The sequence below is a fragment of the Phyllobates terribilis genome, unplaced genomic scaffold (genome assembly GCF_046119375.1).
Source record: "Phyllobates terribilis strain yellow unplaced genomic scaffold, ASM4611937v1 Scaffold_8__6_contigs__length_399053987, whole genome shotgun sequence".
Lineage (NCBI taxonomy): Eukaryota > Metazoa > Chordata > Amphibia > Anura > Dendrobatidae > Phyllobates > Phyllobates terribilis.
Window position 1 is genome coordinate 95,114,099 of NW_027362768.1, and position 288,358 is coordinate 95,402,456.

Here is a 288,358-nt window from a genome sequence, read left to right on the forward strand (position 1 = left end):
GTGCAATCCAATTTTTTACCAGATGGCACTCATCCATTTTTCTCACAAATTAATTTGAGCCCTTAGCCTGAAAATATAAGACCCAGTTGAAAATGAAATTCCACTACCTTTAAACTGTATAAAAAAATAAATAAACAGCTACAACAAAATTCCGACATATGGTAAGTAAAAGAGACTATATAAAATAGTGTGCAATGAATTTCCCTGGCTATGTTTAAGCAGAGCTCAGTCCCTACAATTGATTGCAACCACTAGTAGTAACTGCAGTATACAATGTATAAGGTGTGAGGTATCGCCTCTGTAGTAGACACTGGTTCACACACAAGATTCAGTTTGTTGGTTCAAAGTTCATCTACCGTCAGGGTTAAGAAAGTCAAATAGCCTCATCCAGGTGTAAAAAGGTATAATAGAGCAAAATGGAAAAATATAGCTCCTCAATATAACACACGTGCTCAGCCGTTTAAAGGTCAATTCTTTTCTCTCAGAATCCGGCAGGTCTGAGCAGCACACGCAAGGCCTCCTCACCTTGAAAAGACACAGACACAACCATACAGCCGCAGCTGCCTTAAATCTGACATTCCAAGACCTGGACTGGAGGTAAGTGAGCAGCCGATCCCACCCAGCTCTTTCAGCTGCTCGTAAAACCCGGACCCATAATCCGGGCCCATTAAACACCTTTCAGCACTATGTGTGCTGGAGCCTGCTTCTCCAGTTCCTACATCACCGCTTGGTACCATAGGAACACATACCTCTCATCCACAACGTGTCCAGCTACCACCTTACAAAGAATACATTAAAATTTTCCAGCCATCTGATAGATTAACCTTTAGTAAGTCCACAACGCTAGTGTGGACTATGCTCCTATCTATACAAAGGGAAACATGTTTGAGCCTTTTCACTTCTGAAAGTCTTCTAGGCTGAGCTGACACAAAACATGAACACAGATTTCAGTCTTGTTCATATGTTTGAGTGATGTGTTATGTTATTGTCTCGCTCAGCCTTGCAAGACGATCAAAACAAATGATCAGAGGAGTCATTAGTAGTAAGATTGAATCTTTTAAAATTCGAATTTGCCAGTTTTAGCTAATTTTTCCTGGAATCTCAAATACTGCTAAGCCTATTATTGCCCAGAAAAGATGTGTAACTCTTTGAGGTCTAATAAGACTGTGCTGAACACTTTTTGAGCTCTTTAAGGCTGTGTGCACATGTTGCGTATTTGCTGCATTTTTGCTGCATTTATTTTGTGCAGATTTGTCACAAAACCTGAAGAGTTTCCTGATGTCAGCAAAGTGAATGAGAATCCTGAAGTCTCATGAACACATTGCTTATTTGTGACTTGCAGATTTGGTGCAGATTTAAATCTGCAGAATGTCAATTCTTTCAGTGTTTTTGCTGTAGATTTCATACTAATGAATGAGGAAAAATTTGCACCAAAAAATGAAAGTAAAAATGCAACAAAAATGTGTGTTTTTGCTGCTGCCCTTTTCTGCCAAGAGATGCAGAAGTGGTGCAGAAAATTCTGCACCAGAGAATTAACGTGTGCACATACGCTAATGCAAACACAGCCTTAGAAATGTCAAAGTAACCTCAGCCTATCTGGCTGTTCCGCTCACGCCCGAACTGTTAGGCGTGAGCGTGGTTAGTGGTCCCACTGGACCATGAACTGAGGAGTGCCTGGGGGGCGTGACTAGGGACCTCACCAGATCCGACCACGACACACCGCGGCTTAATTGACTCCATGGTCCATGGAGGGATGTGGGAGGTGGCCCAGGTAAAACTCCAGGTCAGACCCCGGTCACACAGCTGTTGACCCACACCGGGGAATGCAGGAAAGGGTAGATTTGGCTGGTATGCAGACAGGCGGGTACTGGCAGGCAGGAAAACAGGTTGGATAGGGACCAGTACAGTACTGGGATACAGGAACAGAGTCGCAAATGCAGAGAAGAAGCGGAGCAGGACAGAGCAAAGCAGAGCCGCAGGTGCGGAGGGGAAGCGGAGCAGAGCAGGAAACAGCAGAGCTGCAGGTGCGGACGGGAAGCGGAGCAGAGCAGTGCCGCAGGAGCAGACAGACAGGACAGGGCTGTGTTCACATGGAACAGACAGGGACAGGGAAACACAGGAAGATAGCTAGAGCACAGGAGGTAGATATGGAGGCAGGGAAACGGAACAAGCAGAACCAGATACACACAAGGTACTTGCTATGAAGTTGCGAGTGGACACAAAACTCACAAACAGAAGTACAGAGACAACGAGTAAGAGTTAGGTACTGGTTCAGACACTGCAGGAAAAGGGAAGGATCGGACATAGAGACAAACAAGTAACAGGCTAGGACACAGTTCAGACAGGAACTGACACAGGAATGAGATACAAGAACGAGCCTGGACATTCAGCCCCCAGGGTGGCGGAAATAGACTAGAAGTCACAGATACAGGTAACGGGCCTGGGTACTCAGCCCCCAGGGTGGCAGAAGCAGACTAGAAGTCACAGATACAGATAATGGGCCTGGGTACTCAGCCCCTAGGGTGGCTAAAACAGGCAAGATTCAGGACAGGACCTGGCAACTCACAGTTGCACAGAACACACTGTAAGAAAGTTTTGCTCAGGCACCCCCCATTGGGTGGAGGAGGTTTAAGTATCCAGTGACTCACAGCAATAGGCTGGGGATGCATTAGGACTGCGTACACTGTAACTTTAAGAATCAGGAAGTTCCAGTGCCGCCACCCTAAGCCAGCAGACAAGAGACATGCACACAGCAAGTAGAGGAGCATAGTTCACAGCCTGGACTGGTAGGTAAGTTGGCGGTCTTCCATGGTGGGAGATGGTAAGCCATGCCAGCACGCCGCCAGGGATGTTACACTGGCTAGGGGAAAATGGATAGTAATCAGTGGTACCCACCAGCCGATTTAACAACACACTGCGCTAACAGACTTTTTAGACTACCTAATTTGTGGATATGGTGCAAAAATTAACCCTTTTTGGGTGCAAATGACTGCCTTGCTGATGTCTATACACAGGTGGTGCAAACAAAAGAAACCAAGGCTTTTTCAGAAGCAGTGGTGTAAAAATTGTCTCTGCAAAAGCCTTGTTCTTTACGTAAAAAAAGAAGTATTGCCAATTCCCTTTCCTCTGTTTTATATTCGAGACATATCCCTTCCTCATGGTCTGACCATGATTCAGTTCTCACAGTTTTGCATTTTAACATTGCAACTTCTAGATTATTTAAATGGAGACTCAATGAATCCCTCCTTTCTGACCCCTCTATCAATAATCAAATCAAGTAAGACCTTAACAATTATTTTCTCATTAACGATACTACTGAAGTATCACCTGGCTTTGTCTGGATGGCCCACGAAAAATATATAACAGGCACACTTATTAAACTTGCCTCACAGAGAAAAAAAGAGATCAGAACTTCAGGCTAAGCTAGAAACTAAGCTATGTAAATTAGAAATAGCTAATCAACAATCTCCCTCGGTACACTTCTATAAATGCACCCAGGAGACAAAATTACAACTAAACGTTATTCTAACAGACCAAACTGAAAAGGCGATGAAATGGACACTGGCTAAATTTTACCACCAAGCCAATAAACCCAACAAGATGTTAGCTAGAAAACTCAAAAAACAAGAATCCCTCAATACAGTGTTTTCAGTGAAATATTCAAATAATAATACTACCTCCCATCCAGATAAGATATATAATACCTTCCACTCTTACTATCAAAAATTATATTTCCAATCACAAACTCCTCCACATAATTTAATTAATTCTTTTTTTCAAAATTTATATTTGGGAAAAATATCTGAATCAACTTCCCAGCATCTTCATTCCACTATAACCGGAGAAGAAATAACCACAGTAGTGAAATAGTTGAAAAAAGGGAAAGCTCCAGGACCTGATGGCCTATCTGCAGAATGCTATAAAAATATATTGAAATTCTCCTCCCATACATTATTAAATTCTGTAACTCAATGCTATTGGGAAAGCAGATGCCCCCTGAATTCTATGTTGCTCATGTTAGCGTTATTCCCAAACCTAAACGAGATCCATTATTAATTAAGAACTATAGGCCCATATCACTCTTAAATAGTGATGAGCGAGCACTAAAATGCTTGGGTACTCGTTGCTCGGGTCGCGCACATTGGAATATTCGGGTGCTCGACTCGAGCAATGAGCCCAATGTAAGTCTTTGGGAAACTCGAGCATTTTTCAGGCGGCTCCCCCTGGCGGTCTGCAGAGGGCCTAAAAATTGCCCAAATCAATGGGAACAGTGCTTAAATGACATGGGAACAGCATGGGGAAGACCCCTGGAAGTATCTCTGACTCCCAGATCACTGCTGTCAACAACGTTGTCAGAGTATTACGCCACTTTTACGGACTCACAATAAAACATACAAAAAGGAACCCAAAATGGATTTTCCTGGGAAATATGTTAAGGAACATCCTTTCCAGGGTAATGACTTGTATATAAGGCAAAATAAATAACCAAAAACAAAAATACTCCTCCACACCTTGGACTATGTTCACACGTAGCGTTTTTGATGCGTTTTTGCACTTTTGCATTGCTTTCAACCAAGACAAATTCATTCACCAGGAAATGTCGTTTTAACATTTTACAACCTTATCTGGCCATGTGGTGTGTGACACATCATCAGACACATGCATACAGTGCTGAAAAGACATGGGAACAGCATGGGGAAGACCTCTGGAAGCATCTCTGACTCCCAGGTCACTGCCTAAAAGTGTGCCCATCATAAGTGATCCTTGGCGCATGCGAAGATGCCTCCCGCCATGCACCTGTAGTTGCAGACTTGCAACAATCACCGTCCCGTTTGACAGCTGCTTGCCTTTTAGGCTCATGGAGGCAGAAGCTGTTCACAATCTTAGGGCGGCGGCGACCGGGTATCCATACTCGGTCCCCAGCCGCCACTATTTATCCCGGTGTCGTCTCCGCCTTCCACAAGCACAGGTCCCACAACATTACCCATGCCCTCCCCAGTATACTTACTGGGAAGCACCGCCTAACCACAAACACGTGGACAGGTGAATGTGGCCAGGGACGGTATGGAGCCATTCCACAGCTTTTTTTGCTGAGTTGTATTTCACCACAGCCATATTCTTTAGCTTGGTGAAAGGACTTGCGAAGCCATATCTACCCAGCTGTCATTTCTCCCAGGAAGTCCTCTAAAGCTGCTTTCACTTTCACTTGAAATGTGGCCTTTTAGGCTCATGGAGCCAGAAGCTTTTCATAACCTCATGCCGGCGGCGGCCGGGTGTCCATACTCGGTCCCCAGCTGCCACTGTTTCTCCTGGTGTCATCTTCCACAAGCATGGGTCTCACAACATTACCCGTGCCCTCCCCAGTGAACTTACTGGGAAGGACCGCCTGCCCACAAACACGTGGTCAAGTGAATGTGGCCAGGGATGGTACGGAGCCAGTCCACAGATTTTTTTGCTGAGTTGTATTTCACCACAGCCATATTCTTTAGCTTGGTGAAAGGACTTGGGAAACCATATCTACTCCAGCTATGATTTCTCCCAGGAAGACCTCTAAAGCTGCTTTCACTTGAAATGTTGCCTTTTAGGCTCGTGGAGGCGGTAGCTTTTCACAACCTCATGCCTCGTGTCCCCAGCTGCCACTATTTCTCCCGGTGTTGTCTCCGTCTTCTACAAGCGCGGGTCCCTGAACATTACTGCTGGTACTTTTCTGTGGGAATTTGCTTGCCTCCTACCAGCCTGGAATATTTCCAGTAAACTATGGTACGACACCATGGTATTAGCACAGCTCCAAGTACCAGTAGTGAAGCCTTCCCCAATTTCCTTCTCAGGAATTTTATTTAGTAGACTGAGTGGCTGCCCAAATACATTAATTTCTCACAAAGGAGCTGAAGCTAGAGTGGCAGTAGATGCAAGTTTCTCCAGCCTATTAGATATCAGAGGGTGAACAGCAGCACATTGGATCAGTGGTTAGCACTGAAGCCTTGCAGCGCTGGGATCCTGGGTTCAAATCCCAGCGAGGACAACATTTGCACGGATTTTGTATGTTCTCCCCGTGTTTGCGTGGGTTTCCACCTCAGTAAAAAAGCAGCCATAGAGTGTCCAGGAACCTTCCCACACACTTTTGTTAGCCAGGACTGCTTCTCGGCAGAATTGGACGGTCCCACCAGAGAATCCTCTGGTGTGCCCTGGCTTCTACATCAGGAGAGTTCATGATAGCACTAACTTTGCAGCTGCTATGGGGCTCTTGAGCGGGGGAGAAAAGTGAGCCCTCAAAATCAAATTCTCTGGTGGGCCCAATGTGTTTCAATCTGAAACAACTTCTCAGTGGGAGTTGTATTTCACCACAGCCATATCCTTTAGCTCGGTGAAAGGAATGGCATAGAGGGAAACCATATCTACTCTGGCAGTCATTTCTCTGTCAACAGGTTACGCCCATTGTCACACACAACCATGCCTGGCTGTATGTTCAGTGGTGAAAGCCACAGATCAAGCTGCTGTGTTACAGCTTTCATCAACTCTGCAGCACTAGGCGGTTTGTCACCTAAGCATTAAGCATGTTATCTTCAGCACAGCCTGTTGCCGCTTGGCCAAGGCAGTGCTGCAGTGCTTTCAGCTTGTAACTGATGTGGTAGATGGAGAAGGAGGTGCAGGAGCTGAACAATGTGATTACATTGAGGTTACATTGGCGACTCTGTTTTTATGCTAAAGAAATATCCTAATGTTTTGTTTTTTTCACGTTATTTTTTAAGGCAAATGCATTCACCGGTAAATGTCATTTTAAAATTTTACAACCTTATCTGGCAATGTGGTGTGTGACACATCATCAGACACATCCTGTTTCATTGATGATGGATGGACTCTGAAAGACACATAGAGTAGGGACACAGTAACGAGTACGACATATTCCCATTAGAAAGGAGAGAATCTGCTATACAGTTATGGGGTATGCAGTGAGTCCAACGGCTGACCAAATTTAGGAAAAACCCCACTAAGAAATTAAAGACACACGGAGCAGGGCCACAGTACCAAGGTATGACATGTTCCCATTAGAAAGGAGAGGGTCTGCTATACAGTTATAGGGTATGCAGTGAGTCCAATGGCTGACCAATTTTAGGAAAAACCCCAATAAGAATTTAAAGACACACAGAACAGGGCCACAGTAACAACAAATTCCCATTAGAAAGGAGAGAGTCTCCCATAGTGTTGGCCTATGCAGTGAATGCAAGGGCTGCCAAAAATTTGGAGGCACTTCAATGCCCCTTGGAAGAGACGTGGAGGAGGGCCTCATAAAAAAATGTTCCCATTAGAAAGGAGCGGGCCTCCTATACTTGTAATGCCCATGCACTAAGTGTATGGGCTGACAAACATTTACCCATGAAGGGTATACATGAACATACTGTATAAAAAAAATTTTTACGGGCATCATAAACACCCTTTAAATAAATTATGTGGGTGTTGCATAACGGACCACGGTCACCCTGGCGATATGGTGGTGGAGGATGAGGAGAAGAAGGAGGACAAGAGCAAATAGCCAAAATCAGGAAGCACATACCCATGTGTGGGAGTGAAAAGGTGCATGGGAATACACCTCCCAAGAAAAGACACTGGATTTGAGTTTATGTTACGCTGCTATCATTCGGTGGTGTTGAGAAGTCTGGCCCAATCCAGCCCTTGTTCATTTTTATAAGAGTCAGCCGGTCAGCATTTTCAGTTGACAGGCGGATGCGCTTATCAGTTATAATTCCACAAGCGGCACTAAAAACCCACTCTGATAAAACGCTGGCGGCAAGGCATAGAGAGCCAGTTCATTTCACGTATCCAGCTTGGATACCCAATAATTATAAGGCACAGAGGAATCAGGGAGGACATTGGTACGGTCGGCAAGGTGCTCCCTCTGCATCTTCCCAAACTTTGCACTCCTTTTGAGAGTACCCCGCGCCTCAGGGCCTGTGCGATGGGACGGTCTGGGAAAACTCTCCCAGAGCTTTGACAGCTTTCCCCTGCCTCTGCTGGATTGAAGTTGTGTCTCTCTCACCTGAACTCCTTGGTTGTCCAACGAAGTGTGCCCTCTGCCGCCAGCGTTTCAGATGGGAATTTTTTTAATAGTTCCGCAACAAGAGCCTTCTGGTACAGCCCCATTTTTGTAGACCTGTCCACATCAGGAATAAGAGATATAAAGTTCTCCTTGTAGAGTGGGTCTAGAAGTGTCACCAACCAGTAATGACTGTCACCCAAAATTTTGAGAACGCGAGGGTCATGGGAAAGGCAGCGTAACATAAACTCAGTCATGCGTGCCAGACTACTAACAGGAAAGACTTCTGTGTCCTCACCAAGAGGATGACTGACCATGTTCTCCTCCTCCTCCTCCTCTCTGTCCTCTGGCCATCCACGCTGAACAGACGGTATGACAGCTGTGCAGGTAGTACCATCTATAGTGCATGAAACTAGCTCCTGTCCTTCCTCCTCCTCCTCCTCTTCCTCATTGTCACCCAATCCACGTTGGAATGAGATGAGGCTTGGCTGTGTGTAATCACCCTGTATGGTTCCTTGCTCCATCTCATCGTGCACCGCCTGCAATGCATCCTCTTTGATTGTGAGCAGAGAGCGTTTCAGAAGAGAGAAAAGCGGGATGGTGACGCTAATTACGTATGGCGTCATCACCACTCACCATTTTGGTGAAGTCCTCAAAGTTTTGGAGGATGGTACATATGTCTGACATCCATGTCCACTCCTGAGGTCTTATGTGTGGAGTCTGAACTGAATACCGACGGCCTTTTTGATGCTGGTACTCAACAACTGCCCTCTTCTGCTCACAAATCCTTCCCAACATCTGCAGTGTAGAGTTCCAATGCATGGGGACATCATGCACCAGACTGCGAGCCAGAAGCTGCAAACGCTGCTGAAACACGGCAAGGGCGGTGGAAGCTGTAGCTGACCTTCTAAAATGGGCACACAGGCGAAGTACTTTAACAAGCAGTTCCAGCAGCTCTGGGTAGGATTTGAGAAACCACTGAACCATGAGATTAAGCACCTGGGCCAGGAATGGTACGTCTGTGAGCTCGCCTCGCCTCAGAGCCGCCACCAGGTTCCGGCCATTGTCACACACGACCATGCCTGACTGTAGGTTCAGCGGTGTGAGCCGCAGATCTGCCTGCTCTTCAGAGCTGTCCACAACTCTTCAGCATTCTGCAGTTTGTCACCTAAGCATATTAGCTTCAGCACAGCCTGTTGCCGCTTGGCCGAAGCAGTGCTGCAGTGCTCCCAGCTTGTGACTGATGTGGTCATTTCGGAGATGGAGACTAAGGAGGAGGAGGAGTCTGAGGAGGATGAGGTGCAGGAGCTGTACACCGTGGGGGAAACCCTGATTGACCTAGGGCCCGCAATTTTTGGCTTCGGGAGGAAGGGTTCCGTCCCAACGTCCAACTGGGTCCTGGCTTCCACTATGTTAATCCAGTGTGCCGTCAGTGAGATGTACCGTCCCTGCCCACAAGCACTTGTCCAAGTGTCCATGGTTAGGTGGACTTTCCGTGTAACTGCGTTGTTGAGGGCACGGCTAATGTTTTGGGACACGTGCTTGTGAAATGCGGGGACGGCACACTGGGAGAAATAGTGGTGGCTGGGGACCGAGTACCCATGGACGGCCGCCACCATCAGCTTGCAGAATGCTTCCATCTCCACGAGCCTAAAAGGCAACATTTCGAGCGCAAGCAGTCGTGAAATGTGAGAATTTAGTAGTGTGGTCTGTGGGGCACTGGCTGCATATTTGCGCTAGCGTTCCAAGGACTGGGGTATGGACAACTGAATGCTGCGCTGGGACAAGGACATGGACATGCTTCCTAATACTGCTACTTGAGAGTGCGCAACGACAGGTGCAGGGCAGGAGGCATCTTTGCATGCACCATGGACAGGGGATTGGCTTGCATGCACAACAGCAGAAGAAGCAATGGTGCCACCTGCAGACACTGTTCCTGGACCCTGGGGTTCGGCCCACAATGTCACCCGACTTGCTGCCATGGCTTTGCTGCCATGTGCCTGATCATGCTGGTGGTGGTCAGGCTGGTCGTTTTGCCACCCCTGCTGATGCTGGCCTGGCAGGTGGTGCAAATGGCCTTTTTGGGGTTATCGGCAAAGTCTTTAAAAAACAACCAGACTCGGGAAGACCTAACAGTTGTACTGGCAACTTCTTTCGTGTTAGTGTTACGGGGAACAGTTGCCTGGCTTCTGTCTGTGGCCACCACACTGCTTATTCCTGCCTGTTGGGGTGCTCTGCCTCCCTCCCCCTGTGTGCTGCTGTCCTCGCTCTGCATTTCCTCCTGCCAGGTTGGGTCAGTTACTATATCATCCACCACCTCGTCTTCCACTTCAGCACCCTGGTCCTCCTCCTGACTTTCTGGCAATTGTGTCTCATCATCGTCCACCTCTTGTGACACTTTCCCACCGTTGCCTTCGTGTGACTGTGGCTGCTCAAATATTTAGGCATCGCTACACGCGATCTCCTCTTGCCCTGCTTCAAGTGGGCTGGGCGAGAGGCCCGAAACTATAAAGAGAAAAGTGAACAGCTCTTCAGAGTGGCCAAGTGTGGGATCAGTTGTCTCCGGGCACTCGGCTTGGTTGGAGGAAGAAGGATCAGGGTGAGGAATATGCGGTCCAGACTCACGGCTACTGAGACTTGACCGTGTGGAAGACAGGGTGGTGGTGGTGGCTAAAAGACTGGAAGCATTATCATTTATCCAACCAACAACCTTTTGACACTGCTCTGGGGTCAATAGTGGTGCGCTGCGGTCCCCTAGGAATTGGGACAGGAAGGTCAGGCGAGAAGAAGTGGGTGTTTGTTGTGGCACAAATTCAGCTTGGTCACGGCCTTGTCCTCAGCCTCTGCATGCACCATCACCATCACGTCCAGTTCCCCGCCTCTTGCCACGTGCCTTGCCCATTTTAAATGGAGGACAGTATCTCCCACGCTCACTACAAATGACTGAGTTTGGAGCAAACTTATATGTGATCCGTGTGACGGAGAAAACAGAGTTTTAAATACCTGGCCTGTAGGTAAGTAGTTTGAACAGCAAACTGGTGGGAATTGCTTTATTGACTGTAACATACCTGGTGGCGGGCTTGCATGGTGCACCATCTCTCACTATGCTAGATCGCAAACTTGATCTTCAGTCTAGTCTGCTAGCCTGGCTTCTATTCATGCTGTCTGTTTGTCTCTGTTCTGACTGCTTAGGGTGGCGGCCCGGTTACTTCCTGTTTCTTGTAGCTGCTGTTGGCACACCCCTAATGCATCCCCAGCCTATTGCTGTCTGTCACTGGATATTTAAACCAGCTCCACCAGGAAGCTGGTGCCTGAGCAACTCTAACATTCAGTGTGCTCCTTTACCCTGAATGTGCCAGGTCCTGTTCTGTTCTTGCCTGTCCGCCAACCTGGGGGCTGTATTTCCAGGCCTGTCTGAACTATCTCCTAGCCTGTTGTCTGTCCGCCTTCTTGGAGGCTGTATTTCCAGGCCTGTCTGAACACGCTCCAAGCCTGTTCGTCCCGCCTTCTGGGGGACGCATACCCAGACTCGCTCCTGTATCTCTCTGCAGTGTCAGTTCCTGTCTGAACACTCTGTTCCTGTCTGAACTCTCTCCTAGTCTGTTACTTGTTTTTCTCTATGTCCGTACCTTCCCTTTTTCTGCAGAGTCTGAACCTGCACCTAACTCTTACTCGTTGTCGCTGTACTTCCGTTGTGAGTTTAGAGTCCACTCGCTACTTCATTGCAAGTATCTTGTGTGTATCTGGTTCTGCCTTTCCCTTCCAGTCTGTTCCATGTGAACAGAGCCCTGTCCCCTCTGCTCTGCCTTGCTCACCGCTCCGGCGGTTCCTGCCCGCTCTGCCTTGCTCACCGCTCCGGTGGTTTCTGTCCACTCTGCCTTGCTCACCGCTCCGGCGGTTTATCTCTGCTCTGCCTTGCTCACCGCTCCGGTGGTTCTTGCCTGCTCAGCCTTGCTCACCGCTCCGGCGGTTCATGCCTGCTCTGCCTTGCTCACTGCTCTAGCGGTTCTTGCCTGCTCTGCCTTGCTCACCGCTCCGGTGGTTCTTGTCTGCTCTGCCTTGCTCACCGCTCCGGCGGTTCCTGCCTGCTCTACCTTGCTCACCACTCCGGCGGTTCCTGCCTGCTCTGCCTTGCTCACTGCTCCGGCGGTTCCTGCCTGCTCTGTCTTGCTCACCGCTCCGGCGGTTCCTCTGTGCTCCACCTTGCCCACCGCTCTGGAGGTTCCTCTCTGCTCTGCTTGTCTACCGCATCTGCGGTTCTGTTCCTGAATCCCAGTCTGTACTGGACCCTATCCAGCCTGTGCTCCAACCTGCTAGTACCTCTCCGTCTGCACGCTAGCCGTACTTGTCAGTACCCTCCTGTCTGCATACCAGCTGTGCCTGCCAGTATCCTCCAGTCTGCACTACAACCGTGCCTGCCAGTGCCCACCTGTCTGCATGCCAGCCATGCCTGCCAATACCCAACTGTCTGTGTGCCAGCCTAACCTGCCTGTTCCTGTATACCCCGGTGTGGGTCAACAGCCGTGTCCGGGGTCTGGCCTGGAGTAGCACCTGGTCCCTCTGCTCGGTACCTCCCTGGTGCACAGTGTCGTTAGCCATCGTGCGACCTTGGTCGGATCGGGTTGATACTTAGTTGCGCCTCTCCAGGCACTCTCCAGTTCATGGCACAGTGGAATCACTAAATCACGCACACGCCAGTCAGCCCGGGCGTGTGCACAACACTGACACGTTGAAAGAAATTTTTAATGGAGGCCAGAAATGGCAGTATTTTCTGACAACGTATATGTGATCCGTGTGACGGAGAAAACAGAGTTTTCAATACCTGGCCTGTAGGTATCTAGTTTGAACAGCAAACTGGTGTGAATTGCTTCACTGACACACTAAAGGAAATTTTTAATGGAGGCCAGAAATGGCAGTATTTTCTGACAATGTATATGTGATCCGTGTGACGGAGAAAACAGAGTTTTAAATACCCGGCCTGTATGTAACTGGTTTCAACAGCGTCAAACTACTTTTGAACGGTGTCAAAAATGTCGCTGACATAGTGAAAAAAAATTGGAATGGGGGCCAAAAATGGCAGTATTTTCAGAAAATGTATATGTGATCCGTGTGACGGAGAAAACACAGTTTTAAATAGCTGGATTTCTAGGCTTTAATATGGAAAGGACCTGGCTGTATTCTGCAGTGCCAACAAGCAAATGGCACAGAAAAATGGTGTTCTCTGGATTGCTTTTTAAGCAAATAATGAGGATTAAGATCCAAAAAAGTATTCCTGTCCCCTGAGACCTGGGCCTTTGTATAGAAATATCTAACAGCAGCAGAAGGCAGAATTGGAATTGCGCCTCTTGTGCTATATGCACTGCAGTGTGCTATATACACTGCCTGCCTGCCTATATACACTGCCTGCCTCATATCTCTGCAGATGGATTAGTTAGTCCTCAAAAGGACTGTTTGTTAAGATGGATATGTGTAATGTACTTGTTTTCTCCCTACACTACCTAATACACAAGCAAATCTCTCCCTGACGCAGCAGCACCTCTCCCTACTCTGCCTGATTCCTGAGTGACTTTGATGAGCACAGCGGGGCCAGGTCTGATATAGACCTGATGACGCTGTGTGGCCATCCAATCACTGTAATGCCACAACCACCATGGCTGCGGCATTACAATGAGTGGCAGGCAATCCCTGCATGTTGATTGGCGCTCTAAAGAGTGCCAAACATGCAGGGAGGGGACCCGAGCTCCTGCCGAGCAACCCCGGAAATACTCAGCGAGCGCCGAGCATCTCGAACAGTGAGATGCTCGGGAGAGCACCGAGCAGTAGGGAGCATGCTCACTCATCACTACTCTTAAATCTAGACATGAAAATTTTTACATCCATATTAGCTCAGAGAATTAATGTTAGAACCTTGCTGTTAGGTTTTTTTTCCTTTGCTGGTCACATGACCTTGTTGGCCTATTTAATCCTGCTCCGCCCTTCTGGCTTTGCTGGACTTCATTGTATATCTACTTTCTAGCTAGCCTGTGCTCTGTATCTAACTCTGTTAGTTTGCTTGGTCTACGGACCTCTATGTTCTATCTATTTTGTTTGTTCATCTGTCTGCTACTATTTCTGTTAGGAGGTGTCCCATATTCCTCCCAGTCCTTAGTACTTGTAGGGATTCCCTCCTCACATCTATAGGTCTCCGTACAGACTAGATTAGGACTTTAGCAGGTCTGATCGCAGGATCAGGTTCCCTGTTACATCGTAGGGATTCAGCTGAGTCTTATAGTAGGGACAGATCTCCTCTCTTTCCTTAGCTTTGGTAGCAGAACATAACAGTAAGTCCAGCCTGCAAATTCTCTAAGGAAAGATTTTTTTTTTTTTTTTTTTTTGTTTTGTTTTGTTCCATCATGGTGTCGGTTCAGGATTTGGCTAAACACCTGCAGGGACTCTCTCTGGAAGTGGCCGAGCTCCGTCAGCACGTGAGTAACTGTCCTGGAGCATATTTCTTGGAGCCTAAGGTATGTTTGCCGGATTTATTTTTTGGTGAACATCGAGAATTTTTTTCATTTAAAAATGCTTGCTTATTGTATTTTCGTTTGAGACCCAAGTCCTCTGGGGATGAATCCCAGCGCGTAGGGTTCATAATGTCACTTTTGCGCAAAGAGCCTCAGGAGTGGGCCTTTTCTTTGCAACCTAGTGATACATGCTTCAGATCAGTGGATAGTTTTTTTTCTGCTTTAGGACTATTATATGATGATCCTGACCGTGTGGCATCAGCTGAGACTGAGTTGAGACGTTTAAAACAAGGATCAGGTAATGTCGAAAAATATTGTACTCATTTTCGTCGTTGGTCCACTCAAACAGGGTGGAACGATTCTGCTCTGAAAAGTCTATTTCTTGCTGGGCTCAGTGAAAGGGTTAAAGACCTGCTAATTGCTTATCCTACACCTGAGGATTTGCAACAGCCTATGCAATTAGCTATACGGGTGGATAGAAGACTGCGTGCTAGGGTTAATGAGAGCAAATCCTCTGCTATGTGAGTTTCTGGTTATGATAATGTGTGTACTAACAGTGGTGAACCGATGGAGATTGGATCGGTGGCACCTCGCTCTCAAGAAAAAGACCGTCGTTTTTCAGAAGGCTTGTGTTTCTGTTGCGGAAAATCTGGTCATTTGATTAAAGGCTGTGAGCTTCGTATGAAGAAAGAAAAAAAAATGGTCAGTCACGCCCGTATTGCCTGTTTAAATTCCAAGGGTATATTTTTAGCTGCTTCCACGATTGCTCAGGAAAAATTAATGGAATTTCGGGTGTTTGTTGATTGCGGGTCTACACTGAATGTAATTGATGGGGGATTCGTGGAAAAACTCAATTTAAAACCTGAACCTTTATCATCCCCCATTGCTGTGGTTTCTGTGGATGGCTCCCCTTTGAAGAATATTACTCTCAAGGTCAGTGAATTTCCTCTCACTATTAATGGTGTTCACCATGAGAAATTGGATTTGGTAGTGTTGAATAACTTGCCTTCTCCAGTAATATTGGGTTTGCCCTGGTTAAAATTTCACAATCCTGTACTGGATTGGTCTACCAGTGAAATTAAATCCTGGAGCCATAAATGTTATGACAAGTGTTGTAACGGGCGTATTGCAGCTTTGGATAGGGGAGAATTGCCTGTTCCTATTCAGGATTTTTGGAGAGTTTTTTCTGAGAAGGAATCGCAGGTTTTGCCTCCCCATAGAGACTATGATTGTTCTATTGAATTTGTCCCTGGAGCGACTCTTCCTAAAAGTCGTTTATTTAACCTTACCATTCCTGAGAGGAAGGCTTTGGAGGAATACATACAGACAAGTTTGGCCGCCGGTCACATTAGGCCCTCTAAGTCTCCTGTGGCGGTTGGATTTTTTTTTGTAAAAAAAAAGGACGGCGGTTTACGTCCTTGTCTGGATTTTCGTGAGATTAACAAAATTACGGTACGCAATCCTTACCCACTGCCATTGATTCCTGATCTGTTTAACCAGTTATTGGGGGCCAAGTGGTTCTCTAAAATTGACCTTAAGGGGGCATACAATCTGTTGCGCATGAAGGAGGGTGATGAATGGAAGACTGCTTTTAACACTCCTGTGGGTCATTTTGAGAATCTGGTTATGCCTTTTGGTCTTACTAATGCTTCTGCATTTTTTCAGAATCTGATTAATGACATCCTTAGACCTTTGATCGGTAAAAATGTGGTTGTGTATTTGGATGACATTTTGATTTATTCGCCAGATCTGGAGTCTCATTGGCGGAGCGTGCGTGAGGTATTACAGTTATTAATGGACAATTCGCTTTTTGCTAAGCTGGAGAAATGTGAGTTCGCTGTACAGAGAATTAGTTTTTTGGGCTACATTATCTCCAGCAAAGGTTTTGAGATGGATCCGGTTAAGGTTCAGGCTGTGCAGGAATGGCCTAGGCCTATTGGTTTGAAATCGATACAGAGGTTTTTGGGTTTCGCCAATTACTACAGAAAATTCATAAAAAAATTTTCTAGTATTGTCAAACCTCTGACTGATCTCACCAGGAAAGGTGCTGATGCGGTTCAGTGGTCTTCTGAGGCCATTGAAGCTTTTGTGTATCTCAAGGAGAGGTTCACCTCTGCTCCCATCCTTATGCAGCCTGATGTTACTAGGCCGTTTTTGGTTGAGGTTGATGCTTCCTCTGTGGGGGTTGGCGCAGTATTGTCTCAGGATAACGGGGATGGATTACATCCCTGTGCCTTTTTTTCAAAAAAATTTTCGGAGACTGAACTGAATTACGATATTGGTAATCGGGAATTATTGGCTATTAAACTCGCATTTGAACACTGGCGCCACTTCTTGGAAGGTGCGGAATTTCCCGTTCAGGTTCTTACGGATCATAAAAATCTGATATATCTTGATGCTGCCAAGCGCCTGAATGCCCGTCAGGCTAGGTGGGCACTGTTTTTCTCGCGGTTTAATTTCTCCGTTACTTACATCCCTGGTACTAAGAATGTTAAGGCGGATGCCTTGTCTCGCAGTTTTTCTCCCATAGTCGGTGCTGAGAAAGAGGAAAACATTTTACAAGAAGGTGTTGTGATAGCTGCTTTAGACTCCGTTTTGGAAGATGAGATTCTTAAAGCTCAGGAGAATGCCCCATCTAACACTCCTCATGGGAGGTTGTTTGTGCCTGGGACCTTTAGGAGAGATTTGTTTGTTGAGTGTCACGAATCTCGGTTGGCAGGTCATCCCGGAATCTCTGAGACCAAGAGACTGGTGGGTCGCAGTTTTTGGTGGCCTGGATGGCAGAAGGAAGTCATTAAGTGGGTGCGCCAATGTACTATATGTGCTAGATCTAAGTCCTCACATACTCCTGCTGCGGGGTTGCTTTGTCCTTTGGAGGTCCCCAGTGCTCCTTGGACACATTTGGCTATGGACTTTATAACTGACCTTCCCTCCTCTGAGGATTTTACTGTCATCTGGGTGGTCGTGGACCGTTTTAGCAAGATGTGTCACTTGGTTCCCTTCGTCAAACTGCCCTGCGCTAAAACTCTCGCTAAGGCCTTTGTCAAGGAAATTGTCAGACTTCATGGCGTTCCTACTGACATTGTTTCTGATAGGGGTCCTCAGTTCGTGGCTCGTTTTTGGCGTGCCTTTTGTGACAGGTTGGGAATTCATTTGTCGTTTTCGTCCGGATATCATCCTGAATCTAATGGCCAGACAGAAAGGAAAAACCAGGATGTTGAGCAGTTCTTGCGTTGTTTTGTGGCAGACAATCAAGAGGGGTGGTCTGAGTTTCTGCCACTTGCCGAATTTGCTCTGAACAATCATACATCTTCTTCTGCTGGTTGTTCGCCTTTTTTTTGTTGTTCTGGGAGACATCCGTCGTTTGGGTCGTTCTCCAAGTTGGGATCTGCCGTGCCTGAGGAGGAGAATTTTTCCGGTGATTTGGAAAGAGTTTGGATGGATGTGCGTGGTAATCTTCAGGAGGCCAACAGAAAATCTAAAGACTACTTTGATAGGAAACGACAGGAGGTTTTGTTCGCTGTTGGTGACATGGTTTGGTTGTCCTCTAGGAATCTGCGGTTGAGGATTCCTTCTAAGAAATTGGGTCCCAAGTTTGTAGGGCCCTTTAAGGTGCTTTAAGTTGTCAACCAATCTGCTGTTAGGTTGGAGGTTCCTACCTCCTGGAGAATTAATCCGGTCTTTCATGTCTCTCTGTTAAAAAAAGCTGTTGTGTCGGATGATGACGCCTCTGCCTCTGTTCCTCCGGTGGTGGAGGACGGGGAATATGAAATTTCTCGCATCCTTGACTCTAGACGGTATAGAGGTAGTTTGCAGTATCTTGTGGCCTGGAAAGGTTTCGGACCCGAGGATAACTCTTGGGTGAGGTCAGATGATGTTTCCGCGTCCAGACTTATCAGAGCGTTTCACAGGAGATTTCCTGATAAGCCTGGTCCTAGGGGATCCGGAGGATCCTCTTAGAAGGGGGGGTACTGTTAGAACCTTGCTGTTAGGTTTTTTTTCCTTTGCTGGTCACATGACCTTGTTGGCCTATTTAATCCTGCTCCGCCCTTCTGGCTTTGCTGGACTTCATTGTATATCTACTTTCTAGCTAGCCTGTGCTCTGTATCTAACTCTGTTAGTTTGCTTGGTCTACGGACCTCTATGTTCTATCTATTTTGTTTGTTCGTCTGTCTGCTACTATTTCTGTTAGGAGGTGTCCCATATTCCTCCCAGTCCTTAGTACTTGTAGGGATTCCCTCCTCACATCTATAGGTCTCCGTACAGACTAGATTAGGACTTTAGCAGGTCTGATCGCAGGATCAGGTTCCCTGTTACATCGTAGGGATTCAGCTGAGTCTTATAGTAGGGACAGATCTCCTCTCTTTCCTTAGCTTTGGTAGCAGAACATAACAATTAACATAATACTCCCATCCCTAATCCATCCCGACAAGTCGGTTTTATCCCTAATAGACAAGCCCCTGTTAATAATATTCGGCATAATCTAAATATTATTCATTTAGCAAATCATAGTAAAACCCCTTTGATGTTACTTGCCCTTGATATAGAGAAAGCATTTGACTCGATTTCTTGGCCTTTTTTCATTTAAAACACTCTGTTCTTGGCTTCTCCCCTAATTTAACCCCTTAAGGACCGAGCCACTTTGTAGGTTAATGACCGGGCCAATTTTTTTTTAACTCTGACCAGTGTCACTTTACGAGGTAATACCTCTGGAATACTTCAACAGATCCCCCTGTTTCTGAGACTGTTTTTTCGTGACATATTGTACTTCATGATTGTGGCAAAATTTATTTGATATGACTTGCGTTTATTTGTAAAATAAACAGAAATTTGGCGAAAATTTTTAAAATTTTGCAATCTTCAAACTTTGAATTGTTATGCCCTTAAATCAGAGATATGTAACACAAAATAGTTAATAAATAACATTTCCCACAGGTCTACTTTACATCAGCCCAAGTTTAGAACCAATTTTTTTTTTGTTAGGAAGTTATAATGGTTAAAAGTGTTAGAATCTATGTTGTTTTACTATCGGCCATCTTGTTGTGGTTTGCTGGCTTCTAGTCTTTTCCTCTGGTGCTGGGTGTCTTGGTCACGTGATCACTTCACTTTTTATTACTCAGCACCTGTCTCCCATTCCCCGCTGGACATCAGTGTTGTTACGCTTGTGCTCTGGCTAAGTAGCCTTGTTTAGTTCTTTGTGCTTTGGTCAATTGTTAACCTGGGACTTCTTGTTCCACCAGTTTTGTTTCCTTTAATCTTCGTTTCTGCAACTAACTTTTCTGTTAGGAGGTCTCCTGCTTTTTCACCAGTCCTTAGATCTTTTAGGGTCCCCTTTACCTTTCCTATAGGTCTTTGTTTGAGTTCACTGTAGGAGTATCGGTGGGGCTATTCATAAGGCATAGGGAACCCACCCCAGCATAGGGTTAAGCTGAGTCTCAGTGCAGGGACAGCTTGTCTCTCCTATTCCCTAGTTCTAAGTTGCAGAACATAACAGAATGTCCAGCCACGTTTGAAAAAAAAAAAAAAAAAGGTTTTTTTTATATTTCTTCTCTTCTCCTCTTTCTGGATTTTCTTCAGTATGAGTACCATCCAGCAGCTTGCTCAACGCTTGCAAAGGTTGACTCAGGAGGTTGCCAGTCTTCACCAGTAAGTGAGTAAATACCCTGCAGAACGCTATGAAGAACCTAAGGTAGGATTACCTGAGTGTTTCTCGGGGAAACGACAGGATTTTTTTTTCATTTTAAAATGCTTGTTTGTTGTATTTTCGGCTCAGACCTAGATCTTCTGGGAGTGAACTACAGCTTGTAGGGATTATTATGTCTCTATTTCGTAAGGAACCTCAAATCTGGGCGTTTTCCTTGTCTCCTGATGATCATTGTTTGAGGTCTGTGGAGGCATTTTTTGATGCCATGGGTTTGCTATATGATGATCCTGATTGGGTTACATCAGCTGAGGCAGAGCTCAGACATCTCAAACAGGGTTCTCTTGATGCTGAGAGTTATTGCACCCTGTTCAGACGATGGTCTGCAGAGGTCAGGTGGAATGACCCTGCACTGAAGTGTCAGTTTCTGGCAGGCTTGAGTGAAAGGGTTAAAGATTTGCTCATTGCATTCCCTGCACCTGATACTCTTCAAGTTGCCATGCAAATAGCTATCCGTGTGGATAGAAGGTTGAGAGCTAGATAGAATGAGGAGAAGTTTCCTGTATTGCTGGATTCTGTTTCTCACGATATTCCAGCCGACACTGGGGAACCTATGCAGGTTGGGGCAATGTCATTCCGTTCCAAGGAGAGGGACAGGAGGTTCTCTGAGGGACTTTGCTTGTATTGCGGTAAGGCTGATCATTTTTTAAAGTAATGTTAGGTTCCATATGGAAAGAAAAAATAATGGTCAGTAGAAATAACACTCCCGTTCGCATTGCGTTTTTATGTTCTGCTAGGGTGTTTTTTCCTGGTAATACCACCTGTCAGGGTCGTTTGATTGAGTTTCAGGTTATGGTAGATTGTGGTTCTGCACTTAATTTGATTCATCAACAATTTCTTGAAAAGTATAAGTTTGATTCTGAACCTTTGTCGTCTCCTTTTCCTGTGGTGGCGATTGATAATACTCTCCTGGAGCATGGGAGCATTCTTCGAAAGGTCACTGAGTTTCCGCTTACTATGAATATGGAACATCAGGAGCAGATTGACTTGCTAAATTGCCTTCTCCGGCCGTCCAGGGATTGCCCTGGTTAAAAGTGCATAATCCTTTGCTGGACTGGTCGTCTGGTTCCATAAGATCCTGGGGTCAGGGGTGTTTTGGTAAGTGTTGTAATGTTCACATTGCTGCTGTTGTGAAGGGGGAGTTACCTGAACCCATTCAGGATTTTTGGAGGGTTTTTTCGGAGGTGGAGTCGAAATCTTTACCACCTCATAGAGATTATGATTGCGCTATTGACTTCGTCCCTGATGCTAAGCTCCCTAAGAGTCGGTTGTTTAATCTGACAATTCCCGAGAGGGAGGGAGTACCTTCAGACTAGTTTAGCTGCAGGTCACATAAGACCCTCTAAGTCTCCGGTGGCGGTTGGGTTCTTTTTTGTCAAAAAGAAGGATGGAGGTCTTAGGCCATGTCTGGATTTTCGGGAGATTAATAAGATCACTGTGCGCAATCCTTACCCGTTACCACTTATTCCGGATTTGTTTAACCAATTGACCAGAGCTAAATGGTTTTCTAAGATTGACCTTCGTGGGGCATATAATTTGCTGTTGGTGAAGGACAGAGATGAATGGAAGACAGCTTTTAACACCCCAGAAGGTCATTTTGAGTGTTTGGTGATGCCTTTTGAGCTTACAAACGCTGCTGCATTTTTTCAAAATTTCTTCCGTGACATTCTGAGACCCTTGATCGGTAGGAGTGTTATTGTTTATCTGGATGACATTTTGATTTATTCATCGGATCTTGAGTCTCATTGGCAGAGAGTCTGCGAAGTTCTTCAGATACTGAGAGATAATACACTCTTTGCTAAATTAGAGAATTGTCAGTTTGCTGTCCAGAAATTTAGTTTTTTGGGTTACTTTGTCTCTTGTGATGGTTTTTTAGATGGACCCAGTAAAAGTTCAGGCTGTGCTGGAGTGGCCGATGCCTGAGGGTTTGAAGTCTGTACAGAGGTTTTTGGGGTTTGCCAATTATTACAGGAAATTCATAAAGAATTTCTCTGTCATCGCTAAACCCATTACTGATCTCACCAAGAAGGGTGCTAATATAGTCCAATGGTCCACTGAGGCTATTGAAGCTTTTGAGTATCTCAAGGAAAGGTTCAGCTCTGCTCCTGTTCTTATCCAGATGGATGAGACCAAGCCAATTTTGCTTGAGGTGGATTCCTCATCTATAGGCGTAGGCGCAGTTCTGTCCCAGGAGGGTGAGGATGGGGTGCATCCCTGTGCTTTCTTTTCAAAAAAATTTTCTGAGACAGAGCTCAACTATGATGTTGGGAATCATGAGTTGTTGGCTATTAAAGTTGCGTTCGAGCATTGGCGACATTTTTTGGACATCCTATACAGGTTTTCACTGATCATAAGAATTTGATCTATCTGGACGCAGCTAAACGTTTGAATGCCCGTCAGGTTAGGTGGGCACTGTTTTTGCCCGGTTCAATTTTTCCGTATCCTTTGTCCCAGGGACAAAGAATGTTAAGGCTGACGCTCTGTCTCGTAGTTTCTCTCCAGCGGTGAATGCTGAGTGGGAGGAGTGTATTTTGCAGAGAGGGGTGGTGGTGGCTGCATTGGATTTTGAGTTGGAGAATAGCATCCTAGGAGCTCAGATTGCCGCACAAACTAACACTCTGTGTGGTAAATTGTTTGTGCCTAGAGCCTTGAGGAGAGCGTTGTTTGTTGAATGTCATGAGTCTCAGTTGGTGGGTCACACAGGGATTTCGGAAACTAAGAAGTCTATGGGTCGGAGTTTCTGGTGGCCAGGGTGGCAAAGGGAAGTCATCAAGTGGGTGCGTCAGTGTTCTGTATGCGCTAGGTCGAAAACCTCTCAAGCTCCGGCTGCGGGGTTGCTATGCCCCTTGGAAATTCCTAGTACGCCATGGACACACCTTCCCAAGGATTTTATCACTGATCTGCCTTTATCGGAGGGTTTATCTGCCATCTGGGTTGTTGTGGACCGGTTTAATAAAATGTGTCATCTGGTTCCGTTCAACAAGTTACCTTGCACCAAGACTCTTGCTGAGGCTTTTGTGAAGGAGATTGTCAGGCTCCATGGTGTTCTCACAGACATTGTGTCTGATAGAGGACCACAGTTTGTGGCTCGCTTTTGGCGTGTTTTTTGTGACAGATTGAAAATTCATTTGTCATTCTCGTCGGGGTATCATCCAGAGTCCAATGGACAGACTAAAAGGAAAATCCAGGATGTCGAGCAGTTTTTGAGATGTTTTGTGGCAGACAATTAGGAAATTTCTACCACTTTCAGAGTTTGCCCTTAATAATCATATTTCTTCCTTGGCTGGTTGATCTCCTTTTTTTTGTTGTACTGGAAGGTATCCATATTTTGGTCCATTTTCCAAAGTTTGGGCTGCTGTACGGGAGGAGGACAATTTTTCTGGTGATTTGGAGAGGGTTTGAACCTTAAAGAGGCTAACAGGAGATCAAAAAGGTATTTTGACAAAAATAGAAAGGAGTCCTTGTTTGCTGTTGGGGATATGGTTTGGTTGTCCTCTAGGAATCTTCATTTGAAAGTTCCTTCTAAAAAACTGGGGCCTAAATTTGTGGGTTCTTTCAAAGTGGTTCAGATTGTCAACTCGGCAGCGGGCATTCCCTCGTCCTGGAGGATTAATTCTGGAGGATTAATCCTGGAGGATAGAGGCCTATCCGGAAATCTCTTGTGAAAATCTCTAACAAGCCTAGGATCAGAGACATCATCCGCCCTTACCCAGGAGTTATCTTCGGTACCGAAACCCTTCCAGGAGACGAGATACTGTAATCTCCCTCTATGCCATCTAGAACTCAAGATACGAGAAATTTCATATTCGCCGTCTTCCACCACAGGAGGAACTGTGACTGTGGCATCCCTATCTGATACATCAGCCTTTTTCAACAAGGAAACAAGAAACACAGGATTAATCTTCCAGGAAGTAGGGACATCCAACGTAACCGCAGACGGGCTAACAACCTGAAGCACTTTAAATGGACTCACAAACTTAGGACCCAGTTTTTTAGAGAGAATCCTCAACCGCAAGTTCCTTGAGGAAAACCAAACCATGTCACCCGCAGTAAACAAAAGCTCCTTACGTTTCCTGGCAAAATACTTCTTGGACTTCTTGTTAGCCTCTTGAAGGTTGCAACGTACATTAGTCCAAACTCTCCGAATCACCGGAAAAATTCTCCACCTCCGGCACCGCCGACCCAAATTTGGAGAACAAACCAAAAGACAGATGTCTCCCAGTACAACAAAAAAAAAAGGAGAACACCCAGCTGAGGAGGATGTATGATTGTCAAGAGCAAATTCTGAGAGAGGCAGAAACTCAGACCACACCTCTTGATTGTCGGCCACAAAACAACGCAAAAATTGTTCTACATCCTGATTCTTTCTTTCAGTCTGTCCATTAGACTCAGGATGATACCCAGACGAAAATGACAAATGAACTCCTAACCTGTCACAAAAAGCATGCCAAAAGTGAGCTACAAACTGAGGTCCTTTATCAGAAACAATATCCGTCATGAAGCCTGACAATCTCCTAAACAAACACCTCAGCGAGTGTCTTGGCGCAGGGCAACTTAATGAATGGAACCAAATGACACATCTTACTAAAACGGTCCACGACCACCCAGATGACAGCAAAACCATCGGACACAGGCAGATTAGTAATAAAATCCATTGTGAGATGCGTCCAAGGCGCACTAGGAACCTCCAGAGGACAAAGCAACCCCGCAGCAGGAGTATGTGAAGCCTTTGACCTAGCACACACAGTACATTGACGCACCCACTTGATGAGTTCTTTCTGCCATCCAGGACACCAAAAACTGCGACTGATAAGTCTCTTAGTCTCAGAAATTCCTGGATGACCTGCCAACCGAGACTCATGACCCTACACAAACAAATCTCTGCTGAAGGTTCTAGGCACGAACAACCTCCCATGGGGAGTGTTAGATGGAGCATCATCTTGAGCTTTCAGAATCCCATTCTCCAAAATGGAGTCCAATGCCGCCACCTCACTCCGCCACCACAACTCCTTTCTGTAAAATGCTCTCCTCCTCCTCGGCACCGACCATAGGAGAGAAGCTGCGAGATAAAGCATCGGCTTTAACATTCTTAGTACCAGGGATATAGGCAAAAGAAAAATGAAACCGAGAAAAAAAAGTGCCCACCTAGCTTGACGGGCATTCAAGCGCTTGGCAGCATCCAAATAGATCAAATTCTTATGATCTGTGAAAACCTGAATAGGAAATCTAGCTCCTTCCAAAAAATGATGCCAATGTTCAAACGCGAGTTTAATGGTCAGCAACTCCCGATTTCCAACATCATAATTCAGTTCGGTTTCCGAAATTTTTTTAGAAAAGAAGACACAAGGATGTACTCCATCCCTGTTCTCCTGAGACAAAACTGCTCCGACCCCCACCGATGAAGCATCAACCTCGACCAAAAAAGGCTTGGTCTCATCAGGCTGCATAAGGATAGGGGCAGAACTGAACCTCTCTTTGAGACACTTAAATGCTTCAATGGCCTCAGTAGTACACTGGACCGTATTCGCAACTTTCCTGGTGAGATCGGTTAGAGGCTTAACAATTACCGAAAAATTCTTAATGAATTTCCTGTAATAATTGGCAAAACCCAAAAATCTCTGTATAGATTTCAAACCAATAGGCCTAGGCCATTGCTGCACAGCCTGAACCTTCATCGGGTCCATCTCAAAGCCCTCGTTGGAGACAATGTGGCCCAAAAAACTAATTTTCTGCACAGCAAACTCACATTTCTCCAGCTTAGCAAAGAGTGAATTATCACTCAATAACTGCAAAACTTAACGTACACTCTGCCAATGGAACTCCAGATCTGGCGAATAAATCAAAATGTCAACTAAATACACAAGCACATTCTTACCAATCAAATGATCTCAGGATGTCATTAATAAGGTTCTTAAAAAATGCAAGTGTATTGGTAAGACCAAAAGGCATCACCAGATTCTCAAAATAACCTACCGGAGTGTTAAAAGCAGTTTTCCATTTATCACTCTTCTTCACTCGTAACAAATTGTATGCCCCCCGGAGATCAATTTTAGAGAACCACTTGGCCCCCACTAACTGGTTAAACAAGTCAGGAATTAACGGCAATGGGTAAGAATTGTGTACGGTAATCTTATTAATTTCACGAAAATCCAGACATGGACGTAAACCCCCGTTCTTTTTTGTAACAAAAAAAATCCAACTGCCACAGGTGACTTATAAGGTCTAATGTGACCAGCAGCCAGGCTAGTCTGTATGTACTCCTCCAAGGCCTTTCTTTCAGGGATAGTCAGATTAAACAAGCGACTCTTGGGAAGAGTAGCTCCCGGAACAAACTCAACGGTGCAGTCATAATCCCTATGAGGAGGTGAAGCTTGCGACTCCTCCTCTGAAAAAACCCTCCAAAAATCTTGAATAGGTACAGGTAATTCCCCTTTTTCCACAGCTGCAATGTGACCATTACAACATTTATCATAGCACTACGGACTCCAAGACTTTATCATATTAGTAGACCAGTCCAGCAAAGGATTGTGCAGTTTTAACCAAGGCAATCCTAGAATGACCGGAGAGGGTAAATTATTTAATACAAGCAAGTCCAAAATTTCTTGGTGAAGTCCATTGATAGTGAGGGGAAATGCAGCAACCTTGTGAATAATACATTTGAAGGGAGAGTTATCAATTGCAATCACAGAAATAGGTGATGACAAAGGTTTGGATTTCAATTTAAGGTTTTCCAAAAACCCTTTATCAATCACATTAAGTGTTGAACCACAATCCACAAATACCTGAAATTCAATCAAATTTTCCTGCAAAGTAGTACTCCCTGAAAGAAATACTCCTGCAAAGCGTAAACAAGCTATAGGGGGCGTACCTGACCTTTTTTTTTCTTTACTTAAACGAAGCTCACAATACTTAATCAAATGGTCAACTTTACCACAATAAAGACACAATCCCTCGGCGAACCTCCGGTCTCTTTCCTGAGAGCGGAGCGACATCGCCCCAACCTCCATCGGTTCTCCACCGTCTGAGCAGTTTTTCTGGGGACTAGGACCTGGCATTACAGGAGTCTTTACCTCATTCTGCCTAGATCTCAGCCTCCTATCCACACGAACAGCTAATTGCATGGCATCCTGCAGAGTCTCAGTTGCGGGGAATGCAATTAGCAAATCCTTAACCCTTTCACTCAGACCAGCAAGAAATAGACATTTCAGAGCAGGGTCATTCCATTTAACTTCTGAAGCTCATCATCTAAAGTGTGTGCAATAATTTTCAACATCACCTGACCCCTGATTCAAACGCCTGAGTTCTGCCTCAGCAGATGAGATTCGATCAGGATCGTCATATAATAGACCCATAGCAGAAAAAAATTATTCTACCGACCTTAAGCATGGATCATTAGGTTGGAGAGAAAATGCCCACCCTTGTGGTTCATTGCGCAAAAGTGACATAATAAAACCAATGCGCTTTTATTCATTCCCAGAGGACCTTGGTCTCAGATGAACATATAACAAGCATTTTTAAAGGAAAAAAAATCTTGCTGTTTACCATAAAAAATATCAGGCAGTCCTACTTTGGGTTCCACAAAATGCGCTCCAGAACAGCTACTCATGTCTTGCTGCAAGCGTTGAGCCAAATCTTGGATGGAAGCCATGTTGATCCCGAATTTCTTTCCTTTTAGTTTTTTTTTTGGGCTGGACTTACTGTTATGATCTGCAACAAGTACTAAGGAAAGAAAGGGGAAAACTATCCCTACAGTAAGACTAAGCTGAATCCCTACAATGTAGCGGGCTGCCTGTTCCTTGCGAGCAGACCTGCCTTAGTCCTTGACTAGTCTGAACGAAGACCTATAGCATAAAGGAAGGGGTCCCCAAAAGAACTAAGGACTGGAACAAAAATGGGACACCTCCTGAACAGAGAAGGTTGTTGCAGAACACCAAAAGATAAACTGACAAAAAGGTACTAGAGGTCCGAGAAACACCAAGCAAACTGACAGAGACACAGAAGCACCTGGCTAGCAAAACAGTCAAACAACACTGAAGTCCAGTACAGCCAAAAAGGCGGAGCTGAAATATATAGTCAGATGGTCACGTGACCGCAAAACACAAGATAGAAAAAACAAACAGGAGGGTTCTAACAGCGGACACGCCTGATAAGCAGGCAAAGCCTATTGTTCCTCCTGTTTATGAGGATGGTGAATTTGAGATTTCTCTCATTTTGGATTCCAGGTGGCATAGAGGAAGATTACAGTATCTTGTGTCCTGGTGAGGTTTCGGCCCCAAGGATAATTCCTGGGTGAAGGCTGAGGACGTCTCGGCCTCAAGGCTAATTAAGACTTTTCACAGGAGATTTCCTGGTAAGGCTTGGCCTAGAAGATCCGTAGGATCCTCGTAAAAGGGAAGTTACTGTTAGAATATATGCTGTTTTACTATCAGCCATCTTGTTGTGGGTAGCTGCCTTTTAGTCTTTTCCTCTGGTGCTGGGTGTCTTGGTCACGTGATCACTTCACTCTTTATTACTCAGCACCTGTCTCCCATTCCCCACTGGACATCAGTGTTTTTACGGTTGTGCTCTGGCTAAGTAGCCTTGTTTAGTTCTTTGTGCTTTGGTCAATTGTTATCCTGGGACTTCTTGTTCCACCAGTTTTGTTTCCTTTAATCTTCGTTTCTGCAACTAACTTTTCTGTTAGGAGGTCTCCTGCTTTTGCTCCCAGTCCTTAGATCTTTTAGGGTCCCCTTACCCCTTCCTACAGGTCTTCGCTTGAGTTCAATGCAGGAGTTTCGATGGGGCTATTCATAAGAAATAGGGCACCCACCCCAGCGTAGGGTTAAGCTGAGTCTCAGTGCAGGAACAGCTTTTCCCTCCTATTCCTTAGTTCTAAGTTGCAGAACATAACAAAAAGTTGACCAGTGATTTCTCATTTTTCCAACAAATTTTCCAAACCATTTTTTAAGGGACCACATCACATTTGAAGTGACTTTGAGGTGTCTATATGACAGAAAATGCCCAAAAGTGACACCATTCTAAAAACTGCACCCCTCAAGGTGCTCAAAACCACATTCAAGAACTTTATTATCCCTTCAGGTGCTTCACAGGAACTGAAGCAATGAGGAAGAAAATAATTAACATTTAACTTTTTTTCACAAAAAATGAAATTTAGACCATTTTTTTTTTATTTTCACAAGGGTAACAGATAAAAAATGGACCCCAAAATGTATTTTGCAATTTCTCCTGAGCATGCTGATACCAAATATGTTTGGAAAACTACTGTTTGGTTGCATGGCAGGGTTCGGAAGGGAAGGAGCGCCAATTGACTTTTTCAATTCAAAATTTGCTGGAATAATCAGCGAACGCTGGCGTTTGGGTAGACTCTGATGTGCCTAAACAGTGGAAACCCCGCACAAGTGACACCATTTTGGAAACTAGACCCCTCAATGAACTTATCTAGATGTGTGATGAGTAGTGGTGCTGAGCGAGCACTAAAATGCTCGGGTGCTCGAAGCTCGGGCCAAGCTCGCCGTGATACTCGGGTGCTCGACCCGAGCAACGAGTCCAATGTTAGTCTATGGGAGACCCGAGCATTTTTGCAGCGGCACCCCCGGCAGTCTGTAGAAAGCCTAAAAAGTGCCCAAAACGATAGTGACAGTGATCAAAAGACATGGGGACAGCATGGGCATCGCCCCAGGAAGCATTTCTGATCCCCAGGTCACTGCTGTCAACAACATGGTCAGAGGTATTAAGCCACTTTTACGGGCTCACAATAAAACGTTCAAAAACGAAACTGAAACGGTTTTCCTGTGAAATATGTTACGGAACATCCTTTCCAGGGTAAAGACTTGTGTATAAGGTAAAATAAATAACCAAAAACAAAAATACTCCTCCACACCTTGGGCTATGTTCACAAGTAGCATTTTTTATGCGTTTTTGCACTTTTGTATTGCTTTCAACCGTGACAAATGCATTCACCGGGAAATGTCATTTTAACATTTTACAATCTTATCTGGCCATGTGCTGTGTGACACATGCATACAGTGCTGAAAAGACATGGGAACAGCATGGGGAAGACCCCTGGAAGCATCTCTGATACCCAGGTCACTGCCTAAAAGTATGCCCATCAGAAGTGATCCTTTCCGCATCAGAAGATGCAGACTTGCAACTATCCCCGTGCAAGTCCTTGTCCCAGGGCAGTGTTCAATTGTACCTCCCCATTCCTAGCAATGCAAGCGCAAGCATGCAGCCTGACGCCCACCCTCCCCCAGGTTGCAATACCATACTACTAGCTTGCTTGCACTTGAAATGGGGCCCTTTAGTTTGGAGGAGGCCAAAGCTGGCCACTACCTCATGGCTGCTTCGGCAGCGAGGTATCCATACTCAGTCCCCAGCCGCCCGGCGGCCAGGTGTCCACGCTCGGTCCCCAGCCACCAGGGGGCGGCCAGGTGTCAATAAACGGTCCCCAGCCGCCCCCATTTCTCCTTGGAACATCCCCCCACACACTTTTCTTAGCCTGGCCTGATTTAGGGTAGCATTGGACGAGCCCACCAGAGAACCAGACTCCTCCGGTGGGCCCTGGCTTCTCCATCAGGGGAGTTGAGAGTGCCAAGGTGAGGAGCATGATGATGATGATAGAAGTTAGCGTCTGCTTTGTTTTCTTGGAATGCAAGCGCATGTATGTAGTAGCGGCTAGGCCTGAGGTGGTCAGCGTTTTGTCTTATATCCTACCTCCTCCGAGGATTGCTTGATGTTTTCCTGCTACTATCCCAGTTCTATGACTCCCGTTAAAGCAAAGCTTCAGGTGATGAATGATGGATGAGGTGGTGGCAAAGGAGAAAGAGCAGGAGGAACAGGGACCATTCACATCAATATCAGGCCAGTCAACCACACATGTCTTGTAGGATATGTTTCTGTACCAAAAGGAGTGGTTTGGCTACACAGATGAAGGGCATGCAGTGACTGCAATGCCTACCAAAAATTTCAAGGCACTCCAATGCCCCTTGGAAGTGACATGGCGGTCAGAGAGCCTTAACTAAACCGTTTTTTCCATTTATAGCAACTGGGTCTCCTGTGCACTGTTGGCCTAAACAGTGAATGGAAGAATTTCCAAAAATTATGAGGAACTGCAATGCCCCTTGAAACAGACGTGGATTACAGCATACTAAAAACCTTCCACCCATTATTGGGGAGTGGGTCTCCCTTAGTGTTCGCCTATGCATTGAAAAGCAAAAGCTGACTAAAATTGGGAGGAAATGCAATGCCCGTTGGAAGAATGGTGGAGGTCGCAGTGGAATAAAAAGACAATATCAATGCCACTTGGAAAAGTGGTGGAGGTTGCAGTACATTAACAAGACGGTTTAAATGCACCTTGGAAGAATGGTGGAGGTCGCAGAAGCTTAGCAAGATGGTTTTAATCCCCCTTGGAAGAGCGGTGGAGGTTGCAGTAGCTTAACAAGATGGTTTTAATGCCCCTTGGAAGGGTGGTGGAGGTCACAGTAGCTTAAAAAGACGGCATAAAAGCCCCTTGGAAGAGACGTGGAGGTCGCAGTGGAATAAAAAGACAATATCAATGCCCCTTGAAAATGTGGTGAAGGTCGCAGTAGCTTAACAAGACAGTTTTAATGCCCCTTGGAAGAGTGGTGGAGGTCAAAGTAGCTTAAAAAGACGGTTTAAATGTCCCTTGGAAGAGACGTGGAGGTCACAGTGGAATAAAAAGACAATATCAATACCCCTTGGAAGAGTGGTGGAGGTCGCAGTAGCTTAACAAGACGGTTTAAATGCCCCTTGGAAGAGAGATGGAGGTCACAGTGGAATAAAAAGACAATATAAATCCCCCGTGGAAGAGTGGTGGAGGCAGCAGTAGCTTAACAAGATGGGTTTAATGCCCCTTGGAAAATTGGTGGAGGTCGCAGTAGCTTAACAAGATGGTTTTAATGCCCCTTGGAGAAGTGGTGGAGGTCGCAGTAGCTTAACAAAATGGTTTTAATGCCCCTTGGTAGAGACGTGGAGGTCGCAGTGGAATAAAAAGACAATATCAATGCACCTTGAAAATGTGGTGAAGGTCGCAGTAGCTTAACAAGACAGTTTTAATGCCCCTTGGAAGAGTGGTGGAGGTCACAGTAGCTTAAAAAGACGGTTTAAATGTCCCTTGGAAGAGACGTGGAGGTCACAGTGGAATAAAAAGACAATATCAATGCTCCTTGGAAGAATGGTGGAGGTCGCAGTAGCTTATCAAGACTGTTTTAATGCCCCTTGGAAGAGATGTGGAGGTCGCAGTGGAATAAACAGACAATATCAATGCCCCTTGAAAATGTGGTGAAGGTCGCAGTAGCTTAACAAGACAGTTTTAATGCCCCTTGGAAAATTGGTGGAGGTCACAGTAGCTTAACAAGATGGTTTTAATGCCCCTTGGAGAAGTGGTGGAGGTCACAGTAGCTTAACAAAATGGTTTTAATGCCCCTTGGTAGAGACGTGGAGGTCGCAGTGGAATAAAAAGACAATATCAATGCGCCTTGAAAATGTGGTGGAGGTCGAAGTAGCTTAAAAAGAAAGTTTTAACGCCCCTTGGAAGAGTCGTGGAGGTCACAGTAGCTTAAAAATATGGTTTGAATGCCCCTTTGAAGAGACGTGGAAGTCACAGTGGAATAAAAAGACAATATCAATGCCCCTTGGAAGAGACGTGGATGTCACAGTGTAATAAAAAGAGAATATCAATGCCCCTTGGAAGAGACGTGTAGGTCACAGTGGAATAAAAAGACAATATCAATGCCCCTTGGAAGAGTGGTGGAGGTTGCAGTAGCTTAACAAGACAGTTTTAATGCCTCTTGGAAAAGTGGTGGAGGTCGCAGTAGCTTAACAAGACAGTTTCAATGCCCCTTGGAGAAGTGGTGGAGGTCGCAGTAGCTTAACAAGACAGTTTTAATGCCCCTTGGAAGAGACATGGAGGTCGCAGTTGAATAAAAAAACAATATCAATGTCCCTTGAAAATATGGTGAAGGTCGCAGTAGCTTAACAAGACAGTTTTAATGCCCCTTGGAAGAGTGGTGGAGGTCACAGTAGCTTAAAAAGACGGTTTAAATGTCCCTTGGAAGAGACGTGGAGGTTACAGTGGAATAAAAAGACAATATCAATGCCCCTTGGAAGAGTGGTGGAGGTCGCAGTAGATTAACAAGACGGTTTAAATGCCCCTTGGAAGAGAGGTGGAGGTCACAGTGGAATGAAAAGACAATATAAATCCCCCGTGGAAGAGTGGTGGAGGTCGCAGTAGCTTAACAAGATGGGTTTAATGCCCCTTGGAAAATTGGTGGAGGTCGCAGTAGCTTAACAAGATGGTTTTAATGCCCCTTGGAGAAGTGGTGGAGGTCGCAGTAGCTTAACAAAATGGTTTTAATGCCCCTTGGTAGAGACGTGGAGGTCGCAGTGGAATAAAAAGACAATATCAATGCGCCTTAAAAATGTGGTGGAGGTCGCAGTAGCTTAAAAAGAAGGTTTTAACGCCCCTTGGAAGAGTCGTGGAGGTCACAGTAACTTAAAAATACTGTTTGAATGCCCCTTGGAAGAGACGTGGAAGTCACAGTGGAATAAAAAGACAATATCAATGCCCCTTGGAAGAGACGTGGATGTCACAGTGTAATAAAAAGACAATATCAATGCCCCTTGGAAGAGACGTGGAGGTCACAGTGGAATAAAAAGACAATATGAATGCCCCTTGGAAGAGTGGTGGAGGTTGCAGTAGCTTAACAAGACAGTTTTAATGCCCCTTGGAAAAGTGGTGGAGGTCGCAGTAGCTTAACAAGACAGTTTCAATGCCCCTTGGAGAAGTGGTGGAGGTCGCAGTAGCTTTACCAAGACAGTTTTAATGCCCCTTGGAAGAGACATGGAGGTCGCAGTTGAATAAAAAAACAATATCAATGCCCCTTGAAAATATGGTGAAGGTGGCAGTAGATTAACAAGACGGTTTTAATGCCCCTTGGAAAAGACATGGAGGTCACATTGGAATAAAAAGACAAAATCAATGCCCCTTGAAAATGTAGTGGAGGTCGCAGTAGCTTAAAAAGATGTTTTAAAATCTCCTTGGAAGAGACATGGAGGTCACATCGGAATAAAAAGACAAAATCAATGCCCCTTGAAAATGTAGTGGAGGTCGCAGTACCTTAACATGACAGTTTTAATGCCCCTTGGAAGAGACATGGAGGTCACAGTGGAATAAAAAGACAATATCAATGCCCCTTGAAAATGTGGTGGAGGTCACAGTAGCTTAAAAAGATGTTTTAAAATCTCCTTGGAAGAAACGTGGAAGTCACAGTGGAATTAAAAGACAATATCAATGCCCCTTGGAAGAGTGGTGGAGGTCGCAGTAGCTTAACAAGATGGTTTTAATACCCCTTGGAGAAGTGGTGGAGGTCGCTGTAGCTTAACAAGACGGTTTTAATGCCCCTTGGAAGAATGGTGGAGGTCACAGTAGCTTAAAAAGACGGTTTAAATGCCCCTTGAAATTGACGTGTAGATCACAGTGGAATAAAAAGACAATATCAATGCCCCTTGGAAGAGTGGTGGATGTCGCAGTAGCTTAACAAGACGGTTTTAATGCCCCTTGAAAGAGTGGTGGAGGTTGCAGTAGCTTAAAAAATGGTTTTAATGCCCCTTGGAGAAGTGGTGGAGGTCACAGTAGCTTCTTAATAAGACAGTTTTAATGCCCCTTGGAAGGGTGGTGGAGGTCACAGTAGCTTAAAAAGATGGCTTAAAAGCCCCTTGGAAGAGACGTGGAGGTCGCAGTGGAATAAAAAGACAATATCAATGCCCCTTGAAAATGTGGTGAAGGTCGCAGTAGCTTAACAAGACAGTTTTAATGCCCCTTGGAAGAGTGGTGGAGGTCACAGTAGCTTAAAAAGACGGGTTAAATGTCCCTTGGAAGAGACGTGGAGGTCACAGTGGAATAAAAAGACAATATCAATGCCCCTTGGAAGAGTGGTGGAGGTCGCAGTAGCTTAACAAGACTGTTTTAATGCCCCTTGGAAGAGATGTGGAGATCGCAGTGGAATAAACAGACAATATCAATGCCCCTTGAAAATGTGGTGAAGGTCGCAGTAGCTTAACAAGACAGTTTTAATGCCCCTTGGAAGAGTGGTGGAGGTCACAGTAGCTTAAAAAGACGGTTTAAATGTCCCTTGGAAGAGACGTGGAGGTCACAGTGGAATAAAAAGACAATATCAATGCCCCTTGGTAAAGTGATGGAGGTCGCAGTAGCTTAACAAGACGGTTTAAATGCCCATTGGAAGAGAGGTGGAGGTCACAGTGGAATAAAAAGACAATATAAATCACCCGTGGAAGAGTGGTGGAGGTCGCAGTAGCTTAACAAGATGGGTTTAATGCCCCTTGGAAAATTGGTGGAGGTCGCAGTAGCTTAACAAGACGGTTTTAATGCCCCTTGGAAGAGCGGTGGAGGTTGCAGTAGCTTAACAAGATGGTTTTAATGCCCCTTGGAGAAGTTTTGGAGGTCGCAGTAGCTTAACAAAATGGTTTTAATGCCCCTTGGTAGAGACGTGGAGGTCGCAGTGGAATAAAAAGACAATATCAATGCCCCTTGAAAATGTGGTGAAGGTCGCAGTAGCTTAACAAGACAGTTTTAATGCCCCTTGGAAGAGTGGTGGAGGTCACAGTAGCTTAAAAAGACGGTTTAAATGTCCCTTGGAAGAGATGTGGAGGTCACAGTTGAATAAAAAGACAATATCAATGCCCCTTGGAAGAGTGGTGGAGGTCGCAGTAGCTTAACAAGACTGTTTTAATGCCCCTTGGAAGAGATGTGGAGGTCGCAGTGGAATAAACAGACAATATCAATACCCCTTGAAAATGTGGTGAAGGTCGCAGTAGCTTAACAAGACAGTTTTAATGCCCCTTGGAAGAGTGGTGGAGGTCACAGTAGCTTAAAAAGACGGTTTAAATGTCCCTTGGAAGAGACGTGGAGGTCACAGTGGAAGAAAAAGACAATATCAATGCCCCTTGGAAGAGTGATGGAGGTCGCAGTTGCTTAACAAGACGGTTTAAATGCCCCTTGGAAGAGAGGTGGAGGTCACAGTGGAATAAAAAGACAATATAAATCCCCCGTGGAAGGGTGGTTGAGGTCGCAGTAGCTTAACAAGATGGGTTTAATGCCCCTTGGAAAATTGGTGGAGGTCGCAGTAGCTTAACAAAATGGTTTTAATGCCCCTTGGAGAAGTTTTGGAGGTCGCAGTAGCTTAACAAAATGGTCTTAATGCCCCTTGGTAGAGACGTGGAGGTCGCAGTGGAATAAAAAGACAATATCAATGCCCCTTGAAAATGTGGTGAAGGTCGCAGTAGCTTAACAAGACAGTTTTAATGCCCCTTGGAAGAGTGGTGGAGGTCACAGTAGCTTAAAAAGACGGTTTAAATGTCCCTTGGAAGAGACGTGGAGGTCACAGTGGAATAAAAAGACAATATCAATGCTCCTTGGAAGAATGGTGGAGGTCGCAGTAGCTTATCAAGACTGTTTTAATGCCCCTTGGAAGAGATGTGGAAGTCGCAGTGGAATAAACAGACAATATCAATGCCCCTTGAAAATGTGGTGAAGGTCGCAGTAGCTTAACAAGACAGTTTTAATGCCCCTTGGAAAATTGGTGGAGGTCACAGTAGCTTAACAAGATGGTTTTAATGCCCCTTGGAGAAGTGGTGGAGGTCACAGTAGCTTAACAAAATGGTTTTAATGCCCCTTGGTAGAGACGTGGAGGTCGCAGTGGAATAAAAAGACAATATCAATGCGCCTTGAAAATGTGGTGGAGGTCGAAGTAGCTTAAAAAGAAAGTTTTAACGCCCCTTGGAAGAGTCGTGGAGGTCACAGTAGCTTAAAAATATGGTTTGAATGCCCCTTTGAAGAGACGTGGAAGTCACAGTGGAATAAAAAGACAATATCAATGCCCCTTGGAAGAGACGTGGATGTCACAGTGTAATAAAAAGAGAATATCAATGCCCCTTGGAAGAGACGTGGAGGTCACAGTGGAATAAAAAGACAATATCAATGCCCCTTGGAAGAGTGGTGGAGGTTGCAGTAGCTTAACAAGACAGTTTTAATGCCTCTTGGAAAAGTGGTGGAGGTCGCAGTAGCTTAACAAGACAGTTTCAATGCCCCTTGGAGAAGTGGTGGAGGTCGCAGTAGCTTAACAAGACAGTTTTAATGCCCCTTGGAAGAGATGTGGAGGTCGCAGTGGAATAAACAGACAATATCAATACCCCTTGAAAATGTGGTGAAGGTCGCAGTAGCTTAACAAGACAGTTTTAATGCCCCTTGGAAGAGTGGTGGAGGTCACAGTAGCTTAAAAAGACGGTTTAAATGTCCCTTGGAAGAGACGTGGAGGTCACAGTGGAAGAAAAAGACAATATCAATGCCCCTTGGAAGAGTGATGGAGGTCGCAGTTGCTTAACAAGACGGTTTAAATGCCCCTTGGAAGAGAGGTGGAGGTCACAGTGGAATAAAAAGACAATATAAATCCCCCGTGGAAGGGTGGTTGAGGTCGCAGTAGCTTAACAAGATGGGTTTAATGCCCCTTGGAAAATTGGTGGAGGTCGCAGTAGCTTAACAAGATGGTTTTAATGCCCCTTGGAGAAGTTTTGGAGGTCGCAGTAGCTTAACAAAATGGTCTTAATGCCCCTTGGTAGAGACGTGGAGGTCGCAGTGGAATAAAAAGACAATATCAATGCCCCTTGAAAATGTGGTGAAGGTCGCAGTAGCTTAACAAGACAGTTTTAATGCCCCTTGGAAGAGTGGTGGAGGTCACAGTAGCTTAAAAAGACGGTTTAAATGTCCCTTGGAAGAGACGTGGAGGTCACAGTGGAATAAAAAGACAATATCAATGCTCCTTGGAAGAATGGTGGAGGTCGCAGTAGCTTATCAAGACTGTTTTAATGCCCCTTGGAAGAGATGTGGAAGTCGCAGTGGAATAAACAGACAATATCAATGCCCCTTGAAAATGTGGTGAAGGTCGCAGTAGCTTAACAAGACAGTTTTAATGCCCCTTGGAAAATTGGTGGAGGTCACAGTAGCTTAACAAGATGGTTTTAATGCCCCTTGGAGAAGTGGTGGAGGTCACAGTAGCTTAACAAAATGGTTTTAATGCCCCTTGGTAGAGACGTGGAGGTCGCAGTGGAATAAAAAGACAATATCAATGCGCCTTGAAAATGTGGTGGAGGTCGAAGTAGCTTAAAAAGAAAGTTTTAACGCCCCTTGGAAGAGTCGTGGAGGTCACAGTAGCTTAAAAATATGGTTTGAATGCCCCTTTGAAGAGACGTGGAAGTCACAGTGGAATAAAAAGACAATATCAATGCCCCTTGGAAGAGACGTGGATGTCACAGTGTAATAAAAAGAGAATATCAATGCCCCTTGGAAGAGACGTGGAGGTCACAGTGGAATAAAAAGACAATATCAATGCCCCTTGGAAGAGTGGTGGAGGTTGCAGTAGCTTAACAAGACAGTTTTAATGCCTCTTGGAAAAGTGGTGGAGGTCGCAGTAGCTTAACAAGACAGTTTCAATGCCCCTTGGAGAAGTGGTGGAGGTCGCAGTAGCTTAACAAGACAGTTTTAATGCCCCTTGGAAGAGACATGGAGGTCGCAGTTGAATAAAAAAACAATATCAATGTCCCTTGAAAATATGGTGAAGGTCGCAGTAGCTTAACAAGACAGTTTTAATGCCCCTTGGAAGAGTGGTGGAGGTCACAGTAGCTTAAAAAGACGGTTTAAATGTCCCTTGGAAGAGACGTGGAGGTTACAGTGGAATAAAAAGACAATATCAATGCCCCTTGGAAGAGTGGTGGAGGTCGCAGTAGATTAACAAGACGGTGTAAATGCCCCTTGGAAGAGAGGTGGAGGTCACAGTGGAATGAAAAGACAATATAAATCCCCCGTGGAAGAGTGGTGGAGGTCGCAGTAGCTTAACAAGATGGGTTTAATGCCCCTTGGAAAATTGGTGGAGGTCGCAGTAGCTTAACAAGATGGTTTTAATGCCCCTTGGAGAAGTGGTGGAGGTCGCAGTAGCTTAACAAAATGGTTTTAATTCCCCTTGGTAGAGACGTGGAGGTCGCAGTGGAATAAAAAGACAATATCAATGCGCCTTGAAAATGTGGTGGAGGTCGCAGTAGCTTAAAAAGAAGGTTTTAACGCCCCTTGGAAGAGTCGTGGAGGTCACAGTAACTTAAAAATACTGTTTGAATGCCCCTTGGAAGAGACGTGGAAGTCACATTGGAATAAAAAGACAATATCAATGCCCCTTGGAAGAGACGTGGATGTCACAGTGTAATAAAAAGACAATATCAATGCCCCTTGGAAGAGACGTGGAGGTCACAGTGGAATAAAAAGACAATATGAATGCCCCTTGGAAGAGTGGTGGAGGTTGCAGTAGCTTAACAAGACAGTTTTAATGCCCCTTGGAAAAGTGGTGGAGGTCGCAGTAGCTTAACAAGACAGTTTCAATGCCCCTTGGAGAAGTGGTGGAGGTCGCAGTAGCTTTACCAAGACAGTTTTAATGCCCCTTGGAAGAGACATGGAGGTCGCAGTTGAATAAAAAAACAATATCAATGCCCCTTGAAAATATGGTGAAGGTGGCAGTAGATTAACAAGACGGTTTTAATGCCCCTTGGAAAAGACATGGAGGTCACATTGGAATAAAAAGACAATATCAATGCCCCTTGAAAATGTAGTGGAGGTCGCAGTAGCTTAAAAAGATGTTTTAAAATCTCCTTGGAAGAGACATGGAGGTCACATTGGAAAAAAAAGACAAAATCAATGCCCCTTGAAAATGTAGTGGAGGTCGCAGTACCTTAACATGACGGTTTTAATGCCCCTTGGAAGAGACATGGAGGTCACAGTGGAATAAAAAGACAATATCAATGCCCCTTGAAAATGTGGTGGAGGTCACAGTAGCTTAAAAAGATGTTTTAAAATCTCCTTGGAAGAGACGTGGAAGTCACAGTGGAATTAAAAGACAATATCAATGCCCCTTGGAAGAGTGGTGGAGGTCGCAGTAGCTTAACAAGATGGTTTTAATACCCCTTGGAGAAGTGGTGGCGGTCGCTGTAGCTTAACAAGACGGTTTTAATGCCCCTTGGAAGAATGGTGGAGGTCACAGTAGCTTAAAAAGACGGTTTAAATGCCCCTTGAAATTGACGTGTAGATCACAGTGGAATAAAAAGACAATATCAATGCCCCTTGGAAGAGTGGTGGATGTCGCAGTAGCTTAACAAGACGGTTTTAATGCCCCTTGAAAGAGTGGTGGAGGTTGCAGTAGCTTAAAAAATGGTTTTAATGCCCCTTGGAGAAGTGGTGGAGGTCACAGTAGCTTCTTAATAAGACAGTTTTAATGCCCCTTGGAAGGGTGGTGGAGGTCACAGTAGCTTAAAAAGACGGCTTAAAAGCCCCTTGGAAGAGACGTGGAGGTCGCAGTGGAATAAAAAGACAATATCAATGCCCCTTGAAAATGTGGTGAAGGTCGCAGTAGCTTAACAAGACAGTTTTAATGCCCCTTGGAAGAGTGGTGGAGGTCACAGTAGCTTAAAAAGACGGTTTAAATGTCCCTTGGAAGAGATGTGGAGGTCACAGTTGATTAAAAAGACAATATCAATGCCCCTTGGAAGAGTGGTGGAGGTCGCAGTAGCTTAACAAGACTGTTTTAATGCCCCTTGGAAGAGATGTGGAGGTCGCAGTGGAATAAACAGACAATATCAATACCCCTTGAAAATGTGGTGAAGGTCGCAGTAGCTTAACAAGACAGTTTTAATGCCCCTTGGAAGAGTGGTGGAGGTCACAGTAGCTTAAAAAGACGGTTTAAATGTCCCTTGGAAGAGACGTGGAGGTCACAGTGGAAGAAAAAGACAATATCAATGCCCCTTGGAAGAGTGATGGAGGTCGCAGTAGCTTAGCAAGACGGTTTAAATGCCCCTTGGAAGAGAGGTGGAGGTCACAGTGGAATAAAAAGACAATATAAATCCCCCGTGGAAGGGTGGTGGAGGTCGCAGTAGCTTAACAAGATGGGTTTAATGCCCCTTGGAAAATTGGTGGAGGTCGCAGTAGCTTAACAAGATGGTTTTAATGCCCCTTGGAGAAGTTTTGGAGGTCGCAGTAGCTTAACAAAATGGTCTTAATGCCCCTTGGTAGAGACGTGGAGGTCGCAGTGGAATAAAAAGACAATATCAATGCCCCTTGAAAATGTGGTGAAGGTCGCAGTAGCTTAACAAGACAGTTTTAATGCCCCTTGGAAGAGTGGTGGAGGTCACAGTAGCTTAAAAAGACAGTTTAAATGTCCCTTGGAAGAGATGTGGAGGTCACAGTTGAATAAAAAGACAATATCAATGCCCCTTGGAAGAGTGGTGGAGGTCGCAGTAGCTTAACAAGACTGTTTTAATGCCCCTTGGAAGAGATGTGGAGGTCGCAGTGGAATAAAAAGACAATATCAATGCCCCTTGAAAATGTGGTGAAGGTCGCAGTAGCTTAACAAGACTGTTTTAATGCCCCTTGGAAGAGTGGTGGAGGTTGCAGTAGCTTAAAAAATGGTTGTAATGCCCCTTGGAGAAGTGGTGAAGGTCACAGTAGCTTCTTAATAAGACAGTTTTAATGCCCCTTAGAAGAGTGGTGGAGGTCACAGTAGCTTAAAAAGACGGTTTAAATGTCCCTTGGAAGCGACGTGGAGGTCACAGTGGAATAAAAAGACAATATCAATGCCCCTTGGAAGAGTGGTGAAGGTCGCAGTAGCTTAACAAGACTGTTTTAATGCCCCCTTGGAAGAGATGTGGAGATCGCAGTGGAATAAACAGACAATATCAATGCCCCTTGAAAATGTGGTGAAGGTCGCAGTAGCTTAACAAGACAGTTTTAATGCCCCTTGGAAGAGTGGTGGAGGTCACAGTAGCTTAAAAAGACGGTTTAAATGTCCCTTGGAAGAGACGTGGAGGTCACAGTGGAATAAAAAGACAATATAAATCCCCCGTGGAAGAGCGGTGGAGGTCGCAGTAGCTTAACAAGATGGGTTTAATGCCCCTTGGAAAATTGGTGGAGGTCGCAGTAGCTTAACAAGACGGTTTTAATGCCCCTTGGAGAAGTGGTGGAGGTCGCAGTAGCTTAAAAATACGGTTTAAATGTCCCTTGGAGGAGACGTGGAGGTCATAGTGGAATAAAAAGACAATATCAATGCCCCTTGAAAGAGTGGTGGAGGTCGCAGTAGCTTAACAAGATGGTTTAAATGCCCCTTGGAAGAGAGGTGGAGGTAACAGTGGAATAAAAAGACAATATAAATCCCCCGTGGAAGAGTGGTGGAGGTCGCAGTAGCTTAACAAGATGGGTTTAATGCCCCTTGGAAAATTGGTGGAGGTCGCAGTAGCTTAACAAGATGGTTTTAGTGCCCCTTGGAGAAGTGGTGGAGGTCGCAGTAGCTTAACAAAATGGTTTTAATGCCCCTTGATAGAGACGTGGAGGTCGCAGTGGAATAAAAAGACAATATCAATGCCCCTTGAAAATGTGGTGAAGGTCGCAGTAGCTTAACAAGACAGTTTTAATGCCCCTTGGAAGAGTGGTGGAGGTCATAGTAGCTTAAAAAGACGGTTTAAATGTCCCTTGGAAGAGACGTGGAGGTCACAGTGGAATAAAAAGACAATATCAATGCTCCTTGGAAGAATGGTGGAGGTCGCAGTAGCTTATCAAGACTGTTTTAATGCCCCTTGGAAGAGATGTGGAGGTCGCAGTGGAATAAACAGACAATATCAATGCCCCTTGAAAATGTGGTGAAGGTCGCAGTAGCTTAACAAGACAGTTTTAATGCCCCTTGGAAAATTGGTGGAGGTCACAGTAGCTTAACAAGATGGTTTTAATGCCCCTTGGAGAAGTGGTGGAGGTCACAGTAGCTTAACAAAATGGTTTTAATGCCCCTTGGTAGAGACGTGGAGGTCGCAGTGGAATAAAAAGACAATATCAATGCGCCTTGAAAATGTGGTGGAGGTCGAAGTAGCTTAAAAAGAAAGTTTTAACGCCCCTTGGAAGAGTCGTGGAGGTCACAGTAGCTTAAAAATATGGTTTGAATGCCCCTTTGAAGAGACGTGGAAGTCACAGTGGAATAAAAAGACAATATCAATGCCCCTTGGAAGAGACGTGGATGTCACAGTGTAATAAAAAGAGAATATCAATGCCCCTTGGAAGAGACGTGGAGGTCACAGTGGAATAAAAAGACAATATCAATGCCCCTTGGAAGAGTGGTGGAGGTTGCAGTAGCTTAACAAGACACTTTTAATGCCTCTTGGAAAAGTGGTGGAGGTCGCAGTAGCTTAAAAAGACAGTTTCAATGCCCCTTGGAGAAGTGGTGGAGGTCGCAGTAGCTTAACAAGACAGTTTTAATGCCCCTTGGAAGAGTGGTGGAGGTCACAGTAGCTTAAAAAGACGGTTTAAATGTCCCTTGGAAGAGACGTGGAGGTTACAGTGGAATAAAAAGACAATATCAATGCCCCTTGGAAGAGTGGTGGAGGTCGCAGTAGATTAACAAGACGGTTTAAATGCCCCTTGGAAGAGAGGTGGAGGTCACAGTGGAATGAAAAGACAATATAAATCCCCCGTGGAAGAGTGGTGGAGGTCGCAGTAGGTTAACAAGATGGGTTTAATGCCCCTTGGAAAATTGGTGGAGGTCGCAGTAGCTTAACAAGATGGTTTTAATGCCCCTTGGAGAAGTGGTGGAGGTCGCAGTAGCTTAACAAAATGGTTTTAATGCCCCTTGGTAGAGACGTGGAGGTCGCAGTGGAATAAAAAGACAATATCAATGCGCCTTGAAAATGTGGTGGAGGTCGCAGTAGCTTATAAAGAAGGTTTTAACGCCCCTTGGAAGAGTCGTGGAGGTCACAGTAACTTAAAAATACTGTTTGAATGCCCCTTGGAAGAGACGTGGAAGTCACAGTGGAATAAAAAGACAATATCAATGCCCCTTGGAAGAGACGTGGATGTCACAGTGTAATAAAAAGACAATATCAATGCCCCTTGGAAGAGACGTGGAGGTCACAGTGGAATAAAAAGACAATATGAATGCCCCTTGGAAAAGTGGTGGAGGTCGCAGTAGCTTAACAAGACAGTTTCAATGCCCCTTGGAGAAGTGGTGGAGGTCGCAGTAGCTTAACAAGACAGTTTCAATGCCCCTTGGAGAAGTGGTGGAGGTCGCAGTAGCTTTACCAAGACAGTTTTAATGCCCCTTGGAAGAGACATGGAGGTCGCAGTTGAATAAAAAAACAATATCAATGCCCCTTGAAAATATGGTGAAGGTGGCAGTAGATTAACAAGACGGTTTTAATGCCCCTTGGAAAAGACTTGGAGGTCACATTGGAATAAAAAGACAAAATCAATGCCCCTTGAAAATGTAGTGGAGGTCGCAGTACCTTAACATGACGGTTTTAATGCCCCTTGGAAGAGACATGGAGGTCACAGTGGAATAAAAAGACAATATCAATGCCCCTTGAAAATGTGGTGGAGGTCACAGTAGCTTAAAAAGATGTTTTAAAATCTCCTTGGAAGAGACGTGGAAGTCACAGTGGAATTAAAAGACAATATCAATGCCCCTTGGAAGAGTGGTGGAGGTCGCAGTAGCTTAACAAGATGGTTTTAATACCCCTTGGAGAAGTGGTGGAGCCGCTGTAGCTTAACAAGACGGTTTTAATGCCCCTTGGAAGAATGGTGGAGGTCACAGTAGCTTAAAAAGACGATTTAAATGCCCCTTGAAATTGACGTGTAGATCACAGTGGAATAAAAAGACAATATCAATGCCCCTTGGAAGAGTGGTGGATGTCGCAGTAGCTTAACAAGACGGTTTTAATGCCCCTTGAAAGAGTGGTGGAGGTTGCAGTAGCTTAAAAAATGGTTTTAATGCCCCTTGGAGAAGTGGTGGAGGTCACAGTAGCTTCTTAATAAGACAGTTTTAATGCCCCTTGGAAGGGTGGTGGAGGTCACAGTAGCTTAAAAAGACGGCTTAAAAGCCCCTTGGAAGAGACGTGGAGGTCGCAGTGGAATAAAAAGACAATATCAATGCCCCTTGAAAATGTGGTGAAGGTCGCAGTAGCTTAACAAGACAGTTTTAATGCCCCTTGGAAGAGTGGTGGAGGTCACAGTAGCTTAAAAAGACGGTTTAAATGTCCCTTGGAAGAGACGTGGAGGTCACAGTGGAATAAAAAGACAATATCAATGCCCCTTGGAAGAGTGGTGGAGGTCGCAGTAGCTTAACAAGACTGTTTTAATGCCCCTTGGAAGAGATGTGGAGATCGCAGTGGAATAAACAGAAAATATCAATGCCCCTTGAAAATGTGGTGAAGGTCGCAGTAGCTTAACAAGACAGTTTTAATGCCCCTTGGAAGAGTGGTGGAGGTCACAGTAGCTTAAAAAGACGGTTTAAATGTCCCTTGGAAGAGACGTGGAGGTCACAGTGGAATAAAAAGACAATATCAATGCCCCTTGGTAAAGTGATGGAGGTCGCAGTAGCTTAACAAGATGGTTTAAATGCCCATTGGAAGAGAGGTGGAGGTCACAGTGGAATAAAAAGACAATATAAATCACCCGTGGAAGAGTGGTGGAGGTCGCAGTAGCTTAACAAGATGGGTTTAATGCCCCTTGGAAAATTGGTGGAGGTCGCAGCAGCTTAACAACACGGTTTTAATGCCCCTTGGAAGAGCGGTGGAGGTTGCAGTAGCTTAACAAGATGGTTTTAATGCCCCTTGGAAGGGTGGTGGAGGTCAGAGTAGCTTAAAAATACGGCTTAAAAGCCCCTTGGAAGAGACGTGGAGGTCGCAGTGGAATAAAAAGACAATATCAATGCCCCTTGAAAATGTGGTGAAGGTCGCAGTAGCTTAACAAGACAGTTTTAATGCCCCTTGGAAGAGTGGTGGAGGTCACAGTAGCTTAAAAAGATGGTTTAAATGTCCCTTGGAAGAGACGTGGAGGTCACAGTGGAATAAAAAGACAATATCAATGCCCCTTGGAAGAGTGGTGGAGGTCGCAGTAGCTTAACAAGACTGTTTTAATGCCCCTTGGAAGAGATGTGGAGATCGCAGTGGAATAAACAGACAATATCAATGCCCCTTGAAAATGTGGTGAAGGTCGCAGTAGCTTAACAAGACAGTTTTAATGCCCCTTGGAAGAGTGGTGGAGGTCACAGTAGCTTAAAAAGACGGTTTAAATGTCCCTTGGAAGAGACGTGGAGGTCACTGTGGAAGAAAAAGACAATATCAATGCCCCTTGGAAGAGTGATGGAGGTCGCAGTAGCTTAACAAGACGGTTTAAATGCCCCTTGGAAGAGAGGTGGAGGTCACAGTGGAATAAAAAGACAATATAAATCCCCCGTGGAAGAGTGGTGGAGGTCGCAGTAGCTTAACAAGATGGGTTTAATGCCCCTTGGAAAATTGGTGGAGGTCGCAGTAGCTTAACAAGATGGTTTTAATGCCCCTTGGAGAAGTTTTGGAGGTCACAGTAGCTTAACAAAATGGTTTTAACGCCCCTTGGTAGAGACGTGGAGGTCGCAGTGGAATAAAAAGACAATATCAATGCCCCTTGAAAATGTGGTGAAGGTCGCAGTAGCTTAACAAGACAGTTTTAATGCCCCTTGGAAGAGTGGTGGAGGTCACAGTAGCTTAAAAAGACGGTTTAAATGTCCCTTGGAAGAGATGTGGAGGTCACAGTTGAATAAAAAGACAATATCAATGCCCCTTGGAAGAGTGGTGGAGGTCGCAGTAGCTTAACAAGACTGTTTTAATGCCCCTTGGAAGAGATGTGGAGGTCGCAGTGGAATAAACAGACAATATCAATACCCCTTGAAAATGTGGTGAAGGTCGCAGTAGCTTAACAAGACAGTTTTAATGCCCCTTGGAAGAGTGGTGGAGGTCACAGTAGCTTAAAAAGACGGTTTAAATGTCCCTTGGAAGAGACGTGGAGGTCACAGTGGAAGAAAAAGACAATATCAATGCCCCTTGGAATAGTGATGGAGGTCGCAGTAGCTTAACAAGACGGTTTAAATGCCCCTTGGAAGAGAGGTGGAGGTCACAGTGGAATAAAAAGACAATAAATATCCCCCGTGGAAGGGTGGTGGAGGTCGCAGTAGCTTAACAAGATGGGTTTAATGCCCCTTGGAAAATTGGTGGAGGTCGCAGTAGCTTAACAAGATGGTTTTAATGCCCCTTGGAGAAGTTTTGGAGGTCGCAGTAGCTTAACAAAATGGTCTTAATGCCCCTTGGTAGAGACGTGGAGGTCGCAGTGTAATAAAAAGACAATATCAATGCCCCTTGAAAATGTGGTGAAGGTCGCAGTAGCTTAACAAGACAGTTTTAATGCCCCTTGGAAGAGTGGTGGAGGTCACAGTAGCTTAAAAAGACGGTTTAAATGTCCCTTGGAAGAGATGTGGAGGTCACAGTTGAATAAAAAGACAATATCAATGCCCCTTGGAAGAGTGGTGGAGGTCGCAGTAGCTTAACAAGACTGTTTTAATGCCACTTGGAAGAGATGTGGAGGTCGCAGTGGAATAAACAGACAATATCAATACCCCTTGAAAATGTGGTGAAGGTCGCAGTAGCTTAACAAGACAGTTTTAATGCCCCTTGGAAGAGTGGTGGAGGTCACAGTAGCTTAAAAAGACGGTTTAAATGTCCCTTGGAAGAGACGTGGAGGTCACAGTGGAATAAAAAGACAATATCAATGCCCCTTGGAAGAGTGGTGGAGGTCGCAGTAGCTTAACAAGACGGTTTAAATGCCCCTTGGAAGAGAGGTGGAGGTCACAGTGGAATAAAAAGACAATATAAATCCCCCGTGGAAGAGTGGTGGAGGTCGCAGTAGCTTAACAAGATGGGTTTAATGCCCCTTGGAAAATTGGTGGAGGTCGCAGTAGCTTAACAAGATGGTTTTAATGCCCCTTGGAGAAGTGGTGGAGGTCACAGTAGCTTAACAAAATGGTTTTAATGCCCCTTGGTAGAGACGTGGAGGTCGCAGTGGAATAAAAAGACAATATCAATGCGCCTTGAAAATGTGGTGGAGGTCGAAGTAGCTTAAAAAGAAAGTTTTAACGCCCCTTAGAAGAGTCGTGGAGGTCACAGTAGCTTAAAAATATGGTTTGAATGCCCCTTGGAAGAGACGTGGTAGTCACAGTGGAATAAAAAGAAAATATCAATGCCCCTTGGAAGAGACGTGGATGTCCCAGTGTAATAAAAAGACAATATCAATGCCCCTTGGAAGAGACGTGGAGGTCACAGTGGAATAAAAAGACAATATCAATGCCCCTTGGAAGAGTGGTGGAGGTTGCAGTAGCTTAACAAGACAGTTTTAATGCCCCTTGGAAAAGTGGTGGAGGTCGCAGTAGCTTAACAAGACAGTTTCAATGCCCCTTGGAGAAGTGGTGGAGGTCGCAGTAGCTTAACAAGACAGTTTTAATGCCCCTTGGAAGAGACATGGAGGTCGCAGTTGAATAAAAAAACAATATCAATGCCCCTTGAAAATATGGTGAAGGTCGCAGTAGCTTAACAAGACAGTTTTAATGCCCCTTGGAAGAGTGGTGGAGGTCACAGTAGCTTAAAAAGACGGTTCAAATGTCCCTTGGAAGAGACGTGGAGGTTACAGTGGAATAAAAAGACAATATTAATGCCCCTTGGAAGAGTGGTGGAGGTCGCAGTAGCTTAACAAGACGGTTTAAATGCCCCTTGGAAGAGAGGTGGAGGTCACAGTGGAATGAAAAGACAATATAAATCCCCCGTGGAAGAGTGGTGGAGGTCGCAGTAGCTTAACAAGATGGGTTTAATGCCCCTTGGAAAATTGGTGGAGGTCGCAGTAGCTTAACAAGATGGTTTTAATGCCCCTTGGAGAAGTGGTGGAGGTCGCAGTAGCTTAACAAAATGGTTTTAATGCCCCTTGGTAGAGACGTGGAGGTCGCAGTGGAATAAAAAGACAATATCAATGCGCCTTGAAAATGTGGTGGAGGTCGCAGTAGCTTAAAAAGAAGGTTTTAACGCCCCTTGGAAGAGTCGTGGAGGTCACAGTAACTTAAAAATACAGTTTGAATGCCCCTTGGAAGAGACGTGGAAGTCACAGTGGAATAAAAAGACAATATCAATGCCCCTTGGAAGAGTGGTGGATGTCACAGTGTAATAAAAAGACAATATCAATGCCCCTTGGAAGAGACGTGGAAGTCACAGTGGAATAAAAAGATAATATCAATGCCCCTTGGAAGAGACGTGGATGTCACAGTGTAATAAAAAGACAATATCAATGCCCCTTGGAAGAGACGTGGAGGTCACAGTGGAATAAAAAGACAATATCAATGCCCCTTGGAAGAGTGGTGGAGGTTGCAGTAGCTTAACAAGACAGTTTTAATGCCCCTTGGAAAAGTGGTGGAGGTCGCAGTAGCTTAACAAGACAGTTTCAATGCCCCTTGGAGAAGTGGTGGAGGTCGCAGTAGCTTAACAAGACAGTTTTAATTCCCCTTGGAAGAGACATGGAGGTCGCAGTTGAATAAAAAAACAATATCAATGCCCCTTGAAAATATGGTGAAGGTCGCAGTAGCTTAACAAGACAGTTTTAATGCCCCTTGGAAGAGTGGTGGGGGTCACAGTAGCTTAAAAAGACGGTTTAAATGTCCCTTGGAAGAGACGTGGAGGTTACAGTGAAATAAAAAGACAATATCAATGCCCCTTGGAAGAGTGGTGGAGGTCGCAGTAGCTTAACAAGACGGTTTAAATGCCCCTTGGAAGAGAGGTGGAGGTCACAGTGGAATGAAAAGACAATATAAATCCCCCGTGGAAGAGTGGTGGAGGTCGCAGTAGCTTAACAAGATGGGTTTAATGCCCCTTGGAAAATTGGTGGAGGTCGCAGTAGCTTAACAAGATGGTTTTAATGCCCCTTGGAGAAGTGGTGGAGGTCGCAGTAGCTTAACAAAATGGTTTTAATGCCCCTTGGTAGAGACGTGGAGGTCACAGTGGAATAAAAAGACAATATCAATACGCCTTGAAAATGTGGTGGAGGTCGCAGTAGCTTAAAAAGAAGGTTTTAACGCCCCTTGGAAGAGTCGTGGAGGTCACAGTAACTTAAAAATACAGTTTGAATGCCCCTTGGAAGAGACGTGGAAGTCACAGTGGAATAAAAAGACAATATAAATGCCCCTTGGAAGAGTGGTGGATGTCACAGTGTAATAAAAAGACAATATCAATGCCCCTTGGAAGAGACGTGGAGGTCACAGTGGAATAAAAAGACAATATCAATGCCCCTTGGAAGAGTGGTGGAGGTTGCAGTAGCTTAACAAGACAGTTTTAATGCCCGTTGGAAAAGTGGTGGAGGTCGCAGTAGCTTAACAAGACAGTTTCAATGCCCCTTGGAGAAGTGGTGGAGGTCGCAGTAGCTTAACAAGACAGTTTTAATGCCCCTTGGAAGAGATATGGAGGTCGCAGTTGAATAAAAAAACAATATCAATGCCCCTTGAAAATATGGTGAAGGTGGCAGTAGATTAACAAGACGGTTTTAATGCCCCTTGGAAAAGACATGGAGGTCACATTGGAATAAAAAGACAAAATCAATGCCCCTTGAAAATGTGGTGGAGGTCGCAGTACCTTAACATGACGGTTTTAATGCCCCTTGGAAGAGACATGGAGGTCACAGTGGAATAAAAAGACAATATCAATGCCCCTTGAAAATGTCGTGGAGGTCACAGTAGCTTAAAAAGATGTTTTAACATCTCCTTGGAAGAGACGTGGAAGTCACAGTGGAATTAAAAGACAATATCAATGCCCCTTGGAAGAGTGGTGGAGGTCGCAGTAGCTTAACAAGATGGTTTTAATACCCCTTGGAGAAGTGGTGGAGGTCGCTGTAGCTTAACAAGATGGTTTTAATGCCCCTTGGAAGAATGGTGGAGGTCACAGTTGCCTAAAAAGACAGTTTAAATGCCCCTTGAAATTGACGTGTAGATCACAGTGGAATAAAAAGACAATATCAATGCCCCTTGGAAGAGTGGTGGACGTCGCAGTAGCTTAACAAGACGGTTTTAATGCCCCTTGGAATAGTGGTGGAGGTTGCAGTAGCTTAAAAAATGGTTGTAATGCCCCTTGGAGAAGTGGTGGAGGTCACAGTAGCTTCTTATTAAGACAGTTTTAATGCCCCTTGGAAGGGTGGTGGAGGTCACAGTAGCTTAAAAAGACGGCTTAAAATCCCCTTGGAAGAGACGTGGAGGTCGCAGTGGAATAAAAAGACAATATCAATGCCCCTTGAAAATGTGGTGAAGGTCGCAGTAGCTTAACAAGACAGTTTTAATGCCCCTTAGAAGAGTGGTGGAGGTCACAGTAGCTTAAAAAGACGGTTTAAATGTCCCTTGGAAGCGACGTGGAGGTCACAGTGGAATAAAAAGACAATATCAATGCCCCTTGGAAGAGTGGTGGAGGTCGCAGTAGCTTAACAAGACTGTTTTAATGCCCCTTGGAAGAGATGTGGAGATCGCAGTGGAATAAACAGACAATATCAATGCCCCTTGAAAATGTGGTGAAGGTCGCAGTAGCTTAACAAGACAGTTTTAATGCCCCTTGGAAGAGTGGTGGAGGTCACAGTAGCTTAAAAAGACGGTTTAAATGTCCCTTGGAAGAGACGTGGAGGTCACAGTGGAATAAAAAGACAATATAAATCCCCCGTGGAAGAGCGGTGGAGGTCGCAGTAGCTTAACAAGATGGGTTTAATGCCCCTTGGAAAATTGGTGGAGGTCGCAGTAGCTTAACAAGACGGTTTTAATGCCCCTTGGAGAAGTGGTGGAGGTCGCAGTAGCTTAACAAAATGGTTTTAATGCCCATTGGTAGAGACGTGGAGGTCGCAGTGGAATAAAAAGACAATATCAATGCCCCTTGAAAATGTGGTGAAGGTCGCAGTAGCTTAACAAGACAGTTTTAATGCCCCTTGGAAGAGTGGTGGAGGTCACAGTAGCTTAAAAAGACGGTTTAAATGTCCCTTGGAAGAGACGTGGAGGTCACAGTGGAATAAAAAGACAATATAAATCCCCCGTGGAAGAGTGGTGGAGGTCGCAGTAGCTTAACAAGATGGGTTTAATGCCCCTTGGAAAATTGGTGGAGGTCGCAGTAGCTTAACAAGACGGTTTTAATGCCCCTTGGAGAAGTGGTGGAGGTCGCAGTAGCTTAACAAAATGGTTTTAATGCCCATTGGTAGAGACGTGGAGGTCGCAGTGGAATAAAAAGACAATATCAATGCCCCTTGAAAATGTGGTGAAGGTCGCAGTAGCTTAACAAGACAGTTTTAATGCCCCTTGGAAGAGTGGTGGAGTTCACAGTAGCTTAAAAATACGGTTTAAATGTCCCTTGGAGGAGACGTGGAGGTCACAGTGGAATAAAAAGACAATATCAATGCCCCTTGGAAGAGTGGTGGAGGTCGCAGTAGCTTAACAAGATGGTTTAAATGCCCCTTGGAAGAGAGGTGGAGGTAACAGTGGAATAAAAAGACAATATAAATCCCCCGTGGAAGAGTGGTGGAGGTCGCAGTAGCTTAACAAGATGGGTTTAATGCCCCTTGGAAAATTGGTGGAGGTCGCAGTAGCTTAACAAGATGGTTTTAGTGCCCCTTGGAGAAGTGGTGGAGGTCGCAGTAGCTTAACAAAATGGTTTTAATGCCCCTTGGTAGAGACGTGGAGGTCGCAGTGGAATAAAAAGACAATATCAATGTGCCTTGAAAATGTGGTGGAGGTCGCAGTAGCTTAAAAAGAAGGCTTTAACGCCCCTTGGAAGAGTCGTGGAGGTCACAGTAGCTTAAAAATACGGTTTGAATGCCCCTTGGAAGAGACGTGGAAGTCACAGTGGAATAAAAAGACAATATCAATGCCCCTTGGAAGAGACGTGGATGTCACAGTGTAATAAAAAGACAATATCAATGCCCCTTTGAAGAGACGTGGAGGTCACAGTGGAATAAAAAGACAATATCAATGCCCCTTGGAAGAGTGGTGGAGGTTGCAGTAGCTTAACAAGACAGTTTCAATACCCCTTGGAGAAGTGGTGGAGGTCGCAGTAGCTTAACAAGACAGTTTTAATGCCCCCTGGAAGAGACATGGAGGTCGCAGTTGAATAAAAAAACAATATAAATGCCCCTTGAAAATATGGTGAAGGTGGCAGTAGATTAACAAGACGGTTTTAATGCCCCTTGGAAAAGACGTGGAGGTCACATTGGAATAAAAAGACAAAATCAATGCCCCTTGAAAATGTGGTGGAGGTCGCAGTACCTTAACATGACGGTTTTAATGCCCCTTGGAAGAGACATGGAGGTCACAGTGGAATAAAAAGACAATATCAATGCCCCTTGAAAATGTGGTGGAGGTCACAGTAGCTTAAAAAGATGTTTTAAAATCTCCTTGTAAGAGACGTGGAAGTCACAGTGGAATAAAAAGACAATATCAATGCCCCTTGGAAGAGTTGTGGAGGTCGCAGTAGCTTAACAAGATGGTTTTAATACCCCTTGGAGAAGTGGTGGAGGTCGCTGTAGCTTAACAAGATGGTTTTAATGCCCCTTAGAAGAATGGTGGAGGTCACAGTAGCTTAAAAAGACGGTTTAAATGCCCCTTGAAATTGACGTATAGATCACAGTGGAATAAAAAGACAATATCAATGCCCCTTGGAAGAGTGGTGGACGTCGCAGTAGTTTAACAAGACGGTTTTAATGCCCCTTGGAAGAGTGGTGGAGGTTGCAGTAGCTTAACAAAATGGTTTTAATGCCCCTTGGAGAAGTGGTGGAGGTCACAGTAGCTTCTTAACAAGACAGTTTTAATGTCCCTTGGAAGAGACGTGGAGGTCGCAGTGTAATACAAAGATAATATCAATGCCCCTTGAAAATGTGGTGGAGGTCGCAGTAGCTTAACAAGACGGTTTTAATGCCCCTTGGAAGAGTGGTGGAGGTCACAGTAGCTTAAAAATACGGTTTAAATGCCCCTTGGAAGAGACGTGGAGGTCACAGTGGAATAAAAAGACAATATCAATGCCGCTTGGAAAAGTGTTGGAGGTCGCAGTAGCTTAACAAGACGGTTTTAATGCCCCTTGGAAGAGATGTGGAGGTCGCAGTGAAAAAAAAGACAATATCAATGCCCCTTGAAAATGTGGTAGAAGTCGCAGTAGCTTAACAAGATGGTTTCAATGCCCCTTGGAAGAGCGGTGGAGGCCTCAGTAGCTTAACAAGACGGTTTTAATGCCCCTTGGAAGAGACGTGGAGGTCGCATTGGAATAAAAAGACAATATCAATGCCCCTTGAAAATGTGGTGGAGCTCGCAATAGCTTAACAAGATGGTTTCAATGCCCCTTGGAAAAGTAGTGGAGGTCGCAGTAGCTCAACAGGACGGTTTTAATGCCCCTTGGAAGAGATGTGGAGGTCGCAGTGAAAAAAAAGACAATATCAATGCCCCTTGGAAAATTGGTGGAGGTCGCAGTAGCTTAACAAGATGGTTTTAGTGCCCCTTGGAGAAGTGGTGGAGGTCGCAGTAGCTTAACAAAATGGTTTTAATGCCCCTTGGTAGAGACGTGGAGGTCGCAGTGGAATAAAAAGACAATATCAATGTGCCTTGAAAATGTGGTGGAGGTCGCAGTAGCTTAAAAAGAAGGCTTTAACGCCCCTTGGAAGAGTCGTGGAGGTCACAGTAGCTTAAAAATACGGTTTGAATGCCCCTTGGAAGAGACGTGGAAGTCACAGTGGAATAAAAAGACAATATCAATGCCCCTTGGAAGAGACGTGGATGTCACAGTGTAATAAAAAGACAATATCAATGCCCCTTTGAAGTGACGTGGAGGTCACAGTGGAATAAAAAGACAATATCAATGCCCCTTGGAAGAGTGGTGGAGGTTGCAGTAGCTTAACAAGACAGTTTCAATACCCCTTGGAGAAGTGGTGGAGGTCGCAGTAGCTTAACAAGACAGTTTTAATGCCCCCTGGAAGAGACATGGAGGTCGCAGTTGAATAAAAAAACAATATAAATGCCCCTTGAAAATATGGTGAAGGTGGCAGTAGATTAACAAGACGGTTTTAATGCCCCTTGGAAAAGACGTGGAGGTCACATTGGAATAAAAAGACAAAATCAATGCCCCTTGAAAATGTGGTGGAGGTCGCAGTACCTTAACATGACGGTTTTAATGCCCCTTGGAAGAGACATGGAGGTCACAGTGGAATAAAAAGACAATATCAATGCCCCTTGAAAATGTGGTGGAGGTCACAGTAGCTTAAAAAGATGTTTTAAAATCTCCTTGTAAGAGACGTGGAAGTCACAGTGGAATAAAAAGACAATATCAATGCCCCTTGGAAGAGTTGTGGAGGTCGCAGTAGCTTAACAAGATGGTTTTAATACCCCTTGGAGAAGTGGTGGAGGTCGCTGTAGCTTAACAAGATGGTTTTAATGCCCCTTAGAAGAATGGTGGAGGTCACAGTAGCTTAAAAAGACGGTTTAAATGCCCCTTGAAATTGACGTATAGATCACAGTGGAATAAAAAGACAATATCAATGCCCCTTGGAAGAGTGGTGGACGTCGCAGTAGTTTAACAAGACGGTTTTAATGCCCCTTGGAAGAGTGGTGGAGGTTGCAGTAGCTTAACAAAATGGTTTTAATGCCCCTTGGAGAAGTGGTGGAGGTCACAGTAGCTTCTTAACAAGACAGTTTTAATGTCCCTTGGAAGAGACGTGGAGGTCGCAGTGTAATACAAAGATAATATCAATGCCCCTTGAAAATGTGGTGGAGGTCGCAGTAGCTTAACAAGACGGTTTTAATGCCCCTTGGAAGAGTGGTGGAGGTCACAGTAGCTTAAAAATACGGTTTAAATGCCCCTTGGAAGAGACGTGGAGGTCACAGTGGAATAAAAAGACAATATCAATGCCGCTTGGAAAAGTGTTGGAGGTCGCAGTAGCTTAACAAGACGGTTTTAATGCCCCTTGGAAGAGATGTGGAGGTCGCAGTGAAAAAAAAGACAATATCAATGCCCCTTGAAAATGTGGTAGAAGTCGCAGTAGCTTAACAAGATGGTTTCAATGCCCCTTGGAAGAGCGGTGGAGGCCTCAGTAGCTTAACAAGACGGTTTTAATGCCCCTTGGAAGAGACGTGGAGGTCGCATTGGAATAAAAAGACAATATCAATGCCCCTTGAAAATGTGGTGGAGCTCGCAATAGCTTAACAAGATGGTTTCAATGCCCCTTGGAAAAGTAGTGGAGGTCGCAGTAGCTCAACAGGACGGTTTTAATGCCCCTTGGAAGAGATGTGGAGGTCGCAGTGAAAAAAAAGACAATATCAATGCCCCTTGAAAATGTGGTAGAAGTCGCAGTAGCTTAACAAGATGGTTTCAATGCCCCTTGGAAGAGCAGTGGAGGCCGCAGTAGCTTAACAAGACGGTTTTAATGCCCCTTGGAAGAGACGTGGAGGTCGCTTTGGAATAAAAAGACAATATCAATGCCCCTTGAAAATGTGATGGAGCTCGCAAAAGCTTAACAAGATGGTTTCAATGCCCCTTGGAAAAGTAGTGGAGGTCGCAGTAGCTCAACAAGACGGTTTTAATGCCCCCTGGAAGAGACGTGGAGGTTGTAGTAGCTTAACAAGACGATTTTAATGCCCCTTGGAAAAGTGGTGGAGGTCGCAGTAGCTTAACAAGACGGTTTTAATGCCCATGGGAAAAGTGGTGGAGGTTGCAGTAGCTTAACAAGATGGTTTAAATGCCCCTTGGAAGAGCCATGCAGTACAGAATCTTAAAAACATTATTCCCATTATTGGGTAGTGGGTCTTCCATAGTCTTTGCCTATGCCTTCCAAGCAAAAGCTGCCAAAAATTAGGACGGAGGAACTTGCAATGCTGGCAACACGGACCAAGGTCACCCTGGAGGTATAGTGGTGGTGGAGGCTGAGGATAAGGAGAAGAGCAAAACACAGCCAAAATGAGGAAGCGTATACCCATGTCTCGGTGTGAAGCGGTGCATCGGAATACACCTCCCGAAATAACACAGTGGATTTGACTTTGTCATTCTGCTGTCATTTGGTGGTGATGAGAAGTCTGGCCCAATCCAGCACTCGTTCATTTTGATAAGGGTGAGCTTGTCAGCATTGTCAGTTGACAGGTGAGTGCGCTTATCTGTTATAATTCCCCCAGCGGCACTAAAAACACGCTCCGATAACACGCTAGCGGCAGGGCAGGCCAGGACCTCCAAGGCGTACAGAGCGAGTTCATTTCAAGTGTCTAGCTTGGATATCCAATAATTAAAAGGTGCAGAGGAATCAAGGAGGACGCTGGTACGGTCGGCAAGGTACTCCCTCACCATCTTTTGAAACTTTCCACTCCTTGTGAGAGCACCCCGTGCCTCAGGGCCTGTAAGCTGGGCGAGTCTCAGAAAACTGTCCCAGAACATTGACAGTGTTCCCCTGCCTCTGCTGGATTGGAGTTGCATCTCTCTCGCCTGTACGCCTTGGTTGGGCAACGAACTGTGACCTCTGACGCTAGCGTGTTCAGATGGGAATTTTTTTAACAGTTCTGCAGGAAGGGCCTTCTGGTACTACCCCATTTTTGTAGACCTCTCCACCTCAGGAATAAGAGAGTGAAAGTTCTCCTTGTAGCGGAGGTGTTAAAGTGTCACCAACCAGTAATGACTGTCACCCAACATTTTTACAACGCGAGGGTCAAGGTTAAGGCAACGTAACATAAAGTCAGCCATGCGTGCCAGACTGGTAACGGACAAGACTTCCGTGTCCTCACCAAGATGACGACTGACCATGCTCTCCTCCTCCTCCCCCCTGTCCTCAGGTCACCCACGCTGAACCAACGGTATGACAGTTGTACAGGTACTACCGTCCACAGCGCATGATACCAGCTCCTGTTATTCCTCCTCCTCCTCCTCCTCTCCCTCATTGTCCCCCAATGCACGTTGGGATGAGATGAGGCTGGGCTGCGTGTAATCGCCCGCTACGGCTTCTTGATCCATCTCATCATACTCTGGCTGCAATGCCTCCTCTTTAATTCTCTGCAGAGAACGTTGCAAAAGACAGACAAGTGGGATGCTGACTCTAATGATGGCGTCATCGCCACTCACCATCTTGGTGGACTCCTCAAAGTTTGTCAGAATGGTACATATGTCAGACATCCAGGTCCACTCCTGAGGTCTTATGTGTAGAGTCTGACTAGTGTTGAGCATTCCGATACTGAAATATCGGGTATCGGCCGATATTCGCGGTATCGGAATTCCGATACTTAATTCCGATACTATTGCAATATCGTATACCGGAATCGGAAGTTCCCATAATGCAATGAGACATTTTCATTTTATTCAGCCAATGAGGATCCTAAGAAGTGTGGGCACATCCTGTTAGGCATGTAGGCATCTTAACTAATGGCATGGCTGTGATTGGCTGCTGAAATGATGTCATGATGCACTATAAAAGCCACCGCCGCCATTTTGAGCTCACTCTGCTGTGAATTCAGTTAGGGATAGGACGCTGTTGTTCTGAGGGACAGTTTTAGCTACCTATTTGCTCTATACTGCTTTACCCAAGCTACTTTCTAAATCACTGTGCCTTGCAGTGCTAGTGCACAGTTCCCTGTGCTGTTCACCGCTATCTGCAAGGTCTGTGTGTGTGAGTGCAGCTCACCCTGTAGTGTGTGCTTCAGCCAAGTCTGGTTGTAGTGCACTCAGTGTGTGTCACTGCCTCATACATTGTCCTTTTTTGCCAATTCATAATTTTTCCTGATATCTCCTATTAGTGTGGTGGTTCCATCTGTATTCAGCTAAATTGGTTCCAAACACACTATATAGGAGTAGATAGAGAAATTTTTTTCCGTCTTGCAGCACTAGTGCACAGTGCTCTGCATCTGTACTGTTCACCGCTGTCTGCAAGGTCTGGTGTGTGAGTGCAGCTCACCCTGTAGTGTGTGCTTCAACCCCGTCTGGTTGTAGTGCACTCAGTGTGTGTCACTGCCTCATACATTGTCCTTTATTGCCAATTCATAATTTTTCCTGATATCTCCTATTAGTGTGGTGGTTCCATCTGTATTCAGCTAAATTGGTTCCAAACACACTATATAGGAGTAGATAGAGAATTTTTTTCCGTCTTGCAGCACTAGTGCACAGTGCTCTGCATCTGTACTGTTCACCGCTGTCTGCAAGGTCTGGTGTGTGAGTGCAGCTCACCCTGTAGTGTGTGCTTCAACCCCGTCTGGTTGTAGTGCACTCAGTGTGTGTCACTGCCTCATACATTGTCCTTTATTGCCAATTCATAATTTTTCCTGATATCTCCTATAAGTGTGGTGGTTCCATCTGTATTCAGCTAAATTGGTTCCAAACACACTATATAGGAGTAGATAGAGAAATTTTTTTCCGTCTTGCAGCACTAGTGCACAGTGCTCTGCATCTGTACTGTTCACCGCTGTCTGCAAGGTCTGGTGTGTGAGTGCAGCTCACCCTGTAGTGTGTGCTTCAACCCCGTCTGGTTGTAGTGCACTCAGTGTGTGTCACTGCCTCATACATTGTCCTTTATTGCCAATTCATAATTTTTCCTGATATCTCCTATTAGTGTGGTGGTTCCATCCATATTCAGCTAAATTGATTCCAAACACACTATATAGGAGTAGATAGAGGAGCCTTTCTGCAGCATTGGGCCCTGCAGCCCCAGCCAGATTAGTATTAGCCTATTTTTTGCAGCCTCATCTATTGCATTGTAGGTTACCTTCCTACATTGTAATAGCTACAAAAAGTTTGTGATACTATCGTTATTACATCTTTAGGCACATCCAGTGTCTTTTTGTGACAAAAAAAACCTAAATAAAGTTCACCAAACACTCCACTTTACAGTTGTGTAGGCCACATTAGCTCATATTAAAGTCTAGTCCACACTTTATAAAATTAGTGTTTCTTATACCTGTTAGCAGCTGTTCAGGAATAAGCACACTAAGCCCTTAGTACTTTTCTGCCTATCTTTATCAGTCTACCAAGATGAAGAAGGCAGGGAGTAAGGCATGTGGTCGTGGTCGTGGGCGTGGGCGTGGAGTTTCTGCAGGGAGAGGACGTGAGGATTCTGTGCCTGCAGGGAGAGGACGTGGGGATTCTGTGCCTGCTGCGGGCACCAGTGACTCAGCATCCCCCAGTTTTACCAGGGAACAGTCCTTTATGCGCAGCTTTGTAGGAGCTAGCCGTACCCCACTGCTGCGCGAGGACCAAATTGAAGCCGTTGTCGGATGGATGGCAGCTAACGCATCGACTTCAATTAGTTCCAGATCCTCTCAGGTCCTGAGCACTGAAGAGCACCCATCTGTCTCTTCACCACCTGCCAAATTGCCCAGGCAGTCAGAGAGCCCTGGACAGGAGCCATCTCTACTTCTGTTCTCTGAATCTCTTGGCTTGGAAAGAGGGGGCCAGCCAAGCAGAATTCGAGAATTTGAAGAAGAGGTAGTATGCAGTGATGCGCAACCGTTTTGTCTCTCTGAATCTGAAGAGGCGGGTGGGCCAGTGCCTATGGTCAGCAGCACACCTCAGTACGCATCTGATGATGAGACTCAGGTGCCACTTTCTGGTGCGTACTGTGCTGTCGAGACTACCCAGGAGAAGCAGTTGTTTGAAGAGGGTGGTGTAGATGATGAGGTCCTTGACCCATCATGGCGTGAGGGACAGGAAGGTGGTGGGAGCAGCTCTGAGGAAGAGATTCCCCGAACGGCCCAAAAAGGAGGGAGAGGGAGGGGGCAGACTTGGTTGCCTGTAGCCTCCACTTCGGCACCCATTAGGAGCATGGCTCTTCCAAAATCCAAAGCGGGCGCTCCCAAGACTTGCAGTGCCTGGTCCTTTTTTGACACAGTTGCAGATGACATTTGCTTTGTCAAATGCAAGCTGTGTAATCAGAAGGTGAAAAGAGGGAAAAGTGTCAGCAACCTCAATACCACAAATATGTGGAAACATGTGCGGACCAAGCACGTGGTGGAGTTACACAAACACACTGAAGACCTAGGCCAACCTACAGCGCCACCTACCACCTCTTCAGCTCGTGTTGTAGCCTCTTCCTCCAGCTCACACACAGCTGGTTCGGCTTCCTCACAGGATCGCCATGGAAGAATCTCTGGCACTGTTGTACAGAGACACAGTGTAATTCCACCCACAGCACCACTTTCCCAGTCATCCTCACACTCCCAGGCCAGTCTACAGCCATCGTTAGCACAGGCATGGGAGAAAAGGCGCCCATACTCGGCAAACCACCCCCGAGCACAGGCTCTGAATGCTGGCATTGCTAAACTACTGGCCCTTGAAATGCTATCATTCAGGCTGGTGGAGACTGACACATTCCGTAACTTTATGGCATTGGCAGTCCCACAATACAACGTGCCCAGCCGCTTTTATTTCAGCAGGCAAGCCGTCCCTGCCCTGCAACATCATGTGGAGGGAAAAATTAAACATGCGCTACAAAACGCCGTCAGTAGCAAGGTCCACCTGACCACTGATGCGTGGACCAGTAAGCATGGACAGGGACGATACCTTTCCCTCACTGCCCATTGGGTAAATGTTGTGGAGCCGGGTACAGATCTTGAGAGTGGCGCTGTACGTGTTCTGCCAACTCCAAGGATTGCAGGAATCCAGTCTGTACACATTGACTCCTCCTCATACTCCAGTTCCTCTGAATCAGCGCTGCAGGAGCCGTCACGGTCTACCTCCACATCGACCCGTGAACGGTTACCTGTTATGATGACCGATATGAGCACAGCCGTGGCCAAACGTCAACAGGCCGTATTAAAATTAATTTCTTTGGGGAATCGAAGCCACACAGCGCAGGAGCTCTGGAATGCCATCAAGCAGCAGAGTGACGTGTGGTTTGTGCCAGCGAATCTCCAGCCAGGCATGGTAGTGTGTGACAATGGCCGAAATCTGGTGGCAGCTCTGGGCCTAGGCAACCTCACTCACATCCCATGTCTGGCACATGTGCTCAACTTGGTCGTGCAGAGTTTTTTGAGGGACTATCCGGATCTTGATGCACTGCTTCACAAGGTCCGCATAGAGTGCGCTCACTTGCGGCGTTCCAGCAATGCAAGATCACGCATTGCAGCTCTGCAGCGCCGATTATGTCTTCCGGAACATCGCATCATATGTGACCTACCCACCAGGTGGAATTCAACGTTACATATGTTGGAGAGGTTGTGTGAGCAGCAGGCAGCAGTAATGGAGTACCAGCTGCAGCAGGCGCAAACAAGTCGCAGTGCGCGCCGTTCACACTTCACCACCACTGAGTGGGCCTCTATGAAGGACATTTGCCACGTTTTGCGTGCCTTCGATTATTCCACGCGGATGGCGAGTGCAGATGATGCACTAGTCAGCATGACTATCCCCCTTATCTGCCTGCTTGAAAAAACACTGCAAGCACTAAGGGACGAGGTTTTGGAAGAGGTGGAGGATGAGGAGTCACAAATGCCATCTGCTTCTCTACAGTCTGCGCAACGTGGTTCCTCACAAAGGCCTAGGCAGGGGACACTTTGTGAGGAGGATGAGGAGGAGTCAATGGATGAGGAAGACATCTGTCCAGAGGAGGGAGGTACACAATGCTCTAGTAGTCAGTATCTAGAGCGAGGGTGGGGTGATGCAGAGCAGGCAGAGATCACGCCTCAAGCAGGGGACAGCGTTTCTTGGCCAGTTGGCAGTCTGCAGCACATGGTTGATTTCATGCTGCAGTGCCTCAGAAACGACCGCCGCATCGCCCACATTCTCAACACGGCTGATTATTGGGTGTCCACCCTCCTAGATCCTCGCTACCGGGACAACTTACAAAGCCTCATAACACCATTGAACCGGGAGCGTAAAATGCGGGAGTACCAAGACGCACTGGTGCATTCCATCATGTTCTCCATTCCAACCGAGAGCAGTGCTGCTAGTGCTTTACAAAGCAGCTCAGTGCGTCGAGGCAGTGGAGGAAGCTCTGCACAAAGAGGGAGCAGAAGCAGCGCCTCAGCACAAGGCAAGACCAGTATGGCCGAAATGTGGCAAAGTTTTGTGTCCCCGCCGCCACAAATGTCTACACCATCACAGACAGCTCCAGTCAGCAGGAGGCAACGTTTCCGTCAGATGGTGACAGACTACATGTCTTGCCCTCTTAGTGTACTCCCAGACGGCTCTTCTCCCTTCAAGTTTTGGGTCTGTAAGCTGGATACATGGCCAGAGCTTAGTCAGTATGCACTGGAGGTGCTAGCTTGCCCTGCTGCTAGTGTATTATCGGAACGCGTCTTTAGTGCCGCAGGTGGTGTACTAACAGACCGTCGCATGCGACTATCCTCCGATAACGTTGACCGGCTTACTTTTCTCAAAATGAACAAGGCCTGGATCTCTCATGAATTTGCCAGTCCTCTTCCAGAATAAATAATTGGTTGGCAACAGTATCCAGGTCTCCTGTTCTGTTCATGTTTCTACCACCTGAACTGTAATCCCTGAGCTCCAACACCGCCAGTTGGCGCTCGGAAGTGCCGTCTGCACAGTCAACACTTGCTGCCGTGTTATTGGGGTTCAGTAACGTCAGCTGCTCTCCTGCTGTGCGGACGGCAATTTCTCCTGATTTGTCCACATCCACTGTACTACACATTTTAAAGTTGCTCCAATTACTCCTCTGGCTCCTCTGTTTTCATTCTTATCCCTGGGCTCCAGCACCGCCAGTTGGCGCTCGGAAGTGCTGTCTGCACAGTCAACACTTGCTACCATGTTATTGGGGTTCAGTAACGTCAGCTGTTCCCCTGCTGTGCGGACGGCAATTTCTCCTGCTCTGTCCACATTCTCACTACTACAGATTTTAAAGTTGCTCCAATTACACCTCTGGCTCCTCTGTTTTCAGTATTATCCCTGAGCTCCAACACCGCCAGTTGGCGCACGGAAGTGCCGTCTGCACAGTCAACACTTGCTGCCGTGTTATTGGGGTTCAGTAACGTCAGCTGTTCTCCTGCTGTGCGGACGGCAATTTCTCCTGCTTTGTCCAAATCCACTGTACTACACATTTTAAAGTTGCTCGAATTACACCTCTGGCTCCTCTGTTTTCATTCTTATCCCTGGGCTCCAGCACCGCCAGTTGGCGCTCGGAAGTGCCGTCTGCACAGTCAACACTTGCTGCCGTGTTATTGGGGTTCAGTAACGTCAGCTGTTCTCCTGCTGTGCGGACGGCAATTTCTCCTGCTTTGTCCACATCCACTGTACTACACATTTTAAAGTTGCTCGAATTACACCTCTGGCTCCTCTGTTTTCATTCTTATCCCTGGGCTCCAGCACCGCCAGTTGGCGCTCGGAAGTGCCGTCTGCACAGTCAACACTTGCTACCATGTTATTGGGGTTCAGTAACGTCAGCTGTTCCCCTGCTGTGTTCACGGCAATTTCTCCTGCTCTGTCCATATTCACTGTGCTACTTATTTAAAACTTGCTCCAATTACACCTCTGGCTCCTCCGTTTTTAGTATTTACCCTGGGCTCCAACACCGCCAGTTGGCGCTCGGAAGTGCTGTCTGCACAGTCAACACTTGCTGCCGTGTTATTGGGGTTCAGTAACGTCAGCTGTTCCCCTGCTGTGCGGACGGCAATTTCTCCTGCTCTGTCCACATTCTCACTACTACAGATTTTAAAGTTGCTCCAATTACACCTCTGGCTCCTCTGTTTTCATTCTTATCCCTGGGCTCCAGCACCGCCAGTTGGCGCTCGGAAGTGCTGTCTGCACAGTCAACACTTGCTACCATGTTATTGGGGTTCAGTAACGTCAGCTGTTCCCCTGCTGTGCGGACGGCAATTTCTCCTGCTCTGTCCACATTCTCACTACTACAGATTTTAAAGTTGCTCCAATTACACCTCTGGCTCCTCTGTTTTCATTCTTATCCCTGGGCTCCAGCACCGCCAGTTGGCGCTCGGAAGTGCCGTCTGCACAGTCAACACTTGCTACCATGTTATTGGGGTTCAGTAACGTCAGCTGTTCCCCTGCTGTGCGGACGGCAATTTCTCCTGCTCTGTCCACATTCTCACTACTACAGATTTTAAAGTTGCTCCAATTACACCTCTGGCTCCTCTGTTTTCATTCTTATCCCTGGGCTCCAGCACCGCCAGTTGGCGCTCGGAAGTGCCGTCTGCACAGTCAACACTTGCTGCGGTGTTATTGGGGTTCGGTAACGTCAGCTGTTCCCCTGCTGTGTTCACGGCAATTTCTCCTGCTCTGTCCATATTCACTGTGCTACTTATTTAAAACTTGCTCCAATTACACCTCTGGCTCCTCCGTTTTTAGTATTTACCCTGGGCTCCAATACCGCTAGTTGCTGCTCAGAAGTGCCGTCTGCACAGTCAACGCTTGCTCCAGTGTTATTGGGATTCAGTAACGTCAGCTGATCCCCAGCTGTGTGTCCGGCAAATTCTCCTGCTTTGTCCACATCCACTGTAGTACGGATTTAAAACCTCCTCCAAATACACCTCTGGCTCTTCTGTTTTTAGTATTTACCCTGGGCTCCAGCACCGCCAGCTGGTTCTCGGCAGTTCCATTGGCTCTTGTACCTTCTGCTACCCATCCGGGTTCCAGTACCGTCAGCTGGTTCTCGGCAGTGTCTTTGGCACGGGTACTCCCTCCTGCCCAGCCTGGTTCCAGCACGCCAGCTGTTTCCGGGTAGTGTCAACGTCACTTTGCCTCCAATGCGTTGTCCTGTCGTGTTGCGGTCGGGTTAGCCGACTCTATGGTGCCTGCAGTTTAGGTGACTCCTATGTGGGCTGCGGGATCTGGCAATGAAGGCTGGTTCCATAGTGCCAATAGGACAAGCACCCTCTGTAGGACTGTGGGTTTTGGTAACTGCGGCCGGCTCGCGGCCTTGAACTTTTTTTTTACATGGGTACCTTCTGCTACTCATCCGGGTTCCAGTACCGTCAGCTGGTTCTCGGCAGTGCCTTTGGATTAGGTGCCTCCTTCTCGGTATCCAAGTTCCACCAACGTCTGCTGGTCCTTGGTAGTGCTTTCTGGCACAGGTACCTCCTGCTTAGTAACCGAGTTCCAGTAACATCAGCTGGTCCTCGGTAGTTCCATTGGCTCTTGTACCTTCTGCTACCCATCCGGGTTCCAGTACCGTCAGCTGGTCCTCGGTAGTTCCATTTGCTCTTGTATCTTCTGCTACCCATCCGGGTTCCAGTACCGTCAGCTGGTCCTCGGTAGTTCCATTTGCTCTTGTATCTTCTGCTACCCATCCGGGTTCCAGTACCGTCAGCTGGTTCTCGGCAGTGCCTTTGGATTAGGTGCCTCCTTCTCGGTATCCAAGTTCCACCAACGTCTGCTGGTCCTTGGTAGTGCTTTCTGGCACAGGTACCTCCTGCTTAGTAACCGAGTTCCAGTAACATCAGCTGGTCCTCGGTAGTTCCATTGGCTCTTGTACCTTCTGCTACCCATCCGGGTTCCAGTAACATCAGCTGGTCCTCGGTAGTTCCATTGGCTCTTGTACCTTCTGCTACCCATCCGGGTTCCAGTACCGTCAGCTGGTTCTCGGCAGTGCCTTTGGATTAGGTGCCTCCTTCTCGGTATCCAAGTTCCACCAACGTCTGCTGGTCCTTGGTAGTGCTTTCTGGCACAGGTACCTCCTGCTTAGTAACCGAGTTCCAGTAACATCAGCTGGTCCTCGGTAGTTCCATTGGCTCTTGTACCTTCTGCTATCCATCCGGGTTCCAGTACCGTCAGCTGGTCCTCGGTAGTTCCTCAGCTTTCTTGTACCTTCTGCTACATTTCCAAGTTCAAGCTTTTTGAAATGGTTCTTGGTAATCACTCTGGATCTCCCTGACGAGGACCCTGAAGACGAGGACCCTGAAGACCAACCCTAAGAAGACGAGGACCCCGAAGACAATGACCCTGAAGACGAGGACCCTGAAGACCACCCCGAAGAAGACGAGGACCCTGAAGACCACCCCGAAGAAGACGAGGACCCTGAAGACCACCCCGAAGAAGACGAGGACCCCGAAGACGAGGACCCAGAAGACCAACCCGAAGAAGACGAGGACCCCGAAGACGAGGACCCCCGAAGACGACGACCCTGAAGACCACCCCGAAGAAGACCAAGAAGATGACCCTGAAGAAGTTGACCAAGAAGACAAAGAAGAGAAGACAAGCACCAAGATACAGAAAAACAAGAGACAGAAAACCAAGAAGCAGAAATACAAGAAGCTGCAGAACAAAAAGCGGAAGAACATTAAGCATAAGACTAAAAATCAGAGCAAAAGATAATATCTAAATTATAAGCAGAAGATGACTAAGCAGTGTATGGGGGTGAGTCCGTTCCTCCTCGTGGTGCCCCTGGAAAAGACCTGCTGCTGCAGGCCAAACTGAACGCGGACAAATCCTGTTGTAAATCTTTTGTGACGGGCAGAACGAAAGGTGTAATGTCCAACCTTTTATAGATAACAACTACAGGAATGCCTGTCACAAATAAGAATATGATGAAGAAGAAGAATATGAAGAAGATGAAGAAGTAGAATATGAAGAATGTAAAAAAAAGAATAATACGAAGAAGGTGAAGAAGAAGAAGGTGAAGAAGAAGTGGATGAAAAAGATGCTGAGGATGATGAAGGAGAAAGTGTGGGAGAAGTAAAAAAGAAGGTGAAGAGCATGGAAGTAGTGAAACATAAATATCTGACAAAATATAAAAATACTTAACATAGTTAATATTTCCGTAACTCAGAACATAATAAAAAAATATTAATTCCTGCTATTCCATTTGACTGGGCTAAACCTCTATGCCTTTATTGTCTCCCCCACCTCCCCCAATACATTCTACATTATTCTTAGTTGTTTTCCTTCATGTAGAAATAACCTACAAGGAAAGAAAGGGTTTATTTTAATTCCGATATTTATGTCCCATTGACTTGCATTGGTTTCCGGTATCGGAATCGGCGATATCCGATACTTTTTCGGTATCGGTCCGATCCAATCCGATCCGATATTTCCCGATATCGGAAGGTATCGCTCAACACTAAGTCTGACCTGAATATCGATGGCCTTGTTGCAGCTGGTACTCCACAACTGCTCTCTTCTGCTCACAAATCCTTTGCAACATGTGGAGGGTAGAGTTCCAATGTGGGGACATCACACACCAGTCGGAGTGCCGGAAGTTGCAAACGCTGCTGCCACACAGCAAGGGCGGCGGAAGCTGTAGCCGACTTGTGAAAATGAGCTGACAGGCAGCGTACTTTGACGAGCAGATCTGGCAACTCGGGATACGATTTAAGACACCGCTGAACCACGAGGTTAAGCACATGAGCCAGGCATGGTACGTGTGTGATCTCGCCTCACCTCAGAGCCGCCACCAGGTTACGGCCATTATCACACACGACCATGCCTGGATGTAGGTTCAGCGGTCTCAGCCACAGATCTGCCTGCTCTTTCACAGCTGTCCACAACTCACAAGCAGTGAGAGGTTTCTCACCTAAGCTTATGAGTTTCAGCACAGCCTGTTGCCACTTGGTGAGGCAGTACTGCAGTGCTTCCAGATTGTAACTGATGTGGTGATATCTGAGATGGAGGCTGAACATGAGGAGGAGGAGGATGATGTGCAGGAGCTGTACACTGTGGGGGCAACTCTGACTGACATAGGGACTGCAATCCTCGGTGTGGGGAGGATGTGTTCCGTCCCAAGGTCCGACTGGGTCCTGGCTTCCACTATGTTTACCCAATGTGCCGTCAGGGAGATGTACCGTCCCTGGCCACAAGCACTTGTCCACATGTCCATTGTCAGGTGAACTCTCCCAGCAAATGCGTTGTTGAGGGCACGGCAGATGTTTTAGGACACATGCTTGTGTAGTGTGTGGATGGCAACGCAAGCAATCGTGAAATGTGCATATTTAGGACTGTGGTTTGTGGGGCGTTGGCTGCGAATTTGAGCTTTTGTTCAAAGCTCTGGGATATGGACAATTGAACGCTGCGGTGGGACGTGGATGTGGACGTTGATGCTGTTTCTTGAGAAACTGCCATAATAAGTGAAGACTGAGAGGAGGGGGCATCTTTGCATGCAGTATGGGCAGGGGATTTCCTTGCATGCACAACAGGGGGTACTATTACACGCACAACAGCGGAAGAAGCAGTGGTGACACCCGCAGACACTGGTTGTGGACCCTGGGGTTCACCCCACAAAGTCGGGTGCTTTGCTGCCATGTGCCTGATCATGCTGGTGGTGGTCAGGCTGGTAGTTTTGTCACCCCTGCTGAAGCTGGCATAGCAGGTGGTACAAATGGCCTTTTTGGGGTTATCAGCAGAGTCTTTAAAAAAATTCCATACTCTGGAAGACCTACCAGTTGTACTGGCAACGTCCCTCGTGTTGGTGTTACAGGGAACTATTGCCCGCCTTCTGTGTGCGGCCACCACACTGCTTCTTCCTGTCTGTTGGGGTACTCTGCCTCCCTCCCCCTGTGTGCTTGTAACGGGTCTGGGAGGCGGAACCTCTGAGCTACTATACAAGGGGGCAGTCCTTGTAAGGGAGCGGGTGGCGACCAGGGAAGACGGGCAGGAGGTCACAGCAGGTGACCGGGACAGTCTCTGAGTGAACGGGCTGGAGGTCTCGGCAAGTGACCGGGACAGTCTCTGGATGAACGGGCAGATGGTCACGGCAAGTGACCGGGGCAGTCTCTGGATGAACGGGCCAATGGTCACGGCAAGTGACCGGGGCAGTCTCTAGGTAAAGGGTTGGTACGACCTGTGGCGGCTGATGATAGACGTGAGCTGCCAGGTGAGCAGGCGAGAGTCTCTGGATGAACGGGTGGTCACAGCATGTGACCGCGGAGCCTCCAGGAAGACCAACAGACAGGCGGCAGATGAGCGCTCCCAGGTGAGCGGGCAGAAGTCTCTGGACAGGCGGGTGGTCACAGCACGTGACGGCAGAGCCTCCAGATAGGCTAGTAGACAGGCAGCTGATGAACGCTCCCAGGTGAGCGAGCAGGAGTCACTGGACAGGCAGGTGGTCACAGCACGTGACGGCGGAGCCTCCATGTAGGCTAGCAGGCAGGTAACAGGTGTGTGCTCCCAGGTGAGCGGGCAAGCTGGTCCATAGACAGACTGACAGGAGTTGGAAGACAGACCGTCGGACCTCGGGCAAGCAGGCAGGTGGCTGATGTGCGCTCCCAGGTGAGCGGGCAGGCTGGTCCTTAGACAGACTGACAGGAGAAGTAAGGCAGACCGTCGGACCTCAGACTAGCAGGCAGGTAGCAGATAATCAGGCAGTAATCTGGCAGGTAACTGGCAGGTAACTGGCAGGTAACTGGCAACGGGACCTGAGGGCTGAAGCAGAGTAGTGAACAGTGCAACAACATTGCTCGGGCACCTCCATTTTGGAGGAGGTGCCTTATATATGGTGAAGTCCTCCGGCTATTGGCCGGGGACTCCTTAGGATGGCGCGCGCGGCCCCTTTAAGAGGGAGGGAGAGCGCGCGCCCTAAGCACAGTGGCCGGGAAGGAGCGCGCGCTGCCAGCAGAGCGGGAGGAGGACGCCGGGCACGGAGCAGAGAGGTGAGGGGAACAGCGTCCCTGCCTAGCAGAGGGCAGGGACGCCGGCGCTACAGTACCCCCCCCTTTAGGCCCCCCCTTTTTTAGGCCAGACAGAAATTTAGCTAGGATAAGAGGAGCATGGATGTTCTCCCGGGGCTCCCACGTTCTCTCCTCAGGACCAAACCCCTTCCAATCTACTAGAAAAAAGGTCTTTCCTCTTACCCTTTTGGTGGCAAGAATGTTCTCTACCTCAAACTCGTCCTCAGCAGAAACCGGAGCAGGAGGCGTACCTGTAGACTTGGAAAAAGAGTTAAGTACCACAGGTTTGAGGAGAGATACATGGAAGGAGTTAGGGATCCGTAAGTTGGCCGGGAGTTTCAATTTATAGGCCACCGGGTTGATCTGACTGATGACCTCCAGAGGACCGATGAACCGAGGCCCTAACTTGTAAGAAGGTATCTTGAGTCGGACATATTTAGATGAGAGCCAGACTTTATCTCCAGGACGAAATTGTGGAGGATCCAGGCGTTTTTTGTCAGCGTGTCTTTTCATCCGTTCGGACGACTGAAGGAGTGCGGATCGGGTACTCTCCCAAATGGAGGAAAATTTGCTAACGAGAGATTCCGCAGCCGGGTTGTCCACAGAGGTGGAGACAGGAAAAGGAATCCGAGGATGCTGACCGAAGACTACAAAAAACGGGGATTTGGAGGAGGATTCGCTCTCGTGATTGTTATAGGAGAACTCGGCCCAAGGTAGGAGATCCACCCAGTCAGAATGGTGGGCATTAACGAAGTGCCGGAGGTAACTGGTCAGGTTCTGATTGATCCGCTCCACTTGACCATTGGACTGTGGGTGGTAAGCGGAAGAGAAGTCCAGGGTGACGTCTAGCAGTTTACAAGTGGCTCTCCAGAAACGTGAGGTGAACTGTACCCCACGATCCGACACTATGTGGAGGGGCAGGCCATGAAGACGGAAGATGTGGCGGATAAAGTCTTTAGCCAGCTCGGGTGCAGACGGGAGGCCTGGCAGGGGAATAAAGTGAGCCATCTTGGAAAAGCAGTCAGCGACCACCCAAATGACCATACAACCGGCAGAGACGGGGAGATCAGTTATGAAGTCCATAGCAATATGCTGCCAGGGGGCAGCAGGCACAGGAAGCGGAAGAAGACGACCGGCTGGCAGGTGTCTCGGGACTTTGTTGCGGGCGCAGGACACACAGGCAGAAACAAAGTCTATTACGTCCTTGTGCAGGGTAGGCCACCAGTAGTGCCGGGCAATAAGCTGGAGGGTCTTTTTCTGACCGGCGTGGCCAGCTAGTTTAGACGAGTGACCCCAGTGTAGGATCTTCTCCCGATCAGGTACTGATACGAACGTCTTACCGGGAGGGAGACGATTTAGACTCACGGGAGCCACCTGCATTACTCTGGCGGGATCGATGATATGTTTAGGTTCTTCCTCGAGATCGGACACCAGAAAGGATCGGGACAAGGCATCTGCTTTGATGTTTTTGTCAGCCGGGCGAAAATGAAGAACAAAATCAAAGCGTGCAAAAAACAAGGACCACCGGGCTTGGCGCGGGTTAAGTCTCTGGGCATGCTGGAGGTAAGCCAAGTTCTTGTGGTCAGTGTAAATTATTACCGGGTGAAGAGCCCCCTTCGAGTAGGTAACGCCACTCCTCCAATGCCAGCTTGATGGCCAATAACTCTCGGTCTCCTATGGAATAGTTGCGCTCAGAAGAGGAGAAGAGTTTGGAGAAGAAGCCACAAGTTACCATTCTCCCGGAAGATGATTTTTGAGTAAGTACCGCTCCGGCTCCAGAGGAGGAGGCGTCAACTTCCAGGAAGAACTGCTTGTTGCCGTCCGGGCGATGCAGCACCGGGGCGGAAGAGAAGGCCTGTTTTAGGGAAAGAAAGGCCTCCTCTGCTTCGGGCGGCCACTCTTTGGGATTAGTACCCTTACGGGTGAGCGCGGAAATTGGGGCAGTCCGAGAAGAGAAGTGTGGTATGAAGAGGCGGTAGTAGTTGGCGAAGCCCAGGAATCGCTGAATGGCCTTCAACCCCTCCGGTCGAGGCCATTTCTCAATGGCAGACAGTTTCTCTGGATCCATTCGTAGGCCGGTCTGAGAAATAATGTAGCCCAAAAACGGAAGCGAGGTCTGCTCAAAGAGGCATTTCTCGTATTTAGCGAAGAGGTGATTCTGCCTGAGCCTGAGCAGGACCTGACGAACGTCCCTCCGGTGAGTCTGGAGATCCGGAGAGAAGACCAAGATGTCGTCCAGCTACACCACTACGCAGGAGTAGAGAAGGTCCCGGAAGATGTCGTTGACCAACTCTTGAAAGACGGCAGGAGCGTTACAGAGACCAAAGGGCATTACCAGATATTCATAGTGGCCGTCCCGGGTGTTGAATGCCGTCTTCCATTCATCCCCCTGACGGATACGAACCAGGTTGTACGCCCCACGGAGGTCCAGTTTGGTGAAGATTCTAGCCCCCCTCAGACGATCAAATAACTCCGGAATGAGCGGAAGGGGGTACTTATTCTTCACCGTGATCTGGTTAAGGCCTCTATAGTCTATACAGGAACGGAGAGAGCCGTCCTTCTTTTTGACGAAAAAGAAGCCTGCTCCCGCCGGGGAGGTAGATTTCTGGATGAATCCCCTGGCCAGATTCTCCTCAATATATTCAGACATCGACCGGGTCTCAGCAGCGGATAATGGATAAATACGCCCACGGGGAGGAGTAGTACCGGGTAACAGGTCGATAGGGCAGTCGTATGGTCTATGAGGGGGTAGTGTCTCTGCTTCCTTTTTATTAAAGACATCAGCAAAAGACCAATAAGGAATCGGAAGTCCGGGTAGATTAGCTGGGGTAGGAGAAGGACGGACGGGATGGACGGGAACCAGACAGGTCTTATGGCAGTCCTGTCCCCAGCGAAGGACTTCTCCGGTCTGCCAGTCAAGCACGGGTGCATGTCTCTGGAGCCAAGGTAGGCCTAGCAAGAGGGCGTGAGAGAGTCCAGGCAGAACATGAAAGGAGATACTCTCAGAATGCAGCATTCCCACCTGCAGAGTAATGGATTCGGTGATGAGTTGGATGGGGCGTGGTAAGAGACCCCCATCCACGGCTGCAACAGACAAGGGTACAGCCAGAGGTTTGGTGGGGATGCGGTATTTCTCTACCAGGGACTGTGAAATAAGATTTCCGGCTGCTCCAGAGTCAAGTTGGGCTAGTTCGAAATAACGGTTCTCCCCGCAGACGATTGAGACTGACAACAGCAGAGATGGAGAGGATTTATTCTTGTCTAGGTCGACCTCTCTGAGCAAACCTAGACACAGGCGTTTCCCGACCTCTCCGGGCAGGCACGGATCCGGTGCTCCTTACTGCCACAGTAGAAACAGCTCCCCTCGGCACGGCGTAAGTCCTGACGGGTTTTGACCATCTTGGTCTGGTCGACCTGCATAGGCTCAGGAGAGTGTACCTGGGTAGAGACGGAGGGAGTGACGGGTTTCTGAAAAGTAGGAGCTAGATGTGGTAACCTCCTCTCACGGGTGACTTCTTTGGCACGCTCCTGGAACCGTAGATCAATCCGGGTGGCAAGAGTTATTAGGTCATCGAGAGTGGTAGGAATGTCCCGACCGGCAAGTTCATCTTTAATACGGCCGGACAGACCCTCCCAGAAGACGGATACCAGAGCGTCGTTATCCCAGGCCAGCTCCGAGGCAAGGGTACGGAACCGTATGGCATATTGGCCCACGGTGAGACTTCCCTGACGGAGGCGTAGCAGTGATGATGCGGATGAGGTCTTCCGTCCGGGTTCGTCGAAGACTTTCCGGAAAGCTGTGAGAAAAGCAGGCAAGTTGGACACCAGGGGGTCTCCTCTCTCCCATAGAGGATTTAGCCAGGCCAGGGCCTCCCCAGTGAGATGGGACATGATGAATGCAATTTTGGCCCGGTCGGAGTTAAACTGGTAGGACAATAGTTCAAAATGCAGGGTGCACTGATTTATGAAGCCCCGAGCCTGGGCGGAGTCGCCTCCGAAGCGAGGAGGTGCAGAAAGCCGGGGTCCGGGGTAGGATACCATGGGATTAGTGGGCAGCGGAGCTGCCGGATTGCGAGACATGGCACTGGCGGAGGTTGCTGGTGGAGCAGTCAGAGTGTCCAGGCGAGTATTGACATTCCGCTGGTGACCCAGGATGGACTCCTGTTGGGACCTTTGACGGGACAGTTCATGACACAGGTCCGAGAGCGAGGGAGCTTGGGTGCCACCGGGTTCCATGGCCCGAGCAAACTGTAACGGGTCTGGGAGGCGGAACCTGTGAGCTACTATACAAGGGGGCAGTCCTTGTAAGGGAGCGGGTGGCGACCAGGGAAGACGGGCAGGAGGTCACAGCAGGTGACCGGGACAGTCTCTGAGTGAACGGGCTGGAGGTCTCGGCAAGTGACCGGGACAGTCTCTGGATGAACGGGCAGATGGTCACGGCAAGTGACCGGGGCAGTCTCTGGATGAATGGGCAGATGGTCACGGCAAGTGACCGGGGCAGTCTCTAGGTAAAGGGTTGGTACGACCTGTGGCGGCTGATGATAGACGTGAGCTCCCAGGTGAGCAGGCGAGAGTCTCTGGATGAACGGGTGGTCACAGCATGTGACGGCGGAGCCTCCAGGAAGACCAACAGACAGGCGGCAGATGAGCGCTCCCAGGTGAGCGGGCAGAAGTCTCTGGACAGGCGGGTGGTCACAGCACGTGACGGCAGAGCCTCCAGGTAGGCTAGTAGACAGGCAGCTGATGAGCGCTCCCAGGTGAGCGAGCAGGAGTCACTGGACAGGCAGGTGGTCACAGCACGTGACGGCGGAGCCTCCAGGTAGGCTAGCAGGCAGGTAGCAGGTGTGTGCTCCCAGGTGAGCGGGCAAGCTGGTCCATAGACAGACTGACAGGAGTTGGAAGACAGACCGTCGGACCTCGGGCAAGCAGGCAGGTGGCTGATGTGCGCTCCCAGGTGAGCGGGCAGGCTGGTCCTTAGACAGACTGACAGGAGAAGTAAGGCAGACCGTCGGACCTCAGACTAGCAGGCAGGTAGCAGATAATCAGGCAGGAATCTGGCAGGTAACTGGCAGGTAACTGGCAGGTAACTGGCAGGTAACTGGCAACGGGACCTGAGGGCTGAAGCAGAGTAGTGAACAGTGCAACAACATTGCTCGGGCACCTCCATTTTGGAGGAGGTGCCTTATATATGGTGAAGTTCTCCGGCCATTGGCCGGGGACTCCTTAGGACGGCGCGCGTGGCCCCTTTAAGAGGGAGGGAGAGCGAGCGCGCGCGCCCTAAGCACAGTGGCCGGGAAGGAGCGCGCGCTGCCAGCAGAGCGGGAGGAGGACGCCGGGCACGGAGCAGAGAGGTGAGGGGAACAGCGTCCCTGCCTAGCAGAAGGCAGGGACGCCGGCGCTACAGTGCTACTGGCCTCGCTCTGCGTGTCCTCCTGCCACGTTGAGTCAGTTACTAGATCATCCACCACCTCCTCCTCACTTCGTGGCAACTGTGTCACGTCATCGTCCACCTGTTGTGACAACACTCGGCATGGTGGGAGGAAGGAGCATCAGGGTGAGGAGGAGTATGCGGTTGAGACTCATGGCTACTAAAACTTGACCATGTGGAAGACAGACCGGAGGTGGTGGTGCCCAGGTAACTGGAAGTATTATCTGCTATCCAATTAATAACCTGTTCACACTGATCAGTTCGCAATACTGGTGTTGTAGTGTGGTTCCCTAGTAATTCGGTCAAGAAGTGGGAGCGATAAGATGTGGCTGTTGGTTGTGGCACATTTTCACCTTGGCCACTGCCCCGCCCTCTACACGCACCATCACCAGAACGTTCAGTTCCACGTCACATGTCACGCGCCTTGCCCATTGTGAATTAAGTAAAATAGCTTACACTCGCACTATCAATGGAAAAAGGGTAATAAAAAGGAGATTAGAACAGTGGAAGAGAAAAACCACAGTTATATTTCTCTGGCCTACAACAGAATCTTTTAAACAGATATATTTGTGACTGAAGAGACAGGGAGACACTATTTTTTTTTATTTTACATAAAACAGGCCAAAAGCTGGATAATACAGAGATTTGAACCGTGGAACTACAAAACCACAGTTCTAATTTCCTGGTGTATACCAGACTTTTTTTTATAGATATATTTGGGGCTGAACAGTCAGCAACACCCTCAAACTGTTTTTTTATGTAAAAAAGGCCCAAAAGTGGATAACACAGAGATTTGAACCGTGGAACTGCAAAACCACAGTTATTTTTTTCTGGCCTACACGAGAATCTTTCAAACAGATATATTGGTGTCTGACCAGTCAGGGAGACACTATTACTGTTTTTTTTATGGCAAAAAATGCCAAAAACAGTATAATACAGAGATTTGAACCGTGGAACTGCAAAACCACAGTTATATTTTTCTGGCCTACACCAGACTCTTTCAAACAGATATATTGGTGTCTGACCAGTCAGGGAGACACTATTATTGCTTTTTTAAATTGCAAAAAATGCCAAAAACAGGATAATACAGAGATTTGACCCGTGGAACTTCAAAACCACAGTTATATTTTTCTGGCCTACACCAGACTATTTTAAACAGATATATTGGTGTCTGACCAGTCAGGGAGACACTATTATGTTTTTTTTTACGACAAAAATGCCAAAAAAAGGATAATACAGAGATTTGACTCGTGGAACTGCAAAACCACAGTTATATTTTTCTGGCCTACACCAAAATCTTTCAAACAGATATATTTGTGTCTGAACAATCAGTGAGACACTATTACTGTTTTTCTTTACGGAATAAATACCAAAAGCTGGATAATACTGAGATTTGACCCGTGGCACTGCAAAACCACAGTTATATTTTTCTGGCCTACACCAGAATCTTTCAAACAGATATATTTGTGTCTGAACAATCAGGGAGACTTTATTACTGTTTTTCTTTACGGAAAAAATACCAAAAGCTGGATAATACAGAGATTTGAACCGTGGTACTGCAAAACCACAGTTATATTTTTCTGGCCTACACCAGAATCTTTCAAACATATATATTTGTGTCTGAACAATCAGGGAGAAACTATTACTGTTTTTTACGGCAAAAAATGCCAAAAATGGATAATACAGAGATTTGACTCGTGGAACTGCAATATCACAGTTATATTTTTCTGGCCTACACCAGAATTTTCAAACAGATATATTTGTGTCTGAACAATCAGGGAGACACTATTACGTTTTATTTATGGCAGAAAATGCCAAAAACAGGATAATACAGAGATTTGACTCGTGGAACTGCAAAACCACAGTTATATTTTTCTGACCTACACCAGAATCTTTCAAACAGATATATTTGTGTCTGAACAATCAGTGAGACACTATTACGTTTTTTTTTACGGGAAAAAATGACAAAAGCAGGATAATACAGAGATTTGACCCGTGGAACTGAAAAACCACAGTTATATTTTTCTGGCCTACACCAGAATCTTTCAAACAGATATATTGGTGTCTGACCAGTCAGGGAGACACTATTACTGTTTTTTTTACGGCAAAAAATGCCAAAAACAGGATAATACAGAAATTTGACCCGTGGAACTGCAAAACCACAGTTCTATTTTTCTGGCCTACACCAGACTCTTTTAAACAGATATATTGGTGTCTGAACATTCACAGACACACTCAATTCTTTTTTTTTGGGGGGGGGGTATCAAAAGGTTAATAAGACGCGTATTTGGACAGTCTGACTGAGGAAAAAAAAAATACAGGATTTAGATGAAAAAAAAATAAAAAAATTTCATGGCCCCTGAGACCGGGGTGATAAGTCTAGCAATTTGACCAACAGGAGCACACAGGACTGTAATGCAGCATTTGCTGGTGTAACCACTGCGTCTCCTATACAGCCTGCCTGCCTGATATCTGGGATGGATATTAGTCCTGAGAAGGACTGTTTGTTTGATTTGGCAGGCTTTAGAGACCCTACACTAACTATTTCAGAGTATAAATCTCTCCCTAGCTCAGCAGCACTGACCCTACACTGGCTGATCCGGAGCGACTGTGTCCAAGATGGCAGCGCCCGGTTTTAAATACTCGAGGGGACGCTGTGCGGCCAGCCAATCACTGTAATGCCCACAAACAACATGGCTGTGGCATTACAGTGACTGGCTGGCAATCCCTGCATGTTCATTGGCTCTGTAAAGAGTGCCAAACGTGCAGGGCGGAGACCCGAGCTCCTGCCCTAGTAACCCGGAAATGCTCGGTGCTCGCCGAACATCCCAAGTAGTGAGATGCTCGGGTGAGTACCAAGCAGTGTCAAGCATGCTCGCTCAACACGAGTGATGAGCACTTTGAACCCCCAGGTGCTTCACAGAAGTTTATAACATAGAGATTAGTGTTGAGCCACCCCCGTAGTGTTCGAGTTCAGTTCGGTTCGTCGAACACCCGTGTGTTCGTCGAACACCTTCGAACACCGTTAAAACCAATGGCAGGCAAACAAAAACACATAGAAACACATAGAAAACACCTTCAAAGGTGTCCAAAAGCTGACTAACTGCTCAGAAGACACAACTAACACATGGAAAAGTGACAAGTACATATAGTCATGCGAAAAGAAAAGAGGTGAAGGAGTAAAAGGAGGGGGAGACACAGATATAGGCATGTCATGCCCTTCTAAAATCCAAAAAGTGAGAAGCCGACACGTTCAGTCCGCTCCTGCCCGTGCCACCTCCGTGTCGCCGGGTTTGTGCCAGAGCCGCGGTGAACCCTGACGGCCAGCCCCCCTCTCCCAATACTGGTGCCTGTCCGCTGGTGGGTCGAGCGAGCCCCCCTGTGGTGGAGGCAGCTCTAAGCTTTTTAATTTAAATTGTCTCTCTAATTTGAATGAATACACTTTAAATTTACAAGGATCTATTGGAGGGCAAGTCTCATGCCAGCAGCTGCGTAATTCCAGCTCCAGTAGCGTCCACTAAAGCTGCTGCAGTTAAAAAGCTTTTATAAGGATCGAGCTCGGCTGTCCACCGCAAGGCATCCTACTGCCAGTCCCAGCCCCTATGCCTTGGGGTGCCTCCTGATGCTCTTCACTGAGTATCCAGTGGTCCAGAAGCATTTCCTTTGAAAAAATTAAGTGTCCAAACTACAGGTGGTGTAGCTTGCTTAACAGCCGGGATAATCCGCTGACTAGCAGACACTGCTACTAGGCACAAAGTATTTCCTGGGCTAGATGCAGTTAAAAATTTGTAATTAGATACTCTCGTTGGATGCTGAGAAAGCATTCCATAGAGTCTCCTGGCACGCCATATATGATTATCTTAAAAAGCTTGGGGTAGGGGTCTAGGGGACCCTTTTATAGCCAAAATCACGGCCCTGTATCACAATACGTCACCTAGGCTGAAGATAAATGGAACTGCAGCACCCTGAGGGCTCGGTTGCTACAGAGGTATTGCACCTCACCCAGAGGTGTGATATCTCACTCTCAGGTAAGGATGGAGTGTGGATCAGGACCCGACACCTGCATGCATTACACCACATTGCCGTGGGGCAGGGCGACCAATATGCCTCTGAGATGGGCACGACAGTCCCTGTCCCTGGCTGGAGTGGGGGGAGGGAACACTGAGGAAGAGGAACCCTGTAGTGCAGGAGCAGGGAGGAAGCAGTTCCTGGGTGCATTGAGAAGGGAGTATAAAAGGTGGGCACCATCTTAGTTCAGTGCAGAGAAGTCTGAGCAGAAGTGGCAGGGAGCAAGGGCTCTGCATGAGCTCTGCTCCGGAGGCGGGCCTAGTAACAGAGGCCCAGGCCTGGAAGAGGGAGAAGGAAGGAAGAGGAGCGGAGAAGGCTCCAGGAACGAGGAATGAAGGGATCCCAGGGGTGCGGACGGGCGAGTCGCCACCGCACGCCCGAATCCACCTGCGTGGAGGGGTCAGGCCAAAGGGGGAGACCGGTCCCCGAAACTAGTGGAGGCAGGAAACGACCCTCAGCTAGAAACCGGAGGCTGTGACATTTTATGTGGCGCAGCCCCTCGCTACACCCACTAGGAAGGCACCACATAGGGTCAGGGAAACTTGCGCCAAGTTTACCAAGAGGAGGCCCGAGGCAGCCGGACAGAAGGGTTGGTAAGAAAGGCCAGACAAAGGACACACAAAGGGGGTCCTGTGAAGCGCTCCAAAGTTATCTGGGAGTTGTCTGAGCCCCTCACCTGGTGAGCACAGTACGACGTGGGCAGCCGTTACCTGCAGACGTGGTCTGGATAATAAGAACTGTGAGTAAAGGCCCTGGACTGCATCACTGACTCCGTGTCGTTACTGCTGCTGCCCTGCACCATCACCCCCATCCTCTGCATACACTGCCCTGAGGCTATACTCCTCCCGTGGGGAGTTATGCTACGCTCTGCTGCACCCACAACACCAGCCTCAGCAGTCTGCCCTGCAGCGGCGGTTCACTCTGACCGCAATCCACGGGTGGCGTAGTCGGACATTTAAACATCAAAACCACATAAATAGTTCCGCCACTGGTTTGACCACCCTGAGCCACGGAACCGGGTCGCCGCCACGAAGACTACAACCACCAGCATCCACCAAAAAGGGTCCGGCTCCGGGTGTCCCAAGGCCCAGGGGGTGCATCAGAACATTTTCATCACCTTTCACAATCACCAATGGGACAAGGCAGGGATGTCCTCTGTCCCCTCTCTTATACATCCTAGTGACGGAGCACCTGCTCTCATCAATTCGCCATAACCCCAATATTAGGTGGATTGAGGTGGGAGGCACCGAGTACAAGTGCTCTCTATTTGCTGATGATGTCCTAGTATATATCACTCAATCACATATATCCATCCATGCTGTTATGGCTGAAATAGATCACTTTGTTACATGGTCAAATTTTAAAATCAATGCAGCGAAGTCTGAGGCCCTCGATGTCTCCCTCTCCAAATCCATATAGGATTCCATCCAGTCCAACTTTCCCTTTGCCTGGCCCTCACAGGGTATCAAATACTTAGGAATTCCTATTCATAGAGACCTCTCCCATCTATGTTATCTTTATTTTGGGCCCTTTATTGAACAACTCCATACAGACCATGGTTGGCAAGTTAGAACTGTAAGATTCACTACGTGAACCACTGGTGTTTTGTGGAAAAGCACATGTACACTGTGTTCCAAATTATTATGCAAAAAGTGTTTAGGAGTGATAAGGGAAGAATTTGTTTGTTTGTCAGTTAAACTCATTGATGGTGATGTGTGTCAGGGCTCTTTATATCACTGTAAGCAATTGCAGACACCTGTGCTAATTAGTTTGGCAGGTGTGTCCAATGAAAGGCAAGACTACTTAAGAAGGCTGTCTCACATTATTAAGCAGCCTACATTTTCTGCCAAAATGGGAAAGAAAAAGGATGTGTCGGCTGCTGAGAAGCAACAAATTGTGGAGTGTTTAGGTCAAGGCATGACTACAATCAACATTGTGCGATGATCAGGATGAAGTGTCTTGGCAATCAAGAAGTATGTAGCTGATTCACAGTACACACGTGTGCGTGCTGATAAGGGCAAATTGAGGACTCTTTCCTACAGGCAATTACGTCAGGTTAAAAGAGCAGCGGCAAAAAAGCCTTGTCATAGCAGCAGACAAGTTTTTGAAGCTGCTGGTGCCTCCAACGTCCCCCGAACAACAAGATGCAGGGTCCTTCAGAGGTTTGCAGCTGTGCATACGTCATCCTGTCGACCTCCTCTATCCACTTCACACAAGCAGAAACGGCTCCAGTGGGCCAAACATTACATGAAGACTGATTTCAAAACTGTTTTGTTCACGGATGAGTGCCGTGCAGCGCTCGATGGTCCAGATGGATGGAGTGGAGGATGGCTGGTTGATGGACACCCCACGCAAACACGGCTACAGCGCCAACAAGGAGGAGGTGGAGTAATGTTTTAGGCTGGAATCATGGGGAGAGAGATTGTCGGCCCCTTTAGGATCCCTGAAGGCGCTAAAGATGAACTCCATAATGTATGTGGATTTTCTCAAACAGCACTTCCTGCCATGGTTCAAGAAGAAGAACCGTGTATTTCACAGCAAGATCATTATTTTGCATGATAATGCACCATCTCATGCTGCACATAAAACATCTGCATCTCTGGCTGATATGGGCATAAAAGGGGACAAACTTATGGTGTGACCCCCATGCTCCCCTGACCTCTACCCCATTCAGAACCTCTGGAGCATCATCAAAAGGAGTGTCTATGATGGCGGGAGGCAGTTCACATCTAAGCAACAGCTCTGGGAGGGTATTCTGTCCTCATGCAAAACAATTGAAGCAGAAACCATCCAAAACCTGACAAATTCAATGGACGAGAGAGTTCAGAAGCTCCTTTCGAACAAGGGGTCCTATGTGAAAATGTAACATCACCTAGAATAAAGTTTTGAGTTGAAAACTGTTTGATTTCAGTTTCTAATAACCTGCTAATGCTTATAATTTCAAAAATGACCATTTTTTTGGTCTTTATTAAAATGAAAAGGTTGATCGAAAAGTTTGGGGGATCTAAGAGTGTGGCAACCCAGTAGTCATGATTACTTCGAATTCTGACAATATGAGGGTCATGTTGCAGGTAGTGCAGCAAGAAGGCACTTATGTGTCTTGCGCATCTCGGAGCCCCAAAATTATTTTCCGGGCTAGATGCAGCTAAAAATTATTATTAATTTTAAATCTGGTGGAGCATAGTATAGATGGCCTAATAGGATCAGTGCTGCACACTGCTACAAAGCCCAAATTATTTTCCAGTCAAGATACAGATAAACATGATTAGTAATTTTAAATCTGGTGGAGCTTATTATAGATGGCCTAATAGAATCAGTGCTGCACACTGCTACAAAGCCCAAATTATTTTCCAGCCAAGATACAGATAAACATGATTAGTAATTTGAAAGCTTAAAATGGTTGGTAGGGTGATTTTAACCAATCATCAAGCTTTTACTCTCCCCAGGATGACACAGGGGTAGAAAAGTCATTTCGGATCCATGCTTTGTTCATCTTTATGAACGTGAGTCTGTCTACACTATCAGTGGAGAGCCGCGTGCGCTTATCTGTCTGCACACCACCAGCAGCGCTGAACACACGTTCAGACAGAATGCTGACTGCGGGGCATGACAAGATCCCCAAGGCGTAAGTGGCTAGCTCCGGCCATTTATCCAGATTGGAAGCCCAAAAAGAGCAAGGGTCCAGTGACACAGTCATGGCTTCAATGTTTACTTGGAGATACTCCTGTACCATCGTCTCTAGGCGTTGACTATGTGTCAGACTTCTTGTCTCCTGTGGCCTTGCAAAGGATGGGCTAAAAAAGTGGTGAAATGATTCCGCAAAATTGATGTTACCAGCAGATACTGTGGTTCTGTTACGGTTTGAGTGCTGAACACTTGACGGTCCCACGGTTGGCAAGTTGGAACTGTGAGATTCACTACGTGCACCACTGGTGTTTTGTGGAAAAGCACATGTAAGATTCTGCAACAGTCTCTGCTGATACTCCTGCATGCGTGCATCCCTTTCTATGGCAGGAATAATTTCTGCAAATTTACTTTTGTACCGGGGATCTAACAGTGTGTCAACCCAGTAGTCAGGATTATTTCTAATTCTCACAATTCGAGGGTCATGTTGCAGGTAGTGCAGCAAGAAGGCACTCATGTGTGTTGCGCATCCAGGAGCACCAAGTCCCTGTTGTGTTGGTGGCGAGGTAACAATCATGCTTCCTTCCTCTGTCCTCTCCCCCCAACCTCGTACAACAGAAATGTGATCAAGGTCTCCCTCATCTGATGAGTCTTCCATCAGTTCGTCCTCCACTTCTTCCTGGGCTCCTGCACCTTCCTCACTAGTTTGGCTGCTACCATGCGCCCTGGTAAAACCATGTCCCCCACCCTCACATGCCTGCCGCCTTGGTGCTGCCGACCATCTGGACCTTGCAGATGTTAGCCCTTCCGCATACAACTCCTCCTCCTCTACTTCCTCCACCTCCTCTTGTGCCACCACCTGACTCCGAATTCTGTTTAACATGTGCTCCAGCATGTAAATCACCGGAATAGTCATGCTGATAAAGGCATCGTCAGCACTAAACATCTTCGTCGCCATTTCAAAACTGTGCAGAAGGGTGCATAGGTCCCTGATCTGAGACCACTCCTCCAGCGTGATTTGCCCCACCTATGGATCTCGTTGGCCCAGGCTATACGTCAGAACATATTGCACCAGGGCTTGTCGGTGCTGCCACAGTCGCTGCAACATGTGCAGAGTTGAATTCCACCGGGTAGGCACATCGCATTTTAGCCGGTGAAGTGGCAGGCCCAACGACTTCTGTAGAGATGTAAGTCGCTGAGCTGGGGGATGCGAACGGCGGAAGTGAGCACACAGCGACCGTGCCCTCTGCAGAAGGCCATCTAGTCTGGGATAGTGGGCTAAAAATTGCTGGACAACCAGGTTCAACACGTGAGCCATACAAGGCACGTGTGTGACATTGCCCCGGCGAAGGGCCGCACCCAGGTTTGCAGCATTGTCGCACACGGCCTTCCCTGGTTTCAGGTCCAGTGGAGACAACCATTCATGAAATTGGTTCTCCAGAGCTGACCACAACTCCTCAGCTGTGTGACTCACATTTCCCAGACATTTCAAAGTAAAAACCGCCTGATGACGTTGAGCCCTACTGCCAGCATAGTAAGGAGATGTGCAGGATCCCTTCTGCGCAGTTAGAAAGCTTGTGGCATGACCAGACAGGCTTTGGGTGCAGGTGGAAGACCGAGAGGAGGTTGAGGAGGAGCTTTGACATAAAGAGGATTGACGCACAACTCGTGGGGACGGCAAGACTTGGACAGCAGCCCCTTGTCCTGCTGTCACCATAGTTACCCAGTGCCCAGTCAGCGACATGTAACGCCCCTGTCCATGCCTACTCGTCCAAGTGTCTGTGGTGAAATGCACCCTGTCACACACAGAGTTTCTCAAAGAAGCGGTGATGTTGTGTGCGACATGCTGGTGGAGCGCAGGCACACCTTTCTTTGAGAAGTAGTGCCGACTGGGCATCTGGTACTGGGGCACTGCGACGGACATAAGGTCTCGAAAATCCTCTGTGTCCACCAGGCGGAAAGGCAGCATTTCTGTAGCCAAGAGCTTGCAGATGGTGAAATTCAACCTCTTAGTTTTCTCATGGCTAGGAGGAAATGGTCTTTTACTTGTCCACATCTGAGGGACCGAGGGCTGGCTATTGTGCTTAGATGGGGTTGATAAGGGTGTCCCCGGCAAACTGCCGGTCTGTGAGGAAGATGCAGGCGGACATGTTAGGTTGCCTTGATCCAAAGGTGGTGCTATCGATGTCGGACAGCGCTAAACACCAGCTGGTGTTACCACCTTCAAAGAAAATGATGACCTGCCAATCACGCTGGCTGTTGCGGGTAAAGAGGTGGCAGGTCTGCGCCCCAAAACAGGTGTGACTGCTGTCCCCCCAGTCACAGAGGATGAAGAGGCCGCGGATGCACAAGATATGGCAGACGGTGGTTGGCCCGGCCGGCTAGGCCGCATTGTAGCACACTGAGCTTCCCACTGCAACTTATGCTTCATGTCCATGTGCCGGTTCATGCATGAAGTACTCAAACTATGTATTTTTTGGCCTCTACTTAGCTTTTGCTGACAAATGTTACAGATAACACGAGTTGGGTCATCTTTATCGATCTGAAAAAATGCCCAGGCTATGCAAGGCTTAGCACCCATGCGACCTGAAGAGCCACCACGACTTGTGGTGAGAGGCAGAGTTGTGTTTGAGGATGCAGTTGTTGACGTGCTTCCAGTACTACGTCTCTGTCCAGGAAGGCGCAACCTGACCTCGTCGTCACTAGCATCTTCCTCCACCTCCTCTGCTGACCTCATCTCTTGGCTGACTGTGGGTTGACAGTAAGTGGGATCTCCAACCTCATCATCATCACCCTGTGCGTTATCACACCCGTCGTCCTCAGAGCCAACCTGTTCCTGCCCTGCAAAAAACTAAAGTTGTCGCTCCAATCAGGTATTTGAGTCTCATCATCGTCTTCCTCATTGTCTCCACCAACATGAGTTACAGTTTGGGAATGAGGGTCTACATTATGGTCAGAACCCTCTGCGTCTGGTCCTGGATCCGACTCATAAAGAATCTGGGCATCAGTGCAGATCATTTCCTCGTCTGGAGTCACAGAAGTGCTGGAGTCGACCTCTGATTCCCAGGCTATAGTATGAGTAAACAGCTCTGCAGACTCAACCATGATGGAGGTCAGTATAGATGGACTAATAGAGAAAGTCCCACACATTGCTAGAAGGCCAAATATTTTTTCAGAGCTAGATGCAGAAAAAAATTATATTCAGTTTGCAACCTGATGGAGGTCAGTATAGATGGACTAATAGAACAAGTCCCACACACAGCTAGAAGCCCAAATACTTTTTCAGAGGTAGATGCAGATAAAAATTATTTTTAATTTGCAACCTGATGGAGGTCAGTATAGATGGACTAATAGAGAAAGTCCCACACACTGCTAGAAGGCCAAATATTTTTTCAGAGCTAGATGCAGATAAAAAATTATTTTGAATTTGCTGCGTGATGGAGGTCAGTATAGATGGACTAATAGAACAAGTCCCACACACTGCTAGAAGGCCAAATATTTTTTCAGAGCTAGATGCAGAAAAAAATTATATTCAGTTTGCAACCTGATGGAGGTCAGTATAGATGGACTAATAGAACAAGTCCCACACACTGCTAGAAGGCCAAATATTTTTTCAGAGCTAGATGCAGAAAAAAATTATATTCAATTTGCAACCTGGTGGAGGTCAGTATAGATGGACTAATAGAACAAGTCCCACACACTGCTAGAAGCCCAAATATTTTTTCAGAGCTAGATGCAGAAAAAAATTATATTCAATTTGCAACCTGATGGAGGTCAGTATAGATGGACTAATAGAATGATGCTATGCCCAAAAGATTTTACTTCACTAGGTGCAGTAAATAAATTGGTATTCTATACACAGGTGGTATATCTTGCAACACAGATAGGCTACTCCACTGACTAACACATTCTGCAATAGGCCAAAAAGGATTAGCTTTGCTAGATTCAGTCAAATGCTGTGAAAAAAACTTGCACAGCACTGGCACAGACCTGCCTGGCAAAAACTGATAGGAACTGATGTAACCTAGTCCTGAAAAGGACTGCAATTACAATTAGTCTTTACTCCCACAATCTATCTATTTAAGAGCACAGACCTGCCTGATAAAAGTCGTAGGAAATGCTGTTACCTAGTCCTTAAATGGACTGCAATCACAACTATTCCCTACTCCCAAGCTATCTGTAGATTTGTGCAAAAATTGGCTTGAAATTAACAAGGTATAGCGCACACAGCAACAGTGGTGCCGTCTAACACGCAGCTGCAGCAGTGAGAAAATGGTGGCGACGGGGAAAATGGCTTGGTCTTATAGGGCAAGGACATGTGACATACAGTGCCAATGACACATGCCCTTTCTTGTGTGAAAAAAAGCACTTCGCTCCATGTGTGCGCTGCTGATAGGCTGACAGATTGCACCTCCCCACTGTAAATGCGGGAAAGAGAAAAAAAAATGGAGATCTTCATTATTCCTGCAGAGATCCATACCCTGCCCCTCCCCCCACCCCGCTGTACACTCAAACTGCGTATTAACATTAATTTTCATCATTACTGAGAAAAAATCCAGTTATGATTTTGATGCACGAACAGTTATCGAACATAACCTCGAACAGCCGAATTTTTCTCAAATCGTTCGTGTTCGCCGAACGGCTCGAACACCGCCAAAAACAGCTCGAATTTGAGATTGGCGAACAGTTCGAGTCGAACAACGCTCATCTCTAATAGAGATGTGAAAAAAAGAAATCACTAAATTTTTTTTTAGCCCCAAATTTTTTATTTTCACAAGGGTAACAGGAGAAAATAGACCCTAAAAGTTGTTGTGAAATTTCTCCTGAACACGCTGATGCCCTATATGTGGTGAAAAAACACTGTTTGGACGCATGGCAGGGTTCGGAAGGCAAGGAGAGCCATTTGACTTTTTGAATTCAAAATTTGTTGGAATAATCAGCGAACGTCATGTCACATTTAGAGAGCCCTTGATGTGCCTAAACAGCTGAAACCCCCCCACAAGTGACCCCATTTTGGAAACTAGACCCCTCAATGAACTTATCTAGATGTGTGGTGAGCACTTTAAACCCCCAGGTGCTTCACAGAAGTTTATAACATAGAGACGTGAAAATAAAAATAAAAAAATCACAAAAATTTTCTTTTACATAGTAACATTGTTTTTAACATAGTCTTCCTTCAACCTTAAAAACTAAGTCTATCTAGCTCAACCCATAGCCTAACATGTTGATCCAGAGGAAGGCAAAAAAAAAACATGTGGCAACACTAAGCTTCACATTGGGGGAAAAAATTCCTTCCTGACTCCATACGGCAATCAGACTAGTTCCCTGGATCAACGTCCTATCAAGGAATCTAGTATATACAGTACAGACCCAAAGTTTGGACACACCTTCTCATTTAAAGATTTTTCTGTATTTTCATGACTATGAAAATTGTATATTCACACTGAAGGCATCAAAACTATGATTTAACACATGTGGAATTATATACTTAACAAAAAAGGATGAAATAACTGAAAATATGTCTTATATTCTAGGTTCTTCAAAGTAGCCACCTTTTGCTTTGATGAGTGCTTTGCACACTCTTGTCATACTCTTGATGAGCTTCAAGAGGTAGTCACCGGAAATGGTTTTCACTTCATAGGTGTGCCCTGTCAGGTTTAATAAGTGGGATTTCTTACCTTATAAATGGGGTTGGGACCATCAGTTGTGTTGTGCAGAAGTCAGGTGGATACACAGCTGATAGTCCTACTGAATAGACTGTTAGAATTTGTATTATGGCAAGAAAAAAGCAGCTAAGATAAGAAAAACGAGTGGCTATCATTACTTTAAGAAATGAAGGTCTGTCAGTGCGAAAAATTGGGCAAACTTTGAAAGTGTCCCCAAGTGCAGTTGCAAAAACCATCAAGAGCTACAAAGAAACTGGCTCACATGAGGACCGCCCCAGGAAAGGAAGACCAAGAGTCACCTCTGCTTCTGAGGATAAGTTTATCCGAGTCACCAGCCTCAGAAATCCAAGGTTAACAGTAGTGTTGAGCCACCCCCGTAGTGTTCCAGTTCGGTTCGGTTCGTCGAACACCCGTGTGTTCGTCGAACTGTTCGTCGAACACCTTTGAACACCGTTAAAACCAATGGCAGGCAAGCAAAAACACATAGATACACATAGAAAACACCTTCAAAGGTGTCCAAAAGCTGACAAACTGCTCAGAAGACATAACTAACACATGGAAAAGTGACAAGTACATATAGTCATGTGAAAAGAAAAGAGGTGGAGGAGTAAAAGGAGGGGGAGACACAGATATAGGCATGTCATGCCCTTCTAAAATCAAAAAAGTGAGAAGCCGACACGTTCAGTCCGTTCCTGCCCGTGCCACCTCCGTGTCGCCGGGTTTGTGCCAGAGCCGCGGTGGACCCTGACGGCCAGCCCCCCTCTCCCAATACTGGTGCCTGTCCACTGGTGGGTCGAGCGAGCCCCCCTGTGGTGGAGGCAGCTCTAAGCTTTTTAATTTAAATTGTCTCTCTAATTTGAATGAATACACTTTAAATCCTTCTACAAGGATCTATTGGAGGGCAAGTCTCATGCCAGCAGCAGCATAATTCCAACTCCAGTAGCGTCCACTAAAGCTGCTGCAGTTAAAAAGCTTTTATAAGGATCGAGCTCGGCTGTCCACCGCAAGGCGTCCTACCGCCAGTCCCAGCCCCTATGCCTTGGGGTGCCTCCTGATGCTCTTTACTGAGTATCCCGTGGTCCCGAAGCATTTCCTTTGAAAAAATTAAGTGTCCAAACTACAGGTGGTGTAGCTTGCTTAACAGCCGGGATAATCCGCTGACTAGCAGACACTGCTACTAGGCACAAAGTATTTCCTGGGCTAGATGCAGTTAAAAATTTGTAATTAGAAACTCTCGTTTAATGCTGAGAAAGCATTCCATAGAGTCTCCTGGCATGCCATATATTATTCTCTTAAAAAGCTTGGGGTAGGGGTCTAGGGGACCCTTTTATAGCCAAAATCACGGCCCTGTATCGCAATACGTCACCTGGGCTGAAGATAAATGGAACTGTAGCACCCTGAGGGCTCGGTTGCTACAGAGGTATTGCACCTCACCCAGAGGTGTGATATCTCACTCTCAGGTAAGGATGGAGTGTGGATCAGGACCCGACACATGCATGCATTACACCACATTGCCGTGGGGCAGGGCGACCAATATGCCCCTGAGATGGGCACGACAGACCCTGTCCCTGGCTGGAGTGGGGGGAGGGATCACTAAGGAAGGGGAACCCTGTAGTGCAGGAGCAGGGAGGAAGCAGTTCCTGGGTGCATTGAGAAGGGAGTATAAAAGGTGGGCACCATCTTAGTTCAGTGCAGAGAAGTCTGAGCAGAAGTGACAGGGAGCAGGGGCTCTGCATGAGCTCTGCTCCGGAGGCGGGCCTAGTAGCAGAGGCCCAGGCCTGGAAGAGGGAGAAGGAAGGAAGAGGAGCGGAGAAGGCTCCAGGAACGAGGAACGAAGGGATCCCAGGGGTGCGGACGGGCGAGTCGCCACCGCACGCCCAAATCCACCTGCGTGGAGGGGTCAGGCCAAAGGGGGAGACCAGTCCCTGAAACTAGTAGAGGCGGGAAACGACCCTCAGCTAGAAACCGGAGGCTGTGACATTTTATGTGGCACAGCCCCTCTCTACACCCGCTAGGAAGGCACCACATAGGGTCATAGAAACTGGTGCCAAGTTTACCAAGAGGAGGCCTGAGGCAGCCGGACAGAAGGGTTGGTAAGAAAGGCCAGACAAAGGACACACAAAGAGGGTCCTGTGAAGCGCTCCAAAGTTATCTGGGAGTTGTCTGAGCCCATCACCTGGTGAGCACAGTATGTCATGGGCAGCCGTTACCTGCAGAAGTGGTCTGGATAATAAGAACTGTGAGTAAAGGCCCTGGACTGCATCACTGACTCCGTGTCGTTACTGCTGCTGCCCTGCACCATCACCCCCATCCTCCACATACACTGCCCTGAGGCTATACTCCTCCCGTGGGGAGTTATGCTACGCTCTGCTGCACCCACAACACCAGCCTCAGCGGTCTGCCCTGCAGCGGCGGTTCACTCTGACCGCAATCCACGGGTAGCGTAGTCGGATATTTAAACATCAAAACCACATAAATAGTTCCGCCACTGGTTTGACCGCCCTGAGCCACGGAACCGGGTCGCTGCCACGGAGACTACAACCACCAGCATCCACCAAAAAGGGTCCGGCTCCGGGTGTCCCAAGGCCCAGGGGGGCGTCAGAACATTTTCATCACCTTTCATAATCACCAATGGGACAAGGTAGGGATGTCCTCTTTCCCCTCTCTTATACATCCTAGTGACGGAGCACCTGCTCTCATCAATTCGCCATAACCCCAATATTAGGTGGATTGAGGTGGGAGGCACCGAGTACAAGTGCTCTCTATTTGCTGATGATGTCTTAGTATATATCACTCAATCACATATATCCATCCCTGCTGTTATGGCTGAAATAGATCACTTTGTTACATGGTCAAATTTTAAAATCAATGCAGCGAAGTCTGAGGCCCTCGATTTCCCCCTCCCCAAATCCATACAGGATTCCATCCAGTCCAACTTTCCCTTTGCCTGGCCCTCACAGGGTATCAAATACTTAGGAATTCCTATTCATAGAGACCTCTCCCATTTATGTTATCTTAATTTTGGGCCCTTTATTGAACAACTCCATACAGACCACGGTTGGCAAGTTAGAACTGTAAAATTCACTACGTGAACCACTGGTGTTTTATGGAAAAGCACATGTACACTGTGTTCCAAATTATTATGCAAAAAGTGTTTAGGAGTGATAAGGGAAGAATTTGTTTGTTTGTCAGTTAAACTCATTGATGGTGATGTGTGTCAGGGCTCTTTATATCACTGTAAGCAATTGCAGACACCTGTGCTAATTATTTTGGCAGGTGTGTCCAATGAATGGCAAGACTACTTAAGAAGGCTGTTCCACATTATTAAGCAGCCTACATTTTCTGCCAAAATGGGAAAGAAAAATGATGTGTCGGCTGCTGAGAAGCAACAAATTGTGGAGTGTTTAGGTCAAGGCATGACTACAATCAACATTGTGCGATGATCAGGATGAAGTGTCTTGGCAATCAAGAAGTATGTAGCTGATTTACAGTACACACGTGTGCGTGCTGATAAAGGCAAACTGAGGACTCTTTCCTACAGGCAATTACGTCAGGTTAAAAGAGCAGCGGCAAAAAAGCCTTGCCATAGCAGCAGACAAGTCTTTGAAGCTGCTGGTGCCTCCAACGTCCTCCGAACAACAAGATGCAGGGTCTTTCAGAGGTTTGCAGCTGTGCGTACGCCATCCTGTCGATCCCCTCTATCCACTGCACACAAGCAGAAACGGCTCCAGTGGGCCAAACAATACATGAAGACTGACTTCAAAACTGTTTTGTTCACGGATGAGTGCCGTGCAACGCTCGATGGTCCAGATGGATGGAGTGGAGGATGGCTAGTTGACGGACACCCCACGCAAACACGGCTACAGCGCCAACAAGGAGGAGGTGGAGTAATGTTTTGGGCTGGAATCATGGGAAGAGAGATTGTCGGCCCCTTTGGAATCCATGAAGGGGTAAAGATGAACTCCATAATGTATGTGGAGTTTCTAAAACAGCCCTTCCTGCCATGGTTCAAGAAGAAGAACTGTGTATTCCACAGCAAGATCATTTTCATGCATGATAATGCACCGTCTCATGCTGCACATAATACATCTGCATCTCTGGCTGATATGGGCATAAAAGGGGACAAACTTATGGTGTGACCCCCATGCTCCCCTGACCTCTACCCCATTCAGAACCTCTGGAGCATCATCAAAAGGAGTGTCTATGATGGCGGGAGGCAGTTCACATCTAAGCAACAGCTCTGGGAGGGTATTCTGTCCTCATGCAAAACAATTGAAGCAGAAACAATCCAAAACTTGACAAATTCAATGGACGAGAGAGTTCAGAAGCTCCTTTCAAACAAGGGGTCCTATGTGCAAATGTAACATCACCTAGAATAAAGTTTTGACTTGAAAACTGTTTGATTTCAGTTTCTAATAACCTGCTAATGCTTATAATTTCAAAAATGACCATTTTTTTGGTCTTTATTAAAATGAAAAGGTTGATCGAAGAGTGTGGGGGATCTAAGAGTGTGGCAACCCAGTAGTCATGATTACTTCGAATTCTGACAATCTGAGGGTCATGTTGCAGGTAGTGCAGCAAGAAGGCACTTATGTGTCTTGCGCATCTCGGAGCCCCAAAATTATTTTCCGGGCTAGATGCAGCTAAAAATTATTATTAATTTTAAATCTGGCGGAGCTTAGTATAGATGGCCTAATAGAATCAGTACTGCACACTGCTACAAAGCCCAAATTATTTTCCAGCCAAGATACAGATAAACATGATTAGTAATTTTAAATCTGGTGGAGCTTAGTATAGATGGCCTAATAGAATCAGTACTGCACACTGCTATAAAGCCCAAATTATTTTCCAGCCAAGATACAGATAAACATGCTTAGTAATTTTAAAGCTTAAAACGGTTGGTGAGGTGATTTTAACAAATCATCAAGCTTTTACTCTCCCCAGGATGACACAGGGGTAGAAAAGTCGTTTCGGATCCATGGTTTGTTCATCTTTATGAACGTGAGTCTGTCTACATTATCAGTGGCGAGCCGCGTGCGCTTGTCTGTCAGCACACCACCAGCAGCGCTGAACACACGTTCAGACAGAACGCTGACTGCGGAGCATGACAAGATCTCCAAGGCGTAAGTGGCCCAAAAAAGAGCAAGGGTCTAGTGACACAGTCATGGCTTCAATGTTTACTTGGAGATACTCCTGTACCATCGTCTCTAGGCGTTGACTATGTGTCAGACTTCTTGTCTCCTGTGGCCTTGCAAATGATGGGCTAAAAAAGTGGTGAAATGATTCCGCAAAATTGATGTTACCAGCAGATACTGTGTTTCTGTTACGGTTTGAGTGCTGAACACTCGACGGTCCCACGGTTGGCAAGTTGAAACTGTGAGATTCACTACGTGCACCCTGGTGTTTTGTGGAAAAGCACAAGTAAGATTCTGCAACAGTCTCTGCTGATACTCCTGCATGCGTGCATCCCTTTCTATGGCAGGAATAATTTCTGCAAATTTACTTTTGTACCGGGGATCTAACAGTGTGGCAACCCAGTAGTCAGGATTATTTCTAATTCTCACAATTCGAGGGTCATGTTGCAGGTAGTGCAGCAAGAAGGCACTCATGTGTCTTGCGCATCCAGGAGCACCAAGTCCCTGTTGTGTTGGTGGCGAGGTAACAATCATGCTTCCTTCCTCTGCCCTCTCCCCCCAACCTCGCACAACAGAAATGTGATCAAGGTCTCCCTCATCTGATGAGTCTTCCATCAGTTCATCCTCCACTTCTTCCTGGGCTCCTGCACCTTTCTCACTAGTTTGGCTGCTACCATGCACCCTGGTAAATCCATCTCCCCCACCCTCACATGCCTGCCGCCTTGGTGCTGCCGACCGTCTGGACCTTGCAGATGTTAGCCCTTCCGCATACAACTCCTCCTCCTCTAGAATCATAGATTCATAGAATCATAGAATGGTAGAGTTGGAAGGGACCTCCTGGGTCATCTGGTCCAACCCCCTGCTCAAAGCAGGATTCACTAGATCATCTCAGACAGATGTCTGTCCAGCCTCTGTTTGAAGACGTCCATTGAAGGGGAACTCACCACCTCTCGTGGCAGCCTGTTCCACTCATTAATCACCCTAACTGTCAAAAAGTTTTTTCTAATATCTAATCTGTGTCTCCTCCCATTTAGTTTCATCCCATTGCTTCTAGTCTTTCCTTGTGCAAATGAGAATAAAGATGATCCTTCTACAATGTGACAGCCCTTGACATATTTGTAGACAGCTATTAAGTCTCCTCTCAGTCTTCTTTTTTGCAAGCTAAACATTCCCAAATCCTGCAACCGTTTCTCATAGGACATGGTTTGCAGACCAGTCACCATTCTGGTCGCTCTTCTCTGAACTTGCTCCAGTTTGTCTATGTCTTTTTTAAAATGTGGTGCCCAAAACTGTACACAGTATTCCAGATGAGGTCTGACCAAAGAGGAGTAAAGACCGATAATGACTTCACGTGATATAGACTGTATGCTTCTGTTAATACATCCCAGAATTGTATTTGCCTTTTTTGCTGCTGCATCACACTGTTGACTCATGTTCAGTCTATGATCTATTAGTATACCTAAGTCTTTTTCACATGTACTGTTGCTTAGCTCTATTCCTCCCATTCTGTATATGCTTTTTTCATTTTTATTGCCCAGGTGTAGTACTTTGCATTTTTCCCTGTTAAAAACCATTCTGTTGGTTGCTGCCCACTGCTCCAGTTTATTTAGTTTATCTACTTCCTCCACCTCCTCTTGTGCCACCACCTGACTCTGAATTCTGTTTAACATGTGTTCCAGCATGTAAATCACCGGAATAGTCATACTGATAATGGCATCGTCAGCACTAAACATCTTCGTCGCCATTTCAAAACTGTGCAGAAGGGTGCATAGGTCCCTGATCTGAGACCACTCCTCCAGCGTGATTTGCCCCACCTCTGGATCTCGTTGGCCCAGGCTATATGTCAGAACGTATTGCACCAGGGCTTGTCGGTGCTGCCACAGTCGCTGCAACATGTGCAGAGTTGAATTCCACCGGGTAGGCACATCGCATTTTAGCCGGTGAAGTGGCAGACCCAACGACTTCTGTAGAGATGTAAGTCGCTGAGCTGCGGGATGCGAACGGCAGATGTGAGCACACAGCGACTGTGCCCTCTGCAGAAGGCCATCTAGTCCGGGATAGTGGGCTAAAAATTGCTGGACAACCAGGTTCAACACGTGAGCCATACAAGGCACGTGTGTGACATTGCCCCGGCGAAGGTCCACACCCAGGTTTGCAGCATTGTCGCACATGGCCTTCCCTGGTTTCAGGTCCAGTGGAGACAACCATTCATGAAACTGGTTCTCCAGAGCTGACCACAACTCCTCAGCTTTGTGACTCACATTTCCCAGACATTTCAAAGTAAAAACCGCCTGATGACGTTGAGCCCTGTTGCCAGCATAGTAAGGAGGTGTGCAGGATCCCTTCTGCGCAGTTAGAAAGCTTGTGGCATGACCAGACAGGCTTTGGGTGCAGGTGGAGGACCGAGAGGAGGTTGAGGAGGCAGAAGCAGTGGGGAAATTCGAGATAAAGAGGATTGACGCACAACTCGTGGGGACGGCAAGACTTGGACAGCAGCCCCTTGTCCTGCTGTCACCATAGTTACCCAGTGCCCAGTCAGCGACATGTAATGCCCCTGTCCATGCCTACTCGTCCAAGTGTCTGTGGTGAAATGCACCCTGTCACACACAGAGTTTCTCAAAGAAGCGGTGATGTTGTGTGCAACATGCTGGTGGAGCGCAAGCACACCTTTCTTTGAGAAGTAGTGCCGACTGGGCATCTGGTACTGGGGCACTGCGACATTCATAAGGTCTCGAAAATCCTCTGTGTCCACCAGGCGGAAAGGCAGCATTTCTGTAGCCAAGAGCTTGCAGATGGTGAAATTCAACCTCTTAGCTTTCTCATGGGTAGGAGGAAATGGTCTTTTACTTGTCCACATCTGAGGGACCGAGGGCTGGCTGTTGTGCTTAGTTGGGGTTGAGAAGGGTGTCCCCGGCAAACTGCCGGTCTGTGAGGAAGATGGAGGCGGACATGTTAGGTTGCCTTGATCCAAAGGTGGTGCTATCGATGTCGGACAGCGCTGAACACCAGCTGGTGTTTACACCTCCAAAGAAAATGATGACCTGCTAATCACCCTGGCTGTTGCGGGTAAAGAGGTGGCAGGTCTGCGTCCCAAAACTGGTGTGACTACTGTTCCCCCAGTCACAGAGGATGAAGAGGCCACGGATGCACAAGATGTGGCAGATTGTGGTTGGCCCGGCCGGCAAGGCCGCATTGTAGCACAGTGAGCTTCCCACTGCAACTTATGCTTCATATCCATGTGCCGGTTCATGCATAAAGTACACAAACTATGTATTTTTTGGCCTCTACTTAGCTTTTGCTGACAAATGTTACAGATAACACGAGTTGGGTCATCCTTATCGATCTGAAAAAATGCCGAGGCTATGCAAGGCTTAGCACCCATGCGACCTGAAGAGCCACCACGACTTGTGGTCAGAGGCAGAGTTGTGTTTGAGGATGCAGTTGTTGACGTGTTTCCAGTACTACGTCTCTGTCCAGAAAGGCGCAACCTGACTTCATCTTCACTAGCATCCTCCTCCACCTCCTCTGCTGACCTCATCGACTGGCTGACTGTGGGTTGACAGTAAGTTGGATCTCCAACCTCGTCATCATCACCCTGTGTGTTATCACACCCATCGTCCTCAGAGCCAACCTCTTCCTGCCCTGACAAAAAACTCAAGTTGTCGCTCCAATCAGGTATTTGAGTCTCCTCATCGTCTTCCTCATTGTCTCCACCAACAGGAGTTACAGTTTGGGAACGAGGGTCTACATTATGGTCAGAACCTTCTGCGTCTGGTCCTGGATCCAAAAAAAGACGATTATAAATAAAAATTGTATCGCTGAAAACGTCATCTCGTCCCACAAAAAACAAGCTGCCATACAGCTCCATCATCCGAAAAATCAAAAAGTTACAGCTCTCAGAATAAAGCGATACAAAAAAATATTTTTTATATAAAATATCTTTTATTGTGTAAAAGCGCCAAAACATAAAAAACAATATAAATGTGGTACCGCTGTAAACATACTGACCCGAAGAATAAAGCTACCTTATCAATTTTACCACACCCAAAGCAGAATAAAAAATGTAAAACAACACAATTCCTGAATTGTTGGTTTTTGTTTATTCTGCCTCCCAAAAGCAGGAATAGAAAGCGATCAAAAAATGTCACATGCCTGAAAATGGCACCAATAAAAACGTCAACTCATCCCGCAAAAAACAAGCCGTCACATGACTCTGTCAGCCAAAATATGGCGATGCAAAAACTAGATTTTACAAAATATGTGTCTTTTAGTGTGTGACAGCTGTTAATCATAAAAACCCGATATGATTCTGGTATCGCTGTAATCACACCGACCTGAAGAATAAAGTAATCTCATCACTTATACCGCACGAGGAACGGCGTAAAAAATAAATGCTAGGGTTGGGGTTGGGGTTGTGCTAATGTTAGGGTTGGGTTGTTTTTTTTTCAAAAGTCAAAAAAAAAAAAAGAATGACAATATGGCAACTAGTGTTGAACGCAAGTGCTCGCTTCTTGAGTTTGCATCGGGTGCTCGGGTATGCACTGAGTATCGCGGGTGCTCGAGTCTCCGCCCCATATGCTTCGCGGCCAAAAAAACCTCACGGGGATTGCCTGCCATGCACAAGCGATCCCGCATGTTTTTTTTGGGGTGTCTAATAACCATGAAACATGCGGGCGGGGACTCAAGCATTTCACTTGAGCATCCGTGCATACCTGAGTACCCGATGCAAACTCAAGTAGCGAGCACTTGCGCTCAAGAGTAATGACAACTTATTCAATATGATGACCTAATGTTATCAAATTATGTGTCGTACCTCTGGGTTCAAAATGTTCACTATACCCCTTAATAAAATCCTTGAGGGGTCTAGTTTCCAAAATGGGGTCACATGTGGGGGAGCTCCACTGTTTAGGCACATCAGGGGCTCTCCAAACGCGACATGGTGTCCGCTAACAAATTGAATGGAAAATCGGCTCAAATTGTTAGGGGACACCATGTTGCGTTTGGAGAGCCCCTGTGTGCCTAAACATTGGAGCTCCCCCACAAGTGACCCCATTTTGGAAACTAGACCACCCAAGGCACCTATCTAGATGCATAGTGAGCACTTGGAACCCCCAGGTGCTTCACAAATTGATTTGTAAAAAAGAAAAAGTGTTTTTTTTTCCACTTTTTCATTTTTACGAATCAATTTGTGAAGCACCTGGGGGTTCCAAGTGCTCACTATGCATCTAGATAGGTGTCTTGGGTGGTCTAGTTTCCAAAATGTGGTCACTTGTGGGAGAGCTCCAATGTTTAGGCACACAGGGGCTCTCCATATGTGACATGGTGTCCGCTAAAAAATTGGAACCATGTCGCGTTTGGAGAGCCCCTGTGTGCCTAAACATTGGAGCTCCCCCACAAGTGACCCCATTTTGGAAACTAGACCCCCAAGGCACCTATCTAGATGGATAGTGAGCACTTGGAACCCTCAGGTGCTTCACAAATTGATTCGTAAAAATGAAAAAGTGGAAAAAAAAATACTTTTTCATTTTTACGAATCAATTTGTGAAGCACCTAGGGGTTCCAAGTTCTCACTATGCATCTAGATAGGTGCCTTGGGGGGTCTAGTTTCCAAAATAAGGTCACTTGTGGGGGGTTTCCACTGTTTAGGCACATCAGGGGCTCTCCAAACGCAACATGGTGTCTGCTAATTATTCAAGCAAATTTTACAATCAAAAAGTCAAATGGCACTCCTTCCCTTCCGAGCCCTGCCGTGCTCCCAAACAGTGTTTTTTCCCCACATATGGGGTATCTGCGTACCCAGGGGAAATTGCACAACAAATTTTGGGGTCCATTTTTTCTTGTTACCCCTGCAAAAATAAAAAAAATTGGGTCTAAAGTAACATTTTTGTGAAAAAAGTTAAATGTTCATTTTTTTCTTCCACATTCCAAAAATTCCTGTGAAGCACCTGAAGGGTTAATAAAGTTCTTGAATGTGGTTTTGAGCACCTTGAGGGGTGCAATTTTTAGAATGGTGTCACTTTTGGCTATTTTCTGTCATAAAGACCTCTCAAGGTGACTTCAAATGTGATGTGGTCCCTAAAAAAATGGTTTTGTAAATTTTGTTGGAAAAATGAGAAATCACTGGTCAACTTTTAACCCTTATAGCTCCCTAACAAAAAAAATGTTGGTTCCAAAATTGTGCTGATGTAAAGTAGACATGTGGGAAATGTTATTTATTAACTATTTTGTGTGACATATCTCTCTGATTTAAGGGCATAAAAATTCAAATTTTGAAAATTGCAAAATGTTCAACATTTTCGCCAAATTTCCATTTTTTTCACAAATAAACGCAAGTGATATCGAAGAAATTTTACCACAATCATGAAGTACAATATGTCACGAAAAAACAATCTCAGAATCAGGGGGATCAGTTGAAGCGTTCCAGAGTAATTACCTCATAAAGTGTCAGTGGTCAGAATTGTAAAAATTGGCCTGGTCATTAACGTGCAAACCACCGTAATGCAACACTAACCATGTTACACTGTACGGATGACTAACTGAATCCAGAATAATTTTTGACCTTTTTTGGGAGGTTTATATATTACTACAATGTAACACTGACCACATTAAAATCTATGGATGACTAATTCAATCCAGAAAAAAAAAAATTGTTTTTTTTGGAGATTAATACCACTGGTATGTAACACTAAGCATGTGACATTGTATGGATTACTAATTTAATCCAGAAAGATGTTATTAATCTATACAATGTAATGTGCTTAGAGTTACATTACGGTGGTATTACCCTCCAAAAAAAGTTCAAAAAATCTTTATGGATTTAATTAGTACCATATTTTTCAGACTATAAGACACACCGGACCATAAGACACATCTAGGTTTTAGAGGAGGAAAATAGAAAAAATTGAAGCAAAAAATGTGGTCATGATACACTGTTATGGGGGGGTTCTGCTGCTGGGGTAATGTCCCTCAGTTCTGTGCCAACATCCCCCATCCAGGTAGGTATATATGTATATATATATATATATATACATATATATATATATGTGCCCCCATCCTGGTATATATGCCCCCCCATCCTGATATACATGGCTCACATCCTTATCCTGGTATACATGGCCCCCATCGCCATCCTGGCATACATGGCCCCCATCATGGTATACATGGTCCCCCATCCCCATCCTGGTATACATGGTCCCTCATCCCCTTCCTGGTATGCATGACCCCCATCCTAATATACATGACCCCAAACTGGTATACATGGTCCTCCATCCTGGTATGCATGGAATACATGGCCCCCATCCCGGTATACATGGCCCCCCATCCTGGAATACATGGCCCCCCCATCCTGGTATACATACCCCCTATCCTGGTATATATGGCCCCCCTTCCTGCAATAATAGCCCCTCCATCCCCATACTGGTATATATGGCCCCCCATCCTGGTATACACGGCCCCCATCTCCATCCAGGTACAAATGACTCTCCATCCTGTTATATATGGCCCCCCATCCTAGTAAACATGGCCCCCCCCATCACCATCCTGGTATATATGGCCCCTCACACCACACACATAAAAAAATAAAAGATTCTACTCACCTTCCCTCTGTTCCAGCCAGCAGTTGACATCAGCGTGTAAGCAGTGCATGATGTCACTGAAATGTGCCCCCACACATCGTGGTCAGCTGCCGGAATATTCACTGCTCCTCAAACCTGGGACTATGGGCGTGGCTAGCAATGAATATTAATTTTCCCTAATAGCGGACACAGTGTTAGCCACAGTTGCCAGCTCCTGCAGCGGCTGGGCGGTCACGTCTGCTCGCTATTAAAGAGAATGAATATTGACTGCTCCACATGCCCATAGTCCTGCTCACCTCTCAGTGCTGGCTTCAGTGCATAGAGGTGGGCGGGACTATGGGCGTGGGGAGCAGTGAATATTAATTTTCTTTAACAGCAGGCATAGGGTTAGCTGCAGCAGGTGGCTCCTGCCTCCTGTGACCCACTCCTCCACTGCTGCTCCGCCCTCTCCCCCATCCACAACCAGACTATAAGGTACTGTACATCTGGACTATAAGACACACCCCCCACTTTCCTCCAAAATTTTGGAGGACAAAAGTGTGTCTTATAGTCTGAAAAATACTGTAATTCATGCTGAGCCGCATGAACGGTCACAGACATAATATTAGACAGGGGTTCTTAAAACAAAGTCTGTCCAAATACATCATTTTAACACACAATAGGAATTTTGACTATATACGAGTTGCACCTATAGAGCAAATTTCCATATCCACTGGAAACAGAAAACCGGTTCTCAACACTAAAGAGTCTTACTGGATATACATAATGGGCACTCTATATCCAGAGGGGCTCAATGAGACTCTGGAATTGGTTTATTAGAAAAAACTCACTACACTCACCTCAGCGAGTTCCACAAAGTTGAAACACGGCAGGGGTGATCATGCGGTGTAATTCCTTCATGTGATCATCTGCAATAGATCGTGTTTATTGGGGTCAACAATGAACATCGGGAAGACTGATCACCATTGACAACAATGGGAGATCTCAGTGAGGGTCAATAGTGGTGGGACACACCGGAGGGTAACATGTGGAGTGCCTTCTGGTTGATTGCACATAGTGAATCACTTACTACTGACGTCATCAGAACAATTGATCACCATTTTTAAATATATGCCAGGAGCAACAAGCGACATCTATAAAATTGGGAGTATGGTACCTGTATATAATAATCTTTATTATGTAATTTTATCAAATGTTTTATCTTAATGTGCACCACTCCAACAAATTGGGCAGGTCCTTTTTAGTAAGTTTCCATTAAAATTTTATCCTATCAGAGCCTCTGTAGAATGGGTAACAAAGATTGGATCTCCAACATGGGAAACCACACCCCAAGAAGATTTCATGAGCTATATATCTTTAGGCACCTGATGAAGGCTTACATAGTTGAAACACGTTGTGCAATGTTTTTAAAATATCTTTTTTAATGTGGACCATTTGCATGCGGACATTTTTTTGCACCTCGAGTGCTTGATAATAAATATAGTAAAACCCATATAGGTTGTTGAACAAAAATTATTTGTAGTGTTGAGCCACCCCCGTAGTGTTTGGGTTCGGTTCAGTTCGTCGAACACCGGGATGCTCGTGGAACTGTTTGTCGAACACCTTAGAACACTGTCGAACTCCATCAAACACTGTTAAAACCAATGGCAGGCAAATAAAAATACATAGAAAACACCTTCAAAGTGTCCAAAAGCTGACAAACTGCTCAGAAGACACTCTCTTTAAAAAAGCCGGCCTGCAATTCAGCATCGGTACCCGACAATTTAGAACAGAAAGAATAGAGCATCACACATAGATTAGATAGATAACATGTCAGTCACATATATAATAAATACAGCGATAGTGTTGATTACTGTACTTGTCATTTAGTGTTAAAATAAAGAATTTATAAAAAAAAAAAATTGGCATGTGGTTCCCCATAATTTTAGTCTCTAGCAGAGGTTAAGCAGAGGGCTGGGGCGATCTTTGAAGCCTGGGAAGGGGGTAATACCCACGGAGCTTCCCAGCCTACTAATATCAGCCCCCAGCTGAATACCTAGCCTTTACTAGCTATTAAAATGGGGGACCCCCCAAAAAATGATGTGGGGTCCCCCCTATTATAATAGCTAACAAAGGCTAGGCAGACAGCTGGGGGCTGATATTAATAGCCCAGAAGGGTGCCATGAATATTGGCCCTCTCCCAGGCTAGAAACACCAACCATCAGCCGCCCCATGAATGGTTCATCCATAGGATGCGCCAATTCTGGCACTTAGCCTCGCTCTTCCCACTGCCCTGTAGCAGTGGCAGTGGGGTAATAGGGCTGGGGTTGATGTCAGCTTATAATGCCAGCTGACATCAAGCCCAGGTTAGTAATGGAGAGGTGTCTATAAGACACCCCCATTACTAACCCCATAGTCAAAGTTAAAAAAAACACAAACACCCAGAATAAAGTCCTTTAATTGAAATAAGCACACAATTCTTTATTGTTCTAAATTAAACCATACTTACCATTACGCCCATTCCAGCTGAAGGCAACGATCTCCTGCAATAAAAGTAAAATAAACCAACATCATCCTTACCTTTCCATGGTTCCCAGGACTGCTCCAGCTCTGCTACATCGAGATGACAGGCTGGATCACAGCAGAACGCTGCCATCCAGCTTGCCATGCCGCAGACACTGAGAAGCGCAGGCATGCTTGCGCTCCTCAGTGTCTGGCTGTGACGGCATCCAGATGAGCCGAGTTCATGTCCAATGAACTCAGCTCACCTCATGCACATCACTGACAGCGTGGGAGAATTCTCCTGCGCATGCGGTGAGCGTGAGAGAATTTTCCCACGCTGTCAGTGACGTGCATGAGGTGAGCCGAGTTCATTGGACATGAACTCGGCTCATCTGGATGCCGTCACAGCCAGACACTGAGGAGCGCCAGCATGCTTGCACTTCTCAGTGTCTGCAGCATGGCAAGCTGGGTGGCAGCTTTCGGCTGCGATCCAGCCTGTCATGTGAATGTAGCAGAGCTGGAGCCATCCTGGGAACCATGGAAAGGTAAGGATAATGTTGGTTTATTATTTTATTTTTAATGCAGAAGACATTGGCTTCAACTGGAATTGGCGTGATGGTAAGTATGGTTTAATTTAGAACATTAAAAAATTGTGTGTTTATTTCAATTAAAGGACTTTATTCTGGGTGTTGTGTTTTTTTAAATACTTTACTACAAATTCATGGCGGTCATGTTTAATATTGGCATGACCCCATGAATTTCGGGCTTAGGGCCAGCTGATAATACCAAGCTGGCCTTAACCCCTTTATTTCCCAGTGAGCCACCGCACCAGGGCCCTGGATAAGTTGGGTACAGCGCCAGAAGATGGCGCTTCTATGAACGCGCCATTTTCTGGGGTGGCTGTGGACTGCAATTTGCAGCGGGGGGAGCCCAGAAAACTTGGGCCTCCCTGCGCTGCGGATTCCAGCCCCCAGCTGCCTAGTTGTACCTGGCTGAACACAAAAATTGGGCGAAGCCCCACGTATTTATTTTTTTAAATTATTTCATGAAATTCATGAAATAATTAAAAAAAAAGGGCTTCCCTATATTGTTGTGCCCGGCCACGTACAAATAGGCAGCTGGTGGTTGGGGGCAGCCCGTTCCTGGATGCTGTACCTGGCTGGACACAAAAATAGGGCGAAGCCCCACGTCATTTTTTTTAAAATTATTTCATGAGTGTGGGATGAAACCCACACAAACACGAGGAGAACTTACAAACTCCTTGCAGATGTTGTCCTTGGTGGGATTTGAACCAAGGACCCCAGCACTGCAAGGCTGCAGTGCTATCCACTGCGCCACCATGCAACCTTTGCAGTCTTCTTACCAGTAAGCAGTACTACAATAAAACTTAATGATGGAGGATATGAAGACATTGTCATAGCAATTAACCCAAGTTATGAAGACATGAAGCTAATTACAAACATTCAGGTATCAAAAAAAATATTATTTTTATAAGCTCTATTCATAGATATATTGTATTACTGATGTACCTTCCTGCATTCATCGTTAGTGGGCTTGTATCAGCTCATTAGGTAGAAGAAAAATAATTTTGATGTAATTGTCTGTGTATAAGAAATATCTTATCGTATATTACCGAGTGGTAATACTTATGTGATGATCTCCTTTCAGGATATGGTGAAAGAAGCCAGTATTTATCTGTTCTCAGCAACTCAGAAAAGGCTTTTCATACAGAGTGTAAAAATTCTAATACCGTCATCCTGGTCGAACAAGAACTATAACAAGAGTCAAACGGAAGCTTATGACAAGGTAAAATGTTTGCAACCCAATATATTTCTAGTAGTTACAAAGTAACTACCATATTTTTTTTCATACTATAAGACTCAAAAAGTAGGAAAAAATAGTACATACTAATGAAAACTTCCCCCAAAAGGGGATGAGATCGGTTACGTATCCTCAGAAATCAAGAAAACATGTGGATATTCAAATTAGACACAAATTCTGACAGACATACATAATAAATCTGATTTGATGTATGTTTATCAGGTTTTATAGTTATTTAATTTTATATACATACAGTGCCTTGAAAAATTTTCTTATCCCATGAACTTTTCCACATTTTTTCACATTACAACCACAAACTTTAAGGTATTTTATTGTGTTTTTTTTGTCATATAGCAACAGCTTTCTTTTTTTTTCTGGAAGTGCATTGAGCTGTAGGTTGGATTGCTGCTAAAGGGTAAAAATAAAAAAAAATAAAAAAAAACTCTTTAAATCTTCTTCCTTAGCGAGTGTGACCGGAGCCTAAGTGCGAACGGAAGTAAGTGTGTGACTTGTAATTCAGTGACTTTGGATTCAGGGAGTTTGGAAGGGAGGAATTTGGACTGAATTGCTGTCTGTATTTTATTAATTCTTTACATTTCTCTTTACTTAATATTTCTGTCTAGTGCAATCCCCATTAGGAAATTAGCTCCATTATTGACAATGGTATCCAGTGTACATCTTGCCACATGTATGCAATCCTTGAACAGCCGGTCGTGGGTGAATACTGCTGTACGAGATGTGTGCACGTTGTGCATTTGGAAGCCCAGGTACTGGATCTAAATGTGCAGCTGGCAACACTGAGATCCACAGACAATATGGAAAGGAGTCTGCTGCTCACTGAGCAGCTGCTCACTGGGGTAGATGTGGGGGGAGGATGGTAGTATGGAGCTGCAGGATGGTGAGGCAGCTAGCTGGGTGACAGTTAAATGGGGGGGAAGAGGGAAGAGTGCCAGGGAGGCTAGTCCTGATCTGGCACACCCCAATAAGTTTGCAAAGTTGGCAGATGAGGGGGGTGTCAGTACAGGGGTAGCATTGCTGCAGCAAGGCATGTTCTCTGAAAGCCGGAGGAGTGTCAGCTCCAGTAAGGGGGGAAATAGGAGAGCAGGGCAGGTCAGGCAGGTGCTGGTAGTGGGGGACTCAATTATTAGGGGAACAGATAGGGCAATCTGTCACAAAGACAGGGATTGTCGAATAGTGTGCTGCCTACCTGGCTCTCGAGTCTGGCACATCGCTGATCGGGTTGACAGATTACTGGAAGGGGCTGGTGAGGACCCAGCGGTCATGGAGCATATTGGCACAAATGGCAAAGTTAGAGGTAGCTGGAAGGTACTTAAAGATGATTTCAGGGAATTAGGCTGCAGCTTAAAGCAAGAACCTCCAAGGTGTTATTCTCTGAAATAGTGCCTGTACCACGTGCCACGCCAGAGAGGCAATGGGAGATTAGGGAAATAAATAAGTGGTTCAGGAATTGGTGTAGGAAGGAGGGGTTTGGGTTCCTAGAGAACTGGGCCGATTTCTCAGTTGGCTACAGGTTCTACGCTAGGGACGGGCTGCATCTCAATGGGGAGTGTGCAGCTGTGCTGGGGGAGAAAATGACTAGAAGGTTGGAGGAAGGTCTAAACTAGGGATTGGGGGGGCAGGTATTCATTTTATAGGTGGGGAAGATAGTGCAGATTGTGACCTGGGCACAAAGAAAGAAATTGGGGGTGTAGTTAGAACAGTCAATATGGTCAGAAGGAAAAGCGGTACATAGAGATACATAAAATGCATGTACACTAATGACAGAAGCCTCACCAACAAAATGGAGAAATTAGAATTAATTTTGTTGGAAAATAATTATGACATGGGGATATCTGAGACATGGCTGGATGAGAGCCATGACTGGGCAGTTAATTTACAGGGCTATAGTCTGTTCAGAAATGACCTTACAAACAAGGAGGGGGGTGTGTGCCTATATGTAAAATCATCCTATAAACCCATCTTACATGAGAATATAGGTGAATCTAATGAAAATGTAGAGTCCCTGTGGGTGGGGATAAGGGGAGGGGGGAAAAATAATAAATTACTGATAGAGGTTTGTTATAAGTCTCCAAAAATAATGGAAGCAGCGGAGAATATCCTCATAAAGCAAATAGATGAAGCAGCGACTCAAGGAGAAGTCATTATTATGGGGGACTTTAGCTACCCTGAAATACATTGGGGAACAGAAATCTGTAGTTTCAGCAAAGTTAATAGGTTTTTAACAACTATGAGAGACAATTACCTTTCACAATTGGTTCAGGACCCAACAAGAAGGGGGGCACTGCTAGACCTAATATTAACCAAAAGGCCAGACCGCATATCAAAAATACGAGTTGGGGGTCACTTGGGTAATAGTGATCACAAAATAATAAGTTTTCATGTATCCTTTAATAAGATGTGTAGTAGAGGGGTTATAAGGACACTAAACTTCAGGAAGGCAAACTTTTAATGGTTGAGAGATGATCTTAGTGCAATAAACTGGGACGATATCCTGAGACATAAAACTACACAAAGCAAATGGGAGACATTTATTAGCATCCTGAATAGGACCTGTGCACAATATATACTCTATGGGAATAAACATTCTAGAAATAGGAGGAAACCACTATTGCTAAATAGAGCTGTAAGGGGCGCAATAAGTGACAAAAAGAAAGCATTTAGAGAACTAAAGCTAGTAGGTAGTGATGAGGCATTAAATAAATACAGAAAATTAAATAAATTCTGTAAAAAAACAAATCAAGGTAGCAAAGATTGAGACAGAGAAACTCATTGCGAGAGAAAGTAAAAATAATCCCAAAATCCCAAAAACTACAAGGTAAATAAACAAAAAAGCTGCCTCACCGTGTCCTATTTATATGACTCAGTCCGTCTTATAATGTTTTGGGTCTCTAACCAGTAGCTGTGACTTACGGCTTCACATAAGGAAATAATTTTGGTGAGTCCCAAAAATAATTAAAATCCTCAATTTATTACAAAATAATTAAAAGATCGTACAGGTTGGGAATACATCTCAACGTGTTTCTGGCAAAAAGCGCTTATTCATGGGAGATTAGGGCTTTTTGCATGTGGAAGAAGGTGATATGGTCAGATGAGATCAAAGTAGAGGAGAAAAAGCATCAGAGGAGTAAAAGTAATCATCCACAGAGACATCTTATGGTACACACCCAGTTGGTTGAATGGAAAATTTGCATAATTATTACAGGGGAGTTTCATAGTTTTTGGGTTGCAGGTTGACATAAGTCCATAGAGTTTAACCTATAGCCTAACATGTTGATTAAGAGAAAAGCAAAACCTTATGAGCCAGACAATAATAACCCTATATTAGGGGATAAATTCCTTCCCAATTCCACTAATGGAATCAAACTTGTTCCCTGGATCAACACAACATCATAAATTCTAGTACTCATATACTGTAATATTATATATTTCAATAAAGGCATCCAGGCCCTCCTTTAATTTTTGTAGTGAATAAACCATTATCACATCATGTGGCAAAGAGTTCTGTAGTCTCACTACTTTTACAGTACAGAACCGCTGTCTGTGATTATGATTAAACTTTTTTTCATCTAGACGTAAAGGATGGCCCCTTGTCACCGTTGCAGGCTTAGGTGTAAAAAGCTTATTAGAAAGATCTCTGTACTGTCCCCTCATATACTGTATTTGTATATTATAATAAGATCACCCTAAGCCTTTGTTTTTCCAAACTGAATAACCCCAAGATTAATAACCTATCTTGATATTGGAGTCCACCAATTCCCTTAATAACCTTGGTCACTCTTCTCTGCACTCACACTAGTTCAGCTATAACCTTCTTACACTGGAGGCCAAAATTGAACACAGTGTTCAAAGTATGGCAACATTAGTGACTTGTTTAGTGGCAAAACTAGGTTCTTATTTTTAGCATCTAAACCTCTTGTAATCCATCCCATTATTTTATTAGCCTTGGCAGTAGGATCCTGGCACTGGTCACTAAAGTTGAGTTTGTCAACCATCCATATGCCCAAGTCTTTTTAAGTGAAAGTTTTACTTAGTATTTTACAAATTAGTACATAATCATACATTTTATTTCCTGTGCCCATTACCATTTTTTAGCCTACGATTCAAGCTTACATGAATCCTTCTGTAACAATAAATTCTCCTCCTCTGTGTTGATTGCCTTGCAGAGTTTAGTATCATATGAAAATATTGAAGTTCTACTCTGTATGCAATCTACAAGATCATCAATAAGCATGTTAAAAAGATGAGGGTCCAATACTGACCCCTGTGGTATCCCACTGTTAACTGTCTGTGACCCAATTTTAGTGTGCTCTACCATCCTCTGTTTCCGATCACTGAGCCAGTTATTAACCCATCAGTCCCATTTCTCTCATTTTATATAACAAACTTTTATGTGGCACTGTATCAAACTCCAGATATAAAACATCCATGGCTTTAGCCTGGTGCAGTCTGGAACTTACCTCCTCATAGAAGCTGATAAGATTATTTTGACAGGACCGGTCCCTCATAAACCATGTTCATGTTGGGTCATGAGGTTTTCCTAATTGAAAAACTACTACTGACCTAAAATTTCAAGGCTCAAATTTTGTTCCCTATTTGAATATTTGATACACCAACCAAAATCTGTTTTAGGTCAGCTTAGGGTTTATTTACTATACACACAAATTGCCAAAGGCAAATAGAGATCCCTAATAAAGACCTAATCATAAAACATAACTTTTATTATAATTTATAGCTATAACAAGAGGATGCATATACTTTAAAAACACATAGTACTAGATATAGATGAACCTTCTGCGAGGGCCTTCATAGCCCCTAATTAATCGCACTAAAGTGCTTGTGCTCATATTTTAATAATTATTCTCCTCTATTATAGTTCTCAGGAACTACACACTGAGATTCTAATAATGCTAAATATCCTCTTATCGTGTGAAAAGAGAGTATTTATCTCACCTCTGCTATATCTAATTGTACTCCACTCAGCAAATAGGGATTGCTAAAAAAGCATGTCACTGATTATATAGGTGACGCGCCCCTGGGCCTGCTGTGTCGCGCAGCGTCTCGCGCACGGGGGCTTACCCGGAACCGGATCAGATGAGGGTTGTAGTCTCCGAGTGGCGGGGACCCGTTCCATGCCCAGGGAGTCAAACTCAGTGTGTGGCAGTCTTGATAGGTGTTATTTGAGTGTCGACTACGCCACCCGTTGATTTGCAGCTATGGAGCTGCCGCTGCAGGGCAGACCGCTGAGGCCGGTGTAGAATTGTGCAGCGTGATAGTATAACCCCCAACGGGAGGGGTATGGCCTCAGGGCAGCCGACGTGGAAGATGGGGGTAGCAGGAACCACTCAGAGACGGTGCGGTGTAATTCAGGGTCTTTACTGGTAACAACGATAGACCCTCCCGGAGTACTTGCTAGCGAACGGGGCCTGGTCAGTCCTTGAGCAGATGGGATCTCCCCTGGCCAGGCGGAGTTGTAGGCCTCCCAAACTGACTGTACTCTTCTGGCTACCTTGCTAGAAGCGGATATAAGTAGCCCACGTCCCTGAGTGTGCCGTGTGGTGCTCACCCGTATGGCCGGTGACTCGGGGCCTTCTAATGGCTTCCGCTCCACGATGGCGGTGCTGGTCCCACGCGTGTGACCTTGCCTTCGGGTTTCTGGGCCTGAGGACCTGAAATCCCCTGCCGGTCGGCTTCTGCTGCTGGGTAAGAGTTAGTCCCCACAGCCTCGGACGCCGGGTCCGGTAAGAAAGCTTCTCAGTCAGGGCGAGCTCTGCAGCTGCCAGCCCCTGACTCGAAGTAGTCTTGCTCCCACTGAGCTTCTGCTGTTTCTTCCTATGACTGTTTCTCGTCTCTACTTTCCTTGACTTCTCACCCCGCCTCAGCCCCGGGTTTATATAGGGGAAGTTCTTCCCCTCCCAAGACTGGGCAGGAGGTGTGGCATGCACAGGATCCCTGACCAAAGGACCTCCCACCTGCTCTCAGACATAACATTACATTACTGTGGGAAACCAGACCCCTGGGGTGCCACATTCCCCCCTAGTGAAATTTAGTACTCCGGGACTAAACATATCTTAGAAAAACATAACAAGATATAACAACAATAATAGTACAATAAGAAGAAACACATAAAGGTGGTCACGGCATGTCCGTAACCGGGTGTAGTCTTTGAAGAAAAGCAAGGTGTCCATTTCACCAAAACAGGGAGACGTAACCAGGTAGGGGTTTGTCCTGCCCCGAGTCCTTAACAGTCTTTAGTCCGTCCTGGGTTACGCTCCAACTATGTACAAAGGATTCCCGGTAAATCCACCAAGGACTCCTACAAATAACTAGAAACACAAAATTATACACAAGCAACAATACACAGGTAAACATAAATAAAACAATTTATACACTTCAAATCCTCCAACGTGCGGGTAACTGGCCTCTAGTGGCCCTAGTGGACCTACGGAGCTGACTGTCTAGCCCTGAACTACAGGGTGTAGGAGCTGTCAAGGGTAAACTTGGCAGCTGTCTACCGGCTCTTTGGCTCACTAGGGATATGGCAGGCTCACTGCAAGCAGAGGGTTGATCCTCCTGGTCTGCGGGTGTGGGGTCTTCTGCCTCCTGGACCGGCTGTTCTTCCAGCTCTACCTGTTGCTCCGTAGGTGCTTGGGATGCTGGTTGGAGGAAGGTGAGTACGGGTACCACAACTGCACCATTGACTTGAGTCCAAGACCGAGGGAAGTCCCCGAGCACAGTACTAACCATATCTTCCCTTTCCTCTACGGGTCGATGGTCTTCTGGTTCCTCTTCAGGGTTCCTCAGTTGTTCGGGACACTTCTTCAGGTGGTCCCGGGATACAATGGCTGTGGTTTCCCCTCCGTCTTTACTGATGGTACAAACCTTCGGGTTCTCGTGGCTTGAGGGCAGTACGGTGTACGGGTCCTTCTCCCACTGGTCGTCCAACTTGTGGAGCCGTCTCTTCCTCTTCAAGACCTGCTCTCCGGGTACCAGGGGAACAGCGGGAGCATACTGGTTGTAAGTTTTCTCTTGTCTTTCCCTAGCCTGACAGAGACTTCGCTCCACGCTCTCCTGTACTCTCCGGTACTGCTGCTGCCTCTCTGTGTCCCAGTCTGCTTCTGGTGAAGTGTCCTCGGGTGTCAGGACTCCCATTTCCAGGTCAACAGGTAACTTACCAGGTCTTGCCCTCATTAGGTAAGCCGGGGTACAGTTGGTGGAACCTACCGGGATGTGGTTGTATAGGACCACCAGATCGGGCAGCTTCTCAGGCCACAGACTGCGTTCTTCCAGGGGCAACATTTTCAGAAGATCCATTACCACCTGGTTCATTTTCTCACAAAGTCCATTAGTTTGCGGATGATAGGGTGTCGTCCTTATCTTCCGGCAGCCATACAGAGTGCAGAATTCTTGGAAGACCTCCGCTTCAAAGGCAGGTCCCTGGTCTGTCAACACTTGGTCCGGGTACCCGTGTGGACGGCAGAAATGCTGCTGGAAGGCTCTCGCTGCTGTCCGAGCTGTTAAGTCCTTGACGGGGACGACAACCAAGAACCGGGAGTAGTGATCCACGATGGTTAGTGCGTAGACGTAGCCACTTCTGCTTGGGGTCAGTTTTACATGATCCAAGGCTACCAGTTCCAACGGCTGCCGGGTGACGATGGACTGCAGGGGAGTCTTCTGGCTGGCACGGTCCTTCCTTCTTAGGTTGCACGGGCCACAGTCTCTGCACCACTTCTCAATGGTTCCCCTCATGCCTACCCAGTGGAATCGCTCGCGCAGCAGGAACTCCAGCTTCTTCCACCCGAAGTGTCCAGCTCCGTCGTGGTATGCCTCCATCACCATGGCTGCGTCTCTTCGTGGCACCACTACTTGCCAGAGTAGTTCATGCGTCCGGGAGTTAACCATTCTGCGGCACAACTTCCCCTTGTAAAGGAACAGTCGACTCCTCTCTGCCCATAGTTGTTTGGCTTCCTCCGGAGCGTCTGGTTCAAGGCAAGCCTCCGGGCGAGTCAGCAGCTCCTTCACCAGTCGGACGGCAGGGTCGCTGTCTTGCGTTTCCGCCCAGTTGTAGTGAGGTAAGGGGTTCAACGTAGCAGCCTGCTTACTCCTTACCCGGTGGGAATACTGGATAGTCCCATGACGGTGGAACGCAGGGAGTTCAACTTCTTCCAGTCCCTCCGGATCTTCTCCTTCGTCCGGCAGGTTGGGCATCCTGGACAGGGCGTCCGCGTTGGTATTGGAGCGTCCGGCCCGGTATTTGATTGTGAACTCGTAGTTGGACAGACGGGCCATCCACCTCTGCTCCAGGGCACCGAGTCTTGCCGTGTCCAGGTGTGTCAACGGGTTGTTATCCGTGTACACGGTGAACCGGGAAGAAGCGAGGTAATGCTTAAAGCGCTCGGTGACTGCCCATACTACGGCCAGGAACTCTAGCTTAAATGAGCTGTAATTCTCGGGGTTCCTTTCGGTGGGTCGCAGCTTTCGGCTGGCGTAGGCGATTACTCGTTCCTTCCCCTGCTGGATCTGGGACAGTATGGCTCCTAGCCCGATGTTACTGGCGTCGGTGTAGAGGATAAAGGGCTGGCTATAATCCGGGTACGCCAGGATTTCGTCCCCCGTGAGGGCCATCTTCAGCTGGCGGAAGGACTCTTCTTCCAGCTCCTCCCATTTGAAGGGCGGCTTCTGGTTCTTGGCCTTCCGGGACTGGCCTATCAGGAGGTCCTGCATAGGTGCTGCCTTTTTGGTGAAACCGGGAATAAACCTTCGGTAGTAGCCTACCAACCCGAGGAACTGACGCACTTCTTTTACGCTGGAGGGGCTTGGCCATTCCTTAATTGCGGTGATCTTATCAGGGTCGGGAGCCACTCCGTCAGCGCTCACCACGTGTCCCAGGTACTGCACCTTTAGGCCGTAACTCGCCAGAGCTTCGAACACTTCCGCCAGGTGTTTCAGGTGGTCCTCATACGTCTTGGAATATACGATGACATCGTCCAGGTACAACAGGACCGTCTCGAAGTTTCTGTGGCCCAGACAACACTCCATTAGTCATTGGAAGGTTCCTGGTGCGTTGCAGAGTCCGAACGGCATGCAGGTGAACTCGCTAAGTCCCATCGGGGTGGTGAATGCGGTCTTCTCCCGGCCCGCCTCTGCTACAGGAACCTGCCAGTACCCGCTAGTGAGATCCAAGGTAGAGAAGAAGTTAGCAGATCTTAAAGCAGCCAATGACTCCTCTATCCTTGGTAAGGGGTACGCATCCTTGTGTGTGATACGGTTGATTTTCCGGTAATCTACACACATCCTCATGGTGTTGTCTTTTTTTCTGACTAAGACTAGTGGAGCTGCCCAGGGGCTACAGCTATCCCTGATCACGCCAGCCTCCTTCATGTCTCTAAGCATCCCCTTGGCGTGTTGGTAGTGTGCAGGGGGTACGGGTCGATACCTCTCTTTTATGGGAGGATGGTCTCCCGTGGGGATGTGGTGTTCTACCCCCTTGACTCGCCCGAAGTCTAACGGGTGTTTACTAAACACTCTCTCGTACTCTTGAACCACCCGATAGACTCCCTGTTTCTGATGTGAGGGAGTGGAGTCAGTACCCAAATGTAGTTGCTGACACCATTCCTCCATTGTTTTCTTAGAGCCGTTACCTTCCTCCGGGTGAGATGGAGGCAAGGGTTCCACAGATTGTATAGCATTTTGGTTAATGGTATATAATTTGGCTAGCGTGGCATACCGGGGCAGGTACACTTCCCTCTTCCCGATATTGATTATGCGAACGGGCACCCTCCCATGGCATACATTAACCACCCCCCGTGCTGTCAAGATGGTGGGCCTACTGTCTGAGTAAACTGGTTCTACCATTGCCTGGTAATCTCTACCTCTCAGACCAATAGCTGCCCGGCACCAAATCATCATTTCACTTTTTGGGGGCATGGCAATAGGAAAAGGGTCACACATTCTTACGCTACCAATCTCACCGCCGGAGAGTTCCACCTGTTGCCGTCGCATCAGTGCCCGGATCTCTTTCTGGAGCACCCGCTGCTCGCCGGAGCTGGCGTTCTTGGCAACCTGTTGTAAAAGGAAAATCACCTCTGCAAGACAATTTTCAATTACATTAGTTCCTAGCGTTATCTTTGGGTGACTCTCGTGTTTGTCAATGTCTACAATAATCAGTCCCTGTGCTGCTAGTTCGACTCTACCAATTTTAATGGTCGCCTCTTTAAATCCAATCTGTGGCACGGGCTGACCATTGCTGGCGATGATACTCAAGTCGTCGTCAGGGTAGCGGGTTATATCCGAGTCATTCCAGTACTGCTTGAAGAGCACGTACGGGATGGTGGTGACCTGTGACCCGGTGTCCAGTAGGGCACTCATAGGGATGCCATCCAGTACCACAGGCAAGACTGGACGTCCTCCGACATATTTGTCATGCCAGTTCGATGGGCCTGGTGATCTTTTTCCTGGGGGTTGGCCCTCCACCCCCAGGCTGTGCCAGTCTAAAGGACAGTACCTTGCCATATGTCCAGGTTGATTGCAGCGGTGGCAGATGGGTCGTCCGTCCTCGTGGTACCGGTCACTGGGTCTTCCTCTGGCCGGTGGGGTCCTCCTTGGTCGACGCCACGGGATGTTCTCCGGTCCGGATGCCAGCTGGATCTTCCCTGGAGTGGAAGCCTGTAAAGACTGCACAGTTCGGGTTAACGTGGAAACGCTTTTAGCTAGCTCTTGGACCTGATGGTGCAGGTCTGGAGCCGGGTCATTGTTCAAAGCCTGCGCATCAGCCCCTACAGGCCCTGCCGACAAGGGCGCCGCCTCCTGGTGGTAAGTGATAGCTGGGCGCCTGTGGGTCACAACGCCATCCGGTGCCGGTTCTCGGAGCACCCGGATGGCTCTGTCCTTGAACTGTGCAAATCCCAGATGAGGGTCCTGTAGGGCCATTGCCCGCAACTGGGTTCGGTGGGCATTGCAATATAAACCCTCTATAAATTGTTCAGTCAACAGCCTGTCCTCGTCTCCCACGCCGTCAGGGTCGGTCTGCTTAACGGCTCTCAGGGCCTCTTGTAGGTTCAGGGCATAGTCCCTTATACTCTCATGGGCCCACTGTTTGCACCCGTAGAATCTAAGCTTGATCTCGGCTGAGGTGCGGGTATCAAAGGTGTCCCTCAGCCGGGTTAGTATCCCTGCGACAGTCCTCCCCCCAGGTGGCCAGGACTTTACTTCCCTTCGGGCTGCTCCGGTTAATTGGGCCACCAGGATGCTCACTTTTTGCTCTTCTGTGAGGGGGTACACCTGGAAGAGGCTATCCAGCCTTTCTCTAAAGTCCTGCCGGGTATGTGACTCCCCTGAGTACTGGGGTAGCCAGGCTGCCCCCGGGATATAGGGCATGGTGAAAGGCATGACCGCGACAGCGGTGGCGCTGGCGGGGGTTGAAGCGGTGAAGCTCTCCTCCGTATCCGACATCCTTCTCCCCCCTAGTGGACCGTGGCCTACCTTGCGATGATCCTCTTCTGTAGGCCGCGGCTCCGCAGTGGATCGTCAGGGTTGAGGACCTTCCGTCGCGCTCCTGTGACGTCGGCGTCTGCTGGGCTCCTTCCAGGACCTTACGCAACGTCCGGACGTGAGGCGGGGCTTCAGTTCTCGCGCGCTTTCGGAGTCCACGCCCCTCTTCTTCCCGCGCGGCGTCTTCAAGATGGCGTCCAACAGCGGGAAAACTCCACGGATGGCGGGAAGAAGGCAGAAGATGGCGCCGGATGGCGGGAATCTTCACCACTGGTAAGTTTGAACAGTCTTTTTCAGGCACGCAGTACCCGGTGGTTGCGGGCACGAAATCCTGCCGACTACGCCAAAGTTGACGCGCCCCTGGGCCTGCTGTGTCGCGCAGCGTCTCGCGCACGGGGGCTTACCCGGAACCGGATCAGATGAGGGTTGTAGTCTCCGAGTGGCGGGGACCCGGTCCGTGCCCAGGGAGTCAAACTCAGTGTGTGGCAGTCTTGATAGGTGTTATTTGAGTGTCGACTACGCCACCCGTTGATTTGCAGCTATGGAGCTGCCGCTGCACGGCAGACCGCTGAGGCCGGTGTAGAATTGTGCAGCGTAATAGTATAACCCCCAACGGGAGGGGTATGGCCTCAGGGCAGCCGACGTGGAAGATGGGGGTAGCAGGAACCACTCAGAGACGGTGCGGTGTAATTCAGGGTCTTTACTGGTAACAACGATGGACCCTCCCGGAGTACTTGCTAGCGAACGGGGCCTGGTCAGTCCTTGAGCAGATGGGATCTCCCCTGGCCAGGCAGAGTTGTAGGCCTCCCAAACTGACTGTACTCTTCTGGCTACCTTGCTAGAAGCGGATATAAGTAGCCCACGTCCCTGAGTGTGCCGTGTGGTGCTCACCCGTATGGCCGGTGACTCGGGGCCTTCTAATGGCTTCCGCTCCACGATGGCGGTGCTGGTCCCACGCGTGTGACCTTGCCTTCGGGTTTCTGGGCCTGAGGACCTGAAATCCCCTGCCGGTCGGCTTCTGCTGCTGGGTAAGAGTTAGTCCCCACAGCCTCGGACGCCGGGTCCGGTAAGAAAGCTTCTCAGTCAGGGCGAGCTCTGCAGCTGCCAGCCCCTGACTCGAAGTAGTCTTGCTCCCACTGAGCTTCTGCTGTTTCTTCCTATGACTGTTTCTCGTCTCTACTTTCCTTGACTTCTCACCCCGCCTCAGCCCCGGGTTTATATAGGGGAAGTTCTTCCCCTCCCAAGACTGGGCAGGAGGTGTGGCATGCACAGGATCCCTGACCAAAGGACCTCCCACCTGCTCTCAGACATAACATTACTAGTGTTGAGCCACCCCCGTAGTGTTCGAGTTCGGTTCGGTTCGTCGAACACCCGTGTGTTCGCCGAACTGTTCGTTGAACTGTTCGTCGAACACCTTCGAACACCGTTAAAACCAATGGCAGGCAAACAAAAACACATAGAAACACATAGAAAACACCTTCAAAGGTGTCCAAAAGCTGACAAACTGCTCAGAAGACACAACTAACACATGGAAAAGTGACAAGTACATATAGTCATGCGAAAAGAAAAGAGGTGGAGGAGTAAAAGGAGGGGGAGACACAGATATAGGCATGTCATGCCCTTCTAAAATCCAAAAAGTGAGAAGCCGAGACGGCCAGTCCGCTCCTGCCCGTGCCACCTCCGTGTCGCCGGGTTTGTGCCAGAGCCGCGGTGAACCCTGACGGCCAGCCCCCCTCTCCCAATACTAGTGCCTGTCCGCTGGTGGGTCGAGAGAGCCCCCCTGTGGTGGAGGCAGCTCTAAGCTTTTTAATTTAAATTGTCCCTCTAATTTGAATGAATACACTTTAAATCCATTTACAAGGATCTATTGGAGGGCAAGTCTCATGCCAGCAGCCGCGTAATTCCAGCTCCAGTAGCGTCCACTAAAGCTGCTGCAGTTAAAAAGCTTTTATAAGGATCGAGCTCGGCTGTCCACCGCAAGGCATCCTAGTGCCAGTCCCAGCCCCTATGCCTTGGGGTGCCTCCTGATGCTCTTCACTAAGTATCCCGTGGTCCCGAAGCATTTCCTTTGAAAAAATTAAGTGTCCAAACTACAGGTGGTGTAGCTTGCTTAACAGCCGGGATAATCCGCTGACTAGCAGACACTGCTACTAGGCACAAAGTATTTCCTGGGCTAGATGCAGTTAAAAATTTGTAAGTAGATACTCTCGTTGGATGCTGAGAAAGCATTCCATAGAGTCTCCTGGCACGCCATATATGATTCTCTTAAAAAGCTTGGGGTAGGGGTCTAGGGGACCCTTTTATAGCCCAAATCACGGCCCTGTATCACAATACGTCACCTAGGCTGAAGATAAATGGAACTGTAGCACCGAGGGCTCGGTTGCTACAGACGTATTGCACCTCACCCAGAGGTGTGATATCTCACTCTCAGATAAGGATGGAGTGTGGATCAGGACCCGACACCTGCATGCATTACACCACATTGCCGTGGGGCAGGGCGACCAATATGCCCCTGAGATGGGCACGACAGTCCCTGTCCCTGGCTGGAGTGGGGGGAGGGAACACTGAGGAAGGGGAACCCTGCAGTGCAGGAGCAGGGAGGAAGCAGTTCCTGGGTGCATTGAGAAGGGAGTATAAAAGGTGGGCACCATCTTAGTTCAGTGCAGAGAAGTCTGAGCAGAAGTGGCAGGGAGCAGGGGCTCTGCATGAGCTCTGCTCCGGAGGCGGGCCTAGTAACAGAGGCCCAGGCCTGCAAGAGGGAGAAGGAAGGAAGAGGAGCGGAGAAGGCTCCAGGAACGAGGAATGAAGGGATCCCAGGGGTGCGGACGGGCGAGTCGCCACCGCACGCCCGAATCCACCTGCGTGGAGGGGTCAGGCCAAAGGGGGAGACCGGTCCCCGAACTAGTGGAGGCAGGAAACGACCCTCAGCTAGAAACCGGAGGCTCTGACATTTTATGTGGCGCAGCCCCTTGCTCCACCCGCTAGGAAGGCACCACATAGGGTCAGGGAAACTGGCGCCAAGTTTACCAAGAGGAGGCCCGAGGCAGCCGGACAGAAGTGTTGGTAAGAAAGGCCAGACAAAGGACACACAAAGGGGGTCCTGTGAAGCGCTCCAAAGTTATCTGGGAGTTGTCTGAGCCCCTCACCTGGTGAGCACAGTACGACGTGGGCAGCCGTTACCTGCAGACGTGGTCTGGATAATAAGAACTGTGAGTAAAGGCCCTGAACTGCATCACTGACTCCGTGTCGTTACTGCTGCTGCCCTGCACCATCACCCCCATCCTCCGCATACACTGCCCTGAGGCTATACTCCTCCCGTGGGGAGTTATGCTATGCTCTGCTGCACCCACAACACCAGCCTTAGCGGTCTGCCCTGTAGCGGCGGTTCACTCTCACCGCAATCCACGGGTGGCGTAGTCGGACATTTAAACATCATAACCACATAAATAGTTCCGCCACTGGTTTGACCGCCCTGAGCCACGGAACCGGATCGCCGCCACGAAGACTACAACCACCAGCATCCACCAAAAAGGGTCCGGCTCCGGGTGTCCCAAGGCCCAGGGGGTGCGTCAGAACATTTTCATCACCTTTCACAATCACCAATGGGACAAGGCAGGGATGTCCTCTGTCCCCTCTCTTATACATCCTAGTGACGGAGCACCTGCTCTCATCAATTCGCCATAACCCCAATATTAGGTGGATTGAGGTGGGAGGCACCGAGTACAAGTGCTCTCTATTTGCTGATGATGTCCTAGTATATATCACTCAATCACATATATCCATCCCTGCTGTTATGGCTGAAATAGATCACTTTGTTACATGGTAAAATTTTAAAATCAATGCAGCGAAGTCTGAGGCCCTCGATGTCTCCCTCCCTAAATCCATATAGGATTCCATCCAGTCCAACTTTCCCTTTGCCTGGCCCTCACAGGGTATCAAATACTTAGGAATTCCTATTCATAGAGACCTCTCCCATCTATGTTATCTTAATTTTGGGCCCTTTATTGAACAATTCCATACAGACCACGGTTGGCAAGTTAGAACTGTAAGATTCACTACGTGAACCACTGGTGTTTTGTGGAAAAGCACATGTACACCGCGTTCCAAATTATTATGCAAAAAGTGTTTAGGAGTGATAAGGGAAGAATTTGTTTGTTTGTCAGTTAAACTCATTGATGGTGATGTGTGTCAGGGCTCTTTATATCACTGTAAGCAATTGCAGACACCTGTGCTAATTAGTTTGGCAGGTGTGTCCAATGAAAGGCAAGACTACTTAAGAAGGCTCTCTCACATTATTAAGCAGCCTACATTTTCTGCCAAAATGGGAAAGAAAAAGGATGTGTCGGCTGCTGAGAAGCAACAAATTGTGGAGTGTTTAGGTCAAGGCATGACTACAATCAACATTGTGCGATGATCAGGATGAAGTGTATTGGCAATCAAGAAGTATGTAGCTGATTCACAGTACACACGTGTGCGTGCTGATAAGGGCAAATTGAGGACTCTTTCCTACAGGCAATTACGTCAGGTTGAAAGAGCAGCGGCAAAAAAGCCTTGTCATAGCAGCAGACAAGTTTTTGAAGCTGCTTGTGCCTCCAACGTCCCCCGAACAACAAGATGCAGGGTCCTTCAGAGGTTTGCAGCTGTGCATACGCCATCCTGTCGACCTCCTCTATCCACTTCACACAAGCAGAAACGGCTCCAGTGGGCCAAACATTACATGAAGACTGATTTCAAAACTGTTTTGTTCACGGATGAGTGCCGTGCAGCGCTCGATGGTCCAGATGAATGGAGTGGAGGATGGCTGGTTGATGGACACCCCACGCAAACACGGCTACAGCGCCAACAAGGAGGAGGTGGAGTAATGTTTTGGGCTGGAATCATGGGGAGAGAGATTGTCGGCCCCTTTAGGATCCCTGAAGGCGCTAAAGATGAACTCCATAATGTATGTGGATTTTCTCAAACAGCACTTCCTGCCATGGTTCAAGAAGAAGAACCGTGTATTTCACAGCAAGATCATTTTTCTGCATGATAATGCACCATCTCATGCTGCACATAAAACATCTGCATCTCTGGCTGATATGGGCATAAAAGGGGACAAACTTATGGTGTGACCCCCATGCTCCCCTGACTTCTACCCCATTCAGAACCTTTGGAGCATCATTAAAAGGAGTGTCTATGATGGCGGGAGGCAGTTCACATCTAAGCAACAGCTCTGGGAGGGTATTCTGTCCTCATGCAAAACAATTGAAGCAGAAACCATCCAAAACCTGACAAATTCAATGGACGAGAGAGTTCAGAAGCTCCTTTCGAACAAGGGGTCCTATGTGAAAATGTAACATCACCTAGAATAAAGTTTTGAGTTGAAAACTGTTTGATTTCAGTTTCTAACAACCTGCTAATGCTTATAATTTCAAAAATGACCATTTTTTTGGTCTTTATTAAAATGAAAAGGTTGATCGAAAAGTTTGGGGGATCTAAGAGTGTGGCAACCCAGTAGTCATGATTACTTCGAATTCTGACAATATGAGGGTCATGCTGCAGGTAGTGCAGCAAGACGGCACTTATGTGTCTTGCGCATCTCGGAGCCCCAAAATTATTTTCCGGGCTAGATGCAGCTAAAAATTATTTTTAATTTTAAATCTGGTGAAGTTTATTATAGATGGCCTAATAGGATCAGTGCTGCACACTGCTACAAAGCCCAAATTATTTTCCAGTCAAGATACAGATAAACATGATTAGTAATTTGAAAGCTTAAAACGGTTGGTAGGGTGATTTTAACCAATCATCAAGCTTTTACTCTCCCCAGGATGACACAGGGGTAGAAAAGTTGTTTCGGATCCATGATTTGTTCATCTTTATGAACGTGAGTCTGTCTACATTATCAGTGGAGAGCCGCGTGCGCTTATCTGTCAGCACACCACCAGCAGCGCTGAACACACGTTCAGACAGAACGCTGGCTGCGGGGCATGACAAGATCTCCAAGGCGTAAGTGGCTAGCTCCGGCCATTTATCCAGATTGGAAGCCCAAAAAGAGCAAGGGTCCAGTGACACAGTCGTGGCTTCAATGTTTACTTGGAGATACTCCTGTACCATCGTCTCTAGGCGTTGACTATGTGTCAGACTTCTTGTCTCCTGTGGCCTTGCAAAGGATGGGCTAAAAAAGTGGTGAAATGATTCCGCAAAATTGATGTTACCAGCAGATACTGTGGTTCTGTTACGGTTTGAGTGCTGAACACTTGACGGTCCCACGGTTGGCAAGTTGGAACTGTGAGATTCACTACGTGCACCACTGGTATTTTGTGGAAAAGCACATGTAAGATTCTGCAACAGTCTCTGCTGATACTCCTGCATGCGTGCATCCCTTTCTATGGCAGGAATAATTTTTGCAAATTTACTTTTGTACCGGGGATCTAACAGTGTGGCAACCCAGTAGTCAGGATTATTTCTAATTCTCACAATTCGAGGGTCATGTTGCAGGTAGTGCAGCAAGAAGGCACTCATGTGTGTTGCGCATCCAGGAGCACCAAGTCCCTGTTGTGTTGGTGGCGAGGTAACAATCATGCTTCCTTCCTCTGTCCTCTCCCCCCAACCTCGCACAACAGAAATGTGATCAAGGTCTCCCTCATCTGATGAGTCTTCCATCAGTTCGTCCTCCACTTCTTCCTGGGCTCCTGCACCTTCCTCACTAGTTTGGCTGCTACCATGCGCCCTGGTAAAATCATCTCCCCCACCCTCACATGCCTGCCGCCCTGGTGCTGCCGACCGTCTGGACCTTGCAGATGTTAGCCCTTCCGCATACAACTCCTCCTCCTCTACTTCCTCCACCTCCTCTTGTGCCACCACCTGACTCCGAATTCTGTTTAACATGTGCTCCAGCATGTAAATCACCGGAATAGTCATGCTGATAATGGCATCATCAGCACTAAACATCTTCGTCGCCATTTCAAAACTGTGCAGAAGGGTGCATAGGTCCCTGATCTGAGACCACTCCTCCAGCGTGATTTGCCCCACCTCTGAATCTCGTTGGCCCAGGCTATACGTCAGAACGTATTGCACCAGGGCTTGTCGGTGCTGCCACAGTCGCTGCAACATGTGCAGAGTTGAATTCCACCGGGTAGGCACATCGCATTTTAGCCGGTGAAGTGGCAGGCCCAACGACTTCTGTAGAGATGTAAGTCGCTGAGCTGCGGGATGCGAACGGCGGAAGTGAGCACACAGCGACCGTGCCCTCTGCAGAAGGCCATCTAGTCTGGGATAGTGGGCTAAAAATTGCTGGACAACCAGGTTCAACACGTGAGCCATACAAGGCACGTGTGTGACATTGCCCCGGCGAAGGGCCGCACCCAGGATTGCAGCATTGTCGCACACGGCCTTCCCTGGTTTCAGGTCCAGTGGAGACAACCATTCATGAAATTGGTTCTCCAGAGCTGACCACAACTCCTCAGCTGTGTGACTCACATTTCCCAGACATTTCAATGTAAAAACCGCCTGATGACGTTGAGCCCTACTGCCAGCATAGTAAGGAGGTGTGTAGGATCCCTTCTGCGCAGTTGGAAAGCTTGTGGCATGACCAGACAGGCTTTGGGTGCAGGTGGAAGACCGAGAGGAGGTTGAGGAGGCAGAAGCAGTGGAGGAAAAATGACATAAAGAGGATTGACGCACAACTCGTGGGGACGGCAAGACTTGGACAGCAGCCCCTTGTCCTGCTGTCACCATAGTTACCCAGTGCCCAGTCAGCGACATGTAACGCCCCTGTCCATGCCTACTCGTCCAAGTGTCTGTGGTGAAATGCACCCTGTCACACACAGAGTTTCTCAAAGAAGCGGTGATGTTGTGTGCGACATGCTGGTGGAGCGCAGGCACACCTTTCTTTGAGAAGTAGTGCCGACTGGGCATCTGGTACTGGGGCACTGCGACGGACATAAGGTCTCGAAAATCCTCTGTGTCCACCAGGTGGAAAGGCAGCATTTCTGTAGCCAAGAGCTTGCAGATGGTGAAATTCAACCTCTTAGCTTTCTCATGGCTAGGAGGAAATGGTCTTTTACTTGTCCACATCTGAGGGACCGAGGGCTGGCTATTGTGCTTAGACGGGGTTGATAAGGGTGTCCCCGGCAAACTGCCGGTCTGTGAGGAAGATGCAGGCGGACATGTTAGGTTGCCTTGATCCAAAGGTGGTGCTATCGATGTCGGACAGCGCTCAAGACCAGCTGGTGTTACCACCTCCGAAGAAAATGATGACCTGCCAATCACGCTGGCTGTTGCGGGTAAAGAGGTGGCAGGTCTGCGCCCCAAAACAGGTGTGACTGCTGTCCCCCCAGTCACAGAGGATGAAGAGGCCGCGGATGCACAAGATATGGCAGACGGTGGTTGGCCCGGCCGGCTAGACCGCATTGTAGCACACTGAGCTTCCCACTGCAACTTATGCTTCATGTCCATGTGCCGGTTCATGCATGAAGTACTCAAACTATGTATTTTTTGGCCTCTACTTAGCTTTTGCTGACAAATGTTACAGATAACACGAGTTGGGTCATCTTTATCGATCTGAAAAAATGCCCAGGCTATGCAAGGCTTAGCACCCATGCGACCTGAAGAGCCACCACGACTTGTGGTGAGAGGCAGAGTTGTGTTTGAGGATGCAGTTGTTGACGTGCTTCCAGTACTACGTCTCTGTCCAGGAAGGCGCAACCTGACCTCGTCGTCACTAGCATCTTCCTCCACCTCCTCTGCTGACCTCATCTCTTGGCTGACTGTGGGTTGACAGTAAGTGGGATCTCCGACCTCATCATCATCACCCTGTGCGTTATCACACCCGTCGTCCTCAGAGCCAACCTCTTCCTGCCCTGACAAAAAACTAAAGTTGTCGCTCCAATCAGGTATTTGAGTCTTATCATCGTCTTCCTCATTGTCTCCACCAACAGGAGTTACAGTTTGGGAATGAGGGTCTACATTATGGTCAGAACCTTCTGCGTCTGGTCCTGGATCTGACTCATAAAGATTCTGGGCATCAGTGCAGATCATTTCCTCGTCTGGATTCACAGAAGCGCTGGAGTCGACCTCTGATTCCCAGGCTATAGTATGAGTAAACAGCTCTGCAGACTCAACCATCTGTTCTACCTCATACTCAGACGGGCAGCTGGAGATTTGGGAGCTGTGAGGAAGCAAGTGCGATTTGGGTGACACCTTTGAGGACTGGAGTATTTGTGATGTTGAAGTTGATGTGGAGGAGAGCCCACTTAAAGGAGCACTTGATATCCGTTGAAGCACCTGCTGTTTTTGTGCCTCATCTGGAATTTGTAGCGATTGGCGTGGCCGTAAGAAAGGGATCTTATCACATTGTCCGCTAAAAGAAGTAGACATTTTAGTTTGGCTGGAAGATGGTCTTTCTTCTGCACCTACCCCACGGACACAACCTTTTTTCCCCTTCCCAACACGCCTATTCCCCTTTCCACCAGCAGCAGGCCTTTTTCCACTCATTTTGGTGGTTAACTAATTCACAACTCTGGAGTTGTTTGCACAAAAAAACAATGGATGGTAACCGAGCAGAGCTGAGTGGCCAAACTGTGGTATTAGGCCAAAACTATTGGCTGGGTTAGATGCAGAAAAAAATTATTTTTAATTTGCAACCTGATGGAGGTCAGTATAGATGGACTAATAGACCAAGTCCCACACACCGCTAGAAGCCCAAATATTTTTTCAGAGCTAGATGCAGAAATTTTTTTTATTCAATTTGCAACCTGATGGAGGTCAGTATAGATGGACTAATAGACCAAGTCCCACACACTGCTAGAAGCCCAAATATTTTTTCAGAGCTAGATGCAGAAAAAAATTATTTTTAATTTGCAACCTGATGGAGGTCAGTATAGATGGACTAATAGACCAAGTCCCACACACCGCTAGAAGCCCAAATATTTTTTCAGAGCTAGATGCAGAAAAAAATTATTTTTAATTTGCAACCTGATGGAGGTCAGTATAGATGGACTAATAGACCAAGTCCCACACACCGCTAGAAGCCCAAATATTTTTTCAGAGCTAGATGCAGAAAAAAATTATATTCAATTTGCAACCTGCTGGAGGTCAGTATAGAAGGACTAATAGAACAAGTCCCACACACTGCTAGAAGCCCAAATATTTTTTCAGAGCTAAATGAAGAAAAAAATTATTTTTAATTTGCAACCTGATGGAGGTCAGTATAGATAGACTAATAGACCAAGTCCCACACACTGCTAGAAGCCCAAATATTTTTTCAGAGCTAGATGCAGAAAAAAATTATTTTTAATTTGCAACCTGATGGAGGTCAGTATAGATGGACTAATAGACCAAGTCCCACACACTGCTAGAAGCCCAAATATTTTTTCAGAGCTAGATGCAGAAAAAAGTTATTTTTAATTTGCAACCTGATGGAGGTCAGTATAGATGGACTAATAGAACAAGTCCCACACGCTGCTAGAAGCCCAAATATTTTTTCAGAGATAAATGAAGAAAAAAATTATTTTTAATTTGCAACCTGATGGAGGTCAGTATAGATGGACTAATAGACCAAGTCCCACACACTGCTAGAAGCCCAAATATTTTTTCAGAGCTAGATGCAGAAAAATATTATTTTTAATTTGCAACCTGATGGAGGTCAGTATAGATGGACTAATAGACCAAGTCCCACACACCGCTAGAAGCCCAAATATTTTTTCAGAGCTAGATGCAGAAAAAAATTATATTCAATTTGCAACCTGCTGGAGGTCAGTATAGAAGGACTAATAGAACAAGTCCCACACACTGCTAGAAGCCCAAATATTTTTTCAGAGCTAAATGAAGAAAAAAATTATTTTTAATTTGCAACCTGATGGAGGTCAGTATAGATGGACTAATAGACCAAGTCCCACACACTGCTAGAAGCCCAAATATTTTTTCAGAGCTAGATGCAGAAAAAAATTATATTCAGTTTGCAACCTGATGGAGGTCAGTATAGATGGACTAATAGAATGATGCTATGCCCAAAAGATTTTACTTCACTAGGTGCAGTAAAAAAATTGGTATTCTATACACAGGTGGTATATCTTGCAACACAGATAGGCTACTCCACTGACTAACACACTCTGCAATAGGCCAAAAAGGATTAGCTTTGCTAGATTCAGCCAAATGCTGTGAAAAAAACTTGCACAGCACTGGCACAGACCTGCCTGGCAAAAACTGATAGGAACTGATGTAACCTAGTCCTGAAAAGGACTCCAATTACAATTAGTCTTTACTCCCACAATCTATCTATTTAAGAGCACAGACCTGCCTGATAAAAGTCGTAGGAAATGCTGTAACCTAGTCCTTAAAAGGACTGCAATCACAACTATTCCCTACTCCCAAGCTATCTGTATATTTGTGCGAAAATTGGCTTGAAATTAACAAGGTATAGCGCACACAGCAACAGCGGTGCCGTCTAACACGCAGCTGCAGCAGTGAGAAAATGGTGGCGACGGGGAAAATGGCTTGGTCTTATAGGGCAAGGACATGTGACATACACTGCCAATCACACATGCCCTTGCTTGTGTGAAAAAAAGCACTTCGCTCCGTGTGTGCGCTGCTGATAGGCTGACAGATTGCACCTCCCCACTGCAAATGCGGGAAAGAGAAAAAAAAATGGAGATCTTCATTGTTCCTGCAGAGATCCATCCCCTGCCCCTCCCCCCGCCCCGCTGTACACTCAAACTGCGTATTAACATTAATTTTCATCATTACTGAGAAAAAATCCAGTTATGATTTTGGTGCACGAACAGTTATCGAACATAACCTCGAACAGCCGAATTTTTCTCAAATTGTTCGTGTTCGCCGACCGGCTCGAACACCGCCCAAAACAGCTCGAATTTGAGATTGGCGAACAGTTCGAGTAGAACAACGCTCATCTCTAAACATTACATTACTGTGGGAAACCAGACCCCTGGGGTGCCACATACAGTACAGACCAAAAGTTTGGACACACCTTCTCATTTAAAGATTTTTCTGTATTTTCATGACTATGAAAATTGTACATTCACTCTGAAGGCATCAAAACTATGAATTACCACATGTGGAATTATATACTTAACAAAAAAGTGTGAAACAGCTGAAAATATGTCTTATATTCTAGGTTCTTCACAGTAGCCACCTTTTGCTTTGATGACTGCTTTGCATACTCTTGGCATTCTCTTGATGAGCTTCAAGAGGTAGTCACCGGAAATGGTCTTCCAACAATCTTGAAGGAGTTCCCAGAGATGCTTAGCACTTGTTGGCCCTTTTGCCTTCACTCTGTGGTCCAGCTCACCCCAAACCATCTCGATTGGGTTCAGGTCTGGTGACTGTGGAGGCCAGGTCATCTGGCGTAGCCCCCCATCACTCTCCTCCTTGGTCAAATAGCCCTTACACAGCCTGGAGGTGTGTTTGGGGTCATTGTCCTGTTGAAAAATAAATGATGGTCCAACTAAACGCAAACCGGATGGAATAGCATGCCGCTGCAAGATGCTGTGGTAGCCATGCTGGTTCAGTATGCCTTCAATTTTAAATAAATCCCCAACAGTGTCACCAGCAAAGCCCCCCCACACCATCACACCTCCTCCTCCATGCTTCACGGTGGGAACCAGGCATGTAGAGTCCATCCGTTCACCTTTTCTGCATCGCACAAAGACACGGTGGTTGGAACCAAAGATCTCAAATTTGGACTCATCAGACCAAAGCACAGATTTCCACTGGTCTAATGTCCATTCCTTGTGTTCTTTAGCCCAAACAAGTCTCTTCTGCTTGTTGCCTGTCCTTAGCAGTGGTTCCCTAGCAGCTATTTTACCATGAAGGCCTGCTGCACAAAGTCTCCTCTTAACAGTTGTTGTAGAGATGTGTCTGCTGCTAGAACTCTGTGTGGCATTGACCTGGTCTCTAATCTGAACTGCTGTTAACCTGCGATTTCTGAGGCTGGTGACTCGGATAAACTTCTCCTCAGAAGCAGAGCTGACTCTTGGTCTTCCTTTCCTGGGGCGGTCCTCATGTGAGCCAGTTTCTTTGTAGCGCTTGATGGTTTTTGCAACTGCACTTGGGGACACTTTCAAAGTTTTCCCAATTTTTCGCACTGACTGACCTTCATTTCTTAAAGTAATGATGGCCACTCGTTTTTCTTTACTTAGCTGCTTTTTAATTGCCATAATACAAATTCTAACAGTCTATTCAGTAGGACTATCAGCTGTGTATCCACCAGACTTCTGCACAACACAACTGATGGTCCCAACCCCATTTATAAGGCAAGAAATCCCACTTCTTAGACCTGACAGGGCACACCTGTGAAGTGAAAACCATTTCGGTGACTACCTCTTGAAGCTCATCAAGAGAATGCCAAGAGTGTGCAAAGCAGTCATCAAAGCAAAAGGTGGCTACTTTGAAGAACCTAGAATATAAGACATATTTTCAGTTGTTTCACACTTTTTTGGTAAGTATATAATTCCACATGTGGTAATTCATAGTTTTGATGCCTTCAGTGTGAATGTACAATTTTCATAGTCATGAAAATACAGAAAAATCTTTAAATGAGAAGATGTGTCCAAACTTTTGGTCTGTACTGTAGGTAATAGTGATGAGCGAGTATGTTTTGTTAACCCTTTCGCCGAGTATACTCGGCCGAGCTCCAAGTATTTATAGCGTGTTCGGGCTTTAAGTTTTCGTCTCTCCGTGAACATGATTTGCAACTGTTTGACAGATTTAATACATGTGAGGAATGCTGGAAAAACAGGCATTCCTCACATGTATTAAATCTGTCAAACAGTTGCAAATCATGTTCACAGAGAGACGAAAACTTAAAGCCCGAGCACGCTATAAATACTCGGAGCTCGGCCGAGTATACTCGGCGAAAGGGTTAACAAAACATACTCGCTCATCACTAATAGGTAATCATCAGTCTCCAAATTCATACATGAGGAACTGTTAGGCTCACAATAACTGGCTTCAAATGCCCAATTTAGTCCTACATATCTCCCATCACACACATTCTACCTAAAAGCCAGTTAGCATCTGCTTATGCTTTCTTCAATAAATTTGATCTCATGGGCTTTTCACATATGGTACTTTTAGTCAGTTGCTCTGCAAATGCCTATCTAGCTTTTCTTTAGGTTCATATACAAGCACATCTTTCACTTTTAAATTGCTGTGGTCACCATCTAGACCATGCTAATTAAAAATAGCAACTATTAGCCTCCCCAGGGGATGCTAATTGGCTTTTAGATAGAATGTGATGGGAACTATGTGGGACTAAATTGGGCATTTGAAGCCAGTTATTGTGAGCCTAACAGTTCAACAGTTTATTTAGTGGTTTCCTCCTATTTCTCACTTATTTATTTTCATGGGATATATTTTGTGCACATGTCCTATTCAGGATGCTTATAAAAGTGTCTCATTTGCTTTGTGTACTTTTATTTCTCAGGACTAGAGATGAGCTGTTAGGAGGGCGGTTGCAGACAACTTTAATTTAATGGAACGCAACCGACCCCGGGGTCCGCAATGCAGCCTGGTGGACTGCTGCCGAACACTTTCCGGGTGGAAAGGAAGGTGACAACTTAAATGTAACCCTTCGTATTAACTTCACACGGAACCGGGTAAAGCGGTAAGCTCTATCTCCGTTAACTGCACGGAGGGAGAGCGACCGACGACGCACCTACAAGCTATCTTAAGCCCTTCGTGTTAATGCACACGGAAGGGTAAGACGGTTCACACAATCTCCAAGAACCGCAGGGAGACGTGCGACCATGGGAGAAGCAGTAGCCCTGTCTTTGATACAGGCGCTACGCTATAGGAGTTGGCGCTACTATAACGGTTCACACAATCTCCAAGAACCGCAGGGAGATGTGTGACCGTGGGAGAAGCAGTAGCCGTGTCTTCGATACAGGCGCTACGCTATAGGAGTTGACGCTAGCGTGCGGGTGTGATTCCCGCTGGGTATTCGTGCACTCAGTCGGCGTGCTACCAGACTGATCAGACCCGTTCTATATGGCTCACAGGCGGTACTGGGAGAACGGCTACTGCAGACGGCTCGGGGTGTAAGGCGAACCCCCTGGTCAGAGCCAGTCTGCAAGGCGAAGCTACCTGCCTACTTTTTCTAGCCTGCCTCTATGGAGCTAACCTGCCTGCATAAAGCTATGGCTCTTTGAGGAGCCCAAGAGTAAGCGTGCACACCACAAACAGCCAGCTCAAATGATCTGAGCGCGCCGCCATGTTTGTGGGCGGGCCTTTTAAAGATTAAGCCCTGCCCCACTGTCGCACCATTGGTGCCAGGTCACCGGATCAGCTGGTTCCTGAACCACCAATCACGGTCCGCCATGTCATGGACATGCTCAGTACGGCGCATCTCAGACTTAGGCTTCCGGAGCCCCGACTCCCTCCGCAACCTATACTTTATAGTGCTAGGCACAAACACCCGAGAAACAACCCGAGTATCTCGTGCACTAGCTAGGCGTTGGGACTGAAGGAAATGCTGTGCAACATCAGCCCTGGCTGGAACTGAATGGGAGACCACTGAATCCTCAGATGACTCTGAACCCATTTCAGATCCAGCAAACGCCCGATGCCTAACAGAGCCGTGTTTGAATAGAACTGTTCGCCAATTTCAAATTTGGGCAGTGTTCGAGCCGTTCGACGAACCCGAATGATTTGAAAAAAATACGGCTGTTCGATAACTGTTTGTGCACTAAATCATAACTGGATTTTTTCACAGTAATGCTGATAATCAATGTTAATGCGCAGTTTGAGTGTACAGCGGGGTGGGGGGAGGGGCATGGGATGGATCTCTACAGAAATAATGAAGATCTCCATTTTTTTTTCTCTTTCCCGCATTTACAGTGGGAAGGTGCAGCCTGTCAGTCTATCAGCAGCGCACACACGGAGCGAAGTGCTTTTTTTCACACAAGCAAGGGCATGTGTCATTGGCTGTGTATGTCACATGTCCTTGCCCTATAAGACCCAGCCATTTTCCCCGTCGCCACCATTTTCTCACTGCTGCAGCTGAGTGTTAGACGGCACTGCTGTTGCTGTTAGCACTATATTGTGTAACTGAATTGCAAGCGAATTTTCTCTTAAATAGACAGAAAGGTTAAGGGAGTAGGGACAAGTTTGTAATTGCAGCCCTTTTGAGGGCTAGGTTACAGCAGTTCCTAGCACTTTTAGCAGGCAGGTCTGTGCACTTAAATCGACAGATAGGTTGGGAGTAGTGACTAGTTGTAATTCCAGCCCTTTTGAGGGCTAGGTTACATCAGTTCCTATCACTTTTTTGCCAGGCAGGTCTGTTTTAGTGCTGTGCAAGTGTTTTTCACAGCATTTGGCTAAATCTAGCTAAGCAAATCCTTTTGGGCCTCTTGCAGTGTGTGTTAGTCAGTGTAGTAGCCTATCTGTGTTGAAAGCTACACCACCTGTGTATGTAATAATGTAATACAAATTTTTTACTGTAACTAGCCAAGCAAAACCTTTTTGTCCGGTAGCAGTGTGTGGTACTCAATCTATTATGCCATCTATACCAAGCTCCACCACCTTTGAAATTAATAATAATTTTTAGCTGCATCTAGCCCGCAAAATAATTTTGGGCTTAGTAGCAGTGTGTGGTACTCATTGTATTAGGCCATCTATACCAAGCTCCACCTGCTTTGAAATTAATAATAATTTTTAGCTGCATCTTGCCTGGAAAATAATTTTGGGCATAGTAGTAGTGTGTGGTACTCATTGTATTAGGCCATCTATACCAAGCTCCACCAGCTTTGAAATTAATAATAATTTTTAGCTGCATCTAGCCCGGAAAATAATTTTGGGCTTAGTAGCAGTGTGTGGTACTCATTGTATTAGGCCATCTATACCAAGCTCCAGCAGCTTTGAAATTAATAATAATTTTTAGCGGCATCTTGCCTGGAAAATAATTGTAGGCACAGTACTAGTGTGTGGTACATATTGTATTAGGCCATCTATACCAAGCTCCACCAGCTTTGAAATTAATATTAATTTTTAGCTGCATCTTGCCTGTAAAATAATTTTGAGCATATTAGCAGTGTGTGGTACTCATTCTATTAGGCCATCTATACTAAGCTCCAGCAGCTTTCAAATTACTAATAGTTTTTAGCTGCTTCTTGCCTGGAAAATAATTTTAGGCATAGTAGTAGTGTGTGCTGCTCATTGTATTAGGCCATCTATACCAAGCTCCACCAGCTTTGAAATTAATAATAATTTTTAGCTGCATCTTGCCTGGAAAATAATTTTGGGCTTAGTAGTAGTGTGTGGTACTCATTTTATTAGGCCATCTATACTAAGCTCCAGCAGCTTTCAAATTACTAAAAATTTTTAGCTGCATCTTGCCTGGAAAATAATTTTGGGCATAGCAGCAGTGTGTGGTACTCATTGTATTAGGTCATCCATACCAAGCTCCACCAGCTTTGAAATTAATAGTAATTTTTAGCTGCATCTAGCCCGGAATATAATTTTGGGCTTAGTAGCAGTGTGTGGTACTCATTGTATTAGGCCATCTATGCCAAGCTCCACCAGCTTTGAAATTAATAATAATTTTTAGCTGCATCTTGCCTGTAAAATAATTTTGGGCATATTAGCAGTGTGTGGTACTCATTCTTTTATGCCATCTATACTAACCTCCACCAGCTTTCAAATTACTAATAATTTTTAGCTGCATCTTGCCTGGAAAATAATTTTGGGCATATTAGCAGTGTGTGGTACTCATTCTATTAGGCCATCTATACCAAGCTCTACTAGCTTTGAAATTAATAATAATTTTTAGCTGCATCTTGCCTGGAAAATAATTTTGGGCATAGTAGTAGTGTGTGGTACTCATTGTATTAGGCCATCTATACCAAGCTCCACCAGCTTTGAAATGAATAATAATTTTTAGCTGCATTTTGCCTGTAAAATAATTTTTGGCATATTAGCAGTGTGTGGTACTCATTCTATTAGGCCATCTATACTAAGCTCCACCAGCTTTCAAATTATTAATAACTTTTAGCTGCATCTTGCCTGGAAAATAATTTTGGGCATAGTAGCAGTGTGTGGTACTCATTGTATTAGGCCATCTATACCAAGCTCCTCCAGCTTTGAAATTAATAATAATTTTAGCTGCATCTAGCCGAGAAAATAATTTTGGGCTTAGTAGCAGTGTGTGGTACTCATTGTATTAGGCCATCTGTGCCAAGCTCCACCAGCTTTGAAATGAATAATATTTTTTAGCTGCATCTTGCCTATAAAATAATTTTGGGCATATTAGCAGTGTGTGGTACTCATTCTTTTAGGCCATCTATACTAACCTATACAAATTTTTTACTGTAACTAGCCAAGCAAAACCTTTTTGTCCGGTAGCAGTGTGTGGTACTCAATCTATTATGCCATCTATACCAAGCTCCACCACCTTTGAAATTAATAATAATTTTTAGCTGCATGTAGCCCGGAAAATAATTTTGGGCTTAGTAGCAGTGTGTGGTACTCATTGTATTAGGCCATCTATACCAAGCTCTACCTGCTTTGAAATTAATAATAATTTTTAGCTGCATCTTGCCTGGAAAATAATTTTGGGCATAGTAGTAGTGTGTGGTACTCATTGTATTAGGCCATCTATACCAAGCTCCACCAGCTTTGAAATTAATAATAATTTTGAGCTGCATCTAGCCCGGAAAATAATTTTGGGCTTAGTAGCAGTGTGTGGTACTCATTGTATTAGGCCATCTATACCAAGCTCCAGCAGCTTTGAAATTAATAATAATTTTTAGCGGCATCTTGCCTGGAAAATAATTGTGGGCATAGTACTAGTGTGTGGTACATATTGTATTAGGCCATCTATACCAAGCTCCACCAGCTTTGAAATTAATATCAATTTTTAGCTGCATCTTGCCTGTAAAATAATTTTGGGCATATTAGCAGTGTGTGGTACTCATTCTTTTAGGCCATTTATACTAACCTCCACCAGCTTTCAAATTACTAATAATTTTTAACTGCATCTTGCCTGTAAAATAATTTTGGGCATAGTAGCAATGTGTGGTACTCATTGTATTAGGCCATCTATACCAAGCTCCACCAGCTTTGAAATTAATAATAATTTTTAGCTGCATCTTGCCTTGAAAATAATTTTGGGCTTAGTAGTAGTGTGTGGTACTCATTGTATTAGGCCATCTATACCAAGCTCCACCAGCTTTGAAATCAATAATAATTTTTAGCTGAATCTAGCCCGGAAAATAATTTTGGGCTTAGCAGCAGTGTGTGGTACTCATTGTATTAGGTCATCCATACCAAGCTCCACCAGCTTTGAAATTAATAATAATTTTTAGCTGCATCTTGCCTGTAAAATAATTTTGGGCATATTAGCAGTGTGTGGTACTCATTCTATTAGGCCATCTATACTAAGCTCCAGCAGCTTTCAAATTACTAATAATTTTTAGCTGATTATTGCCTGGAAAATAATTTTAGGCATAGTAGTAGTGTGTGCTGCTCATTGTATTAGGCCATCTATACCAAGCTCCACCAGCTTTGAAATTAATAATAATTTTTAGCTGCATCTAGCCTGTAAAATAATTTTGGGCATATTAGCAGTGTGTGGTACTCATTTTATTAGGCCATCTATACTAAGCTCCAGCAGCTTTCAAATTACTAAAAATTTTTAGCTGCATCTTGCCTGGAATATAATTTTGGGCATAGTAGTAGTGTGTGGTACTCATTATATTAGGCCATCTATGCCAAGCTCCACCAGCTTTGAAATTAATAATAATTTTTAGCTGCATCTAGCCCGGAATATAATTTTGGGCTTAGTAGCAGTGTGTGGTACTCATTGTATTAGGCCATCTATGCCAAGCTCCACCAGCTTTGAAATTAATAATAATTTTTAGCTGCATCTTGCCTGTAAAATAATTTTGGGCATATTAGCAGTGTGTGGTACTCATTCTTTTATGCCATCTATACTAACCTCCACCAGCTTTCAAATTACTAATAATTTTTAGCTGCATCTTGCCTGGAAAATAATTTTGGGCATATTAGCAGTGTGTGGTACTCATTCTATTAGGCCATCTATACCAAGCTCTACCAGCTTTGAAATTAATAATAATTTTTAGCTGCATCTTGCCTGGAAAATAATTTTGGGCATAGTAGTAGTGTGTGGTACTCATTGTATTAGGCCATCTATGCCAAGCTCCACCAGCTTTGAAATTAATAATAATTTTTAGCTGCATTTTGCCTGTAAAATAATTTTTGGCATATTAGCAGTGTGTGGTACTCATTCTATTAGGCCATCTATACTAAGCTCCACCAGCTTTCAAATTATTAATAACTTTTAGCTGCATCTTGCCTGGAAAATAATTTTGGGCATAGTAGCAGTGTGTGGTACTCATTGTATTAGGCCATCTATACCAAGCTCCTCCAGCTTTGAAATTAATAATAATTTTAGCTGCATCTAGACGGGAAAATAATTTTGGGCTTAGTAGCAGTGTGTGGTACTCATTGTATTAGGCCATCTATACCAAGCTCCACCAGCTTTGAAATGAATAGTATTTTTTAGCTGCATCTTGCCTATAAAATAATTTTGGGCATATTAGCAGTGTGTGGTACTCATTCTTTTAGGCCATCTATACTAACCTCCACCAGCTTTCAAATTACTAATAATTTTTAGCTGCATCTTGCCTGGAAAATAATTTTGGGCATATTAGCAGTGTGTGGTACTCATTCTATTAGGCCATCTATACCAAGCTCCACCAGCTTTGAAATTAATAATAATTTTTAGCTGCATCTAGCCCGGAAAATACTTTTGGGCTTAGTAGCAGTGTGTGGTACACATTGTATTAGACCATCTATACCAAGCTCCACCAGCTTTGAAATTAATAATAATTTTTAGCTGCATCTTGCCTGTAAAATAATTTTGGGCATATTAGCAGTGTGTGGTACTAATTCTATTAGGCCATCTATACTAAGCTCCACCAGCTTTCAAATTACTAATAATTTTTAGCTGCATCTTGCCTGGAAAATAATTGTGGGCATAATAGTAGTGTGTGGTACTCATTGTATTAGGCCATCTATACCAAGCTCCACCAGCTTTGAAATTAATAATGATTTTTAGCTGCATCTAGCCCGGAAAATAATTTTGGGCTTAGTAGCAGTGTGTGGTACTCATTGTATTAGGCCATCTATACCAAGCTCCACCAGCTTTGAAATTAATAATAATTTTTAGCTGCATCTTGCCTGTAAAATAATTTTGGGCATATTAGCAGTGTGTGGTACTCATTCTTTTATGCCATCTATACTAACCTCCACCAGCTTTCAAATTACTAATAATTTTTAGCTGCATCTTGCCTGGAAAATAATTTTGGGCATATTAGCAGTGTGTGGTACTCATTCTATTAGGCCATCTATACCAAGCTCCACCAGCTTTGAAATTAATAATAATTTTTAGCTGCATCTTGCCTGGAAAATAATTTTGGGCATAGTAGTAGTGTGTGGTACTCATTGTATTTGGCCATCTATACCAAGCTCCTCCAGCTTTGAAATTAATAATAATTTTTAGCTGCATCTTGCCTGTAAAATAATTTTTGGCATATTAGCAGTGTGTGGTACTCATTCTATTAGTCCATCTATACTAAGCTCCACCAGCTTTCAAATTACTAATAATTTTTAGCTGCATCTTGCCTGGAAAATAATTTTGGGCATAGTAGTAGTGTGTGGTACTCATTGTGTTAGGCCATCTATACCAAGCTCCTCCAGCTTTGAAATTAATAATAATTTTTAGCTGCATCTAGCTGGGAAAATAATTTTGGGCTTAGTAGCAGTGTGTGGTACTCATTGTATTAGGCCATCTATGCCAAGCTCCACCAGCTTTGAAATTAATAATAATTTTTAGCTGCATCTTGCCTATAAAATAATTTGGGGCATTTTAGCAGTGTGTTGTACTCATTCTTCTAGGCCATCTATACTAACCTCCACCAGCTTTCAAATTACTAATAATTTTTAGCTGCATCTAGCCTGGAAAATAATTTTGGGCATAGTAGTAGTGTGTGGTACTCATTGTATTAGGCCATCTATACCAAGCTCCACCAGCTTTGAAATTAATAATAATTTTTAGCTCTATCTAGACCGGAAAATAATTTTTCTTCCCAATAATGGTAGCAATAGAAATATGGGGCGCGTGCCTGGCTAACAAAAATATACGCTTCATAACAAAAAACACCAGCCTAGCGCGCTGCATTAATAAGATGGCATCATCTTCTCTCCCAGTGCTAGGCCTACTATGCCGGCTAGCATTCCTGTGCCTAAAACACAAAGTATGAGTCCGCGCTAGCCACGATGCTGAGGGGTCTAAAGCTGCTGCTAACTCTTTATCACAATTCAATTGGCAGATTTTCACAGAGCTCCTCCCCAATGCCCACCCATCGGGCAACAGTTGCCCACCCTCCCTATGTGATCTAGTGGCGAATAGTTGATGCCATTAATCAGAGCGTCAGTTGCCCCGTCGACATGGCAAGCATACTGTAAGGCATGGGAAGAGTGAACACGACTAGTAGCAGGCAGACGGGTTGACCAATGTGAACAAGCCAGATTACAAGTCACCATAGAATTTCTCCACCAGCTAATGATGAGGGGCATATCAGGGGCGTCAGCGCAGCGGTATCTGACCGGAGTAGCATTTCATTTCCAACTACTGAATTGGGGAGATGTGACAAAGAAATTCATCATCAGACAATCCATAAAAGGGTGGAAAAGGGGTCAGCCAAGTCAGGACTGTAGACGTCCCATCCCGTGTCACTAAAACTGATTTCTCACATCATATCCCTAACACCATTAACATGACACTCACAATTTGAAGCAACACTACTGTCTACTGCATTTGCGATCGCCTTCTTCAGGGCGCTATACATAAGCGAATTAGTCCCTCAATCCAAAATTACCACCAGTGGAGGCTTATTACACCAGGACGTAGTCATAGCCAATAATGCAATACGTCTACGCATACGCCAATCGAAAACGGTTCCAGCGGGCAGGGGCACTTGGGTACTTCTACATCCCACAAACGGTACACTGAGTCGGGTAACAATAGTAAAAACATATGTAACCAACCAATCACAAAGTAATTTCTTCCTATCACACATTGATGGAATGCCATTATCAAGATACCAGTTCCAAGCTATATTTAATAAATGCATAACATCGGCAGAGAACCACCCCAAAGCTTACGGGACACACTCATTCCGCATAGGCGCGGCCACAGAAGCATCAAGAGCAGGGCTGTCAGAAACGGAAGTTCAGAGGATAGGGAGATGGCGATCCACGTGTTTGGCGAGATACATAAGACCTGACTTGTTATCCTAACGTGGTTTGTTTCTTTTGCAGGTGACTCTAAGCCAACAGTGTGGGTGATAGGCCACTTGTATATATATTGGGCAGAAGAAAGGGTGAAAGTCCGCCCAGGCGGGAGGAAATTAGAGTTTCATAGCACATATTTCAACTGGAGAGGTATTAGAGGCCTGCTATGGCCACAGGTACTAGTGGAGGTAATCAAGGTAGGGAGAGAGGCAAGAGGTCCGGTCATCTTAGTTATACAGGCCGGGGGAAACGACCTAGGTCATCACAAGAGCGCATAACTAATAGCAATAATGAAACTAGACACTGAGCGCTTCAGAGAATTTTTCACAAAACTAACTAAAGTATGGTCAGAGATTGTGCCGATAATGGTATGGCAAGGTGCGCGAGACATCACGGCCATCGAACGGACAAGGCGGGTAATAAATATTCGGATGGCAAAATTTAGAAGAGACAGAGGCGGTGTAGTGATATAACACCGACATCTGGAAGGAGATAAAGCAGGCCTCATACGGCCCGACGGTGTTCACTTAATGGATATTGGACTGGACATATTCCTGTCAGGACTCCAGGACGGAGTGGAACAAGCGTTAAGAGTAGTGTTGAGCCACCTCCGTAGTGTTTGGGTTCGGCTCAGTTCGTCGAACACCGGGATGTTCTTGGAACTCTTCGTTGAACACCTTAGAACACCGTCAAACACCGTCGAACACCGTTAAAACCAATGGCAGGCAAACAAAAACACATAGAAACACATAGAAAACACCTTCAAAGGTGTCCAAAAGCTGGCAAACTGCTCAGAAGACACTCTCTTTAAAAAGCCGGCACGCAATTCAGCAGCAGCATACACCGGTACCCGACAATTTAGAACAGAAAGAATAGAGCATCACATATAGATTAGATAGATCGAAACATGTCAGTCACATATATAGGAAGTACAGTGATAGTGTTGCTTACTGTACTTGTCATTTAGTGTTAAAGGATTTATTAAAAAAATAATAGTGTTTTCATGCACTGTCTCTTTAAAAAAGCCGGCCTGCAATTCAGCATCGGTACCCGACAATTTATAACAGAAAGAATAGAGCATCACACGTAGATTAGATAGATAGAAACATGTCAGTCACATATATAAAAAGTACAGTGATAGTGTTGATTACTGTACTTGTCATTTAGTGTTAAAATAAAGGATTTATTAAAAAAAAAATTTCCGTGGGGTTCCCCATAATTTTAGTCTCTAGCGGAGGTTAAGCAGATGGCTGGGGCAGATGTTTGAAGCCTGGGAAGGGGGTAATACCTACGGAGCTTCCCAGGCTACTAATATCAGCCCCCAGCTGAATACCTAGCCTATACTAGCTATTAAAATGGGGGACCCACAAAAAAATGACGTGGGTCCCCCATATTTTAATAAGTAGCAAAGGCTAAGCAGACAGCTGGGGGCTGATATTAATAGCCCTGGAAGGGTGCCATGAATATTGGCCCCCTCCCAGGCTAGAAACACCAGCCGTCAGCCGCCCCAGAAATGACGCATCCATTATTTCATGAAATAACTTAAAAAAAAATACGTGGGGCTTCGCCCTATTTTTGTTTCCAGCCAGGTACAACTAGGCAGCTGGCGGCTGGAATCCACAGCGCAGGCTTTCTGCCCCCCCCCGCTGCAAACTGCAGTCCGCAGCCACCCCAGAAAATGGCGCGTTCATAGAAGCGCCATCTTCTGGCGCTGTACATAACTCATCCAGGGCCCTGGTGCAGTGGCTCACTGGGTAATAAAGGAGTTAGGACCAGCTAGGCATTATCAGCTGGCCCTAAGCCTGAAATTCATGGGGTCACGCCAATATTAGACATGATCGCCATGAATTTCTAGTAAAGTATTTAAAAAAACACAACACCGAGAATAAAGTCCTTTAATTGAAATAAACACACAATTTTTTAATGTTCTAAATTAAACCATACTTACCATCACGCCCATTCCAGCTGAAACCAATGTCTTCTGCAATAAAAGTAAAATAATAAAGCAACATCATCCTTACCTTTCCATGGTTCCCACGACAGCTTCAGCTCTGCTACATTGACATGACAGGCTGGATAGCAGCCGAAAGCTGCCATCCAGCTTGCCATGCCGCAGACAATGAGAATCGCAGGTATGCTTGTGCTCCTCAGTGTCTGGCTGTGACGGCATCCAGATGAGCCGAGGTCATGTCCAATGAACTCGACTCACCTCATGCACGTCACTGACAGCGTGGGAAAATTCTCCTGCGCTCAGCGCTTGAGCAGGAGAATTCTCCAACGCTGGGATGGCATTGAGATGATGGGCTGGATGGCAGCTGAGCGCTGCCATCCAGCATGCCATCCTTCATAGACACTGCAGAGCGCAGGCAATTCTCCCACGCTGTCAGTGACGTGCATGAGGTGAGCTGATTTCACTGGACATGAGCTCACCTCATGCACGTCACTGACAGCGTGGGAAAATTCTCCTGCACTCAGCGCTTCAGCAGGAGAATTCTCCAACGCTGGGATGGCATTGAGATGATGGGCTGGATGGCAGCTGAGCGCTGCCATCCAGCATGCCATCCTTCATAGACACTGCAGAGCGCAGGCAATTCTCCCACGCTGTCAGTGACGTGCATGAGGTGAGCTCATTTCATTGGACATGAGCTCACCTCATGCACGTCACTGACAGCGTGGGAAAATTCTCCTGCACTCAGCGCTTCAGCAGGAGAATTCTCCTACGCTGGGATGGCATTTAGATGACATTCTAGATGGCAGCTGAGCACTGCCATCCAGCATGCCATCCTTCATAGACACTGTAGACCGCAGGCATGCTTGCACTCTGCAGTGTCTCTGAAGGATGACATGCTGGATAGCAGCTCTCAGCTGTGATCCAACCTGTCATCTCAATGCCATCCCAGCGTGGAAGAATTCTCCTGCTCAAGCGCTGAGCGCAGGAGAATTCTCTCACGATGTCAGTGACGTGCATGAGGTGAGCCGAGTTCATTGGACATGACCTCGGCTCATCTTTATGCCGTCACAGCGAGACACTGAGTCGCACAAGCAAGCCTGCGCTTCTCAGTGTCTGTGGCATGGCAAGCTGGATGGCAGCTTTCGGCTGCGATCCAGCCTGTCATGTGAATGTAGCAGAGCTGAAGCTGTCGTGGGAACCATGGAAAGGTAAGGATGAGGTTGCTTTATTATTTTACTTTTATTGCAGAAGACATTGGCTTCAGCTAGAATGGGCGTGATGGTAAGTATGGTTTAATTTAGAACAATAAAGAATTGTGTGTTTATTTCAATTAAAGGACTTTATTCTGGGTGTTTGTGGGTTTTTTTAACTTTGACTACGGGGTTAGTAATGGGGGTGTCTTATAGACGCCTCTGCATTACTAACCTGGGCTTGATGTCAGCTGGCATTATAAGCTGACATCAACCCCAGCACTATTACCCCACTGCCACTGCTACAGGGCAGTGGGAAGAGCGAGGCTAAGTGCCAGAATTGGCGCATCCTACGGATGCGCCATTTCTGGGGCGGCTGACGGCTGGTGTTTCTAGCCTGGGAGGGGGCCAATATTCATGGCACCCTTCCAGGTTTATGAATATCAGCCCCCAGCTGTCTGCCTAGCCTTTGCTAGCTATTAAAATAGGGGGGACCCCACATCATTTTTTTGTGGGTCCCCCATTTTAATAGCTAGTATAGGCTAGGTATTCAGCTGGGGGCTGATATTACTAGCCTGGGAAGCTCTGTAGGTATTACCCCCTTCTCAGGCTTCAAACATTTTTTTTTAATAAATCCTTTATTTTAACACTAAATGGCAATTACAGTAATCAACACTATCACTGTACTTATTATATATGTGACTGACATGTTTCTATCTATCTAATCTATGTGTGATGCTCTATTCTTTCTGTTATAAATTGTCGGGTACCGATGCTGAATTGCAGGCCGGCTTTTTTAAAGAGACGGTGCAAGAAAACACTAATATTTTTTTAAATAAATCATTTAACACTAAATGACAAGTACAGTAAGCAACACTGTCACTGTACTTCTTATATATATGACTGACATGTTTCTATCTATCTAATCTATGTGTGATACTCTATTCTTTCTGTTCTAAATTGTCGGATACCGGTGTATGCCGCTGCTAAATTGCCGCCCAAAACAGCTTGAATTTGAGATTGGCAAACAGTTCGATTCAAATACCGCTCATCTCTAGTTAAGAGTGATGGATGGGGGTCAGAGTCCTGCATACGAGTACGCAGGATCCTCCGTGACCTGGAAATAGAAAGGACATGTTGGAGAGTTACACTTGTTGGCCAACTTGAAAGTGTGGAGATCCAGGGCATGCTGCAACAAGCTGAATTATTTTAGAAATAAAATGCCTTTCTAATGGAATTAGTATAAAGAGTTAATAAAGCTGTGACCGATCCTCACCCATTCAGTTGTAAGAGTTACTTTATTGTATTGTCAAGGAAAGAGGGGCGGTAGGTGGGCTGAGTGTCTGTGTTTGGTTGGGGGTCCCCACAGTCTGCCTAGGCTAGATGCATTTAAATATTCTTATTAGATACACAGGCGGTGCAGCTGGCTTCGCAGCTGGGCTACTACGCCCAAAGTATTGCCTAGGCTAGATGCAGTTAAAAATTCTACGCTGACTAGCAGACACTGAAGCTTTGGAGCAGACCTCTGAGTAAACAACTCTTCAGACTCAACCATCTGTGTTACCCCAAGCCATAGTGTATGTAGTTTCTTACAGTTAAAAGGGGGCGACCCAACCCACCTGCAATTGAAGATGCCAACGTCACGTAAAACACAGCAAGGGGACTCCAAAAAGTGTCTCCATTTTTTCCAAAAAACGTGGCACAGACACCACTTAAGTGGCATCAATTGCCCCATAGTTGCTTAAAACAGTTGGTGAGGTGATTTTACCAAATCCTCAAGCTTTTAGTCTCCCCAGGATGACACAGGGGTAGAAAAGTCCTTGCGGATTCATGATTTGTTCATCTTTATGAACGTGAGTCTGTCTACATTCTCAGTGGACAGCCGCGTGCGCTTATCTTTCAGCACACCACCAGCAGCGCTGAACACACATTCAGAGAGAGAACGCTGGCTGCAGGGCATGACCAGATCTCCAAGGCGTAAGTGGCTAGCTCCGGCCATTTATCCAGATTGGAAGCCCAAAAAGAGCAAGGGTCCAGTGACACAGTCGTGGCTTCAATGTTTACTTGGAGATACTCCTGTACCATCGTCTCTAGGCGTTGACTATGTGTCAGACTTCTTGTCTCCTGTGGCCTTGCAAAGGATGGTCTAAAAAAGTGGTGAAACGATTCCACAAAATTGCTGTTACCAGCAGATACTGTGGTACTCTTACGGTTTGAGTGTTGAAGACTCGACAGTCCCACGGTTTGCAAGATAGAACTGTGAGATTCACTACGTGCACCACTGGTGTTTTGTGGAAAAGCACATGTAAGATTTTGCAACAGCCTCTGCTGATACTCCTGCATGCATGAATCCTTTTCTATGGCAGGAATTATTTCGGCAAATTTACTTTTGTACCCGGGATCTAAGAGTGTGGCAACCCAGTAGTCGGGATTACTTCGAATTCTGACAAACCAAGGGTCATGTTGCAAGTAGTGCACCAAGAAGGCACTCATGTGTCTTGCGCATCCAGGAGGACCAAGTTCTTGTTGGGTTGGTAGTGAGGTAAGAATAATGCTTCCTTCCTTTGCCCTCTCCCCCCAACCTCACACAACCGAAAAGTGATCAAGGTCTCCCTCATCTGATGAGTCTTACATGCCCATCGCCAGTTCGTCCTCCACTTCTTCCTCGGCTCCTGCACCTTCCTCAACAGTTTGGCTGCTACCATGTGCCCTGGTTAATCCCTCTCCCCCACCCTCCCATGCCTGCCACCTTGGTGCTGCCGACCGTCTGGACCTTGGAGATGTTATCCCTTCTGCATACGACTCCTCCTCTACTTCCTCCACCTCCTCTTGTCCCACCACCTGACTTTTAATTCTGTTTAACATGTGCTCCAGCATGTAAATCACCGGAATAGTCATGCTGCTAATGGCATCGTCAGCACTAAGCATCTTTGTCGCCATTTCAAAACTGCAGAAGGGTATGTGGCGCCCCTGAGGGTTCAGTCGCCACAGAGGTACTGCATCTCACCCAGAGGTGTGGTATCTCACCCTCAGGTAAGGAAGGAGTATGGCTCGGGACCCTAACACCTGTATCCAACACATACCCGCAGTGGGGGTAGAGCGGGATTGCTCCTAAGGGAGAGCACAGTCCCAGGTCCCTAGCTGGCGGGAGGGTCCTATGTAGTGGGTGTGGGTGGAGAAAGCAGCTTAGGGGAGCACATGACAGGGAGAGTATAAATAGGAAGCCATCTTAGAAAGAGCAAGCCAGTCAGAGGAGGAGAGGTGACAGGAGCAGAGGCTCTGCATTAGCTCTGCTCTGGAGGCGGGCCTAGCCTGGGAAGCCCAGGACTGAAGGAGAGAAGAGTGGAGTGGGAGCAGGAAGGCTCCAGGAACCGAAGGGACCCTAGGGTACGGGCCGTGCAGATGGCCACCCATACGCCCGCTGCTACCAGGAGGTAGAGGGGTCAGGCCAGATAAGGGGAACCGGTCCCTCAACTAGTGGAGAAATAGCAAGGCTCAACTAGAAACTGGAGGCTGCAGCATTTCATGTACTGCAGGCCAAAGTCCACACCAGTCTCACTAAGAACGTTGCCACATAGGACACAGGGGACGGAACACACGTCGACCGCCAAGGCCCGAGGAAACCGGATAGAAGTGTCACTGTGTGTGAGGTGCAGGGAGAAGGCCAGAGAAAGGACACACAGAAGCGGGTCCTGCTAAGTATTCCGGAGCTATCTGGGGGTGGACTGAGCCCCTCACTGAGTACGCACAGCACGACGGGGGAGATTGCTCTGGTACCTGTAATCTGGACTGCAGCAACTGTGAGTAAAGATCTTGGGACTGCATCACACGGACTCAGTGTTCATTACTGACTACCTGCACTACAACCACCATCATCCACCCACACTGCCCTGAAGCTACACTCTTCCTGTGGGGAGTAATAATATCATTGCTGCAAAACCACCAGCTTCAGAGGACTGTTCCGCAGCTGCGGCCCCTTTGGCCGCACTCCACAGGTGGCGAAGTAGGACATTATAAAACCCATATATACAAATTACCATTGGATTGACCGCCCTGGGTCACGGACTGGGTCACCGCCACAGTGACTACAACCCCCAGCTCCGGGTACCCCACGGCCCAGGGGGCGTGTCAACTTCATAGGTCCCTGATCTGAGACCACTCCTGCACCGTGATTTGCCCCACCTCTGGATCTCGTTGGCTCAGGCTATACGTCAGAACGTATTGCACCAGGGCTTGTCGGTGCTGCCGCAGTCGCTGCAACATGTGCAGAGTTGAATTCCACCGTGTCGGCACATCGCATTTCAGCAGAACTGGCAGACCCAATGACTTCTGTAGAGATGTAAGTCGTTGAGCTTCGGGATGCGACCGGCGGAAGTGAGCACACAGCGACCGTGCCCTCTGCAGAAGGCCATCTAGTCTGGGATAGTGGGCTAAAAATTGCTGGACAATCAGGTTCAACACGTGAGCCATACCAGGCACGTGTGTGACATTGCCCCGGCGAAGGGCTGCACCCAGGTTTGCAGCATTGTCGCACACGGCCTTCCCTGGTTTCAGGTCCAGTGGAGTCAACCATTCATGAAACTGGGTCTCCAGAGCTGACCACAACTCCTCAGCTGTATGACTCACATTTCCCAGACATTTCAAAGTAAACACCGCCTGATGCCGTTGAGCTCTGCTGCCAGCATAGTAAGGAGGTGTGCAGGATTCTTTCTGCGCAGTTAGAAAGCGGGTGGCATTACCAGACAGGCTTTGGGTGAAGGTGGAGGACCGAGAGGAGGTTGAGGAGGCAGAAGCAGTGAAGGAACTTCTAGATAAAGAGGATTGAAGCACAACTCGTGGGGACGGCAAGACTTGGACAGCAGCACCTTGTCCTGCTGTCACCATAGTTACCTAGTGCCCAGTCAGCGACATGTAACGCCCCTGTCCATGCCTACTCGTCCAAGTGTCTGTGGTGAAATGCACCCTGTCACACACAGAGTTTCTCAAAGAAGCGGTGAGGTGGTGTGCGACATGCTGGTGTAGCGCAGGCACACCTTTCTTTGAGAAGTAGTGCCGACTGGGCATCTGGTACTGGGGCACTGCGACGGACATAAGGTCTCGAAAATCCTCTGTGTCCACCAGGCGGAAAGGCAGCATTTCTGTAGCCAACAGCTTGCAGATGGTGAAATTCAACCTCTTAGCTTTGTCATGGCTAGGAGGAAATGGTCTTTTACTTGTCCACATCTGAGGGACCAAGGGCTGGCTGTTGTGCTTAGACGGGGTTGAGTAGGGGGTCCCCGGCAAACTGCCGGTCTGTGAGGAAGATGCAGGCGGAAAAGTTAGGTTGCCTTGATCCAAAGGTGGCGCTCTCGATGTCGGAGAGTGCTCAACACCAGCTGGTGTTTCCACTTCCAAATGAAATTATGACCTGCCAATCACACTTGCTGTTGCGGGTAAAGAGGTGGCAGGTCTGCGTCCAAAAACATGTGTGACTGCTGTCCCCCCAGTCACAGAGGATGAAGAGGCCGCGGATGCACAAGATGGGGCAGATGGTGGTTGGCCCAGCCTGCTAGGCCGCATTGTAGTACAGTTAGCTTCCCACTGCAACTTATGCTTCATATCCATGTGACGGTTCATGCATGAAGTACTCAAACTATGGATTTTTTGGCCTCTACTTAGCTTTTGGTGACGAATATTACAGATAACACAAGTTGGGTCATCCTTATCGATCTGAAAAAATGCCCAGGCTATGCAAGGCTTAGAGCCCATGCGATCTGAAGAGCCACCATGACTTGTGGTCAGAGGCAGAGTTGTGGTTGAGGATGCAGTTGTTGACGTGCTTCCAGTACTCCGTCTCTGTCCAGGAAGGCGCAACCTAACCTCGTCGTCAATAGCATCTGTGACGCCCAGCTGCGCTTGGTATCACAGTTCCTAGAAGAGTGCATTGATGAAATCCTCCACAAGAGGCCCCCATAAACATTCACACATCTCCACCTTCCACCTCAGACCAGCAGAGGGAGCCTGTTAGGGATATAAATAGGGAAGGTGGAGCTAGTTAGTTCAGTTCCTCTGAAGAGTTCCTGCAGTATAGAAGCCTAAGAGAGGTCAGTCTGCAGTGGAGCTCAGTCTAGTCTAGATAACTCAGTTAATAGTTCAGCAGTGGAGCACGAGGCTCCTGCTAGCTAGATTCAGGGAGCCCAGTTAGAGCTTAAGGTGTGCCGGCGCCATAAGATCGGTGAAGTGTGGCAAGCTGCCGTTAGTGTGTATAGCCTAGAGAGGGCCCGAGTAGGCCAAAGGCGAGTGGAGAGTTAGTACATAGGGGGCAGAGGAGCTTAACCAGCTCACCCCGAAGAATTTACCGGACACCGGATTCGAGCTTACCGGGATCTCTATGACCCAGTAAGGCATAACCGGAATCCCTGGAGAACTACAAGTCCCAGGATCGCTAAGGTGCTGATATGTAACAGAGCCAGGAGACGCTTAGGCCCCACATACTGGGAGCGTGAACTCCAAGACAAGGCCCTACCACAAGGTCAGCCAGCGCAGGACAGAGACAAAGTTAGGTCTAGCTCCAGGCAGGTCAGAAACTTACTACGCAGAGGCAAGAAACAGGAGGCTCTACACCCGCTCATTGGGGAGGATCCTGATATGCACCCTTCACCCTACAGTCCTCCGGGATGTGCCTGAATTTTCATCAGTAAAAGGTACTGAAGTGACTACCGTGTCCGTTCCCGTTCTTGCTCTGACCCAGCTGGGTCTTGCCTGTTCTGCATTCCCCCTGCATACGCTGCCCTGAGGCCTAGCTCCACCTGTGGGGAGCTATACCATCGAGCTGCCTTATCACCAGCCTCAGTGGACTGCTGCAGCACTGGTGCTTCTCACCAGGTACCACAGGTGGCATCACGAACTCTTATAAAATTAACAATTATCCACCCTTTTAAAGAGTGACACCAGGGTACGGGCCCGGGAGCCGACCACCGCCACATCCCAAAGGCCAGGCAAAGGCCTGGGTACCGAGTCATCCCCATCCCCTGAGCTAGTCACATCCTCCTCCACCTCCTCTGCTGACCTCATCGACTGGCTGACTGTGGGTTGACAGTAAGTGGGATCTCCAACCTCGTCATCATCACCCTGTGTGTTCTCACACCTGTCGTCCTCAGAGCCAACCTCTTCCTGCCCTGACCGAAAAGTCAAGTTGTCTCTCCAATCAGGTATTTGAGTATCATCATCGTCTTCATCATTGTCTCCACCAACAGGAGTTACAGTTTGGTAACGAGGGTCTACATTATGCTCAGAACCTTCTTCATCTGGTCCTGGATCCGACTCATAAAGATTCTGGGCATCAGTGCAGATCATTTCCTCGTCTGGATTAACAGAAGCTTTGGAGCAGACCTCCATTTCCCAGGCTATAGTATGAGTAAACAGCTGTGCAGACTCAACCATCTGTGTTACCCCATACTCAGATGGGCAGCTGGAGACTTGGGAGCTGTGAGGAAGCAAGTGCGATTGGGGTGACACCTCTGAGGATTGGAGTATTTGTGATGTTGAAGTTGAGAGGAGAGCCCACTTGAAGGAGCACCCACTTGAAGGAGCACTTGATATCCGTTGAAGCACCTGCTGTTTTTGTGCCTCATCTGGAATTTGTAGCAATGGGCTTGTCCGTAAGAAAGGGATCGTATCACATTGTCCACGAAAAGAAGTAGACATCTTAGTTTGGCTGGAAGATGGTCTTTCTTCTGCAGATGTTACTCCCCCCCACCGCGGGGGTGCTCGACCCACCAGCGGACAGGCACCAGTATTGGGAGAAGGGGGCTGGCCGTCAGGGTCCACCGCGGCTCTGGCACAAACCCAGCGACACGGAGGTTGCACGGGCAGGAACGGACTGGCCGTGTCAGCTTCGCACTCCAGCGTAGTCCCTCTGCCCGCTCGCGCCCGTAACCTCAAAGGGATGCGCAAGCGGCTTTTCTTCCCAGGGCTGTTTCCCACCCAGCAGGAACGTGGGGAAGCTCAGGTCGGCCATCCACTGTACTCCCTTACCTCCCTCGCCCTCTTTCCTTCTTCCGTTCTCCATCTAACCCCTTGGCTCTGTGGTGTCCGCTCTCCCTCTAGCTCTCTCCTGCTCACAAGTGGACTACTGCGTGTATTCACACTGTGGCGAATCTTTTGGGGCCAGGCATAAGAAGTTGTTGAGGTAATGGACAATATGTGCCCCCTTAGAAACGTCCTTTGCAACCCATTCGAGGAAGCAACTAAACACCTCAAATAGTGAGCAGGATCTGGAGCACCCCATGGGCAAACAGCGATCTATATAGTATGCTCCTTCCCAGATGCAGCCCAATAGGTGGACACTATTCGGAGGCACAGGTAGTAAGTAACCGGAACGCCGCATCAATGTCTGTTTTGGCCATTAACGTGACCCTTCCCAACTTCTTGATCCGCCTGATTGCCTTGTCAAAGGATGTACAGAATATACTACTGTTTGATTCTGCATTGATGTTTTCGTTTACTGACCTGCCCCTTGGATATGACAAATGGTGGATTAGTCTGAATGTATTGGGTTCCGTTTTTGGCACAACTCACAACGGGGATACCACTATGTCTTGTAAGGAAAGTGTTCTGAATGGAACCGCCATTCTACCTAAAGATATTTATTTTTTTAATTTTCTTGTCACGACGTCTGGGTGTTGGTAGGCTGATTTTAGATTTTTACTCCAGCCTTTCTTGATTTTAGAAGGGCATGACATGCCTATATCTGTGTCTCCCCCTCCTTTTACTCCTCCACCTCTTTTCTTTTCGCATGACTATATGTACTTGTCACTTTTCCATGTGTTAGTTGTGTCTTCTGAGCAGTTTTTCAGCTTTTGGACACCTTTGAAATGTTTTGTATGTGTTTTCTATGTGTTTCTATGTGTTTTTATTTGCCTGCCATTGGTTTTAACGGTGTTCGAAGGTGTTCGACGAACAGTTCGGCGAACATACGGGTGTTCGACGAACCGAACCGAACTAGAACACTACAGGAGTGGCTCAACACTACTCAGGACATTATCTCAGTTTATGGCACTAACATCATCTCTTAACCATTGGAAATTCGCCTTCCTGAAGTTTAGCGTCTTTGTCCTTTGTCTTGTGATCACTATTACCCAAGTGAACCCCAACCCGTTCATTTGATATTCTGTCTGGCCTGTTTGTTTAAATTAGGTTTAGAAATGACCCCCACTCTTGTTGGGTCCTGAACCAGTTGTGAAAGGTAATAGTCTTTCATTGTTGTCAAAACCTGTTTTTATGCTCCCCAATATATATCAGTGTAATTGAAGCCCCCCACAATAATTATTTATCCCTGTTTTGCTGCCTCATCTATTTGCTTTATCAGGATATTTTCTGATGCTTCCATTATATTTATAAACCTGAAACAAACCTCTTTCAGTACTTTATTATTCTTGATCCCTCCCCCTTGTCTTTGCCAACAGGACCTCTACATTTATACTTGTGTCACACATTATCATGGATGGTTCAATATTAGGGATAATTTTACATATAAACAAACTCCTACCCCTTGCTTACTTGTACAGTCATTCCTGAACAGACTATAGCCCTGTAAATTAACAGCCCAGTCATAGCTGTTGTCCAGCCATGTATCTGTTATCCCAATGATATCATAATATTGTTGGAGGAAACTAATTTTAATTCCACCATTTTAATGGTGAATCTTCTGGCGTTAGTGTGCATGCATTTTATGTATTTTTCTCTACCTCTATTCCGCCTTAGCATATTTACTGTTCTAACCCATCCTCCCATGCCTCCCCTACTTTTGTTACTTAGGTACAGGTAACTATCTTTGCTTTCTTCCCCTCCTGTATAGTAATTAACCTCTTTACCAGTACCAAATATTCTTCCAACCTTCTAGACATTCTTTCTCCAGTGCAGCTGCACCCTCCCCATTGACTTGGAGCCCATCCCTAGTGTAGAGTCTGTAGCCAACAGAGAAGTCAGCCCAGCCAGTTCTCCAGGGCTTCTAAATGTACAATGTGCATACATCTCGCACAGCAGTATGCACCCTCAAACAGTCGGTCAAGGATTTCATACTGTCACGCCAGGTGTGAGTGCAACACAGAGAATCACACCAGGTATGAGTGCAACACAGGGGGAAAGGGAAAGGAAGCTCAGACACTAGGGAAAGGGGGAAGTGGTGACCTCCTAAACTGTACTAGCGTCACCTTGACTTCCCCTTTCGTCCCTATACAATTTCCACAGCTGTCGCAGATCACGTGCCTCGCCCTACTATCCCTGGCGTAAGGCTATAGCTGGGGGTGGAAGGAGATGAGCACTAGTCAACCTCCACTAGCACTCTAAAGACAAAAGGCGAAGACAACACAGGGGAATAACAAATGTAGCTTTAGAAGAACTCCAACAGGGCACACAGCCTCAAAACTCCAGAGAGGACGTGATGCTGCTTCAGCCAAGTTCCATGTAGAAATGAGTATAACTGGTGTAGCCCACCTGGAGAGACCAAGTATATATACACCCAGGCCAGAGGGAGATAGTCGCTGGGTCCTAAAGACAGCCTCCTATCTAGGAAGCTGTCTGCAATGCCAAACGTGGAGATCTCCTACATGCCACTGCAGGGCGACTGTCTGTAACCTCCGACACAACTGTGACGCATACATGAAACAAAATGTACACTAGATGGCATTGTCAATAATGGAGCACATATTACTAATGGGCATTACACAAGGGAATAAAAACAAGAAAATACAAATAGTGAATTAATACAAGTTACTCCCTTCTAAAGTCCATGAATCCAAAGTCAGTGAATCACAAGTCACACACTTAAGCCAAATCACACTTAAAAAAACACTTGTAAGCTTTTTCACTCTTTATATCAGATTACTTTAAATATAGTTCCATTTCCCTTACCTGCAAATAGGGATGAGCGAAGTTGAATGGTAAAGTTCGGGGTCCATACAGAACACCTAGTGTCTGTGCACAGACTCCAAACACGGACTTTTTACTGTATGTCCGGTGTCCTCTTCGGGTTCAGCAGTCCAAACATCGGGAGTTTCCCACGCTGTCTTAAGTGTGGCAATGCAAGAAACACTGGCTCTGATCGAGGGTAAGTTCATTATCGCAGGTCAAAGCGCTGCGGTTCCCACGCTGTCACATAGATGACAGCGTGAACCAGCAGCTCTGACTGGCAGTAAAAAGGTTACCGCGGGTCACAGGTGTTGGCTGATGAGATTACCACCTCACCCCTTGGTAAACGTTTCTTACTATTGTTTTGTCTTATGGAGGGATTGATCTAATGTCAGGCATCATGTACTTACTTATTACCTTCTGGATTTCTATATAAGTGATATATTATACTACCAATTTGGACTTTTTGTGGATTTTTGGTAGGGTTGGATTGCCATTGTCTCTAGCACACTACACTTTTTGTCTTTTGAATTCCATGTTAACCTATAATGCACTTTATGCTTCTTAATTTGTGTATAAATAAAATTGTTCTTATGCCATACTTACTCTTTACTTCTCCTAATTTTGTCTCATCATCCTACGCCTGCTCTCATTGACATCAGCTAGCGCATGTGCAATAAATGAAAAAAATATATATTTGTGTTCCCTCTATTTTTGACAATCAGTGCAGGCAAACCCGACAGCTGCAGGCTGCAACCCCCAGCTGTCAGCTTTATCATGGCTGGTTATCAAAAATAGAGGAATCCCATGCCTTTTTTTAATTATTTAAATAAATAATAAAAAAAAGGCGTAGGATTCCCCCCATTTTTGACAACCAGCCAAGCTAAAGCGGACAACTGGGGGCTGAAATTCTCAGACTGGGGCTATGTATATTAGCCCTTCCCAGAATAAATGTAGCAGCCTGCAGCCACCCCAGAAAAGGCACGTCTATTAGATGTGCCAATTCTGGCACTTTGCACAGCTCTTCCCACTTACCCTGAGTGGTGGCAAGTAGGGTAATAGGTTTGGGGTTGTCGTCAGCTTTGTACTGTCAGTTTACATCAAGCCCAAGTGTTAGTAATCGCTATGCATATCAGCCATCCCACACTGAGACACCTGCAGTGTATAGCGGTGCTGTGAGAAAGGTCACTGGAATTCATAACTGATGAACCCCGGTGATCTCACGGCACCACTCGCTGTGGTGAAAACTTTCTCACCCAGCCAGCAGTGCCATAAGTGAGGTGACCGGCTTCATCAGCTACCCTGGTGACCTTTCTCACATCACCGCTATAAACTGCAAGAGAGCGATTACGCTCCTGTCTCACTATGAGCCAGCTGATGTGGATAGAGGTCGCATCACTGATGTGACCACTATCCAAATCATCCGGATCTTCATGGGACAGTATGGATTATCTTCACGTCGGACAGGTGAGGAATGTGGTTGTTTTATTATTTTTCTTCTTTTACAGGTGACATGGGCTTCAGTGGATAAGCCATAAAGGTGACTATTGTGGCTGTTTATTATTTTTATGCTGTTACAGGGGACATGGGCTTCAGTGGATTAGGCATAAAGTATAGAGTATAAATTGTGATTTTTTTATTTTCATTTCAAATAAAGGAGTCTGTGTCTTTATTTCAATTAAAGGACTTTGTCTTTATTATAATCTAACTATGGGGTTAGTAATGTGGGTGTCTTATACACACCTTTCTACTGTATAATATAACAATAACTTTTTATTTATTTATTCTGCTGGGCGAACCCGAACACTAAAGTTCGGGGTCCATACCGAACACCTACTGTTCAGGCATGGACCCCGAAAACGGACCTCCTCAGAAAGTCCGTGTTAATGTTCGGCTTCAGATATTTCTGGCTCAGTCACTTGCGTGACAGCGCAGGAAATACAGGCTCTAATCTGCGGTAGAAGCATTATATACTGCTACGCAGTATTACCACCACCAATATACTCACCACGCATGCGCTGACCTCATTTGCCGGCAATACACTGAGCGTCAGTGTATTGCCGGCAAATGAACAGATCAATCACATTTTACAATGTGGCCATTCTGTTCATGGGATTGTTGTGGGACCCTCGATATTTGGACTGCGCCGGACAGGTGAGCATGAGATTGCTTTATTATTTTACCTTTATTACAGGTGATAATGGGCTTCGGGGATTAGCTGTAAGGTGAGTAAACAGTGGTTTTTTTTGTTTGTTTTTTTGCAGGGGCGGAGAACATCGGGGACAAGATGTGGTGAGTATAATGTGTTTTATTTTTATTTTAATGTTTTTTTATTAATTTTAACATTTTTCTTTTTACTTTCTGCAGAGCACAGGCACCGGCTGATGATGGTAGTAGTATCAGCCGGCGCCTATGACCCACGGTAACCTTTATACCGCGGGTTACTGTCACAGCTGTGGCATCATGCTGACAGCTGTCAGCATGATGCCACAGCACTCTGACCGCGGTAATGCTATTATCGCCGATCAGAGCCTGTGTTTCCTGCACTGTCATGCAAGTGACAGCTCGGGAAACAAGGTAAATTCGGCTCCGCATTCGCATGAATGGGGTCCGTGTTCAGGTTCAGTGTTCGGGTATTGTTCTGGTAATTGAACCCGAACTTTTAATAAACTGTTCGGCGTTCGGCTCTATTAGCCGAATACGAACAGTCACGGGTTTGTCCATCACTAATAAATTATTTATTTATTTATTTTTAATAAAGAATGAAAAATCGGAATTGCTGTATATAAAAAAAATAAGAAATAAAAAATCTATCAATAAATATAAAAAAATAAATAAATATAAAAAAATTAAAATTAAAACAAAAAATAATACAAAAATAAAGTAATAAATCAGAATTAGTGATGAGCGAGAGCTAAAATGCTTGGGTACTTGTTGATCGAGTAGAGCAAATTGTAATGCTTGAGTGCTCAGTCAGAGTAATGAGCCCAATGTAAGTCTATGGGAAACCCGAGTACTTTTCTGGAGGCTCCCCCTGGCGGTCTGCAGAGGGCCTAAAAATTGCCCAAATCGATGGGAACAGTGCTCAAATTACATGGGAACAGCATGGGGAAGACCCCTGGAAGGATTTCTGACTCCGAAGTCACTGCTGTCAGCAACGTTGTTAGAGGTATTGCGCCACTTTTACTGACTAACAATAAAACATACAAAAACAAAATCAAAATGGATTTTCCTGGGAAAAATGTTAAGGAACATTCTTTCCAGGATAATGACTTGTATATAAGGCAAAATAAATAGTCAAAAACAAAAATGCTCCTCCACACCTTGGACTATGTTCACACTTAGCGTTTTTGATGCGTTTTTGCACTTTTGCATTGCTTTCAACGTAGACAAATGCATTCATTGGTAAATGTTATTTTAACATTTCACAACCTTATCTGTCCATGTGGTGTGTGAAACGTCATCAGACACATCCTGTTTCATTTATGAAGGAGGGACTCTGAAAGTCATAAAGCCTATTTTTACAGCTTTATTATTCTTAAAGGGCCAGCAGTCAGCCCTCGCTATTGTTAGAGAGTCATCAGCCGGCTATGCTTTGTTGTCCCCATTATTAACGAATGGGTCTCCTATACTGTTATTGTGTATGCAGTGACTGCAACGGATGCCAAAAATTTGGAGGCAACCCAATACCCCTTTGAAGAGACGTAGAGGAGGGTCTCAGTAAAAGAAATGTTCCCATTATAAAGGAGCGGGTCTCTGATAGTGATAATGCCCATGCTTTGACTGCAAGGGCTGCCAAAATTTTTTTGAAAAATCCCACTAACAATTTAAAGACACATAGAGCTGGGCCACAGTAACGAGTACGGCATGTTCCCATTAGAAAGGAGAGGGTCTGCTATTCAGTTATAGGGTGTGCAGTGAGTGCAACGGCTGCCAAAATTTAGAAAAAAACCCTACTAACAATATAAAGACACATAGAGCTTGGCCACAGTAACAACATGTTCCCATTAGAAAGGAGAGGGTCTGTTATTCAGTTATAGGGTATCCAGTGAGTCCAACGGCTGCCAAAATTTAGGAAAAACACCACTAACAATTTAAAGACACATAAAGGTGGGCCTAAGTAATGACATATTTCCATTAGAAAGGACAGGGTCTCCCATACTGTTTGCCTATGCACTGAAGCAACGGCTGCCAAAAATTTGGAGGCGCTCCAATGTCACTTGCAAGAGACATTTGTTGATATGGTACATATGGTGGTGATATGGAGGAGAATATGGAGGATGAGGAGAAGGAGGAGGACAAGAGCAAATAGACAGAATCAGGAAGCGTATACCCATGTCTGGGTGTGAAGACAGTGGTGCATGGGAATAGAGTTAGATCTCCCAAAAAAAAGACACTGTATTTGAGTTTATGTTATGCTGCTATTATTCGGTGGTGTTGAGAAGTCTGGCCCAGTCCAGCCCTTGTTCATTTTTATAAGAGTCAGCCTGTCAGCATTTTCAGTTGACAGGCAGATGCAACTATGGGTTTTAATTCCACTGGCAGCACTAAAAACCCGCTCTGACAAAACGCTAGCGGCAGGGCAGGGCAGGACCTCCAAGACGTAGAGAGCCCGTTCATGCCACGTATCCAGCTTGGATACCCAATAATTATATGTCACAGAGGAATCACGGAGAACGTTGGTACGGTCAGCAAGGTACTCCCTCAGCATCTTCCACAACTTTTCTCTCCTTGGGAGAGTACCCCGCACATCAGGGCTTGTGTAATGGGAGGGTCTGAGAAAACTGTCTCAGAACTTTGACAGTGTTTCGCTGCCTCTGCTCGATTGCATTTGTGTTTCTCTCGCCTGTATTCCTTGGTTGTCCGATGAATTGTGACCTCTGCCGCCAGCGTTTTCAGATGGGAATTCTTTAAATAATTTTGCAACAAGGGCCTTCTCGTACTGCTCCATTTTATTAGGCCCATCCTGCGCGGGAGTAAGAGACAGAAAGGTCTCCTTGTATAGTGGGTCTAGAAGTGTCACCAACCAATAATGACTGTCACTCATAATTTGGACAATGCGATGGTCACTGAAAATGCAGGTTAACATAAACTCAGCCATGTGTGCCAGACTGCAAAGAGGCAAAACTTCCGTGTCCTCACCAAGAGGATGACTGACCATGCTCTTATCTTCATCCTCCTCCTCTTCCTCCTCCTCCCTGTCCTTAGACCATCCAAGCTAAACAGACGGTATGACAGTTGTTGTAAGGATCTGAGTCATGTGTCTGTTCTGTCCGGTTTCTGCCCTTGTCCAAGATGGAGCTGTATGTACCTGTTCTGTTTGGTTCTGCCCTTGTCCAAAATGGAATTGACAGCCTCGGGGGCCATCTTGTTTCCTGTCTGATATCTCCTGCTTCCTGTGTGCTATATATATAAAGAGACTCCGGCCAACTATACTTTGCTTGTGTATCTTGTATCTTACCTGCTGCCAAGCTTGAAGGACTTGCATCTTGCCTGTTGCTTCGCTACACTGGGATTCCCCACCTGTTACCTGCCTGCTGTTTATCTGGACTTTCATCTGTGTGCAAAGACCCGCTCTGCATCCACCTGCAGTTCAGCCTGCTCCCTGCAAGGAGCCTGGTCCGGGCTCAGGATCCTATGGACTGTGCACCTGGGACATCTATCGGTTTGTACTGATATTACAACCGTTTTCCATAGACTGGTTACTGATTGCTTATTGCCTATTCCTGCCTGCTATAACATATGCTTGCCTGCTGCAATATACCCTGTTAATACGATATATCGTGTTTGTCTTCATTCCGACCCACGCTATCGATCTCCATAAGTATTAAGTATATAGCTGACAGAATACACAAGCCTCAAAAGAATGTAGTTCGCTGGGTCAGATACTGTGGACGTGCGTCTAAAGAAAATATGCACATATATCACAGGACTTCATGGGGACCTGCAGGCTACTAAAACAAGACTTGCAGCAATAGAGACTCAAATTAATCATAATGCTAATGTGGCCGACTCGTCCATCCACGCACTAGCAAATCGCCTGTCAACTCATGAGACTGCAGCTGCAGCTCCGGTTCCAGTAGCAATGCCAACTCCGGCTCCGGCTTTCCCTAAACTCCCACCATTCAGGTTTGGTGGAGAAAGAGAAAAATTCCGTGGATTTTTAAATCAGTGTCAACTGTATTTTTCTTCACAGGCAGCTCACTTCCCAACTGAACGAGCGAAAGTATTAACCATGATAATGCTGTTAACTAACAAAGCTCTTGCCTGGGCAAATCCTCTGATTGAAACTGATGATGTGTGTTTAAATTCACTGAAAGACTTTATTTCTGCAATGGGTCAAATGTTTGGTGACCCCAATCGGAGTGCCACAGCAGAAGCCGCATTATTGACACTCCAACAGGGAAAGCGCTCTGTCGTAGAATATGCAATGGAGTTTCGGAGGTGGGTGCTGGACACTACGTGGTGCGATTCGGCAAGACATGCAGTGTTTAGGAGGGGTTTATCCGCTGCACTTAAGGATGAGCTGGCACGGGGGGAGTCACCTGTTGCCCTGGGAGACTTTATCAATCATTGTGTTCAGATAGATGTTCGTCTCACAGAACGTCGGCAAGAGAGATGGGCGGATGCTAATCGGAAGAACTTACTATCTTTTTCTCCTCCCTCCAGAGAAACTCAGAATAAGTCCTCTCTTCAGGTGGAGTCAGAACCTATGCAGGTGGATGCAATTCAAAGAACTCGTCCTGACGCACGCAAGGAACATCGTTTCAGAGAAAATTTATGCTTCTACTGCGCAAAATCTGGTCACTTTATTTCAAATTGTCCCAGTAAAATTCGCAGGACTACGGCTGCAGTGATCGAATACGATGTCTCAGACGATGCCTCAGTAATTTCTCATCAAAGTCCCCCTCTGGATAAAGAAACCGACCAGGATTACAATTTCTCCGACTGTGCTTCTGAAACATCTTCACCCGTGAGTGCAGCCGTTCTTTCAGTAGGCTCCACTACTTCGGCCTCAGAGAGCTCTAAGAAAAATTCACACTGTTACATTCCTCTCAAGATAAAGATTCAGTCCGGCTGGGTTACTAGTTCTGCTATGGTTGACTCTGGAGCCAGTGGTAATTTCATGGACATCGCATTCGCTAAAAAACACGGTATACGTTCACAGAGGAGAATCGCACCGGTATTAATGGAGACTGTGGATGGGTCCCCGTTAGCATCTGGGCCTGTTGACCGTGAAACAGCAGCATTGAAGGTTCGTATGGGGGCGGACCATGCAGAAAGACTGTCGTTTTTGCTGATCTCTTCTCCCCACTTTCCTGTAATCTTAGGCTTACCGTGGCTACAATTACAAAACCCTACTATCAACTGGGCAACAAAGGAATTGCAGTTTCCAGAACGGCAGATGTCTTCCAGGAAATCAGCTTTAATTGGGTCAGCATGTGTAAGTGATCTAAAACTACCTATGGAATATCAAGATTTTACAGATGTATGTGATAAAAAAAACGCGGACAAGCTGCCACCACACCGGCAGTATGATTGCCCCATAGAACTCTTACCTGGCGCCGCGATTCCGTTCGGTAGCATTTATCCTCTGGCCGGACCTGAACTAAAAGCTCTCAAAGAGTATATCGATGAGAATTTAACTAAGGGGTTTATACGACCATCTTCCTCTCCAGCTGGTGCCCCAATCTTCTTCGTGAAAAAGAAGGACGGCTCACTTCGACCATGTATCGATTATCGTGAGCTCAACAAAATTACGGTCAGAAATTCTTATCCACTTCCACTAATTCCTGAATTACTTGAGAGGATACGACATGCCAAAATCTTCACAAAATTAGACCTTCGTGGAGCATACAATTTAGTACGGATTCGCCCTGGTGACGAATGGAAAACAGCTTTCCGGTCACATTACGGACATTTTGAGTACCTTGTTATGCCTTTCGGACTTCGTAATGCACCGGCTACCTTTCAACACATGGCAAATGATATATTTAGAGACATACTCAATATTTTTGTTGTGGTTTATTTGGATGACATTTTAATTTTTTCCAGCAACTTTGAGGATCATCAGCGGCATGTGAGAATGGTGTTGGATCGTCAAAGGCAAAATCAGTTATACATCAAGTTGGAGAAATGCGAGTTTCACAAGTCGGAAATTCAATTTTTGGGGTATGTTATTTCTCCTCAGGGTCTCAGCATGGATTCAAGCAAGACTCAAGCCATTCAGGAGTGGCCAATTCCCAATACACTAAAGGAGGTGCAACGATTTATTGGATTCGCCAATTTCTACAGACGGTTCATTAAAAATTTTTCGGAGATTGTCTCACCCATTACCCAACTGACACGGAAAAAGACGCCGTTGGTCTGGTCGCCACAAGCGCAGACAGCATTTGACAGGTTGAAGTCTAAATTCACATCAGCTCCCATTCTCATACATCCGGACCCGGATCGAGCCTTCATAGTGGAAGTAGATGCCTCAGACTGTGCTATAGGGGCTGTACTTTCACAGAGAACAGGTGAGAAAGATCTTTTGCATCCATGTGCTTTTCTTTCACAGAAGTTATCACCTGCAGAGAGAAACTGCGATGTTGGAAACAAAGAATTGTTGGCCATTATTACGGCATTTAAAGAATGGAGACATTTGCTACAAGGGGCATCCCAACAAATTGTCGTACTTACGGACCATCGTAACCTTGAATTCATGAGGTCGGCAAGGTGTCTAAAACCCAGACAGGCTCGGTGGAATCTTTTTCTTAATCAGTTTGATTTTATTATTTCCTATAGGCCGGGTTCTCGTAATGGGAAAGCAGATGCATTATCCAGAATTCATTCAGTTGATATAAACCCGGCTGCACCTCCAAGAACCATACTCTCGAAAGACAACTTTATAGGTCTGTTACACAATCAAGATCTATTAACAGCTATCAGGGAGGCGTACGCTGCAGACCCGTTCCTGATTCAACCGTCCAGCCAGGTAAATCTAACCTTGAAAAATAGACTTTGGTTCCAGGGACAACGCCTGTATGTTCCGGAAACGGTTACATTAAGGGTGCTAAAATTAATACAAGACTCTAAGATCGCTGGTCATAGAGGAGTTCAGAAGACTCAAGAATTCTTATCTCGCTTCTTCTGGTGGCCAACTTATCGGAAAGACGTTCAGCATTACGTCTCTTCTTGTGAGGTATGTGCAAGATCAAAGGTTCCTCGCTCCTCACCTACTGGACTGTTGCAACCCCTTTCTATTCCATCCCGTCCCTGGGGGTCTATTTCAATGGATTTTATTGTAGAGTTGCCTATGTCAAAAGGAAAGAACACTATCCTAGTAGTAGTTGACCGCTTAACCAAGGCTGCTCATTTCATTCCCTGTACCGGCTTACCAACAGCGAAACAGACAGCGGATCTTATTTTGCAAGAGGTTTTTCGCCTACATGGAGTTCCTGATGAAGTGATATCAGATCGAGGAGTCCAATTTACTTCAAGATTTTGGCGAAGCTTTTGTGCAGCTCTGGACATTAAGGTAAATCTGTCATCTGCTTTTCATCCGCAGTCTAACGGTCAAACGGAACGGACAAACCAGATTTTGGAGCAGTATCTGCGTTGTTACGTGTGTCATCTGCAGGATGATTGGGTAAACTTACTTCCGATGGCCGAATTCACGTATAATAATTCACAGAGTGCGTCCACCAAACAGTCTCCGTTTTTTGCTAACAAGGGGTATCATCCCAGCATTCTTCCACGGTTTCCAACAGATACAGCCGTACCCGCAGTAGCCGATCGGATTACTCTTCTTCAGCAAAATCTAGAGGTCTTAAAAGAAACACTGGCTACAGCTCAAGAAAGATATAAGAAGGCAGCAGATAAGTTCCGCAAGTCAGCACCAACATACAAGGTAGGAGACATGGTTTGGCTTTCAACAAAGAACTTAAAACTAAGAACTCCAACGTCTAAATTGGGGCAGAAGTATGTTGGGCCATACAAAATCGGTAAATTGGTAAGCCCTGTAGCCTGTCTACTCAAGTTGCCAAAATCTTTGAAAGTATACCCTGTTTTTCATGTCTCTCTGCTCAAACCGGTAATACCAAATCCTTTTTCCGGACGCATACCTGTTCCACCCGATCCAGTTGTTATTGACGGACAAGAGGAATTCATCGTGGAGGGGATCATCGATTCTCGCATTCATAGAGGACGGCTCCAGTACCTAGTGAAATGGCAAGGCTATCCATCGGAGGAGAATTCTTGGGAACCTCGGGAGAACATCCACGCTACTCGTTTGATTAAACTGTTCCACAGCAGATATCCCAACAAACCGGCTCCAAGGTTGTCCGGAGGACACCCTTTAAGGGGGGTGTAATGTAAGGATCTGAGTCATGTGTCTGTTCTGTCCGGTTTCTGCCCTTGTCCAAGATGGAGCTGTATGTACCTGTTCTGTTTGGTTCTGCCCTTGTCCAAAATGGAATTGACAGCCTCGGGGGCCATCTTGTTTCCTGTCTGATATCTCCTGCTTCCTGTGTGCTATATATATAAAGAGACTCCGGCCAACTATACTTTGCTTGTGTATCTTGTATCTTACCTGCTGCCAAGCTTGAAGGACTTGCATCTTGCCTGTTGCTTCTCTACACTGGGATTCCCCACCTGTTACCTGCCTGCTGTTTATCTGGACTTTCATCTGTGTGCAAAGACCCGCTCTGCATCCACCTGCAGTTCAGCCTGCTCCCTGCAAGGAGCCTGGTCCGGGCTCAGGATCCTATGGACTGTGCACCTGGGACATCTAACGGTTTGTACTGACATCACAACCGTTTTCCATAGACTGTTTAACTGATCTCCCACCTGTTACTTGCCTGCCGTTTATCTGGACTTTCATCTGTGTGCAAAAACCCGCTCTGCATCCACCTGCAGTTTCAGCCTGCTCTCTGCAAGGAGCCTGGTCCGGGCTCGGGACCCTGTGGACTGTGCACCTGGGACATCTATCGGTTTGTACTGATATTACAACCGTTTTCCATAGACTGGTTACTGATTGCTTATTGCCTATTCTTGCCTGCTATAACATATGCTTGCCTGCTGCAATATACCCTGTTAATACGATATATCGTGTTTGTCTTCATTCCGACCCACGCTATCGATCTCCATAAGTATTAAGTATATAGCTGACAGTTGTGCAGGTAGTACCGTCTATAGTGCAGGAAACTAGCTCCTGTTCTTCCTCCTCCTCTTCCTCATTGTCACCCCATCCACATTGGGATGAGACGAGGCTGGGCTCTTTGGAATCACCCTGAATGGTTGTTTGCTCAATCTCATCATGCTGCGCTTGCAATGCATCCTCTTTAATTGTGAGCAGAGATTGTTTCAGAAGACAGAGAAGCGGTATGGTGATGCTAATTATGGCATCATTGCTGCTCACCATCTTGGTGGAGTCCTCAAAGTTTTGGAGGATGGTACATATGTCTGACATCCATGTCCACTTGAAAAGCAGTGTGGTGCCATATTGTTTCTCTTGTGTGAATTGTGAATTGATTGACTTCGGACTTTGAGACAGGCACACCCTGCATTGCCAAGGTGCATATTTTCTTGGAGAAATCCTGAAGGCTCGTTTTCACTATGGACTCAGAAGCTTCTTCCTTTCACAGAGGTCTCTCGGCTGGACGGGAGAATGCGGGGGAGTTTTTTACTGAATGTAACAGCAAAGATGAATTAGAAATTATTGGCAGTAAATCTCTAGAGCTTAAGATCACCTCACTAGCCGAAAAAGAAATCAGGCTTTTTTTGGACGGTCAAATCTTTAAGGTCATATATTGACTCAGATCAAGTTCCACGAGGACTCTGAGTCTAAAGGAGATTTCCCAGTTTAAAGCGGATGAAACCTTTCAGAAAAAATGGGAAAAAGCACATTTGAATTGCTCCTTAGACTTGTTGAAATTAGTACTGGTTAGAAATGAACAAAAATTACATAATATTACCACACTTCTGGAAAAAGCGAAATTAGAACTTGCATCCAAACTTATGGAAAACCAAATGAAAACTTTTTTTGATTAAACTTGATGAAAAAACTAGTTCCTCTGCAAGCAGACATAAAACAGAGGAAAAAAAAATTTCTGAGAGATAAAAATGATTATGAAACCAACATGGTATTTAAATGGAATAAAAATACACAAAATATGAAAAAGAAGAATTTTAGAACACAAAGATATTCTAATCCCACTCTTAGAAAGAAAAAAGAATGGACTATGATGGATGGACTACCGATTCAGATTCGAGCGGCATTGAGGAGAATCATCAGATGGAATGTATGGATACAGCGCATGTGGAATCCGGCCCAAAAACCTTCAATCCCCCTCAAAGCGTACCTGGAGAGGGGGAAAACATTGGAAAAGGAGGAAAGAATGTTCCAGTAGGTGGCACGAAACGCAAACAGGTCTCCTGGAGGAAATAACGGATATAGACATAGTGAATAATGAAATCATAAATTTGACAGACTGGACACTCTCATCCAATCATTTGAGCATGTTAAAAAAGGGCTTGAACTTTTGTATCTCTGAACAATTTAATTTAACAGATTTTAAAATTGATCTTTATAAAGCCACACGCAAAATGCATTTACACAAATTATTTATAAATAAAGATCAGAGAACAATAACTCCTGTTGCAGGTGAAATTCCGACCACTATCGATCGGTTCGGATTCAGTGCGTTAGCCCAGAATCAAATACCACAACAGCAAGTAGAATTGCTACTTAGTTTGAGTGACCCCCTTTCTATATGTGCAAAAAGCCCCACACCTATTCAACACATGCCACTCACGGGTGGAATTAGATCTACCTTTGTGCCACCCGTGAATCCTGGCAATGTGATTGATTTGTTCCAGGAGAGAGTTATCTCATACTTACAGGCATTAATTTATAAAAAAATGTTGGATAACTTAAGTGTAGGGGAAAAAGAGGCCATAAAAGAATTAAGGGGTTTGGATGATGTGATATTTCGTAAAGCAGATAAAGGGGGAAATATTGTCCTACTAAAAAAATCAGATTATCTAAGTGAGGCTTCAAGACAGTTATCAGATGTAAATACATATAAAAAACTATCAGGGGACCCCACACTCAAATATAAAGATCAGCTACGTTCGTTATTGAGGACGGCTATAGAGAATGGCATCTTATCAAAAAAAGTGGCTGATAAATTGCTGCCGGATTTTCCACGTAAAGTTCATAAAAACCTGCAAAAGCCCCTGGGACGTCTGATAGTCTCGGGGATAGGCTCTATTACAGAGCCTTTGTCCAAATATTTAGATTGGTTATTAAAATCCCTGTTAAAAGAGATACCTTCGTATGTAAAAGATGCAGGCGATTTTTTTAATATGTTGCAGGAGATTGAATGGCAAGATGATTGGTCGTTGGTATCCCTGGACATTGAAAGCCTGTACACACGCATTCCACAGCTTGCAGGCGTGCAGGCAATCGGTAAAATCCTAGAAAAAGCTGGCAGAGAAATGAGCTATATAGAGTTTGTTAAAGACAGTCTCCTGTTTGTACTTACTCACAATACGTTTAAATTTGGCAATACATGGTACACTCAAACGCCAGGTACCGCGATGGGTACGCCCGTCGCTTGCACCTTCGCCAATTTATTCTAGGCAGTTTTGGAAGAAACAATTATTTTGAGTGGGGAAAACCCTTATTTGGGGTATATTAAGGCATACCATAGATATGTCGATGACATATTTGTGATATGGGCTGGGACAAGTGTGCAATTTGATAAGTTTGTGACATTTCTCAATTCAGAGAACATGGAAAATATGAGGTTTACCTCTTCCTTCGGGGGTCATGAGTTGGATTTCTTGGATGTGCGTGTATCTATCCAGGAAGGTATTCTTATAACAGAATCATTTCGGAAACATACAGCTACTAATATGCTCCTGCATTTTAATAGCTATCATCCGCACCATTCAAAACGTGGCCTGCCTTATAGTCAGTTTTTAAGACTTCGGAAAATCAATAATTTTAATAAAAACTTTGAAGAACAGTCAGATAGTCTGTCAAAAAGATTTGTAGATAGAGGTTACCCTATTCAGGAAGTCAATCTGTCCCGAGATAAAGCTGGTAAAAAACTCAAAAAGAACTATTAAAAGGACAAAAAAAGATGTCTAAGAAAGAAGATCAAAGATTTATTCTCACCTTTAAATTTAATCCAATGTTTGATATAAGTAAAAGAGCTATTAATAATAATTGGCACCTCTTAGAGAGTGATAAAGATTTGGCTGAGAGAGCCAGCAGAAAACCAATTATTTCCTATAGACGTAGCCGCAATCTAGGAGATATTTTGGTTCATAAAAGATTTTCAAACGATTCCCAAATTGGTTAAAAGGTGGTACCCCTAAAGGGAATTTTAAATGCGGGCATTGCTCCTTTTGTAAATTTCACAGAATCGATAAATCCTTTAGAATAGGACCTTTGATACACACAGTTAAAGATTTTATTTCTTGCAGAACGAATTATGTTGTCTATGTGGTTACATGTCCCTGCCAGTTTTTTTACATTGGCAAAACTATTAGACCATCGTTTATTCGTTTTAGCGAACATTATAATTCAATTCTTTCAAAAAAGGGTTCTCCTAAATTAATACAGCATATTTCTGAATATCATAATGCTGACCCGAACGTGTTACGCTTTGTAGGGTTAGAACATGTCAGACTACCAAAAGAAGGAGGAGACCGTAATAGATTATTATTACAACGTGAGGCTAAATGGATATTAGATTCGGAAGCTCGGGGCCCGTTGGGGTTAAATGAAAAACTAGATCTTTCAAGTTTTTCTAAAATACTGCTATATATTCTGTCTTTCTACTTTGTGTTGTGAATTCAGCTTAATATTGGAATTTGATTTTATGCATATTGCTATGTTTTAATTATGCACACACATGTTTGTGATAGTTAAAGGGAAGTGAACAGGTGGGTCACTCAATTTGGACCGGTTGAAGCGCCGGAAGGCAGCGAAACGGCCGTCGTACTTTTCTCTTCTCCACCGCACACCCTTCGGGGTCTCAGTCCGCTGCCGCAGGTTTTTATGTACAGCATACCATAATAAAGGAATGTTTTAAGAAGACTGGGTGAGTGCTACCTTTCTTTCTACCTTGTGCTGAAATATGCTTTTATTGAGTTGGTGACACTTAGTAATGAACAATTAGTCAATGACTTTTATTTAATAGCACATGGCTGCTACATAATCTTAATTGATATGGAAGCAGTAAGGATAAAATAAATTTTTCATGCAGTGCTTATGCATTTTGGCTTAGTTTCTGTCAAACAAATAACGACACAGTCGGTTTAATTTGTCATATTTTGTTGTTGTTTATCTTAGTTGTATTTATCTAATTTTAAGACTTCCTAAGTATCTGATAGATTTTCATTATGTTGTGATACATAGAACCATAGAACACAGAGGAATGTACTAAGTCTTTCTCATGACTGTAGGTGACTGCATGCGTATGCATATTCTATCAGCCAGAAGAATAGCACCCATAATTTTCCACTGAAATTACTACTGGAGATGAATGGATCAAGCACAATTCTAATTCACCTGTTTCCAGGGGCGTACATAGAAATCATGGGGCCCCATAGCTGAAGCTCTAATTTGGCCCCCCCCCCTACAAAAAATAAATAAATATTTGTCTGTGTCACAGAAGAGCAGATCTCACAACTTTCCAGCCTTTACATAGTAATTTTCCTCCTGCTGAAGTCCTAGATTCCTCTTTCATTGCCCCCATAAAGATTGATGCCAAAAAAAGTGCCCCCCAAACACAGTATGATACCCCCCCATGGAGCATTCCTCCAAATTAGCCTCCACATGCACAGTATAATGACCCTATTGTATCCCAGTTCAACTCTCAAGGCAAAGTATGGTGATCCTAACAGTATGATCCCCCAACTTTGACCCCCACAAAGCCCTCCATGCAGTATAATGGCCCTACATACAGTATAATGGCCCACACTAACCCTCCAAACAGTATAATAGCCCCACACAGCCTTCCAAATAGTATGATGGACCCCACACAAACCTTCACACCATATAATTACTTTCATACAATATAATGGCCCCCCACATAGCCCTCAAAATATAATAATGGCCCCACACAGCCTTCCATTTAGTATAACACACCACCCATAATCCTCCATATAGTATAATGCACCCCCATAATTCTCCATATAGGAGAATGCACTTCCCATAGTACTCTATATGGTATAACGTGCCCCCCATAATCCTCCATATAGTATATTGCGCCCCCCATAATCCTCCATATAGTATAATGAACTTCCCATGGTCCACCATAGAATATAATGCACTCCCCATAGTCCTCCATACAGTATATTACACACTCCTTAGGGTAAAATGCAGCCCCCATATAGTATAATATGCAGCACCCCACAGACTTGCAGTATTATGGGCACCACGTACTCACTGATTTTAAAATACTGTATATTTTAAATAAGCCGGCCCGAGTATAAGCCGAGGCCCCTAATTTTACCACAAAAACTGGGAAAATGTATTGACTTGAGTATAAGCCTAGGGTGGGAAATGCAGAAGTTACTGGTAAATTTCCCCATCCTGGTATGTATGGCACCCCTCATCCGCCAATTCTGGTATGTATGGCACCTCTCATCCCTCAAACCTGGTACATACTGCACCCCTCATCCCCCAATTCTGGAATGCGTGGCCCCCTCATACACCAATTCTGGTATGCGTAGCCCCTCACCCCCCAATCCTGGTATGTATGGCCCCCTCATCCCCCAATCCTGGTATGCGTAGCCCCCCTCATCCCCCAATCCTGGTATGTGTGGCCTCCTCATCCCCCAATCCTGGTATGTGTGGCCTCCTCATCCCCCAATCGTTGTATGTATGGCCCCCCTCATCCCCCAATCCTGGTATGTGTGGCCCCCCTCATCCCCCAATCCTGGTATGTGTGGCCTCCTCATCCCCCAATCCTGGTATGCGTGGCCTCCTCATCCCCCAATCGTTGTATGTATGGCCCCCCTCATCCCCCAATCCTGGTATGTGTGGCCCCCTTCATCCCCCAATCCTGGTATGTGTGGCCTCCTCATCCCCGAATCCTGGTATGTGTGGGGTCCTCATCCCCCAATCCTGGTATGTGTGGCCTCCTCATCCCCCAATCCTGGTATGTGTGGCCCCCTCATCCCACAATCCTGGTATGTATGGCCCAATCACTACACACATAAAAAATAAACACTTATACTCACCTTCCTTCCTCACCTCTGCTCCAGTGCTGCGTCCTGTCTGCCAGCAGCTCATGTCGGCATCTGAGCAGTGCGCGCTCTCAGACGCCGAGATGAGCTGCTGGCATATTCACTCCTCTCCACGTCAGAACTATGTGCATGGAGAGGAGCGAATACACTTTTTCTTTAGTAGCGGGCACTGTCAGCAGGAGCTGCGGCTCAGCGCTTCTCTGTGCCCGCTGCTAAAGACAATGAATATTCATTCTTCTCCATGCCCATGGTTGTGGAGAAGAGGGAATATTCACTTTCCATTCGCAGCGAGCACACGTGGTAGCTCCTCTGATGCTGCAACCCCCCCCCCCCCCAATACGCACCTATCCTCCTTGTTCCCCCGCTGCTTCAGGGCCCTCCCAGCTCACGGGCACCCCCAGCTCATGGGCCTCATAGCAGTTTCGTCACTGCCTGTTTCCCATAAAATTAGATTCTCAGAGAAGTTATTCACAACAATTTGAATGTCGCTTATTATGCTCTGTAACAGACAAACTAAATGAAACGCCTAATTAAGGTAAAAATACTTATACTCACCTCTTCGGCCCCTCCGCTCCTCAGTCACCCATCTGGTCCTCATAGCATGTTCAGATCGTCACTTCTCACGCTAGACCAGTACTTCCAGCTTTGATGGGTCCCGGGAGAATTCTGTGCATGCATAATGATACCATGACCTTTTGCGTGCTTGCCCAGGACCCTCCTGGCCTTTCATCAAAGCCAGAAGTCCAGTGTGAGAGGCCCGGGGATTCCAGCGCAAGCGGAGACAACGTGAAGATGCAGTGAGGACCAGACAGGTGATGCGGAGGGGCCGGAGAAATGGGTGGTAAGGTGAGTATAAGGATTTTTTTTACTACAATTTTATGGCCTTTTATAGTTCAGAAAAATGTGACTGCCAGCCAGCAATCGCCATTTTGCTGAATTCGCACGAAAGCAAATTACAAAAAATATGCATTTTGGCGAATACAGCTTTTTCCAAAAATAGTAGAATTCAGTTCCACTGGAATTTATTCGCTCAACTCTAATTCCTACACATTAATGTTACAAAGTATACTAGTAGATGATATTGGCTATATAAAAAGAACCAATACACCAATACGTAATAATAAAGAAGTGCAATGCCATGTGCAGAGGATACCATAGAGTTGCATGAATTCATACTGTATGTTATATTACAATGCCATTTTTTTGCTCTCTCAAGGTAGTTTCCATATACTGAATTATAAAAAAAATTGCATCTAAAATAATTTCATTTTCTGTGAAAATTAAATGTGATAGTACACGAGTTTTTAATAATTAGATGACACGCAAAATAATGCAATAATAAATATGAACCAGGTGGACATTGGTGTCTTTAATTCTTTCATAAAAATCATTTAAAAAATAGGTGCGATTCACACTATTATAGTTTACTAATACAGTTAAAGGTGTTGTTCACCACTAGGAAAACCCCTTCTCAATCTGAGTGTTTTTCTCCGTCAAAATAAAAATACTTATACTCACCTCCCATGCCAGTGCCATTCCAGCGGTGTCGGCATTCGCTCTCCCGGGGCTCTCATGAGCAGTTTACGCCACATGAGTACTGCAGCCAATCGGCGCCAAATTTTCTCTCCCTCCTTTGGACGACTAAGTAATTGCCAGGAAGTGAGCGGCAGCCGCATTCCTGGCTTCCTGTTAATTACTTAACCGTTAAGTAATTAACAGGCAGTCAGAACTGCGGCTGCTGCTCAGTTCCTATCAGTCACTTCATGGCAATCCTGTCAAGTGAGCGGAAGCTGCAGTTCTGAATTCCTGTTAATTACTTAATCATTAAGTAATTAAAAGGAAGCCAGGACTACCACTGCCGCTCACTTCCTGCCAATTACTTAGTTGTCCAAAGGCGGGGAGAGAGAAGCCGGGCTCACATGACACTGCTGGATTGGTGCTGACACGGAAGGTGAGTATAAGTGTTTTTTTTTTAATGGGAAAAGCACTCAGATTGAGAAGGAGTTGTCCTAGTTGTGGACTACCTCTTTAAATACATTTGCCATTGATTTCCATTGTAAAAAGACATTTTTAGATGTTGTGCAGTGTATTGAACAACTCAGTGGTATTGACTGCTAAGAATAATAGATGAACGGATCTGATGAGATTAAAATTTGCCAAATTGTGTAGATTTTACCAGGAAATTATATTTGCAACAAATTTATTCTCCTTGAATTTAATGTCCCTTATTTAGTTCTGGGGACTGGAAAGACCCCATAACATAGTAAACATAAAATGTAGAAAAGAACAGTCCTCGGCACATCTTACTGCCCGCCGCATACTGCATCTTCAGCAGCTTCACACAAGGCTGGGACTTCTGGGCTGCAGTTAGGTCCAGCACATCTTGGTGAATGCACATTCTAAGGTTCCATTGACGTCGTTACATCCCGATGTGCGGTGTGACTGTACCACCAGTCGCGACAAGGCCCGGGAAAAGCCTGCTCATGTAGTGGTCAGAAGATGTGCCGAGGATCATACGGTGGAGAGTGAGCAATGGAGGTAGCCTGAGGGGTGAGTGCTGCAGTGAGTTTTTTTTTTTTTTTTTAACCTTTTCCCGGCCCTCTTCAGTTTATGTATAGTTACAACAAAAAAATTATCTGCATTTTGGAGATTACAGATTTTTGTCAAATTCTTAAAGAATTCAATTCCACTTGAATAAACTTCTCCCAACTCACACCCCGCAGGTCCAGCACAGGCTCACTACCAGACAGGTTGCAGCAATGACATCACAAATACAACAGACATCCTCTGGTGACTGGCTGCAATGATCTTCTTAATAATATCAAACTGTAAAGGATACATGTTTTATTAATATTATATTTCAGGTACAATATTTTGGAATTCACAAGATCCGGTAGCCAATCAGAGCAAACTTCTGATTAATGTGGAAGAATTCAGCAGAACAACCTCAGGCGGATCCTTTGTTGTAAAAAATGTACCAGCCAATTTGTCACCTCAAGATTTGTATAAACCTGATAAAATAACAGATTTGGAAGCAAGAATAGAAAATAATACAATTGTATTATCCTGGACTGCTACAGGGGATGATCTTGACCAGGGAAATGGTAGGTCATTGGGCCAATTGGGAATGAATGGATACCAACAATATTACATTATTTCACATTGCAGTAAACATTCATATAAATGAATACAACAGAAAACTGAGATTTATACTGTTCATAAGATGTCTTAAAAGGTCTGTACCAACTTGCTTTTTGAGTCATAGTTTATATTCAATTAACATTTGGTTCACTTGCTTTGTGATGTAGGGAAAATTACAATGCAGTGTTTCTCCAATTTTTACTTCTCCTCCTACAGGAGTGAGAACTGAGACACAAACAGAGTAAAAATGGACTCCTTATGTCTAATTGTGTGGGGAAATACATATTTTCAGACTGGCACAAAAGCATAATTTACTATATTCTTGTGTCCCTCTGAAATATTCCACAATCAACAGTGAGTGGTACATCACCACTGGACTCTAGAATAGGGGAGTCAAATTCTGTGGATGTATGAATCACACTTCTTTATCTGGTAATCTGATTCATGAGTCTGGTTTTATCGAATGCTAGAAGAACATTTCCTGCCTGACTGCATTGTGCCATTTGTCAAGTTTGGTGGAGGATGGTAATAATGCTTTGGTGTTGTTTTTCAGGGGTTGGTCTAGAACCCTTCGTTCCAGTGAAGAGAACTCAATACTTCACCATAACAAGACATGTTAGACAATTGTAGCTTCCAACTTTGTGGGAATAGTTTAGGGAAGATCCTTTTTTTTCTGTTTCAGCATGATTGTGCCTAGTGCACAAAGCAACGTCCATAAAAGCATGGTTGGATGAGTCTGGTGTGGAAAAGCTTGAGTGGGTCACAACACCAACGAACACCACTAAGGTGAACTAGAATGTAGATTGTGAGCCAGGTCATCTCGCCCAACATCTGTGTCCAACCTCACAAATGCTCTTCTGGATGGATGGGCAAAAATTCCCACAGACTCACTTAAAAATCTTGTACAAAGCTTACTCAGAAGAGTGGAAGCTTTTATAGCTACAAAGGGACCAAATTCATATTATGCCTATTTAGGATGGTATTATGTCATAAAAGCTCCTGCAGGTGTAATGTGTAAGGTGTATCAATATTTTGACCATATAGTCTATTTGGTCTAATATTAGATGCAATAGAGCACTTTGTAATTTTTTTATGCAGAATCTACATTTATTATATTTACCACCATTGTAATATGCATTGTCAATTAAGTGCGGGGACAAAGTATTGTGGATATATGTGCTATCGATCCCAAATAAACTTGTAGTATATGTAATCAAAGTGAAAACATACTAAAAGGTGGTGGCAAGCCAAACATGCATTTGGGCACAAGCCTCTGTCTATACTTAAAGGGAATCTGTCAACAGGATTACAGAATCAAATTATTTTTGTGCATGTAGCTCTTTCACAGACAAGTTCAACAATACCTTTACATGGCCAGTCCGTTCTTCCATTTCTAAGAAAACAGTGTTTGAATTCATTTTCAAATAAGGCTGAAGAACTATGGTAGATCTGAAGCCTCTCTCAACCCAGATCTCAGTAATGGAGTAACGGATTGGCCACATAAAGCTATTGCTTGACTTGCGTTTGAAAAAGCTCCATGGGCAGATAAATAGTTTGGGGGGTAAAATCCTGCTGACAGGTTCCTTTTTAACATTTTGCACCATATGCTTATGTAGCACCCTGAGGACTCGGCTGCTACAGGGGTATTGCACCTCAAACCAGAGGTGTGGTATTCCACTCCCGGGTAAGGATGGAGTGTGGGACTGAGCTCAGTAGGCTGCATGCACTGCATACATCCCATTTCCGGGGGACAGAACTACGGTACTCCCACCAAGTAGATGTGCAGGTACGACAGCGTCTGTCCCTGGCTGGAGTGGGAGGGGGGGTGGAACATCCCAGTAGTGTAGGGGCAGATAGGGGAGGGGCTCTGGGCATAGAGATAGGAGCCCATTGGGTGCTGGTCACCTGGGCTCACACATAGAGGGAGTATATATGGTGGGCACCATCTAGAGATAGGGTCAGTCTGTCAGGAGAGTTCTGAGGAGGAGTTCAGCCAGGAGGGCTGACAGGGAGCTGTGGCTCCGGCTGGGCCCAGCTCCAGGGCCAGGCCTGAAGCAGAGAGGAAGAAGAAAGGCCCAGAGACGCAGAAAAGAGGGAACCCTAAGATCCCAGAAGCAAACCAAAAAGGGTGAAGGGTTGGCAGAAGAGGGCACCGGATCCCAAGCTGGCGGAGGCAAAAGTAACCCTTAACCAGGAACCGGAGGTCGTGGGCAAGCTTTGCCACGACCCTCACCACATCCACCAGGAAGGTACACCAAGAGTAGGGTCAGGAAAGCCAGAGAAGGTTTTACCATAGAAGGCCCAAGGGAACCGGACAAAGGTGGATCCCTGGTGGGGACGGCCAGGAGAAAGAGAGAGAGAGGGAAGCTCAGGACCACGCTCCGGAACTGCCTGGGGGTTGGCCGAGTCCAGCACCTGGTGGATGCAGCACGGCTCGGGTGGTCACTCAAGGCCAGAGTGACTGAAGGAACACCTGTGAGTAAAAACCCTGAAACTGCATCTCACGTCTCTGACTCTCCTTTCTGCACTATCACTATCCCCATCATCCGCACCAGCTGCCCTGAGGCCATACCCCTCCCGTTGGGGGTTATACCACCATCGCTGCACCCATACTACCGGCCTCAGCGGACTGTTCTGCAGCGGCGGCCTTGTGACCGCAAATCAACGGGTGGCGTAGTCGACACAGAAACAACATCTACCAAGACTGCCACACACTTAGTTTGACACCCTGGGCACGGACCGGGTTACCGCCACGAGACTACTACCCCCATCTGATCCGGCTCCGGGTAAGCCCCCGTGCGCGCGATGCCGCACGACACAGCAGGCCCAGGGGCGCGTCAACTTTGGCGTAGTCGGCAGGATCACGTGCCCGCAACCACCGGGTACTGCGTGCCTGAAGAAAAGTTCATATTTACCGTAAAAAGGAGTCTCCCGCCAATTCCAGAGGGTCCCCGTCATCGGACGCCATCTCGGGTCGTTTCCCGCCGTTTGCCCGCCATCTGCAGCCTTTTCCCGCCATCCACGGAGTTTCCCGCCATTAGGAGACGATTCCCGCCATCTGAGACGATTTCCCGCCCTGGCAGAGCGGACGCCATTATGGGCGTGCCAGAGGGTGGCAAGAGACCACCTCCCATCGTGGGCCTGGTCCCAGAAGAGCGCCAAAAGCGGAGACCGCCCCCACCAGCAGAGACTGCGATGATCGAGATGTCCATCAGAGTGAGGGGTCTGCCCCTGGAACTGACAATCACCAAGTTGCCCCGGGACCACCCTCGGTGTGGGCGGATCAAGAACAAAAGAGAGAGGATGGGTGCAGCCTGGAGGAGTCTGGGGAGGTCGCACCCGGAGATGGAGGGAGAGTCAGGCAGCACCGACCCTGTGGTCAGGAGCCTGTTGCAAGCCACCACCCCACAAGACCTGGTGGAGATCTTGGCACAGCTCCCCCGAGACCGGGAGCGTGCACAGACCGCGCTGGACGGCCTCGCACGGAGGATGGCCCAGGTGCAGCAAGAAACGCTGACTGAGTGGAGTAGGGAGATGGCCCAGCAGGCTGGAACCCGCCAGCGGAGCACGCCACCCGAGACGAGGAGTCTGACCGCCTCTGAGGATGGTGCAGGAGGGACGAAGGCCGGAGACGACACCGTGGAAGGAGCTGAAGAGATGGAAGCAGGTAAAGGGGACGTCACCACCCCAAGCCTAGTAGCCGTAAGCCTGCCCCAGCTCCCCGTCGCAGAGCCCGAAATCCCCCTGACCGAGCCCGTTGCTGCACCGTCACCGCTCCAAACTAGGCCTCAAGCGGCAGGAGCCGCGGCCGCGCCCTCTGTGACGTCACGCGCCTCAATCCAGAGCGTGGCCAAGCAGGAAACGCCACCGGCCTGGTCGCAGGGCCGAGTACCCCCGGGCGCCGCAGTTCCAACAGCGCCCTCTACCTCCACTAAGCCACCGGCCTGGTCGCAGGGCCGAGTACCCCCGGGCGCCGCAGTTCCAAAAGAGCCCTTTATCTCCACCAAGTCACTGGCCTGGTCGCAAGGTCGAGTGCCCCCGGGCGCCGCCATCTCCACAGTGCCCTTTACCTTTAGAGTGCCACCGGCCTGGTCGCAAGACCTGGTGAATCCGGGCGCCGCTACCACCATCGCGCCCTCAACATCCACCGTGCTACCCTTGGGTGAAGACCTGTTCGCCCAGCACACTTGCCCGGATGGGCAGCCCTTTGAGTGGCCACCGGAGTACCTCCATCCCCGACTCCGGAAGGAAAGGCCTCTGTGTGAGCCCCTGATTCCGGCTCCGGCGCCCGCCAAGATCACCCCTCTCCCGTTGGAGGAGGCGCAGTTCGAATGGGACCCCACCGGAGAAAACCTCATTGGGTTCACCCATGAGACCCGGGCGGCCGCAGCCCAGCGAGCAGAGTGCTGCCGGCAACAGCTGGAGGTCTTCGACCGGGAACGGCGAGAGAGGCGGGTCCGCGAGGAGCGGCTGCAAGTACAGAGTGCGGAACAGAAAAGCCGGACCAGACGAAACCCCCGTGCAGCCCATGGTCCCCGCGCCACCGGGACCGTAATCAAGTTTCAACTGCAGCACGGTTGGGGTTTTATCCGGGACCACAGAACCCCCGGCGACGTCTTTGTCACCCGCAGGGACGTCGAGAGCCATCTGCAGGAGGGACACAGAGGACGTGATCTTTACCTGGGTGATGAGGTCACCTTCACCCGGCATCAATGTGCCAAAGGTCCATATGCTCTCCATGTGCACAGATTGACTGAGGAAGAGCTGCGGTTTGAGGAAGGTCAAGAGGACCCGGACGGGTCTGAAGATTACCCTCAAGAAGGAGCAGGAGGATGCCGTTATTAAAGTACGGTACAGTGAAGCTGTAAATAGTTACCCGTAAGGGTACAAGAACTGTTACCAGTAAAGTATAGTCCCCGTAGGGACCAGCAAACTGTTACCCGTGTGTCCCTATCCCTTAACAGGCTGAGGACTGTGAGCAGCCATCCCTTATTCCCACTGACCGAGGACTGAGAGCGGTCGTTCTTTCCCTCTACCTGGCCGAGGACTGAGAGCGGCCATACCCTTGTAAATAGTTGCGCTTCCTAAGGCGCCCCCTACCGGTTTTATAGGAGGATTACTGTTTTCCTCCCAGTGACTGTGGCACTTTACCTGGTCACAAGTGCACAGTGGCCAGAAGCTCAAGAACATTTTATATAAAAGAGTTTTATATGAAAAAGTTTATATTGCTAGAATCTGATAATGTTTATAATGTTTTATATGTTGGTGTATGTTTTAAAAAGTTTGTATGTTTTGGTATGTTTTATTCTTTTACAGCCCGAGGACGTGCTGTGATTTACCAGGGGGGAATGTAGCACCCTGAGGACTCGGCTGCTACAGGGGTATTGCACCTCAAACCAGAGGTGTGGTATTCCACTCCCGGGTAAGGATGGAGTGTGGGACTGAGCTCAGTAGACTGCATGCACTACATACATCCCATTTCCGGGGGACAGAACTACGGTACTCCCACCAAGTAGATGTGCAGGTACGACAGCGTCTGTCCCTGGCTGGAGTGGGAGGGGGGGTGGAACATCCCAGTAGTGTAGGGGCAGATAGGGGAGGGGCTCTGGGCATAGAGATAGGAGCCCATTTTGTGCTGGTCACCTGGGCTCACACATAGAGGGAGTATATATGGTGGGCACCATCTAGAGATAGGGTCAGTCTGTCAGGAGAGTTCTGAGGAGGAGTTCAGCCAGGAGGGCTGACAGGGAGCTGTGGCTCCGGCTGGGCCCAGCTCCAGGGCCAGGCCTGAAGCAGAGAGGAAGAAGAAAGGCCCAGAGACGCAGAAAAGAGGGAACCCTAAGATCCCAGAAGCAAACCAAAAAGGGTGAAGGGTTGGCAGAAGAGGGCACCGGATCCCAAGCTGGCAGAGGCAAAAGTAACCCTTAACCAGGAACCGGAGGTCGTGGGCAAGCTTTGCCACGACCCTCACCACATCCACCAGGAAGGTACACCAAGAGTAGGGTCAGGAAAGCCAGAGAAGGTTTTACCATAGAAGGCCCAAGGGAACCGGACAAAGGTGGATCCCTGGTGGGGACGGCCAGGAGAAAGAGAGAGAGAGGGAAGCTCAGGACCACGCTCCGGAACTGCCTGGGGGTTGGCCGAGTCCAGCACCTGGTGGATGCAGCACGGCTCGGGTGGTCACTCAAGGCCAGAGTGACTGAAGGAACACCTGTGAGTAAAAACCCTGAAACTGCATCTCACGTCTCTGACTCTCCTTTCTGCACTATCACTATCCCCATCATCCGCACCAGCTGCCCTGAAGCCATACCACTCCCGTTGGGGGTTATACCACCATCGCTGCACCCATACTACCGGCCTCAGCGGACTGTTCTGCAGCGGCGGCCTTGTGACCGCAAATCAACGGGTGGCGTAGTCGACACAGAAACAACATCTACCAAGACTGCCACACACTTAGTTTGACACCCTGGGCACGGACCGGGTTACCGCCACGAGACTACTACCCCCATCTGATCCGGCTCCGGGTAAGCCCCCGTGCGCGCGATGCCGCACGACACAGCAGGCCCAGGGGCGCGTCACTTACATCATTTCTGGTCCTGTAGTGTTATCACCTTTTAGTCTGGGTCAATCTAGTAGAGTCCTTTTTACTCATATGGCTTATTTATCTTTCATCTATTATTATTATTATCATTATTATTATTATTATCTATTGCCAATATAGTTCTATGTTAATTTATTTATGTGACTACAACCCCTGGCAAAAATTATGGAATCACCAGGCTCGGAGGATGTTCATTCAGTTGTTTAATGTTGTTGAAAAAAAACAGATCACAGACATGGCACAAAACTAAAGTAATTACAAATGGCAACTTTATGGCTTTAAGAAACACTAAAAGAAATAAAGATAAAAATGGGGTACTCAGTAAGGGTAATTTTTTTTAGACGAAGCAGAGGCAAAAAAATTATGGAATCACTCAATTCTGAGAAAAAAATATGAAATCATGAAAAACAAACACACAAAAGGGCACTCCGATACATCACTAGTATTTTGGTGTACCACCTCTGGCTTTAATAACAGCTTCCAGTCTCTGAGGCATGGACATAATGAGTGACAAACAGTACTCTTCATCAATCTAGCTCCAACTTTCTCTGATTGCTGTTGCCAGATCAGCTTTGCAGGTTGGAGCTTTGTCATGCACCATTTTCTTCAACTTTCACCAAAGATTTTCAATTGGATTGAGATCCTGACTATTTGCAGGCCATGACAATGACCTTATGTGTCTTCTTTCAAGGAATGTTTTCACAGTTTTTGCTCTATGGCAGGATGCATTATCATCTTGAAAAATGATGTCATCATCCCCAAACATCCTTTCAATTGATGGGATAAGAAAACTGTCCAAAATATCAATGTAAACTTGGGCATTTATTGAAGATGTAATGACAGCCATCTCCCCAGTGCCTTTACCTGACATGCAGCCCCATATCATCAATGACTGGAAATTTGCATGTTCTCTTCATGCAGTCATCTTTGTAAATCTCATTGGAACGGCACCAAACAAAAGTTCCAGCATCATCACCTGCCCAATGCAGAATCGCGATTCATCACTGAATATGACTTTCATCCAGTCATCCACAGTCCACAATTGTTTTTCCTCAGCCCATTATAACCTTGTTTTTTTCTGTTTAGGTGGTAGTGATGGCGTTTGTTTAGTTTTTCTGTATGTAAATCCCATTTCCTTTAGGTGGTTTCTTACAGTTCGGTCACAAACATTGACCACAGTTTCCTCCCATTCGTTCCTCATTTGTTTTGTTGTGAATTTCCTGTTTTGGAGACATATTGCTTTAAGTTTCTGGTCTTGACGCTTTGATGTCTTCCTTGGTCTACTAGTATGTTTGCCTTTAACAACCTCCCCATGTTGTTTGTATTTGGTCCAGATTTTAGACACAGCTGACTGTGAACAACCAACATCTTTTGCAACATTGCGTGATGATTTACCTTCTTTTAAGAGTTTGATAATCCTCTCCTTTGTTTCAATTGACATCTCTCATGTTGGAGCCATGATTCATGTCAGTCCACTTGGTGCAACAGTTCTCCAAGGTGTGATCACTCCTTTTTAGATGTAGACAAAGGAGCAGATCTAATTTGATGCAGGTGTTAGTTTTGGAAATGAAAATTTACAGGGTGATTCCATAATTTTTTCCTCAGAATTGAGTGATTCTATAACTTTTTCCCTCTGCTTAGTCTGAAAAAAAATTACCCTTACTGAGTACCACATTTTTTTATCTTGATTTCTTTTAGTGTTTCCTAAAGCCATAAAGTTGCCATTTGAAATGACTTTAGTTTTGTGCCATGTCTGTGATCTGCTTTTTTTCAACAACATTAAACAACTGAATGAACATCCTCCGAGCCCGGTGATTTCATAATTTTTGCCAGGGGTTGTATACTTCCTATATACATGCTTCTGTGTCACCCCAGGCCTGGATGCCACAAACATTAAAGGCTACGTCTGAGAGCAGGAGGGAGGTTCCTTGGTCAGGGACCATTAGCATGCAGCACCTCCTGTCCCAGGCCAGTAGGGGGAGCAGGCTGCCCCTATAAAAGCTGGAACTGAGGGCAGGGTTAGAGGGACCAGGACCCACTTCTGAAACATCCAGAAGGGTTCCCAGAGGAGAGGGACAGCTCAGCAGCAGCTGAGGAGTCCGGGAGGCAAAGGAGGAACAGCAAGCCAGGGACAGATGCGACGAGAGCCGGTCCTGGCTGAGAGAGAACTACACAACCGGACACTGGGGTTCGAGGCTGTCAGGGTTGCAAGCCCGGCAGCAGATAACCAACCCGCAAGGGATTTCAGGTCCCTTGGCCTAAGAAGCCTGGAGGCTCCGCCACACAGAGGGACCGGTACAGCATGGAGAAGTCACAGGTACCTAAGGCCCGAGTCGCAAGCCATACAGGCGTAGTACACGGCCAGATCAGGGACGTGGGCTATCACACCACGAAAAGGGGGATAGTCAGCAAGGGTAGAGAGGGAACGGTAGGCCTACCCACTCACCCTGACCAGTGGGGCTCGCCCGAATGCCCTCAGACACCCAGGCCCATTCCTACCCTGTACTCCTGGTGGGTCAGTGATAACATCTGCAGTAAAAGACCCGGGACTGCATTATTAGACTCTGTGTGATTTCTGCTGCGCCTGCACCATCACCCCCAGCATCCTATTACACTGCCCTGAGGCTACACTCTTCCCGTGGGGAGTTATCCTATCCCTGTGCTGCATATCTACATCAGCCTCAGCGGTCTGCCTTGCAGCGGCGGTCCTCCCTGACCGCAATCCACGGGTGGCATAGTCGGACATTCAAAACCCTACAAATAGACTGCCACAGCATTTGGTCTGACCACCCTGAGCCACGGGATCGGGTTGCCACTACTACTCCCATCATTGCCCTGAAGCCCGGTTCCGAGTTCCCCAAGGCACAGGGGGCGAGTCACCTTTGGCGTAGTCGGCAGGATTGCGACCAACCCGCCACAAACGGGTATTGCGCGCCTGAAAAAGACTATACACGTACCTCAAAAGGATGTTTCCCGCCATTCGGAGCCGTTTCCCGCCATCTTCAGTCGTTTCCCGCCATCTTCAGTCATTTCCCGCCATCTTCAGCCGTTTTCCCGCCATCGGACGCCATCTTTGGGACGTCGCGCGGGAAGAAGAGGGGCGTGAACGTCCAAACCGCGCGAGACCTGAAGCCACGCCCTACGCACCGACGCTGCGCAAGGTCCTGGAAGGAGAGAGAGCCACACTGACGTCACCAGGACGCGACGCAAGGTCCTCGCCCGGAGCAGCACCAGTGGAGCCGCGGCCTACGGAAGAGGATCAACAGAAGGTAGGCCACAATTAACTAGGAGGGAGGAAGATGACGGATGCGGAGGGACCTTCTACCACCAGCGTGGCTGCAGCAGCGGTGATGCCGTTCTCCATGCCCTACATCCCTGGAGCAGCCTGGCTGCCCCAATACTCAGGGGAATCCCATACATTAATTGACTTTAAGGAAAGACTGCACAGTTTATTTAAAGTTTATCCCCTGACAGAAGAACAGAAAGTGAGCATTCTGACGGGGCAGCTCACCGGTGCAGCCCAGCGGGAAGTGAAATCATGGTCAGATGAGGAGAAAAGGACGGTAAAGGACATTCTGGCCCGGCTGCGGAGTACCTTTGATACCCGTACCTCAGCAGAAATCAAAATGCGGGTCTTTGGCTGTAAGCAGCGGGCCCAAGATAGTATAAGAGACTATGCCTTGAACCTGCAAGAAGCTCTGGGACCAATTAAACAAGCTGACCCTGGCAGCGTGCAGGACACTGATAAACTGTTGACTGACCAGTTCATAGAAGGTCTGCTGTCCAGCACCCACAGGACTCCGCTGCGCCTCATGGCCCTACAGAACCCTGATTTGACTTTTGCACAGTTCAAAGATAGGGCAATCCGGGTGCTCCGAGAACCCGCACCAGGTGGCGTTGTAGCTTCCCGGCGCCCTACCATCACTTACCATCAGGGGGCGGCGCCCTACCCCGCAGACCTTGTGGTGGCTGATGCTCAGGCCCTAAATCCATCCCAGCCTGCAAACCTGCACCATCAGGTCCAAGAGCTAACAAAGAGTGTGGCTGTATTGACCAGGACCGTACAGTCATTGCAGGTGGAGCCGTCAAGACCAATCAAGCTGGCTTCCAGTCCAGAGGATGTCCCCTGGGGTCGACGGAGGAGGAACCCGTCGTCCAGAGGAAGGCCCACCGACCGCTACACCGAGGATGGACAGCCAATTTGCTGCCGTTGCAGCCAGCCAGGACACGTAGCCAGGTACTGTACTTTAAATGGGTCCGACCTGGGGCAGAGGGCCAACCCCCAGGCATAAGGTCACCAGGCCCATCTAATTGGCGCGATAAGTACGTGGGGGGGGCGCCCGGTCTTACCCGTAGTGCTGGACGGTATCCCCATGAGTGCACTGCTGGACACCGGGTCTCAAGTGACTACTATCCCCTATGTACTTTTCAAGCGGTACTGGAGTGACACCGACATAACCTGCTATCCAGACGATGACTTAAGCATCATCGTCAGCAATGGCCAACCCGTGCCGCAGGTGGGGTTCAGAGAGATGACCATCAAGATTGGTAAGGTTGAACTGCCGGCACAGGGAGTGATCATTGTGGACATTGACCGTCGTGAAAGTCACCCTAAAATAACCTTGGGTACTAATGTAATTGAAAACTGTCTTTCAGAAGTAATTGTGATTTTGCAGCAGGTGGCGATAAATGCGAGCTCCAGCCAACAGCGGGTCCTCCAGAAAGAGATAAGAGCCCTGATGAAACGGCAACGGGTAGAACTGTCTGGTGGTGAGATCGGTAGCGTGAGGATGAGCGACCCGTTCCCCATTGCCATGCCTCCCAAAAGTGAAATGATGATCTGGTGTCGGACTGCAATCGGGTTAAGAGGGAGAGACTACCAAGCCATGGTAGAACCCGTGTACTCCGACAGCAGGCCCACCATTTTGACAGCCCGGGGGGTGGTTGATGTCCGCCATGGAAGGGTGCCCGTCCGGATCCTAAGCATCGGGGAAAGGGAAATACACTTGCCCCGGTACGCTACACTGGCCAAATTGTTTACTGTCGAACACAATGCTCTCAGGGTCGTGGAACCTTTGCCTCCATCTCCGCCGGTTTAGGATAATGGCTCCCAGAAACACAAGGAGGACTGGTGTCAGAAACTCCCCGTGGGTGCTGACTCCACTCCCTCGCACCAAAAACAAGGAGTCTACCGGGTGGTTCAGGAGTACGAGAGAATTTTTAGTAAGCACCCGCTAGACTTCGGCAGAGTGAAAGGGGTAGAACACCACATCTCCACGGGGAGCCACCCACCAATAAAAGAGAGACACAGACCTGTACCCAGGGCCGGCTCCAGGTTTTTCTGGGCCCCGGGCGAAAGAGTCTCAGTGGGCCCCTTTAACACATACCACGATTCATGATGCAGAGATACGGCGGAGAAATATATATATATATATATATATATATATATATATATAGTACAATGCAAAGATTTCACTTCTTACATTACATGAGTGATATCTATTGTAAATTCCACAATAGCTCAGAAACCGGTGAATCGCTCCACACAGAATACTGGCCCCCATATAAGGCTCCATACGGAATACTGGCCCCCATATAATGCTTCATACGGAATACTGGCCCACATATAAAGCCCCATACGGAATACTGGCCCCCATATAAGGCCCCATAAGGAATACTGGCCCCCATATAAGGTCCCATACGGAATACTGGCCCCCATATAAGGCTCCATGTGGAATACTGACCCCCATATAAGGCTCCATACGGAATACTGTCCCCCATATAAGGCTCCATACGGAATACTGGCCCCCATATAAGGCCCCATACAGAATACTGGCCCCTATATAAGGCTCCATACGGAATACTGGCCCCCATATAAGGCTGCATACGGAATACTGGCCCCCATAAAAGGCTGCATACGGAATACTGGCCCCCATATAAGGCTCCATACGGAATACTGGCCTCCATATAAGGCTCCATACGGAATACTGGCCTCCATATAAGGCTCCATACGGAATACTGGCCTCCATATAAGGCTCCATACGGAATACTGATCCCCATATAAGGCTCCATACAGAATACTGGCCCCCATATAAGGCTCCATACAGAATACTGGCCCCCATATAACGCTCCATACAGGATACTGGCCCCCATATAACGCTCCATACAGGATACTGGTCCCCTTATAAAACTCCATACAGGATACTGGCCCCCATATAAAGCTCCATACAGGATACCGGTCCCCTTATAACGCTCCATACAGGATACTGGCCCCCATATAATGCTGCATGCAGGCTGTTACCCCCCACATAATGCCCCATACAGGCTGTCCCCCCCTTATAATGCTCCATGCAGGCTGTTACCCCCCTCATAATGCCCCATACAGGCCCCCCCCTTTTAATGCTCCATGCAGGCTGTCACCCCCCACATAATTCCCCATACAGGCTGCCCCCCCCTTATAATGCTCCATGCAGGCTGTTCCCCCCCACATAATGCACTATGCAGGCTACCCCCCCCTTTATAATGCCCCATGCAGGCTGTTCCCCCCCTTTATAATGCCCCTTGCAGGATGTCACCCCCCCCTCTTTATAATGCCCCATGCAGGATGTCACCCCCCCTCTCTTTATAATGCGCCATGCAGGATGTCACCCCCCCTCTTTATAATGCCCCATGCAGGATGCCACTCCCCCTCTCTTTATAATGCCCCATGCAGGATGTCACCCCCCCTCTTTATAATGCCCCATGCAGGATGCCACCCCCCCTCTCTTTATAATGCCCCATGCAGGCTGTCACCCCCTCTCTCTATAATGCCCCATGCAGGATGTCACCCCCTCCCTCTCTTTATAATGCCCCATGCAGGATGTCCCCCCCTCTCTTTATAATGCCCCATGCAGGATGTCCCACCCTCTCTTTATAATGCCCCATGCAGGATGCCCCCCCTCTCTTTATAATGCCCCATGCAGGATGCCCCCCCTCTCTTTATAATGCCCCATGGAGGATGCCACCCCCCTCCTTCTCTTTATACTGCCCCATGCCACCATACATTAAAAAAAAAAAATCAAATACTCACCTCCCTTCTCCTCACCTGCTACCTGCTGCCCACTGCTCGGGTCCGAACTCCAGCGTAGTCGGCGTCTTCCCACTCAGCGCTCCCTGTGACGGCTCAGGGGAGGGCGCGGTGTAAAGACGACACCGCGCCCTCTGACCTGAGACGTCACAGGGAGCGCAGAGCAGGAAGACAGCTGATCTGCGGAGGCACGGGGAGAGGTAAGTATCCAGCTGCCGGGGCCCTGAGCAAGCGGCGGAGAAGGGCGGGCGCTGACACCACTCTCCTCCGCCCATAGCTCAGCGGGGTGCGCGACCGACAGTGGGCCCCTCTGCCTGCTCAGGGCCCCGGCATTTGCCCGGGTGCGCCGGGTGCTGAAGCCGGCCCTGCCTGTACCCCCTGCACATTATCAAAACCCTAAGAGTATGCTGAGAGAAATTAAAGAAGCTGGGGTCATTAGATATAGCTGTAGCCCCTGGGCAGCTCCCTTAGTTTTGGTAAAAAAGAAAGACGGTACCATGAGAATGTGCGTGGACTATAGAAAGGTCAATCGTATCACCCATAAAGACGCGTACCCGTTACCTAGGATAGAGGAGTCTTTAGCAGCCCTAAAATCAGCTAACTTCTTCTCTACTTTGGAACTTACTAGCGGGTACTGGCAGGTTCCTGTGGCAGAGGCTGACAAGGAGAACACCGCCTTCACCACCCCGATGGGATTCAGCGAATTGAACTGTATGCCCTTCGGGCTCTGCAACGCACCAGGGACCTTCCAGAAGCTGATGGAATGCTGTCTAGGGCACCGAAACTTCGAGACGGTCCTACTCTACCTGGACGACGTGATTGTCTATTCAAAGACTTACGAGGACCATCTAAAGCACCTGGCCGGGGTGTTCGAAGCCCTGGCAGGCTATGGCCTGAAGGTGAAACCCTCAAAGTGTCACCTGTTAAAACCGAAGGTCCAGTACCTAGGACACGTGGTGAGTGCAGAGGGAGTAGCCCCCGACCCTGAGAAAGTTACAGCCATCAAGAGCTGGCCAAGCCCCTCTAACATCAAAGAAGTGAAGGCAATTCCTCGGGTTGGTAGGCTACTACCGAAGGTTCATCTCCGGGTTCACTAAGATGGCAGCCCCTATACACGACCTCCTGATAGGGCAATCTAAATCCAGAAGTCACAAGCCACCCTTCAAGTGGGACAAGCCAGAAGAGGAGTCCTTCTGCCAGTTGAAGATGGCCCTTACGGGGGATGAGATCCTGGCCTACCCTGATTATGGCCAGCCTTTTATCCTCCACACAGACGCCAGTAATGTGGGGCTGGGAGTCATGCTGTCACAGAACCAACAGGGCAGAGAAAGGGTGATCGCATATGGGAGTCGGAAGCTGAGGCCCACTGAAAGAAACCCGGAGAATTACAGCTTCTTTAAACTAGAATTCTTGGCAGTGGTGTGGGCCGACACAGAACGGTTTAAGCATTGCCTGGCCTCCGCAAAGTTCACTGTGTACACGGACAACAACCCGCTGACACACCTGGACAATGCAAGACTAGGTGCCCTAGAACAGCGGTGGATGGCCCGGCTATCCAATTATGACTTCACAATCAAATACCGGGCAGGCAGAACCAACGCCAATGCAGACGCCCTATCAAGAATGCCCCACCTACCTGAAGGAGAAGACGACTCGGAAGAGCTGGAGGAAATAGAGCTCCCTGCGTTCCACCGGTATGGGGCCACTCATTATTCTCACCGGGTAAGAGACAAAGACTTAACCACCGTCATGTTCAACCCCTTACCCCACCACGACTGGGCTGAAATGCAAGATAGTGACCCTGCAATATGCCTGGTGAAAGACCTGTTAACCCAGGCAGACACTAGCCCTGGCCCGGACGCTCCAGAGAAAGCCAAGCAGATATGCAAGGAGAAAAGCAGGCTATTCTTCTACGAAGGTAAGCTGTGCAGAAGGCTTGTCAACCACCGGACGCATGAGCTGACCTTGCAGATAGTGGTCCCAAGGCGAGATGCAGCAATGGTCCTGGAGGCCTACCATGACAGAGCGGGACACTTTGGGTGGAAGAAACTGGAGTTCCTACTGAGGGAGCGGTACTACTGGGTCGGTATGAGAAGGGCCATAGAGAAGTGGAGCAGGGACTGCGGCCCATGTCACCTCAGAAGGAAGGACCGTACCATCCAGGAGACACCCTTGAGGCCCATCGTCACCAGGCAGCCTCTTGAGCTGGTAGCTCTGGACCATGTGAAATTGGCTCCAAGCCGGTCGGGCTACATCTATGCCCTAACAATTGTGGACTATTACTCCCGGTTCCTGGTGGTGGTTCCTGTTAAAGACCTGACAGCCCAAACAGCGGCCAGAGCCTTCCAGCAACACTTCTGCCATCCACATGGGTATCCGGAACAGGTCATGACAGATCAGGGTCCAGCGTTTGAGGCTGAAGTATTCCAGGAGTTCTGCAACCTCTACGGCTGTAGGAAGATTCGGACAACGCCTTACCACCCGCAAACCAACGGGCTGTGTGAGAAAATGAACAATATCGTCATTGAACTCCTCAAGACGTTACCCCTGGAAGAACGCAGCCTGTGGCCGGAGAAGCTGCCAGACCTGATTGACTTGTACAACCATATCCCGGTGAATGCTACAAATTGCACCCCGGCTTACCTGATGCGAGCAAGACCAAGTAAGCTGCCGATAGACCTGGAGATGGGAGTCTTGACACCCGAGGACACCTCCCCAGACGCGGACTGGGATACGGAACGGCGGCTACAGTACAAGAAGGTACAGGAGAGTGTGGAGAGGAGTCTGGCTCAAGCGAGAGAAAAGCAAGAGAGGCTCTTCAACCAACACGCCCCTGCTGGTCCTCTGGAACCTGGTGAGCAGGTCCTGAAGCGGAAGAGAAGACTTCAAAACCTGGACGACCAGTGGGAGAGAGACCCGTACACAGTACTGCAGTCCGACCACAACAACCCGAAGGTATGTGTGATTACCAAGGATGGAGGAGAAACCACTAGCACCGTCTCCAGAGACCTCCTAAAACGGTGCCCTGAGCAACTACAGAGTCCAAGTGAAGATCAATATGACCAAGAGGACAAGGGAGAAATGATCAGCACAGTTCTCGGAGAGTTCTCCCAGACCTGGACTCAGATAAATGGCGCGGTAGTGGTACCCGTCCTACACTTCCTTCAGCCTACCCAGCAGGAGCCTACCGGAGAGCAGGAAGAACAAGAAGAACAAGCAGCCCCAGAGGCAGAAGAACGCTTGCCAGCAGCCCAGGAGAGTCAACCCTCTGCTGACAGTGAGCCTGCCATGCCTGCGGTAACTCAAAGGACCCACAGACAGCTGCCTGCCCTGCCTGTGAACCCAGCTAGTAGCTGTACCCTAAATTCTAGTGGGGAAAGCCAGGTTAGACCACCACCAGACAGTGGGTTAAGGAGGTCAATCCGGAGCACTAGGGGTCAAATACCAGCTCGCTGGAAGATCTAAATGTATAATGTATATATTTAATGTGTTATGTTTGTACCCTGGTTATTAATAATGCTTCTCCAGGTTTCCTAGATGCAAAGGACTGACAGGTTATGGACAGTGAATAACCGGAACTACCATGTAGATAGTTACACCTGGTGCCCTCTTGTGAAGTTGGCCACAGAAGAAAACCCTGTCCGGCGTGGCCCCCTTGTGGCCCAAAGTAGGTAGCTCCGCCTTGTCGCCACGCCCAAGGCCAGGAACTTGGGGTTTATGGAGACAGGTCCCCACATCACTCAAAAACTTCGCCTTATTGGGTGAAATGGACACCCGGTCACGGATCATACCGTGACCCTCTTCTTTTGTTGGTGATATGGACACCCGGTCACAGACCACACTGTGACCTAAAGAACTCAATATGTGATGTTGTTTGTTATTTCCTTCTCTGCTGTGTTTATGGTCATGCATTTATACCCTGTATTTGTGTTTTCTGTTTAGTCCCGGAGTACTAAAATTTTACTAGGGGGGAATGTGTCACCCCAGGCCTTGATGCCACAAACATTAAAGGCTGTGTCTGAGAGCAGGAGGGAGGTTCCTTGGTCAGGGACCATTAGCATGCAGCACCTCCTGTCCCAGGCCAGTAGGGGGAGCAGGCTGACCCTGTAAAAGCTGGAACTGAGGGCAGGGTTAGAGGGACCAGGACCCACTTCTGAAACATCCAGAAGGGTTCCCAGAGGAGAGGGACAGCTCAGCAGCAGCTGAGGAGTCCGGGAGGCAAAGGAGGAACAGCAAGCCAGGGACAGAGGCGACGAGAGCCGGTCCTGGCTGAGAGAGAACTACACAACCGGACACTGGGGTCCGAGGCTGTCAGGGTTGCAAGCCCGGCAGCAGATAACCAACTCGCAAGGGATTTCAGGTCCCTTGGCCTAAGAAGCCTGGAGGCTCCGCCACACAGAGGGACCGGTACAGCACGGAGAAGTCACAGGTACCTAAGGCCCGAGTCGCAAGCCATACAGGCGTAGTACACGGCCAGCTCAGGGACATGGGCTATCACACCACGAAAAGGGGGATAGTCAGCAAGGGCAGAGAGGGAACGGTAGGCCTACCTACTCACCCTGACCAGTGGGGCTCGCCCGAATGCCCTCAGACACCCAGGCCCATTCCTACCCTGTACTCCTGGTGGGTCAGTGATAACATCTGCAGTAAAAGACCCTGGACTGCATTATTAGACTCTGTGTGATTTCTGCTGCGCCTGCACCATCACCCGCAGCATCCTATTACACTGCCCTGAGGCTACACTCTTCCCGTGGGGAGTTATCCTATCCCTGTGCTGCATATCTACATCAGCCTCAGTGGTCTGCCTTGCAGCGGCGGTCCTCCCTGACCACAATCCACGGGTGGCGTAGTCGGACATTCAAAACCCTACAAATAGACTGCCACAGCATTTGGTCTGACCACCCTGAGCCACGGGAGCGGGTTGCCACTACTACTCCCATCATTGCCCTGAAGCCCGGTTCCGAGTGCCCCACGGCCCAGGGGGCGAGTCACTTCTATGTCTCCTCCTGCTTTGTCTGACAAATATTTCTGTACGCCATAATTTATTCAGTGATTATAAGCAGTTTACAATCTTTAGACAAGATGGCAGTGTTCCTTTAAATAAAAATCAGACCTTCTTTCTAATCTCATGCAGAGCCTTTTACATGAACATTTTGCTGATGTGTTTGCTTTGGTATTTTCTTGTTTTTCAGCTTCTATCTATGACCTAAGAATGAGCGCTCTTCCCTTGGATCTCATGGAGAACTTTACCACTTCTACATCTGTTAATATTTCCAGTGTGATCCCAATGCCAGCCGGATCCAGTGAAACATTTACATTTGTCCCAAAAGATCTTGTTATTGAAAATGGAACTATCTTGTATTTTGCTTTAACTGCTATAGATAAAGCCTCACAGACATGAGACATTTCTAACAGGCAGCTCTTGTTATACCTACAATAGAAGATTCCTATAGTGACTACTAATATCTAGTGTGGAGCGAGCACTAAAATGCTCGGGTGCTCAAAGCTCGAGCCGAGCTCACCGTGATACTCGGGTGCTCGACGCGAGCAACGAGCCCAATGTTAGTCTGTGGGAGACCCGAGCATTTTTGCAGAGGCACCCCCGGCAGTCTGTAGAAGGCCTAAAAAGTGCCCAAAACGATAGTGACAGTGCTCAAATGACATGGGGACAGCATGGGGATCGCCCCAGGAAGCATTTCTGACCCCCAGGTCACTGCTGTCAACAACGTGGTCAGAGGTATTAAGCCACTTTTACGGGCTCAAAATAAAACGTTCAAAAACAAAAGTGAAAGGCTATGTGCCCACGATGCAGAAATGAAGCAGAAAATTTCAGCAGCATTTCTGCATCTCCCTGGCAGAAAAAACGCATGCAGATTGTGCATGCATTTTTCCTGCAGAATACATGCGGATCCACATGCGGATTCACATGCGTTTCCACATGGAGATTGACAAGCGCTTTCCAGGCGATAGCATCACTTGGAAAGTGCTTGACAACTAGGTCACACTGTATAAATCCATGCAAACAGCATGGATTTATACAGTGTGAACCGTAAAAATTAAAACAAATAAAGCTATACTCACCCCCGAGGCCCTGGCGTGTGCTGCAGCGCTCGTTCCCGTCTGGTTCCCGGCTGCCGGCATATCGTGAGACAGAGCGGTGAAGGGCCTGCGGTCACATGACTGTGACGTCACCGCAGGTCCTTCAGCGATGCCGGCATTCAGAGAGAAGCGTTCGGAAAGGTGAGTATAAACTTTATTTGTTATTTTATTCTTTTTTTACAGGTACAATGGTACCCAGGTCTGGATGAGAGTCTCCTCTCCTCCAGAACTGGGTACCATCCGCACATAGAGACGCATAGAAGCCGCTTGTACTAATGTACAGTCGCGGTTTCTATGCATCTCAATGCAAGTCTATGGCGGGAGTTCCGCTGCGCTTCCGCAAAATTAAATGACATGCTGCGGATTTTTGTACGCAGCATAAACGCTGCGGAAAAATCCGAGCATGTGCATAGAACATGCGGAATCCCCTTTGGGACCATGGGGTGCGGATTACCTAGCGTTTCACAAGCGTTTCCGCTGCGGAAATTCCGCAGGATAAACGCTTGAAAAACGCTACGTGGGCACCCAGCCAAACTGTTTTCCTGTGAAAAATGTTAAGGAACATCCTTCCCAGGGACTTGTGTATAAGGTAAAATAAATAACCAAAACTAAAAATACTCCTCCACACCTTGGGCTATGTTCACAAGTAGCATTTTTTATGCGTTTTTGCACTTTTGTATTGCTTTTAACCGCGACAAATGCATTCACCGGGAAATGTCATTTTAACAATTTACAACCTTATCTGGCCATGTGCTGTGTGACACATGCATACAGTGCTGAAAAGACATGGGAACAGTATGGGGAAGATCCCTGGAAGCATCTCTAACACCCAGGTCACTGCATAAAAGTGTGCCCATCAGAAGTGATCCTTGCCGCATCAAAAGATGCAGACTTGCAACTATCCCCGTGCAAGTCCTTGTCCCAGGGCAGTGTTCAATTGTACCTTTCCCATTCCTTGCAATGCAAGCGCAAGTATGCAGCCTGCCAACCACCCACCTCCAGGCTGCAATACCATACTGCTTGCTTGCTTGCACTTGAAAGTGGGCTTTTTAGGCATGTGGAGGCAGAATCTGGCCACCATGTCATGGCTGTGTCGGCGGCCTGGTATCCATACTCAGTCCCCAGCCGCCCTGCGGCCCGGTGTTCACGCTTGGTCCCCAGCCGCCTGGGGGCGGCCGGGTGTCCATAAACGGTCCCCAGCCGCCCCTATTTGAAGGACAGCCTAACCACAAACACGTGGACAAGTGAATGTGGCCAGGGATTGTCCATCTGACTGACGCCTTCACACTGGGTTAATATTGTGGAAGCCGGGACACAGTTGGACACTGGGATGCAACACGTCCTCCAGACATAGAGGATTGCGGGTCCTGGGTAAATCAGGCTTCAACACAAAGTTCAGAAGGTAGACAGCAGCAGTGGTCGGCCTCCTACACAACGAGTAAATTATTCATGATCATGAGGCCATCCATCCCCTTAGCTTTATGTTCCTTAGAACGCAAGCGCATGTATGTAGTAGCGGCTAGGCCTGAGGTGGTCAGCGTTTTGGCGCATATCCTACCTCCTCCGAGGATTGCTGGATGTTTTCCTGCTACTATCCCAGTTCTATGACTTCCGTTAAAACAAAGCTTCAGGTGATGAATGATGGATGAGGAGGTGGAAAAGGAGAAAGAGCAGGAGGAACAGGGACCATTCACATCAATATCAGGCCAGTCAACCACACATGTCTTCTAGGATATGTTTCTGTACCAAAAGGAGCGGTTCAGCTACACAGTTATAGGGCATACAGTGAGTGCAATACCTACCAAAAATTTTGAGGCACTCCTATGCCCTTTGGAAGTGACATGGAGGTCACAGTAGCTTAACAAGACGGTTTTAATGCCCCTTGGAAGAGTGGTGGAGGTCACAGTAGCTTAACAAGACAGTTTTAATGCCCCTGGGGAGAGTGGTGGAGGTCACAGTAGCTTAACAAGACAGTTTTAATGCCCCTTGGAAGAGTGGTGGAGGTCACAGTAGCTTAACAAGACGGTTTTAATGCACCTTGGAAGAGACGTGGAGGTCACAGTAGCTTAACAAGCCGGTTTTAATGCCCCTTGGAAAAGTGGTGGAGATCACAGTATCTTAACAAGACGGTTTTAATGCCCCTTGGAAGAGTGGTGGAGGTCACAGTGGCTTAACAAGACGGTTTTAATGTCCCTTGGAAGAGTGGTGGAGATCACAGTAGCTTAACAAGATGGTTTTAATTTCCCTTGGAAGAGTGGTGGAGGTCACAGTAGCTTAACAAGACAGTTTAATGCCCCTTGGAAGAGTGGTGGAGGTCACAGTAGCTTAACAAGACGTTTTTAATGCCCTTTGGAAGAGACATGGAGGTCACAGTAGCTTAACAAGACGGTTTTAATGCCCCTTAGAAGAGTGGTGGAGGTCACAGTAGCTTAACAAGACGGTTTTAATGCCCCTTGGAAGAGACGTGGAGGTCACAGTAGCTTAACAAGACGGTTTTAATGCCCCTTGGAAGAGTGGTGGAGGTCACAGTAGATTACCAAGAAGGTTTTAATGCCCCTTGGAAGAGACGTGGAGGTCACAGTAGCTTAACAAGACGGTTTTAATGCCCCTTTGAAGAGTGGTGGAGATCAAAGTAGCTTAACAAGACGGTTTTAATGCACCTTGGAAGAGTGGTGGAGGTCACAGTAGCTTATCAAGACGGTTTTAATGCCCCTTGGAAGAGTAATTGAGGTCACAGTAGCTTAACAGGACAGTTTTAATGCCCCTTGGAAGAGACGTGGAGGTCAGAGTGGTTTAACAAGATGGTTTTAATGCCCCTTGGAAGAGTGGGGGAGGTTACAGTAGCTTAACAAGACGGTTTTAATGCCCCTTGGAAGAGTGGTGGAGGTCACAGCAGCTTAACAAGACAGTTTTAATGCCCCTTGGAAGAGTGGTGGAGGTCACAGTAGCTTAACAAGACAGTTTTAATGCCCCTTGGAAGAAACGTGGATGTCACAGTAGCATAACAAGACAGTTTTAATGCCCCTTGTAAGAGACGTGGAGGTCACAGTAGTTTAACAAGACAGTTTTAATGCCCCTTGGAAGAGACGTGGAGGTCCCAGCAGCTTAACAAGACAGTTTTAATGGCCCTTGGAAGAGATGTGGAGTTAGAGTAGCTTAACAAGACAGTTTTCATGCCCCTTACAAGAGCCCTAAAGTACAGCATATTAAAAACATTATTCCCATTATTGGGGGTGGGTCTCCCATAGTCTTTGCCTATGCCTTCCAAGCAAAAGCTGCCAAAAATTAGGACGGAGGAACTTGCAATGCTGGCAACACGGACCAAGGTCACCCTGGTGGTATAGTGGTGGTGGAGGCTGAGGATAAGGAGAAGAGCAAAAAACAGCTGAAATGAGGAAGCGTATACCCATGTGTGGGTGTAAAGCGGTGCATGGGAATACATCTCCCGAAATAACACAGTGGATTTGACTTTATCTTACTCTGCTGTCATTTGGTGGTGATGAGAAGTCTGGCCCAATCCAACCCTTGTTCATTTTGATAAGGGTCAGCTTGTCAGCATTGCCAGTTGACAGGCGAGTGCGCTTATCAGTTATAATTCCCCCAGCGGCACTAAAAACACGCTCTGATAACACGCTAGCGGTAGGGCAGGCCAGAGCCTCCAAGGCGTACAGAGCGAGTTCATTCCAAGTGTCCAGCTTGGATACACAATAATTAAAAGGCACAGAGAAATCACGGAGGATGCTGGTACGGTTGGCAAGGTACTCCCTCACCATCTTTTGAAAATTCCCACACCTTGTGAGAGTACCCCGCGCCTCAGGGCCTGTAAGCTGGGCGGGTCTCAGAAAGCTGTCCTAGAATGTTGACAGTGTTCCCTTGCCTCTGCTGGATTGGAGTTGCGTCTCTCTCGCCTGTACGCCTTGGTTGGTCAACGAACTGTGACCTCTGCCGCTAGCGTGTTCAGATGGGAATTTTTTTAACAGTTCTGCAGCAAGGGCCTTCTGGTACTGCCACATTTTTGTAGATCTCTCCACCTCAGGAAAAAGAGAGTGAAAGTTCTCCTTGTAGCAGGGGTCTAAAAGTGTCACCAACCAGTAATGACTGTCACTCAACATTTTGACAACGCGAGGGTCACGGATAAGGCAGCGTAACATAAAGTCAGCCATGCGTGCCAGACTGGTAACAGGCAAGACTTCCGTGTCCTCAGAAAGATGACGACTGACCATGCTCTCCTCCTCCTCCTCCTCCTCCCCCCTGTCCTCAGGCCACCCACGCTGAACTGACGGTATGACAGTTGTACAGGTACTACCGTCTACAGCGCATGATACCAGCTCCTGTTCTTCCTCCTCCTCCTCCTCCTCTCCCTCATTGTCCCCCAATGCACGTTGGGATGAGATGAGGCTGGGCTGTGTGTAATCGCCCATTATGGCTTCTTGATCCATCTCATCATACTCTGGCTGCAATGCCTCCTCTTTAATTCTCTGCAGAGAGCATTGCAAAAGATAGACAGGTTGGATGCTGACACTAATGATGGCGTCATCACCACTCACCATCTTGGTAGACTCCTCAAAGTTTGTCAGGAAGGTACATATGTCAGACATCCAGGTCCACTCCTGAAGTGTAATGTGTGGAGTCTGACCTGAATATCGATGGCCTTGTTGCAGCTGGTACTCCACAACTGCTCTCTTCTGCTCACAAATCCTTTGCAAAATGTGGAGGGGAGAGTTACAACGTGTGGGGACATCACACACCAGTCGGTGTGCCGGAAGCTGCAAACGCTTCTGCCACACAGCAAGGGCGGCCGAAGCTGTAGCCGACTTCCGAAAATGAACTGACAGGCGGCATACTTTGCCGAACAGATCTGGCAATTCGGGGTACGATTTAAGAAACCGCTGAACCACGAGGTTAAGCACATGAACCAGGCATGGTACGTGTGTGATCTCGCCTCGCCTCAGAGCCGCCACAAGGTTATGGCCATTGTCACACACGACAATGCCTGGATGTAGGTTCAGCAGTTTCAGCCACAGATCTGCCTGCTCTTTCACAGCTGTCCACAACTCACAAGCAGTGTGAGGTTTATCACCTAAGCTTATGAGTTTCATCACAGCCTGTTGCCGCTTGGCTGAGGCAGTACTGCAGTGCTTCCAGCTTGTAACTGATGTGGTGATATCTGAGATGGAGGCTGAACATGAGGAGGAGGAGGAGGATGATGCGCAGGAGCTGTACACTGTGGGGGCAACTCTGACTGACATAGGGCCCTCAATCCTCGGTGTGGGGAGGATGTGTTCCGTCCAAAGGTCCGACTGGGTCCCGGCTTCCACTATGTTTACCCAGTGTGCCGTCAGGGAGACGTACCGTCCCTGGGCACAAGCACTTGTCCACGTGTCCGTTGTCAAGTGGACTCTCCCAGTAACTGTGCTGTTGAGGGCACGGCAGAAGTTTTGGGACACGTGCTTGTGTAGTGCGGGGATGGCACACCGGGCAAAATAGTGTCGGCTGGGGACCGAGTACCGAGGGACGGCCACTGCCATAAGGTTGCGGAAGGATTCTGTCTCCACCAGCCTAAAAGGCAGCATTTCCAACGCAAGCAGTCGTGAAATGTGCGAATTTAGGACTGTGGCCTGTGGGGCGTTCACTGCGAGTTTGCGCTTTCGTTCAAAGCTCTGGGATATGGACAATTGAACGCTGCGGTGGGACGTGGATGTGGACGTTGATGCTGTTTCTTGAGAAACTGCCATAACAAGTGAAGACTGAGAGGAGCGGGCATCTTTGCATGCAGTACGGACAGGGGATTGCCTTGCACGCACAACAGGGGGTTCTATTACACCCACAACAGCGGAAGAAGCAGTGGTGACACCCGCTGACACTGGTCGTGGACCCTGGGGTTCGCCCCACAAAGTTGGGTGCTTTGCTGACATGTGCCTGATCATGCTGGTGGTGGTCAGGCTGGTAGTTTTGTCACCCCTGCTGATGCTGGCATGGCAGGTGGTACAAACGCCCTTTTGGGGGTTATCAGCAGAGTCTTTAAAAAAATTCAAGACTCTGGAAGACCTACTGGTTGTACTGGCAACGTCCCTCGTGTTGGTGTTACGGAGAACTGTTGCCTGCCTTCTGTGTGCGGCCACCACACTGCTTCTTCCTGCCTGTTGGGGTACTCTGCCTCCCTCCCCCTGTGTGCTGCTGGCCTCACTCTGCATGTCCTCCTGCCACATTGGGTCAGTTACTAGATCATCCACCACCTCCTCCTCTTCCACTTGCGCACTACGATTCTCCTCCTCACTTCGTGGCAATTGTGTCTCGTCATCGTCCACCTCTTGCGACAAATTGCCAGCGTCGACTTCCTGTGGCCGTGGCTGTTCAAATATTTGGCCATCGCTACATGGGATCTCCTCTTCCACCACTTCAAGCGGAGCAGGCGAGCGGCACAAATATGGAAATGGACCAGTGAACAGCTCTTCAGAGTGTCCAAGTGTGAGATCAGTTGCTGTCTGACGACACTCGGCATGGTGGGAGGAAGGAGCATCAGGGTGAGGAGGAGTATGCGGTCGAGACTCATGGCTACTAAAACTTGACCGTGTGGAAGACAGACCGTAGCTGGTGGTGCCCAGGTAACTGGAAGTATTATCTGCTATCCAATTAATAACCTGTTCACACTGATCAGTTTGCATTACTGGTGTTGTAGTGTGCTTCCCTAGTAATTCGGTCAACAAGTGGGAGTGAGAAGATGTGGCTGTTGGTTGTGGCACATTTTCACCTTGGCCACGGCCCCGTCCTCTTCACGCACCCAGGAAAGAGGGCTCAGAACAAGGTGGTCTTATCCACTTATCCCGCAGGCGTCTATCAACATGTATAGCCTATGACATGGCACCCTCCAAGGTCTTGGGGGTTTCGTACACTACCAAACCATCTTTCAATCTTTCTGTAAGGCCCTGCCAAAATTGGCTTCAAAGAGCCGGGTCATTCCATTTGGCATCAGTTTGCCCATCTGCGGAATTCAGAGCTGCAAGTCTCCACTGACCGACTTCCCTGCTGAAGGCAGCGCAGCCTAGATATAAAATAATAATAAAATAAATAAATAAAAGCCCAGGATTGCGCATCTCCTTGTAACAGTGAGATCACAATCCCCACTCGCTGCTCCTCATCTCCAGAGGAGCAAGGACGAAGTTTGGAATACAATTTACAAGCTTCTTTGAATACAAAAAACTTGTCCCTACCTCCCGAAAACCTGTCCGGGAGGGCAACTTTGGGTTCAAGCAGGACCGTCCTACCCACAGAGTCCCCAACAATAGGAGTCTGCAGCCGCTGCTGTTGCTGCTGAACCTCAGATCGAAGATCAGTCACCTCTAGTGACAGCTTGTGCAGCTGCTCTGCCAGCACAGAAACGAGATCCATGAACCAAGGGAGAGGAAAAAAAAGACACCAAAAAAGAAACACACAAAAAAAACACGTGTCAGGTTTTTTTTTATACAGTCTATATGTGTACGGCCGATGATACTGTCACACAAGGTGAGGGAAAGACTAAGTGCACAACAACGGGAAGAGGGGGAGATAGCCCAAACACTAGGAAAAGGAGAAGTGGAAACCCCCAGGCAGATCTGACAACACCCTGGCTCCCCTAACGTCCATAAATAGGTTCCGCACCTGCAATACAGAGCTGAAAAGATCAAGAAGGTGCCTGCAGAGCCAAGTGCAATGACCTTCTACAATTGGATCCAGAATGACGGTCTGTCACACCTGACACACCCGTCACACTTTTCTTATCCCATCCTTTTTAATAACACTACGCCCAGGGGTAGTGTTATTTATTTATTCATTGTTTAATCTTAAAAAGAACACATTTTAATTATTGAATACCTGTTTTAATAGTCCAATTTTGCAACCATAAATCCCATGACCATATTGTTTGCTGTTGTCGCATGTTCCTTTATGGGTGTGAACCAATATATAGCCTCTAAGTCAGAAATTGTTTAATTTTAGGCAAACAAAGAGTTTGATGGATCATCATATGGTACAGAAATAATCCTGCTGACAGATGGAGAAGACAATTATGATACTGTTAAGGGAGGGCAATGGCCCTTCACGGTTGACCAAGTGAGTGTCAAATTATTATGTTGATTGCGCAATCCACAGAAAACCAAACGGAGGCAATGCTCTGTATTCAAACAATCTCTGATCCCATATATTTTGCTTAGCATTTTATATTGTTTTGAGTTTATTAATGTCCAATCATCTACAGCCATACTACAGTACTACAGGCTTGAGCCAATGTTAGTGCAATTATTACAGAAACACATATATGGTCATATTATCAGGTACTCGAGATACGCCTTCAGGATTGCACATGATTTTGGGGAGATCTGGGCAAGGAGAGGCTTTGTCACCACTGCAGGTTCTCCTGTGAGACTACCGTCAAGAAGTTGGGGGGGAATGTAAAGGACATATTAATATTCTTGCTATCCAAGTGTAAAGGACATTTTGATACTCATGCTAGAGCAACTTCATTATGTCTGCTTGCTTTAAAATCATGTTATTATCACTCCTTGCATAACATACATTCTTTCTTTCTCTTCCCATGCAACTTTATCACACTGACCTTTTCTCACAAGAACATTCTGTGAGACACCCTGCTTCTGTTATCTAACTAGTCTAGGCCAGGATTGACCTGTAAATTTCCATCGTGCTTCGAACTAACGATGATAATATGACCATATGTGTGTTTCCGTAATAATTGCACTAACATTGGCTCAAGCCTGTAGTACTGTAGTATGGCTGTAGATGATTGGACATTAATAAACTCAAAACAATATAAAATGCTAAGCAAAATAAACGGGATCAGAGATTCTTTGAATCCTCCCATATAGAGCATTGCCTCCGTTTGGTTTTCTGTGGATTGCGCAATCAACATAATAATTTGACACTCACTTGGTCAACCGTGAAGGGCCATTGCCCTCTCTTAACAATAACATAACAAATAAAGATAATGTATCATTTAATTCAAGTGAATTTCAAATGTAAAATAAATGTATAAATAAATGACAAAAGAAAGCAATAGATGAATATGTCAATACTGTGTCGCTCTATAGAAGAGGTCGCAAACCCGGCCAGGTAATTGGACGGCACGTATAAATGTCAATATTACAGGCCACGTTCTATGTGGGACAAGATGATGTTTTCAGTGATACCATTTTTGTTCTATATGACTTTTTGATAATTTTGTACCATTTTTGGAGTTTTGTTTTTTAATAGTGTTTATCACGTATTATGGTACAAGTTTACTTTTTTTTATTTCAGTTTTGACATAAAACAACTGTCACGATTCCACCACTTATTGTGTCCTGGATACAGTGAGAGACAACTCAGCTTCCCTATAGAATCAGGGTCTTGCTGAATTGTCAGTATTGTGAGTAAGGCTGCGTGCACACGATGCGTTTTTCATGCGTTTATGCTGCGGAATTTCCTCAGCGGAAACGCATCAAAAACGCATGGTAAGCCGCACCCCATGGTCCCCAATGGCATTCCGCAATGTCAATGCACATGCTGCGGATTTTTCCGCAGAGTTTCTGCAGCGCAAATAAATCCGCAGCATGTTCATTAATTTTGCAGAAGCGCAGCGGAAGCGCCGCCATTGACTTGCATTGAGACGCATAGAATCCGTGTCTGTACATTTGTACAAGCGGATTTTATGCGTCTCTATGTGTGGATGGTACCCAGTTCTGGAGGAGAGAAGACTCTCATCCTGACCTGGGTACCATTGTACCTGCAAAAAAAAAGAATAAAATAATAAAAAAAGTTTATATTCACCTGCAGCGCTTACCTTCCAGGACCTGAGATGACGTCACGGTCATGTGACCGCAGGCTGTCTCGCGAGATGCCGGCAACCCGGAAGAAGCCAGGACGAGTGCGACAGCACACGCTGCGGGGGATCGGGGGTAAGCATAGCTTTATTTTTTTATTTTTACAGTCACACTATATAAATTCATGCCTTTTGTCAAGCACTTTCCAAGTGATGCTATCGCTTGGAAAGTGCTTGTCAGTCCGCATGCGGAAACACATGCGTTAACGCATGTGGGTACGCATGTGGGTACGCATGTGAATCCGCATGTATTCTGCAGGAAAAAAGCATGCACAATCTACATGCGTTTTTTCTGCCAGGGAGATGCAGAAATGCTGCAGAAATTTTCTGCTTCATTTCTGCATCGTGGGCACATAGCCTTACACTCCAGCTGCCAATCAGGGCAGAGCATGCTGGGTTTCTTCCAGATGTCTCCCATCCCGCTACAATCACGCCAAATCCTCAAAAAGTCATCCCTCGACCCAACCACCTTGTCCAGCTACTGCCACTTATCGCTGCTCCCATTTGCCTCTAAAATCCTTGAGCAACACGTTCACGCTGAACTTTCTTCTCACTTCTCATCTAACTCTTTTTTCGACAACCGACAATCCGGCTTCCGCCCCCACCATTCCACCGAAAGTGCCATTACCAAAATTACCAATGACTTATAGCCAAAGCTAACAGACAATTCTCTGTACTCCTTCTTCTTGGCCTGTCCTCTGCTTTCGACACAGTTGACCACCGCCTCCTACTACAGATCTTCTCTTTCTTTGGCGTAAAAAACCTTGCCCTATCTTGGATCTCCTCATACCTTTCTAACCGCACATTTTGCGTCTCCCACTCCAACACTACATCCTCACCCCACCCCATCTCTGTTGGAGTCCCTCAAGGTTCTGTCCTAGGACCCCTACTCTTCTCAATCTATACTCATGGCCTGGGACAGCTCATAAAATCCCATAGCTTCCAGTACCACCTGTATGCTGATGACACCCAGACATACCTTTCTGGCCCAGACATCACCTCTCTGCTGTCCAGAATCCCAGCATGTCTAGCAGCCATATCCTCCTTCTTCTCCTTCCGCTTCCTCAAGCTCAATGTGAACAAAACTGACCTCATCATCTTTCCCCCATCTCACATATCTTCCTCACCTGATCTTTCTATCACAATAAATGGCATCACACTTTTCCCTGTACTGGCAATACTCTGCCTCGGAGTAACCCTTGACTCTGCCCTGTCCTTCAAACCCCACATCCAAGCTCTCACCACCTCCTGTCGCCTCCAGCTCAAAAATATTTCCAAAATCTGTCCTTTCCTCAACCCTCAATCTACTAAACTGCTTGTGCATACCCTCACCATCTCCTGCCTCCTAACTCTACTGCATGACTGGTTCATCTCTCACCTCGCTACTCCTCTGCTATCTCCCTTTGCAAATCCCTTCACTGGCTCCCAAATGCCCAGTGTATCCAGTTCAAACTACTAACATTGACCTACAAAGCCATCCATAACCTCTCTCCTCCATACATCTCTGAACTAATCTACCGATACATTCCTTTACGTAATCTCGGGTCCTCCCAAGACCTCCTTCTCTGCTCCACTCTTATTTATTCCTCACCCAATTGGCTCCAAAATTTCTCCTAAATATCCCCCATCCTATGGAATTCTGTGCCTCAACACGTCCGATTATCCGCCACATTTGGATCCTTCAGATGGAACCCGAAAACCCATCTCTTCAAACAAGCTTACAGCCTGCCATGACCTTGCTTGCTGCCACCTCAACAACACCGTAGCTACTGAAATTCCCCCAGCCTACTGTCTCCTTCCCATTTCCTGTAGAATGTAAGCCCGCAAAGGCAGGGTCCTGACTCCCTGGATGTGATCATCTCGGGAAATCGGCACTGGGACGGCACAATGGAGCCTCGGGGCCACATGTGGCACGAGGACTGTGTGTTTGAGGACCTTGCTCTGTGGGATTTCCTAAATATTACTGAAATAATCACTCTTGTAGAAATTCTGGCTGGCACTGTTGAGTGAGTGAGCATAGATAAATTGGATGAGGACCAATATTCATTGTTTCCTATTGCAGACATATGTTACACGCACACTGCTAGGTTCAGATAGGGCGAGGCGGGTTTCATGAATACTTTGGAATCCTGGGGGAACCGTTTCTTAAGGTGACCATAGGCTGCAGCTTCTCTCAGGCACACAATAGATTCAATTGCTGACCAGACACATCTGACAAGAATATTTTTCAACAGTTTAACAATGGAACTCAATCTGAAGCACGGCCAGTGCAATTCAGGGATATTACAGCAACAATCTTCATTACAGTACAGTCTTAGTTTCTTGAGAAACCGGCTACAGTAACAATACAGTAGTTTCTTCACATTGCACTGTATTAGAGTCTCTTCAGTAGCATATTTCAGCATAGATTAGTTTTCTTAAGAGCACACTTCTATGCGTACACAACCACAGGTTTTTCCTTCACAAGGACACAATAGTACACAGCATTCTTTATCCTGCATGGAGATAGAGGGGGGAGGGATTGATGAGGTAGATGATCCTTGTGACACAATTCCTTTCAGTCCTTATCTTCCTGCCCAATAATACTCTGCACTGTTAGTTCAGGGAATTTATCTGACCTGTGTTTAGTTTCTCTCCTGATCTGAATCTTTTTCAGTTGCCTTCTGTCAGATCCAGATAACACACCACCTTTCTCTTCGGCTTCAGCCAGACTACAAAAATAAGTTCCCCACAATCCCCCTGGGGCTCTGATAAACACTCCCTGTTTCCTGTGACTGTGTTAACCTCTCTAGTTGCTGGATGCTTCTGAAGCACAACACTTCCTGTCTCTTGTGAATGTGATAACTCTTACAGTTGCTGGATGCTTTTGAAGCAACAGCACTACTTCTGCATTTCACACATAGCAATGTTGGGAGGCTCCTTCTGCAGCCAGCTGTCTTATGGCTAAAAACATCAAGTGACAAACTATCTTCTAGGACACAGATAAGAACTCTATATATTTCTTAGTTTTCACAACAATATAAGAATCACTGGAATTTTTTGTATAGTTTTTTTTTTACTGCTCCTTTAAATTTTGTGTAATAAATAGCGAAGCTAAACATAATAAACATATTAATTAGTAAGCATTGTGTAGCACATTTTCACTACTACATCACATGTTTTAAACATACTGCTGTTGCAGAATATATAGTGCGTGTCCCAAACAGTCAGTGATTTCAAGCTCCATCGCCAATCCACATATATTTACTTTTTCATTAAAATTAACAGAAATGTTCACTTTTTGGGAGGATGCAACCTGTCATACAGTCCTGTGAAAATCTGCACTGTCTGTGGTTCTCCTGAAGAATAAGTTGTTACTCTGAAACTCGCAGAGAATAAACCACATTATCAACTCTTTGTCTGACTTTGACTCCTTGATCAGATATACTGTACATCAGCAGCGCAAGTCAAAATTGCTATTTTCCTACTATTACCATTTAGGAAGCAGTAACAGATTAGCTCAGCTGTTTAAAAAGTGAAGGAGTAATGATTTCTCAACTAAAAAAATGTTAATTTTTTTGGATCCACAACAGGTTTGCTATTCTTGAAATGATTAACATTTAGAAAGGCTTTTTATCTAGCGCTTCAATAAACATCACTTTATTTAGGGAACGGAACAGGCTAGCTGTTTTCAAAGTGAAAAAGCAACGGCTTGACAAAAGCCTCGAAAAAAACTCTATTTTTAAAGCTGGTTCATGTATAGAATAGGATGGGGCAAGGAGTTGTCTGTCTATGTCTTGCAAGCAGCAGCAGCCCTGACAGCAGCTGTACAGTATAGCTGTATAAAAACAGCGGGCAGACAGGAGATGTGTCACTTACTTGACTGTACAGTGGCTGTGGCTGAAGCTGTGCAATATTATAAAAATAACAGGTCAGGCAAGTAGATATCTGGGAGGGTAAGGCCAGAAATGGCAGCCCAAACAGCAGCAGCAGAACATTATAGCACTACAACCCGTGGCAAAAATTATGGAATCACCGGGCTCAGAGGATGTTCATTCAGTTGTTTAATGTTGTTGAAAAAAAAGCAGATCACAGACATGGCACAAAACTAAAGTCATTTCAAATGGCAACCATAGGGCTTTAACCGGTTCCCGACTGCCCACTGTAGATAAACGTCGGCGCTTGCCGGGCTCTGTGCAGCGCCGACGTTTAAAAACGGTGGGTGGTCTCGCAGCGCTCAGGACCCCCAGGGTCCTGCAAGCGCTGCGATTCCGGTGCAGAGCGTTAGCTCTGACAGGGAACATCATCGGGACCTGATTAGATCAGGTCCCAGTGATGTTAATGTGGCACCCCAGGGGTCTGGTTTCCCACAGTAATGTAATGTTATGTCTGAGAGCAGGTGGGAGGTCCTTTGGTCAGGGATCCTGTGCATGCCACACCTCCTGCCCAGTCTTGGGAGGGGAAGACCTTCCCCTATATAAACCCGGGGCTGAAGCAGGGTTAGTCAGTCAAGGAGAGTAGAGACAAGAAACAGTCACAGGAAGAAACAGCAGAAGCTCAGTGGGAGCAATACAAGTCAGGGGCTGGCAGCTGCAGAGCTCGCCCTGACTGAGAAGCTTTCTTACCGGACCCGGCGTCCGAGGCTGTGGGGACTAATCCTTACCCAGCAGCAGAAACCGACCGGCAGGGGATTGCAGGTCCTCTGGCCCAGAAACCCGAAGGCACGGTCACACGCGTGGGACCAGCGCCGCCATCGTGGAGCGGAAGCCATTAGAAGGCCCCGAGTCACCGGCCATACGGGTGAGCACCACACGGTACACTCAGGGACGTGGGCTACTTATATCCGCTTCTAGCAAGGTAGCCAGAAGAGTACAGTTAGTTTGGGAGGCCTACAACTCCGCCTGGCCAGGGGAGATCCCATCTGCTCAAGGACTGACCAGGCCCCGTTCACTAGCAAGTACTCCGGGAGGGTCTATCGTTGTTACCAGTAAAGACCCTGAATTACACCGCACCGTCTCTGAGTGGTTCCTGCTACCCTCATCTTCCACGTCGGCTGCCCTGAGGCCATACCCCTCCCGTTGGGGGTTATACTATCACGCTGCACAATTCTACACCGGCCTCAGCGGTCTGCCCTGCAGCGACAGCTCCATAGCTGCAAATCAACGGGTGGCGTAGTCGACACTCCAATAACATCTATCAAGACTGCCACACACTGAGTTGACTCCCTGGGCACGGACCGGGTCCCCGCCACTCGGAGACTACAACCCTCATCTGATCCGGTTCCGGGTAAGCCCCCGTGCGCGAGACGCTGCGCGACAAAGCAGGCCCAGGGGCGCTTCAACTTTGGCGTAGTCGGCAGGATTTCGTGCCCGCAACCACCGGGTACTGCGTGCCTGAAAAAGAGACTTTTAAAACTTACCATCCGTGAAGTTTTCCCGCCATCGGTGAAGATTCCCGCCATCCGGCGCCATTTTCAGCCTTCTTCCCGCCATCTGTGAAGATTCCCGCCATCCGGCGCCATCTTCAGCCTTCTTCCCGCCATCCGTGGAGTTTTCCCACCGTTGGACGCCATCTTGAGGACGCCGCGCGGGAAGAAGAGGGGCGTGGACTCCGAAAGCGCGCGAGAACTGAAGCCCCGCCTCACGTCCGGACGTTGCGTAAGGTCCTGGAAGGAGCCCAGCAGACGCCGACGTCACCGGAGCGCGACGGAAGGTCCTCAACCCTGACGATCTACTGCGGAGCCGCGGCCTACGGAACAGGATCATCGCAAGGTAGGCCACGGTCCACTAGGGGGGAGGAAGATGTCGGATGCGGAGGAGAGCTTCATTGCCTCAACCCCCGCCAGCGCCACCGCTGCTGCAGTTATGCCCTTCACCATGCCCTATATCCCGGGAGCAGCTTGGCTACCCCAGTACTCAGGGGAGTCACATACCCTGCATGACTTTAGAGAAAAGCTGGATAGCCTCTTCCAGGTGTACCCCCTCACAGAAGAGCAAAAAGTGAGCATCCTGGTGGCCCAACTAACCGGGGCAGCCAAAAGGGAAGTAAAATCCTGGCCACCTGGGAGGAAGACTGTCGCAGGGATACTAACCCGGCTGAAGGATACCTTTGATACCCGCACCTCAGCCGAGATTAAGCTTAGATTCTACGGGTGCAAGCAGCGAGCGCATGAGAGTATAAGGGACTATGCACTAAACCTACAAGAGGCCCTGAGGGCCATTAAGCAGACCGACCCTGATGGAGTGGGAAACGAGGACAGGCTGTTGACCGAACAATTTATAGAGGGACTATATTGTAATGCCCACCGAACCCAGTTGCGGGCGATGGCCTTACAGGATCCCCATCTGGGCTTTGCACAGTTCAAGGACAGAGCCATCCGGGTGCTCCGAGAACCGGCACCGGGTGGCGTTGTGACCCACAGGCGCCCAGCTATCACTTACCACCAGGAGGCGGCGCCCTTGTCGGCAGGGCCTGTGGGAGCTGATGCGCAGGCTTTGGACAATGACCCGGCTCCAGACCTACACCATCAGGTCCAAGAGCTAGCTAAGAGCGTTGCTGCGCTAACCCGAACTGTGCAGTCTTTACAGGTTTCCACCCCAGGGAAGATCCAGCTGGCATCCGGACCGGAGGACATCCCGTGGCGTCGACCAAGGAGGACCCCACCGGCCAGAGGAAGACCCAGTGACCGATACAGCGAAGACGGACGACCCATCTGCCGCCGCTGCAATCAACCCGGACATATGGCAAGGTACTGTTCTTTAAACGGGCACAACCTGGGGTAGAGGGCCAACCCCCAGGAAAAAGATCACCAGGCCCATCGAACTGGCGCGACAGATATGTGGGAGGACATCCAGTCTTGCCTGTGGTACTGGATGGCATTCCCATGAGTGCCCTACTGGACACCGGGTCACAGGTCACCACCATCCCGTACGTGCTCTTTAAGCAGTACTGGAATGACTCGGATATTACCTGCTACCCTGACGACGACTTGAGTATCATCGCCAGCAATGGCCAGCCCGTGCCACAGATCGGATTTAAAGAGGTGACCATCAAAATCGGTAGAGTCGAACTGGCAGCACAGGGACTGATCATTGTAGATATTGACAAACATGAGAGTCACCCAAAAATAACTCTAGGAACTAATGTAATTGAAAATTGTCTTGCAGAGGTGATTTTCCTTTTACAGCAGGTTGCCAAGAACGCCAGCTCCGGCGAGCAGCGGGTGCTGCAGAAAGAGATCCAGGCACTGATGCGACGGCAACAGGTGGAACTCTCCGGCGGTGAGATTGGTAGCGTAAGAATGTGTGACCCTTTTCCTATTGCCATGCCCCCAAAAAGTGAAATGATGATTTCTTGCCGGGCAGCTATTGGTCTGAGAGGTAGAGATTACCAGGCAATGGTAGAACCAGTTTACTCAGACAGTAGGCCCACCATCTTGACAGCACGGGGGGTGGTTAATGTACGCCATGGGAGGGTGCCCGTTCGCATAATCAATATCGGGAAGAGGGAAGTGTACCTGCCCCGGTATGCCACGCTAGCCAAATTATATACCATTAACCAAAATGCTATACAATCTGTGGAACCCTTGCCTCCATCTCACCCGGAGGAAGGTAACGGCTCTAAGAAAACAAAGGAGGACTGGTGTCAGTAACTACATTTGGGTACTGACTCCACTCCCTCACATCAGAAACAGGGAGTCTATCGGGTGGTTCAAGAGTACGAGAGAGTGTTTAGTAAACACCCGTTAGACTTCGGGCGAGTCAAGGGAGTAGAACACCACATCCCCACGGGAGACCATCCTCCCATAAAAGAGAGGTATCGACCCGTACCCCCTGCACACTACCAACACGCCAAGGGGATGCTTAGAGACATGAAGGAGGCTGGGGTGATCAGGGATAGCTGTAGCCCCTGGGCAGCTCCACTAGTCTTAGTCAGAAAAAAAGACAACACCATGAGGATGTGTGTAGATTACCGGAAAATCAACCGTATCACACACAAGGATGCGTACCCCTTACCAAGGATAGAGGAGTCATTGGCTGCTTTAAGATCTGCTAACTTCTTCTCTACCTTGGATCTCACTAGCGGGTACTGGCAGGTTCCTGTAGCAGAGGCGGACCGGGAGAAGACCGCATTCACCACCCCGATGGGACTTAGCGAGTTCACCTGCATGCCGTTCGGACTCTGCAACGCACCAGGAACCTTCCAACGACTAATGGAGTGTTGTCTGGGCCACAGAAACTTCGAGACGGTCCTGTTGTACCTGGACGATGTCATCGTATATTCCAAGACGTATGAGGACCACCTGAAACACCTGGCGGAAGTGTTCGAAGCTCTGGCGAGTTACGGCCTAAAGGTGAAACCCTCCAAGTGTCACCTCCTGAAACCAAAGGTGCAGTACCTGGGACACGTGGTGAGCGCTGACGGAGTGGCTCCCGACCCTGATAAGATCACCGCAATTAAGGAATGGCCAAGCCCCTCCAGCGTAAAAGAAGTGCGGCAGTTCCTCGGGTTGGTAGGCTACTACCGAAGGTTTATTCCCGGTTTCACCAAAAAGGCAGCACCTATGCAGGACCTCCTGATAGGCCAGTCCTGGAAGGCCAAGAACCAGAAGCCGCCCTTCAAATGGGAGGAGCTGGAAGAAGAGTCCTTCCGCCAGCGGAAGATGGCCCTCACGGGGGACGAAATCCTGGCGTACCCGGATTATAGCCAGCCCTTTATCCTCTACACCGACGCCAGTAACATCGGGCTAGGAGCCGTACTGTCCCAGATCCAGCAGGGGAAGGAACGAGTAATCGCCTACGCCAGCCGAAAGCTGCGACCCACCGAAAGGAATCCCGAGAATTACAGCTCATTTAAGCTAGAGTTCCTGGCCGTAGTATGGGCAGTCACCGAGCGCTTTAAGCATTACCTCGCTTCTTCCCGGTTCACCGTGTACACGGATAACAACCCGTTGACACACCTGGACACGGCAAGACTCGGTGCCCTGGAGCAGAGGTGGATGGCCCGTCTGTCCAACTACGAGTTCACAATCAAATACCGGGCCGGACGCTCCAATACCAACATGGACGCCCTGTCCAGGATGCCCAACCTGCCGGACGAAGGAGAAGATCCGGAGGGACTGGAAGTTGAACTCCCTGCGTTCCACCGTCATGGGACTATCCAGTACTCCCACCGGGTAAGGAGTAAGCAGGCTGCTACGTTGAACCCCTTACCTCACTACAACTGGGCGGAAACGCAAGACAGCGACCCTGCCGTCCGACTGGTGAAGGAGTTGCTGACTCGCCCGGAGGCTTGCCTTGAACCAGACGCTCCGGAGGAAGCCAAACAACTATGGGCAGAGAGGAGTCGACTGTTCCTTTACAAGGGGAAGTTGTGCCGCAGAATGGTTAACTCCCGGACGCATGAACTACTCTGGCAAGTAGTGGTGCCACGAAGAGACGCAGCCATGGTGATGGAGGCATACCAAGACGGAGCTGGACACTTCGGGTGGAAGAAGCTGGAGTTCCTGCTGCGCGAGCGATTCCACTGGGTAGGCATGAGGGGAACCATTGAGAAGTGGTGCAGAGACTGTGGCCCGTGCAACCTAAGAAGGAAGGATCGTGCCAGCCAGAAGACTCCCCTGCAGTCCATCGTCACCCGGCAGCCGTTGGAACTGGTAGCCTTGGATCATGTAAAACTGACCCCAAGCAGAAGTGGCTACGTCTACGCACTAACCATCGTGGATCACTACTCCCGGTTCTTGGTTGTCGTCCCCGTCAAGGACTTAACAGCTCGAACAGCAGCGAGAGCCTTCCAGCAGCATTTCTGCCGTCCACACGGGTACCCGGACCAAGTGTTGACAGACCAGGGACCTGCCTTTGAAGCGGAGGTCTTCCAAGAATTCTGCACTCTGTATGGCTGCCGGAAGATAAGGACGACACCCTATCATCCGCAAACTAATGGACTTTGTGAGAAAATGAACCAGGTGGTAATGGATCTTCTGAAAACGTTGCCCCTGGAAGAACGCAGTCTGTGGCCTGAGAAGCTGCCCGATCTGGTGGACCTATACAACCACATCCCGGTAGGTTCCACCAACTGTACCCCGGCTTACCTAATGAGGGCAAGACCTGGTAAGTTACCTGTTGACCTGGAAATGGGAGTCCTGACACCCGAGGACACTTCACCAGAAGCAGACTGGGACACAGAGAGGCAGCAGCAGTACCGGAGAGTACAGGAGAGCGTGGAGCGAAGTCTCTGTCAGGCTAGGGAAAGACAAGAGAAAACTTACAACCAGTATGCTCCCGCTGTTCCCCTGGTACCCGGAGAGCAGGTCTTGAAGAGGAAGAGACGGCTCCACAAGTTGGACGACCAGTGGGAGAAGGACCCGTACACCGTACTGCCCTCAAGCCACGAGAACCCGAAGGTTTGTACCATCAGTAAAGACGGAGGGGAAACTACAGCCATTGTATCCCGGGACCACCTGAAGAAGTGTCCCGAACAACTGAGGAACCCTGAAGAGGAACAAGAAGACCATCGACCCGTAGAGGAAAGGGAAGATATGGTTAGTACTGTGCTCGGGGACTTCCCTCGGTCTTGGACTCAAGTCAATGGTGCAGTTGTGGTACCCGTACTCACCTTCCTCCAACCAGCATCCCAAGCACCTACGGAGCAACGGGTAGAGCTGGAAGAACAGCCGGTCCAGGAGGCAGAAGACCCCACACCCGCAGACCAGGAGGATCAACCCTCTGCTTGCAGTGAGCCTGCCATATCCCTAGTGAGCCAAAGAGCCGGTAGACAGCTGCCCAGTTTACCCTTGACAGCTCCTACACCCTGTAGTTCAGGGCTAGACAGTCAGCTCCGTAGGTCCACTAGGGCCACTAGAGGCCAGTTACCCACACGTTGGAGGATTTGAAGTGTATAAATTGTTTTATTTATGTTTACCTGTGTATTATTGCTTGTGTATAATTTTGTGTTTCTAGTTATTTGTAGGAGTCCTTGGTGGATTTACCGGGAATCCTTTGTACATAGTTGGAGCGTAACCCAGGACGGACTAAAGACTGTTAAGGACTCGGGGCAGGACAAACCCCTACCTGGTTACGTCTCCCTGTTTTGGTGAAATGGACACCTTGCTTTTCTTCAAAGACTACACCTGGTTACGGACATACCGTGACCACCTTTATGTGTTTCTTCTTATTGTACTATTATTGTTGTTATATCTTGTTATGTTTTTCTAAAATATGTTTAGTCCCGGAGTACTAAATTTCACTAGGGGGGAATGTAGCACCCCAGGGGTCTGGTTTCCCACAGTAATGTAATGTTATGTCTGAGAGCAGGTGGGAGGTCCTTTGGTCAGGGATCCTGTGCATGCCACACCTCCTGCCCAGTCTTGGGAGGGGAAGACCTTCCCCTATATAAACCCGGGGCTGAAGCAGGGTTAGTCAGTCAAGGAGAGTAGAGACAAGAAACAGTCACAGGAAGAAACAGCAGAAGCTCAGTGGGAGCAATACAAGTCAGGGGCTGGCAGCTGCAGAGCTCGCCCTGACTGAGAAGCTTTCTTACCGGACCCGGCGTCCGAGGCTGTGGGGACTAATCCTTACCCAGCAGCAGAAACCGACCGGCAGGGGATTGCAGGTCCTCTGGCCCAGAAACCCGAAGGCACGGTCACACGCGTGGGACCAGCGCCGCCATCGTGGAGCGGAAGCCATTAGAAGGCCCCGAGTCACCGGCCATACGGGTGAGCACCACACGGTACACTCAGGGACGTGGGCTACTTATATCCGCTTCTAGCAAGGTAGCCAGAAGAGTACAGTCAGTTTGGGAGGCCTACAACTCCGCCTGGCCAGGGGAGATCCCATCTGCTCAAGGACTGACCAGGCCCCGTTCGCTAGCAAGTACTCCGGGAGGGTCTATCGTTGTTACCAGTAAAGACCCTGAATTACACCGCACCGTCTCTGAGTGGTTCCTGCTACCCTCATCTTCCACGTCGGCTGCCCTGAGGCCATACCCCTCCCGTTGGGGGTTATACTATCACGCTGCACAATTCTACACCGGCCTCAGCGGTCTGCCCTGCAGCGACAGCTCCATAGCTGCAAATCAACGGGTGGCGTAGTTGACACTCCAATAACATCTATCAAGACTGCCACACACTGAGTTGACTCCCTGGGCACGGACCGGGTCCCCGCCACTCGGAGACTACAACCCTCATCTGATCCGGTTCCGGGTAAGCCCCCGTGCGCGAGACGCTGCGCGACAAAGCAGGCCCAGGGGCGCGTCATTAACCCTTAGCTGTCTTCTATATGCTGTGATCTATAGTGATCGCGGCATATAGGAGACAGCAGGAGGAGAGGGGGTCGTCAACTTACCTCTCCGAAGACCTCCGAGTCCTTCCAGGACCTGGGATTGCTATGGCAGCTGGAGGTCACATGACCGCCTCCAGCTCTGCCATATATGGTGTCCTGTCTGGCTCAGCTGCAGCTGTAGCCAGACAGGAGACTCTGACTGAAACAGTCAGGGAAGATCTCATGTAATGTAATATATGTCTATTACATTACATGAGATCAGAGATCAGAAAAATAAAAATTAATGTCCCATACAGGGACTAAGAAAAAATGTGAAAAAAAGTAAAAAAAAAGTTTTTAAACTATTAATAAAAAAATCACAAAATAAATAAAAATAAATAAATAAAATATTAAACCAATAAATCCGTATATTTTTACAAAACCAAAAAAAGTACACATATTTGGTATCGCCGCGTCCGAAACAACCCGAGCTATAAAACTGTCACACTAATTAACTCCTTCTGTGCACACCGTAATAAAAATAAATAAAAAACGGAGCAAAAAAATATGCTTTTTCATCATATTGCCAAACAAAAAGTGGAAAAAAATGCGATCAAAAAACAAAATAGAAATAAAAATGGTACCACTGAAAACGTCATCTTGTTCCGCAAAAAAAAAGCCGCCATACAGCTCCATCAGCCGAAAAATAAAAAAGTTATAGCGCTCAGAATAAAGCAATGCAAAAAAAATATTTTTTTCTATAAAATAGTTTTATTGTGTAAAAGCGCCAAAACATAAAAAAAATACAGTAAGTGTAGTATCGCTGTAAACGTACTGATCCGAAGAATAACGCTGCCTGATCACTTTTACCACAAGCAGAACGGCATAAAAAAAAAACTCAAAAAACAATTCCTGAATTGTTTGTTTTTGTTAATTTTACCTCCCAAAAAACGGAATAGAAAGCGATCAAAAAATGTCACGTCCCCAAAAATGGTACCAATAAAAATGTCAACTCGTCCCGCAAAAAAAAAGCCGTCACATGACTCTGTCGGCCGAAATATGAAAAAATTATAGCTCTCAAAATATGGTGATGCAAAAACTAGATTTTGCAAAAAAAGCGTCTTTTAGTGTGTGACAGCTGTCAGTCATAAAAACCCGATATCAATCTGGTATCTCTGTAATCACACCGACCCGAAGAATAAAGTAATCTAATCAGTTATATCACACTAGGAACGGCGTAAAAAATAAATAAAACCAATTCTTCACCTGCTACTGATTTGTTTATTATGTCCCCAAAGATCCCAGTAAGGCTCTGCCCACATTTATCCTGTGCTCTGCGCTGAGCACTTACACCAGAGTTTCCGTGTAAATCTCTGAAATACATGATTCAGCCGGAACCCATGACGGAAGATTCCCTGTAATGAGACAGATATAGGCCACTGTGGACGCCGTCTAGCCTGGGATCCCACGGTGTCATTTGTTTTAGGCGTGCATAAAAGGGCGGTTGGCCACAGTTTTGTGCACTTCTGAAAAAAAGGACACCGCTACACAGAGGCCAGACGGTGTCCAGAGTAACTCTGCTGCCTCATTACAGTGAATGGATCCTGCAGGGGTTTCATCTGAATTACATCACTTGGAAATTTAGATGGAAACCCCGATGTAAGTGCTCAGCCTAGAGCGCCGGATAAATGTTACGTAAAATGTTCCCAATAAAAGCTTCAACTCAGTCCTCAAAAAAAGCTAGTCCCCACTCAGGTCCGTCATCTGTTAAAAATATAAGGGACTTCCAAGTTGCTGGTAGCAGAAAGGCTCTGGAAAAGCAAAATGACCCTTGCCCCCCAAAAGAAATTCAGAAAATTTTGTGCTCCCAAATCCAAATGCCTATTCTACAATAATTTGTTCTCCAATTGTCAAATAGTGCTCCGTCCCCCCCAGATCTCACCGTATGGCTAAGCGGTACGATACAGCCACATATGGGGTATTGACACTTTTAGAAGAAATTGTGTGACACATTTCGGCACCATTTTTACCCATTGCCCTGTGTGAAAATGTAAAATCTGAGGGTAAAACATTTTTTTGTGGTAAAAATATAATTATGATTTTTTCACTGCCCAATGGTATAAATTTAAAAATTAAAAAATACTCACTACTTCCCTAGATGAATTCCTTGAGAGGTGTAGTTTACAAAATGGGGTCATTTGTGGAGGTTTCTGCTGTTTTGGCATGTCAGCGACTCTTCAAATGTGACATGGTGTCTGCTGCCTATCCCAGCCAACATAGCGCTCCTTTCTCTTCCGAACCCTGCCGTACACCAAAGCAGTGGTTTTCCCCCACATATGGGGTATCGGCGTACTCAGGAGAAATTGTACAACAAATTTCATGGTGCAATTTATCCTGTTACCCTTATGATAATGCAAAATTAGGGGATGAAAAACATTTTTTATGGGAAAAATGTGAAAATTTTATTTTCACGGCTCAATATTATAAACTTCTGTGAAGCAGCTGGGGGTGCAAGGTGCTCACCACACATCTAGATAAGTTCCCTAAGGGGTCTAGTTTCCAAAATGGTGGCACTTGTGGGGGGTTTCCGCTGTTTAGACACATTAGGGGCTCCACAAATGTGACATGGCGTCCGCTAATTATTCAAACAAATTTTACATTCAAAAAGTCAAATGGCGCTCCTTCCCTTTCAAACCCTGCCGTGCGCCCAAGCAGTGGTTTTCCCTCACATATGGGGTATCGGCGTGTTCAGGAGAAATTGCACAACAAACTTCATGGTGCAATTTATCCTGTTACCCTTATGATAATACAAAATTAGAGAATGAAAAAGATTTTTTGTGGGAAAAATGTGAAAATTTTATTTCCACGGCTCAATATTATAAACTTCTGTGAAGCAGCTGGGGGTGCGAGGTGCTCACCACACATCTAGATAAGTTCCCTAAGGGGTCTAGTTTACAAAATGGTGGCACTTGTGGGGGGTTTCCACTGTTTAGTCACATTAGGGGCTCCCCAAATGCGACATGGCGTCTGCTAATTATTCAAACAAATTTTACATTCAAAAAGTCAAATGGCGCTCCTTCCCTTTCAAACCCTGCCATGCGCCCAAACAGTAATTTGCCTCCACATATGGGGTATCAGCGTGTTCAGGAGAAATTGCACAACAAATTTCATGGTGCAATTTATCCTATTACCCTTATGATAATGCAAAATTAAGGGATGAAAAACGGTTTTGTGGGAAAAATGTGAAAATTTTATTTTTACGGCTCAATATTATAAACTTCTGTGAAGCAGCTGGGGGTGCGAGGTGCTCACCACACATCTAGATAAGTTCCCTAAGGGGTCTAGTTTCCAAAATGGTGTCACTTGTGGGGGGTTTCCACTGTTTAGGCACATCAGGAGCTCTCCAAACGCAACATGGCGTCTGCTAATTATTCAGACAAATTTTACATTCAAAAAGTCTAATGGCGCTCCTTCCCTTCCGAACCCTGCAGTGCGCCCAAACAGTGGTTTTCCCTCACATATGGGGTATCAGCACGCTCAAGAGAAATTGCAAAAAAAAATTTGGGGTCCATTTTTTCCTGTTACCCCTGTGAAAATAAAAAAAATTGGGTCTAAAGTAACATTTTTGTGAAAAAAGTTAAATGTTAATTTTTTTTTTCCACATTCCAAAAATTCCTGTGAAGCACCTGAAGGGTTAATAAAGTTCTTGAATGTGGTTTTGAGCACCTTGAGGGGTGCAGTTTTTAGAATGGTGTCACTTTTGGGTATTTTCTGTCATAAAGACCCCTCAAAGTGACTTCAAATATGATGTGGTCCCTAAAAAAATGTTTTTGTAAATTTTGTTGGAAAAATGAGAAATCGCTGGTCAACTTTTAACCCTTATAGCTCCCTAACAAAAAAAAATTTTGGTTCCAAAATTGTGCTGATGTAAAGTAGACATGTGGGAAATGTTATTTATTAACTATTTTGTGTGACATATCTCTCTGATTTAAGGGCATGAAAATTCAAAGTTTGAAAATTGCAAAATTTTCTAAATTTTCACCAAATTTCCGTTTTTTTCACAAATAAACGCAAGTTATATGGAAGAAATTTTACAACTATCATGAAGTACAATATGTCATGAAAAAACAGTCTCAGAATCGGGGGAATACGTTGAAGCGTTCCAGAGTAATTACCTCATAAAGTGACAGTGGTCAGAATTGAAAAAATTGGCCCGGTCACGAAGGCAAAAACAGGCTCTGGCGCGAAGTGGTTAAGAAACACTAAAAGAAATCAAGTTAAAAAATGTGGTACTCAGTAAGGGTAATTTTTTCCAGACCAAGCAGAAGGAAAAAAATTATGGAATCTCTCAATTCTGAGGAAAAAAATAGGGAATCATCCTGTAAATTTTCATTTCCAAAACTAACACCTGCATCAAATGAGATCTGCTCCTTAGTCTACATCTGAAAAGGAGTGATCACACCTTGGAGAGCTGTTGCACCAAGTGGACTGACATGAATCATGGCTCCAACACGAGAGATGTCAATTGAAACAAAGGAGAGGATTATCAAACTCTTAAAAGAAGGTAAATCATCACGCAATGTTGCAAAAGATGTTGGTTGTTCACAGTCAGCTGTGTCTAAAATCTGGACCAAATACAAACAACATGGGAAGGTTGTTAATAGCAAACATACTGGTAGACCAAGGAAGACATCAAAGAGTCAAGACCGGAAACTTAAAGCAATATGTCTCCAAAACAGGAAATGCACAACAAAACAAATGAGGAACGAATGGGAGGAAACTGGAGTCAATGTCTGTGACCCAACTGTAAGAAACCGCCTAAAGGAAATGGGATTTACATACAGAAAAGCTAAACATAAGCCATCATTAATAGTGTTGAGTAGTGTTGAGCCACCCTCGTAGTGTTCGAGTTTGGTTCGGTTCGTCGAACACCCGTGTGTTCGCCGAACTGTTCGTCGAACTGTTCGTCGAACACCTTCGAACACCGTTAAAACCAATGGCAGGCAAACAAAAACACATAGAAACACATAGAAAACACCTTCAAAGGTGTCCAAAAGCTGACAAACTGCTCAGAAGACACAACTAACACATGGAAAAGTGACAAGTACATATAGTCATGCGAAAATAAAAGAGGTGGAGGAGTAAAAGGAGGGGGAGACACAGATATAGGCATGTCATGCCCTTCTAAAATCCAAAAAGTGAGAAGCCGAGACGGCCAGTCCGCTCCTGCCCGTGCCACCTCCGTGTCGCCGGGTTTGTGCCAGAGCCGCGGTGAACCCTGACGGCCAGCCCCCCTCTCCCAATACTGGTGCCTGTCCGCTGGTGGGTCGAGAGAGCCCCCCTGTGGTGGAGGCAGCTCTAAGCTTTTTAATTTAAATTGTCCCTCTAATTTGAATGAATACACTTTAAATCCATTTACAAGGATCTATTGGAGGGCAAGTCTCATGCCAGCAGCCGCGTAATTCCAGCTCCAGTAGCGTCCACTAAAGCTGCTGCAGTTAAAAAGCTTTTATAAGGATCGAGCTCGGCTGTCCACCGCAAGGCATCCTAGTGCCAGTCCCAGCCCCTATGCCTTGGGGTGCCTCCTGATGCTCTTCACTAAGTATCCCGTGGTCCCGAAGCATTTCCTTTGAAAAAATTAAGTGTCCAAACTACAGGTGGTGTAGCTTGCTTAACAGCCGGGATAATCCGCTGACTAGCAGACACTGCTACTAGGCACAAAGTATTTCAAGGGCTAGATGCAGTTAAAAATTTGTAAGTAGATACTCTCGTTGGATGCTGAGAAAGCATTCCATAGAGTCTCCTGGCACGCCATATATGATTCTCTTAAAAAGCTTGGGGTAGGGGTCTAGGGGACCCTTTTATAGCCAAAATCACGGCCCTGTATCACAATACGTCACCTAGGCTGAAGATAAATGGAACTGTAGCACCGAGGGCTCGGTTGCTACAGACGTATTGCACCTCACCCAGAGGTGTGATATCTCACTCTCAGATAAGGATGGAGTGTGGATCAGGACCCAACACCTGCATGCATTACACCACATTGCCGTGGGGCAGGGCGACCAATATGCCCCTGAGATGGGCACGACAGTCCCTGTCCCTGGCTGGAGTGGGGGGAGGGAACACTGAGGAAGGGGAACCCTGCAGTGCAGGAGCAGGGAGGAAGCAGTTCCTGGGTGCATTGAGAAGGGAGTATAAAAGGTGGGCACCATCTTAGTTCAGTGCAGAGAAGTCTGAGCAGAAGTGGCAGGGAGCAGGGGCTCTGCATGAGCTCTGCTCCGGAGGCGGGCCTAGTAACAGAGGCCCAGGCCTGCAAGAGGGAGAAGGAAGGAAGAGGAGCGGAGAAGGCTCCAGGAACGAGGAATGAAGGGATCCCAGGGGTGCGGACGGGCGAGTCGCCACCGCACGCCCGAATCCACCTGCGTGGAGGGGTCAGGCCAAAGGGGGAGACCGGTCCCCGAACTAGTGGAGGCAGGAAACGACCCTCAGCTAGAAACCGGAGGCTCTGACATTTTATGTGGCGCAGCCCCTTGCTCCACCCGCTAGGAAGGCACCACATAGGGTCAGGGAAACTGGCGCCAAGTTTACCAAGAGGAGGCCCGAGGCAGCCGGACAGAAGTGTTGGTAAGAAAGGCCAGACAAAGGACACACAAAGGGGGTCCTGTGAAGCGCTCCAAAGTTATTTGGGAGTTGTCTGAGCCCCTCACCTGGTGAGCACAGTACGACGTGGGCAGCCGTTACCTGCAGACGTGGTCTGGATAATAAGAACTGTGAGTAAAGGCCCTGAACTGCATCACTGACTCCGTGTCGTTACTGCTGCTGCCCTGCACCATCACCCCCATCCTCCGCATACACTGCCCTGAGGCTATACTCCTCCCGTGGGGAGTTATGCTACGCTCTGCTGCACCCACAACACCAGCCTTAGCGGTCTGCCCTGTAGCGGCGGTTCACTCTGACCGCAATCCACGGGTGGCGTAGTCGGACATTTAAACATCAAAACCAGATAAATAGTTCCGCCACTGGTTTGACCGCCCTGAGCCACGGAACCGGATCGCCGCCACGAAGACTACAACCACCAGCATCCACCAAAAAGGGTCCGGCTCCGGGTGTCCCAAGGCCCAGGGGGTGCGTCAGAACATTTTCATCACCTTTCACAATCACCAATGGGACAAGGCAGGGATGTCCTCTGTCCCCTCTCTTATACATCCTAGTGACGGAGCACCTGCTCTCATCAATTCGCCATAACCCCAATATTAGGTGGATTGAGGTGGGAGGCACCGAGTACAAGTGCTCTCTATTTGCTGATGATGTCCTAGTATATATCACTCAATCACATATATCCATCCCTGCTGTTATGGCTGAAATAGATCACTTTGTTACATGGTAAAATTTTAAAATCAATGCAGCGAAGTCTGAGGCCCTCGATGTCTCCCTCCCTAAATCCATATAGGATTCCATCCAGTCCAACTTTCCCTTTGCCTGGCCCTCACAGGGTATCAAATACTTAGGAATTCCTATTCATAGAGACCTCTCCCATCTATGTTATCTTAATTTTGGGCCCTTTATTGAACAATTCCATACAGACCACGGTTGGCAAGTTAGAACTGTAAGATTCACTACGTGAACCACTGGTGTTTTGTGGAAAAGCACATGTACACCGCGTTCCAAATTATTATGCAAAAAGTGTTTAGGAGTGATAAGGGAAGAATTTGTTTGTTTGTCAGTTAAACTCATTGATGGTGATGTGTGTCAGGGCTCTTTATATCACTGTAAGCAATTGCAGACACCTGTGCTAATTAGTTTGGCAGGTGTGTCCAATGAAAGGCAAGACTACTTAAGAAGGCTCTCTCACATTATTAAGCAGCCTACATTTTCTGCCAAAATGGGAAAGAAAAAGGATGTGTCGGCTGCTGAGAAGCAACAAATTGTGGAGTGTTTAGGTCAAGGCATGACTACAATCAACATTGTGCGATGATCAGGATGAAGTGTCTTGGCAATCAAGAAGTATGTAGCTGATTCACAGTACACACGTGTGCGTGCTGATAAGGGCAAATTGAGGACTCTTTCCTACAGGCAATTACGTCAGGTTGAAACAGCAGTGGCAAAAAAGCCTTGTCATAGCAGCAGACAAGTTTTTGAAGCTGCTTGTGCCTCCAACGTCCCCCGAACAACAAGATGCAGGGTCCTTCAGAGGTTTGCAGCTGTGCATATGCCATCCTGTCGACCTCCTCTATCCACTTCACACAAGCAGAAACGGCTCCAGTGGGCCAAACATTACATGAAGACTGATTTCAAAACTGTTTTGTTCACGGATGAGTGCCGTGCAGCGCTCGATGGTCCAGATGAATGGAGTGGAGGATGGCTGGTTGATGGACACCCCACGCAAATGTAGCACCCTGAGGATTCGGCTGCTACAGGGTTATTGCACCTCAACCCAGAGGTGTGATATTCCACTCCCGGGTAAGGATGGAGTGTGGAACTGAGCTCGGTAGGCTGCATGCACTACACACATCCCATTTCCGAGGAGCAGACCGACGGTACTCCCACTTAGAAATGTGCAGGTACGACCGAGTCTGTTCCTGGCTGGAGTGGGAGGGGGGTGGTACATCCCAAGTAGTGTAGGGGCAGATAGGGGGAGCAGCCTGGGTAAAGATAGGAGCTCATTGGGTGCTGGTCACCTGAGCTCACACATAGAGGGTGTATATAAGGTGGGCACCATCAAAGAACAGGGTCAGTCTGCTGTAGAGGAGGAGTGAGTCAGCCTTTTGCAAAGAGTCTGTTGGAGAGCAGAAGAGCAGAGCAGAGAAGCCTGAGCCAGAGTGAGAGAGGAGAAAGCAAGAGAGACCCAGAGGGGGAAAGAGAAGAGAGGACTCTGAGACCCCAAATCCAATCCACGGGTGAAGAGTCGGCATCAGGGTACCGGAACCCAAGCTGGTGGGGGCAAAAACACACCCCAGCCAGAGACCGGAGGCCGTGGGCAGCGTCTGCCACGGCCACCCACCACATCCACCCCGAAGGCATACCACGTGGAGGGTCAGGGAACCCAAGGCCAAGGGTCTCCCAACAGAAGGCCCGAGGGAGCTGGACCTGGGTGGATCACTAGTGGGGACGGCCAGAGAAAGGACAGAAGGAGAGCTCAGGGTCACGCTCCGGACTCGCTTGGGGGTTGGCTGGATCCAGGACCTGGTGGATGCAGCACGGCTCGGGAGGTCACTTGAAGCTGGAGTGACCGGAACATCAGCAGTGAGTAAATACCCTAAACTGCACAACCCGACTCTGTCTTCATTAACATCTATGCTGCACCACCACAACCCCCATCCTCTGCACCTGACCCCCTGAGGCCATACCCCACCCGTTGGGGGTTATACCATCAAAAGCTGCACCTACACCATCAGCCTCAGCGGACCCTGCTGCAGCGGCGGCCATAGTGACCGCAATACAACGGGTGGCGTAGTCGACAATAAAGAACTTATTAACATCTGTAGGACTGCCACATACAACTGAGTTTGACACCCTGGGCACGGACCGGGTCACAGCCACTCGGAAGACTACAACTCCCATCTGATCCGGCTCCGGATATTCCCCCTAAAGAATATGGCCCAGGGGGCGCGTCAACTTTGGCGTAGTCGGCAGGATTACGTGCCCGCAACAACCGGGTACTGCGTGCCTGAAGAAAAGAATGAGTTTACCTCAGAAAGAAGTCTCCCGCCGGTTCCGGAGGGTCCCCGCCATCGGACCCCATCACCAGTCGATTCCTGCCGGTTGTCCGCCATTAACAGCGTTTTCCCGCCATCTGCAGAGTTTCCCGCCACTGGGAAGCGATTCCCGCCATTTCCAAAGGTTTCCCGCCTTGGAAGAGCGGACGCCATTATGGGCGTGCCAGAGGGTGGTGAGAGGCCACCTCCCATCGTGGGCCAGGACCGAAAATGGCGCCAAAAGTGGAAACCGCCCCCACCAACAGAGACTGTGATGCTAGAGGTGTCGGTCAGCGTAAAAGAACTGCCCCTGGAGCTGACAGTCACCAAGTGGCCCCGGGACCGCCCTCGAGGTGGGAGGAGACGAAAGGAGAGAACAAAGATGGGTGCCGCCTGGAGCAGTCTAGGGCGAGCGCACCCGGAGGCAAGAAGCCTGGAGAAGAGTATCGGAGGAGCTTGCCCGGAGATGGCGAGAAAGCAGAGCAGCACCGGCCCGCTGGCCAGGAGCCTGCTGGAGACGACTGTAGGAGAGCAGAGCAGCACCGACCCGTTGGTCAGGAGCCTGCTGGAAACAACGACCCCACTAGGCCTAGTGGAGGTCCTAGCACAGCTCCCCCGAGACCGGGAGTGTGCACAGACCGCTCTGGAGGGCCTCGCAAGGAGGATGGCCCGGGTGCAGCGAGAGACGTTGGCGGAGTGGAGCCGTGAGATGGCCCAGCAGACCGAGACCTGTCAGCGGAGCACGCCACCCGAGATGAGGAGACAGACCACCTCTGAGGATGGCGCGGGAGGACTGAAGGCCGGAGACGGCGCCGAGAAGGGAGCCGAACGAGTGGAGGCAGGTAAAGGGGACGTCTATACCCCAAACCGGGAAACCGCGTACCTGCCCCAGCTCCCCGTCGCAGAGCCCGAAGTCTATCCTGCCGTGCCCGTCGCTACAACGTCACCGCCGCAGACTAGGCCTCAAACGGGAGCCGCGACCCCTGTGACGTCACACGCCTCGACCCCGAGCGTGACCAAGCAGGAAGTACCACCAGCCTGGTCGCAAGGCCTAGTACCCCCGGGCGCCGCAATACCAACAGCGCCCCCTACCTCCGCGGAGCCCCCGGCCTGGTCGCAGGGCCAAGTAGCCCAGGGCGCCGCCGTCCTTACAGTGCCCTTTACCTTCCAGATACCTCAGGCCTGGCCGCAAGGCCCGGGCAACCCGGGCGCTAACACCACCGCGCCCATAAGACCAAGAGTGCCGCATCTGGGAGAGGACCTGTACGCCCAGCATACGTGCCCGGATGGGCAGCCATTTATATGGCCACCGGAGTTCCACCATCCCCGACTCCGGAGAGAGAGACCCCTGGATGAACCCCTGATCCCGGCTCCAAAGCCCGTAAAGAGGATCTCGCCCCCGCTAGCGGAAGCGCAGTTTGAGTGGGACCCCACCGGAGAAGATCTTATGGGGTTCACTCAAGAGACTCGGGCAGCTGCAGCGGAGCGTGCTGAGGGCTGCCACCAACAGCTCGAGGACTTCGAGAGGGAGCGGAGAGAGAGGCGGGTCCGGGAACAGCAAGCTCAAATAAGGAGCGCGGAGCAGAAGAGCCGGGCCAGGAGAGACCCCCGTGCAGCGCATAGTCCCCGCACCACCGGGACTGTGATAAAGTTTAACCTGCAGCATGGGTGGGGCTTCATCCGAGACCACCACACCCTAGGCGACGTCTTTGTGACCAGGAGAGACGTTGAGTCCCACCTACTGGAGGGACACAGAGGTCGTGACCTTTACATCGGGGACGAGGTCACCTTCACCCGGCACAAGTGTGCCAAAGGTCCCTACGCCCTCCATGTGCATCGCCTGACGGAGGAAGAGCTGCGGTGTGAGGAGGAAGAACAAGAGGACCCGGACAGGTCTGAAACTAGAGCCAAAGGTAACCAAAAAGCAAGAGCAGGAGGACGCCGTCGCTAAGGACAGCGAAGCAGAAGCTGTATATAGTTGCCCGTCGGGGCACCGTGAATTGAAACCGTGAAACTGAAACTGAAACTGAAACTGAAACTGTTGCTGTTGCTAATATAGTCCCCGTTGGGACCAGCATGTGTGAACTGTTACCTGTTTAACACCTAAATCCCACTGACCGAGGACTGAGAGCGGTCATTCCTCCCTAATACCTGGCCGAGGACTGAGAGCGGCCATAGTCCCTGTATATAGTTGCGCGTCCTAAAGCGCCCCTACCGGTTTTACAGGAAAACCAGTTTTCCAGAGAGACTGTCGCACTTTACCCGGTCACACGTTGCACAGTGACCAGAGGAGGAGCCAGAGGCGACGAGAATGTTTTATATTGATATATATATATATGTTGTTTTATATGTTTTATATGTTTATGCAAAAATTTGTATGTTTTGGTGTTATGTCTTACAGCCCGAGGACGTGCTGTGATTTACCAGGGGGGAATGTAGCACCCTGAGGATTCGGCTGCTACAGGGGTATTGCACCTCAACCCAGAGGTGTGATATTCCACTCCCGGGTAAGGATGGAGTGTGGAACTGAGCTCGGTAGGCTGCATGCACTACACACATCCCATTTCCGAGGAGCAGACCGACGGTACTCCCACTTAGAAATGTGCAGGTACGACCGAGTCTGTTCCTGGCTGGAGTGGGAGGGGGGTGGTACATCCCAAGTAGTGTAGGGGCAGATAGGGGGAGCAGCCTGGGTAAAGATAGGAGCTCATTGGGTGCTGGTCACCTGAGCTCACACATAGAGGGTGTATATAAGGTGGGCACCATCAAAGAACAGGGTCAGTCTGCTGTAGAAGAGGAGTGAGTCAGCCTTTTGCAAAGAGTCTGTTGGAGAGCAGAAGAGCAGAGCAGAGAAGCCTGAGCCAGAGTGAGAGAGGAGAAAGCAAGAGAGACCCAGAGGGGGAAAGAGAAGAGAGGACTCTGAGACCCCAAATCCAATCCACGGGTGAAGAGTCGGCATCAGGGTACCGGAACCCAAGCTGGTGGGGGCAAAAACACACCCCAGCCAGAGACCGGAGGCCGTGGGCAGCGTCTGCCACGGCCACCCACCACATCCACCCCGAAGGCATACCACGTGGAGGGTCAGGGAACCCAAGGCCAAGGGTCTCCCAACAGAAGGCCCGAGGGAGCTGGACCTGGGTGGATCACTAGTGGGGACGGCCAGAGAAAGGACAGAAGGAGAGCTCAGGGTCACGCTCCGGACTCGCTTGGGGGTTGGCTGGATCCAGGACCTGGTGGATGCAGCACGGCTCGGGAGGTCACTTGAAGCTGGAGTGACCGGAACATCAGCAGTGAGTAAATACCCTAAACTGCACAACCCGACTCTGTCTTCATTAACATCTATGCTGCACCACCACAACCCCCATCCTCTGCACCTGACCCCCTGAGGCCATACCCCACCCGTTGGGGGTTATACCATCAAAAGCTGCACCTACACCATCAGCCTCAGCGGACCCTGCTGCAGCGGCGGCCATAGTGACCGCAATACAACGGGTGGCGTAGTCGACAATAAAGAACTTATTAACATCTGTAGGACTGCCACATACAACTGAGTTTGACACCCTGGGCACGGACCGGGTCACAGCCACTCGGAAGACTACAACTCCCATCTGATCCGGCTCCGGATATTCCCCCTAAAGAATATGGCCCAGGGGGCGCGTCACAAACACGGCTACAGCGCCAACAAGGAGGAGGTGGAGTAATGTTTTGGGCTGGAATCATGGGGAGAGAGATTGTCGGCCCCTTTAGGATCCCTGAAGGCGCTAAAGATGAACTCCATAATGTATGTGGATTTTCTCAAACAGCACTTCCTGCCATGGTTCAAGAAGAAGAACCGTGTATTTCACAGCAAGATCATTTTTCTGCATGATAATGCACCATCTCATGCTGCACATAAAACATCTGCATCTCTGGCTGATATGGGCATAAAAGGGGACAAACTTATGGTGTGACCCCCATGCTCCCCTGACCTCTACCCCATTCAGAACCTTTGGAGCATCATTAAAAGGAGTGTCTATGATGGCGGGAGGCAGTTCACATCTAAGCAACAGCTCTGGGAGGGTATTCTGTCCTCATGCTAAACAATTGAAGCAGAAACCATCCAAAACCTGACAAATTCAATGGACGAGAGAGTTCAGAAGCTCCTTTCGAACAAGGGGTCCTATGTGAAAATGTAACATCACCTAGAATAAAGTTTTGAGTTGAAAACTGTTTGATTTCAGTTTCTAACAACCTGCTAATGCTTATAATTTCAAAAATGACCATTTTTTTGGTCTTTATTAAAATGAAAAGGTTGATCGAAAAGTTTGGGGGATCTAAGAGTGTGGCAACCCAGTAGTCATGATTACTTCGAATTCTGACAATATGAGGGTCATGCTGCAGGTAGTGCAGCAAGAAGGCACTTATGTGTCTTGCGCATCTCGGAGCCCCAAAATTATTTTCCGGGCTAGATGCAGCTAAAAATTATTTTTAATTTTAAATCTGGTGAAGCTTATTATAGATGGCCTAATAGGATCAGTGCTGCACACTGCTACAAAGCCCAAATTATTTTCCAGTCAAGATACAGATAAACATGATTAGTAATTTGAAAGCTTAAAACGGTTGGTAGGGTGATTTTAACCAATCATCAAGCTTTTACTCTCCCCAGGATGACACAGGGGTAGAAAAGTCGTTTCGGATCCATGATTTGTTCATCTTTATGAACGTGAGTCTGTCTACATTATCAGTGGAGAGCCGCGTGCGCTTATCTGTCAGCACACCACCAGCAGCGCTGAACACACGTTCAGACAGAACGCTGGCTGCGGGGCATGACAAGATCTCCAAGGCGTAAGTGGCTAGCTCCGGCCATTTATCCAGATTGGAAGCCCAAAAAGAGCAAGGGTCCAGTGACACAGTCGTGGCTTCAATGTTTACTTGGAGATACTCCTGTACCATCGTCTCTAGGCGTTGACTATGTGTCAGACTTCTTGTCTCCTGTGGCCTTGCAAAGGATGGGCTAAAAAAGTGGTGAAATGATTCCGCAAAATTGATGTTACCAGCAGATACTGTGGTTCTGTTACGGTTTGAGTGCTGAACACTTGACGGTCCCACGGTTGGCAAGTTGGAACTGTGAGATTCACTACGTGCACCACTGGTATTTTGTGGAAAAGCACATGTAAGATTCTGCAACAGTCTCTGCTGATACTCCTGCATGCGTGCATCCCTTTCTATGGCAGGAATAATTTCTGCAAATTTACTTTTGTACCGGGGATCTAACAGTGTGGCAACCCAGTAGTCAGGATTATTTCTAATTCTCACAATTCGAGGGTCATGTTGCAGGTAGTGCAGCAAGAAGGCACTCATGTGTGTTGCGCATCCAGGAGCACCAAGTCCCTGTTGTGTTGGTGGCGAGGTAACAATCATGCTTCCTTCCTCTGTCCTCTCCCCCCAAACTCGCACAACAGAAATGTGATCAAGGTCTCCCTCATCTGATGAGTCTTCCATCAGTTCGTCCTCCACTTCTTCCTGGGCTCCTGCACCTTCCTCACTAGTTTGGCTGCTACCATGCGCCCTGGTAAAACCATCTCCCCCACCCTCACATGCCTGCCGCCTTGGTGCTGCCGACCGTCTGGACCTTGCAGATGTTAGCCCTTCCGCATACAACTCCTCCTCCTCTACTTCCTCCACCTCCTCTTGTGCCACCACCTGACTCCGAATTCTGTTTAACATGTGCTCCAGCATGTAAATCACCGGAATAGTCATGCTGATAATGGCATCGTCAGCACTAAACATCTTCGTCGCCATTTCAAAACTGTGCAGAAGGGTGCATAGGTTCCTGATCTGAGACCACTCCTCCAGCGTGATTTGCCCCACCTCTGAATCTCGTTGGCCCAGGCTATACGTCAGAACGTATTGCACCAGGGCTTGTCGGTGCTGTCACAGTCGCTGCAACATGTGCAGAGTTGAATTCCACCGGGTAGGCACATCGCATTTTAGCCGGTGAAGTGGCAGGCCCAACGACTTCTGTAGAGATGTAAGTCGCTGAGCTGCGGGATGCGAACGGCGGAAGTGAGCACACAGCGATCGTGCCCTCTGCAGAAGGCCATCTAGTCTGGGATAGTGGGCTAAAAATTGCTGGACAACCAGGTTCAACACGTGAGCCATACAAGGCACGTGTGTGACATTGCCCCGGCGAAGGGCCGCACCCAGGTTTGCAGCATTGTCGCACACGGCCTTCCCTGGTTTCAGGTCCAGTGGAGACAACCATTCATGAAATTGGTTCTCCAGAGCTGACCACAACTCCTCAGCTGTGTGACTCACATTTCCCAGACATTTCAATGTAAAAACCGCCTGATGACGTTGAGCCCTACTGCCAGCATAGTAAGGAGGTGTGCAGGATCCCTTCTGCGCAGTTAGAAAGCTTGTGGCATGACCAGACAGGCTTTGGGTGCAGGTGGAAGACCGAGAGGAGGTTGAGGAGGCAGAAGCAGTGGAGGAACTTTGACATAAAGAGGATTGACGCACAACTCGTGGGGACGGCAAGACTTGGACAGCAGCCCCTTGTCCTGCTGTCACCATAGTTACCCAGTGCCCAGTCAGCGACATGTAACGCCCCTGTCCATGCCTACTCGTCCAAGTGTCTGTGGTGAAATGCACCCTGTCACACACAGAGTTTCTCAAAGAAGCGGTGATGTTGTGTGCGACATGCTGGTGGAGCGCAGGCACACCTTTCTTTGAGAAGTAGTGCCGACTGGGCATCTGGTACTGGGGCACTGCGACGGACATAAGGTCTCGAAAATCCTCTGTGTCCACCAGGCGGAAAGGCAGCATTTCTGTAGCCAAGAGCTTGCAGATGGTGAAATTCAACCTCTTAGCTTTCTCATGGCTAGGAGGAAATGGTCTTTTACTTGTCCACATCTGAGGGACCGAGGGCTGGCTATTGTGCTTAGACGGGGTTGATAAGGGTGTCCCCGGCAAACTGCCGGTCTGTGAGGAAGATGCAGGCGGACATGTTAGGTTGCCTTGATCCAAAGGTGGTGCTATCGATGTCGGACAGCGCTCAACACCAGCTGGTGTTACCACCTCCAAAGAAAATGATGACCTGCCAATCACGCTGGCTGTTGCGGGTAAAGAGGTGGCAGGTCTGCGCCCCAAAACAGGTGTGACTGCTGTCCCCCCAGTCACAGAGGATGAAGAGGCCGCGGATGCACAAGATATGGCAGACGGTGATTGGCCCGGCCGGCTAGGCCGCATTGTAGCACACTGAGCTTCCCACTGCAACTTATGCTTCATGTCCATGTGCCGGTTCATGCATGAAGTACTCAAACTATGTATTTTTTGGCCTCTACTTAGCTTTTGCTGACAAATGTTACAGATAACACGAGTTGGGTCATCTTTATCGATCTGAAAAAATGCCCAGGCTATGCAAGGCTTAGCACCCATGCGACCTGAAGAGTCACCACGACTTGTGGTGAGAGGCAGAGTTGTGTTTGAGGATGCAGTTGTTGACGTGCTTCCAGTACTACGTCTCTGTCCAGGAAGGCGCAACCTGACCTCGTCGTCACTAGCATCTTCCTCCACCTCCTCTGCTGACCTCATCTCTTGGCTGACTGTGGGTTGACAGTAAGTGGGATCTCCGACCTCATCATCATCACCCTGTGCGTTATCACACCCGTCGTCCTCAGAGCCAACCTGTTCCTGCCCTGACAAAAAACTAAAGTTGTCGCTCCAATCAGGTATTTGAGTCTTATCATCGTCTTCCTCATTGTCTCCACCAACAGGAGTTACAGTTTGGGAATGAGGGTCTACATTATGGTCAGAACCTTCTGCGTCTGGTCCTGGATCCGACTCATAAAGATTCTGGGCATCAGTGCAGATCATTTCCTCGTCTGGATTCACAGAAGCGCTGGAGTCGACCTCTGATTCCCAGGCTATAGTATGAGTAAACAGCTCTGCAGACTCAACCATCTGTTCTACCTCATACTCAGACGGGCAGCTGGAGATTTGGGAGCTGTGAGGAAGCAAGTGCGATTTGGGTGACACCTTTGAGGACTGGAGTATTTGTGATGTTGAAGTTGATGTGGAGGAGAGCCCACTTAAAGGAGCACTTGATATCCGTTGAAGCACCTGCTCTTTTTGTGCCTCATCTGGAATTTGTAGCGATTGGCGTGGCCGTAAGAAAGGGATCTTATCACATTGTCCGCTAAAAGAAGTAGACATTTTAGTTTGGCTGGAAGATGGTCTTTCTTCTGCACCTACCCCACGGACACAACCTTTTTTCCCCTTCCCAACACGCCTATTCCCCTTTCCACCAGCAGCAGGCCTTTTTCCACTCATTTTGGTGGTTAACTAATTCACAACTCTGGAGTTGTTTGCACAAAAAAACAATGGATGGTAACCGAGCAGAGCTGAGTGGCCAAACTGTGGTATTAGGCCAAAACTATTGGCTGGGCTAGATGCAGAAAAAAATTATTTTTAATTTGCAACCTGATGGAGGTCAGTATAGATGGACTAATAGAACAAGTCCCACACGCTGCTAGAAGCCCAAATATTTTTTCAGAGATAAATGAAGAAAAAAATTATTTTTAATTTGCAACCTGATGGAGGTCAGTATAGATGGACTAATAGACCAAGTCCCACACACTGCTAGAAGCCCAAATATTTTTTCAGAGCTAGATGCAGAAAAAAATTATTTTTAATTTGCAACCTGATGGAGGTCAGTATAGATGGACTAATAGACCAAGTCCCACACACTGCTAGAAGCCCAAATATTTTTTCAGAGCTAGATGCAGAAAAAAATTATTTTTAATTTGCAACCTGATGGAGGTCAGTATAGATGGACTAATAGACCAAGTCCCACACACTGCTAGAACCCCAAATATTTTTTCAGAGCTACATGCAGAAAAAAATTATTTTTAATTTGCAACCTGATGGAGGTCAGTATAGATGGACTAATAGAACAAGTCCCACACGCTGCTAGAAGCCCAAATATTTTTTCAGAGATAAATGAAGAAAAAAATTATTTTTAATTTGCAACCTGATGGAGGTCAGTATAGATGGACTAATAGACCAAGTCCCACACACTGCTAGAAGCCCAAATATTTTTTCAGAGCTAGATGCAGAAAAAAATTATTTTTAATTTGCAACCTGATGGAGGTCAGAATAGATGGACTAATAGACCAAGTCCCACACACTGCTAGAAGCCCAAATATTTTTTCAGAGCTAGATGCAGAAAAAAATTATTTTTAATTTGCAACCTGATGGAGGTCAGTATAGATGGACTAATAGAACAAGTCCCACACGCTGCTAGAAGCCCAAATATTTTTTCAGAGATAAATGAAGAAAAAAATTATTTTTAATTTGCAACCTGATGGAGGTCAGTATAGATGGACTAATAGACCAAGTCCCACACACTGCTAGAAGCCCAAATATTTTTTCAGAGCTAGATGCAGAAAAAAATTATTTTTAATTTGCAACCTGATGGAGGTCAGTATAGATGGACTAATAGACCAAGTCCCACAGACTGCTAGAAGCCCAAATATTTTTTCAGAGCTAGATGCAGAAAAAAATTATTTTTAATTTGCAACCTGATGGAGGTCAGTATAGCTGGACTAATAGACCAAGTCCCACACACCGCTAGAAGCCCAAATATTTTTTCAGAGCTAGATGCAGAAAAAAATTATATTCAGTTTGCAACCTGATGGAGGTCAGTATAGATGGACTAATAGAATGATGCTATGCCCAAAAGATTTTACTTCACTAGGTGCAGTAAAAAAATTGGTATTCTATACACAGGTGGTATATCTTGCAACACAGATAGGCTACTCCACTGACTAACACACTCTGCAATAGGCCAAAAAGGATTAGCTTTGCTAGATTCAGCCAAATGCTGTGAAAAAAACTTGCACAGCACTGGCACAGACCTGCCTGGCAAAAACTGATAGGAACTGATGTAACCTAGTCCTGAAAAGGACTCCAATTACAATTAGTCTTTACTCCCACAATCTATCTATTTAAGAGCACAGACCTGCCTGATAAAAGTCGTAGGAAATGCTGTAACCTAGTCCTTAAAAGGACTGCAATCACAACTATTCCCTACTCCCAAGCTATCTGTATATTTGTGCGAAAATTGGCTTGAAATTAACAAGGTATAGCGCACACAGCAACAGCGGTGCCGTCTAACACGCAGCTGCAGCAGTGAGAAAATGGTGGCGACGGGGAAAATGGCTTGGTCTTATAGGGCAAGGACATGTGACATACACTGCCAATCACACATGCCCTTGCTTGTGTGAAAAAAAGCACTTCGCTCCGTGTGTGCGCTGCTGATAGGCTGACAGATTGCACCTCCCCACTGCAAATGCGGGAAAGAGAAAAAAAAATGGAGATCTTCATTGTTCCTGCAGAGATCCATCCCCTGCCCCTCCCCCCGCCCCGCTGTACACTCAAACTGCGTATTAACATTAATTTTCATCATTACTGAGAAAAAATCCAGTTATGATTTTGGTGCACGAACAGTTATCGAACATAACCTAGAACAGCCGAATTTTTCTCAAATTGTTCGTGTTCGCCGACCGGCTCGAACACCGCCCAAAACAGCTCGAATTTGAGATTGGCGAACAGTTCGAGTAGAACAACGCTCATCTCTAGTGTTGAGCCACCCCTGTAGTGTTCGAGTTCGGTTCGGTTCGTCGAACACCCGTGTGTTCGCCAAACTGTTCGTCGAACACCTTCGAACACCGTTAAAACCAATGGCAGGCAAACAAAAACACATAGAAACACATAGAAACCACCTTCAAAGGTGTCCAAAAGCTGACAAACTGCTCAGAAGACATAACTAACACATGGAAAAGTGACAAGTACATATAGTCATGCGAAAAGAAAAGAGGTGGAGGAGTAAAAGGAGGGGGAGACACAGATATAGGCATGTCATGCCCTTCTAAAATCAAAAAAGTGAGAAGCCGACACGGCCAGTCCGTTCCTGCCCGTGCCACCTCCGTGTCGCCAGGTTTGTGCCAGAGCCGCGGTGGACCCTGATGGCCAGCCCCCCTCTCCCAATACAGGTGCCTGTCAGCTGGTGGGTCGAGTGAGCCCCCCTGTGGTGGAGGCAGCTCTAAGCTTTTTAATTTAAATTGTCTCTCTAATTTGAATGAATACACTTTAAATCCTTTTACAAGGATCTATTGGAGGGCAAGTCTCATGCCAGCAGCCGTGTAATTCCAGCTCCAGTAGCGTCCACTATAGCTGCTGCAGTTAAAAAGCTTTTATAAGGATCGAGCTCGGCTGTCCACCGCAAGGAGTCCTACCTCCAGTCCCAGCCCCTATGCCTTGGGGTGCCTCCTGATGCTCTTCACTGAGTATCCCGTGGTCCCGAAGCATTTCCTTTGAAAAAATTAAGTGTCCAAACTACAGGTGGTGTAGCTTGCTTAACAGCCGGGATAATCCGCTGACTAGCAGACACTGCTACTAGGCACAAAGTATTTCCTGGGCTAGATGCCGTTAAAAATTTGTAATTAGATGCTCTCATTGGATGCTGAGAAAGCATTCCATAGAGTCTCCTGGCACGCCATATATTATTCTCTTAAAAAGCTTGGGGTAGGGGTCTAGGGGACCCTTTTATAGCCAAAATCACGGCCCTGTATCGCAATACGTCACCTAGGCTGTAGATAAATGGAACTGTAGCACCCTGAGGGCTTGGTTGCTACAGAGGTATTGCACCTCACCCAGAGGTGTGATATCTCACCTCACCCAGAGGTGTGATATCTCACTCTCAAGTAAGGATGGAGTGTGGATCCGGACCCGACACCTGCATGCATTACACCACATTGCCGTGGGGCAGGGCGACCAATATGCCCCTGAGATCGGCACGACAGTCCCTGTCCCTGGATGGAGTGGGGGGAGGGAACACTGAGGAAGGGGAACCCTGTAGTGCAGGAGCAGGGAGGAAGCAGTTCCTGGGTGCATTGAGAAGGGAGTATAAAAGGTGGGCACCATCTTAGTTCAGTGCAGAGAAGTCTGAGCAGAAGTGACAGGGAGCAGGGGCTCTGCATGAGCTATGCTCCAGAAGCGGGCCTAGTAACAGAGGTCCAGGCCTGGAAGAGGGAGAAGGAAGGAAGAGGAGCGGAGAAGGCTCCAGGAACGAGGAATGAAGGGATCCCAGGGGTGCGGACGGGCGAGTCACCACCGGATACCCGAATCCACCTGCGTGGAGGGGTCAGGCCAAAGGGGGAGACCGGTCCCCGAAACTAGTGGAGGCGGGAAACGACCCTCAGCTAGAAACCGGAAGCTGTGACATTTTATGTGGCGCAGCCCCTCGCTACACCCGCTAGGAAGGCACCACATAGGGTCATGGAAACTGGCACCAAGTTTGCCAAGATGAGGCCCGAGGCAGCCGGACAGAAGGGTTGGTAAGAAAGGCCAGACAAAGGACACACAAAGGGGGTCCCGTGAAGCGCTCCAAAGTTATCTGGGAGTTGTCTGAGCCCCTCACCTGGTGAGCACAGAACGACGTGGGCAGCCGTTACCTGCAGAAGTGGTCTGGATAATGAGAACTGTGAGTAAAGGCCCTGGACTGCATCACTGACTCCGTGTCGTTACTGCTGCTGCCCTGCACCATCACCCCCATCCTCCGCATACACTGCCCTGAGGCTATACTCCTCCCGTGGGGAGTTATGCTACGCTCTGCTGCACCCACAACACCAGCCTCAGCGGTCTGCCCTGCAGCGGCGGTTCACTCTGACCGCAATCCACGGGTGGATTGAGGTGGGAGGCACCGAGTACATGTGCTCTCTATTTGCTGATGATGTCCTAGTATATATCACTCAATCACATATATCCATCCCTGCTGTTATGGCTGATATAGATCACTTTGTTACATGGTCAAATTTTAAAATCAATGCAGCGAAGTCTGAGGCCCTCGATGTCTCCCTCCCCAAATCCAAACAGGATTCCATCCAGTCCAACTTTCCCTTTGCCTGGCCCTCACAGGGTATCAAATACTTAGGAATTCCTATTCATAGAGACCTCTCCCGTCTATGTTATCTTAATTTTGGGCCCTTTATTGAACAACTCCATACAGACCACGGTTGGCAAGTTAGAACTGTAAGATTCACTACGTGAACCACTGGTGTTTTGTGGAAAAGCACATGTACACTGTGTTCCAAATTATTATGCAAAAAGTGTTTAGGAGTGATAAGGGAAGAATTTGTTTGTCAGTTAAACTCATTGATGGTGATGTGTGTCAGGGCTCTTTATATCACTGTAAGCAATTGCAGACACCTGTGCTAATTAGTTTGGCAGGTGTGTCCAATGAAAGGCAAGACTACTTAAGAAGGCTGTCCCACATTATTAAGCAGCCTACATTTTCTGCCAAAATGGGAAAGAAAAAGGATGTGTCGGCTGCTGAGAAGCAACAAATTGTGGAGTGTTTAGGTCAAGGCATGACTACAATCAACATTGTGCGATGATCAGGATGAAGTGTCTTGGCAATCAAGAAGTATGTAGCGGAGTCACAGTACACACGTGTGCGTGCTGATAAGGGCAAATTGAGGACTCTTTCCTACAGGCAATTACGCCAGGTTAAAAGAGCAGCGGCAAAAAAGCCTTGTCATAGCAGCAGACAAGTTTTTGAAGCTGCTGGTGCCTCCAACGTCCCCCGAACAACAAGATGCAGGGTCCTTCAGAGGTTTGCAGCTGTGCGTACGTCATCCTGTCGACCTCCTCTATCCACTTCACACAAGCAGAAACGGCTCCAGTGGGCCAAACATTACATGAAGACTGATTTCAAAACTGTTTTGTTCACGGATGAGTGCCCTGCAACGCTCGATGGTCCAGATGGATGGAGTGGAGGATAGCTGGTTGATGGACACACCACGCAAACACGGCTACAGCGCCAACAAGGAGGAGGTGGAGCAATGTTTTGTGCTGGAATCATGGGGAGAGAGATTGTCGGCCCCTTTAGGATCCCTGAAGGGGTAAAGATGAAATCCATAATGTATGTGGAGTTTCTCAAACAGCACTTCCTGCCATGGTTCAAGAAGAAGAACCATATATTCCACAGCAAGATCATTTTTATGCATGATAATGCACCGTCTCAAGCTGCACATAACAGATCTGCATCTCTGGCTGATATGGGCATAAAATGGGACAAACTTATGGTGTGACCCCCATGCTCCCCTGACCTCTACCCCATTCAGAACCTCTGGAGCATCATCAAAAGGAGTGTCTATGATGGCGGGAGGCAGTTCACATCTAAGCAACAGCTCTGGGAGGGCATTCTGTCCTCATGCAAAACAATTGAAGCAGAAACCATCCAAAACCTGACAAATTCAATGGACGAGAGAGTTCAGAAGCTCCTTTCGAACAAGAGGTCCTATGTGCAAATGTAACATCACCTAGAATAAAGTTTTGAGTTGAAAACTGTTTGATTTCAGTTTCTAATAACCTGCTAATGCTTATAATTTCAAAAATGACCATTTTTTTTGGTCTTTATTAAAATGAAAAGGTTGATCGAAGAGTGTGGGGGATCTAAGAGTGTGGCAACCCAGTAGTCAGGATTACTTCGAATTCTGACAATCTGAGGGTCATGTTGCAGGTAGTGCAGCAAGAAGGCACTTATGTGTCTTGCGCATCTCGGAGCCCCAAAATTATTTTCCGGGCTAGATGCAGCTAAAAATTATTATTAATTTTAAATCTGGTGGAGCTTAGTAAAGATGGCCTAATAGAATCAGTACTGCACACTGCTACAAAGCCCAAATTATTTTCCAGCCAAGATACAGATAAACATGATTAGTAATTTTAAATCTGGTGGAGCTTAGTATAGATTGCCTAATAGAATCAGTGCTGCACACTGCTACAAAGCCCAAATTATTTTCCAGCCAAGATACAGATAAACATGATTAGTAATTTTAAATCTGGTGGAGCTTAGTATAGATGGCCTAATAGAATCAGTGCTGCACACTGCTACAAAGCCCAAATTATTTTCCAGCCAAGATACAGATAAACATGATTAGTAATTTTAAATCTGGTGGAGCTTAGTATAGATGGCCTAATAGAATCAGTGCTGCACACTGCTACAAAGCCCAAATTATTTTCCAGCCAAGATACAGATAAACATGATTAGTAATTTTAAATCTGGTGGAGCTTAGTATAGATGGCCTATAATAATCAATGCTGCACACTGCTACAAAGCCCAAATTATTTTCCAGCCAAGATACAGATAAACATGATTAGTAATTTGAAAGCTTAAAACGGTTGGTGAGGTGATTTTTCCCAATCATCAAGCTCTTGCTCTCCCCAGGATGACACAGGGGTAGAAAAGTCGTTTCGGATCCATGATTTGTTCATCTTTATGAACGTGAGTCTGTCTACATTATCAGTGGAGAGCCGCGTGCGCTTATCTGTCAGCACACCACCAGCAGGGCTGAACACACGTTCAGACAGAACGCTGGCTGCGGGGCATGACAAGATCTCCAAGGCGTAAGTGGCTAGCTCTGGCCATTTATCCAGATTGGAAGCCCAAAAAGAGCAAGGGTCCAGTGACACAGTCATGGCTTCAATGTTTACTTGGAGATACTCCTGTACCATCGTCTCTAGGCGTTGACTATGTGTCAGACTTCTTGTCTCCTGTGGCCTTGCAAAGGATGGGCTAAAAAAGTGGTGAAATGATTCCGCAAAATTGATGTTACCAGCAGATACTGTGGTTCTGTTACGTTTTGAGTGCTGAACATTCGACGGTCCCACGGTTGGCAAGTTGGAACTGTGAGATTCGCTACGTGCACCACTGGTGTTTTGTGGAAAAGCACATGTAAGATTCTGCAACAGTCTCTGCTGATACTCCTGCATGCGTGCATCCCTTTCTATGGCAGGAATAATTTCTGCAAATTTACTTTTGTACCGGGGATCTAACAGTGTGGCAACCCAGTAGTCAGGATTATTTCTATTTCTCACAATTTGAGGGTCATGTTGCAGGTAGTGCAGCAAGAAGGCACTCGAGTGTCTTGCGCATCCAGGAGCACCAAGTCCCTGTTGTGTTGGTGGCGAGGTAACAATCATGTTTCCTTCCTCTGTCCTCTCCCCCCAACCTCGCACAACATTAATGTGATCAAGGTCTCCCTCATCTGATGAGTCTTCCATCAGTTTGTCCTCCACCTCTTCCTGGGCTCCTGCACCTTCCTCACTAGTTTGGTTGCTACCATGCGCCCTGGTAAAACCATCTCCCCCACCCTCACATGCCTGCCGCCTTGGTGCTGCCTACCGTCTGGACCTTGCAGATGTTAGCCCTTCTGCATACAACTCCTCCTCCTCTACTTCCTCCAGCTCCTCTTGTGCCACCACCTGACTCCGAATTCTGTTTAACATGTGCTCCAGCATGTAAATCACCGGAATAGTCATGCTGATAATGGCATCGTCAGCACTAAACATCTTCGTCGCCATTTCAAAACTGTGCAGAAGGGTGCATAGGTCCCTGATCTGAGACCACTCCTCCAGCGTGATTTGCCCCACCTCTGGATCTCGTTGGCCCAGGCTATACATCAGAACGTATTGCACCAGGGCTTGTCGGTGCTGCCACAGTCGCTGAACCAAGTGCAGAGTTGAATTCCACCGGGTAGGCACATCGCATTTTAGCCGGTGAAGTGGCAGGCCCAACGACTTCTGTAGAGATGTAAGTCGCTGAGCTGCGGGATGTGAACGGCGGAAGTGAGCACACAGCGACCGTGCCCTCTGCAGAAGGCCATCTAGTCCGGGATAGTGGGCTAAAAATTGGACAACCAGGTTCAACATGTGAGCCATACAAGGCACGTGTGTGACATTGCCCCGGCGAAGGGCCGCACCCAGGTTTGCAGCATTGTCGCACACGGCCTTCCCTGGTTTCAGGTCCAGTGGAGACAACCATTCATGAAATTGGTTCTCCAGAGCTGACCACAACTCCTCAGCTGTGTGACTCACATTTCCCAGACATTTCAAAGTAAAAACCGCCTGATGATGTTGAGCCCTACTGCCAGCATAGTAAGGAGGTGTGCAGGATCCCTTCTGCGCAGTTAGAAAGCTTGTGGCATGACCAGACAGGCTTTGGGTGCAGGTGGAGGACCGAGAGGAGGTTGAGGAGGCAGAAGCAGTGGAGGAACTTTGACATAAAGAGGATTGACGCACAACTCGTGGGGACGGCAAGACTTGGACAGCAGCCCCTTGTCCTGCTGTCAACATAGTTACCCAGTGCCCAGTCAGCGACATGTAACACCCCTGCCCATGCCTACTCGTCCAAGTGTCTGTGGTGAAATGCACCCTGTCACACACAGAGTTTCTCAAAGAAGCGGTGATGTTGTGTGCGACATGCTGGTGGAGCGCAGGCACACCTTTCTTTGAGAAGTAGTGCCGACTGGGCAATGCATCTGGTACTAGGGCACTGCGACGGACATAAGGTCTCGAAAATCCTCTTTCTCCACCAGGCAGAAAGGCAGCATTTCTGTAGCCAAGAGCTTGCAGATGGTGAAATTCAACCTCTTAGCTTTCTCATGGCTAGGAGGAAATGGTCTTTTACTTGTCCACATCTGAGGGACCGAGGGCTGGCTGTTGTGCTTAGACTGGGTTGATAAGGGTGTCCCCGGCAAACTGCCGGTCTGTGAGGAAGATGCAGACGGACATGTTAGGTTGCCTTGATCCAAAGGTGGTGCTATCGATGTCGGACAGCGCTCAACACCAGCTGGTGTTACCACCTCCAAAGAAAATGATGATCTGCCAATCACGCTGGCTGTTGCGGGTAAAGAGGTGGCAGGTCTGCGTCCCAAAACAGGTGTGACTGCTGTCCCCCCAGTCACAGAGGATGAAGAGGCCGCAGATGCACAAGATGGGGCAGATGGTGGTTGGCCCAGCCGGCTAGGCCGCATTGTAGCACAGTGAGCTTCCCACTGCAACTTATGCTTCATGGCCATGTGCCGGTTCATGCATGAAGTACTCAAACTATGTATTTTTTTGCTGACAAATGTTACAGATAACACGAGTTGGGTGATCTTTATCGATCTTAAAAAATGCCCAGGCTATGCAAGGCTTAGCACCCATGCGACCTGAAGAGCCACCACGACTTGTGGTCAGAGGCAGAGTTGTGTTTGAGGATGCAGTTGTTGACGTGCTTCCAGTACTACGTCTCTGTCCAGGAAGGCGCAACCTGACCTCGTCGTCACTAGCATCCTCCTCCACCTCCTCTGCTGACCTCATCTCTTGGCTGACTGTGGGTTGACAGTAAGTGGGATCTCCAACCTCATCATCATCACCCTGTGTGTTATCACACCCGTCGTCCTCAGAGCCAACCTGTTCCTGCCCTGACAAAAAACTAAAGTTGTCACTCCAATCAGGTATTTGAGTCTCTTCATCGTCTTTCTCATTGTCTCCACCAACAGGAGTTACAGTTTGGGAATGAGGGTCTACATTATGGTCAGAACCTTCTGCGTCTGGTCCTGGATCCGACTCATAAAGATTCTGGGCATCAGTGCAGATCATTTCCTCGTCTGGATTCACAAAAGCGCTGGAGCCGACCTCTGATTCCCAGGCTATAGTATGAGTAAACAGCTCTGCAGACTCAACCATCTGTTCTACCTCATACTCAGACGGGCAGCTGGAGATTTGGGAGCTGTGAGGAAGCAAGTGCGATTGGGGTGACACCTCTGAGTACTGGAGTATTTGTGATGTTGAAGTTGATGTGGAGGAGAGCCCACTTAAAGGAGCACTTGATATCCGTTGAAGCACCTGCTGTTTTTGTGCCTCATCTGGAATTTGTAGCGATTGGCGTGGCCGCAAGAAAGGGATCTTATCACATTGTCTGCTAAAAGAAGTAGACATTTTAGTTTGGCTGGAAGATGGTCTTTCTTCTGCAGATGTTACTGTTGCTTTAACACCTACCCCACGGACACAACCTTTTTTCCCCTTCCCAACACGCCTATTCCCCTTTCCACCAGCAGCAGGCCTTTTTCCACTCATTTTGGTGGTTAACTAATTCACAACTCTGGAGTTGTTTGCACAGAAAAAACAATGGATGGGAACCGAGCAGAGCTGAGTGGCTAAACTGTGGTATTAGGTCAAACCTATTGGCTGGGTTAGATGCAGAAAAAAATTATATTCAATTTGCAACCTGATGGAGGTCAGTATAGATGGCCTAATAGAACAAGTCCCACACACTGCTAGAAGCCCAAGCCAGGTGATCCCGAACTCTCGCAGTAGCTGTACCCGTCGGTACAGCAGCCCGTCTCGCAAACAAAGTCTCTCCCATTGTCCCAGCATTTTCAGCTCCCCCGGGGACAGGGTATTCCTCTCCTCTTGACTGGTGACTAGAGATGAGCGTTGTTCTACTCGAACTGTTCGCCAATCTCAAATTCGAGCTGTTTTGGGCGGTGTTCGAGCCGGTCGGCGAACACGAACAATTTGAGAAAAATTCGGCTGTTCGAGGTTATGTTCGATAACTGTTCGTGCACCAAAATCATAACTGGATTTTTTCTCAGTAATGATGAAAATTAATGTTAATACGCAGTTTGAGTGTACAGCGGGGCGGGGGGAGGGGCAGGGGATGGATCTCTGCAGGAACAATGAAGATCTCCATTTTTTTTTCTCTTTCCCGCATTTGCAGGGGGGATGTGCAATCTGTCAGCCTATCAGCAGCGCACACACGGAGCGAAGTGCTTTTTTTCACACAAGCAAGGGCATGTGTGATTGGCAGTGTATGTCACATGTCCTTGCCCTAGTGAAGTAAAATCTTTTGGGCATAGCATCATTCTATTAGTCCATCTATACTGACCTCCATCAGGTTGCAAACTGAATATAATTTTTTTCTGCATCTAGCTCTGAAAAAATATTTGGGCTTCTAGCGGTGTGTGGGACTTGGTCTATTAGTCCATCTATACTGACCTCCATCAGGTTGCAAATTAAAAATAATTTTTTTCTGCATCTAGCTCTGAAAAAATATTTGGGCTTCTAGCAGTGTGTGGGACTTGGTCTATTAGTCCATCTATACTGACCTCCATCAGGTTGCAAATTGAATAAAAAAAATTTCTGCATCTAGCTCTGAAAAAATATTTGGGCTTCTAGCGGTGTGTGGGACTTGGTCTATTAGTCCATCTATACTGACCTCCATCAGGTTGCAAATTAAAAATAATTTTTTTCCGCATCTAGCTCTGAAAAAATATTTGGGCTTCTAGCAGTGTGTGGGACTTGGTCTATTAGTCCATCTATACTGACCTCCATCAGGTTGCAAATTAAAAATAATTTTTTTCTTCATTTATCTCTGAAAAAATATTTGGGCTTCTAGCAGCGTGTGGGACTTGTTCTATTAGTCCATCTATACTGACCTCCATCAGGTTGCAAATTAAAAATAATTTTTTTCTGCATCTAGCTCTGAAAAAATATTTGGGCTTCTAGCAGTGTGTGGGACTTGGTCTATTAGTCCATCTATACTGACCTCCATCAGGTTGCAAATTAAAAATAATTTTTTTCTGCATCTAGCTCTGAAAAAATATTTGGGCTTCTAGCAGTGTGTGGGACTTGGTCTATTAGTCCATCTATACTGACCTCCATCAGGTTGCAAATTGAATAAAAAAAATTTCTGCATCTAGCTCTGAAAAAATATTTGGGCTTCTAGCGGTGTGTGGGACTTGGTCTATTAGTCCATCTATACTGACCTCCATCAGGTTGCAAATTAAAAATAATTTTTTTCTGCATCTAGCTCTGAAAAAATATTTGGGCTTCTAGCAGTGTGTGGGACTTGGTCTATTAGTCCATCTATACTGACCTCCATCAGGTTGCAAATTAAAAATAATTTTTTTCTTCATTTATCTCTGAAAAAATATTTGGGCTTCTAGCAGCGTGTGGGACTTGTTCTATTAGTCCATCTATACTGACCTCCATCAGGTTGCAAATTAAAAATAATTTTTTTCTGCATCTAGCTCTGAAAAAATATTTGGGGTTCTAGCAGTGTGTGGGACTTGGTCTATTAGTCCATCTATACTGACCTCCATCAGGTTGCAAATTAAAAATAATTTTTTTCTGCATCTAGCTCTGAAAAAATATTTGGGCTTCTAGCAGTGTGTGGGACTTGGTCTATTAGTCCATCTATACTGACCTCCATCAGGTTGCAAATTGAATAAAAAAATTTTCTGCATCTAGCTCTGAAAAAATATTTGGGCTTCTAGCGGTGTGTGGGACTTGGTCTATTAGTCCATCTATACTGACCTCCATCAGCTTGCAAATTAAAAATAATTTTTTTCTGCATCTAGCTCTGAAAAAATATTTGGGCTTCTAGCAGTGTGTGGGACTTGGTCTATTAGTCCATCTATACTGACCTCCATCAGGTTGCAAATTAAAAATAATTTTTTTCTTCATTTATCTCTGAAAAAATATTTGGGCTTCTAGCAGCGTGTGGGACTTGTTCTATTAGTCCATCTATACTGACCTCCATCAGGTTGCAAATTAAAAATAATTTTTTTCTGCATCTAGCTCTGAAAAAATATTTGGGCTTCTAGCAGTGTGTGGGACTTGGTCTATTAGTCCATCTATACTGACCTCCATCAGGTTGCAAATTAAAAATAATTTTTTTCTGATTCTAGCTCTGAAAAAATATTTGGGCTTCTAGCAGTGTGTGGGACTTGGTCTATTAGTCCATCTATACTGACCTCCATCAGGTTGCAAATTGAATAAAAAAATTTTCTGCATCTAGCTCTGAAAAAATATTTGGGCTTCTAGCGGTGTGTGGGACTTGGTCTATTAGTCCATCTATACTGACCTCCATCAGGTTGCAAATTAAAAATAATTTTTTTCTGCATCTAGCTCTGAAAAAATATTTGGGCTTCTAGCAGTGTGTGGGACTTGGTCTACTAGTCCATCTATACTGACCTCCATCAGGTTGCAAATTAAAAATAATTTTTTTCTTCATTTATCTCTGAAAAAATATTTGGGCTTCTAGCAGCGTGTGGGACTTGTTCTATTAGTCCATCTATACTGACCTCCATCAGGTTGCAAATTAAAAATAATTTTTTTCTGCATCTAGCTCTGAAAAAATATTTGGGCTTCTAGCAGTGTGTGGGACTTGGTCTATTAGTCCATCTATACTGACCTCCATCAGGTTGCAAATTAAAAATAATTTTTTTCTGCATCTAGCTCTGAAAAAATATTTGGGCTTCTAGCAGTGTGTGGGACTTGGTCTATTAGTCCATCTATACTGACCTCCATCAGGTTGCAAATTGAATAAAAAAATTTTCTGCATCTAGCTCTGAAAAAATATTTGGGCTTCTAGCGGTGTGTGGGACTTGGTCTATTAGTCCATCTATACTGACCTCCATCAGCTTGCAAATTAAAAATAATTTTTTTCTGCATCTAGCTCTGAAAAAATATTTGGGCTTCTAGCAGTGTGTGGGACTTGGTCTATTAGTCCATCTATACTGACCTCCATCAGGTTGCAAATTAAAAATAATTTTTTTCTGATTCTAGCTCTGAAAAAATATTTGGGCTTCTAGCAGTGTGTGGGACTTGGTCTATTAGTCCATCTATACTGACCTCCATCAGGTTGCAAATTGAATAAAAAAATTTTCTGCATCTAGCTCTGAAAAAATATTTGGGCTTCTAGCGGTGTGTGGGACTTGGTCTATTAGTCCATCTATACTGACCTCCATCAGGTTGCAAATTAAAAATAATTTTTTTCTGCATCTAGCTCTGAAAAAATATTTGGGCTTCTAGCAGTGTGTGGGACTTGGTCTACTAGTCCATCTATACTGACCTCCATCAGGTTGCAAATTAAAAATAATTTTTTTCTTCATTTATCTCTGAAAAAATATTTGGGCTTCTAGCAGCGTGTGGGACTTGTTCTATTAGTCCATCTATACTGACCTCCATCAGGTTGCAAATTAAAAATAATTTTTTTCTGCATCTAGCTCTGAAAAAATATTTGGGCTTCTAGCAGTGTGTGGGACTTGGTCTATTAGTCCATCTATACTGACCTCCATCAGGTTGCAAATTAAAAATAATTTTTTTCTGCATCTAGCTCTGAAAAAATATTTGGGCTTCTAGCAGTGTGTGGGACTTGGTCTATTAGTCCATCTATACTGACCTCCATCAGTTTGCAAATTGAATAAAAAAAATTTCTGCATCTAGCTCTGAAAAAATATTTGGGCTTCTAGCGGTGTGTGGGACTCGGTCTATTAGTCCATCTATACTGACCTCCATCAGGTTGCAAATTAAAAATAATTTTTTTCTGCATCTAGCTCTGAAAAAATATTTGGGCTTCTAGCAGTGTGTGGGACTTGGTCTATTAGTCCATCTATACTGACCTCCATCAGGTTGCAAATTAAAAATAATTTTTTTCTTCATTTATCTCTGAAAAAATATTTGGGCTTCTAGCAGCGTGTGGGACTTGTTCTATTAGTCCATCTATACTGACCTCCATCAGGTTGCAAATTAAAAATAATTTTTTTCTGCATCTAGCTCTGAAAAAATATTTGGGCTTCTAGCAGTGTGTGGGACTTGGTCTATTAGTCCATCTATACTGACCTCCATCAGGTTGCAAATTAAAAATAATTTTTTTCTGCATCTAGCTCTGAAAAAATATTTGGGCTTCTAGCAGTGTGTGGGACTTGGTCTATTAGTCCATCTATACTGACCTCCATCAGGTTGCAAATTGAATAAAAAAATTTTCTGCATCTAGCTCTGAAAAAATATTTGGGCTTCTAGCGGTGTGTGGGACTTGGTCTATTAGTCCATCTATACTGACCTCCATCAGGTTGCAAATTAAAAATAATTTTTTTCTGCATCTAGCTCTGAAAAAATATTTGGGCTTCTAGCAGTGTGTGGGACTTGGTCTATTAGTCCATCTATACTGACCTCCATCAGGTTGCAAATTAAAAATAATTTTTTTCTGCATCTAGCTCTGAAAAAATATTTGGGCTTCTAGCAGTGTGTGGGACTTGGTCTATTAGTCCATCTATACTGACCTCCATCAGGTTGCAAATTGAATAAAAAAATTTTCTGCATCTAGCTCTGAAAAAATATTTGGGCTTCTAGCGGTGTGTGGGACTTGGTCTATTAGTCCATCTATACTGACCTCCATCAGGTTGCAAATTAAAAATAATTTTTTTCTGCATCTAGCTCTGAAAAAATATTTGGGCTTCTAGCAGTGTGTGGGACTTGGTCTATTAGTCCATCTATACTGACCTCCATCAGGTTGCAAATTAAAAATAATTTTTTTCTTCATTTAGCTCTGAAAAAATATTTGGGCTTCTAGCAGTGTGTGGGACTTGTTCTATTAGTCCTTCTACACTGACGTCCAGCAGGTTGCAAATTGAATATAATTTTTTTCTGCATCTAGCTCTGAAAAAATATTTGGGCTTCTAGCGGTGTGTGGGACTTGGTCTATTAGTCCATCTATACTGACCTCCATCAGGTTGCAAATTAAAAATAATTTTTTTCTGCATCTAGCTCTGAAAAAATATTTGGGCTTCTAGCAGTGTGTGGGACTTGGTCTATTAGTCCATCTATACTGACCTCCATCAGGTTGCAAATTAAAAATAATTTTTTTCTGCATCTAGCTCTGAAAAAATATTTGGGCTTCTAGCAGTGTGTGGGACTTGGTCTATTAGTCCATCTATACTGACCTCCATCAGGTTGCAAATTGAATAAAAAAAATTTCTGCATCTAGCTCTGAAAAAATATTTGGGCTTCTAGCGGTGTGTGGGACTTGGTCTATTAGTCCATCTATACTGACCTCCATCAGGTTGCAAATTAAAAATAATTTTTTTCTGCATCTAGCTCTGAAAAAATATTTGGGCTTCTAGCAGTGTGTGGGACTTGGTCTATTAGTCCATCTATACTGACCTCCATCAGGTTGCAAATTAAAAATAATTTTTTTCTTCATTTAGCTCTGAAAAAATATTTGGGCTTCTAGCAGTGTGTGGGACTTGTTCTATTAGTCCTTCTATACTGACGTCCAGCAGGTTGCAAATTGAATATAATTTTTTTCTGCATCTAGCTCTGAAAAAATATTTGGGCTTCTAGCGGTGTGTGGGACTTGGTCTATTAGTCCATCTATACTGACCTCCATCAGGTTGCAAATTCAAAATAATTTTTTTCTGCATCTAACCCAGCCAATAGTTTTGGCCTAATACCACAGTTTGGCCACTCAGCTCTGCTCGGTTACCATCCATTGTTTTTTTGTGCAAACAACTCCAGAGTTGTGAATTAGTTAACCACCAAAATGAGTGGAAAAAGGCCTGCTGCTGGTGGAAAGGGGAATAGGCGTGTTGGGAAGGGGAAAAAAGGTTGTGTCCGTGGGGTAGGTGCAGAAGAAAGACCATCTTCCAGCCAAACTAAAATGTCTACTTCTTTTAGCGGACAATGTGATAAGATCCCTTTCTTACGGCCACGCCAATCGCTACAAATTCCAGATGAGGCACAAAAACAGCAGGTGCTTCAACGGATATCAAGTGCTCCTTTAAGTGGGCTCTCCTCCACATCAACTTCAACATCACAAATACTCCAGTCCTCAAAGGTGTCACCCAAATCGCACTTGCTTCCTCACAGCTCCCAAATCTCCAGCTGCCCGTCTGAGTATGAGGTAGAACAGATGGTTGAGTCTGCAGAGCTGTTTACTCATACTATAGCCTGGGAATCAGAGGTCGACTCCAGCGCTTCTGTGAATCCAGACGAGGAAATGATCTGCACTGATGCCCAGAATCTTTATGAGTCGGATCCAGGACCAGACGCAGAAGGTTCTGACCATAATGTAGACCCTCATTCCCAAACTGTAACTCCTGTTGGTGGAGACAATGAGGAAGACGATGATAAGACTCAAATACCTGATTGGAGCGACAACTTTAGTTTTTTGTCAGGGCAGGAACAGGTTGGCTCTGAGGACGACGGGTGTGATAACGCACAGGGTGATGATGATGAGGTCGGAGATCCCACTTACTGTCAACCCACAGTCAGCCAAGAGATGAGGTCAGCAGAGGAGGTGGAGGAAGATGCTAGTGACGACGAGGTCAGGTTGCGCCTTCCTGGACAGAGACGTAGTACTGGAAGCACGTCAACAACTGCATCCTCAAACACAACTCTGCCTCTCACCACAAGTCGTGGTGGCTCTTCAGGTCGCATGGGTGCTAAGCCTTGCATAGCCTGGGCATTTTTTCAGATCGATAAAGATGACCCAACTCGTGTTATCTGTAACATTTGTCAGCAAAAGCTAAGTAGAGGCCAAAAAATACATAGTTTGAGTACTTCATGCATGAACCGGCACATGGACATGAAGCATAAGTTGCAGTGGGAAGCTCAGTGTGCTACAATGCGGTCTAGCTGGCCGGGCCAACCACCGTCTGCCATATCTTGTGCATCCGCGGCCTCTTCATCCTCTGTGACTGGGGGGACAGCAGTCACACCTGTTTTGGGGCGCAGACCTGCCACCTCTTTACCCGCAACAGCCAGCGTGATTGGCAGGTCATCATTTTCTTTGGAGGTGGTAACACCAGCTGGTCTTGAGCGCTGTCCGAGAAAGCTAAGAGGTTGAATTTCACCATCTGCAAGCTCTTGGCTACAGAAATGCTGCCTTTCCGCCTGGTGGACACAGAGGATTTTCGAGACCTTATGTCCGTCGCAGTGCCCCAGTACCAGATGCCCAGTCGGCACTACTTCTCAAAGAAAGGTGTGCCTGCGCTCCACCAGCATGTCGCACACAACATCACCGCTTCTTTGAGAAACTCTGTGTGTGACAGGGTGCATTTCACCACAGACACTTGGACGAGTAGGCATGGACAGGGGCGTTACATGTCGCTGACTGGGCACTGGGTAACTATGGTGACAGCAGGACAAGGGGCTGCTGTCCAAGTCTTGCCGTCCCCACGAGTTGTGCGTCAATCCTCTTTATGTCATTTTTCCTCCACTGCTTCTGCCTCCTCAACCTCCTCTCGGTCTTCCACCTGCACCCAAAGCCTGTCTGGTCATGCCACAAGCTTTCTAACTGCGCAGAAGGGATCCTGCACACCTCCTTACTATGCTGGCAGTAGGGCTCAACGTCATCAGGCGGTTTTTACATTGAAATGTCTGGGAAATGTGAGTCACACAGCTGAGGAGTTGTGGTCAGCTCTGGAGAACCAATTTCATGAATGGTTGTCTCCACTGGACCTGAAACCAGGGAAGGCCGTGTGCGACAATGCTGCAAACCTGGGTGCGGCCCTTCGCCGGGGCAATGTCACACACGTGCCTTGTATGGCTCACGTGTTGAACCTGGTTGTCCAGCAATTTTTAGCCCACTATCCCAGACTAGATGGCCTTCTGCAGAGGGCACGGTCGCTGTGTGCTCACTTCCGCCGTTCGCATCCCGCAGCTCAGCGACTTACATCTCTACAGAAGTCGTTGGGCCTGCCACTTCACCGGCTAAAATGCGATGTGCCTACCCGGTGGAATTCAACTCTGCACATGTTGCAGCGACTGTGGCAGCACCGACAAGCCCTGGTGCAATACGTTCTGACGTATAGCCTGGGCCAACGAGATTCAGAGGTGGGGCAAATCACGCTGGAGGAGTGGTCTCAGATCAGGGACCTATGCACCCTTCTGCACAGTTTTGAAATGGCGACGAAGATGTTTAGTGCTGATGATGCCATTATCAGCATGACTATTCCGGTGATTTACATGCTGGAGCACATGTTAAACAGAATTCGGAGTCAGGTGGTGGCACAAGAGGAGGTGGAGGAAGTAGAGGAGGAGGAGTTGTATGCGGAAGGGCTAACATCTGTAAGGTCCAGACGGTCGGCAGCACCAAGGCGGCAGGCATGTGAGGGTGGGGGAGATGGTTTAACCAGGGCGCATGGTAGCAGCCAAACTAGTGAGGAAGGTGCAGGAGCCCAGGAAGAAGTGGAGGACGAACTGATGGAAGACTCATCAGATGAGGGAGACCTTGATCACATTTCTGTTGTGCGAGGTTGGGGGGAGAGGACAGAGGAAGGAAGCATGATTGTTACCTCGCCACCAACACAACAGGGACTTGGTGCTCCTGGATGCGCAACACACATGAGTGCCTTCTTGCTGCACTACCTGCAACATGACCCTCGAATTGTGAGAATTAGAAATAATCCTGACTACTGGGTTGCCACACTGTTAGATCCCCGGTACAAAAGTAAATTTGCAGAAATTATTCCTGCCATAGAAAGGGATGCACGCATGCAGGAGTATCAGCAGAGACTGTTGCAGAATCTTACATGTGCTTTTCCACAAAATACCAGTGGTGCACGTAGTGAATCTCACAGTTCCAACTTGCCAACCGTGGGACCGTCAAGTGTTCAGCACTCAAACCGTAACAGAACCACAGTATCTGCTGGTAACATCAATTTTGCGGAATCATTTCACCACTTTTTTAGCCCATCCTTTGCAAGGCCACAGGAGACAAGAAGTCTGACACATAGTCAACGCCTAGAGACGATGGTACAGGAGTATCTCCAAGTAAACATTGAAGCCACGACTGTGTCACTGGACCCTTGCTCTTTTTGGGCTTCCAATCTGGATAAATGGCCGGAGCTAGCCACTTACGCCTTGGCGATCTTGTCATGCCCCGCAGCCAGCGTTCTGTCTGAACGTGTGTTCAGCGCTGCTGGTGGTGTGCTGACAGATAAGCGCACGCGGCTCTCCACTGATAATGTAGACAGACTCACGTTCATAAAGATGAACAAATCATGGATCCGAAACGACTTTTCTACCCCTGTGTCATCCTGGGGAGAGTAAAAGCTTGATGATTGGTTAAAATCACCCTACCAACCGTTTTAAGCTTTCAAATTACTAATCATGTTTATCTGTATCTTGACTGGAAAATAATTTGGGCTTTGTAGCAGTGTGCAGCACTGATCCTATTAGGCCATCTATAATAAGCTTCACCAGATTTAAAATTAAAAATAATTTTTAGCTGCATCTAGCCCGGAAAATAATTTTGGGGCTCCGAGATGCGCAAGACACATAAGTGCTGTTAGAACCTTGCTGTTAGGTTTTTTTTCCTTTGCTGGTCACATGACCTTGTTGGCCTATTTAATCCTGCTCCGCCCTTCTGGCTTTGCTGGACTTCATTGTATATCTACTTTCTAGCTAGCCTGTGCTCTGTATCTAACTCTGTTAGTTTGCTTGGTCTACGGACCTCTAGGTTCTATCTATTTTGTTTGTTCGTCTGTCTGCTGCTATTTCTGTTAGGAGGTGTCCCATATTCCTCCCAGTCCTTAGTACTTGTAGGGATTCCCTCCCCAAATCTATAGGTCTCCGTACAGACTAGATTAGGACTTTAGCAGGTCTGATCGCAGGATCAGGTTCCCTGTTACATCGTAGGGATTCAGCTGAGTCTTATAGTAGGGACAGATCTCCTCTCTTTCCTTAGCTTTGGTAGCAGAACATAACAGTAAGTCCAGCCTGTAAATTCTCTAAGGAAAGATTTTTTTTTGTTCCATCATGGTGTCGGTTCAGGATTTGGCTAAACACCTGCAGGGACTCTCTCTGGAAGTGGCCGAGCTCCGTCAGCACGTGAGTAACTGTCCTGGAGCATATTTCTTGGAGCCTAAGGTATGTTTGCCGGATTTATTTTTTGGTGAACATCGAGAATTTTTTTCATTTAAAAATGCTTGCTTATTGTATTTTCGTTTGAGACCCAAGTCCTCTGGGGATGAATCCCAGCGCGTAGGGTTCATAATGTCACTTTTGCGCAAAGAGCCTCAGGAGTGGGCCTTTTCTTTGCAACCTAGTGATACATGCTTCAGATCAGTGGATAGTTTTTTTTCTGCTTTAGGACTATTATATGATGATCCTGACCGTGTGGCATCAGCTGAGACTGAGTTGAGACGTTTAAAACAAGGATCAGGTAATATGGAAAAATATTGTACACATTTTCGTCGTTGGTCCACTCAAACAGGGTGGAACGATTCTGCTCTGAAAAGTCTATTTCTTGCTGGGCTCAGTGAAAAGGTTAAAGACCTGCTAATTGCTTATCCTACACCTGAGGATTTGCAACAGGCTATGCAATTAGCTATACGGGTGGACAGAAGACTGCGTGCTAGGGTTAATGAGAGCAAATCCTCTGCTATGTCAGTTTCTGGTTATGATAATGTGTGTACTAACAGTGGTGAACCGATGGAGATTGGATTGGTGGCACCTCGCTCTCAAGAAAAACACCGTCGTTTTTCAGAAGGCTTGTGTTTCTATTGTGGAAAATCTGGTCATTTGATTAAAGGCTGTGAGCTTCGTATGAAGAAAGAAAAAAAAATGGTCAGTCACGCCCGTATTGCCGAATTTCGGGTGTTTGTTGATTGCGGGTCTACACTGAATGTTATTGATGGGGGATTCGTGGAAAAACTCAATTTAAAACCTGAACCTTTATCATCCCCCATTGCTGTGGTTTCTGTGGATGGCTCCCCTTTGAAGAATATTACTCTCAAGGTCAGTGAATTTCCTCTCACTATTAATGGTGTTCACCATGAGAAATTGGATTTGGTAGTGTTGAATAACTTGCCTTCTCCAGTAATATTGGGTTTGCCCTGGTTAAAATTTCACAATCCTGTACTGGATTGGTCTACCAGTGAAATAAAATCCTGGAGCCATAAATGTTATGACAAGTGTTGTAACGGGCGTATTGCAGCTTTGGATAGGGGAGAATTGCCTGTTCCTATTCAGGATTTTTGGAGAGTTTTTTCTGAGAAAGAATCGCAGGTTTTGCCTCCCCATAGAGACTATGATTGTTCTATTGAATTTGTCCCTGGAGCGACTCTTCCTAAAAGTCGTTTATTTAACCTTACTATTCCTGAGAGGAAGGCTTTGGAGGAATACATACAGACAAGTTTGGCCGCCGGTCACATTAGGCCCTCTAAGTCTCCTGTGGCGGTTGGATTTTTTTTTGTAAAAAAAAAGGACGGCGGTTTACGTCCTTGTCTGGATTTTCGTGAGATTAACAAAATTACGGTACGCAATCCTTACCCACTGCCATTGATTCCTGATCTGTTTAACCAGTTATTGGGGGCCAAGTGGTTCTCTAAAATTGACCTTAAGGGGGCATACAATCTGTTGCGCATGAAGGAGGGTGATGAATGGAAGACTGCTTTTAACACTCCTGTGGGTCATTTTGAGAATCTGGTTATGCCTTTTGGTCTTACTAATGCTCCTGCATTTTTTCAGAATCTGATTAATGACATCCTTAGACCTTTGATCGGTAAAAATGTGGTTGTGTATTTGGATGACATTTTGATTTATTCGCCAGATCTGGAGTCTCATTGGCGGAGCGTGCGTGAGGTATTACAGTTATTAATGGACAATTCGCTTTTTGCTAAGCTGGAGAAATGTGAGTTCGCTGTACAGAGAATTAGTTTTTTGGGCTACATTATCTCCAGCAAAGGTTTTGAGATGGATCCGGTTAAGGTTCAGGCTGTGCAGGAATGGCCTAGGCCTATTGGTTTGAAATCAATACAGAGGTTTTTGGGTTTCGCCAATTACTATAGAAAATTCATAAAAAATTTTTCTAGTATTGTCAAACCTCTGACTGATCTCACCAGGAAAGGTGCTGATGCGGTTCAGTGGTCTTCTGAGGCCATTGAAGCTTTTGTGTATCTCAAGGAGAGGTTCACCTCTGCTCCCATCCTTATGCAGCCTGATGTTACTAGGCCGTTTTTGGTTGAGGTTGATGCTTCCTCTGTGGGGGTTGGCGCAGTATTGTCTCAGGATAACGGGGATGGATTACATCCCTGTGCATTTTTTTCAAAAAAATTTTCGGAGACTGAATTGAATTACGATATTGGTAATCGGGAATTATTGGCTATTAAACTCGCATTTGAACACTGGCGCCACTTCTTGGAAGGTGCGGAATTTCCCGTTCAGGTTCTTACGGATCATAAAAATCTGATATATCTTGACGCTGCCAAGCGCCTGAATGCCCGTCAGGCTAGGTGGGCACTGTTTTTCTCGCGGTTTAATTTCTCCGTTACTTACATCCCTGGTACTAAGAATGTTAAGGCGGATGCCTTGTCTCGCAGTTTTTCTCCCATAGTCGGTGCTGAGAAAGAGGAAAACATTTTACAAGAAGGTGTTGTGATAGCTGCTTTAGACTCCGTTTTGGAAGATGAGATTCTTAAAGCTCAGGAGAATGCCCCATCTAACACTCCTCATGGGAGGTTGTTTGTGCCTGGGACCTTTAGGAGAGATTTGTTTGTTGAGTGTCACGAATCTCGGTTGGCAGGTCATCCCGGAATCTCTGAGACCAAGAGACTGGTGGGTCGCAGTTTTTGGTGGCCTGGATGGCAGAAGGAAGTCATTAAGTGGGTGCGCCAATGTACTATATGTGCTAGATCTAAGTCCTCACATACTCCTGCTGCGGGGTTGCTTTGTCCTTTGGAGGTCCCCAGTGCTCCTTGGACACATTTGGCTATGGACTTTATAACTGACCTTCCCCCCTCTGAGGGTTTTACTGTCATCTGGGTGGTCGTGGACCGTTTTAGCAAGATGTGTCACTTGGTTCCCTTCGTCAAACTGCCCTGCGCTAAAACTCTCGCTAAGGCCTTTGTCAAGGAAATTGTCAGACTTCATGGCGTTCCTACTGACATTGTTTCTGATAGGGGTCCTCAGTTCGTGGCTCGTTTTTGGCGTGCCTTTTGTGACAGGTTGGGAATTCATTTGTCGTTTTCGTCCGGATATCATCCTGAATCTAATGGCCAGACAGAAAGGAAAAACCAGGATGTTGAGCAGTTCTTGCGTTGTTTTGTGGCAGACAATCAAGAGGGGTGGTCTGAGTTTCTGCCACTTGCCGAATTTGCTCTGAACAATCATACATCTTCTTCTGCTGGTTGTTCGCCTTTTTTTTGTTGTTCTGGGAGACATCCGTCGTTTGGGTCGTTCTCCAAGTTGGGATCTGCCGTGCCTGAGGAGGAGAATTTTTCCGGTGATTTGGAAAGAGTTTGGACGGATGTGCGTGGTAATCTTCAGGAGGCCAACAGAAAATCTAAAGACTACTTTGATAGGAAACGACAGGAGGTTTTGTTCGCTGTTGGTGACATGGTTTGGTTGTCCTCTAGGAATCTGCGGTTGAGGATTCCTTCTAAGAAATTGGGTCCCAAGTTTGTAGGGCCCTTTAAGGTGCTTCAGGTTGTCAACCAATCTGCTGTTAGGTTGGAGGTTCCTACCTCCTGGAGAATTAATCCGGTCTTTCATGTCTCTCTGTTAAAAAAAGCTGTTGTGTCGGATGGCGACGCCTCTGCCTCTGTTCCTCCGGTGGTGGAGGACGGGGAATATGAAATTTCTCGCATCCTTGACTCTAGACGGTATAGAGGTAGTTTGCAGTATCTTGTGGCCTGGAAAGGTTTCGGACCCGAGGATAACTCTTGGGTGAGGTCAGATGATGTTTCCGCGTCCAGACTTATCAGAGCGTTTCACAGGAGATTTCCTGATAAGCCTGGTCCTAGGGGATCCGGAGGATCCTCTTAGAAGGGGGGGTACTGTTAGAACCTTGCTGTTAGGTTTTTTTTCCTTTGCTGGTCACATGACCTTGTTGGCCTATTTAATCCTGCTCCGCCCTTCTGGCTTTGCTGGACTTCATTGTATATCTACTTTCTAGCTAGCCTGTGCTCTGTATCTAACTCTGTTAGTTTGCTTGGTCTACGGACCTCTAGGTTCTATCTATTTTGTTTGTTCGTCTGTCTGCTGCTATTTCTGTTAGGAGGTGTCCCATATTCCTCCCAGTCCTTAGTACTTGTAGGGATTCCCTCCCCAAATCTATAGGTCTCCGTACAGACTAGATTAGGACTTTAGCAGGTCTGATCGCAGGATCAGGTTCCCTGTTACATCGTAGGGATTCAGCTGAGTCTTATAGTAGGGACAGATCTCCTCTCTTTCCTTAGCTTTGGTAGCAGAACATAACAAGTGCCTTCTTGCTGCACTACCTGCAGCATGACCCTCATATTGTCAGAATTCGAAGTAATCATGACTACTGGGTTGCCACACTCTTAGATCCCCCAAACTTTTCGATCAACCTTTTCATTTTAATAAAGACCAAAAAAATGGTCATTTTTGAAATTATAAGCATTAGCAGGTTGTTAGAAACTGAAATCAAACAGTTTTCAACTCAAAACTTTATTCTAGGTGATGTTACATTTTCACATAGGACCCCTTGTTCGAAAGGAGCTTCTGAACTCTCTCGTCCATTGAATTTGTCAGGTTTTGGATGGTTTCTGCTTCAATTGTTTAGCATGAGGACAGAATACCCTCCCAGAGCTGTTGCTTAGATGTGAACTGCCTCCCGCCATCATAGACACTCCTTTTAATGATGCTCCAAAGGTTCTGAATGGGGTAGAGGTCAGGGGAGCATGGGGGTCACACCATAAGTTTGTCCCCTTTTATGCCCATATCAGCCAGAGATGCAGATGTTTTATGTGCAGCATGAGATGGTGCATTATCATGCAGAAAAATGATCTTGCTGTGAAATACACGGTTCTTCTTCTTGAACCATGGCAGGAAGTGCTGTTTGAGAAAATCCACATACATTATGGAGTTCATCTTTAGCGCCTTCAGGGATCCTAAAGGGGCCGACAATCTCTCTCCCCATGATTCCAGCCCAAAACATTACTTCACCTCCTCCTTGTTGGCGCTGTAGCCGTGTTTGCGTGGGGTGTCCATCAACCAGCCATCCTCCACTCCATTCATCTGGACCATCGAGCGCTGCACGGTACTCATCCGTGAACAAAACAGTTTTGAAATCAGTCTTCATGTAATGTTTGGCCCACTGGAGCCGTTTCTGCTTGTGTGAAGTGGATAGAGGAGGTCGACAGGATGGCGTATGCACAGCTGCAAACCTCTGAAGGACCCTGCATCTTGTTGTTCGGGGGACGTTGGAGGCACAAGCAGCTTCAAAAACTTGTCTGCTGCTATGACAAGGCTTTTTTGCCGCTGCTCTTTCAACCTGACGTAATTGCCTGTAGGAAAGAGTCCTCAATTTGCCCTTATCAGCACGCACACGTGTGTACTGTGAATCAGCTACATACTTCTTGATTGCCAAGACACTTCATCCTGATCATCGCACAATGTTGATTGTAGTCATGCCTTGACCTAAACACTCCACAATTTGTTGCTTCTCAGCAGCCGACACATCCTTTTTCTTTCCCATTTTGGCAGAAAATGTAGGCTGCTTAATAATGTGAGAGAGCCTTCTTAAGTAGTCTTGCCTTTCATTGGACACACCTGCCAAAATAATTAGCACAGGTGTCTGCAATTGCTTACAGTGATATAAAGAGCCCTGACACACATCACCATCAATGAGTTTAACTGACAAACAAACAAATTCTTCCCTTATCACTCCTAAACACTTTTTGCATAATAATTTGGAACGCGGTGTACATGTGCTTTTCCACAAAACACCAGTGGTTCACGTAGTGAATCTTACAGTTCTAACTTGCCAACCGTGGTCTGTATGGAATTGTTCAATAAAGGGCCCAAAATTAAGATAACATAGATGGGAGAGGTCTCTATGAATAGGAATTCCTAAGTATTTGATACCCTGTGAGGGCCAGGCAAAGGGAAAGTTGGACTGGATGGAATCCTATATGGATTTAGGGAGGGAGACATCGAGGGCCTCAGACTTCGCTGCATTGATTTTAAAATTTTACCATGTAACAAAGTGATCTATTTCAGCCATAACAGCAGGGATGGATATATGTGATTGAGTGATATATACTAGGACATCATCAGCAAATAGAGAGCACTTGTACTCGGTGTTAGAACCTTGCTGTTAGATTTTTTTTCCTTTGCTGGTCACATAACCTTGTTGGCCTATTTAATCCTGCTCCGCCCTTCTGGCTTTGCTGGACTTCATTGTATATCTACTTTCTAGCTAGCCTGTGCTCTGTATCTAACTCTGTTAGTTTGCTTGGTCTACGGACCTCTAGGTTCTATCTATTTTGTTTGTTCGTCTGTCTGCTACTATTTCTGTTAGGAGGTGTCCCATATTCCTCCCAGTCCTTAGTACTTGTAGGGATTCCCTCCCCAAATCTATAGGTCTCCGTACAGACTAGATTAGGACTTTAGCAGGTCTGATCGCAGGATCAGGTTCCCTGTTACATCGTAGGGATTCAGCTGAGTCTTATAGTAGGGACAGATCTCCTCTCTTTCCTTAGCTTTGGTAGCAGAACATAACAGTAAGTCCAGCCTGTAAATTCTCTAAGGAAAGATTTTTTTTTTGTTCCATCATGGTGTCGGTTCAGGATTTGGCTAAACACCTGCAGGGACTCTCTCTGGAAGTGGCCGAGCTCCGTCAGCACGTGAGTAACTGTCCTGGAGCATATTTCTTGGAGCCTAAGGTATGTTTGCCGGATTTATTTTTTGGTGAACATCGAGAATTTTTTTCATTTAAAAATGCTTGCTTATTGTATTTTCGTTTGAGACCCAAGTCCTCTGGGGATGAATCCCAGCGCGTAGGGTTCATAATGTCACTTTTGCGCAAAGAGCCTCAGGAGTGGGCCTTTTCTTTGCAACCTAGTGATACATGCTTCAGATCAGTGGATAGTTTTTTTTCTGCTTTAGGATTATTATATGATGATCCTGACCGTGTGGCATCAGCTGAGACTGAGTTGAGACGTTTAAAACAAGGATCAGGTAATGTGGAAAAATATTGTACACATTTTCGTCGTTGGTCCACTCAAACAGGGTGGAACGATTCTGCTCTGAAAAGTCTATTTCTTGCTGGGCTCAGTGAAAAGGTTAAAGACCTGCTAATTGCTTATCCTACACCTGAGGATTTGCAACAGGCTATGCAATTAGCTATACGGGTGGACAGAAGACTGCGTGCTAGGGTTAATGAGAGCAAATCCTCTGCTATGTCAGTTTCTGGTTATGATAATGTGTGTACTAACAGTGGTGAACCGATGGAGATTGGATCGGTGGCACCTCGCTCTCAAGAAAAACACCGTCGTTTTTCAGAAGGCTTGTGTTTCTATTGCGGGAAATCTGGTCATTTGATTAAAGGCTGTGAGCTTCGTATGAAGAAAGAAAAAAAAATGGTCAGTCACGCCCGTATTGCCTGTTTAAATTCCAAGGGTATATTTTTAGCTGCTTCCACGATTGCTCAGGAAAAATTAATGGAATTTCGGGTGTTTGTTGATTGCGGGTCTACACTGAATGTTATTGATGGGGGATTCGTGGAAAAACTCAATTTAAAACCTGAACCTTTATCATCCCCCATTGCTGTGGTTTCTGTGGATGGCTCCCCTTTGAAGAATATTACTCTCAAGGTCAGTGAATTTCCTCTCACTATTAATGGTGTTCACCATGAGAAATTGGATTTGGTAGTGTTGAATAACTTGCCTTCTCCAGTAATATTGGGTTTGCCCTGGTTAAAATTTCACAATCCTGTACTGGATTGGTCTACCAGTGAAATTAAATCCTGGAGCCATAAATGTTATGACAAGTGTTGTAACGGGCGTATTGCAGCTTTGGATAGGGGAGAATTGCCTGTTCCTATTCAGGATTTTTGGAGAGTTTTTTCTGAGAAAGAATCGCAGGTTTTGCCTCCCCATAGAGACTATGATTGTTCTATTGAATTTGTCCCTGGAGTGACTCTTCCTAAAAGTCGTTTATTTAACCTTACTATTCCTGAGAGGAAGGCTTTGGAGGAATACATACAGACAAGTTTGGCCGCCGGTCACATTAGGCCCTCTAAGTCTCCTGTGGCGGTTGGATTTTTTTTTGTAAAAAAAAAGGACGGCGGTTTACGTCCTTGTCTGGATTTTCGTGAGATTAACAAAATTACGGTACGCAATCCTTACCCACTGCCATTGATTCCTGATCTGTTTAACCAGTTATTGGGGGCCAAGTGGTTCTCTAAAATTGACCTTAAGGGGGCATACAATCTGTTGCGCATGAAGGAGGGTGATGAATGGAAGACTGCTTTTAACACTCCTGTGGGTCATTTTGAGAATCTGGTTATGCCTTTTGGTCTTACTAATGCTCCTGCATTTTTTCAGAATCTGATTAATGACATCCTTAGACCTTTGATCGGTAAAAATGTGGTTGTGTATTTGGATGACATTTTGATTTATTCGCCAGATCTGGAGTCTCATTGGCGGAGCGTGCGTGAGGTATTACAGTTATTAATGGACAATTCGCTTTTTGCTAAGCTGGAGAAATGTGAGTTCGCTGTACAGAGAATTAGTTTTTTGGGCTACATTATCTCCAGCAAAGGTTTTGAGATGGATCCGGTTAAGGTTCAGGCTGTGCAGGAATGGCCTAGGCCTATTGGTTTGAAATCAATACAGAGGTTTTTGGGTTTCGCCAATTACTATAGAAAATTCATAAAAAATTTTTCTAGTATTGTCAAACCTCTGACTGATCTCACCAGGAAAGGTGCTGATGCGGTTCAGTGGTCTTCTGAGGCCATTGAAGCTTTTGTGTATCTCAAGGAGAGGTTCACCTCTGCTCCCATCCTTATGCAGCCTGATGTTACTAGGCCGTTTTTGGTTGAGGTTGATGCTTCCTCTGTGGGGGTTGGCGCAGTATTGTCGCAGGATAACGGGGATGGATTACATCCCTGTGCATTTTTTTCAAAAAAAATTTCGGAGACTGAATTGAATTACGATATTGGTAATCGGGAATTATTGGCTATTAAACTCGCATTTGAACACTGGCGCCACTTCTTGGAAGGTGCGGAATTTCCCGTTCAGGTTCTTACGGATCATAAAAATCTGATATATCTTGACGCTGCCAAGCGCCTGAATGCCCGTCAGGCTAGGTGGGCACTGTTTTTCTCGCGGTTTAATTTCTCCGTTACTTACATCCCTGGTACTAAGAATGTTAAGGCGGATGCCTTGTCTCGCAGTTTTTCTCCCATAGTCGGTGCTGAGAAAGAGGAAAACATTTTACAAGAAGGTGTTGTGATAGCTGCTTTAGACTCCGTTTTGGAAGATGAGATTCTTAAAGCTCAGGAGAATGCCCCATCTAACACTCCTCATGGGAGGTTGTTTGTGCCTGGGACCTTTAGGAGAGATTTGTTTGTTGAGTGTCACGAATCTCGGTTGGCAGGTCATCCCGGAATCTCTGAGACCAAGAGACTGGTGGGTCGCAGTTTTTGGTGGCCTGGATGGCAGAAGGAAGTCATTAAGTGGGTGCGCCAATGTACTATATGTGCTAGATCTAAGTCCTCACATACTCCTGCTGCGGGGTTGCTTTGTCCTTTGGAGGTCCCCAGTGCTCCTTGGACACATTTGGCTATGGACTTTATAACTGACCTTCCCCCCTCTGAGGGTTTTACTGTCATCTGGGTGGTCGTGGACCGTTTTAGCAAGATGTGTCACTTGGTTCCCTTCGTCAAACTGCCCTGCGCTAAAACTCTCGCTAAGGCCTTTGTCAAGGAAATTGTCAGACTTCATGGCGTTCCTACTGACATTGTTTCTGATAGGGGTCCTCAGTTCGTGGCTCGTTTTTGGCGTGCCTTTTGTGACAGGTTGGGAATTCATTTGTCGTTTTCGTCCGGATATCATCCTGAATCTAATGGCCAGACAGAAAGGAAAAACCAGGATGTTGAGCAGTTCTTGCGTTGTTTTGTGGCAGACAATCAAGAGGGGTGGTCTGAGTTTCTGCCACTTGCCGAATTTGCTCTGAACAATCATACATCTTCTTCTGCTGGTTGTTCGCCTTTTTTTTGTTGTTCTGGGAGACATCCGTCGTTTGGGTCGTTCTCCAAGTTGGGATCTGCCGTGCCTGAGGAGGAGAATTTTTCCGGTGATTTGGAAAGAGTTTGGACGGATGTGCGTGGTAATCTTCAGGAGGCCAACAGAAAATCTAAAGACTACTTTGATAGGAAACGACAGGAGGTTTTGTTCGCTGTTGGTGACATGGTTTGGTTGTCCTCTAGGAATCTGCGGTTGAGGATTCCTTCTAAGAAATTGGGTCCCAAGTTTGTAGGGCCCTTTAAGGTGCTTCAGGTTGTCAACCAATCTGCTGTTAGGTTGGAGGTTCCTACCTCCTGGAGAATTAATCCGGTCTTTCATGTCTCTCTGTTAAAAAAAGCTGTTGTGTCGGATGGTGACGCCTCTGCCTCTGTTCCTCCGGTGGTGGAGGATGGGGAATATGAAATTTCTCGCATCCTTGACTCTAGACGGTATAGAGGTAGTTTGCAGTATCTTGTGGCCTGGAAAGGTTTCGGACCCGAGGATAACTCTTGGGTGAGGTCAGATGATGTTTCCGCGTCCAGACTTATCAGAGCGTTTCACAGGAGATTTCCTGATAAGCCTGGTCCTAGGGGATCCGGAGGATCCTCTTAGAAGGGGGGGTACTGTTAGAACCTTGCTGTTAGATTTTTTTCCTTTGCTGGTCACATGACCTTGTTGGCCTATTTAATCCTGCTCCGCCCTTCTGGCTTTGCTGGACTTCATTGTATATCTACTTTCTAGCTAGCCTGTGCTCTGTATCTAACTCTGTTAGTTTGCTTGGTCTACGGACCTCTAGGTTCTATCTATTTTGTTTGTTCGTCTGTCTGCTACTATTTCTGTTAGGAGGTGTCCCATATTCCTCCCAGTCCTTAGTACTTGTAGGGATTCCCTCCCCAAATCTATAGGTCTCCGTACAGACTAGATTAGGACTTTAGCAGGTCTGATCGCAGGATCAGGTTCCCTGTTACATCGTAGGGATTCAGCTGAGTCTTATAGTAGGGACAGATCTCCTCTCTTTCCTTAGCTTTGGTAGCAGAACATAACACTCGGTGCCTCCCACCTCAATCCACCTAATATTGGGGTTATGGCGAATTGATGAGAGCAGGTGCTCCGTCACTAGGATGTATAAGAGAGGGGACAGAGGACATCCCTGCCTTGTCCCATTGGTGATTGTGAAAGGTGATGAAAATGTTCTGACGCACCCCCTGGGCCTTGGGACACCCGGAGCCGGACCCTTTTTGGTGGATGCTGGTGGTTGTAGTCTTCGTGGCGGCGATCCGGTTCCGTGGCTCAGGGCGGTCAAACCAGTGGCGGAACTATTTATGTGGTTTTGATGTTTAAATGTCCGACTACGCCACCCGTGGATTGCGGTCAGAGTGAACCGCCGCAACAGGGCAGACCGCTAAGGCTGGTGTTGTGGGTGCAGCAGAGCGTAGCATAACTCCCCACGGGAGGAGTATAGCCTCAGGGCAGTGTATGCGGAGGATGGGGGTGATGGTGCAGGGCAGCAGCAGTAACGACACGGAGTCAGTGATGCAGTTCAGGGCCTTTACTCACAGTTCTTATTATCCAGACCACGTCTGCAGGTAACGGCTGCCCACGTCGTACTGTGCTCACCAGGTGAGGGGCTCAGACAACTCCCAGATAACTTTGGAGCGCTTCACAGGACCCCCTTTGTGTGTCCTTTGTCTGGCCTTTCTTACCAACACTTCTGTCCGGCTGCCTCGGGCCTCCTCTTGGTAAACTTGGCGCCAGTTTCCCTGACCCTATGTGGTGCCTTCCTAGCGGGTGGAGCAAGGGGCTGCGCCACATAAAATGTCAGAGCCTCCGGTTTCTAGCTGAGGGTCGTTTCCTGCCTCCACTAGTTCGGGGACCGGTCTCCCCCTTTGGCCTGACCCCTCCACGCAGGTGGATTCGGGCGTGCGGTGGCGACTCGCCCGTCCGCACCCCTGGGATCCCTTCATTCCTCGTTCCTGGAGCCTTCTCCGCTCCTCTTCCTTCCTTCTCCCTCTTGCAGGCCTGGGCCTCTGTTACTAGGCCCGCCTCCGGAGCAGAGCTCATGCAGAGCCCCTGCTCCCTGCCACTTCTGCTCAGACTTCTCTGCACTGAACTAAGATGGTGCCCACCTTTTATACTCCCTTCTCAATGCACCCAGGAACTGCTTCCTCCCTGCTCCTGCACTGCAGGGTTCCCCTTCCTCAGTGTTCCCTCCCCCCACTCCAGCCAGGGACAGGGACTGTCGTGCCCATCTCAGGGGCATATTGGTCGCCCTGCCCCACGGCAATGTGGTGTAATGCATGCAGGTGTCGGGTCCTGATCCACACTCCATCCTTATCTGAGAGTGAGATATCACACCTCTGGGTGAGGTGCAATACGTCTGTAGCAACCGAGCCCTCGGTGCTACAGTTCCATTTATCTTCAGCCTAGGTGACGTATTGTGATACAGGGCCGTGATTTTGGCTATAAAAGGGTCCCCTAGACCCCTACCCCAAGCTTTTTAAGAGAATCATATATGGCGTGCCAGGAGACTCTATGGAATGCTTTCTCAGCATTCAACGAAAGTATCTACTTACAAATTTTTAACTGCATCTAGCCCAGGAAATACTTTGTGCCTAGTAGCAGTGTCTGCTAGTCAGCGGATTATCCCGGCTGTTAAGCAAGCTACACCACCTGTAGTTTGGACACTTAATTTTTTCAAAGGAAATGCTTCGGGACCACGGGATACTTAGTGAAGAGCATCAGGAGGCACCCCAAGGCATAGGGGCTGGGACTGGCACTAGGATGCCTTGCGGTGGACAGCCGAGCTCGATCCTTATAAAAGCTTTTTAACTGCAGCAGCTTTAGTGGACGCTACTGGAGCTGGAATTACGCGGCTGCTGGCATGAGACTTGCCCTCCAATAGATCCTTGTAAATGGATTTAAAGTGTATTCATTCAAATTAGAGGGACAATTTAAATTAAAAAGCTTAGAGCTGCCTCCACCACAGGGGGGCTCTCTCGACCCACCAGCGGACAGGCACCAGTATTGGGAGAGGGGGGCTGGCCGTCAGGGTTCACCGCGGCTCTGGCACAAACCCGGCGACACGGAGGTGGCACGGGCAGGAGCGGACTGGCCGTCTCGGCTTCTCACTTTTTGGATTTTAGAAGGGCATGACATGCCTATATCTGTGTCTCCCCCTCCTTTTACTCCTCCACCTCTTTTCTTTTCGCATGACTATATGTACTTGTCACTTTTCCATGTGTTAGTTGTGTCTTCTGAGCAGTTTGTCAGCTTTTGGACACCTTTGAAGGTGTTTTCTATGTGTTTCTATGTGTTTTTGTTTGCCTGCCATTGGTTTTAACGGTGTTCGAAGGTGTTCGACGAACAGTTCGACGAACAGTTCGGCGAACACACGGGTGTTCGACGAACCGAACCGAACTCGAACACTACGGGGGTGGCTCAACACTACTGGTGACCTGTCTCAAAGCCAGCCATTGACGTAATTCGGCAACTTTCCTGTCAGTCTGTTGAAGTCAGACCCAGTCATCTTTTGGCTGCCCTAGCACTTGTTCTTCCAATGTCTCTCCGATCTGTCCCTGCGCCGTGGTCCCACAAAACTTCGGAAGCTAGGGACCTCATCCGCTTCCAAATATTCATCGCGGTCATGATCAGGCCGTTCATATGTCACTCTGGAGATGGCTTCGGCGTGAGTATTCTCTGCCTTAGACTGGTAGGCGATCTTACACCGGTACCGGGCCATGCGGCCACCGACCGCTGCTTCAGGGCCCCCAATTTCGCATTCTCCAGGTGAACCAGCGGGTTTTTATCTGTTCTCACCAGTACTTTGGACCGGACAAATACTCTAATTTGAAAGAGCTATAATTATCTGGGTTCTTCTTAGAGTCGCGAAGGAAGCGTCTGGCGTACGAAATCGCACGCTCTTTCTCCTCCTATACTTGGGATAACACGGCTCCCAGATCATGTAGGTTCCCACAGTGTAGAGTATGAAGGGTTGGGAGAAATCTGCATAGGCAAGTATTGGGGCCTCGGTCAGGGCCATTTTTAGGGCACGGAAGACCTCTTCCTGGCTGCTTCCCCACCGAATTGCCAGATTCTTGGAGCCCGCCGGCACTCCCTTAAGTAGCTCCAGCAATGGGTTGGCTATGCGGGTGAAGTTCTTCACAAATCTTCGGTAGTACCCGGCAAGTCCCAGGAAGGCCCAAATGTCCTTCACTGTCTTCAGGGTAAGCCATTCCTGTACGGCGGCCACCTTTTCCCTGGTGAGCCTGACTCCTTCACCGGACACAGTATGACCGAGATATTCGATCTGTTTGCAGAACAGGTGGCACTTCTGGGGCTTCACCTTTAGGCCATGACTCTGTAGGCGACTCAGTACTTGCTCTAGTTGCTGGAGGTGCTCCTCGAAGGTGGCGGCATAGACACTTATGTCATCAAGAAAAATAAGTGTCGCCTCGAAGTTCAAATCGCCCAGGCACCTCTCCATCAGATGCTGGAACGTCCGGGGTGGTGTTAGTCAGGCTGAAGGGCATCCGACTGAACTCGAACAGTCCCATGGGTAATATGAACGCCGTCTTCGCAAGGTCATGTTCGGCCACGGGCACATGCCAATACCCACTGGCCAGATCCAAGGAGAAGTATCTTGCCTTTCCTAAGGCCGACAAGGACTCTTCGATTCGGGGTAGTGGGTAAGAGTCTCATGCTGTACAGGCATACAGTCGTCTATAGTCCACACAGAACCGCAGGGTCCCATCTTTCTTCTGGACCAGGACAATCTGGGCTGCCCATAGACTCTGACTCTCCCGTATCACATCATTCTGAAACATATGAGCTAGCATCTCCTTAACCTCTTTATACATCTGGGGAGGTATCTGCCGGTATCTCTCCCACACTGGGGCAGCGCTCCCCATGGGAATCTCATGGGTAATGGCTTCGGTGCAACCAAACTCATCCTCATGGCGAGCAAAGACTTCCTGGTACCGCTCCAGTACCTCCTCAACCTGCTGCACCTGTCGAGGTGAAAGTCCCGTCAATTCAACCCACATTTTTTCTAGGATTATTCGTCCCCCCTTCGCACTAGCACGGTGGGATTCCGGCGGCACGGTGACTGTCAGAGTCCAGGGGTCTCCTCGTACAGCGGACAGCTGTACCACATCAGGTCACACCAACTTCTCTGGCATTCCCAGAATCTGGGCTATTTCCGCTCTGGGAGGGAGTGTGAGATCACCTTCGCCCAGGTTAACACACCGCACTATAACATTGCCACCCTGGACTGTGGACAATGTCCGTGACACCAGGAGTCCGGGGGGTACTTTGTCTATCGATGTTGGTTCTATCTGAACTTCGACCCCCTCAAGAGGTGCGCAGGCCCGTGCGGGTAACGTGAGTACGGTTTGTCCTGGCGGTAAGGTGAGCGCCGTAGCTGCTGGTACTATTATTTTCCCCAGTACCTTCCCTTCACTCGACGTCTCCTGAGCCTGGGCGGCTCGGATTAATTGTTGAAAAACCCTCCTTGGTGGGGCTCGTAGGTCCCACCGGTCTAGAGGAATCTCCTTTGGCTCACTATTCAGGATTTGCCCCATCTCTTTCAGCACATTCATTCCGAGGGTCACCGGGGGTCCACTTCCGGTTCCCCCTGCGACCAAGACAACCCCTTCTTTCCCACATCTTTTCCACACATTCAGATGTTCATCCATACCACCCTTGCGACCGGGATGGGTAATTGATTAGCTGCCGTGAGTCTAATTACTGGTCCCCATTCAGGCCACACTATCTCTGGAAATCGCTGTTGAAAGTAGGCTTCTGTCATCGCTGTCACCTGGGATCCCATGTCAATCAAGCAGTGAACAGCATGACCGCTTATTTTGGCCCAGACAGTCGGGCAGGTGCAAACTGGGTCCTTGGGACTTCCTCTTTTTCTTTCCCCTTTCTTAGGCTCTGGGCTTTGTCCCCCAAACACGGAGCCCGTTAGTTTAATGGCTGCCGCGACAGGGGCCGCCTGTTAGAACCCTCCTGTTTGTTTTTTCCATCTTGTGACCATCTGCCTTTATTTTCCAGCTCCGCTCTTTTGGCTGTGCTGGACTTCAGTGTTTTACTGTTTCTCTAGCCAGGTGCTTCTGTGCCTTTCTCTGTCAGTTCGTTTGGTCCTTCTGGGACCTCTAGTACTTTTTGTCTGTTTGTTTTTTTGTGTTCTGCAACAACTTCTCTGTTTAGGAGGTGTCCCATTTTTGTCCCAGTGCTTAGTTCTTTTAGGGACCCCTCCCCCTATGCTATAGGTCTTTGTTCAGACTAGCCGAGGACTAAGGCGGGTCTGTTCACTAGGAACAGGCAGCCCGCTACATCGTAGGGATTCAGCTTAGTTTAGTGTAGGGACAGTTTTCCCTCATCTTTCCTTAGTACTTGTTGCAGATCATAACAGTAAATCCAGCCCAAAAAAACTAAAAGGAAAGAAATTCGGGGATCAGTATGATTTCCGTCCAGGATTTGGCTCAACGCCTGCAGGGATTGCCTCTGGAGGTGGCCGAGCTCCAGCTACACGTGAGTGGCTGTTCTTAGGTGCATTTTGTGGAACCCAAGGTAGGACTGCCTGATGTTTTTTATGGTAAACAGCAAGATTTTTTTTCCTTTAAAACTGCTTGTTTGTTATATTTTCGTTTGACATCAAGGTCCTCTGGGAATGAATGACAGCGCATTGATTTTATTATGTCACTTTTGCGCAAAGAACCACAGGGGTGGGCCTTTTTTCTCCAACCTAATGATCCATGTTTAAGGTCTGTAGAATAATTTTTTTCTGCTATGGGGCTATTATATGACAATCCTGATCGAATCTCATCTGCTGAGGCAGAACTCAGGCGTTTGAATCAGGGGTCAGGTGATGTTGAAAATTATTGCCCACACTTCAGAAGATGGGCCTCGGAAGTTAAATGGAATAATCCAGCTCTGAAATGTCTATTTCTTGCTGGTCTGAGTGAAAGATGTAAGATCCCTGGTGGCGTGCTTGCATAGTGAACCACCTCCCACTAAGCAAGACCGCAATCTTACCCATCAGTCCAGCCTGCAAACCTTGCTCCAGTTCCTGCTGTGTGCATGTCTCTTGTCTGATTGCTTAGGGCGACGGCCCAGTTACTTCCTGATTCTTATAGCTGCTGTGGGCGTGCTCCTAATGTGTCCCCAGCCTATTGCTGTGAGTCACTGGATATTTAAACCCCCTCCACCCAGAAGTAGGGGCCTGAGCAACATTATCTATCAGTGTGCTCCTTGCCTCTGAGTTGCCAGGTCTGGTCCTGTATCTTGTCTGTTTCTGCCACCCTGGGGGCTGCATACCTAGGCCTGTTATCTCTGACTTCTAGTCAGTTTCTGCCACCCTGGGGGCTGCATACCCAGGCCTGTTATATCTGACTTCTAGTGTGTTTCCGCCACTCTGGGGGCTGTATACCCAGGCCTGTTATCTCTGACTTCTAGTCTGTTTCCGCCACTCTGCGGGCTGTATACCCAGGCTCGTTCTTGTGTCTCGTTGCAGTATCAGTTCCTGTCTGAACTATCTCCTAGCCTGCTACCTGTTTGTCTCTATGCCCGTACCTTCCCTTTTCCTGCAGTGTCTGAACCTGCACCTAACTCCAACTCGTCTCTGTACTTCTGTTTGTGAGTTTTGTGTCCACTCACTACTTCATTGTAAGTACCTTGTGTGCATCTGGTTCTGCTTGTCCCTTTTCCCTTCCTCCGTATCTACCTCCTGTGTTCTAGCCATCTTCCTGTATTTTCCAGTCTGTTCCATGTGAACAGAGCCCTGTCCTCTCTGCCTGCACCTTCAGCCCTGTTCCGCTCTGCTCTGCCTTGTTCACCGCACCTGTGGTTTCGCTCTGCTCTGCCTTGTCCACCGCTCCGGCGGTTCCTCTCTGCTATGCCTTGTTCACCGCTTCGGCGGTTTTCGCTCTGCTCTGCCTTGTCCACCGCACCTGCGGTTTCGCTCCGCTCTGCTTGCTCACTGCGCCAGCAGTTTCTCTCTGCTCTGCCTTGCTCACCGCGCCAGCGGTTTCTCTCTGCTCTGCCTTGCTCACTGTGCCAGCGGTTTCTCTCTGCTCTGCCTTGCCCACTGCCCTGGCAGTTCCTCTCTGCTCTGCCTTGTTCACCGCACCTGCGGTTCCTCTCTGCTCTGCCTTCTCCACTGCTCCGGCGGTTTCGCTCTGCTCTGCCTTGTCCACTGCACCTGCGATTTTGCTCTGCTCTGCTTGCTCACCGCAACGGAGGTTTCTCTCTGCTCTGCCTTGTCCACCGCTCCGGCGGTTCCGCTCTACTCTGCTTGTCTACCGCATCTGCGGCTCTGTTCCTGTCTCCCAGTCTGTACTGGACCCTATCCAGCCTGCACTCCAACCTGCTAGTACCTCCCTGTCTGCACTCCAGCCGTGCTTGTCAGTAACTCCCTGTCTGCACTCCAGCCGTGCTTGTCAGTATATCCCTGTCTGCACTCCAGCAGTGCTTGCCAGTACCCACCTGTCTGCATACCAGCCGTGCTTGCCAGTGCCCACCTGTCTGCATAGCAGCCATGCTTGCCAGTTCCCACCTGTCTGCATACCAGCCGTGCTTGCCAGTATCCACCTGTTTGCATACCAGTCGTGCCTGCCAATACCCACCTGTCTGTACGCCAGTCTAACCTGCCTGTTCCTGCATTCCCCATTGTGGATCAACAGCTGTGACTGGGGTCTGACCTGGAGTAGCACCTAGTCCCTCTGCTCGGTTCCTCTTTGGTTCACGGAGTCGACTGAGCCGCCGTGCGACCTTGGTCGGATCGGATTGATACTTAGTTACGCGCCTCCAGGCACTCCTCGGTTCATGGTACAGTGGGATCACTAATCAAGCTCACGCCAGTCAGTCCAGGCGCAAGCGTAACAAAAGGGTTAAGGATTTGCTAATTGCATTCCCCGCACCTGAGACTCTGCAGGATGTCATGCAATTAGTTGTTTGTGTGGATAGGAGACTAAGATTTAGACAGAATGAGGTAAAGACTCCTGTAATGCCAGGTCTTAGTCCCCAGAAAATCTGCTCTGACGGTGGAGAACCGATGGAGGTTGGGGTGAAGTCGCTCCCCTCTCAGGAAAGAGACCGGAGGTTCGCCGAGGGATTGTGTCTTTATTGTGGTAAAGCTGACCATTTGATTAAGTATTGTGAGCTTTGTTTAAGTAAAGAAAAAAAAAGGTCAGTTGCGCCCGTATAGCTTGTTTACGCTCTGCAGGAGTATTTCTTTCTGGGAGTACTACTTTGCAGGAAAATTTGATTGAGTTTCAGGTATTTGTGGATTGTGGTTCAACACTTAATGTGATTGATAAAGGATTTTTGGAAAACCTTAAATTGAAATCCAAACCTTTGTCATCACGTATTTCTGTGATTGCAATTGATAACACTCCTTTGAAATGTGTTACTCACAAGGTTGCTGCATTTCCCCTCACTATCAATGGACTTCACCATTTTGGACTTGGTTGTATTAGATAATTTACCCTCTTCGGTCGTTCTAGGATTGCCTTGGTTAAAACTGCACAATCCTTTGCTGGACTGGTCTACTAATGTGATTAAGTCTTGGAGTCTGAAGTGCTATGATAAATGTTGTAATGGTTGCATTGCAGCTGTGGAAAAAGGGGAATTACCTGTACCTATTCAAAATTTTTGGAGGGTTTTTTCAGAGGAGGAGTCGCAATTTTTACCTCCTCCTAGGGATTATGATTGCGCCATTGAGTTTGTTCCTGGAGCTACTCTTCCCAAGAGTCGCTTGTTTAATCTGACTATTCCTGAAAGAAAGGCCTTGGAGGAGTACATACAGACTAGCCTGGCTGCTGATCACATTAGACCTTCTAAGTCGCCTGTGGCAGTTGGATTTTCCTTTGTTAAAAAAAGGACTGGGGTTTACGTCCATGTCTGGATTTTCGTGAAATTAATAAGATTACCGTACGCAATTCCTACCCATTGCCGTTAATTCCTGATTTGTTTAACCAGTTGGTGAGGGCCAAGTGGTTCTCTAAAATTGATCTCCGGGGGGCATACAATTTGTTATACGAGTGAAGGAGGGTGATGAATGGAAAACTGCCTATAACACTCTAGTAGGTCATTTTGAGAATCTGGTGATGCCTTTTGGTCTTACCAATGCACCTGCATTTTTTCAGAACCTCATTAATGACATGCTGAAACCTTTGATTGGTAAGAATGTGGTTGTGTATTTGGATGACATTTTGATTTATTCACCAGATCTAGAGTCCCATTGGCAGAGTGTGCGTGAAGTTTTGTAGCTATTGAGTGATAATTCCCTCTTTGCTAAGCTGGAGAAATGTGAGTTCGCTGTGCAGAAAATTAGGTTTTTGGGCTACATTGTCTCCAGCAAGGGCTTTGAGATGGACCCGGTGAAGATTCAGCCTGTGCAGGAATGATCTAGGCCTATTGGTTTGAAATCTATACAGAGATTTTGGGTTTTGCCAATTATTACAGGAAATTCATTAAGAATTTTTCTGTAATTGTTAAGCCTCTGACCGATCTCACCAGGAAAGGTGCGACTACGGTCCAGTGTACTACTGAGGCCATTGAAGCGTTTGAGTATCTCAAAGAGAGGTTCAGTTCTACCCTTATCCTTATGCAGCCTGATGAGACCAAGCCTTTTTTGGTTGAGGTCGATGCTTCATCGGTGGGTGTCGGAGCAGTTTTGACTCAGGTGAACAAGGATGGAGTACATCTTTGTGCCCTCTTTTCGAAAAATTTTCGGAAACCGAACTGAATTATGAAGTTGGAAATCAGGAGTTGCTGGCTATTAAACTCGCGTTTGAACATTGGCGTCATTTTTTGGAAGGCACTAGATATCCTATTCAGGTTTTCACAGATCATAACAATTTGATCTATCTGGATGCTGCCAAGCGCTTGAATGCCCGTCAAGCTAGGTGGGCACTTTTTTTTACTCGGTTTCATTTTTCTGTTACCTATATCCCTGGTATTAAGAATGTTAAAGCCGATGCCTTATTTCGCAGCTTCTCTCCTACGGTCGGTGCCGAGGAGGAGGAGAGCATTTTACAGAAAGGAGTTGTGTTGGCGGCATTGGGCTTTGTTTTGGAGAATGGGATTCTGAAAGCTCAAGATGATGCTCCAACTAACACTCCCCTTGGGAGGTTGTTCGTGCCTAGAGCCTTTAGGAGAGATTTGTTTGTGGAGTGTCATGAGTCTCGGTTGGCAGGTCATCCAGGAATTTCAGAGACTTATCAGTGGCAGTTTTTGGTGGCCTGAATGGCAGAAGGAAGTCATTAAGTGGGTGCGTCAATGTACTGTGTGTGCTAAGTCAAAGGCTTCACATACTCCTGCTGCGGGGTTGCTTTGCCCTCTGGAGGTTCCTAGTGCGCCTTGGACGCATCTCACAATGGATTTTATTACTGATCTTCCTGTGTCCGAGGGTTTTACTGTCATCTGGGTGGTCGTGGACCGTTTTAGTAACATGTGTCATTTGGTTCCATTCATTAAGTTGCCCTGTGCCAAGACACTAGCTAAGGCGTTTGCTAAGGAGATTGTCAAGCTCCATGGCGTTCCCACGAATATTGTTTCTGATAGAGGACCTCAGTTTGTGGTTCGCTTTTGGCGTGCTTTTTGTGACAGGTTGGGAGCCCATTTGTCATTTTAGTCTGGGTATCATCCTGAGTTTAATGGATAGACTGAAAGAAAGAACCAGGAAGTTGAACAGTTTTTGCGTTGTTTTGTGGCGGACAATCAAGAGGTGTGGTCTGAGTTTCTGCCTCTCGCAGAACTTGCTCTTAACAATCATACATCATCCTCTGCTGGGTGTTCGCCTTTTTTTTGTTGTACTGGGAGACATCCGTCTTTTGGTTCGTTCTCCAAATTGGGGTCGGCGGTGCCGGAGGAGGAGAATTTTTCTGGTGATTTGGAGAGAGTTTGGACTAATGTACGTTGCAACCTTCAAGAGACTAACAAGAAGTCCAAGAAGTATTTTAACAGGACACGTAAGGAGGTTTTGTTTACTGTGGGTGACATGGTTTGGTTGTCCTCAAAGAACCTGCGGTTGAGCATTCCCTCTAAAAAACTGGGTCCTAAGTTTGTGGGTCCATTTAAAGTGCTTCAGGTTGTTAACCCATCTGCTGTTAGGTTGGATGTCCCTACTTCCTGGAAGATTTATCCTGTGTTTCATGTTTCCTTGTTGAAAAAGGCTGATGTATCAGATAGGGATGCCACTGTCTCAGTTCCTCCTGTGGTGGAAGACGGCGAATATGAAATTTCTCGTATCTTGAATTCTAGATGGCATAGAGGGAGATTACAGTATCTTGTCTCCTGGAAGGGTTTCGGTCCCGAAGACAACTCCTGGGTAAGAATGGATGATGTCTCTGCTCCTAGGCTTGTTAAAGCTTTCCACAAGAGGTTTCTGGATAGGCCTGGGCCTGGAGGATCCGGAGGATCCTCATAAAAGACGGGGTACTGTTAGAACCCTCCTGTTTGTTTTTTCCATCTTGTGTTTTGCGATCAAGTGACAATCTGCATTTATATTCCAGCTCTGCTTTTTTGGCTGTGCTGGACTTCAGTGTTTTACTGTTTCTCTAGCCAGGTGCTTCTGTGCCTTTCTCTGTCAGTTCGTTTGGTCCTTCTAGGACCTATAGTACTTTTTGTCTGTTTGTCTTTTTGTGTTCTGCAACAACTTCTCTGTTTTGTCCCAGTCCTTAGTTCTTTTAGGGACCCCTCCCCCTATGCTATAGGTCTTCGTTCAGACTAGCCGAAGAATAAGGCCGATCTGTTCGCTAGGAACAGGCAGCACGCTACATCGCAGGGATTCAGCTTAGTTTAGTGTAGGGACAGTTTTCCCTTATCTTTCCTTAGTACTTGTTGCAGATCATAACACTGCCCTCGGCTCGCACAGCCTCTGGAGTAATGTCCTGCGCCTCCGCACTTCCAGCAGGTCGTGTCTCTGTCTGTGTAGGGCTGCCTCACTCCTCTACAGAACTCTCCTGCAGGGTGGGGCCTGAATTCAATTCTTTCCCTAACTGGGGCAATCGATTTGGGTATCTCCTGTGTCAGTGCAGGGGTCTTTTTGAGACTGGACCATTCACCCCGCATCTCCTGTATCTCCTTTCGCATCTCTCGAGCCCACTTCTAGAAAAAGTCATACGTGGGTTAGTACGCAGGTGCATAAAAGTCTTCCCCTCCTGCTGCTGCACTTGGTGAAACAGCCGTATCCTCAGCTCTCCTACATTGGTGGGATCCCCATGCATCTGCTCCAATATCCGCACCACTTTTTCTACAGTATCCCAGTCATGGGGAGTGCGATACATCATGGAGTGCCGGGCCTCGCCATCCAGGGCCAGTAAGCTATTTCGGCTTGCATAGCTGGGGTCATCAGATGCATATGACTCGCCCCCTGGGCCGTAGGGCACGCGGGTCCGGGCAATAGGGGAACGATGGGGGTAGTAGTGGCGGCCCGGTCCCGCGGCACAGGGTGGTCAGGCCAATGGTAGTCTGCTATGTGCTTCAGATAATGTCCGACTACGCCACCCGTGGATTGCGGTTATTAGGAACCGCCACTGCGAGGCAGTCTGCTGGGGCTGATGACGTGTGCAGCTGGGATGGTGTGACTCCCCACGGGAAGAGTGCAGTCCCAGGGCAGTGTAGTGGATGGTGGGAGTGATGGTAGTGAGAGTCTCGGTACTGATAGTGCTGGAGGCGCGAAGGAGCACACGGACAACAAGTTACAGTCCAGGGTCTTTACTCACAGTTAGTTTCCAAGTCACTTCAGCTGGCAATGACTGCCCGAGCCGTGCTGCGTCCACCAGGTGTGGGGCTCGGTCAACTCCCAGACAGTTCAGGAATACGGCACAGGACCCCCTTCTTTCCTTTCTCTGGCCTGCCTCACCAGTGACCCACTTTTGTCCAGCTGCCGCGGACCTGTGCGGTTAAACGTGGGCCCCGTGCTCCGCTGTCCTATATGGTGCCTTCCTAGCAGGTTTGATGAGGTGTCGCACCAATATATGATCACGACAACCGGTCTTTGGCTGAGGGTAGTTTCTCCTCCACCAACTTGGGATCTGGTACCCTTAATCTGCCTGACCCTTCACCCTGGATTCTCGTGGGTTCTTAGGGTCCCTTCCACCTTCTTGTTCCTGAGCCCCTCTGTTTCTCTGGCTCTCCTCCGTCTTTCCTGTTCTTTCTTCTCCTTCCCTTTCTCGTGGAGCTGGGCTCAGGTGGCACCACAGCTCCCCTTCACCTCCTCCTCGGCCTCTCACCAGGCCCTCCTGGAGTAGAGCTCCTACAGAGCCTCTACTCCCTGTCTTCTCCCCTCTAGACTGAACCTAGATCAAAGATGGTGCCCACCTTTTATACCTCCCTCTGACCATGAGCCCAGGTGACCAGCAACCAATGAGCTCCTTCCTACGCTCAGGAACCAACCCCTATCTGCCCCTACAGCACTGGGTGTTCCACCCCCCTCCCCACTCCAGGCAGGGACATGGTCGGTCGTGCCTGCACTTCTGTCTAGTGGGAGCACCGTTGAGCTGTCCCTCGGAAATGGGGTGTGTGTGCTGCATGCAGCTAACTGAGCCCTGGTCCATACTCCATCCTTACCTGGGAGTGGAATATCACACCTCTGGTCTGAGGTGCAATACCCCTGTAGCGGCCGAACCCTCGGGGCGCTACATTCCCCCCTGGTAAAGCACAGCACGTCCTCGGGCTGGAAAAGAGCAAAACAGTTGGTTACAGGACATGCAAAACTTTTTCATTAACTTTTTACATTAGAAACAGACGACATTGTTCAACTCTAGTGTTGAGCCACCCCCGTAGTGTTCGAGTTCGGTTCGGTTCGTCGAACACCCGTGTGTTCGCCGAACTGTTCGTCGAACTGTTCGTCGAACACCTTCGAACACCGTTAAAACCAATGGCAGGCAAACAAAAACACATAGAAACACATAGAAAACACCTTCAAAGGTGTCCAAAAGCTGACAAACTGCTCAGAAGACACAACTAACACATGGAAAAGTGACAAGTACATATAGTCATGCGAAAATAAAAGAGGTGGAGGAGTAAAAGGAGGGGGAGACACAGATATAGGCATGTCATGCCCTTCTAAAATCCAAAAAGTGAGAAGCCGACACGGCCAGTCCGCTCCTGCCCGTGCCACCTCCGTGTCGCCGGGTTTGTGCCAGAGCCGCGGTGAACCCTGATGGCCAGCCCCCCTCTCCCAATACTGGTGCCTGTCCGCTGGTGGGTCGAGCGAGCCCCCCTGTGGTGGAGGCAGCTCTAAGCTTTTTAATTTAAATTGTCTCTCTAATTGGAATGAATACACTTTAAATCCATTTACAAGGATCTATTGGAGGGCAAGTCTCATGCCAGCAGCCGCGTAATTCCAGCTCCAGTAGCGTCCACTAAAGCTGCTGCAGTTAAAAAGCTTTTAAAAGGATCGAGCTCGGCTGTCCACCGCAAGGCATCCTACTGCCAGTCCCAGCCCCTATGCCTTGGGGTGCCTCCTGATGCTCTTCACTGAGTATCCCATGGTCCCGAAGCATTTCCTTTGAAAAAATTAAGTGTCTAAACTACAGGTGGTGTAGCTTGCTTAACAGCCGGGATAATCCGCTGACTAGCAGACACTGCTACTAGGCACAAAGTATTTCCTGGGCTAGATGCAGTTAAAAATTTGTAATTAGATACTCTCGTTGGATGCTGAGAAAGCATTCCATAGAGTCTCCTGGCACGCCATATATGATTCTCTTAAAAAGCTTGGGGTAGGGGTCTAGGGGACCCTTTTATAGCCAAAATCACGGCCCTGTATCGCAATACGTCACCTAGGCTGAAGATAGATGGAACTGTAGCACCCTGAGGGCTCGGTTGCTACAGACGTATTGCACCTCACCCAGAGGTGTGATATCTCACTCTCAGGTAAGGATGGAGTGTGGATCAGGACCCGACACCTGCATGCATTACACCACATTGCCGTGGGGCAGGGCGACCAATATGCCCCTGAGATGGGCACGACAGTCCCTGTCCCTGGCTGGAGTGGGGGGAGGGAACACTGAGGAAGGGGAACCCTGTAGTACAGGAGCAGGGAGGAAGCAGTTCCTGGGTGCATTGAGAAGGGAGTATAAAAGGTGGGCACCATCTTAGTTCAGTGCAGAGAAGTCTGAGCAGAAGTGGCAGGGAGCAGGGGCTCTGCATGAGCTCTGCTCCGGAGGCGGGCCTAGTAACAGAGGCCCAGGCCTGGAAGAGGGAGAAGGAAGGATGAGGAGCGGAGAAGGCTCCAGGAACGAGGAATGAAGGGATCCCAGGGGTGCGGATGGGCGAGTCGCCACCGCACGCCCGAATCCACCTGCGTGGAGGGGTCAGGCCAAAGGGGGAGACCGGTCCCCGAACTAGTGGAGGCAGGAAACGACCCTCAGCTAGAAACCGGAGGCTCTGACATTTTATGTGGCGCAGCCCCTCGCTACACCCGCTAGGAAGGCACCACATAGGGTCAGGGAAACTGGCGCCAAGTTTACCAAGAGGAGGCCCGAGGCAGCCGGACAGAAGTGTTGGTAAGAAAGGCCAGACAAAGGACACACAAAGGGGGTCCTGTGAAGTGCTCCAAAGTTATCTGGGAGTTGTCTGAGCCCCTCACCTGGTGAGCACAGTACGACGTGGGCAGCCGTTACCTGCAGACGTGGTCTGGATAATAAGAACTGTGAGTAAAGGCCCTGGACTGCATCACTGACTCCGTGTCGTTACTGCTGCTGCCCTGCACCATCACCCCCATCCTCCGCATACACTGCCCTGAGGCTATACTCCTCCCGTGGGGAGTTATGCTACGCTCTGCTGCACCCACAACACCAGCCTCAGCGGTCTGCCCTGTAGCGGCGGTTCACTCTGACCGCAATCCACATGTGGCGTAGTCGGACATTTAAACATCAAAACCACATAAATAGTTCCGCCACTGGTTTGACCGCCCTGAGCCACGGAATCGGGTCGCCGCCACGAAGACTACAACCACCAGCATCCACCAAAAAGGGTCCGGCTCCGGGTGTCCCAAGGCCCAGGGGGTGCGTCAGAACATTTTCATCACCTTTCACAATCACCAATGGGACAAGGCAGGGATGTCCTCTGTCCCCTCTCTTATACATCCTAGTGACGGAGCACCTGCTCTCATCAATTCGCCATAACCCCAATATTAGGTGGATTGAGGTGGGAGGCACCGAGTACAAGTGCTCACTATTTGCTGATGATGTCCTAGTATATATCACTCAATCACATATATCCATCCATGCTGTTATGGCTGAAATAGATCACTTTGTTACATGGTAAAATTTTAAAATCAATGCAGCGAAGTCTGAGGCCCTCGATGTCTCCCTCCCCAAATCCATATAGGATTCCATCCAGTCCAACTTTCCCTTTGCCTGGCCCTCACAGGGTATCAAATACTTAGGAATTCCTATTCATAGAGACCTCTCCCATCTATGTTATCTTAATTTTGGGCCCTTTATTGAACAATTCCATACAGACCACGGTTGGCAAGTTAGAACTGTAAGATTCACTACGTGAACCGCTGGAGTTTTGTGGAAAAGCACATGTACACCGCGTTCCAAATTATTATGCAAAAAGTGTTTAGGAGTGATAAGGGAAGAATTTGTTTGTTTGTCAGTTAAACTCATTGATGGTGATGTGTGTCAGGGCTCTTTATATCACTGTAAGCAATTGCAGACACCTGTGCTAATTAGTTTGGCAGGTGTGTCCAATGAAAGGCAAGACTACTTAAGAAGGCTCTCTCACATTATTAAGCAGCCTACATTTTCTGCCAAAATGGGAAAGAAAAAGGATGTGTCGGCTGCTGAGAAGCAACAAATTGTGGAGTGTTTAGGTCAAGGCATGACTACAATCAACATTGTGCGATGATCAGGATGAAGTGTCTTGGCAATCAAGAAGTATGTAGCTGATTCACAGTACACACGTGTGCGTGCTGATAAGGGCAAATTGAGGACTCTTTCCTACAGGCAATTACGTCAGGTTGAAAGAGCAGCGGCAAAAAAGCCTTGTCATAGCAGCAGACAAGTTTTTGAAGCTGCTTGTGCCTCCAACGTCCCCCGAACAACAAGATGCAGGGTCCTTCAGAGGTTTGCAGCTGTGCATACGCCATACTGTCGACCTCCTCTATCCACTTCACACAAGCAGAAACGGCTCCAGTGGGCCAAACATTACATGAAGACTGATTTCAAAACTGTTTTGTTCACGGATGAGTGCCGTGCAGCGCTCGATGGTCCAGATGGATGGAGTGGAGGATGGCTGGTTGATGGACACCCCACGCAAACACGGCTACAGCGCCAACAAGGAGGAGGTGGAGTAATGTTTTGGGCTGGAATCATGGGGAGAGAGATTGTCGGCCCCTTTAGGATCCCTGAAGGCGCTAAAGATGAACTCCATAATGTATGTGGATTTTCTCAAACAGCACTTCCTGCCATGGTTCAAGAAGAACCGTGTATTTCACAGCAAGATCATTTTTCTGCATGATAATGCACCATCTCATGCTGCACATAAAACATCTGCATCTCTGGCTGATATGGGCATAAAAGGGGACAAACTTATGGTGTGACCCCCATGCTCCCCTGACCTGTACCCCATTCAGAACCTTTGGAGCATCATTAAAAGGAGTGTCTATGATGGCGGGAGGCAGTTCACATCTAAGCAACAGCTCTGGGAGGGTATTCTGTCCTCATGCAAAACAATTGAAGCAGAAACCATCCAAAACCTGACAAATTCAATGGACGAGAGAGTTCAGAAGCTCCTTTCGAACAAGGGGTCCTATGTGAAAATGTAACATCACCTAGAATAAAGTTTTGAGTTGAAAACTGTTTGATTTCAGTTTCTAACAACCTGCTAATGCTTATAATTTCAAAAATGACCATTTTTTTGGTCTTTATTAAAATGAAAAGGTTGATCGAAAAGTTTGGGGGATCTAAGAGTGTGGCAACCCAGTAGTCATGATTACTTCGAATTCTGACAATATGAGGGTCATGCTGCAGGTAGTGCAGCAAGAAGGCACTTATGTGTCTTGCGCATCTCGGAGCCCCAAAATTATTTTCCGGGCTAGATGCAGCTAAAAATTATTTTTAATTTTAAATCTGGTGGAGCTTATTATAGATGGCCTAATAGGATCAGTGCTGCACACTGCTACAAAGCCCAAATTATTTTCCAGTCAAGATACAGATAAACATGATTAGTAATTTGAAAGCTTAAAACGTTTGGTAGGGTGATTTTAACCAATCATCAAGCTTTTACTCTCCCCAGGATGACACAGGGGTAGAAAAGTCGTTTCGGATCCATGATTTGTTCATCTTTATGAACGTGAGTCTGTCTACATTATCAGTGGAGAGCCGCGTGCGCTTATCTGTCAGCACACCACCAGCAGCGCTGAACACACGTTCAGACAGAACGCTGGCTGCGGGGCATGACAAGATCCCCAAGGCGTAAGTGGCTAGCTCCGGCCATTTATCCAGATTGGAAGCCCAAAAAGAGCAAGGGTCCAGTGACACAGTCGTGGCTTCAATGTTTACTTGGAGATACTCCTGTACCATCGTCTCTAGGCGTTGACTATGTGTCAGACTTCTTGTCTCCTGTGGCCTTGCAAAGGATGGGCTAAAAAAGTGGTGAAATGATTCCGCAAAATTGATGTTACCAGCAGATACTGTGGTTCTGTTACGGTTTGAGTGCTGAACACTTGACGGTCCCACGGTTGGCAAGTTGGAACTGTGAGATTCACTACGTGCACCACTGGTATTTTGTGGAAAAGCACATGTAAGATTCTGCAACAGTCTCTGCTGATACTCCTGCATGCGTGCATCCCTTTCTATGGCAGGAATAATTTCTGCAAATTTACTTTTGTACCGGGGATCTAACAGTGTGGCAACCCAGTAGTCAGGATTATTTCTAATTCTCACAATTCGAGGGTCATGTTGAAGGTAGTGCAGCAAGAAGGCACTCATGTGTGCTGCGCATCCAGGAGCACCAAGTCCCTGTTGTGTTGGTGGCGAGGTAACAATCATGCTTCCTTCCTCTGTCCTCTCCCCCCAACCTCGCACAACAGAAATGTGATCAAGGTCTCCCTCATCTGATGAGTCTTCCATCAGTTCGTCCTCCACTTCTTCCTGGGCTCCTGCACCTTCCTCACTAGTTTGGCTGCTACCATGCGCCCTGGTAAAATCATCTCCCCCACCCTCACATGCCTGCCGCCTTGGTGCTGCCGACCTTCTGGACCTTGCAGATGTTAGCCCTTCCGCATACAACCCCTCCTCCTCTACTTCCTCCACCTCCTCTTGTGCCACCACCTGACTCCGAATTCTGTTTAACATGTGCTCCAGCATGTAAATCACCGGAATAGTCATGCTGATAATGGCATCGTCAGCACTAAACATCTTCGTCGCCATTTCAAAACTGTGCAGAAGGGTGCATAGGTCCCTGATCTGAGACCACTCCTCCAGCGTGATTTGCCCCACCTCTGAATCTCGTTGGCCCAGGCTATACGTCAGAACGTATTGCACCAGGGCTTGTCGGTGCTGCCACAGTCGCTGCAACATGTGCAGAGTTGAATTCCACCGGGTAGGCACATCGCATTTTAGCCGGTGAAGTGGCAGGCCCAACGACTTCTGTAGAGATGTAAGTCGCTGAGCTGCGGGATGCGAACGGCGGAAGTGAGCACACAGCGACCGTGCCCTCTGCAGAAGGCCATCTAGTCTGGGATAGTGGGCTAAAAATTGCTGGACAACCAGGTTCAACACGTGAGCCATACAAGGCACGTGTGTGACATTGCCCCGGCGAAGGGCCGCACCCAGGATTGCAGCATTGTCGCACACGGCCTTCCCTGGTTTCAGGTCCAGTGGAGACAACCATTCATGAAATTGGTTCTCCAGAGCTGACCACAACTCCTCAGCTGTGTGACTCACATTTCCCAGACATTTCAATGTAAAAACCGCCTGATGACGTTGAGCCCTACTGCCAGCATAGTAAGGAGGTGTGCAGGATCCCTTCTGCGCAGTTAGAAAGCTTGTGGCATGACCAGACAGGCTTTGGGTGCAGGTGGAAGACCGAGAGGAGGTTGAGGAGGCAGAAGCAGTGGAGGAACTTTGACATAAAGAGGATTGACGCACAACTCGTGGGGACGGCAAGACTTGGACAGCAGCCCCTTGTCCTGCTGTCACCATAGTTACCCAGTGCCCAGTCAGCGACATGTAACGCCCCTGTCCATGCCTACTCGTCCAAGTGTCTGTGGTGAAATGCACCCTGTCACACACAGAGTTTCTCAAAGAAGCGGTGATGTTGTGTGCGACATGCTGGTGGAGCGCAGGCACACCTTTCTTTGAGAAGTAGTGCCGACTGGGCATCTGGTACTGGGGCACTGCGACGGACATAAGGTCTCGAAAATCCTCTGTGTCCACCAGGCGGAAAGGCAGCATTTCTGTAGCCAAG

At 47.1% G+C, this 288,358-nt stretch overlaps 1 long non-coding RNA gene across 1 annotated transcript; it reads left to right on the forward strand.

Moving 5' to 3' along the window:
- Positions 1–473: 473 nt before the first annotated feature.
- Positions 474–194,826, forward strand: LOC141156777 (uncharacterized). The gene is made up of 4 exons (XR_012247711.1): positions 474–597; positions 106,355–106,492; positions 175,471–175,710; positions 194,607–194,826. It is a non-coding gene; the product is annotated as an uncharacterized lncRNA (long non-coding RNA).
- The last annotated feature ends 93,532 nt before the right edge of the window (positions 194,827–288,358 follow it).